This window comes from Quercus robur, chromosome 9 (genome assembly GCF_932294415.1).
Source record: "Quercus robur chromosome 9, dhQueRobu3.1, whole genome shotgun sequence".
Lineage (NCBI taxonomy): Eukaryota > Viridiplantae > Streptophyta > Magnoliopsida > Fagales > Fagaceae > Quercus > Quercus robur.
The window spans coordinates 40,767,102-41,055,459 of NC_065542.1; the positions used below are offsets into that span (position 1 = coordinate 40,767,102).

At 36.0% G+C, this 288,358-nt stretch overlaps 17 protein-coding genes, 2 long non-coding RNA genes, 2 other non-coding genes and 5 pseudogenes across 22 annotated transcripts; 19 read left to right on the forward strand and 7 right to left on the reverse strand.

Moving 5' to 3' along the window:
- Positions 1-1,896: 1,896 nt before the first annotated feature.
- LOC126698365 (transcriptional regulator SUPERMAN-like) lies at positions 1,897-3,182 on the forward strand. The gene has a single exon (XM_050395534.1). The coding sequence runs from the start codon at positions 2,147-2,149 to the stop codon at positions 2,693-2,695; it is 549 nt and encodes a 182-aa protein (XP_050251491.1). The 5' UTR covers positions 1,897-2,146; the 3' UTR covers positions 2,696-3,182.
- An 8,167-nt stretch (positions 3,183-11,349) lies between these two features.
- TRNAG-GCC (transfer RNA glycine (anticodon GCC)) lies at positions 11,350-11,420 on the forward strand. The gene has a single exon. It is a non-coding gene; the product is annotated as a tRNA-Gly (tRNA).
- Positions 11,421-13,371: 1,951 nt separating this feature from the next.
- On the reverse strand, positions 13,372-18,080 carry LOC126698366 (bet1-like SNARE 1-1). The gene is made up of 5 exons (XM_050395535.1): positions 17,859-18,080; positions 14,610-14,760; positions 14,035-14,091; positions 13,879-13,938; positions 13,372-13,716 (listed from the first exon to the last, which is right to left on the reverse strand). Exons 1-5 carry the CDS (start codon positions 17,870-17,872, stop codon positions 13,627-13,629), a joined length of 372 nt encoding a protein of 123 aa, XP_050251492.1. The 5' UTR covers positions 17,873-18,080; the 3' UTR covers positions 13,372-13,626.
- Positions 18,081-22,779: 4,699 nt separating this feature from the next.
- Positions 22,780-26,441, forward strand: LOC126698367 (deoxyhypusine hydroxylase). The gene is made up of 7 exons (XM_050395536.1): positions 22,780-23,096; positions 23,304-23,437; positions 23,592-23,827; positions 23,914-24,052; positions 24,743-24,869; positions 25,888-26,006; positions 26,084-26,441. Exons 1-7 carry the CDS (start codon positions 22,922-22,924, stop codon positions 26,114-26,116), a joined length of 963 nt encoding a protein of 320 aa, XP_050251493.1. The 5' UTR covers positions 22,780-22,921; the 3' UTR covers positions 26,117-26,441.
- Positions 26,442-29,083: 2,642 nt separating this feature from the next.
- On the forward strand, positions 29,084-31,910 carry LOC126698368 (uncharacterized). The gene is made up of 5 exons (XM_050395537.1): positions 29,084-29,253; positions 29,362-29,460; positions 30,804-30,874; positions 31,035-31,097; positions 31,177-31,910. Exons 1-5 carry the CDS (start codon positions 29,178-29,180, stop codon positions 31,438-31,440), a joined length of 573 nt encoding a protein of 190 aa, XP_050251494.1. The 5' UTR covers positions 29,084-29,177; the 3' UTR covers positions 31,441-31,910.
- Positions 31,911-33,594: 1,684 nt separating this feature from the next.
- On the forward strand, positions 33,595-37,579 carry LOC126698369 (uncharacterized). The gene is made up of 3 exons (XM_050395538.1): positions 33,595-33,995; positions 36,926-37,065; positions 37,165-37,579. Exons 1-3 carry the CDS (start codon positions 33,608-33,610, stop codon positions 37,510-37,512), a joined length of 876 nt encoding a protein of 291 aa, XP_050251495.1. The 5' UTR covers positions 33,595-33,607; the 3' UTR covers positions 37,513-37,579.
- A 10,274-nt stretch (positions 37,580-47,853) lies between these two features.
- LOC126698370 (poly [ADP-ribose] polymerase 1) lies at positions 47,854-61,663 on the forward strand. Its single transcript, XM_050395539.1, has 20 exons — positions 47,854-48,053; positions 49,127-49,176; positions 49,271-49,460; positions 50,483-50,669; positions 50,783-51,128; positions 51,550-51,745; positions 51,817-51,981; positions 52,454-52,514; positions 52,655-52,718; positions 52,802-53,053; positions 54,032-54,269; positions 54,417-54,529; positions 55,040-55,116; positions 55,259-55,419; positions 56,602-56,793; positions 56,906-57,014; positions 57,185-57,267; positions 57,388-57,525; positions 57,802-57,984; positions 61,396-61,663. Exons 1-20 carry the CDS (start codon positions 47,904-47,906, stop codon positions 61,441-61,443), a joined length of 3,003 nt encoding a protein of 1,000 aa, XP_050251496.1. The 5' UTR covers positions 47,854-47,903; the 3' UTR covers positions 61,444-61,663.
- Positions 61,664-65,612: 3,949 nt separating this feature from the next.
- LOC126698371 (LOB domain-containing protein 16) lies at positions 65,613-67,198 on the forward strand. The gene is made up of 2 exons (XM_050395540.1): positions 65,613-66,112; positions 66,707-67,198. Exons 1-2 carry the CDS (start codon positions 65,801-65,803, stop codon positions 67,025-67,027), a joined length of 633 nt encoding a protein of 210 aa, XP_050251497.1. The 5' UTR covers positions 65,613-65,800; the 3' UTR covers positions 67,028-67,198.
- A 12,403-nt stretch (positions 67,199-79,601) lies between these two features.
- Positions 79,602-80,709, reverse strand: LOC126698372 (LOB domain-containing protein 29-like). The gene is made up of 2 exons (XM_050395541.1): positions 80,369-80,709; positions 79,602-80,255 (listed from the first exon to the last, which is right to left on the reverse strand). Exons 1-2 carry the CDS (start codon positions 80,645-80,647, stop codon positions 79,836-79,838), a joined length of 699 nt encoding a protein of 232 aa, XP_050251498.1. The 5' UTR covers positions 80,648-80,709; the 3' UTR covers positions 79,602-79,835.
- Positions 80,710-109,059: 28,350 nt separating this feature from the next.
- Positions 109,060-121,371, reverse strand: LOC126698373 (uncharacterized). Its single transcript, XM_050395542.1, has 8 exons — positions 121,057-121,371; positions 119,565-119,870; positions 119,059-119,258; positions 118,575-118,925; positions 118,221-118,421; positions 118,043-118,113; positions 110,626-110,765; positions 109,060-109,690 (listed from the first exon to the last, which is right to left on the reverse strand). The coding sequence occupies exons 1-8, from the start codon at positions 121,094-121,096 to the stop codon at positions 109,344-109,346; spliced, it is 1,656 nt and encodes a 551-aa protein (XP_050251499.1). The 5' UTR covers positions 121,097-121,371; the 3' UTR covers positions 109,060-109,343.
- Positions 113,469-118,036, reverse strand: LOC126698375 (uncharacterized). The gene is made up of 2 exons (XR_007646439.1): positions 114,104-118,036; positions 113,469-114,010 (listed from the first exon to the last, which is right to left on the reverse strand). It is a non-coding gene; the product is annotated as an uncharacterized LOC126698375 (long non-coding RNA).
- Positions 121,372-138,645: 17,274 nt separating the features above from the next.
- LOC126701321 (small nucleolar RNA Z102/R77) lies at positions 138,646-138,732 on the forward strand (annotated as a pseudogene).
- A 113-nt stretch (positions 138,733-138,845) lies between these two features.
- LOC126701320 (small nucleolar RNA Z102/R77) lies at positions 138,846-138,937 on the forward strand. The gene has a single exon (XR_007647300.1). It is a non-coding gene; the product is annotated as a small nucleolar RNA Z102/R77 (small nucleolar RNA).
- Positions 138,938-139,399: 462 nt separating this feature from the next.
- LOC126701322 (small nucleolar RNA Z102/R77) lies at positions 139,400-139,479 on the forward strand (annotated as a pseudogene).
- A 2,394-nt stretch (positions 139,480-141,873) lies between these two features.
- On the reverse strand, positions 141,874-144,300 carry LOC126698376 (pentatricopeptide repeat-containing protein At1g06143-like). Its single transcript, XM_050395543.1, has one exon. It carries the CDS (start codon positions 143,789-143,791, stop codon positions 142,061-142,063), a length of 1,731 nt encoding a protein of 576 aa, XP_050251500.1. The 5' UTR covers positions 143,792-144,300; the 3' UTR covers positions 141,874-142,060.
- A 3,063-nt stretch (positions 144,301-147,363) lies between these two features.
- Positions 147,364-156,826, reverse strand: LOC126698377 (uncharacterized). The gene is made up of 6 exons (XM_050395544.1): positions 152,088-156,826; positions 149,296-150,989; positions 148,227-149,171; positions 147,993-148,139; positions 147,812-147,892; positions 147,364-147,729 (listed from the first exon to the last, which is right to left on the reverse strand). Exons 2-4 carry the CDS (start codon positions 149,791-149,793, stop codon positions 148,038-148,040), a joined length of 1,545 nt encoding a protein of 514 aa, XP_050251501.1. The 5' UTR covers positions 149,794-150,989; positions 152,088-156,826; the 3' UTR covers positions 147,364-147,729; positions 147,812-147,892; positions 147,993-148,037.
- Positions 156,827-156,917: 91 nt separating this feature from the next.
- Positions 156,918-161,082, reverse strand: LOC126698378 (1-aminocyclopropane-1-carboxylate oxidase homolog 1-like). Its single transcript, XM_050395546.1, has 3 exons — positions 160,468-161,082; positions 159,748-160,069; positions 156,918-157,380 (listed from the first exon to the last, which is right to left on the reverse strand). Exons 1-3 carry the CDS (start codon positions 160,998-161,000, stop codon positions 157,129-157,131), a joined length of 1,107 nt encoding a protein of 368 aa, XP_050251503.1. The 5' UTR covers positions 161,001-161,082; the 3' UTR covers positions 156,918-157,128.
- Positions 161,083-184,002: 22,920 nt separating this feature from the next.
- Positions 184,003-185,183, forward strand: LOC126700548 (peroxidase 5-like; annotated as a pseudogene).
- A 12,892-nt stretch (positions 185,184-198,075) lies between these two features.
- LOC126698379 (peroxidase 5-like) lies at positions 198,076-199,526 on the forward strand. Its single transcript, XM_050395547.1, has 2 exons — positions 198,076-198,377; positions 198,550-199,526. The coding sequence occupies exons 1-2, from the start codon at positions 198,162-198,164 to the stop codon at positions 199,318-199,320; spliced, it is 987 nt and encodes a 328-aa protein (XP_050251504.1). The 5' UTR covers positions 198,076-198,161; the 3' UTR covers positions 199,321-199,526.
- Positions 199,527-203,010: 3,484 nt separating this feature from the next.
- LOC126701042 (uncharacterized) lies at positions 203,011-207,483 on the forward strand. The gene is made up of 3 exons (XM_050399188.1): positions 203,011-203,681; positions 203,727-206,754; positions 207,019-207,483. Exons 1-3 carry the CDS (start codon positions 203,011-203,013, stop codon positions 207,481-207,483), a joined length of 4,164 nt encoding a protein of 1,387 aa, XP_050255145.1.
- A 12,762-nt stretch (positions 207,484-220,245) lies between these two features.
- On the forward strand, positions 220,246-220,827 carry LOC126701043 (uncharacterized). The gene has a single exon (XM_050399189.1). The coding sequence runs from the start codon at positions 220,246-220,248 to the stop codon at positions 220,825-220,827; it is 582 nt and encodes a 193-aa protein (XP_050255146.1).
- An 11,415-nt stretch (positions 220,828-232,242) lies between these two features.
- LOC126698383 (uncharacterized) lies at positions 232,243-236,795 on the forward strand. Its single transcript, XM_050395558.1, has 5 exons — positions 232,243-232,418; positions 234,532-234,646; positions 235,429-235,518; positions 235,698-235,796; positions 236,402-236,795. Exons 1-5 carry the CDS (start codon positions 232,351-232,353, stop codon positions 236,501-236,503), a joined length of 474 nt encoding a protein of 157 aa, XP_050251515.1. The 5' UTR covers positions 232,243-232,350; the 3' UTR covers positions 236,504-236,795.
- Positions 236,796-238,155: 1,360 nt separating this feature from the next.
- Positions 238,156-240,816, forward strand: LOC126698384 (uncharacterized). 2 transcript variants are annotated; one of them, XR_007646445.1, is made up of 4 exons: positions 238,156-238,711; positions 239,396-239,458; positions 239,545-239,858; positions 240,316-240,816. It is a non-coding gene; the product is annotated as an uncharacterized LOC126698384 (long non-coding RNA). The 2 variants fall into 2 exon arrangements; XR_007646444.1 differs by lacking the exon at positions 238,156-238,711 and having other exon boundaries at positions 239,003-239,458.
- A 7,090-nt stretch (positions 240,817-247,906) lies between these two features.
- Positions 247,907-247,999, forward strand: LOC126701294 (U6 spliceosomal RNA; annotated as a pseudogene).
- Positions 248,000-257,870: 9,871 nt separating this feature from the next.
- LOC126698390 (1-aminocyclopropane-1-carboxylate oxidase homolog 1-like) lies at positions 257,871-263,073 on the forward strand. Its single transcript, XM_050395572.1, has 3 exons — positions 257,871-258,647; positions 258,755-259,076; positions 262,710-263,073. Exons 1-3 carry the CDS (start codon positions 258,100-258,102, stop codon positions 262,953-262,955), a joined length of 1,116 nt encoding a protein of 371 aa, XP_050251529.1. The 5' UTR covers positions 257,871-258,099; the 3' UTR covers positions 262,956-263,073.
- A 119-nt stretch (positions 263,074-263,192) lies between these two features.
- Positions 263,193-282,522, forward strand: LOC126701044 (1-aminocyclopropane-1-carboxylate oxidase homolog 1-like; annotated as a pseudogene).
- The last annotated feature ends 5,836 nt before the right edge of the window (positions 282,523-288,358 follow it).

The window sequence follows — 288,358 nt, forward strand, 5'->3', positions numbered from 1 at the left end:
TTTATTCATTAAAAAAAACCTATGTCACATTATTGGCTTTTTTTTTTCTTTTTTTTTTTTTTGGTTATAAGCGGAGTTGTTGGATTCCAGATTTTCCAATCTCTTTTCTGTATTTTGACGCTAACAAAACTACAAGCTCCAAGGCAAAATGAATTATCGGCAACACACTCATGATTATGATTTTTGATGTTGACTGTGACAGACATAAAGATGATGTGTTTCCATTAATCATGGTTCAAAAAGCTAAGGACAAGTATAAGCTAACGTACCGGTGTCTTGCTCATAGTAGATCATGTAGGAAGGTTCCTACATCTTTCCTATTTCCTCATAATGCGATAAGCTAAGCTCTAAACTATAACATCATTTGTAGTGATTATCTGCAACTATTTTGTTCCATTGTTGCCTCAACACAAAAACATAGGCTCCCATATGTGTCAACCTCTTTTCATAACAAAGTGGACATCTACGTACGTGGCTTTAATGAAATTTTGACCAAGTTTTGGGTCACCACATATGATGCATATTAAAACTTGGGGATAAAAGAGAGGAACAAAAAAAAAAAAAAAAAAAAAAAAAAAAGGCTAAAAATATTATTAGCATTATCATATACAAGTCAAACTAAGCCAAGTATTATAAGTTTAGAATTACACATTTAAATTTATTTTGACCAAGAGCCAAACTCATGCTTGTCAATAAACTAGATTATATATTCAACCTTAATTTATTTTATTCTTAGACAAACTCAAATTAATTTGTTCACGAGTTATTTGATTAATTTATTCTTTTTCCATATATAATAAACAATATAACTAAATTTTTTTATCCATTAACAAATCTAAACTAATAATTAATAAACCATTTATAGTTGAAATTATATTATTTAAATTAGTCAAAATGATTTTCATTTATAAACCTATAAAATTAGATTTACCAACCTTGTATTTTTTTTTTATATTATACATAATTTTCATTAATAAACTTATAATTTCTATTAATAAATTATAAATTCTAATTTGATATGCTTAGTAACTTATTTACAAATTTACACAATTCGACATCAAGTTTATATAATTATAATTTAATGTTTAAACACACACGCGCGCGTGTATATATATATATATATATATTGAGTCTTATACTCACAAGCTTATTCACTAATACATTATTATGTTTGAACCTAACTCGTTTGCTATATAAACGAACATAAACAAGTTTACTAAAGTCAAGTTCAGGTGGTTCATAAACAACTCAATTTATTTCCATACCTAATTACATACTAGTATTACTATAAAAATATTTACAAAATGATGTGACAATGCAATATGATTAGTGTCAGTCCAACAATATAATAAATAAAAATCTAAAATATTTTTTGTGATTCGTTTTGTGTGGTAAAAATTTGTAAAAGAGACACAAAAGTTTATTTACTATTGCCGAGTCTTGTAGCTCACTTGAATCTTGATCAAATGTAATTATGTATGATGCTAGTTATGGGAGTTCTTTATTCGTATTCAAAATTTTACTTTGACCACTTTGTAATTAATGAACACCACTTGTCTAGAATCAATTATTTGGAAGGAGGTGAAAGCTGTAAAAAAATGCTAGAAGAATGCTTTTAGATTATTTTCATTGCTTCTCATGACAGTTTTTGAAGTACTCCATACGCCAAGGTGACACACACTGTAATTGGTGGTTTTCATAACTATAGAAGTGTTAATCCCCAATGTGAACAGGTATACCTAATGTTAATATTTGTCTTTATTGGGTGGTAAATATATTATAAATAAAAGTAGAAAGAGAGAGAGAGATGCCAATCCTAAAGACCGTGTTAAGAAAACCTAGATGAAAGCTAGAGCTCTAATGAGAGACAAAGCATTGAAAAAAAAATGCATATAATAAAAACTGTCTGCTACAGACGAATCTATAGCCGGCTAACCGAATGGCTCTCTCAGCAAACTTCTAAAGACTTTTCTTCCTCACAACTTCTACACTCTAACACTCATAGGTAATGCCTATGTCGTTTCTTTGTCTCTTCTCTCATACCCTCCTCCCCTCTTCTTCTCTATAAGAACCTCTTGATTTTCTTTCTCATATCCTCCTCAAAAAAAAATTAAACAACTCTTTTGTTTTTTGAAAAATTTTCACCATGGAATACAATTGCCAAGAAGACTCAAAGAGCTCAAGTGAAGAAAGTGATCGATCTGTGCAAAATGATGATATGGGCACTGGCAGATCCTATGAGTGTGTGTATTGCAAGAGAGGGTTCACTACAGCACAAGCCTTGGGTGGTCACATGAATATTCATAGGAAGGATAGAGTCAAAACAAGGCCTAGTTCAGTTCCTTCAGTCTCAAGCAAAGCTGATGAAAACTATGTGAATCTTAGATCATACACATCAATTCAAAGCTATCCACCACATTATAATTCTACAGTTCCTGAGGTACAAGTAAGTTCTCAAGTAACTTTTCCGGTATCTGCATGGCATATGAGACCCCCACATACACAACATACTGATCATGTACAAAATAATCCACTGCATCCAAATCTGTTTGAAGAGGACTGGCGAAGAAGTCTAAGCTTGCAAGTTGGACCAACCCATGTAGTAGTGGAACATGATAGAGAGAAAAGAAGAGAAGATGGCAGTGAAGAAGATGATGAATTGGACTTGGAGCTTCGACTTGGTCATTATCCATAGTATTTTATTGAGATTCGATAAAGAGCTTTTATGGAGTATATTATATCTTGCGTTGTACAGCTCTGGAATATACCTTACATATATTTCAGAATTTTCATTCCTTGGAAAATGGGGGAGAAGTTATTAATCGTATTTCTCCTATGTTACTATGTGATTTGGGGCTTACCATTTTGGCAATTGATTGGAAGGCATGCAAGGAGGTGCAAAAAAATATTCCCACTTGGATTTCAAGCCGAAATTATGCAAGTACTCTTTTTCCTAGCCATAAATATTATATCCAAGGTACTGTTTTTCCTTCATAATGTTAATGCCCTAAATTAATTTAGGGTTCTACATATATAAGATGTTCTTATATATATAAGTCTTCTCTCTACCACCCTTCTTTTTTTCTTTTTTCTTTTCTTGTTGTCTTAATTATTCCTTTTTCCCTAATACATGTTTTTCTTATGTCAAGCTAAATAATACTTGTATACAGTTTCATGCCTAATGGATTGAAATCTTTCATGATCTCGAACGAGTTACACTTACTAGAGTACTATTGTTAGTTTATTACCATTTTTAGCAAGAAATTATTGGGCTTACTTGAATTACTTGTCAGCTATTTTCCCATGTTATATTCAATGATCTTCTAGAAAACTTAGCTTCATATATAGCATAAGAAACGGGGCTAATGCTAACTTGAAGATCAATCCGCCAAGGAAGCCTATATATAATTCTTTGCTCATGTCTAAAAATGTGAACTAAATCGATTCTCTGTGAAAATTCAAACTATTTGTGACAAGCTTCATGAGCATTAACTTAATTAGTCTCGAAAACAATTCCTTTAAATGGATGCATTTATGTTGTCAGTTCTCTAGTACAAACTGTTTGGTGATTCATTATATATGGTCACTTCTCTTTCAAAAGAGGAACCCATTGTATATATGTGTGTGTGTGTGTGAGTGTGTGACTGCATGCTTATGGACATTAATTCCTGGGTTTGAAACTAAAATATTTATAGGGATAATTTTAGATCTAACTCTACTTACAAATTAAATTTAATAATAGGATTACCACTAAAAGAGCTTCTTCTTTTTAACAGTCTTGAAAACCCTTTAATGGTATCCAGACTCCAGAGCCTAAGATCAATTAATACGGCATGCATTTGTATTGCTCTCTACTGGGATTTCATTGTCATTGTCTTGTGTTCCCTTATTAAAAGTATTATTCATCTTTCAAAAGCCTATGAATTCATGGAAATTAAAGTCTTCACAGAAGCTAACTCCCTTTGATTTTTTTAAACCTAAATGTAATTCAGAGCTTTAGTACCACTAGGTAATACATGTGCATCTTTCGGCATTTTTCTTTTTCAGGGCTTCTATGAGTGTGGAAAGATAACTAGCTGTAATTTGTAAACCCACACAGTCAATGGAAATGAATGTTGTGAAAACCAGGGTAAAAAGACACTCTCACGGTGTCAAAAGGCATGCCTCATGGCTCATGGGATAAACCAGTGGACATGCATGCACCTTGAATTCTTGTGTCTTGAAAGCATGCCAATTGAAAGGTATGATTTCATGGAAGTCGTAGTTAGTTCTCTTCAACCAATGGACAAGACTCTTAAATTAAGGGATCGAAAGGGTGCAAACAAAGATATCTAGGGATCATTCCATGACTATTTTGCACTAAATTGAGTGTGTTTGGGAGTTTAAAAATGAGTGCTTCCAAATTAATGCATGAATTAAGAGAGAATGAAATCAAATAGAGGGTTATTTTAATTTTCATTGCTTGGATGTTTAAGCCAAATAAATGAATGAAAGAAAGAAAGAAACGCGTGACTTGACTATCATATATGATCATACTTTTTTTTTTTTTTGTATCTTTTATAAGTTGAAAGATAAAAATAGACATTTTACTCATTTAATAAGGGGAATCTTTGAATTCTACACAATTTAGACTCAGGCATGCATATAAAACAATTGCATTTTATCATTTCCTTTCTTTTATATAATCTTTGGAAGGGTGAAAATTGGGAGAATGGAATGAAAGAAAATGGTGGAAATTCATCATTCCCCAATTTGGAAGCCTTTTAAAGTCAAATGGGTGAATGGTGTCCAGCTTCATTACCCTATCAACATTCTGTTCAGTGGGTAAAATACTGGGTTCTATTCATTAATTGAAATCACATATCTTTTTTTGTTTGGTGAGGGGAGGGGGGGTGGGTTTGAAGAGGTAAATTTTGGTAAAAGATATTGTTCAATTTGAATATTCAAGTGTGAGTAGTATGATTTTTTTAAAAAAAATTTAAATTCAATAATTATAACATAGGGGGGAAATTTGAACCCTGAATTTCATGAACACATAGGGAGGTGTCAATCAATTGAGTTACAAAACTCTTAGCACATGTAAGTAGTGTAATTAGTTGAGTAGTGAAGTCCCATATTGGATGGTAATGATAAGAATAAGTGACTAATATAAGGCATAAACTAATTGGCTTAAGCTTTTGGATAAAGGGGTGTTCCTATAAATTATATTATTATCAACACATGAATTAGAATCTCTCCAATGTGTGTTACCTTCCCAACAAGGCGTGAGTAACTCCCAAAGTTGTGTGGAAAAACTCTCATGTTCACATTACTCATAGTTGAGTAAATGGCACTTTATTGGTAATGGCAATGTATAACACTTGGATTTGGATCCTTAACAAAAAGCCTTTTGTTCAAGGTGATTAACCAAAGTGCTATAATTAACTTAGTAAAAGACTCACACATAAAGAAAGAGATTTGTTTGAATGTTTATGTGTGACTAGTGTGGTTAGTTGAGTAATGAAATCCTGTCAATGTGTTATCTCCCCAACTGAAACAAATAAAAGAGAAGTACAAAATGGTCAATTTTTTTCTATTCCTCTCTTTATCTAAAACATTCAAACAAAAGAAGGAGCATATGATTTTATTCTTTCCTTTTCATTTCATTCCCATTTAGTTTGTTCTTCCTCTATTTTTTTCTTCTTTTTTAGGGTAAAGTGCATTTTCGTAATTTCATCTCTTAAATATGAAGCATGTGCAATTTTGGTTCTTCAATTTTCAAGTGTTCTATTTTAGCCTTTCAAATTTTAGAAGTGCATCAATTTATTTCTGCTGTCAACTTCCTTTCCAAATTTTGCAATGCGGCTAACAGTTAGCTAATGTAGATGCCCCTTAGGATGGAAAGCTGATCGCATAACTAAATTGTTACACTTGCAAAACTAAAAGAACTTAACACTAAAAAATATTGAGTAACTAAAATCGTGTATGCCCCCAAAATTGAGGAAAGAAAAATGCAATTTACTGTTTAAAAAAATAAATAAATGACCCAACACTCTTTTGAACAAAACTCATAAACATGGGAATTATGGAAATTCATCATTCCTTTTCATTATATTCCTCTAAAAATCCTCAAACACACACAAAAGAGGTTAGAAAATTTAGGACTTCTTATTCAAAATTGTTTTTAGATTCATGAGTATATATATTCTTGTGTCGAATAGATATCACAATTGATAGACAAATTAATGAAGGATTTTTTTTTTATCTATCCACATCATTTACGTATGAAATATGAAATATTGGTACTCAAGTAGATTAGGCGATGCTAAAACTGGCAGTTATATATAATTCTAAAGAAAAGTGTCGTTATAATTATTTTGTAAGTGTTGAGTCCTATATAAAGTATGGAGAAAGATATTGACATACATGGTTTGCTTAATATCTTTTTTTAAGAATTCTTTGCTCAATACCTAATGGCGTAGAACTTCTCAATTATATTGGCATCAAGACCTTACAACATGTACAGGATTTCTCTTACTGATCACAAGTGATATCAGATGGTTGCACAAATTTCTGTGTCCAACAAGTGCATAAGATGTATTGTCCATAGTATAGCATTTGCAATCAAGCATAAAAATGCCCCATTGAGAAATATGTAAAATTTTTAATGATAGTTATTTTATTTAACCTATGTTTACACCAGCTTTACTAATTTCTTATTTATTCAAATTTGTTTTTCCCTTTTGGACAAGGTAAGGACCAAAAAAAAAAAAGATCAAATGTCTAATTAAATGAAATAGAACATTGAAAAGCCTGTAAAATCAAGGATGACAAATCTTACAGTGGAGTCCAGCAAGTTGCAGTTGAAGCTCACGTTCAATATATCTTGAATTTGTCTAACTATATATAATTAATGGAGGAAGTTCGGCAAAGATTAATTTTCGTTTGCAGTTAATTTTTTGTAAAATCAAGGCTTCTCTGCTTGATGTTTTTACAACGCTCAGCTGTTTTTATAGCCTCACCATTTTCAAACATGACAAGGAAAACAGTCCAATTCCATCAAGCTCATGAAATTAATACAGATTATAAATTGATCGGCTTCCCAACTACCTAGCACACACTACTAAAATGGCTAGCATCCTTATCTACTTTGTTAAGGGGGTGAGGCTTAGGTCCGGTGCAACTGGGCACGGGACCCAAACCTCACCCTTGTTAAGGTGGCATGGTATGGTCTTGTTTATCTACTCTATAGACAAGATTAGAAAATTAATTTAATTGTATCAAATTGGTATTATATTCTTCTCAAAAAAATAAATTAGTATTGTGTATACAAGGCACCCTTTTCTTTCTTTATTATAAACTACTAGTTGCTAACCCATGTTATGCACGAGAACCTACCTATTTGTAAGGTAGATTAAAATAATTTTATAAAAAATTTAAGAAACTACACTATTGTATGATCTACTCTTGTATGACTTCAACTTGTGTTACAATTTGATGAAAAAGTCATTGTTTGAACGTGTAATGACTTACAAAAAATTTGTCAAACAATTTCAGATACTGCAAAAAAAAAACTCAAAAATTTAGATATTAAAACTTCTAAAAGACCAAAAAATATTAAAGAATCAGATGATTCAATGTTTAGAAATTATTGAAACAAAACAAAATATATATAACTAAACAATAGAGAAATATAAGAGAAAGATGGTTACATTCGAAAGAATAATTTCAATTATTGCAAGCTTTTTTATCTTGTAAAAAACGGTTAAAGAGAGTTTGGTGGTTTGATCATGTACGAAAATTACTTTTTAAAAAATACATGAAAAACCATAAAATATATATATATATATATATATATTTATATATTTTTTTTAACAAATTAAAGAATAAGAAAATAACATAAGAAAAGCCCATACCTCTACTCGATTTAATATATATATATATATATATATTGGAGTTTGCTTTGCTTTTATAGTGTTCATGATTAATTTCGCAAATTTGGAGATAAATTATCAATGTTTGAGTTTGAGTTTAAATTAGACTTGTTAGAGAGATAGAGTTTCACTCCTTATTAAGTTTGGATTAAACAAAAATAATTTTGTTTTAAAAAAAATGGTAATGATAAGTTTGAGTTTAAATTAGACTTGTTAAAAAGATATATTTTCACTATTCGTTAAGTTTGGACTAAACAAAAATATTTTTTTTTAAATAAACTGATAATTTTATTTAAATATTGTGCTGGCATGGAAAATTGTGAGAATTTCAAAGACTTCGGTAATTATAATGATGAGTTTGAGTTTAAGTTGAACTTGTTAAAGAGATAGAGTTTCACTCTTTGTTAAGTTTGAACTAAACAAAAATAATTTTATTTAAATATTGTGCTAATGTGAAAAATTTGAGAGTTTCAAAGGTTTCGGTTATATATATATATATAGATGAATATGAAATTATTATTAATTGAAGAATGTATAAAGTAAGGGAAATGCTAACAAATGTCCTTAGGGTAATCTTTTTTTTTTTTTTTGAAAAAAGAAAATAAAAGCAATTCATATTTTTACAGATTTTTCAATTTCCCATAAAAGTGGTATCAAAACTTTCCTAAAATAGATTGTTAACAATTACTCTAAGGGCACCTGTTAGCATAACTCATAAAGTAATATACATTATCTATGACTTTAACAATACGTTATATTTCAATCAAGGCCATTTAAATTGGACATAACTTGTGTCCAGTGCATTAATATATTGGACACATTAAAATACGGACACGTGTCCATGAGCTTTACTTATTGAGAAAGTACGTATATCATATTTCGGTAATACCAACTTAGCATCTATTTTGGTATTTTTTACCCAATAAATGAGTGACACTTATTTCAAAAAACCATATCAGACTACTCCAATAAATTAATCACAATTTTCTATACTATCGGGAAGATAAACTAATCATTTATTGGAGTGATCTGATGTGATTTTTTGAAACATGTGTCACTCATTTATTGAGTAAGAAATACCAAAACAAATGCTGAATTAATATTACCGAAACATGGTATATTACTATAGATTCTCCTGCCCATCTAAATTATTTCAAGCTCTGTGCGCATAACTGAACAGTTGCATGTAGAGCCTAGCATAATTTTGTGAGCGTATCTCAATCGGAAGTGAGAGTTGAAGCAAATAAATATGTTTGTTCTACTTTTTACGAAACTCTCAACTCAAGGATCGAGGACGTATAAAATGACATGCATGAGAGCTATAATTTAAATCATTTGCAAGCTGCGTGCAAATGAGTGAAAGGTGGCCGTGGCCAAAACCTAGAGCAAAGTTCAAGCCTATATATGGTATGTCTCCATCAAAAGAAAAAGTTAATTAAACCAGCTAATTATATATGTGTTCTTCTAAGTTTCAAGCTAACTATTACATATTAGACTCTTATAATAAATGAACCAATTTTATAAACAATTTGAACTTGGATTGTTTTGGAAAAAACAAATCCAACCTAGATTTAGGGGAAAAAAAAAAAACTTTTTTATATTCATTTCACTAGCAAACAAGTCAAAATTAAGCACAAGTTTAGACTTTAACATTAGACATGTCAAGCTTACATATAATAATGTGTTTATGAAGTGGATTCCAATTAGTTCTAACTAGTAAAATCTCTGATAGTTGTATAAAAGATCTGAAGTTCAATCCTTGTCTGAACCAAAAACTAATTAGTGTCTTGGTCTGATGATAGAGAGCTATCATCAAGAACGGACATCATAAGTTGAAACTCTCTAAAAATATATATATAATGTGTTTATGAACAAGTTTAATATGAATATATATATGTGTACAATTTTTAATGATAATTATACTTGGCCCCTTAAAAAATTTATAAAAAAAAACCCCAACAATAGAGAGTAGGCATTCCATTTCTGTCATGCATGCACCATGAGATCGAGTGTGTCTGGGTATGTATTGTTTTTGACTTTTTGTAAACTTCAAAATATATTTGTTAATTATTTGGTTTTAATCAAACAACTTGTGTTGTTAATTAAGTTGTTTGACTTTGTTTGTTCATTATTTGAGACTTCAAGGTTAAAAGTTTGGATCTTTTTCTTCCTTATTGGCAATGCTAAATAGCATAATTAGTTGCTGCTTTAGAATTTTCCTAGTTGATACTATATTAATACTAAATAAATACATTATGCCACATCACGATTAGTTTATTGTCTCATTAATTTGCAAACTTTAAATATAATTGGTTACAACTTTAGCATTTTCTATTTAATATTTTGTTAATACGAACTAAATACTAGCTTACATTTAAAAAATTTCATATATAATTTGGTTCATAAAGTCTTGGCTCCATCCCTGAAGCTATGCTTTTAGCCGAGGCTAAACCTAAGCTTTCTTTTTCTTTTTCTTTTTTATTGTTCTTCTTTAAATATTCGAACCTAAGCTAATTAACGAAAGGGAGAGAACACTGTCCAGGATATAAGAGCAGGTAAGATAGATTACAGCAAAAAGCCTTGACCTTGTCTTGGAATAACGGTTATACAGCATTTGTCATGCCATGCATGCATGCTTGCACATCATATATAACTGTGGACTTTTTTTTTTTTTTTTGGGTGCGTGTGTGTGGTAAATGCACATTAATACTAAAAGTACACAAAATAATTGTGGACTTAGTCCTTAAACGATTGAAAAACTCATTTTATGGAGCGGTTGCATGGATTTTTATCATGAGCCTTTGACTATGTTTTTCTCATTTGTCTTCATTAGTCCTCAAGCGCCGGGCTGAGTACGGATCAAAAACCAGGCTTGGACCCATTATGATCAAAATAAATGTTTTAATACAAATAATTTTCTTTCCCTTATAAAATGGGGTCATGGCTCATGTTAACGGATATTTTAGGAGTTTTTTTAGGACAATTGTTTTTTTTTTTTCAATTTTTTATGGAACTTAGGACATTTTTTTTTTTTTTCAATTTTTGATGGACCTTAGGACAATTTTTTTTTTTTTTTTCAATTTTTGATGGACTCTAAGACAACCGTTAATAAAACATTTTAGAAAAATGTTAACACACTTTTATGAAAAATATAAAAAAATGCATAAATTTATTTATTTTTTCATAAAAATTTTCAAAAATTATTTCATAAACCAACACTTTTAAAATATCGGTTAACTTTTACCTATAAAATATTGAAAAAAAAAATTGTGACTATTACGTTTTGTGAATATTAATGATACGTTGAGAGATGTCAATGTCCATATGCTTTCGGAGGAGAATTTTATAATCACGTGATTTATGCGTCATTGGAACATATTTTTGTCAATAACGTTAATCTCTATAAGTATTTTAAAATCCAAAACCATATCAACAAGCACCAGTGGTCTAGTGGTAGAATAGTACCCTGCCACGGTACAGACCCGGGTTCGATTCCCGGCTGGTGCATTGCAATTTTTTGAAACTTAGGGGTATTTGGTATATGTGTTTTGTTATTTAAAAATATGTGTGAAAATACGTGATGGTGAAAAAGTACATAGAAATGCGTGTAATGTACCCGGGTTTGATTCCCCGGTGAATTTATTTATCATATTGCAATTTTTTGAAACTTAGGAAGTGTTTGGTATATGTGTTTTATTATTTGAAAATATGTGTGAAAATACATGTGGATGAAAAAGTATATAGAAATGCATGTAATATTGTTTAAAAACTGAAAATGTGTGTTAAACACCCCTTTAATGTTTAAGAATTAGTTTCAAAAAAAAAAAAAAATGTTTAAGAATTATTTTTGTTCTTGGTTATAAACTTAGATTTCTCCACCAATGAATAAATTATACTAAGAGCTATTTTAGAACCCAAGCCACCCAAAAGCCACTCTATCCGGGTTTGTAAGCCTAAAAAAAATTGCAACCTATGAATGGTAAAGTTGTAAAAAAAAATTAGTTTAATGTTGTAATTGTGTGTAAAGAGAAAAAGTGAGTAAGAGGAAAAAGAGAGAGTAGTACTTTATATTATTTTATTATGTAGTTTATATTATTTTATTGAGTTGTATGTAAAAATAAAAACTATGATGTAAAGTGAGTTGTAAAATGAATTGGTAAAATAGATAAAATGTATTTGAGGATGCAAAATAAGTTTTTTTTTTGGCATACCCAAATGCTAATGCTCTAAGTAATTGGTTGTAGGGTATAACTTAGATTTCTCCGCCAATAGATAAATTATTTATAGTAGGCTTGTTAGTTTTTTTGGTTTTCTCTTTTAATTTGAAAAATATATATAATAGTAAGTAATTAGTCGTAGCCAACTCATTTTTTTTAAATTACTACTCTATTATGCGAAGCAATAATCAATGCAGTTTGTTGGGTCTCAGAGAAATTCTGCCACATGAAGTGGACCCATGTCAAGAAGGAAACTCTCAGACGCATTAGGAGTAAGGACTTTATTGAGCAATGAGAATGACTGATCAAGATTTTCCCAGATGTCTACGATTAAGATGTAATTGCTAAGTAGACTTGGGACATTTGTCACGCAGAGCCAGTAAATAACAAAGCACAGCAGCTGGTCTGTTCTCCATGTATTATTTTCTATCTTCTTGGACTTGGACCCTTTCCAAGTGTCAGGGAGATATCAACTATTACATTTCGATACAAATATCGAACAGGGATGAACTGATGGATCCAGATTCCATTCCAATTTGTCCTACTTCCTGACTTTGGTCTTAAGGAAGGTTTTGCCAAGAATTCCACCAGGTTGCAATATCTATATTGCAACTTTCAATTGCTCCAATCAATAAACCCAAAAATACCTCCGAGTTCTGGCAAGTCAAATATAATGTTAACCTTTTCACTTATTTGCTTATGTGTAGCAGGTTTTCGAAGTCTTTTTTAACCAAAAGCAAATCCAAAATCCAATAACACATGCTAGTCAAAAACTCAAATTTTTGACTTAGGGACTTATGCATCATGTTCATCACTTAAGGCAAGAGGAGAAACACAGTTTTTCCTCTCATTTCTAGTTTTTTTTAAAAGGCAAAGTCTTTGATATTTGATTTCTCCACAAAGTCATATAGCAGTAGGTTTTGGAGCTCTTTTGCTCAAATCAAGGATTTCAAACAAAGGAGCAGCCACATCATAACTGTGAATGTACTGGTAAAAAAAAAAACAGGTTCTAGAGAGGCAGAACAAACGAATTCCACCCTCCAGAATCACTATAATACCAAGGACAATTCTACCAAGCCAAAGCTTGAAGAGCCTACTAATTTTGTCAGCTACTCATTTCACAATAATCAGAAAGGTTCACTCAACTTTGTAGATGAGCATGTTATGGTAATTGGTAACAGTAAAAGATTAAAACCATTGTCAATTCCGATCAAAACATGCAAGAGAAGAAACAAAGAAGATGTAGAAAGATTATGATGCAAACACATATTAACTGCTAACCATCCCATTGGTTCAAGACACATTTGATACATGAAAATATCTTTACATGGACATGCCAGAATATCTTACAGGCAGGAAGTAACATTGATCACAGCAATAAAGTGAAAATGAGTCTTCCCAGTTCTAACATAAAGCTAGAAGCTTGTATCAAATCCATCACAGATCAATTACCTAGTGAGATAGTATATGACAAGGAAAATGCCATCACAGATCGATTACCTAGTGAGATAGTATATGACAAGGAAAATGACAACAAATGATGCCACAAGTGTAAACATTCTCCGGCTTGACTTGGTCTCAAATACCTAAAATGTAAAATAAGCTCATCAGAACAGCCATGAAGCAACAGGTGTTTATCCTAACATAAATTGACCATATTGAAAAGACCACAAAGGAGAAGAAAAAATGATAAACTGTAGAGAGATTGGTATTTATTGGAATAGGAAGATGTTATTTATTTTAATTACCGTCTTGAAACGATCCATGGTTCCAGACAAGACTCCCCTTGATGAATCCATATCGTTGCCCTGAAGGAAAGAATGTCAAATCATACACAGAGAAAGAGCGAGACTAGAAATAGAAAAATCAAAGTGAAGATGGACCTACAAATGCCACACACATACCATTCTGTCCAGCATTCGATTATGACTTTCCACCTCTTCATTTATATCACCTGACAACTGAAAGTAACACGCATTAAAATCGAATGTCTGTTTCTCAAAACATGCATTAAAACTTGCTTGGCTGATATTCAAGCTTACAAAGCAAGAAATCTATAGGACCCAAGAATGTATAGAGTTAAACATTGTTCTGTTAATTCTCACTTAAGCTTCAATTCTAAATAGTTGCTGGAGATTTAAAAATTACAGACGTTCAGTAAGATATTGAAGTCAACGAATGGAGAAGGCATCCTCCAATAATAGTTTAAGAGCATCCTGAGACTATCTAGAAGAGTAATTTTTTTTGGAAGATGCTCCATTTGGTTTAATGCAAAGATTGAGGACCACCACCAAATATTTTTGGAGTTACAAGAACAATTCCATTTTAGCCCCCGTTCCATCTCCTCATAAACAGACTGAAAGAAACAACAAAAAGCTCTAGTCCATTCTTTGACCATATAACAAAGCACATGCAGGCCAGTCAGGAACTCCCACAACTACACTCAGATAATTCAGCTTAAGGGCCAATAAAAACTTACTCTCTTCAGCAAAATGACTCTATCTTGCAATCCATCTACTGCTCTTTCATTATCATGCTCATCAATTTCATGGGAGGAGTAAGATGACGAGGCCCTGATGCCACCCTCCTCAATTCCATCAAAAAGAGCGGCTTTATTGTTTCGGTAGTCTCTGCACACAAATGGATCTTATCATCAGGGCCAAAATGAACAGATGATATACTTCAACTATATAAGTTTCCTTATATGGAAAAAATCAATAGAGATCAGAAATTCGCTAGGAGGAAAATATATAAAAAGTACCCATTTACTCAGCACTTTGAGATACTACAAAATTGTATTGAGATCCATGTAGCACGAATTCATCTATCAGAGAGCCATAACTATTTCGTATTCACCAAGCACCAATACTTCTCATTGAATATGTTATTAAATATTATTAAAAGTCCTAAGAAGTTTTAAGGAAACATGTCCTCTAGAAAACCGACGCTCTTGGAGATGTATCAAACAAACCTTGAACACCCTGATACACGCTGTTTTTTCACATACGAGAATATAAACAACCAAAGTAAAAGCAAAATAGGGTTTACGCTTACAATATACATTTGACCCTTTTGGTGCCAGTAATGCCTTATATCTTGACATATACCAAATTTTGAGAGAGACAGAGACAGAGACAGCATAGTTTGGAGTATGAACCATATATTTGTGATCGTATAATGATAGTCCAGATTTATATTATGAATTCAACGTTAAAAGGCATTATCCAATACAATTCATGTAGCACAGCATTTAAAGTAACCTTCGAGTTAAATTTGAGAATATATTGTGATACAAATTGATTAAAAAAAATCAATTTCTAGGATTTCTTTCGCTTTTTTTTTTTTTTGGTTAAGTTGCACAAAAATGGATCCTGAACCTAAGACCTCATCCCCACTCATATTTCTAGAACTAAATGCCCTGAGCATTATATAATTGAAGTATTAATCGAATAATAATATACAGCTGGCCCAGTATTAGAGAGAAAAAAATGAATGATATAGTTGATGGATCATCAACATGAGTTTGATCATACAATATATTTGTGTATAAGCCAACAATGTATGCTACCTTTAAAATTAACAGTTGATTTTTTTGCAAAACTTATAAGCATTGTTTAAAATTTCAAATAGAATCATTCTTGTGACTTTCTGTTCACTGTTCTATTTTTTTATATTTCATCAGGGACTTCATGTCTATTATAAGACTAAGTCTTGAAAAATCCTGAGAAAGGCATCTGCAACTTGACCAACCTCAGTGGGCTAAGGAGAAATTGGATTCATTTTTGCTAGGTAATTTTAAGGAATCAGTATCCCAACATAAAACTAAAATATTGAGCTCTTGCCCATTTCCTCAATGTCAAGGACCTTGATGTTCAGGTCCCATGCTTCTAACATGTTTAGAACACAGTTCATTTGACTACCATTAGTGCTAAAATATTTTCTACGAAAAAGTCACTCATCCATCAACAAGTGACCGTCTAGTTGGAAAATTTTGCTTGTGAATGGCCAACAGAACTTAATTCATATCACTAAAGCCACTATACCTTTAAGAAGCAGCCTATCATCCCCAGAGAATATTCTTCTCCATACACTCAAGATATATTTTGATGGTGATGACTGCAGCCTTTAGCATGCTCTATGGAATTTCGAAAAACATATAAATGGAAAACATAGGAAAAGTTTAGACATCTGCCTACCTATGTTTTCGGTGGACTTTAGGATAGGAAAAGTTATGACCTTGGGGTTAGTCATGGTGAGGACGGCTTTAGGTTTTGTATATTGAGTTATTTGAGTGTACTGACTGATGACTCTTTCTTGTACAAGTAGCATTATAACTCATAAACTAAAGTAGTGAACCAAAGACCTAATAAAACCCAAATAAAGACTAACTTGACTCAAATAAATAAAGACATGAAAATTAGAATCTCTTAGAAAATTTTAGACTTTACTCAACTACCAATACACCCTTACTGGCAGTAGTTGTAGAAAATTAGAAACCTGTAAAATTAAAAACAACTTAAAAACTAGAAACCAATATCAAGGCCTTTTTGACAATATCAATGCCACCGAATCAGTTGAGCTGTCAAACCCCAATAAAAAAACACGACAATGCCACCTGCACCATTTCGCTTGCATCCCTAGGTCCACCACGGAAGACGATATAGAGAGAGAGAGAGAGAGAGAGCGAGAGAGGTGTGGTTTTGTTACTTTTGTAGTTACCATGCATTGAAGAGAGAGAGGCAGGGTTCATAGTGGCCAAGTGGAGCTCAGAAGGCTGGCAGATGGGTATGGAGATTTAATGATTTGGGTTGTTTGGCTACAAGGAAAAGTTAGATCTGTTTAAGTGAGACATGTTTGTGCTGCGGTTTGATAGCTCAGCTTATGAGTTGCCATCAATTTTTATTTTATTCTTTTTTCAATTATTAGAGGGATTGCATAATCACCCATTGCAGTCAATATGCTCCCATAAACAAGCTGAGAAAGTACCCACCTAGATCATAATGACACCATGTCGGTAAACATGTGATTTAACAAGCCTACCCAACACCAACAACATCTGGATGGAATTACCTAAACTATTTAACATCGCGGTCTATACTCTAAACTAAACACCAATCAAGCAACTGAAATTTCATCGAACTCTATCAATAAGCTCTTTTTAAGTGGGTATCTAGAGATCTTAAGAGTACCTAACTAATCCCCCGATTGTGCAGCCCCCATTCCCACACACCGGGTAATTACCAAGCAGAAACCTCATGGATCACACGAGGCCTAAGAATCACCACACCAATCCCTTCGGGTTTATTGTTAATAGTAATACTATTCGGAAACAAACAAGTGAACAACTAACAGAATTTCACCAAAATAATCCTACAATCAGCATAAAAAAGTAATCCAATCGCTGAATTAGTTTTCTAAGTCATAATAATGCTCTGAAGATAATAACTCCAAAACCCTAAGAGCTAAGATTGATAATAGTAAAAGACAAGACAACCAAGAAAAGCAAAATACACAAACCAGAAAACCATAGAAAGCCAATCCAATTGAAAAACCACACTGATCGCTGTTTGCGTTTCAAGGACTAAACAAAGATAACATTTCCACGTGATCACACACACAAATACTTTGTACAGACATGAAAAATCTAAGCAGATGATCAGATCTATTATGCATAAACCTTACTTAATCAGATTAATAATAAAGAGTTAGAAATAGAAATAGAGCTAACCTTCTGGCATTCATGGTTGAGACTTTACAGTTAGAGAGAGAGAAAAAAAAAAGGGATCACAGTTTCTATGGCCGACTCTTTCTGTTTCTTTGAATACTCGTAACGGAGTTATTCGATCTCGTAATTTCTGTTATAGAGAGAGAGAGAGAGAGAGAGAGAGAGGGAGAGAGAAATTCAGATCTGAATTTTTTTGAAGAGTTTTGGGAGGGTAGATTCATATAAGTATAACTAGAGTCTAGAGATATACATCATTACGTTTCAATTGGACTGACACGTCACGGGGTAAATATGTATGTATTGCGTTTGCGGCTATAGGGTAGATTCGGGAAATGGAATTTTTGATAGGTGGGTCCCACAGGAAGAGTAAAGCTGTTGCTGGTTTTTCGCTTGAGGTCCTAATCCCTGTTTGTTTATATTAGCACACAGTAATTTAAATTTAAATAAAATAAAAATGGAAAGAATTTAACGAATGCAAAGAAAAATAAATAAAAACTGATGATGTTACAAAAAATGCCAAATCCTAAGTTCGTCTATATGGCTTGTCCCAAGGACATGATGATGACATATGGCTTGTCCCAAGGTAAGGATAATGACATATGGCTTGTTTGTCCAAGGTAAGCTTGACCGTCCACAACATCAGTTGGACGAGCTTCACTCGTCCTGAACATGTTGCGGCTGTTCCTGTTTTCCTGTCAAGCCACAAACCACCCCCCCAATCAACAGTTATAAAAGTCAGACCCTGAAAACGTAACTGCCTTGGTGGTTAAGGAAGTTAACTCCGAATCTTCTGAACTCTACAACGGTAGGAGAAGGTAACTGCCTCTGGCAAGCAGTATATAAGTGTTCTTCTACGAGAAGGTAATTCATTGAGACATTATTTTTTCCATACAACTTGGAATTCTAAGAATACTGACTTTACCATTGGAGGATTCTTGGCCGGTCTCCTCTGACATTATGTTCATCTTTTCAAGATATTCCAAAGCAACATAGATCAACGCTCGAAACATTCAGCCTTACTAATTTCCTTGTGTTCATCAAAAACAATTAATTGTTTTTCATAGTTGCACCGCACACCACCTCAGAATCACCTTCAAATTCAAAAGAAGATATACCCAACTCAATAGTAAATTTTGCAACTCTTCTTGCAGCTAATGCCTCCAGCAGTTCCACTAAGCCCGAGTAGGTGATTTTTTCGGATAATGCAGCAATCACCTCTCCCCTAGCATCTCGAACTTCAACCCTGATACCTGTCTCCCCCGATTCAGTGAACATTGCACCATCATAATTTGTTTTATACATTGCACTCGCAGGGGGTCTCCATTTTATATTTCCCATGGATGGCTTTGTTGTGGTCTTCAAAATCTTTAACTGAAAATCTGAGAGGTATGTTCTTGTCGCTTCAAAAAAAATTTCCGTGGCCAACCCCTTCTCTTTCAACCTTAAATGGTTCCTATGGTTTCAAATAAACCAAGCCACCACCGCAAACAACTCTAAATTGTGAATTCACTGCCCAACCAAGTGAATTAGCTCTTGTACATCTCGAACACAAGGATGTTCAATTCAAATCCAGCTGAAACAGGGGGTCCAAATGTAATGAAGCATCTCGCAACCCCAAATAGCATGGAATGTATTCTCCTGAACCGTGAGACATGCACTGCATTTTGCATCATCTAGGATCTTTCTCTTCTTCAAATTTTCCTTTGTAGGTAATGTGTTTGAACAGACTCGCCATAGGGAAATTTTTATTTTATTCGGAATGCAGAGCTTCCAAATACGTTTCCAGAACTGTTCCTGTGTCTGAGCTTGATGCAGCACTAATGTTTTCAACCTAACAAAGAAGCTGATAACCTGTTTTAACCGAGTACTCACCATTTTTGCAGGCCGGCCACATTAGACAATTGTTCTAATTAGTCCAACACAGTGGGATGGCTTTGATACGGTTTGCCTCAAAACTCAAGAAGTTTTGATGCAGCAAGTTCTGGTCCCAAGTCCTTGTGTCTGAATTGATAAGGGCAGCTACGAGGGCTCCTTGTAGAGTAGGCACATGTGGAGAAACAATTTTAGCAGACCCTTTCCTTGGCAGCCAGTTATCATTGTAAATATCTATACTTTTTTCGTCCCCTAGTCTCCACTGCATACCCATCAAAATCATCTTTCGGGCTTTAAGGATGCTTTGCCAAGTGTAGGAACCCTTGGCTGCTGAAGCTTCAAAAATCGACCCTGTAGGAAAATATTTTTGCTTTGAAAACCCGAAAAAACAAGGAGTTTTGGTCCTTCAGTAATCTCCAAACCTGTTTCGCCAACATTGCATCATTAAATTTCCCCAAATATTTGAAACCCAACCCACCTTCAAATTTTCCTTTGTTCACCCTTTTGCCCCTAAAATAATTTTTGGATTAACGCTTCTATCTCATCACAAAGGTCCATAGGTAATTTGAAACAGCTTATGGCAAATGTGGGAATCGCTTGCATCACCGCTTTGAGCAAAATCTCTCTACCCACTTGGGACAAAAGCTTCTCTTTCTAATCATGGAGTTTACACCACACTCTTTCTTTTATATGGTTAAGGCTTTTTTTTCCTCCCCACCACAACTAGTAAGCCAAGGTATTTTTTGTATTCTTTCACCTCAAGTACTTCTAAATAATTGGAGATTAAGGCGTTTGTTTCTTTATTCACTGCCTTGCTGAAAAAGATGGTTGTCTTCTCACGGTTAAGCTATTGGCCTAAGGCTTTTTTATACAAAAATAGAATATTTTGAACTACTTGTAAATCTGACAAAGAAGCTCTGCAAAATAACAGGCTATCATTTGCAAAAAATAAATGTGAGATTTTTGGACCCCTTTTGCATAAAGAGAAGCCCCTTCCTATTCAACCCTTCCAAGCATAACAAGAAAATATAAGGAGACAAAGGGTCCATTTGCCTTAGTCCTCTTGATGGCCTGATATCTCCCATAAGCTCTCCATTCACCAAAATTGAGTATGACATTGTGCTAATTGACAGTTTTTTATATTTTTCATAAAAGTTGTATCAATTTTTTTTATAAAATAGTTTACTAACAATTGACTTGTGGTTAATGTAGGTGCTCAAGAATTTTTGCCTTTGGCTTTGGCTTTGGCTTGATTGCCTTGCCTTGCCTTGGCATGAATTCTTGAGCACCTACAATAAAAGGATCTTTGTAGCTCAAGAATTTTTGCCTTTAGCTTTGGCTTTGGCTTTGGCTTGATTGCCTTGCCTTGCCTTGGCATGAATTCTTGTTGTCCCACATTGGAAAGATCTCTTTCCTCTTCATGCCTATGGCTTTGGCTTGATTGCCTTACCTTGCCTTGGCATGAATTCTTGTTGTCCCACATTGGAAAGATCTCTTTCCTCTTCATGCCTATGCCTTATAAGGCATGAAGAGGAAAGAGATCTTTCCAATGTGGGACAACAAGAATTCATGCCAAGGCAAGGCAAGGCAATCAAGCCAAAGCCAAAGCCAAAGGCAAAAATTCTTGAGCACCTACAATAAAAGGATCAATATTACTCAATTAAAATAAATGAGTAATGTTACAACCAAAAACTATTTTACAACATTTTTACAAAATGTTGATATGACCAACTTTTTATTGGTTTTCATTTATGTATACCATTAATGTTACTTTTTCATTTATCAATAATCACTCACCACAACAATTTGTAAAAAAAATTGCAAAAAGTTTGTATCTTTAGCATTACTCAAAATAAATAGGATAAATTATCAAGTTTGTCCTTATCTTTTAAGTGTGTAATGTCAATTTGGTCTTTAACATTTTTGGTGTTAGTATTAATTTATGCTATGTTTGGAAGTTTAGAGGGAGATGAGAGTAGATGAGAGGAGAGTAGTGGAGAGGAGAGTAGAGGGGAATAGTTATCCTCCACCTTGTTTAGATGTTTTTAAAATAAAGTAAGGGGGAGGGGAATAATTAGGGTATATTTGGTAATTGTTTTTTCTCTTTATTTTCTGTTTTCAAAAACAATTTTTTATTTTTGAGACTAAAAAACTTGTTTGGCAACTAAAAATAGACAGAAAATAAAAATTGTTCTTAAAACTCAATTTGTGAAGGAAACTGAAGCAAAAGACTGTTTTCAGTTTCTAATTTTTAAAAATCAATGAAAACATGCATTTAATTTAATGAATTTGTCTTATTTAATGAGTTAGCATTAGAGTTCAAATCTTAGTAACAACATATTTTAGTATTTTTTTTTCAAAAAACTATCTTTTTAATTTCAACTAACCAAACATATTTTTTATTTCAAAATACAAGAAAATTGTTTTTTTTTTATATTCTAAAAAACAAAATTTTGAAAATAGAAAACAAAAATTGTTACAAAATATAACCTTAACATTTTCATAGTTTGTAATTTTGTTAATATGGTAAGGATAAATTTGGTAACTCATTTGGTCAAATATTTCTATGCTCTACTGACTCTCTCTTTTGAAGGAATTAAAAATGAGAGATTAGAAATTTAGAAGTAGTTAGAACCCTTTCAAATCTCTCCCTTAAAAAAATCCAAATAAGGTAATTTAACTTACTCTTTCTAGGGACTTAAAAAAGAATAAAAAAATTACTCTCTCTCCCTCTACTCTATTCTTTCTTTACACCTCATCCATCCAAACAAGCTATTATTATTATTATTATTTATTTATTTATTTTTTTTTATGGGAAACAAGCTATTAGTTTATGTTGTTACTCCTTTGATGAAAAAAAATGTGATGTATCAACCAGAATAATAAAAGCTGATTTCGTGTGAAAATTTTAATTTGGGTTTGTTTTTTAAATCTGACACAGTGTTGTAATTAGCTGTTGATGTTACATGGAAAAAAAAAATATAAAAATATATATATTATACTATTTGACTATGTCAAAAAAGTTAGGGAGTAAATTGATAAAATTGAAAGCGTAAGGTCAAAATTTTGTAATTTTCCCAAATATACACATAGATTGGGGGGTTTTGCTTTTGGAGGGTTTTAATTTGTTTCCAGAGCATCCAATTCCAGAAACTGCGTGCGAGTCGGGACGAGAGAGTCTGCGAAGCGAATTCATGGGTTCTGTAGACGAAGTTAGCAACAACAACGGATTCGGATGCTCACCCGAAATGGAGAAATTCCTCTGTGAACGGTTGGGCGACCCGACCCAGCCGATTTCGGAGCGGTTCAGAGTCCTCTTCTCTCTCCGTAACCTTAAAGGCCCCTCCCCTCGCAACGCCCTTATCCGAGGTTAGTGTCTCAAATGCTAAAATTTGTGTTCTTTTGGGATTTTTGGTACATGGGTTTGCTTCAATTTCTTTATTTACTTAGTATATGATATGATATGATAATGAACTTAGAGTTATTTGTTTATTTATTTTTATGCTAATGTATGGAATTGTATTGGTTTCACACAATAGCTATGTATGTGTGTTTGAACTTTAACCCGTTTTACAGCTACAAGAGATTCATCAAATTTGCTAGCACATGAGGCTGCATTTGCATTGGGTCAAATGCAAGATGCCGAAGCTATCCCGGCTTTGATAGCACTACTCAATGATCTCTCTTTGCATCCCATTGTTCGCCACGAAGTAAATTCCAATTCTTTCCTTTTAGAATTTTGAGTCCCCAATTAAATTCAAACACATGGCTACGTCAAATTTTAACCGGGGAATTAATGTGCAGTACCTTAAGAACTGTACTTAAGTTACTTCCAAAGTGTGTAATCTTATTATAATTGTGTAGGCGGCGGAAGCATTGGGTGCAATTGGGTTGGAGAGTAATGTTCTTGTTTTGAAGAATAGTTTGGTCTCAGACCCGGCTCAGGAGGTGCGGGAAACATGTGAATTGGCTCTCAACCGAATTGAGCAATTAAAGGATGATGGCGGAAATGGTGAATCTTCCACGGAAGGAAGATCACCTTTTATGTCAGTTGATCCTGCTGCACCAGCTTCTTCTTGTTCTTCCGTAGATCAACTAAGGTTTATTTCGTTGTTGGCTATGGCTAGAAGTATTTTTACTTGTGCCTATTGTGCTAGGTTTATGAATTGGCTCTAATTAACTTCAGGGAAGTACTTCTGGATGAAGAAAAAGGCATGTATGAGAGGTATGCAGCTCTCTTTGCACTTCGAAATCATGGTGGAGATGATGCTGTTTCTGCAATAATCGATTCTTTGCATTCAAAAAGTGCTCTACTGAAACATGAGGTTTGTTTAGTATCCTCTTATCTTTTTAGTATTTTTATTGATTTGATTTGTGTAATGAAAATGTTAATAGTTACATTTGGTTTCTGATAATGTTAGTGTTTCTTACATCTATATGGTTAATTTTCATATGGTTTTCTTTTACAGTATGGCTTTAAGAAATGTGTTAATCTTAGCTAGTTAAAATGGCTATGAGAAGCTTCTTATTGAAGATGATGTGAAAATTGTAATTAACAGTTTAGGTCTATGCTCCTTTGAAAATTTAAGCATTGCTGAGGATTGCAAACTAGTCATTTATGATAATAACTTGGAGGTCAATATTTTCACATATCGATGGGGGAGGTAATACTGTAATAGAGTTGCTGGGTTTACTTTTTTAAATCTAAAATAGGACATCCTATTAAGGAAAAAAAAAGTTTGGTTAGATTATTTTTCCAGGAGAATTGATGAAGATTATTTATGAGGATTTACTGATTTTGTGACAAGTGCTGTACCCAAAGTCATTTGTCTCAACTTTTCCTCTTTCTAAATAGAGGAAAGAGAAAAGAGGGGGTTGGGAGGGGGGGGGGGGGGATTTATGCCTAGTCTGGCACAGAGTTGTTTACAGCTTGTCTGACATGAATCTGCTCCCACTTCTGGGTGTTTCTTCATTTTTCAAAAGTTGGTAATGTTGCTATTTACTGTAATTTTCAGGTGGCCTATGTATTGGGCCAACTGCAAAACAAAGCTGCTTCAGCTGCACTTTCCAATATACTCAGGGATTTGAATGAGCACGCCATGGTTAGACATGAAGCTGCTGAAGCTCTTGGTTCCATTGCAGGTATGACCACTTGATATTAATCCGTGAGTGTGCCATGTGACTTCTATTATCACAATGCTTTAAGAACTGGACATTTTTCAGAAACTAAGTAGGGCTTGTTTTTGGTTGAGCATTGTATTGAATACACCTGCATGTGTTTCCCATGAAAAAGTTTCCCTGATTTCAATCTAGTTGATTAGTTGTTATATATATATATATATATATATATATCAAGAAACAAGGTATGTCTGCTCTCAGGAAAATAAAAAAAGATAAAAAGAGGTGTGTCAGTGTTGTAGAAGAGATGTTTTCTGGGTTGTTAACATGAAATGCTTGTACTGTTAGAGTAATGTGTAGTAATGGGGACTCACATCTAGTGACTCTCTTCCTCTATTCCTTAGTTCTCTTTCTTTGTAATTAACGTATTTTTATGTTTTTGCTTTTCCATCTTTTTTGTACTTTTGATATGCTGGTGCTAATTTGCATCTAGCAGTTTTTTTTTAATATATTTTTTCTTACCTATCCAAAAAAAAAAATGTACAAAATTGATTAAGGTTGGATGAGATTCGGGAAAGATGTGGAAATTGTTGACCTTTATTTAAGATTTAGAATTTGTTTCATAAAATATATTTTTCTTATTTGAATTTAGAGTTCTTTTCTTGAAACACCAGGATTCACTATTCTTCTTGTGTTTGGAAACTCATGGCATATTTTAGCACCCTTCCTCATTTGTTCTCACTATTGTGCTAACCAGTTTAACAAGTGTTCCTATCATCAATCCTTTTCTGTTGGTGTCTACTCCTGCACCTTGCCAATATGCTAAGCCCCCCACCTCATCCATTTTACACAGTTCCTGGTGGGACTCTAGAGGCAATCTATAGATTGTTATTGCTGAGGCAGCAGGTATAGCTGGGCCAGAAAACGTTTTGTGGCCCACTATTGGACCAGTTATTTTGATAATATACTTTGTGAGTGTGATATAGTATTAGTGTCACTTTTGGGTCATTTAATTAAGTTATTGTGTTTTGCACATTCGTAGATGACCAAAGTATAGCACTTCTTGAGGAATTTGCAAAGGACCCTGAGCCTATTGTCTCACAAAGTTGTGAAGTTGCTCTAAGCATGCTTGAGTTTGAAAGATTAGGAAAATCATTTGAGGTATACTCTCTAGATTTGAAATATATTTAAAACATTGGTCTGTTTTCAAAAGTGACTGACAACTATTATCTGTGCAGTACCTTTTCATGCAAGCTCCCCTTGTGCATTAAATTATTACAATTTTTGACAAAGTAGTCATTGCATCTATGCACATATTTGAAGAATGAGCTGCGATATGAAAAAGTATGAGCTAATGATGAGCAAGCATGAAGTTTTGGGAAGGAAATAAGTGAGGAAAGAAGTAGGAATGTCAGAGAATTACACAATCTTGACCTTTGTTGCGTTGTTCTGCTAATTTATGACCATACTCAGTGAACTGATCTGAGTTCGTAAGTGTATCACTACTCTACCTGGGACTCTATGCAAGAACATGCTTGTGAACCTTCAATTGGTTTGTTGACAGTACTTTATAGCTTAATAGCGTTTTTGATTGTTTCTTGGGAGTTAAAGACACCATTTGTTGGCACTGTTGTTTCATCTCTTGTAGACAGCCGATTGTAACCTTCTTAAGGTCAAAAGTTTTTTTTTTTTTTTTTTTTTTTTTTTTTTTTTTTTTTTGAAATGGAAACGGTAAACAGATGCCCTAGAGGCATTGATTTACAAAATAGTTTTAAAAACTTTTTATGAGAAAAGATTAAAAGTAACTACTTGTTTGACAGGTTTTTTTATTCCTCATAAAAATTGCATCAAAAGTTTGTCTATTAACAAATACTCTAAAGGCACCCAATGCCCATTAATTAGAGCCTATTATTATTAGTAATGTAAATATTTGCAAAAGAGCTACCTCATGTGAATAAGCACATAAGTAGTTGAAGAAAAAGGTCTAAAGAATTTAAAAGAGTATTGCACTGCAATTTTGCAATTATCATGAAATAGATGCTGTAGCAACCTATTTTTACTATGGTTTCTCATAATAAATAAGGGCACCTATTGATGAATAAAACTATATATTTACTGGATTTTTCCAGAATCTCTTATGCATAAAACTGAAAAAAAAAAAACTAGCTAATGAGTTTAGCTAAACCAGCATCTCTGTCCGTGTATGTTAACAAATAGGCCTGTTAGGTAGAGTAGCTAAAAAACACATTTTCAGTTTTTAAACAACATTACACACATTTTTACATACTTTTTTATCCACACGTATTTCAAAAAACTATAAACAACATTACTCAAACTCTTCTACCAAACGGAATTTTCCAAACTCTCTACTTTTACTTTTTCTGTCATGGTGGTTTAGATGAGTGCTGCTGGATGTATTATTTTTTGGTAAATTTATTTTGTTCTTGTGAGTGATAATCTTGGTTAAGTTTTGTCCTTTTGTTACCTAAGGCCATGGAGAGATGTTTGATTTTTGTATGCCCTTATATAAAATCCTTTTATTCATGTGTATTTGGTATAGCAAATGAAAAAGTAGAAAGATAAAAAGTAAATTGTCATTATGCTCTTATATAAACAATTATATAAATAAGTCTATATTCAACCTACACAATTTTATTTTATTTTTTAAATTTTTTTTTTATATATGATCATTTTTTTTCTTTACAAATTACTAAGACTATAAAATTGTACATTCAATATCCAAACTTTCAAAAAATGTACATAATTTTTTAATTTTTTTTTTTTAATTTTAAGCAATTATATACCTTCAATGTACATAATTTTTTTAAAGAATGTAAAATTTTGTACATTAAAAGTACATAATTTTTCAAAGAAACAGAATGTTATATAACCAATATACACAATTAAAATATATATATATATATATATACACACACACAATTTATGTGTGAATTTTTTTTTCACAAATGATTGAGAATGTAAAAGCCTATTTTTTGAAATTTTGTATACATTGTTATACAAAATTGTTTACATTCTTTGAAATTTGGTATACATTGAATGTACATAATTATGTACATTGTATGAAAAATTTTAAATATGGAATATAAAGAATAGTATAGATTCTTTGAAAAATTATGTTAGTTGAATATACAAAATTGTGTGCATTCTATGAAAAAGAGTATACATTGTTTGAACAAAAGTGTAAACTAAATGAACATAATTGTGTACATTATTAGAAAATTTTATTTAAATATAAAATAGAAATTAAAATCAATTAAAATAATATAAATTATTATAATGATATGTAATTTGTAAAAGTGTGAGGTTTGAAAAGCTAACATGACACAATATGGTGATGTCAGTTCAAAAGTCACACTTGATTTTAAATCAGTAACTCGTGCAATCGACAGTAAAATTTAACAAATTATGATTTTTCCTCTCTTTTATTATTTATATAAAAATGAAATACGATAATTATGTTAGCTATTAATAGTTTTTATTTTTTAAAGGACAAAGTTTTACAAAATTGGCTACAACCTTACTTAATAAAATAAATATTATTACATATTTTGAAAATCTAACCGATGAATTGTATATTCTTTACGTTTTTAATACACATGTCAAATTTTATATCAATCGGATATAATTTATTATATGATATATAAGATTATGCATAATTTTAAACTACAAAAACTTATACTTTAAACAATTTATTAATGACATAACTATTGATCTTTAATTTTTTTTATATAAATTTTACAAGTACGGAGACTATAAGAAGAAAATGTAATCCAATGGCAGATTTGTCAAATAAAAATATATATTTTCACCTCCAATAAAAAGATTTAGTTAGATTGTAGCTTAAGCCTACAACCAATTTTGTAGAAAATTTGTCATTTTTTAAAATATGAAAATTTAATAATTATGATATTATTAGAAAATTTTATTTTAATTATTACACAAATTTAATGGAAAGTTTAAATATAGAGTATAATTTAAATTTAATTTAAGAATATGTATTAAATAATAGCAAAAACTGAGAAGTCAAACAAAAGTAAAACGGTCCCCAAAAAAAAAAAAAAAAACTGTTTTTTTATTTTTATATATAGCCCATTCGGCCATAGAATCGATTATTATATCAAACGGGTCGGGGTTGGGTTGATGGGTTTGGGCACTGTTGTTGTGACCCTTATTTTATTTTTATTTTTTATTTTTTTAGAAGAACCCTTATTTTAAAATAGATAAAAGAAATCTTCCTAGGATTCAGCAAAAAAAAAGAAATGTTCTTAGGAAAACCCTATTCTTTGAAACTTCACCGTTAGAGGGAGAGATATGGGGAATACAAGCAAAGACCTTCTTCACTTGGAGCACAAGCACAACAATCCTTCTACCTCACCCTTAGCCTTAGGTTTCTCTCTTTCTCTTTGGTGCCTTTTTTTATATGTATATATATATATATGTTGGACTGTTTTTATTTTATTTTTATAGTATATATGATGTATAATATTTTGTGTAGAGTCTACACTTCTCGTTTGTAAAAAAGACTCATTTCCTCAACCCCAGATACCCATTCCTGATGCAAAGCCCGTTACTGCCCCTGTACCCAAAAGCCAAGGTACCCACTACCCATCTTTCTCTTCTGAATTTATTATTAGAATGCATTATGAAACTGAATTACAAGCAAAATGGTTTAGACTTTATTTATCTGCTTTTGCAAAGTCAGCACTATTTCCCCAAAATGGTTTTCTAGGCCATTGGTTTTTGTTAAAAAAATGAAAATAAGTATTGGGTAATTATTTATTTACTTGATACTCTACTCAAATCCTCCTTGTAAATCACTTGTCTTGTTTGAATGTGGAACCGTTATTCCTTGCTCAGTTTACTGTTATGTAAACAAATTCTGGCTTAGTGAAGTTGGAATGAGCTTGTTTTGACAGATAGACATAATTTGAGTTATTTGCTTTGGCTTGTCACTGGTGGCGCCGTTAATAAGCAAAACATGTAAGAGATTTGGCATGTCACTGGTAATTTTTTTTTTTTTTTTTACACACACATGTTTGTAATGGCTTAGCGTTAACCAAAAGCTATGATTACATTGAAGACAAATATTCTTATTAGTTTTTCCATAATGTATGACGTTTGTTTGAACTTGTTTAATATCTGCAAGATGATTTGTTGGTCACAAGTTTTTGCGTTTTGAATATTTAGAACTTTGTTTACTACTGTTAAGATGATTCTAGAGGATAACATGGGGTCTCTCTTGTTACAAGCAAAACATAATTGTTAAGTTCTTTAAATTGGTGAATTGATGAACAAAGAAGATATTCCTTGCAAATTCCAAATTGGTCCTAATAGAGTTATCATCACTAGATCTCTTTCTAGTTTTGATGGAGCATTATGCATAAATTTTACTGTCATATGCATGTGTTGATTTTTTGTGATTGTTATTTTGGGTTGTTCATAGTAAAAAAGGACTTGTTAATAAAGAAGGTGTAGAGAGTATTATTTTAGATAGATAGAATGATGGAGAAGAATATGTTTGGCCAAACTTGATTCGTCTGTTGTGATTCATAGCTGACCCCAAAATTTTGGGACTAAGTTTTGTTATTGTTGTTGTTTTGGGTGGTTAGTGCTGTCAGACAAATGGGTGAGCTAGCAACCTGCTCCCTTTTGGGCTTTTAAGCTTTACCTCCCCATTCCTTTAAAAATGTTAACCATTGTTATACAGTTTGAAGGATAAGTTAAAACATTACAGGCATTATTCAAATAATTGTAGGAATGGTGAGCTGCTCAGCACCAAACTTTCACTTTCTACATTGTACTTGATATTTCATGAAAAATATGAATTTTGCAACAACATGCAATAGGGGTTTTTATTTTTTGAAAAAGAAACTGAAGGGAATGAGACAGTGATGCTTCTTTAATAATTTGTGCTTAATTTGTTTGCCTTTGCTGCAGTTTTGGGAAAAGTTAAAGACTTCTTAGGAGTGATATCAGAGGCTAATGAAAGGCTTCAAGATGGTGGAAAGGTTGTGTTTTGATATTTTATGTTTAATTGAATTACATAGAGTCTCCTTTAATCTCTAATTCATGCTTCCTCTTCCCTTTCTTTCTTTTTATTTTTTTTATTTTTAAATTTTAAATTTTCTATTTACTTCTAACCTGTTTATATCTATAACCAAAATGCAGGACAATTCTGAGAACTATGATATCGAAGTGCTCACTGGAAATGAATCTGAAATCATTGAATTGGTAAGCGTTCTCTTTCTGCCTACTTAACTTTGCAATCAACGATATCATAACTGATCTTTTCAGTGCTTCTTAATATAAGGATTTGATGCTTGGTATTGCTGATCTTCATACCCCTGAGGCTGTTGCTGCTGCTGAATCTGCAATTGCTGGCTGTCACCCTGTGATTCCATTGGCTGCTAGCAATAGCGGGACAGATTCAGAAGATAGCAGTGATAATGATGATGATGATGGTGAAGCATGCCTTCCTGTGAATCTTAAAAGATCAAAGTCTAGCCAAGACCATTCTTTGAGTGTAGATGTCAATCAATCAGAAAAGCGACAGAAGATTGTTGAGCTATCATGAAAACTTTGTCCAGTAAATGGAGTTGGAATCCGGAATGAATGTTATGAGATGTAGTTGAAGGAAACAAGTATTTAGGTATGTGTCAAATTATCGTAATGGTTGCATCAGGAGTCGAAGACTTGACTAGGAAGGGAGCTTAGTGAATGATTTTGGGAATGTTTTAGAATTTTATTACTGCAGTGTTGAGCGAAACAATGGTAAAGAAAACTGATGTGGAGAGTTTTTTTCTTATGTAGAGTTTTAGACAAGGCATCTAGTGAAAAAGGGGCACTATGGGTTGTCACTTGTCTGTGTATTGTATAAGTTGTCTTTGATAATGTTCTTAATTTGATCGAGTATGTAGTTATGTTTTCAGGTAGTATCTAATGCTGTTACTTCCCCACTGTCCATGTACTCGTGTATATGTGTGATATATATAAAACATAACATAACATAACATTGCAGCTCCTTTTAAGGACCAATTCTTGAAATTCAGTTTCTCCTTTTTTTTTTTTAAAGATGCCCTGTACCATTTCAGTTTTTCCCCTGGGTGCAGTTGTCAACATGAATTCAAATCCTCAAGTAGGCAATGAAGAGATGGCAAGTGCGTTTCCAACAACTTTTATTTTTTTTTAAATTAAATCTATTTACTTGTGTAGCGTTTTTAAAAACTTACTTTTTATGAACACAATTATACTTAAATTTGTTTTAACAAATAAGTTATGGGCTATTTAGATTTGCTGTTTTCATAACTCATAATTCTGTTCCTATAACTCATAACTCAAAAATGGTGGGGTCCATGGTTGAGAAGTCCGTTTGGATTTTGTTTCCAGTTTTTGTTTCCATCATTCAATTTTATGATTTTTGAGTGATGAATTATGGAAACTAAAAACATATTTTAAGAGCCTGTTTGGCCAACAAAATTTGATCACTCAATTTCCGTCACTCAATTTCCATCACTCATCACTCATGACTCATCACTCATCACTCAATTTTTCACATCCGTTTGCCTTCATCACCCAATTTCTATCGCTCAATATTTTTCACACTATTCATGGACCCCACACCTGTTACTGTGTCAGAGCACTTCTGTTTTGTTACCTGCAGAACATTTTCATCCCCATCAAAATTTCTCTTTTCTCATTTCCCCTTCCCCTTCAGCCCTGTCAGAGCATCAGCAGTGGGACTTGCAAATGTCATATGTCACTAGTATTTAGCATCTAAGCCTTAAAAACCCCAACAGCTGGACTTGTAAAACCATCCCATTGCAAAAAAAATTACAATTTTGCTACAGTACCATCTTATATGTAAGATGGTACTGTAGCAGTATTGTATAATAAAAATTAATTTTTTATTTGTCTGATGCTTCTTCTCTCTCCTCTCTCTCTCTCTCATTTCATTTCACTTTCTCTCTCCAATTTCCCTCTACTTCGTTCTACTCTCCCCTCTGCAAACCCGAAACCCATACAATCTCAGGACTTCAGAACCAAATTTGAGGCTTATATCAAATTAAGACTAAAATTTACACAGAGAAAACGAAAAATCAAAGAGATACGAACCTGATCTTTGTGATCCTCGGAAGAAGATAAGGAAATGGAAGCAGCGACCAAAGCTCCGGCGGAGCGAACCTGGAGGCGACGGTGCTGGTGTTGGTGGAAACTGTTTTGAGGCACGACGATATGATTCAGAGTGAGTTCGGTAAGAAACCGTTGTTCTTTGCCTTCACTTTCTTCATCTTCACCACAACCATACAGTAACGGTTACAGTTACAATAGCAACAACGCTGCTATCAACAACTACCACCGACTTGGTGGAGCTACTCGGTCCTCCACCTCCACCACCGCCACCGACGGTAAAACTAATTCCACTTCTGCCTCTGCCAACGATGAACATCTCCTCCGATTGCCGCTGACGATAGGATATCTCATCCAATTACTTCAGCGCGACAGAAAAAAATATTGCGCTGAAGTAAAAAAATAAGTAATTAACGGTTTTTTTTTTCCTATCTGTTCTTGTGCCAGAGGTTGAGAGAGAGAGAGAGAGAAATATTTGAAAAATAATATTTAAATAAACTGGTAAAAAAAATAGAGTTTTGGGATGTTGGGTGTATTGAAAAATGGTATGTTATAATGGATAAAGTAACTTTTTGGGATGGTAAAATAGGATGTGATGAGATTTCCGGTTGTGGATGCTCTCACTCTCCCAAAGCAGAAACCCAAACCCAGAAAAATGTCTCAACCTCCCTCGCCTCGTCAGGACCATCATCACCAGTGAACAACACCCAAGTCTCCGATGTGTACAGCGGCGCGATCTCCTCCGTCATGACCCATTTCCCAGCAACGCCAACGAGGAAACCCAAACCCATAAAAATTTCTCAAGCTTTCTCGCCTCATCAGGACCATCACCGATGAACCCAACTCTCCAACGTGTACAGCGGCGCGATCTCCTCCGTCGTGACCCATTTCCCAGCGGTGCCGACGAGCAACAACAACAATGTCACCCATTTCCCCATTTTGTCACGGACGATCTCCTCCGACCCAAGACGGTGCTTCCCTCCCTCACTCAGCTCAGCTCAAGTATTCCTTTTTCATTTTCTTTTCTTTTCAATACTTCCTTTATTAAACTTTGTTTATGAAGTTCGTTTTTATTTCCTTAACTGTTGTGTCTTAAATATCTTTGTTGCTGAAAGGGTTTTTTTTCCTATTTAATTTGTAGATCTGCTAGTTGTTCTATACTTTTAATAATAATATTGTTTGTGTTTGTGGGAAAAAGCCCTCTGATCTTTGTTTGGTACCTGGGAAAACATAGGAAAGTGCTATTTTTATGTTTTAGACAATAACTGAATTATTGTAGACTAAAGTCAGAAGCTTTTTGATGTAGGAGCTATGGACTGACTTGTTGAATTTATTGTAAATATTGGTTTGCATACTCTATATGCTTGTAGCTCTCCAAGTTTACTCTTTATGGTTTTGAATAGAAATACCCACTTTAATTTTTAAATTCTTTGTTGATATTGCGAGCTATAAATGTATTTTCTAGAACTGTTAATGGTGTTTGGATCCTGTTTTAATGAGTGAATAAAATCATTATTACAGGACACCTACATAATTTACTTTATTTGGTTACGTTGTTTGCTATATACAAAAGCAAGTTTGTAATGCTAGTGATTAGTTGGTATTGTTCATATTGTATTTGATTGGAAGCTGGCAATGGGTATGGGTTTATGTTTTCGCAGGAGATTGAATCCCCAGATCCTTGAACAATTTTTTTTGTTAATAATTTGCATAGATGTTCATATATTTTCATGTTTGCTTTTGTGTGAAAATTATGTTTTAGTGATATTATTTGTTACTCTAAATAACCCATTTTCCCACTGTTTGAAGTATGCCGGTTTGCTTCAATGGTTTGATCTACTGAACTCCCGTGGTTATGGGTTTATTTTATTTATTTTTTAAATAATTTATGGAACTAATTTATGGTGCTTCTCTGTTTGATTTATTTTTTTTCAATTAAGCTGGTTGTTCTTGTTACCAACCAATTGCTCTGTAGATATTGGTGGTGCTACTTTGTTTGATTTTGTTTGTTATGAATTATGAATTATGATTTTGTTTGCTCTGTTGATTTTGTTTGCTATGAATTATGAATCTTAAAGGTCCATTGGGATTGAAGTATTGGAAATGGTAAAAACTTGTTGAGGTAAAGGCTCAAAAACAAAGATATAAGAAAGGATAAGTTAGGATTGATGGAAAAATGGTTTGGAAATTATGTTCTCAACCATTAGAAACAAAGAAAAATGGGAATCATATGAGGTTCGAAGAAAGTCTACAACCATACTAATTGGAACTTAAGTTAGTTGGATTTGAAGAAAGTCTACAACCATACTAATTGGAACTTTCACATTTACATGCTGAAACAGTGCGGCTTTGGAGAGAAATGGACGAATTGGATTATTTGTTGCATTTCTACAATTAGGTTTTTGATTCAAGCTAATGGCAGCTTGAATGGAAATGTGGGTTTTTTTTTTTGTTTTTTTTTTTTTAGTTCTAAAGGTTTATGTCAAGGTGATCCATTGTCACAATTGTTATTGATGATAGTGATGGAGGCACTGAGTAAGTAATTCGTAAGAGCAGTGGCAGGGCAGTATCTTGTGAAGTGCAGGACAGCATCTTGCTGGTTTCATAGTGGGAAGTAGAACATGTGATCTGTTGATGGTTTCTCACCTCTTATTTTTATATGATACTTGATTTTTTTTTTTTTTTTGTGGGAATGCCTGGAACAACTTAGTTAAAGAACCTTTGAGCTTTATAGGCAGGGACGGAGCTAGAGCCAAAGGTTTGGGGGGGCAAAGTTTGGACTTTAAAAAAAAAAAAAAAAAAATTGCAACTTCAAGAATAAAAATTTTTCTGGTCAATTTAATATTTTATCATCTATTTGGGTCAACAATTCAAATTGTATTGTTGAGATTGGGTATGTTTTTAAGACCACATTATCTAGCCTCATGTTCTATCATGGTCTCTTCTCTTGTGGGTCCATTAGACTAATTGTAGGAGCGCATAGCATGTTGGTTTCTATGAAGAGGTCATGTATGTGTGTAGTTGGTGTCCATACAGGTAGCACTAGAAGATCGAAGTGCGATGATGAGAAATAATAGGAGCCAACAACTAAGTTGTGTGTGAAATAATAGGTGCCATTAGTATTTGAGTTTATCTACTAATATACTATTGTTATATTAAAGTTAGAATTTGGTATTGTCATTGACTTATTGTTATCTTTTACTTATTGCAACGTTAGAGTTTATTTTCAGTCGTCAGGAGCCCTAATAGGTTGGGTAGTTGAGTCATTGTAGCTTATAGCACAGTTCCATGTATAAAGCAGCTTTTCCCATGCGTGATCTCATGCGTGTTTTTTTTTTTTTTTTTTTTTTTTGAGAAACACTCATTCATTATATTTCTATAAATAAAAAGATTAATCCTCTATTTGTCTTCTTGTTAACTCTACAAATCTGAGAAATTTTTTCACAACAAGCCCTTCATATTTTGAAAATCAGAGAACTTTCAAAAAATGAGGAATTTAGGATATACATTCTGCATCCTACTTACACTTATTGAGGCATACCATTTTTTAATTCCATTTTATTCAATTCTTTTGTGATTTATTCAATTCTTTGGTCATTAAGAAATAGAATTTAGGCTAATTTTGATATTGAGAATCCAAAAAAATGTAGTACAAGAAATTGATTTGGGTTAAAATTAAAAAGCTTGTTTTTAATTCCTTTTGTTTTGTTTCATTCCATTGCTCTGTTCCTTGTATATATAAGTAGAGCTGTACTTTTTCTATTCATTCGATGAGAAATTTCTCTCTCATCTTCATCTCCGAGTAAGAAGAGACTAATAATGACCAAGTTTAATTTTTTTTTTGGAGGCTAATTGAACATTAAATATACCTATAATATGTCTTCTGCTAGTGTGTTATTATTGGACTTATTGCATAAGTTTCATTTTCTCAGCCTATAATATGTCTTCTGCCACTACTTATGAGTCCACTTCTAGTGGCCATATGTGCGATATGGATCGGTGTGTGGGAAGGACCTCCCTATCTACCCGTAATTTTGGTAGGAGGTTCTATGGATGTCAGCAGTGGTCGCCGGTTAGTATTACATGATTCTATTGTCATTACATATTTGACTTGTCATATTCTTACTATCTTTGCTAACCGTATTTTATATGCCTTCAATGTTGTATGCAGGACTCCGATCAGGCATGTAAGTTCTTCAAATGGTTGGACAAGAACACATGCCCACGTGGCCGTGCAACAGCACCACTTGTCCATGAAAGGTTTACCCGATATAAGGCCAAGGCCGTAGCTGCAAGAAATGAAAGGGATGAGGCTCATGCAAGGGAAGCAGAAGCACGGGAGCTCCTAAGGATAGCAAAGCGCAAGGCTGAAAAAACTAAGCTCGCACTCCGAATTGTTGAAGACAAGGTCTACAAGTATAGGCTAGCTTTATTTTTCTCTTGGACTATGCTTGGTATTTATTTTGTATTCTCTACTGCTTTTAGGGGCTATGACCATACACAACTGTGTCTGCCATGACCCATTGACGATCACATGTGTAATGTAAATATCTTTCATATTTAAGCTTCCTTTTTTGGTTGGATCATCTTTTTCTTTTCTTTTTTCAGAGAAGAGTTTGATCAGCTATCTAGTTGTTATGATCCAAAATTTTGCAATAGTGTATCCTGCTATATTTCTAGATTACTATATACTTGTTAAATGATGTGGGGAATGATGAGGTGATCTTGGGGAAAGTTGGATGAAACAAATGTGAAGCAGCGTGCTTTGTGCAGATGTGTTCAGTTTTGTGGGGCAAATTTATGACTGATGCGTATATTTGTGGGGCAAATTTAGCACTTCCCCCTCTACATATCCTAATTCCTAAATCGAATGTTATTCTTATTTTTTTCTAATAAGTCAATGTTATCCTTTATGATCTAAGTGATGAAGTAAAGATATTCTTTCTTATTTACTGGTTTTGGTTTGAATATGAAAGTATTTTGTACAACAAAACCAAAAGTAATCCCGATTAGTAACTTCTTATTCAAATGGATTCTATTCCATTTTTTTAAAAATAAATCTACAAACCTTGTATAAGTGAGGCATTAAACTATATTAAGATTATCAACAAGTACACTTATGTTTCTCAAAAAAAAAAAAAAAAAAACAAGTACACTTATTTTCCTAAAAAAAAAAAAATTCCCTCTTTAAGTTAATAGCAAAAACTTTATTTGATGTAGATATAATATTTAAGTGTATCATGGCTGCTTGGATGGATGGTTTTCACAGCTTTAGTGGGCGGGTCTGTTGCAATATATTGGTTGCTAAAGAGTGCAAATCAACAAATAATACAAATACAAATCCAAATCACAAAAAATGCATTATAAAAAAAAAATCCCTGCAACCTACATGCCTTTTGACGAGGGTCCAACTCAATTGCCTTATTGAATTTCGCTACCGAACCAAAAACATCACCCTTAACAATAACAAAGCATTCCAAATTATACAGACCCAAAATACTTATAAACCAAAAGTACATAATATTCCAAATTACACAGACCTAAAATAGTACAGTAAAATTACAAGTTAGGCTGAAAACCCAAAATACTTATAATCATCTCACATTGCCACGAGCAACATAATCATTCCACATTGTGTCAGTGATATTGTCCCTAACTTGGCCCATCGCTCACTTTGATGCACTTGACATTTCTAGTACATGTCTTTGGGTCGCTGAGCTTGTTGATGCTCCAACATCTCCACTGCCTTCGCCATTAGTCGCACTACCTTCGCCATCACTCTCTCCTATTGTTTTGAACAATTCATCACTCCGATTGTTCATGCGTATGAAATTGTGTAGAGCACAACACACAATAACCACGTACCGCTGCCTAATTGGCTTGAAGTTTGGCATTAAATTCAGAATGGGGAAACGGGCTTTCAGCACTCCAAAGGACCGCTCAATAACCATCCGTAAGGACGAATGCCTGTAGTTGTACAACTCTTTCTTTGATGTTATCTGTCTACCGCTTGAGTTGAATTCCTGCACATGGTACCTAGTTGACTTGTGAGGGGGGGAGAAAACTAGTGCCAATTGGTAGACCCGAATCCACCAAGTAGTACGACCTTACACACACACACACACACACACAACCAGTAAGCACGTAATTAAGTTGTTCATAAACATACTACTTAGACGTGGAGGATAAAATAATTTTAGTTAAAGTCATAGTAATTTTAGTTAAAGTCACAGTATAGTACCTGTTGGTGGCTATGGGAATCCATGCTTCCGGTCACTGATTGCTTCCTCGAAAACTCTTGAGTCATTCGCACTGCCCTCCCACCCACCATGGACAAATGTGAACTGCATGTCCATGTTACACACACACAGCACATTAGTTGTTATAAGGCTCTTGCGATCCCTCTATGCCTGAGTATCATTTGCAGGAGGTCGGGCACTCACGTGCGTTCCATCAATTGCTTCTATACATCTCTACACATGAAAGTTTTCATTAATCTTAGCAAGCATATATCAAATATCATATTATTTTGCTGTTATGTCCAGTTAGTTAAGTAAGAGAATGTTTTGTACCTCAAACCATGGCCAATACTTGTTTACTTGAAGATGTTCGGGGAGGCCTGTGACATTCTGATCAGGTTTAATTAAATGTTTCGCGTAGTGGTGAACAGCTTGCAACGCCTTACGAAAATGCCGGCACACGGTTTTTGTTGAGTGCTGAACCCTGTCGGCAACACATCTAAAGCGGGTGTTGTGTCTAAGTATGTACAATAACATGGCCACGGCCTGAGTGGCATTCACCTCACCACGTCCGTCCCTCAAGTAACCATGTTGAGCCAACTCATCCACTAAATGTAACAGTAATTCAGGTGTCATGCGGAACATCTCATAATAGTTCATAGCGTTACCTTCAGTGACCTCGTCCATATACGCCTTACCGGTCAACGCATTAGCACGCATTGGTTGTTTATTATAATGCCGCTACATATACGCATACATCTCCCTAACTATAGGATTCACTAAATTAAACTCTGTCTCTTCTTCACGTTCGGAATCCGAATCGGTCCAATCACCATCATCAAGTTCACAGTCATTGCTGGAACCAACGTTGTTGAAGTATGCATCATCAAAGTCATACTCTTGGATCGCCCGCCACCAGTCATTTTCGGACGCCATAAGTCACCTATACATTAGCACAAACACACTATTCAAGTAGGTTATGTAAAGAGAGATATAAAAGTAAATATGTAAATCTTAACAATTTACACATCAGCATTTAATTCAACAAAGTTATGAGAGACCACTTACATAGGAAATAGAAACCTATCAAACCAAACATCCCAAGTTCATAAATAACATAAACCTTCATATTATCCATACGAAACATAATATAAATGTAAATAGAACAACCCGAATCCATAGTACATAAAAACCAAATAGCTTAGACATAGGTGATACAATGCATCATCAATCTTCCTCCGGGTTTAGAATGTCCTCAATCCAAGATTTCCTCCTATGCTCCGGCATACACATAAACACTACCCTATTATCCTTTTGCTGCAAAACCTTTGACATCTTGATGTAGGCCTTATTACTCAGATCCGGATACGTGTTCAGCACGTCCATTGCCTTGGTGAGTGAACAAGGATCACCCCCTACAAAGGATTGAGCGAATTGGTCGGATGAACCGGTAGTCCTGTCGAGTTTACCACTATACCTACGTTCAGACATTGCGTTGTACTCTTTTAGGGCCGCAGTCATTTCACTTGCCCTATCCGACTTCTTCGAGGCCTTCTTACCTTTGCCACTTGCATCTTGCACATGACGTTTTTCTGCCCTCCGAGTTACCTCCTCAACCTCAGCATCCTCCACAGTTTGTGGGAAACTATCAAAGTTAGGGGTGTAACAGTCATCGTCTAGATGAGTGGGTGCACTTGCATCGGCATTGGCATTGGCATTGGCAAGCTCTTCTTCTAGGGCACACTCCTCATCACTATTCAGGGGAGGAGTGTTTGAGGAGATCTGGAGGTTCCCAGTCACAGTACTAGTGGCGAACAACTGCTGCAGTGATGGGTAGTTTGGGCATCCCTGTTTCCTTAAGTTAGCTGCACCACGATTGGCCTGCAATATCCTTGGAAACATTAGCACACTGAACATAGCAGTTCATATATTATCAACTTTGAGGCAAATTGCATAAATAAATAATTGCAATAGGTTTATAATTAATAAACAACAGTAAACATACCGCAATCACATTCTGCCACACCTCATCAGAACAAGTCACTGTTTGGGTCTGCTCGTCCCACCCCAACCCCGTGTGTCTTAGCAATTGGCTTCACTTGCGTTGTTTGAGTCGGAGCCTATTGTGCTTCTGTTGAACTTGCTTAAAGACAAAGTCTTTCTCGGTCCTTCGGTTAAGTTCAGCTGTAATTGATGCCCATGTAGGACCCTTGAACACACCGCTTGGCATGTTACCCCTAAGTTGTTCCTCCAACATGATCTCAATAAAAATATGTTCTACATGTGGAGGCCACTTTTTCTCATCTGTCTCTTGTGATTCATGTGCCATCTATTTGAAATATCTCACGTGGTAAGCTCATGATAGATAATAATTTTAACAATTGATTAATAGGACTATAGGATTCATGTACCATGTAGAATTAAAGAGTCCAAAAAATAAAAAATATTCCACAGTTAAATCAACATAGATAAGAAAAAAGCATGCACGAAATGTAAGAAATAGTGGCAATATATAAGAAATAGTGGTAATATATAAATACTTCATCGAGGTTTACCACATATATTGTGTGACCAGATATACAAAAGATGGAAGATCGAAACAATAAGTTAGTAAACAGTTATAAGTGGCCACAAATACAACTAGGTTAGTGCATGGCTAAGTACATGGTAACCCATAACAAAGTACGCTACTGAACATAATGGGAACAAAATATGTCAGCAGTATATCAAAAAAGACATGCACTACATTAGTTCGACTACGCATCCACCTCTTACTGAGGCGGGTCATCGGGTTAGTGCATGGCTAAGTACATGGTAACCCATAACAAAGTACGCTACTGAACATAATGGGAACAAAATATGTCAGCAGTATATCAAAAAAGACATGCACTACATCAGTTCGACTACGCATCCACCTCTTACTGAGGCGGGTCAGCAGTATGAGGAGAGGACACGGGGGAAACATTAGGCCCAAGAGCTCTGGTACGGACCCCCATTGATCTTTGATAATTCCGTCGAGTATGCTTCCACCTCCTCATTACCCGCCTCACAGTAAAGGCCTTCCCCAAGCGGGCATTAATAAAGTTTGTGATCTCCTCCCACACGTGCGCATTGGCATGATAAGGACGCAAATTTCCACAAACAAAGTGTCCAAGTATGGAGTCACACAACAGATCCTCACAATTGGCATCCCATGTTCTCAACTCCGCAACCATCTTAAAGAACAACATACACATCTCATACACAATCATATCACAAGTACAATAAAGATATCCCAGTATTTTTAGAGGAACAAATATTGAGCATAGGATCCATATTAATATGTATATATGACTGCAATGACATGTACTGACTTATGTTTTTTGAAATCCATAAACAGTATTAAAGATATAAGACAAAAAAGAAGGCACAAATCATCGTATCAGTTGTTAATAAATTCAAACCAAATAGTGTGCAGTGTTGGAACTAAATTAATGTGATTTACAAAGGCCACCATAACTAAAAAACAAAAGCCACCATAACTAAAAAACAAGACTTTCCCCTTTGTCTAAGCAAGACTTTTTTTGTTTTTGTTTTTGTTTTTTTGCTATGTACTTTGTAGGAATTTCCTAGTACACAAAATTAATGTGATTTACAAAGGCCACCATAACTAAAAGATAAATATCAGAGACCAAACATTGTGTATTAAGTAGCATAAAAAAGGCAAGCACCAAAGTTTCCAACCTAGACCACAAGGTGCAGATGGCTTAAGAAAAAAAAATTCAATATTTTCTATAGTGTTTTTCAATTATAATTGTTTGTTATGTCAAGAAATGCCAAAGTGCCAAATGTTACATCAGAGACCCCAACACACATGCGCACCCGGGAAAAAAAAATCCTTAATTCAGAAAAGGAAAGAAAGGCAAGAAGCTGTTGAATAAAGCAAAAATAGATAATCAGATAAAAACTAGCAGATTTCAGAAATTCATTATTATTAAATAAATAAAAACTTTGTTAGTATTTTTTTTAATATCATACACAAGATAGCATATAATGGCCTTTGCTAAAAAAGTATCATCTGTTCATAATATGGCAAGCTGGGTTTGAAGCCCTACAATCTCAAATAGAACAATGGGCTAGTGCAGAAATTTAAAACTTAAAATTTACAGAACAAAACTTAAATTTTACAGAACAATGGGCTAGTATGGACTAAGTATTTTACAGAACAATCAACTTGTCAAATTAAGGTTGTCTTCAAACTTAAATTTAAAACTAGTGCAGAAATCAAACATACAAGACCAATCAATTTCAGGTCACTAAGACAAGCCGAAGCCCAGCCAAAGCATGGTCTAACAAGCCTTTCAATCTTAATTAAAGAAAAAACTGCAAACCCATAACTATTGAAGCAAACCCATAACCACGGTTTCAATAAATCAACTAAAATACTTACCCAAACATCAAACAAAGAAAAAGAAAAAGAAAAAACTGCAAACCCATAACCATTGAAGCAAACCCATAACCACGGTTTCAATAAATCAACTAAAATGCTTACCCAAACATCAAACAAAGAAAAAAAAAAAGAAAAAATTGCAAACCCATAACCATTGAAGCAAACCCATAGCCACGGTTTCAATAAATCAACTAAAATGCTTACCCAAACATCAAACAAAGAAAAAAAAAAAAAAACTGCAAACCCATAACCATTGAAGCAAACCCATAACCACGATTTCAATAAATCAACTAAAATGCTTATCCAAACATCAAACAAAGAAAAAAAAAAGAAAAAACTGCAAACCCATAACCATTGAAGCAAACCCATAACCACGGTTTCAATAAATCAACTAAAATGCTTACCCAAACATCAAACAAAGAAAAAAAAAAGAAAAAACTGCAAACCCATAACCATTGAAGCAAACCCATAACCACAGTTTCAATAAATCAAATAAAATGCTTACCCAAACATCAAACAACGAAAAAAAAAGGAAAAAAAAAAAAAAAAAAAAACAGAGAAGCACTGCGTTACCGTGACACGGCGGCGTGGTTGGCTGAGCTCGGAGCGGTGAAATAGTGCGTGAGGAGGTGAGGGCAGTGAGAGCTTCTTCTAGGAGTAATGGAATGAAGATGAAGCTCTGCTTTACTGAAGTGAAGAGAGAAGTCTGAGATGACTGAAGAGCCGTTGAAGAGAGTATGAAAAGGAGCGCACCACGTGAATTTGTTCTGACTGTGGGACTGGGTAAGTAGTTTTATTTACAAAAATACCATTGAGTTATAAGTTATGGAAACCGAAAACAGCCAAAATGTGTTTTCAGTTTCCATAACTCATAACTCAAAAATCAGAGAATTGAGTGATGGAAACAGAGTTATCGTTTGGCCAAACAACATTTTTGCTATGGGTCCCACCATTTTTGAGTTATGAGTTATGAAAACTGAGAATTGAGTTACGGAAACAGCTAAACCAAACAGGCTCTTAAGTGTTTTCAGTTTCTATAACTCTGTTTTTAATGGTATTTCCGTAATTAAACATACACCAAGGGACCCACCAGCCGCAACTTTTGACTCACTTTCCTTTCTTTTCTTTTCTTTTTTTCCTTCTCCACTTTTCTTTCTTCTTTCTCTGTTCTTCCGTTCAGTCTTTCTTTCTTTTTCTTCTTCCTTTTTCGTCTTTCTCACCTCAGTTATTTCTTTCTCTTTTTTTTTCCCTTCCTTTTCACCTTTCTCATCTCAGTTTGTTCACTTTTTTTTTCCCCCTCTTCCTTTTCGCCTTTCTCATCTCGGACCCATAAAAAAAAAAAAAAAATCAAGAAACATGGCTGAAGGGGTGGGTTGCTTGAATCGGTCTGAGTTTGGTGTTGAAGGACGATTTGAATTTCGGTCTTAAATCGGTGGGTTGCTTGCCGGTTTGGGTGTGGGTTTTTTCTGGGTTTGGTAAGTGGTGGTGGTGAGCGGTGGAGGGCTTTTTTCTGGGATTTGTTGTTTGTAGTGGATGGTGATGGTGGTGAAGGGTCTAACCCATTTACAGGTATGGGGCCCACAAACAGTTGAAAAATATTGAGTGATGACAAGTTGAGTGATGGTGCCAAACAGACTTCATGTAAAGTGATAGGATATTTTAAGTGATGAGTGATGAAAAAAAAATCCAAACAGGACCTAGGGAAGGAGGTGACATGGCAACAACTCAACAAGTAGCCCCTCAAATCCCAAATGAAACTTTGGAATACAAAAGTTGGACACTGATTATAAATTAAATTATAAACTAGCGCAATGTCCCATTGTATCCTTGTAGTTGTAGACCAAAAACGAGTGTTGATATTTTGGCCCAGTAATCAATAACAAGAGCATACAAAATAAGAACTAAGAAGAGAGATGTCGTGCTAAGAGTTCTGTAACTCATCACCGCACATCCTTGGTGCAATGGTCACTTCACAAGTGTAAGTGCTTATGGGGTGTGAGGGGTAAGGGCCATGGTTCAAGTCTCCAAGAAGGAGCTTACACATATACACTTAGATTATGTTAGAGTAGAATTTATATTATGTATAAAAAAAAAGGGGTTTTGTCACTCGACTGGTTGGCACTTCTTTATGTTTCCAACAAGACATTTGTGGTTCCAATCTCTCATCCTAATTGTATCTATCAAATTATCCTAGAAAAAAGAAAGAAAGAAAAAGGAAGAGAGATGGGGTTTAGTGGTTACTAAAATTAGAACAATAGTGTAATCCACTTCCAGTCATACGAAGCCAAAGTTAGTCCATATTAAACTACCCAAAAATTGCCCAAGTGCTACAAATCCAAAATTGAGAGAAAATCCTCTCATCCAAAATCCCTAGTAATTTATAATCCAATTTCCTTGGTAATTCTTGAGTATCACTCCTAAGACCTATAGGTTTTAAAAATCCAATTATATTGTTATCCTTGTTAAGCTTGATAAATGGTGGTTTAGGTGGCAATGATTTGATCTAGATAAAACAAGTAGGTGGTGGTATTATTTATTTATTTTTTTTTTGAGCCCTAGTTGGTGGTATGTTGGTAGAAAGACAAACTAGAAAGAAAATTTCGTTAACAATATTGGTTATTTGGAAAATAGTTTAGTGTATTGTTTGGTCTTTATGTGAGAAAATGAGTACCTTTCTTGCAAGTTACAATGTCCCAAGGAATATATGCCTGAAGCTAAGGGAAAGGGTAAGTGCCATTAGGCTAAAAGCTTAAACCAACCTAAATCCCTAACTTGGACCCCTAGTAACCAAGGTACTTTCTTTGTCAAATCGGCATACCATTTTTGCCCAATCAGATAGATTCCAACAACCATCCCCCCCTCCCTCCTCAAGAGTGGAAGCATCTTTGGAAGTTAAAGATCCATGAGAGACTTCAACTCCTTTTTAAGGAAAATTGTATGGGATGCTTTACCCACAAAAGAGGCTTTGAATAGGAGAGCCACAGAATGATATCAATTGAGTTCTTTGTAATTACCCAACAAAATCCCTAGATCACCTACTCATTCATTGCCCTAGAACCATCACCACTTTCTTATTATGTACTTGAACTCTAAATCTTTCTAATTCCCTAAATATTACTTTATTGTTATTATTCTTATTGATAATATTTGGAGAACTCAAAACAATTTTAAGTTTTTTGCAGGCCAATCCTCAAATCCAAGAGTTGCAGCTGGAATAATCTAGAGAGCTAACAAAGAGCATCTTGAAGCATGGACCTCCACCAAATAGTTGCCCCTTCTATAGGTTGGGTAAAGATCAACTTTGACATAGCCACAAGACCTGGATTCTCTATTGTTGGTGTTTGCAAAAATGATTTCAAAAAGGTTAATTTTGCCAACTCCTCTATGGTTGCCTCCACAAGACCCTCTCATTGGTGAAGTTCATGATGCCCTCTTAAGTCTTAACCCTTAAATTGGCCATCCAAACATTGCATCTCTTTTGTTGTATTTGAAGGGGACTCCCTCAATATCATTGAGGCTCTCCATCACTCTTTATTTAAGGCGCTAGATTTTATTACCCTTTTTTGCCATATTTATTTGCTTCTCTTAATCCCTCTTCTTGTCAGGATTTTTGTTTTGTAAACAAAAATATTAATTGTTTGGCCCACAATATTTTTTGGTCAGTTTATTGTAAGTGAGATGAGCCTATAAATATCTGTTATGTTCCTGATTGAATCTCTTCATCGAGATAGTTTAAGGCCCTTTTTTGCATGATTGATATTATTTTTACTTATTTAAAAAAACTCGACGAAGTAGTACTATGCTAATATTATAATATAATACATGGATTAAAAGAAATATAATAAATAAAATTGAAAATTACAATAAATAATAAAAAAATAAATGAGCAAAAATGACTGAAGTTGCATCATGAAAACATATTGTGTAAAAATAAATGATTAAATTTACTTTTAATCTGTTTTTTTTTTTTTTGGAAACTTTGGCTTAAGATTCTCAAAAAAGTTTTTAATAAAGGCGTGTGATACTGCTTTGAAAGCTGGCAACCCATTTAGAAGCCATGGAACAGCAAACGACAGGGGAAAAAAGCGTTACTCACACGTGTGTGAAGCTCCCGAATGGTTTTTGTTTTTGAAAGTAATAATAATAATAATAATGTGGGCCCCACTACCTAGAATTGAAGAGTATAGAATAGAGTAGAACATTTGTGAAGTGAGGTAGACAGAGTGAGAAGTGAGAGTGTGAATGGCGAGCCTAGTAGTTCAGAAGCCATGGAAAGCGGAATACGCGAAGTCTTCACGATCGTCGTGCAAGACGTGCAAGACTCCCATCGACAAAGAGGTCCTCCGCCTCGGCAAAATGGTCCAAGCCACCCAATTCGACGGCTTCATGCCCGTAAATTATCTTTTTTCATCTTCTCAAACCCTTTCCCATTTTCTTTCTCTCTTTTGCTTCCTTATCTAATATTTAGGGTTTTCGCTTTTAAGATTATGCTATTTCGTTTCTGATCATCGACTTTTTGTTATTTTTAGTAATTCTCATTCTCATTTTTTCAACCACATTCTCATTTCTTTCGTATTTCTACTTTCTATTGCTGTTGACTGTTGTGTTGTTTTCCATCTTTTACAATTTTGGTTTTTGGTTCTTCTATATTTTATATTATGTTTTTCATTTTTTGCATTTGGGTTTCTTTTTATTTTTTATGTGAACTGGTCTTCATTTTTGTATTATTTTTATCTTGATGATCAGTGACACTGGCTATGTGTTAAGCAATTTCGATTAATTATTGATTCATGACACTTAGAGAGGGTATCTTTATTTTTTGGGTACCAAACCAAGCCAATGCCATTATATGGGAAAATTTATAAGTTGGACTCTAGGAAGCACAGACATAGATAGGCACGGCCACAACACAGCGACACAAGCAATTTCTGAAAAATTATAACATGAAACGGCTTGTATAACACTGGGTATGACTCCCTAAATGAAGTGTCTTTGCTTCCTAGGTTGGACTTCAAAGTGAGCCCCATTTTCATTTTCAAAGTCGTTTTGGTTTGGCTAAAGAAAATAGTATCTATAATGTTCCGTTGTTTAGAGGTGTACGATCAAAAAAATAAAGCTGATCATGGGTACACATCCCTCGACTTTTTAACAACCTGCTACAACTTTTCATGATGTGGTAGGATTAGCTTTTCTCAATTACTTTGAAGTTCTATAACAAGATCAGTTCAGGGCTTCTATGATGATTGATATTTGTATGTTTTCAGATTTTTTTTTGATAATTCAATAGTTACAACAATGGGATGGGGGATTTGAACCCTAGTTCTCCTAATAAAGGAGATCATACCATGCCACTAAGCTACAAGCCTCATGACTTTAAATTGGAATTTTTTACTTTCCATATCAACCTCGCATATTTATGGATGTATACAATACAACTTTGATATGTTTTTTGTTTTCTGAATCAGATGTGGAATCATGCTAGTTGCATACTGAAGAAAGCAAAGCAGATAAAATCGTATGTATGCTTGTATTATTTATCACCATTTCCATCAAGTAAATCAGATAGATGCAGTAATTAACTTAACTGCTATGCGTTATTTGGATTTTAGTATTGATGATGTTGAAGGCATTGAGTTGCTTCGTTGGGAAGATCAGCAGAAGATCAGAAAGTATGTTGAGGGTGGTGGACCCTCGACCCCGGATACAAGTGCTGTCCCTACTGCACAATATGGTATTGAAGTTTCACAAACTTCTCGTGCTACCTGCAAGCACTGCAGCCAGAAGATTATGAAAGGAGAGGTTGTTTATTAATTTTCTCTGTATGTTTCTATTTTCAGAAGATATTTTTAAGCATGAAATTTGAATTTACTGGATATCAAGGGATTTTCTGGGGGAAACAAGATCTGGAAATTATAATGGCTTCTTCTAGAAATTGAAACATAAGATAAGACTTAGAGAGGAAGATTTGTTAGAAAATTTATTAATGAAATTATTGTCCTTTTTATCAATCTGCTCTGTATTCCAAAATGAGTCAGAGATTGAATTGGTCAGCATTGTTACCAAAGCACAAGGAATCTGCAGATGTTTGATAGGTGAGACGGACAAGGGCTTGAGCAAAGTGTCCTATGTTACCTTACTTACCATAATAGGTGTCTATTACACAGTGATCAGCATATGTTTGCTACTTTTCTTCTATTAGTTCTTACCAATAGCATTTCATTGTCATGACATTATTGTAATGTTATTAATGGCTTAGCACCTTTTTTCTTTCAAGTGTCTAGTGCTCAAAAGTCCTTAAATAATGTGTCTAAGTTGCTCCACCATGCTACCAATCCAAAAACTATTGCAAGTGGTCACTTCTCATGACCTTTTTATAAAGTATGCGGTATGCTATATGGGTTTTATAATTGAAGGAGTTGACTGCAAAAAAAATGACAATGAAGCAGGTTTTATTTTTGGGTCTAATTGTAGTTAATGTCCAAAAAGAAGAGCCTGATTTAAGGAGCTTTTTAAGATTTTATAGAAGTCCTTGAAGAAGTTTTTAAATTTATATTAGTGATGTTAGAGTTGAATTCATGAAGTTAGATCGGCATCTGAATTCTGAAGATAAGATTATATATGCCAAAGTAACTAGTAATGCATAAATGCTACTTGAAGATAAAATAGCTATGCCAAAGGTGGTGACAATGATTATTTGTCACGAAGATGGTTATGTACTGAATGTTTTCACCTTTTTTTTTGATGGTTGAATTATTGCGAATAGTAATGCATAACGCTTTCAATATTCTTTTAAGTCAATAATTTTATTATTTTACCCCTAGGTTCGTATATCCACCAAGCCTGATGGCCAAGGAGCTAGGGGCTTGACGTGGAACCATGCCAACTGTTTCTTGGAACAGTCTCCATCTACTCAAGTGGAGAAGTTGTCTGGATGGGAGAGCCTCTCAGCTTCTGACCAGGCAGTCATCTGTGCCCTTACTAAGAAGGTTCCATCTACTGCAAAGAGTGGTATGAAGTTCACTTTGATTTTATAGGAGATTGTTTTCTAATGCTGTAGCAACCACAGAACTCTTTTTTTTTTTTTCCTTCACTTTTCTCTTTCACTGTACTTGTCCTTTCAGGCACTAAAGTTGAGATACAAGAGAATAAAGAACTCTTGCAACAATCAACTTCCAAAGCTGGCGTAAAACGTAAAAAAGAAGTTAGTGGTGATCAGAAGCCAAAGGCTGCTAAGGCTAAAGGAGAAATGTCAGCAAGTACGGCTGCATGTATGGAGAATGTTGCGGACTCCAGGAATGAACATTCAAAAGCTTCTGATTTGGAGAGTAAACTAGAGACCCAAACTAAAGAACTGTGGGCTCTGAAAGATGATCTTAAAAAATATGTGTCAACAGCAGAGTTGCGTGAAATGCTTGAAGCCAATGGGCAAGAGTTGACAGGATCAGAACTTGATTTGCGTGAGCGCTGGTAATATATTTTTTTTGTGCTATCTTTGAGCGTCTTATATATATATATATATATATCAAATTGTCTACAAATTTTGTCATGAATTTGTGTATCTGTTCCTGATGAAATGTCATCACTAAATTCTCCAAAGGAGATATTTTTTTATTTTTATTTTTTGTCTTGACACTAACCTCTTGTATGCCAAGTGTATCATTATTGTTCTCTAGATCACTATTACCCTGATAAATAAGTTTCGACATAAATGAGTGAAACTGTTGCTTTGTTTGTCATACTTTGCAATTATTAAACCCTTTTTTATATTTGAAAATAGTTCAAATGGATACGTAAGTTGTTAATAAGGTGATAATTACCACTATTTTGTATTACTCTCATCCCTTATACTAACGTGGACACAATATTGATTGTTGTAATTCTTATTTAGTGCTGATGGAATGATGTTTGGAGCACTTGCTACCTGCCCACTTTGTTCTGGTTCTCTTTGTTATTCTGGAGGCATGTATCGGTGCCGTGGGTTCTTATCAGCATGGAGCAAGTGTTCTTACTCTACTCGTGAACCTGAACGTCTGAAAGGGAAGTGGAAAGTCCCGGAAGAAACCAATAATCAATATCTCAGCAAGGTATTCAACTTGTATTCTTGTCATGTTTTAAAGTACCCAAATTGTGACATAAGTTACTCAATTGTGTGCAGTGGTTTAGATCACAAAAGGGTACCAAACCTGTTCGGATATTGCCTACATCATCATCCAACAATCCTTCTGGAAGTCAAGCTACTAACAGCCCATCCCAATCAACAAAGAGTGAAAGTTTGGGAGACTTAAGGGTTGCTGTATCTGGGATACCTAAGGAATCCATGGTATGATTTTTTCCTTCCATTTTTTTTGATAATTAGTATAGGTTTTATTGATGACGAAAAATACTGTGTTCACGATGCTGAACTAAAATAAAAAATTACAAGAAGATTAAAGAAAAGATTTAAAAGAGCATGGGAGCTTAAAAATGGATATACAATGTGTGATTCCCCATGCTCAAGACCAATCAAACAGAGTACGAATCAACAAGGATTTTAATTGATCAAGGGTTCTCTCAAGGTCCTCAAACGTAAGACTATTTTGTTCCATCCATGCTATCCATGTCAAGCATGCTGGCACCAGATTCCATAAATCCAAAGAATGTTTCCCAAACCAATCAACAAGGATTTCATTCCACTTTTTTTTTTTTTTTTTGTTGATGTTATACACTTTTACTGAAATCATGTCCAAGGTGGTTTCAAAATCTGTGGTAAATAATTTAGTAGTGAGCTAATCTCATGATGGAGAATTTTGCAGGAGGAATTTAAGAGAAAAATTGAGGGGGCAGGTGGATCTGTTCATACCAAGATCAAGAAAGGTATATAATCCATGAACTGAATCTTAGTCTTAATAATATTGTGTCTCAACTGAACCTTAAGTTTAAAGTCTTGTGTCTTCAAAGTTATGGATGTAATGATGCATTGTTTTAGTTGTTTTGCTTAACAATTTAAATTGCAGATACTAACTGCTTAGTTGTGAGTGGAGTGCTGGATGATCAAAATGCTGAGACGAGGAAGGCAAGGTGAAGCTGACTCAAATTGTGGGTCTTTAGTATTTGTCTTCTTTGATTCATTTTCATTTGACTTGGAATGGTATCATTAACAGGAGGATGAAGTTACCAATTGTTCGGGAGGATTATCTGACTGATTGCATCAAAAGACAAAAGAAGCTTCCATTTGATTTGTACAAAGTTGAAGCCATTGGTGAGGCCTCTAGCATGGTCACTGTCAAAGTAAAAGGGCGAAGTGCTGTGCATGAATCTTCTGGCCTGCAAGACACAGGTCACATACTTGAGGATGGGAAAAGCATCTATAATACGACATTGAGTATGTCTGACTTATCAACTGGTGTTAACAGGTAATATTATTTTAGGCCAGACTACACTTTTGGTCCTCCAACAATTAGGGTTAGTTTCAATTTCGTCCCTCAACTATTAAGCGTGTCCCTTACTTTCAAAATTAAGTGACTTGATTTTGAACTTTTAAGGGATGAAATTGTCACAACTAATAGTTGAGAGACCTTGATTTTGAAGTTGAAGGAAGAAATTGACACAATTAAGTGTAGCAGGATGAAATTGAAACTGTGACAAATGTAGAGGGACCAAAATTGTAATTTGACATTTGTTTTATACCATCTTTCTTTTGAAGCTCTTTAATGATTTTATTTATCTCTTTTTCAAATAATAGCTATGATTTATCCTGGCTTAAAATCAAATGTATGCAAAGTTGGGCAGAAATATACTGCATCATTTTTATTGGGATATTTTGTGTGAATGCAGCAATATTTCATAGTACTACAGCTCCATGTAGTTAGGATCATAGTTTAGTTAGGGGATGACCCAGAAATTTTCTATTGGTAATTTGGGTTTGCTATCTGAATATATAGTGTACGTTTATTTCTAAGACTTTGGAGAATGAGCATTTCCATAACCCAACAAGAATTAAAAGATAAGTTGGAAGTGAAATTGTTATATGCTTGGGGGGATTGTATAGAAACTATAAATTGTGTTGGTGACCAAAACTATAATTTTTCAAGTAAACATATAATCTCTCAAAGAAAAGTCACTGAGTGATTATAAAACATTGGAACTAGAGAAGAGAAGGGGGGCGGGTGTTGAACTTTGAGACAATTTCAAATAGCGTGGTTCACATTGAGCTAATTTTTACCTCAACCTCTTATCCTACTGTAGTTTGACATATACACTGTTAAATTGGACTCTCAAATTTCTGCGTTATCTTTCCAAGTTTCTGCATTGGCCATTTTCTCTTCTTTTAAATCTTTTATATTAACTTTTAACTTCTGCATGTTGTTCCTCTATATGTTGCCCAAGTACAGTTATTACATCCTCCAAATAATCCAAGATGATAAAGGTTCAGATTGCTATGTGTTCCGTAAATGGGGTCGAGTGGGAAATGAAAAAATTGGAGGAAGCAAATTGGAAGAAATGTCAAAATCAGATGCAATTCGCGAATTCAAACGTTTGTTTCTTGAGAAGACTGGGAACCCATGGGAGGCATGGGAAAAAAAGCAAAATTTTCAGAAACAACCTGGAAGATTTTTCCCATTGGATATTGTAAAAATTTTTATTTATTTATTTATTTTATGTTTTTCCAGTATTTGCTTTGGTAGTAGTCATATCTCATAGTTATTAATTTATTTTTTAGTACTTGCTTGGGTAGTAGTCATTTCTCATAGTTATTAATTTATTTGGAATTTGTAGGACTATGGAGTTAACAAACAGGTGTCTAAGAAAAGACAGAACGATGCAGAGAGCAAACTTGCTCCTGCTGTAGTTGAATTGATGAAGATGCTTTTTAATGTGGAAACATACAGGTTATAAGCAGATCATTATTTTATTATTTATTCATTGGAGATTTAGGGTATGTTTGGTAACTGTTTTTTCCTTTTATTTTCTGTTTTCAAAAACAATTTTCTATTTTTGAGACTAAAAAACTTGTTTGGCAATTCAAAATAGACAGAAAACAAAAACTGTTTTCAAAACTCAATTTGTAAAGGAAACTGAAAACATGCAAAAGACTGTTTTCAATTTCTAATTTTCAAAAGTCAATGAAAACATGCATTTAATTTAATGAATCAGTCTAATTTAATGAGTTTGCATTAAAGTTTAAATCCTAGTAACAACATATTTTAATATTTTCTATTTTTTTTCTTCAAAAAACTATCTTTTTAATTTCAACTAACCAAACATGTTTTTTATTTCAAAAATACAAGAAAATTGTTTTTTCTTTATATTCCCAAAAACAAGTTTTTGAAAATAGAAAACAAAAACTGTTATCAAACATAACCTTATATGCCTGGAAAGCTAAATCTCAATCCTTACAGAGCTGCCATGCTGGAATTTGAGATTAATATGTCAGAAATGCCATTGGGAAAACTGAGCAAAAGCAATATCCAAAAGGGTACATACCGTCAAAAGTCTTGTCTTGCACTTAAGATATGTAGCTATTTTGTTCTTAAACTAACTTGTGCAGAAGGATGCACAAAAAGAAAAAGAGGATATGTTAACATTTTGCTAACTTTATAATTTTCCTTTTCCCCCAGGGTTTGAGGCATTAACTGAAATACAGAATCTACTAAATAGTAATGCTCATAATCCTTCTGTCAAGGAAAGCTTGATCGTTGATGCCAGCAATCGTTTTTTCACTGTGATCCCTTCCATTCATCCACATATTATTAGAGATGAGGATGATTTTAAGTCAAAGGTACAAGATCCAGCATGGAGCATCTATCATGCTTTTGGCTTTTTGCATATTCTCAATCTTCTTGTCTCTTTAATTAGAGATGATATTAACTCACATAAATGATGGATTATTATTATTATTATTTTGCTAACCCTGTTGTATTTATATCTAAAAATTTACTATTTTTAGGTGGCATGTTATCTGATGTAATAAACTCTTACCCTTTTCTTGTTAAAGCTAACAGCATTATTCTGAAGAATCTCTGTTAATCTTATATATTCAAATATTTTCAGTTGATTTTGATAGTATGAGCAATTAGTAAATAATAGAGGAAGACATTCCCTTTACCTATTTACATGTTTTCTTCATTTATCATGTCAATTGTATTAGATAAGAATATTGTAAGAATATTTCATGGCTTGGAAGACCTCTGAAACCTAGTATACAAAAACTAAGTTGTACCCTGAAATTAAAAGATGGATGTTGTTTTATTTGAAACACACAATGAAGAGTGGAAATGGAAATCAAGGAAGGTCTAGGAATGGAAGTGTGTATTGATAAAAACCAATAAATGCCAAATTATTACTTGGTTTGAAGTGGTTATGAATTCTTGGTTCAGCATCACTTTTGGTCGTGGTTTGAACTTTGAAGCAGAGTGAAGAAAATGGAGTGGAAAATTTATGCTGAAAATTTCAAATTGGTTGGACTTGAGATGGTCTGAAATAGGACAGATTCCAAAATCATTTTAAAATTCAGTTCAGATTCATAGTCATTCTGTCTAGAGTTGACCTTAATGACAAAAGTTTGAGTTGGGAAGTTGGGGGTAAGGCTGCCTACCAATCACCTCTCCTAGACCCACCTGATTTGGCATTTGCTGTTAACTCTGTTTGTCAACACATACAATCTCCTACAAATGACCACTTTACTGCATGCAAAAGTGGGGGGCATTGTGCACAGGGTATCACCTTTTTTTTTTTGTTGAGCTGGGAAGCTCTGTAGGAAAGAGTATTTTCTTTTGCACCATCTCCAAAATGGTTGAAAAAACAATGAGATGGAATTTCATTATTGTTCATGCATTGTATGGAACACAGGAATTTTTATTTTTGATGCCTGAGTAATGTGATGCACATGCAAGTCACTCGTTCATTTTCCACATACAGTACAAGGACTTATGCTTGGCACGCTGTTTTTGTTCCATGGTAGGTTAAAATGTTAGAAGCTCTCCAGGATATTGAAATAGCTTCCAGATTAGTAGGTTTTGATGCTGATAGTGATGACTCCCTAGATGAAAAGTATATGAAGCTCCATTGTGATGTTGCTCCACTTCCTCATGATAGTGAAGATTATCAGCTGATTGAGAAGTATCTCCTTACCACTCATGCCCCTACACATACGGTGGGTTTACTTTGGGCACTGACGCTCACTAGGCTGGTGATGACTTCTTGTTTATTTCTTGGATTCTTTTTCATTTTGACAAATTAATTCTGGAAACTGGTAATATCATCAGGAATGGTCACTTGAACTGGAAGAAGTTTTCTCACTTGAGAGAGAAGGGGAATTTGATAAGTTTGCTCCATACCGAGAGAAGCTTAAAAACAGAATGCTCCTATGGCATGGTAAGTTACAGTGCTGATTAATAGTAGTTCTTTGCTCTGACTTGTGAGTGACAGTATTTTCTTGAAAGTTTGTTCTAGATTGAGGTTTGTGGGATTCTATTGGAGTGTCGGGAAAGTCAAATTAGAGGTAGAAGTAAATTTAAAGATTCAAAACATTTTGTTTTTGGCAGGTTCTCGGTTGACAAATTTTGTGGGAATAATTAGCCAAGGACTGAGAATAGCCCCTCCTGAAGCCCCAGCTACTGGCTATATGGTTATCTCTCTCTCTCTCTCTCTCTCTGTCTCTGTGCATATGTGTATTTATATTTACATGCACATGTGATATATTGACCTACTTTTCTGCCAGCCTTACTTTCTTCATTTTGCTTTGCAGTTTGGCAAAGGGGTTTACTTTGCTGACCTTGTCAGTAAGAGTGCTCAGTATTGCTTTACTGATAAGAAAAATCCTGTTGGCCTAATGCTTCTTAGTGAAGTTGCTCTGGGGGAGATCTATGAGCTCAAAAAGGCCAAAGTGAGTCCAAAATACATGATTTTAAGTTTGAATATTTTAGAGTGTTTTACGTAGTGAAGTGATAATTTGATGTGCACGAACTCACTCAAATGTGCATGTGCAATATCATAACCTAGCATACATAGCTGCAGTATACTTTTGGACACACTTTCATTCTCCCATAACTTTTCCAATATGGTTTGTTGGGGAAAAAAAATCAGCCCACACAGATGTATTAAACTTGTTATTTCTCTAGCGACTTTCACCCTTCTCACAATCTTTCCTATTTTCATTCAGTATATGGATAAACCTCCTGAAGGAAAGCACTCTACAAAAGGACTTGGCAAGAATATACCTCTGGAGTCAGAATATGTGAAGTGGAAAGATGACATTGTTGTCCCTTGTGGCAAACCTGTGCCATCAAAGGTCAAGGCATCTGAGCTGATGTACAATGAGTACATTGTTTACAATACAGCTCAGGTAAGTTATCTGCTTTTATTTTTCTCAATTCCCCATCACTGGTTTGACAAACTGGCAATTCGTTTTTATTTACACTTATCCATGGTGGCGAATTGCTAATGTAAATTACTCCCTTTTAGTTTGTGGTAGTTTTGATTTTGGTCCATAATTTAAATTATTTTTTATTTTAATCCTTCAACTCAGTTTTACACTGTTTTTAATGGCATCCTGCTGTCCATCCCGTTAATAATGTTACAGTAAAATTCCATTTAAGCCTGTAATATGTGCTGACAGGGCCAATTAAAATATGTCATGTCATTTAAAATGTCAGATCAATTTTTTTTTTTTTTTTAGAAAGTTCCAGCATCTAAAGGACCATCAAAGTTCCAGCATCAACATACTCAAACCCCATCTTATCTCTTTTCTATCGGCTGCCACACACCTTGCAACCACACCAAGCTCAACCCACCACCCACAACCACAGGCACATACCACCAAATAAACCGACCAATCTCCATAACCACCAAAGCAACCTGATGCGGGCAGTGGGTCAATCTCAGTTTTATTTATTTTAAAGTGTCACGAAATTTTGTAATTTCCTAAATTCTGGACATGGGCTGTACTAATGGTCCATTAGGTCTTATTTTGGGTTTTATTTAAGTTTAGTTATTTAGTTGGGTTTAGTAATAAAAGGCCAAGGAGTCCAACTCTTATTCGGGTTTTAAGAAGTTCAAGTTCTACTAGGAATAGGTGTTAGTCTTCTATTAAAAACATGTATTGCTTTTTATAGAAAATAAATAAGGTTTTATATTTTAAGAGGAGCTATGAAGCTTGTTAGAGGTTTGTGTGATGCAACCTTCTCTGAGGTGTGATGCCAAGGAAACCCTAGATGTGATGCAAATTTGACACCCATTAAACCACAAAAATCCAAAGCTTTAAAACCTATTAAGCCACTCATCTATCAAATAGCTCTAAAATAACCCTTAAACAGTGCCATCACTGTTCATGGGTTACTGTGCACAGTCTGAGAGCAGCAACCCATATCTTGGTTTTTCCCCTTTGTTTCATCCACAAAGCCCACTATTCTTTTTACTGGTGTTAGAAACCCTAGTAATCCTTGTTATTTCCAGCCTTTCCATAATTGAAGCCTGACCCTAATCCTCAAAATCTCAGCGCAGCCCAGATCTGACCCAGTAGTTTTAAAACTGATTTTGCTTGTTCCCTCTTGTCCTACATCACTACCAAAATTCACCACAGCTGCATTCAACTGGCCACCAAATAGACTGTCAAAGCTCCAGCACCAACAGATTCAGACCCCATTTTATCTCTTTGCTATTGGCTACACACACCATGCAACAACGCCAATATCAACCCACCATCAACCACAACAACCACTGGTCCCCACACAACAACAATCAAAATAAGCCAGAGAAATTTATACTTAGTAATAGAAATTTAAGAAACATTCTAATCTACGACATATCTGTTACATTTTCAACGCACTGTTGCATTTTCAGTGCACTAACAGAAAGTGTGGTTCCCAATTTGCTAACCTCTCATCGCTGATTCAATTCTCAACCCCTTCTTTCTTTGCTAACCTCTTCTTATGAATGCCTTCCATTTCTCCTTTCTTTCTTTCCCTCCTGCCTGATCTCTTCATCTAACGCACCCGTGTCCAACTCTCGTGCGGGGTGCGACGCGGCTGCACGTGCGTTCACACGAATTTTTTTTTAAAGGGCAACAAACTAAATGACCTGCATATTCACTTTCAAGAAATGAGTTGTGCTATCAAGTGTGGACAAAGAAGGTTCTTCAAAGCTTGCATCTTGGAGAGTTTTCAAGCTATGGTGGACGAAGAAGCTCTCAAAGCTTAAAGATTGCATCTGGAGAGTTTTCAAAATGGGTAAAGTGAGATGAGTCAGATGACCATTAGTGGGGTAGGTGGTGGGACATTGGAATGTGCATTGTGCCATCACGTGGGGTAGGGGTAGGTGGTGCCGTGGTGGAACGTATAAATATCCCATTATATTTGTTTATTTACAATAATACCCGAATTTGAATTTTATTTTTCTCAATTACCAATTTAATTACTTTTATGATTTTCTTAATCTCACTTTATTTAAGATTTAAAAAAAAAAAATTCATTATTTTATATAATATTAATAATATATGTGTGTGTATATATATATTTCATTATCAAGTTTATATTACTGTTTTAATTTGTGCCTTTTTTATTCAATTTTATATTCTAATTTCTAAACATCATTTAATAGTTATATATTCACTTTATTATCCATTGTTCTTCTTAAATTGATATGTATTTAACAATTATATGAAAAAAAGGCCTAACAATATATAGAAAATATAAATAAAAATATATTTAATAATTAATTAATAAACGTGTTCCGCCGCACCTGTGTCCTACTTTTTCAGAAATTGCCATGTTGCCGCTCTGCACCTGAATCCGCACTCATGTTTCCTAGCTCTTCATCTTCACTGTTTTCTCTCAAATCACCTGATTCTCTCTCTCTCTCTCTCAATTCTGATCTCTTGATTCTGATCTCTTTGTCTAATTTTTATCATTGTGGGATGGTGGAGAGTGTCTCTTAGATGGCAGCGACATGGGGTCAAGTTGTTTGTGGTGTGGGTTGAGGATTGGGTCTTGGTTCAGAAAGGCAATGGCAATTTTGGGCCTTTGAGTGGGTCAATCAGGGTTCTTTGGTGACATGTTTGGGTATATGGGTGTAATTTGCATTTTAGTCTTAAATTTAAGTCAAAGACTTGATAGATGTTTATGTACTACAGATATGAAAATAGATTTGAAGTTCCAGGGTCTTCTGGAATGTTGATGAATTAATGTTACCATAAAAAACCTGCTGTGAGCAGGCACTTCAATTATTTGAATGTCATCAGATTCAGTATTGTGAGTTAACTGAGTTATAATATTCATTGTTAAAATTATCTGATACTTAGACATCCTTGGTTCGATCCCCACTAGGTGTTCTCTTGGATTCTTTGATACACGGTTTTGGTGGGTGGGATCATGTATCCATGGTTTAATCCTCAAGGATGGGTCCAAAGGGCCCTGCTTTGGTGAGGTTCCACGTCATTAGAAAAAAAAAAATTTTATTGTTAAAATTAATTTGAGGAAGAGGATTGTATCTGTTTGAAATATATATATATATATATATATATTTTGAATTAGTGGGTGGTTTTAGTACTGTGGACTCAGCACCAATTTATTTGACCTGAGGGCGGGTTTACTGACACAGCCTACTTAAAAGTTAATAATGCTTGGGAGTTGGGCAGACTATATACTAAATAATTTTTCCTTAAACAATATTGCTCTGCTTTTTATATAATTGTGCTCTTTTAGAGCATGTCCATGTGGCAAGTTAGTGTGACTGAACTGGCGGTTCTTATCTTGGACAGGTTAAGATGCAGTTCTTGTTGAAGGTGAGGTTTCATCACAAGAGGTGAGGAGAGGTAAGTGGATTTATATAGCATCCTGTTCAGTTCAGCATTTCACACAATGTTCTCTCTGTTTTGGGATCCTTTAACCTATTAGTCTTGATAAGATCTCGTTTTGGGGTTTGCTGGAGATCTTTCAATGTGTAAATGTTGGTTGTAAGTAGTAGAAGCAAGTTCAGTATCTTCGGAAAATTCATAGTTTTTGGTATGAAGCATTTCATGCAAATTAGACCCTTTTGTTTTGTATGCTTCAATGATTGCCTTTTTTCATTGATGGGCCCTCCCCTTCCATACTGTGAAGTGTTATATATTTTCAACTGTCACACCACAAGCTACCGCACATGTGGGTTTTTTGTCATGCAAACTTTTGGATTCAAATGCACAAGTTTTTCTCCACTGTTCTGCCCTTTTTGACTTTTCTAAGTGTAGCGAAATGCATTTGCACTTGGACTTAAAAGTAGTAAATGGAGTTCTTGTCCTTTTTTTGGTTGGGATGAGTGCTTGTCTTCAACATGTACCAAGTGCAGAGTACCCGCCGGCCAAAAAAAAAAAAAAAAATGTAGGGTGAAGGAGTGAGCTGGGGGAGAGTAAAAGAGGGTGGTGTTATTATAATTACCCAGATTGCACCATCCAGAATGTTATATTGGTTGTTGACTACCAAATGCCAACCTTAGTTGGATTGCAAATGTTATGTTGGTACTTGAAGTAATTAAAAAAAAAAAAAAAAAATTTAGTGGTTCCTGCCTTAATTCTCAAATAAGTTCATTGGCCTTCTGAGACAATATAATTCAACTAAAATCAGTTTCTTTGCCATATTGGTGCCAAATACAGCTTTGAGGACGTGTTTGGGTCCATGTAGATTTAACAAAATGAAACGATTACACTGGCAAAGATTCCTAAGATTTTGCTCGTTACACCCTTTGATTTTCTGGCATGTTCGTTCTTTTAGCATGTCTTGGGGATTCCTGTTCTGATAGTGCAGCCATGTTTCAATTGTACTCCGTTTCCTGCTATTTGTTCTTTACGAATTTCGTATTCACTAAAAAAAGTTCAAATCTTTTGAGTGTTTCTAAAAGTTGTGTTCGCATACAATGGTGTGTTGTCTGAAAACGACGCTGCCCTCTGCTTCTATTGCTCGTGAAAAAGGAAATCCCATCCCATGGAAAAAGGCATTTTTTATGGTGTAATATGGCATTTAATATGGGCACAAATTGAAGTTGATAAGAAGGTATAAGTTTCAATTTCGTTCAAAAACAAATGCTTAGCCAAGAGCCTTGTAGATTAACTAGTACGTTAATTCAATAGGAGATGTTCAAAGTTCAGATCGCTCTTTACCCCCATCAAAAAAGGAAAAAGAAAAAGAAAAAAAAAAGAAGGTGTTTAAACAATGAAAGCATGAGAATGTTCTTGTTAACCAAGCTAGCCTTTGGTCCTGCCTCAGATGGAACAGTGTTGGTTGGGTAGATGTTTTTAAGTTAGGACATCTTTTAGTCAGCCTGCATGTGTGCCATGTGCATGGATGATGTTATAGATTGACTCAAAAATTAATGATGCTTGTGTCACTGTTTGGTAGACCAGAAAATTTTGCATGTGAGCAATTCTTATGGATCCCTGAAAGGCTGTGTGTTGTGGTTGTTAATGTTTTCCAAGCAAAGATAATGAAGCGGCATAGCTGAGGTAAGGAGGATGACATGGAATGTACTTTCTATGCAAAGAGCCATTTTCCTTAGTTAAGAGTGACGAACCCATTCATGCTTGTTTTTGTTTTCTTTTCTTTTCATCTTCAAATGATGTATGCTCTACCTTTTTAATATTTGGTACAAGGAACGTGGCTCTTCTTGCACCATTCTCAAACCCAACTTCTCTACAGCTGGTTTTGACTGTTGTGAGATTGGAGTTGAAAATTCTAAGTTTAGACCAAATTGCTTTCTTCTCCCATGCTGATGATTCAAAAGATGGTGTATCCTCTCCAGAAACTTGTAGCTTAGGCTACAGCCTAACGTGCAACCCGCATGGGTAGGAAAATGAGTGAGATATAAAATACACAACATATTAAATGCAGGAAATTGTAGTAGAGAAAAGTAATAAGTATGTCACTAAGAGAGAGAGAGAGAGAGAGGGAGAGAGAGAGAGAGAGAGAGAGGGAGAGAGAGGAGGCCGACAACCATGTAGGTGGATATGGCGATAGGTAAGATAATATGGTTGATAAATGAGCAAGGCAAGACTATAATAAGTAAATATATAAGAGACTTGTAACTCAATGACATTATTTAATTTTTGGTCCTCTCCTCTTTATAGTATGAAAAAAGGAGGTTAGTAATTGGGTATTTTTTTAGGTAATTGGTTTTGAATGTAGGGAAAATTAACAGATGCCTTATGGGGCCTTTAGTTTATGAATTATTTTTAAAAATATTTTATGGAAAAATGATAAAACAATTAAATTTTTTAACGGTTTTTTATATTTTTTATAAAAATTATGTTAAAACTTTTCTAAGATGGTTTATTAACAATTTGTTCTAAGGACATTTATTAACATGACCCCTGAATATATAGCAACAATGAATTATTACCGGAAAAGCCATGCAACCATATTGAAAAAAAAATGAATTATTACTGGAAAAGCCATGCAACCATATTGAAAAAAAAAAAAAAAAAAAGACAAATATAATTGCTAGAATTTTTGGATGAATAACCCCTGCGAATCCAATTGAAGACGCTAGTGATAAAAAAATTACAAAATTATGAGTGTTCGAACTTTTTGTATCATACCTTTCCGTGGATGCTATAGAAATGACCATCCTTCAATGTATTTAATTTTTGTTATAATAATGGCTATGAAAAAAATTGTTATAATAAATAATTAATGCTTTTCCTCTGGTTAAAAAAAAGTAGAAAAAAGGGATGCGATATACTAGTGATTAGTGAGAGGTCATTTGCTTTGTGGAAATGATGGCCTATGTGCAAAGCAGCTTAGTTTGTTGCCACTTTAAGCTACTATTTTTGTCTCATGTAATAAATTGAGCTTATTGCACGAGGGTCACACAGCTTCTATACCTAGACTTTCTTAGGATTGAAGACTTTGAGAAAGAAAAGCACTAGTTTCATGACTATTTGGTGTCCCTATTTCAATCTTTCACACTCCGGGATTTAAAATAAAAATAAAAAATCGCCAATGCTACTGTAAAAGAGTGGAACAACTTGTCTAACTTTTCTTTTTTTTTTTTTTTTGGTTACCATTGAGAAAAAGTAAAATCTAAATAAATTAAATAAAAAACTAACATGAAACTCGCAAATAATAAGGAAAAAAAAAAGTAATAAAGTTGACTTATAAATAAGATCCAAATGCACAAAAAGCCTACATTGGAGAAGGTGTCTTAGAATTTTTTTTTTTAAGTATCGTTCAAAAAAAAAAAAAAAAACCTTTTTCCTCTTAAGCTCATCTTTTAAAACAACTCATTTCTAGCAAATGTTATTAAGTTAAAGAGCGCGTATGACTTTTACTTATTTTATTTGTCTGTCTCAGTTATTTTGGTAAATACTCAAATTTTTAAAATTTTTTAAAAATAAGTTAATTTTTAACTTTTAATATAAAAAAACCCAAAATTTAAATTTTTAATAAATACTATACAAATAAGCTACTAAAAATAAGTTACGGCCAAACATACACCATTTTCCTAGTGCAATGACTTCTCCAAATATATATATACAGACACCAATAATACATTTATTTTTAGGAACTCCACCTCATTTGAAAGAGAGGGGGAACAAATATTTAGAACACACGTTTATAAATTTGAAGATTACAACGTTTAGTTTACCACAAAAAACAAAGTCGTTCCTAAAAGCATGAGTGTGGTATGAGTGTTGTTGTCGGTAGAAGTAAACCGGCAGGTGGCAGTATCCACAAAGCGACAAACAGCAGCAGTTCCCAGGTGCGGCGTTCGGCGGAAAATTAAATCCCCAAAATCAAACTTACCCAAATATTATATTACAAAGTTACTTATTAAACCATACTCTTAAAAAAAGTCTATAAGTTGGTCCAAGTTTTAACCCATATATTAAAAAAAAACAAAAACAAAAAAAAACTAGCAAACCCATTAAAAAATGTTCCCTTAGAACCCTGCACATAGGCCCTCTATGTCTCCCATTCACACTCCTTATAAACTTCCCCTTCTCTATGTGTATCTTTAACTTCATTGCCCCACTTTCCTAGCCAACCCATACCCCAGACCATAGCACACATAAGTCTTTCCTAATTTTTTTTGTGCACCATTTCCTAGTGTGCTCGTGTGCCTAAAAATTGTTTTTGATTATTCTGTCTGTTATTCCTTTTTTCTTGTTTCACTGTATCTTTCTAGTTGCTACTATGGCATCTGCGGCTGGGAATAATGGAACTACTGCCACTGGTACTGGCTCTCCTTGTGGGGCATGCAAGTTTCTCAGAAGAAAGTGTGCCACAGATTGTATCTTTGCTCCTTATTTTTGCTCTGAACAAGGTCCTGCTAGATTTGCAGCCATTCACAAGGTGTTTGGTGCTAGTAATGTGTCCAAACTTTTGTTGCATGTCCCAGTTCATGATCGCTGTGAGGCTGTTGTCACTATTGCCTATGAAGCTCAAGCAAGGATTAGAGACCCCGTTTATGGCTGTGTGGCTCACATTTTTGCCTTGCAACAACAGGTTATTTTCAATATTTCTTCTTCTTCTTCTTTTTTTTTTTTTAATTTAGTTTTCCCTGCCTGGCATTACATGCATATCTACAAATTTTTTTTTTCTTCTTTCTGGGCTAAAAGCTATTTCTTACTTGGGTTGCGAGCTAGGTGTACGATTTTACAAAGCCTTCTGATGAGATTTTGAGTTAAGTTGTTTTTCCTTCTATTTTTTGGTTCCTTCCATAAGTCATTTTATGTTGCATAAATTATGTTCAAGATAAAATTCATGGAGATGTGTTTTTCTTTGGTTTGTTCTTTCCATTTAAAAAAAAAAAAAAAATTAAATACGGCTCTTCCTTTTTCATCATTAAAAAAAGGAAGAGTTGAATCAATTAGATGACTAAAATTGCAACTTCTCGTTAATGGGTACCAATCATATCCATTAAAAACATCACTCATCACATCAATCAATTTAAAATTTTTGCACCAAAGCAAATTTCTTCTAATTTTCTTGATAAATTAAGCGTCTAAGGAGACTTTAGCAAGTCCTCAAGAGCCAAGTCTATGGTTGGTTACATAAAATAGCAATGTACAAACAAAATCTAATTATATTTTTTTATAGGTGGCATGCTTGCAAGCACAATTGCTTCAAGTGAAGGCTCAAATGGCTCAAAGCCTAATTGATTCGAGGAACATAGAGAATCAGTGGCCGGGGAATAACGTTGCTGGGGTGCCAATGGTTCCAACTTATCCAACTTACATGAATCCCATTTCCCCTCAGAGCTCACTTGAGTCAATTGACCATAGCAATGATGGAATGTACATGCAAGAAATACAAAGCTGTAGAGAGGATTGCTCAGTCCAACCTTGTTCTAAGAAAAGACCTTATGGCAATGACTTGGGTGAGCTTCAAGCACTAGCCCTTAGAATGATGAGGAACTAATTCATCATGTCTCTTTGTAGAATATGATGTTGATGTTGATGTTAATGATGATGAGGATGAGGATGAGGGTGAGGATGATCTATGCTCAAATGTTGTATATAATGAGAATTTCTAAGTTTTTGGGTATGACTGATAAGCCTAAAATAGGCATGTCCCTGAATTTTTTTTTTTAATCTTTTGTCCCAATCACTAATTTTCCTCTTTGTCAGAACAAACAAAATTAGTTTCAAGAACTCGGAAATGAGCCCCTCTCTCTCTTATTACTATGAAGACTTAAAGTTCACTTTCTTCATGAAGATAATGTAGTTTTTACTGAACAACAATAATGGAGTGACTCCACGTTAAGTCTTGGAATTTGGGTCAGCTTGAATTGTTTTACATTCTTCACCTATCAAGTTCAATAATGATACATGTATCACTCTCAATTGTCCTTCCCATCCCACATGCGGTTTATATTGTTTTAATTAAAGAGCCAAACATGGTTCAAGATGTTCTAGATAACACATACTTAATTACAATATCAATGGGAATCCCAAAGATTTATGTTTATATTTTCTTATTCTTCCTTAGCCATTAGCCAAGATGATTGGTCACCTCTGTCCTATCTTCACTAGATTAAAAAATCATATTCATGCTTCTAATATAATGCTAGTAGTAAAACTAACGTAACATATATAGAAAATTTAACTAGTCATTAGCTCTCTAGCTAGCTCTAGAGTCAACAATGAGTGTTGACTTTAAGGAACTCTTGGGGGCCAAAATATATAGAAAATGTAGATCTTTCTTTTGTCCCCCGGCTCAAAAAATTAAAAAAAGAAGAAGAAGAAGAAGAAGAAGAAAGAATTCGTCCCCTTGGGATGAATTGAAGAGCTAGCTTGCTTTGAAATTTTTTGATTTGGCTGTATAGGGATTAGTGAAGAGGTGAACGATATCATTCTTGTTGAAGCTAAGCACTCCCTTGATGTGAGTACTTAATGGACCCACTTGCATAGGGTTTATGTGCTAATAAGTAGGTTCACCTAACATTAGTAGTTTAGTACTCTTAATGTAATTTTAATAATGACAACCTTATGATTTTGTATTCATATGTATAGACAAAATGTCCCCTTGATTGAATGCACAGGGATACATCATGATTGAGTATTTTGGAAACTATTAACATCAAATAGTTTGGTTCTCCTAATCCTGTAGCAAAGCAAATTAGGAAACGGTCTTATTTTGAAGTTAGTCTCGGTTTATTTGTTACCTTACAAGCACCACTCAAAGAAAAATATAGTTCTCTTACAGGTATATTAGGTGAATCAAACTGTTCATAAATAACTTATTTTAACTTTAAAAACTAGTTTATTAGCTTACAATAAATTGGAGGAAGGGACTAAACTAATGTATATCAGTGTTGGTTTAAGATTGGTTCATCTATGCTAAGGGTTAAGGCATATAATATCTAAGATTTATATTTTAACATATTTCCCTAGCCTACTTTTCAGGTTAATTTTTCTATATATAAAAATATGCATGTATATACATGTTTTAATCTTTATTTTATACTATAGGTTCATAAATGTTAAAGTAAGGGACATCAATATATAATATATTGTTGAATGAAATAAGTACTGTATAAATAGGGTCTATATATAGAGGTCAATTAACCTAGTGGTACATTCTTAAAAAAAAAAAAAAAACCTAGTGGTACAAAATAAGTACAAGATTGTAATGCATGTAAACTATAATAGTACAAAGTGGTACAGAAATAGTACAATGAGCCTTATAGGGGAATTGAGTCTAATCCTTTAACAGCCCCTTAAACTCAAGGTGGAGTGCAATAGCCTAATTTTAATTTGAATACAAGATCACGAAAATGCCATGAGAATCTGATTTTGGGATGTCTTCACACGGATCATGAGATGAAATAGAATGGAGTTGTAAGGAGCCCTAAAGAAGATTATGACAAACAAAATAACAATGATCTCAATATAAATATGTTTGGTTTGTTTGTGGAAGAAATTTTTATAAATAATCTAAATGGCACTTTTGTTGTCACAATATATAGGAGTAGTAAAAGGTAGCAGGACACTTGTATATTCCTCTAAGGTAGTGTCAATAATCTCAGTGGTAAAGTAAGTAATTAATAACAATTTGTTTCTTACTTCACCATGATATAAGAGAAAAGTAAATAAAGTTGTACTCAATAGCGAATGACAATTAGTAAGGTCTTTTGATTAATCAACATTAGGTTAGGCTCGAAGTATAAGAGGTTTATTGTGAAGAGAAGTGTAGGTCATGAAAAACGGTCTCCTTAACATAGCAGATGATACAAAAGCATAATAGACCCTCATTGTGACTAAAAGTAGTAAACGATGTTAATTGTTTTTCAAGTTAACAAAAAATGTAATTAAAAGTACCAGTAGACATTGATCACAAATCATAAGTGGAAGTGCATAGCCAAGTCGAGAAGTCCAAAGTGCAATTGAGGGTAGCTAGGGGTGACAATATAGCTACTAAAAATCCATAGGTAGAAATCGAAATGTGTAAGATGGAGAGCTTGAACAAGAACCCAAGTATATGACCTGTGCCAATTGCCTGTCCCGTCAAAGGATCTTGCACAACACAATTGGAGGAAAGTATGGGGACATGAAAACCTCAAGTGCATAAAATATATGTTAGAAGAAGAGACAATGTCTGTTGTTTGAACAGACATAATGGAGCTATTGTTTTGTGAATTTCAAGTGGATGATGTGCAGGTGTAGTAGTAAATAATGAGGGGTATAGTGTTGTTTGATTGCAATAGGCTTAATCCAAAAGACGAGGGATATGACTCAGACAGATGTTCCTTTTAAGTGGGCATTCTTGAGTTCCTCTGTGACATAGAGCCAAAATTTGCAACCCTAGAAAAAGTTGTGCATGGATTGGGACCAAAGAATGTAATTTATGTCATACAGAGTTATGCAAATAAGGCGAGAAATATCTTTCTAGGCCATCTTGACACTTCACATGAACAACATACCGAAAATATGAAATCAACATAAAATACTTAGTGAGAAACACATGTCAAAGTTAGTGAATATTTAACATTGATGTGGCTACTGACATAGTAGATAGGGTTGATTTGGTGCTCATGTGGCACTGATGACATGATCACTTTCGCTGATGTGGCACTAATTACATGGCAACATTTGTTGACGTGGTAGCTAGGATGCATTAATGTGACATTGATTTTGGCCTACGATGATGTGGAGATAGGCCTGACTTGTCAAAATAGGATGGCGACACGTGGTAGAAGTCATGTTTTGACACATGAAAGAGCATGTGACGTGTGGTAGCATGTGTGGCACTATTGAGAAAAACGCCGGAAAAAGGAAAGGAAAGATGGTGGTAGAGTTTCATAACATTGGATATGATACCATGTTTAGATGGATTTTTTTTCACAATAACATCATTTTCTAACAATTTCACTAGTTAGCATTGTTTGGAAACTATTTAGGGAACTAACATCTCGAGTTTGTGAGAGTCGAATTCATTGTAGCAAATTGAGTGGAATAGTCTAGAGTTCGATGGAACTCGAGTTTTAGAAACTTGAGTTCCTTGCTCTTTTTCATTTTCCTTCGTTCTTCATTCTCCAGATGCTAGATCGTTTCTCTAGACCAAATCAAGAACAAACCCACAAAGACCAAATCAAGAACAACCTCAAGAACCTAGAAACAAACCCACAAACACCCACCCACGGCAAAAACCACACCCACTTCAGGAACAAACCCACAAATCACAAAAATAGTTTTGGTTTGGGTTGAGAGAGATGAGCTGGAGATCAGACCATTGCCGATGGTTGCGATGATGGTCGGAGGAAGAGCCAAGGAGCTCAGCCACAGAAGTTCAGAGAGCAAAGGAGTGGGTTCGTTGTTTTTGATTGATTTGGGTTTGTTGTTCTCTTCTTCTTTGTTGGTTTGCCTTCTTCTTTGTGATCTCTGCCTCTTTCTTCTTAGTGAATTTGTGGAACTCGAGTCTTAGAGACTTGATTTTTACATTGATTTCAATAGAAATCGAGTCTTTGATACTCGAGTTGCTACAGTGAAATCGAGTTTAAGACACTTGAGATGTTAGTTTCCTAAATAGTTTGGAAACTATGCTAACTAACGAAATTGTTTGAAAATTGGTGTTATTTTGAAAAAAAAAATCCATGTTTAGATCAAGACTATAGTTGAATATATTAATAAATGAATAAGTAATGAGTACTGTATAAGGTCAATATATAAAGGCCGATTAATCTAGTAGTACAATAAAACTACATAACTATAGTAAATGCGTAGTGTGATTTTATAAGGTGGTTCAAGAATAATACAAAGACAATAAATAGGCCTAAGAGTGGGCTTGGTCATGATACTCTAACAAAATATAAATCTCAATTTAAAAAAAAAAATGTTATGTATTAGTTTATATATAATATTTTAACGAGGGAAATGAGAGGCAAAATAGAACCAACAACAAGAGAAAGGGAGAGGAGGTAGGATACTATTGGACTGTAAGCCCATTGACAAATTTGTATGTTTTCTTAGCTTGCTAATATTTGATGAAGACGGCAAATGAGGAACAAATTTGGGTAAAGATTTGATGTTATTTATGACATTTGATCATACACTTGGAGACAAAAAAAGGAAAAAAAGAAAAAAAGAGAGGTTAATTTAACAAGCTCATTAATAAACTAAATCAAACTTGTCTGTAAAGGTCTATGAGCTTTGTTTGAATTTGATGGGATAAGAATCCTTCGACTGAATCCACCGATTCGTTCCAATTTTTATTTAGAAGTAAGACATGTAGAATCAATAGCCCATGACTAATAATAATGAAGGGTTCACTCAACTGCAGAGTAAGAAAACTTCAAAGCAAAAGAGCCACATCCATTTCCGGTAAAGTTAAAGGTTGAAGGCTCAAGCTGATAAAGAATCAAGCATATTGAATGAAACAAAGGACTTGGACAAGTTGAGCAATGTGTTAGTGATTTCGTGCACACAACTTCATATATACTTGGAGAATTTTACTCGTATTATTAGTCTTCCGCCCCACCAAATCAGGCATTAGACAAGTTGATATACAAAAATCCACCTTAAATTAGATCATCATCGCTAAATAAGTCTTTACAAATGTTGTAGGGGCAAGGGGGTGTTATTATTGTTGTGCAATAATGGCCATTGAAGCTAGCCTTTGGTGCTCTTCTGGTCATGGACCACCTTAAAACGTAAGACAAAGAGAGGAAAAATACATGCAAATTTATTTAAAGTGAACATATTGTCTTAGTCAAGCCACATTGTTATTGTTATTAATCAAATGTCATGTTCTTCGAGCCCATGACCATGGAATAAAATGTATATTATAACTCATCTAGTCAAGGGACATGTAATCACTACCATACTTTGTAGTCAGCATTAAACAATAGCAAGAAAAAGAGAGAAAAAGAAATTGAAAAACTTTAGCTCTAGAATCCCATTTTGTTCATCCCCCCGCCCCCCCAATAGACTTTCATTAGTTGCACTTGGAAAGTAATTATTCCAAAGACACATAATTTAATTGGTAATGAGTGATCATTAGTTGAATGTGAGTTTGAGGGCAAAAGCTGTCACCAAAAAGTAGAATAAGGACCAAAAAAAAGAAGACAATAAAGAATTGAACTTTTCAATATAAAAATAGATATGTAACTCAGAGTTCAAAAGAGAAAAAAAGTGTGGTCTCTTCCTTGATAGTCTTCTTCCATTAGGAGAGGGACGCATGTTATATGTGTTTGAATCATGACAAACACTTCCCCATCTTCCCTCTTAATTTCTATCTATATGTTGTGGAATAAGTTGGAATTAATTTATTTTTCTAAAAAGAAAATGAAATTATATATATATATATATATATAGCTGCACTAAGGGAAATAATATACTCTTAGTACTGATCAATACAAATTCATGTTGCCACCAGTATAAATTTTTAATTTTTTGGAACTTCATAAGTGCCTCATCAAATTAATTTTGTATAGATTCCTTGTTCACAACCGGAATATAATATAGATTTGTAGTACCAAGTGATTGTTTGTAAAGCAGTTGTTTTATTCACATGACAGCAGTGTTGATTATGTATCAATCTAATTAGTTAATTAATAAACAGAAACAGCTATTTAAAAAAAAAAGGAAAATAGATAATATAAAACAGAAAGATTGGACCAAGCATATAAAAAACACCAAGAGTCATAGTTTCTTTTTGGCTTTAAAAAAACAAAAATTTGACCATTGAATACGAGCACACGTGCGACCTTAGCCGTCCGATATAGGGGCCAACTGACCTATCAAACAAGAGACTTTGTCTTTACAAGTAACTAACATTGTTTTTAAAACACTTATATGTAGTAATATTATATGAGAAAGAGAAATCAGAAGTTTGGCAATTGCAACTTTACATAAAGAGTAGTGTAAAAAAATGAGTTTAGCTCATTGAGCTGTGTGCAGTGTCTTGTGTGAAAATGACCAAATGTCGCTGATGATAAAGCAAAATACTCTCCTGGTGGGCTAAATTATAGAGTTTTGTACAAGCTACTAGACTTTGGATGTTGCATGTGAATCTCAAGAAAAAGATGTGAACCCATCGACTTATTAACATACAATAGCTGATTCTTTTTTAGGATTTTTCACATAATCGTGAATCGTGATTATACATTGGTTGAAACTAAAAATTTGGGTCTGCAAACCCAACATACGGGTGTCTTAAAATTGGACTTGGCTTTTGTTTAGTGTCCAATTGTACTGAACCCATCAAAATGATGACACATGTTCATTTCTGGACATGTGTCATTATCTTAACAGATTCGGTGCAATTGGATACTAAACTTAAACTTTACCCCTTCAAAATTTAGTTATTGTGAAAATCAATAAGATCTTATACATGGTTCATTTGGTAATACGGTAGTACCTACCAAGTCGAAGCAGCTTTGTGGCAATATAACCTCTCTTTCATTGAGTCAAACCCATCCATGGCCAATTAGGCTAGGCTTTACCTCAAATCATTATTCATTGCTCATGCCACCACCATCACCAACAATGGCTCTCCTTTCTCCTATCTCTACTTGATTTGACCAAGTCTCAAACCTCTCTCTCTAGTTCAAACCTCGAAGGCCAAGAGACATCAAGCACCACCTCACACTAGTCAACGTTGGTTTGTGGTGACGTAAGGGGTGGCACAGTGGCATTATGTTCGACATGGGCTTTAGATTGTGATGCGATCCAATGGGTTTGTGTGTGGACACAGTCTGATTTGCATCAAATCGTTTGCTTTTGTGGGTGGATACAGGGCGGGCTCTAGTATGAAAGCAAGTGAGGCTGTTGCCTAAAGCCCCAAGTAGAAAAAAGCCCCCAAATTTTAGTCAATAAAGTAATTTTTTTATTATTATAAACTTATTCATTAAGCCCAAAAATATTAGCTAATGAATAAAATGACATTTTTTATCAAATAAAAAACAAGAAAAAAGAGAGAAAAATGTTACGTTTACAACATTTTTCACAACAAATTCTAAGTGGTAGGTTGTTATTGGCTGTTATTGGTAGGAAAAAAAGTAATTTCAGTGGTGAGTTTAAATTAGAACCAGTAACAACTTAATATTTAGGATTTATTATGAAAATATTGTGAAGATAACACTTTTTAAAAAAGAAAAAAAAGAAAAAAGAAAAAGAGCAATACACAAAGAATTTCACAACAGTTGAGTTGGCAATTACAAGTTTTCATTTAGATCTATCACTAACATCATATTTTTACTTATTATTACCAATCTGCCACATCAACAACTATGAAAAGTTTTGTCAATTTTTTTTGTATTTATAGATTTTCTGAAGAAAAAAAGATTCTACATGGTTAATATTAGTAATTTTTCCATCTAAAACAAGATAATAGAATTTAATTAATATGAATTTTTTTAATAAAAAAATTCATATTTAAATATATGAAAAGTCTCAAGTCAAGTTTTACCTAAGGTCCCTAAATCTATCAAGCCGCCCTTGGGTGGATATGGTCTAAAATGTGCTAATAATGGTGTTTTGTGGATGGATTCAGTTGGGTTAGCACTGATTTGGTAGATTGTGTGTGGTGGTGTGTGAGATTGGAAAATGTTTTCATTTCATGCTGCACCAAACAATTGAAAATATTTTTCAAAGCATTTTCAGTAATGCAAACAAACATCAAAAAAACAAATATTTTCTCTAAAAACATTATACATTGAAAAATATTTTATAGTAAATAAACAAAACATCAGGTTATGAAATCGTATTTCTAAAATATGATTAAAAAAGATTAGATCCCAAATAACTTCAAAACAATGTCGATTTAAATATTAATACTAAAATAATTAATTTTCAAATTTCACCTTTTTTAACCCCTCAACCTATTATATTACGGGTCCATTTGGGGACGATTAATTTAGTTGAAAATGAAAACTTTTTGTTGAAAATATAAAAAAAAAGTTAAAATCTAGTTGAATAATATAATGAAATCTATAAATAATACAAAAAAGTACGATGGGGCTCATGAATAGTACCAAAAAAAAAGTTTTTTTTTTTTCTTTTTTTATATATGATAGAATTTCTACTTTAGCTTAATCTAAGTGTATACGTGTGTGAAACTCCCTCTTGGAGACTTGAATTCCAGCCTTTACCCCCCACATCCTACAAGTACTTATACTTGTGGAGTGACCATCGCACCAAGAGTATGCGGTGGTAATACAAAAAAAGAAGTTAAAAACTCAAATAAGTTAAACTTTTCACCACATCATAAACAAACTATATATATATATATTTAGTGTATTTGTATAAACGGTTGAAAAATTGTGTTTTGAATTTAAAATAAACGTTTGTAAAAAAATTTATAATGAGTTGTAAAACAGAGTTTTGAATTTTATAATCGCTATTTAAAAATCCTAAAATGTCTAAAACCAGACTTTTATTTATTTTCTTTTTTTATCTATTTATTTACTATGCCCATGTGCGGTGACGATGCTAATCTCAAAATTCCATGTAACTTTTGCTATTTCACCGAGGAAAGTACAAAGTTGGTGACGTGGGTTTTGAATAAAGTCAGTCCAATTAAATTGGGTCTTGCGCTCTTGCTTGCTCGTGCGGAAGGCCTTTTCTTTATTCTTTTTAATATACATATATTTGTTTTCCTTAAAAAAAATAAAAAAAAATTGTGTTTTCCTTCTATCTTGCATGCCATATAGCGCGATTTCAATGAACTTGTTTATAATAATAATAATAAATAGGTTCAAATAAATAATGTATGGGAAGTGATCGACCAAAAATTTTCATAAGAAATCATAAATAACAGCAGTTATTAGTTTTAATTTGAATCAACAATTTAAATTACTTTTTTGTTCAACTATAACATCTGATAAAAACCTACCATTTTAGAATTGTTATGAAAATATTATAGATATAAGCATTTCTCTTATTTAAGTAATGGGATGCTTGTGTCCAGTGCACTGAACACGTTAAGATGCAGACACATATCCAATTTAAACCTTAGTAATGACATATTTTATAATGTCCAATATTTATGGTACTAACACCACCTCTCCCTCCACTATTTACCCATCTCACAACCAAAAATAAACTGTGTTCCATAGAATGATAGGTCATTAGAAGATAGTAAATGGATTTGAATTACAATCTAATAATTTAGTAAATGAAGGATTATTACTTGTTGTTTTGAAGTGGTATTTACTATAACTCCGTACAAGCCCAACTAAATTTAGGAGGGTTTTTTTTAATATATTTTTTTTATGAGAGGAGGGTTTTATTTTTATTTTTTATTTTTTATTTTTTATTGTTGGGTGGAGGCTACAATCTAATGCTTACTGAGTCAGACTTTGTAAAACAGAAGTTGGGTCTAATATGTTTGTTCTTGGTCCAAAGAAAAAGGATAGTGGCCAGGGCCTCATATATTATTAGCATTTGGATTGGGCCAACTAGATTTTTCTCATTGAAAGCAGTTGTAGTTGTAAGTTGTAACCTGGTCTTCTCATCTAAAAGTTGCTGGAAAGGCTATTGCATCAATGCTGTAAATGGATTGCACAAGACAAGGATGGGTGTCTAGCTTTATATCATATTACTTCTATTTTCCCCCTCAACTTTTGGCACACAGCTAAATCTGAAAGTTAAAATAAGCATTATTTTTTAGTAGCATTCCAGAAGAGCTTTTCTTGCTTCTCAAAGTATATTGCAAAAGAGAATAAAAGACATGACAACCTAAGAGCACCTTTATGTTCTTCTGATTGGTGTCATAAGATCAATCAAGACAATTATTTTACAAATTTGTTAGTATTCTGGGAAACAGAACATGGATTCACTTTGACTGTAATGGTGGTCCAAACACCCCACTTCGTACAATAATGGTACAAGAACATTGTTATTAAGTATTGGGACATAAACTTTCATTAAAAAGCACAAAGGCATGGCTTTTGTAAGAATTGAATACCAAAGTTGTACTAGTACTGCAGAACTTGCATGTGGATATTTAGTATATATGGGGCTATAGTTAGCGATAATATATGATCAAAGCCAAGCCATTTTCATTAATGCGTGGTAAGCCAGTAACAATTTTTAATGCAAGGGCTAAACATGTTGCACCCAAGCACATTTTAGTAAATGAGAACGACCAATTTTTTTCTTAGAACTTAATTCTAATGAAACAAAGCTATAAATCATTGAATATCAGTGAGATGCATGAACAAGAATGAGAATTTTTGTCACCCACAAAATGCTCTAGGTGTAATGCAGACAGATATAAGAAATTGCCTTTTACCTACATGATAATCTAGCTGGAACATCCACATATTGTATTATATAAACACGTAAACTAACACTTACTAAGGCTGAAGAAAATATATACTGAAGCTTTAGAACTTATATCAATCAGTAGATTAGATTGGGTGGTTTTCTGATTATGTTTCCCCGAATGCTTCAGAATATACACTCTACAGTTGATTCTCATAAGGTTTTCAAACTGTTTTGACAAAAATGGAAATTGCATGCATTATATTTTCCTCTTTTTGCTCATCTAGGAAAAGCATAAGAACAATGAGAAAACCAAACCAAGTCCAATACTTCTTACATGCTTGAAAGCAGGTTAAAGTTGAACTTAAGAGGAATTCCCAATACGCTAAGGGCTGACTCACTAAGAAAAAACAATCAAAAGTTTTCTAGAGCTTTTCAGGATTCTGAAGCCTACATGCCACATATAATCAAGTACAACAAGTTTCATTTATGTGGATCAGCAAAGAAGAATCCTTGAAAGGCTACAAGGAGAGACTATAAATGAAGTACCTTAATTCAATTACTCAAACTCAGCATAAAATCTTTTGCACTGTGGAACATTATTCTTTAGGTTGCAAGTTCTTACAGAATAATAAAAATGCTTAAAGAATGGTACTATACAATGTAAGGTTCCTAGGGAGGATAACATGTGGTACACTTTTAACAGAGGTGTGTTATCATTTTGAGAAACCTGTCTAGCAAATGAGGGAAGAGATGTTGTTGATAATAAAAGAATTGAGAAAACTACTTCATTTTAGGAAATGTGAGGTTAGATGTATTTCTCAAGCATTCGAAACATTGGGAATAGGGATAAACTAAATAAATAAAGAAACAAGAAAAGGTTGATGAAGACCAAATTTAGGTTTAATCCCGAGTAAACTAACAGTTAGAGGAATCTTTTCTAGGGATTGCATAAATTAGTGAAAACGAGGTACTGCTTAATTTTCATGCACAAACTGAGACACAAATGCAAATGCTTATTCAAAAAATTATTGTCATTAACTTGTTCTGATAATCCATATGTTTTTCTATTACAACACAAAAGAAAAAAGAATGACTAATAAAGCAATGATCGCAGAGACACTAAGCAAAGATGCACTACTGAAGTTCATTCAATGTAAGGCTTAGGTAGAGAAACAAGTATGCTTTGGTAATTTCTTCAACTACATAAATATTAATATCTATATTTTACATCTGTGTGTCATATGCAGAGGAATTTTTTTACAAACAAAATGAGTTTCAGACATCCATATGCTTATAAATCATCTAGAAAGGGAAAATAGAAGACAATTAGTATGGCCATGACCCATGATCAACAGCAACCAAAGCTACAGAGCTACAGAGACTGGATATTAAGTTACTCTCCAAAAGTTCACTCAATGTGGGAATTAGTATGAAGCTATAGTTGCTCAAGTGATTTGTTAACTACATGAATAACAACACCAGTTTCTTGGTATATAAGCAACTTTCTTTAAAATAAAAAAGTGAGTCCTTAGGTTCCTCAGCACTGATCATGAAAGTATATAGCATATAGGGTTTATAAATTAGTAGATTTTTAACTTAAAAGTATTACCCACTTCCCTTATACCAAACAAGAAGGTCTGCAAAAGCAACTTCTTAGGTTTATGAAGGGAAAGTATCAAACTAGCAAACTAGGTAACTGTATTTATTAAGTCTAAATTTTAGGGTCTTTACTAGCTAGGTCCATAAACAAAGCAAATTTGCTCAAACATAAGGCAGATCTTCAGTTTTGTCAAAGAAGTACACTATTATTCTACTCATATATTCCAAGATTACACTAGATTAAACAAAACAATCATAGGCTGGATTTTAGGGTTTCCAATTGTATGAACATTTCTAGGGTTTCTAGCTTATTTATGGCAACAAAAGTGCATGTTTCAAAGTATGGTGCAGCAATTCAAAACTGACAAAGGTCGTCTTCACCGATTACACATCTGTCACGCCAAGTCCCATATCTTCGATCATGAATGCTGAATATAGCCGAAGGCCGCTGACTGAAGGTCATCAGTTTCTTGGAGAGACCATTGCCTGTCGTATATATTCATGTCTAGAGAAGACATGGAATGAGAAGCCTCTTCATAGCTGCAGCCATATGAAGCATTGATTTCTTCAGGGATGTTTGAATTTCCATAGTTCCCCATAGAGTTTGACATGGACATGTTCTCTTGGTATGGCATTGTTGAGGCATTATTGTTGATGTTTGGATTGAATTGTTGTATCATGTTTGAAATTTCTGACTGAAACCAACTTTGAACATCTTGTGGATGAGAAGGTTTTCCATAGTACTTTTCATTAGGGTTTGCACTAGCAGAGCCATTGAGAAAGCTTTGAGCTGCTTGTAATTCTTTAAGAGATGCTAGTTGAGCTTGTAGATTGACAACCTGCAGAGAACAAAGCAAAATACCAGGATTGAGTCAGGACCAAGAAAAAAACAAATTAATTAGGGTTTGAATCATCAAATGAAAGAGAAAGGAAAAAAGGGTACTAAATAAACCTGCTGTTGGAGAGCAAAAATATGAGAAACACAGCCATAAATAGGATCTTGAAGCCTAGCTTGAGCTTCATATGAGATTGTGACCGCGGCTTCACTACGATCATTCACTGGGAGGTGAGCAAGAAGCTTTGATACATTGCTTGCACCAAAAACTTTGTGAATGGCAGCAAAATGGGTGGCTCCCTGTTCATGACAGAAATAAGGAGCAAAAACACAACCCCTTACACATTTCCTTCTCAAGAACTTGCAAGCTCCACAAGGAGAACCAGAACCTGTCATCTTAATTATCTTTTGTGGTTTTTGGGGTTTTGATATTGCTTGTTGGGTTTCTTAGCTTTGTTCCAGGCATTATCACCATGTTTATAAACACCAGAGGAAGAGGGGGGTGGATTATATTATATTGAATAATTAATTACATTAGGTTCCCTTAATGGCCTACAGTTTTCACTATTGTTTAATATAAAACTGGATGTCACCCCCTCCATACCAAATTTTTATCCTTTTATTTAAGATTCCATTCATCATCCTTATAGGACAAAAGAGCTAGCATAAACCAAACCCATTTATTTTCTAGTTTTCTTGATGATTGGATATATTATAGCTCATTTTCTGAATGTATTGGTCCCATATGCGATAACTACAACTACGTTTACAGATTGAATATTATTAGAATCTGAGAGAATGAGGATTAAACAAGGAATTTAGGTTAAAAAGATGTTTGTTACATTTACATATTGTTACAAAATTAAAACAATCACCACCATAAATTGAACTGTGTGTAAAATTCTTCATTAGTTTCTGTGTTGAAGATTAATACCCACTATTTGATGCATCACCCGGAAGCAATCTCTCCAGTGGAAAAAGATTATTCATATTACTTCTTTGAACTTGTGTTGTATGCTTAGTCTACAAATTTGAGACATACACCAAGCTTTTTGGCTTGAAAGTCATACATCATGTTAGATGGAAATGGGTAGGACTCATAAATTGAGAACTGATATAACCAAATTATTTGCCATGGGACGTCTTAAGTCCAACCTATATTACCTGACTCCATTTACTCATCTAAAACACTTCACATGTTCACATGAATCACATTACAATTCAATTTATGTACCTTTAATTGTAATATCATTTGGGTTTTTGATTGTCATACTTGTTATAGTTTGAGACTTTTATTTTGGATGGAATATTTTTTTAAAAAATTTTTTTTTTCTTGGTTGCGATACGCTATTTATGAAAACCTTGGGAGATTTTCCAACTCCTTAGTGAACAATGGTGTAAAAACTTGGATTTTTTTTCCCCAATAGGAGGTAAAAACTTGGCATTGAACCTTAATTATGTGCTTAAATCTACTAAATTGGTAATAACAAATGGCAGGCTCTTATGGAGGATGGGTGTTTAATTAGAATATATTCCAGGATGATCAAAGATGAGAATTATCTTGGGAAGGATATTAGATTTTATTTGTACTTATGATGATATGGAATATCCAAATTTAGATATTGTTAGTCTTCCATCACATTTGTCAAAACCAGTAACTTCTCAGGGCAATTGAAAATCTTATGGTTAAAATATTAGCTTAAAAAAAACATTTTTTTAATATGGTAAAAATAATAATTTCTTTAAAAAATTGAAAGAATAGTGTCAGATATCAGAAAATCTAAATATATTAACTTTATAAGAACCTATTGCTGAACTACTCTACAGTTGGAATCAGGTCAGAGATCCCTATAACATGTGTTTCATACATTAATTTAGTGTACCAATCAAGGGCAGTTTTAAGGAGATTTAGTTTTAGCCAAAAAAAAAAAAAGGAGATTTAGTTATGCTAACTTTGTTGTGGGATCTGAAAGCTAATAAGTAATAGTCAGATTGGTTTAAGAGTCAATACTGTGGATCGACCCAAAAACAAATGGAAAAGATCCAAACATTATGGTATATTTTGATACCGCTTAATTGTTGAAAACTAAAAATACTGTAACAAAATAATTTTTAAATGTGTGAATAGTGTCGTGGGACTCAATTTTAAAGAAAATTTTTGTTGAAATCCGTATTTACGAGTCCCATAAACAATGTACGAAACCCACATAAAAAAATGCAAACAGACACATATGTTGTTTTCAGTGCAATCTAAACATACTAAAACTTATGCATCATGTTATCTAGAATAATACATTTTCTATAAGGACCCTACCCTAAAGTCTAGCTGCGCGCTATGGTCCTCCTAGAAGTAGACTTTATTCTTCTGCAATCTCTAGGTCTAGGGCACCCAAATCCAATAGTGGATTTCATTAGAGATGCGAAATTTATTATAAGCCTGATCTATCTTCCCTACTGGTACAGTACTACTGTGGGCCAAAGTTGAAATTGGGTTTTAGCCAATATGTGAAAAGTTTAAAGTATTTAATAGGCAAATCCGAACCCAATGAAGCTCATGGCCCAGGCAACTTTATTTATTGAGATGTATTTAATGCTCTATTATATAATATTTTTATATATTTTTCAAAGAATGAGTTTAAATATGTATAAATATCAAGAAATTAAATTACTCTCAATTACAAGTAATTTGTGCGTACAGACCAATAAATTATTAGCAAATGTATTTTTTTTCCTTTTGTTTGATAAAGATTTATTTTGCAAAGAATGACAATTTTGTACAACTATGAATTTAGGAAAATGCTAATGAGTGCCCTTAGGGTACTGGTTAAGAATCCAGTTAAAGAAAGTTTTTATGGGAAAAGAAAAAATAATAATTAATGTTTTGACAGCCTTTTTCATTTCCCATAAAAGTAATGTTAAAACTTTCCTAAAATGGATTGTTAACGAGTGCCCAAAGCATGACGCATGAATTTAAGGGTTAGAGTTTTTTTTAATGAGTAAAAAAAGGGTAGAAGAGAGCAATTAAAAGTGGTTTCCCTACTTAGGGGGTGACCACTGACCATAATAACATTTTATTCGCAAGGTTTAGTGAGCTATAACTATTCTAGTGAGTATCAATAAATATTAAACCAATATTTCACCAATAATCTATAGGCGCTCCCTTAATTTGCAGAAGTCAGACTCAGGAGGACATAATGTCCTCTAACCATTTGGGAGTAAGGCTACTGACCATTAAACCACCACCCTTGGGTCAGGAGTGCATGGGAGAATTGCCCTTCAGGTTTGGTGGGAGGTGGGTAAAATTTGTATTAATATTATTGATATTCCCTTCGTGGATCAAGCTAGGAATTTTCCAAAATATATAATTCACGTTTATTGACGGAAAATTTCATTTTGTTTATATTTTTACTTTTCATTGTTAATTACTGTTTGTTTTAGTGTGCATATTACTATATATATTATTACTAAATCTAGATAATAACACAGTTTTGTGCTCGTTAACATGTTAATCACTAACTGGTGGGATGTCATTATTGGATTAATGATACTGATTAAGAAGAACAGATAATCAAAATGTAAAGGAGCAAAAGAGACAAAGAAGGAAAAAGGAAAAAAGCATATTCCAAAATTGAATAGAACAAAAGATAGTGACACTGGGATAGAACACTTGACCAAAGGGAAGCACAAATAGGAGATCTAGATGGAGAGAAGGGGAAAGGACTTGTCTTTGATTTATTTAAGCCCTCAAGGTACAGCTTGTCGAGCAATACTGTATTATTATCATTAATTAATCACTATGTATAATCATTAATCACTTTCTTGTGTCACATATATGCACCAACATGTAGACCCTCTCCCAAATGTGCACTGGGACCCTTCACCCTAATTCTAATAATGACACCCCACCTCCCTCTCTCTCTCTCTCTCTCTCTCTCTCTCTCTCCTCCATTCCCTCCCAAAAACAAAAACAAAAAAAAAATGCCCTTGAAAATTCTTTTAATAGATAGACTTTTACAGTTCTATTTGTTGCGTGCAAAATAAGATTTTGACTGAAAATTAGTTTCAATAAGAAGAATATTTTCAAAAATATGTTTTTTATTCTATAATTTTTTTCCCCAAGCAGTCTTCTATAATTTTCTAGTGTTAGCACAAAAAAAACTTCCTTGTATTTTCTAATTCCTAAAAAAAAAAAAAAAAAATGATACCCACCCTTTTATAAAGTTGAACCAATAACATTATCCTCCACTCTCTACTTATAAGAGGAGTTTTTAATTTTTTCTAATTAGAGGAGAAGTAATTTAGTTCGAATTCATTGGCTATTATTTCTTATGAAATAAGGTAGTAATTTTTTGATAATAGGGTTTGTTAGGCCAAATAGGTTCAAGCACATTATAGCTAGGTTTATTGTACGAATATAACTGTAGTATATTGTATTATTGTACCTTTTGTGTTGTACAATGGTACTTTTATACTATTACCCTAGGTCACTAGACTTATATAACGAATAGCTTTTTTCATCATTCAATACACAATTTTACCGTTCAATTGTCACTTTCATATACATAGAGTGTTTGAAGTGTTTAGGGGAAAATAGTTCAAACTAAGTGTTTAACAACATATTTTAATTATCTTTGAATAAATACACAATTTTCTACAATTCTTACATGGTATTACCGTCTTAGAGCTGGGGTTCTAAGAATCTTTCTTCTTCTTTTTTGGTGCCTTCTATTCATCATTCTAGCACTATTCTCTCATAAATTGTTTTGGGCAATCAACTACAACCCGAGAAAGATGAACTATAATGCTCCATTTGTTTCACTATAAAATACTTTACAAAAAAACATTTCATTATTTTATTGTGTTTATTTCATTGTAAAATTTGGTCAAACTTGAAAACGTTCTTATTATTTTATTTGTGCTTATTTCAGTGATGAGGAAAATTTGAATGTTAATATTCTTTATGAAGGAGACTAAGTAATATCCCTGAACTTCATTTGTACTCAAATCTTGTTTGTTTGGTTTAATATTCTATTCATTCATGGTTTTTATTTTTTTATTTTTTTTTAATAAGTTGAGAATTGGAAGGTAGGGCTGTGCAAAAAAACCACGCCAACCTGCCTAACCCACACTAACTCGACCCAACTTATGCGGGACACACACACACACACACATTGTCATCTTGCAAACTTTATGTCCAAAGTTGTTTTATTGTAGTCTTTGGTTAATTTTAATCATCAACTTAACAACATATAGATCAGAAGCAGGGGGAAACCTTCTAATCCTCTGATAAAGATGAAATTCAAATTGTGATATGAGATGTGTAGTTTAACCAAGTGTGGGGCGTTAAATAAAAGTGAGTATATGGGATACTACATTGAAGATAACTTTGTTGCTAATATAAGAAAATTTAACCTAAATAAAGGTATCTGCTAGAAGTTTAGCCTCATCATCTACAAGATAACCATATGAAACTAAAGAAATCTCCTCGCTTAACAGCGATTTGATGACTATTTTAGAATCACCCTCAAGTATGATAGAAGAGAGGCTGAGTTCCTCAGAAAAGAGTAAAGCTCTCAATGCCACCATAGCTTTAACTTCATCTACTGTTTGAGGAAGAGCAACCCTATCAGATATGGATGCTATGTGACCATACCCCATTAGAATCGTACTTGTAACACATGTTCTAACTTATTAAAGCACAATTACCATATGATATATGAGTTAATTAGAAGTTAGCACATGCCCAATTAGTAGTAGTTAGTTATAGTTAGGCATTACCATTTAACACGTGAAATTCAATCAACACGTGTAACAAGTTAACCTCTGAGAAATAAGTTTGTAAATATATAAATACCCTTGTAAAATGTTGGAACTTATCATGGAATAGATTGAAGAAATAAGAAGCAACTTCTCAATTTCCTTGTTCAAGATTTTCTTTCTTCATTTCCCTTTCTTATCCTTCTTCATTTTTGGAAGGTGACAACTTCAAATTTTGTTAATTCTCATTCTCCGTAAAAACCAACAAATTCTTTAGTCAATTCCATTCAATTTTTTTTATAGAACCAATGAGTTTCTTACAAAATTCTTAGGTAAATTACTGATAAAGGTCATCAAAAATCAAAGGAGGACTAGCAAGGAGCACAAATGACACAAATTAAATTGGAAAATGTAGTGGGGTCACCTTGGAAAGATAATGGCAAGAACGATGGTGAGTGATTGGAGTGAGGCAGCGCAAGGTTGAGTTGGTTTCAAGACAACTTCTTGTGTTTGAGAAGAGGAAATTGTTTTCCTCCTCTCTAGTAAAAGGTCATTGTTTTTCATTAGGAAAAATATTTTTGGAACAAATTTTCCATGTTTTTCACTAGCCTTACATTACCAAATTAAGGGGCCATGAGTCAACTCAAAGGTGGGCTCTAATAAATAAAAACAAAAGTATAATGAATCTGCTCCCAAATCAGTCACGATACACATGTCGTGACTGATTAGCCGAAGGGATGATGACAAGGCTAACCTACTGACGCACAATTGGACAACACAGTTGGACATATCAACAGGAGTTTGCGGCATCTCAACCTCATTGGCAGCCATTATCGTTTACAATGGAGAATTGCCTTTGAGTCATGTGTACTTGTTGGCCACTTGAGCATGAAATGAGAGAATGATCTTGGAGACAAGAAAGCATGTCAATAAATGGGGCTTATTATTATTATATATAATAGTATTCACTTTAGACAATAATGTAGGAGGGGTTCAACTAATCTTTAAAGGAGCACACCATAACACTCCTCTGTCGTCTCAACTTTATTCTAGCTTATATATATATATATATAACACTCGTGAAAGGCCTTTTTGAAATCCAAAGGTACCTTTTTGTGTATTTCTTTTCTGGAAAAGAATTCTCCAACAAAAACCATACTATAAAACTCAAAACTTTGTAGTTTGGCCACGACTACATGTAGTTCCTTAAGTACTGACCGTTTTAATTAGTTTCTATAATAAAACATGATGACTACGTATAACGTATTAGACTACTTTTGTTTATGTGGCATATATTCCTTCCATTTTCGAATAACTTTACAAAACACTATTTCAAACTTTGAATCTTTAGAAAGAACATTTTTGCTGGTAATATTTGTGGGATGGTTTGATGTCCTCCTATTTGAAGACACACGAATTCAAATAATATTTGAGCAACATATTTTTATGTGACTTTTCTCATTTTTAAACTTATTTCTCCTTTTCCTTTTAAGCGTGAATTCACATGATCTGAGGTGGTTCACCATGGCGTGGATCAAATCATTAACAATTACGTACCTTAAGAGACCATCACAAATGAATAACTTGACATTCAATACCTAACATGCATGTATTAGGAAGTTTGTCTTACACCCAATTAGTAGTTGGTAATTCAAATGTTTTAAAAACTTTTTATGTCTTAATCATGATCGAAAAATGAAATTCTGACTTACCCATATGGTTTAAGATGCTGGCAACATCCTTGATATATGATTACTCACATCAAGCATTTAGTATATATTCTTGCTCTAACCAATATACATTACGAACAATTAATCATTACATTGAACAAGAAATATAGGTCATTTTCATGCATCTTTTGTGCAATTTTTTTTGATAATAATCATGCTAATTAATTCCAATATGCAGCTTCGTGGACATAATAAAAAAACAGTAGAACTTTTTAATAATATTTGAGTGATCAGAGGGTATACAAGCTAGATGCTTGAAAAGTAAGAGAGAATGAGCAAAAGGGTCTTCCATATATGGCTAAACAGACACAGAAAAAAAAAGAAGATAATTTCACATTGACAAGTTTACAAACTACAGATTGAACTACCATTCACCATTTTTTTTTTAAGATCTCATTCCTCCAAATCCAATCCTAGATTAATTAGAAGTAAAATCCGTGTAAAAGTAATGGCATTGGGGACTTTTGATGCAACATAAACCCTATTAATTATAGTATATCTCGAGCCAATAAACAGTGCCAAAACCCAATTGAACCACCCGATCGAGCTGTGTCCACTAAAACCTCTTTACCAAGTGGTTTAAGAAAAATTAGTCCAAATTGTAATTACATAAACTAAGCATGCAGGTGCAGCATGTCTATTGCCCCACCCTCCATTTGGTCTCCACGAAAATACTTCTTGTCCAATCAAAATGCGTGGTACAGATATATAAATGGTCCACCAACTTTATATATTAACATATATGAGATCGACGAAGAGAGCATCTTGTTCAAAATTTATAGGGACTTGCAGATATTATTATATATAACTTCCTCAAGAAATCAAGCAATTCCCAACTCTATTTAGCATTATATGTGATGTATGAAATACTCAGTCTAGCTCCCTCAATTGGTGGTTCGCACCTTTTGTTGATGTCATCACGGTTCAAATCCCGTCTCTTTTATTATAATTATCGATTTTCTTTTTTATAATTTTTTTTTTTTGACTAATACCTTAAGACATTTTAAGGATTTTTCTAGACTATACACATAAAAAAGGTTAGTTAGTTACTTGAAAACTTCTCCACACCCATATCAACAAAAAAAGGAAAAAAAAAAAAAAAATCTAAGTGTACCTTGCAAAAAGAAAAAGAAATCATATAGGAAATTTCTAACTGTCTTCCCTCTTATGTGAATTTTTTTTTCTTCAATATCCTTAATAAGAAGGACTTCAAAATACAAACTCTTTTTTATTTTTAAGTTTTTCGTAGTTTGTGTGTTTGGATGCATCCTGGTCTTCGTTTTCTCGAGATGAGCATGAATAATTTGGTTTTTCTTAAAAATTATGCACCCTCTTGACCCTCTTGATTAAAAACATCTTTTTTTTTTTTTATTAAAAAAAAATCATTTTTCCCTTTCTGTTTGCAATATTATATAAGCCATTTAAATCATTGTCAAAAAACGACAAAGCACTTAATGGGCAATGGATGAATGGACACGCATTTAGAAAAGAAACTCCTAATCTACCCTAAATCTGGATAAGCTGGTTCTTAAATCATTGGCAAAGTTGAGTCCTACATGGATACACTTTCAAGTTTCAACAGTTAATCATCCAATTTTGAATCATAGCTTTTCACCCTCCAAGAAGTTCCTTTATATATATATATAAAAGATAGAAATTTTATAATTTAATTTAAGTGTATATGTAGGTAAAGCTCATTCTTGGAGACTTGAATTCTGGCTCATACATCGGAGCTAGGGTTTTAGGTTGGGGGCAAGATCAAAGAACAAGATTGAGTGTCAAATTAATCTAAAAGCATATTAATCAATATTAATAACAAAATAAATAAACAACCATATGCGAATGTAATTGTCATTTGCAATCTAGCATAAAAATATAAACTAATTTTTTTTCTCTTCATATTTGGCTTAATTTACTCAATTGCCTTTGACTTTTTCCATATTTTGAAATTGTTGAATGATTTCTTCATTCCTAGTAGTCTTGAACATATCTTTATTGGTGTATGTGACTAAACAATCAGTCATCCATTGATCTCCTATTCAATTGGATAATCAATTTTTAACTATGTTCATTGATGAAAAAACTCTTTTGATACGATTTCATTTATAATTCAATCTAAACTCTTTATTAGGATAAGGTTTCTTCATAATCTCAATTAACTACAAATATATATTTCTTTATCATTAAAATAAAGAAAATAATTATCAATTCATAGTTAATAACAGACAAACCAAGAGATAAATCTAAAATACACACAGTTTAATTATGTAATTTGATTTTTTAAAATAAATTAATGTAAAAATATTAAGAATATAGCAATATATACCTGTACGTGAAGTTGTATAGGTATCTCAATCATTGAATGCTTTTAAAAAATTATGTAGAATTCGGCCTTTTTATCTTCATCTTTTAAGTAGTTAAAATCTGTTTTATAGCAAAAGTTCAGGGTTTGAGAGTTATAGGAGACAGAGGCACTAAAGTGAGTGAAAGTAGGGTTTTTTCGTAGTTCTATTCGCAAAATAGTGGGGGGAGAAGTAGGCTATTTAGTATAAGTGGTTTATTTTATTATAATAATATTATAAGGTAGGACCCATTATATTTTATTAAGAGTGTTGTAGCGGAATGTAGGAATGTGAAATTGTTTTCCTGTGATAAACTAATACACAGTACAATATGTATGTAAAAAAAGTTGATTGTCCTTCTTGTTAAGGAGTTAAATAAGTCCTTGTACTGTGTAACTAAGAATAAAGATTGAGATTCGGTGTAATACTTAGGATATTGTACCTGATGTAATTGTAATGAAGGGTTGAGATTAAAGTAACTTTTAATCTCAACTGTTAAATTAAAAAAAATATTAAAAGGATGTAAAAAATTAAAATTAAAAGTGTAAAAATTTTTGTGAAGGAATGAGGTTAATTGCATGGTGCAATTACACCTGATCTCAATCCTTATGAATAGTAATATTACCTGACAATTTTTGGGGAGGTCAGGGGGCAATTCTCCTGCCCCTTTCCCTCCGCTCCTGTTTGCCCTCCACACCTCACAAACACTTATACTTGTAAAATGACTATCACGCCAAGGGTGCGCAATGGTCTAGGAAGTTACTTGAGTACAAAGTTAATTGCTAACTGAGAATTGAATTCATTGTGCAAAAATAATAGAAGAGGGCCAAGAGGCTACTTTATTTATTTATTTATTTATTTTTTTGGTTCGATTAACAGGTGTGCTTAGAGCATTTATTAATAGACTAGTTTAAAAAAAATTTAATTTTTTTTTTCTTTTTCCTAAAAAAGTTTTTATAAATATTTCCTAAATCAATGCGTTTAGAGTATCTGTTAACTTTTCATTTTTTTTTTTTTTTACAATAAATTAGCCTATCTATTTTTCAGTAAGGCATAAGCACGGTATATGTCACATTTTAAACTAAATTTTCTTATTATGGTATTTTCAACAAAGATATTTAGGGTGGAAATCCCATCTCCTCTATTATAATAACTAGTGTATAATTCCGTGCATAGGGACAGAGTTAGGACTTCGAGTTGGGGGGGCGGTTTTATTGTTAGCGATATGCCGTGGTTTCGGCTTTCGGCTCTATTGCTAAGACGGCAAAAGTTTTCTTTTATTATTATTATTTTTTTATTGTGTGTGTAGAGCGTGTCTTTTGTCGGTAAGGACAAAATTATTTTGTTTAAAGTTTTTTAAATGGCTAAGTTATTTGTTTTTGGTAAAATTGGTTGATTAGTCTTAATTTATTTTATTTTATTTTTTTATCTTTGCTATTGCCTATTGGTAATTTTTGTTGTTGGGCTAACATTTTGGGCTTGTATATTTTAAAAAAAAAAATTTTTGATCTATAAATTTTTTAATGGACTTTAAAAGGAGAAAAATACTAAATCTACAATTTTTTTTTTACAAATTTTTGTTGTGATTAGTGGTTATTAGTAAGTAAAAAAGTGATGTAAGTGGTGGATCCAGATGCAAATCAGTAAGAATTTGCTACCTCAATAGTCTATAAAAACGTGGTAAAAAAGTTTGTAATTGTAGCAATTCTCTTATAATGATCAATAAGGGAAACAAAATGTAATTTTATTGAACGAAGTTGCTAAAATTAGAACCTAAATATATAGTTATATAATTATATTATTTTTAAAAAAAATTAGGGAGTCCATGAATGGCTTCGTCCATGTCCGTGCATATGTACGGGTACATTTAAAAAAAAAATCACAATTATACAGTTTAAATTATACATGGTATTAATTGACATATTTTTTAAATCACACATTTCTAAAATATGTAATGATTTCTCATTTTAAATAAATAAATATATACATATATATATATATATGTTTTAGAATTTAATAGGATTTAGACTCTTCGATTTTTGTACCTAATAATTCACTTGGCACAAAAATTAAAAATTTTAAAAGGAAAAGTGCCAGATAATTGAACTTCAATTGAAATTTAATTTAAAATCTAATTGAATTTGGACTCTTCGACTTTTAAACTCAATAATTCACACAAAAATTAAAAATTCAATAGAACACATAGCGCAAAATTGAGAATCAATTTGAAATCTAATTAGATTTTCTTTCCGCTTTGGCTTTTAATATATATATATATATATATAGACTGTCAAATTAATTATTAATTATAAATTAAAAAAGTTTCTTAGTATGGGATTTTGAAATATTTGTTTGACTGTAATTAAAAATTAAGTAGTCAAAAATCATGATTTATAATTCTTAATTAGATCATTTTGCTTCAACCAATCCTACAAATAGCTATGGCTTTAATGGAATCCCTAATATGCATGCTAGTCAGCAGTCAGCAGTCAGCAGTCAGCACAAAAATGAATAGCATGGCATGCATAACATGTAGTAGTAGATCAAACTCAACAAAAAAAACAAAAAATGTAATTAATATTGCCAATTAAACAGTAGAAATTAGGTTGGTAAAGGGTTTCTTTCAAGTTTCTTCATTAATCAATTTATTCGAATCCAAACTCAAATCTGAAACTCATTTTCCCAATGATGATAAACTTAATTAGGTTACTAAATTTAATCTAATTGAAAAATCAACTCAAACTATCGTATACATATGCTAGTATATATGATTCTTTGACCATTACTTGCATCAACAAAACACCAAAAAATTAAATCAACAGGTAGAGCTAAAGCAATTATAATAATAATAAGACACAGTCGTTTTATTCCTTGGGATCTAGGCACACGTGCGGAATAGGAATATACCTAATCTTAGCCAAAGACCCTTGTGTCTTTTCGATTTTGACGATGACTCACCACTCGTGTGGCACTATTTTTTTATTTTATTTTTTGCATTTGTGGGTCCCAAAGAGGCTGCGTGGCCCACGTCAACGTCCCCACCAGCTCGAAATTCGGATGTGTTGGCAAAACGATAAAATAAGAGTCATACTCTATTACTCTTATTCCAAGTTTGTGTTTATATGATTTTATAAAATAAAATAAAATAAAAATGTTCATATAATTTTATAGACCAACAGACAAAGCCGAAAATGTCAGTAAGAACTGAGAAGTGAACTAAAGATTAAAGAATCCTACAATACAAAGACTTCGGTCAATAATCGTGTGCATATTATTATTATTATTATTTTAAAAAAATAATAATTAATCTTGTAAATAAATAATTACATGCCAACATTTTGATATTTGAATATAATTAAGTTCGTAGGACTGGAAAAACAAAAACAGCATTTTTAAACTTTAAAATAATGGATCTTGTGCTTTACACCATCGTTGTATTATTTAAATGATTAGATGGTGTCTATATATGTATGACAGGTGTTGTAACTTGTAAATTGTAGTATCTAATATTCTCTCAATAAATAAACACTATACAATCAGATAGTTTTACCATTTTGAACTAAATAAACTTTATAATTGGAAAAGAAAAATGAGTTAAAATCCTATAAATAAATAATTTTGAATGATACGCTCTTATCAGTTTGGCATTGGAATATTGTGGATAAACTCATAAACTAATGGTCATGAAATCCAAACCAATACAGATATAAAAAAAATTAAAATGAAAGAATCTAGAATTAGAAATGAAGCATGATTTGTTTTTTTGATAAGATGAAGCATGCTTTGTTAAAAATAAAAAAAGAAGGACAAGTTTGGTTGTATGGACAAAGATGGTGCTGGAAAATGATGGTGACAAATGTTCCACTAAGACCAGTCAAGCCGACACCATGGTTGCAGATGGGGCCATTGCACGTGTATGGATGATTGCCAGATATCTGGGGTTTTCTTTTCTTTTCTTCTCTTTTCTTTTTTTGCTTCTTCAATAATCTAGAGGAAATCTAAAACCTCCATTGTTTACTCCCAGACTTCCTGGTAATATTCAAACAACTTATAAGATAACACTCATGTAACTTTGAATACTACAATTTTCCTGCTAACATTCAAAGAAGATAACACATGTTAGAATATATTGGGAATATATTATGATATTATAAACAGTGACAAAAAGCATATATATATATATTTTGGGAGGGGATAAGGTATGAATAAAAAAATCACTGTTTAAAAATGAAAGATTTGATACTAAATTAATAATTGAAAAAATAGAAGTAACATTTATCATATATATCTTAAATTAATCGTATATTAAGATGTAAATTGAAATCCTTTTAAATCTTGAAAATCATTTATAATTATTTTTATATTAAATTTTTAACGAGCTCCCTCGATTTTAGAGCCAAAAAATATCCTAAATTCTTAGAAGCAAAATTATGTTTTCATATCCTAACCACCATGCCTAATTTCAAACCCAATAATAATAATAATAATAATGATGATGATGATGAGTTGATGATTATGATGGCGAGAGAAATATATAACTTAAAAAAAAAAAATGTAAAATCAAATAATTTGACACAAAAATAGCACTTTTAATTTATTATGAAAAAGTAAAATATATATCTTCCAATCTAAAAGTTTAAACTTTTTTTACTCAATAAAATATAATCATTAATAATATTGATCCAAAATTTTCTTTTTTTCAAAAATAATTCTCGAGGGAGTGGAGAAACATGAGTGAGAACTCTTACTCTAATTGGCATTGTGGGCAGTATTGGGGATCTCGAGGTAGTGATTGTTTACAGATAAGATGGAAACACTTTTTATGGTGATTGACGCCTTCAGTTATAGCATCACTTAAATTTATATATTTATTAACTAAAAAGTAATTTTTTTTATTATATATATTTATTAACTAAAAAGTATTTTTTTCCCCTTCTTTGGGAGTGACTAAGGAGATTGTAGGTGTGGATCAGTTCGACATTTTCATTTTTTGGGATCTCTTTGAATCATCTTAATTCTTGGGAGGGAGTTAAATGTAACTTTTGTAATTTTAAATATGTACTATTACAAAGAAAAATCAAAGGTTAGGGGATCATGCCCTCTCATTCTCAACATAGTTTTGTTGCTTACCATAAATATATCATTGTTTTGACTTAAAACAATGATCTACATATTGTTGTTCACGGTTGATCCCAAATTTGGGAAAAGGAAAAAGGATTGTGGTAAGTTAATGGCTAGCATAAAATTTAATCACTCTATTATAAATGAATCTAATACAAATGCTAGTTGGGTGTCCCTAGAATATGTGGCAAACCCTAATTAATCTTGTTGAAGATTTATAACTGACCTCAAAAAATTTGGAATTAAGACTTTGTTATTGTTGTATTATTTTGATTTAAACCTTTAGACCGAGCCACATTGTTTCTATTACTTCTATTTATTCTTTCCAACTAACTTTGTGTTGATTCTTTCTATAAACTGGAATAATACAACAACAAAATTAAAACACAAGTTAACAATTCTCAGAATTTGAACCATACTTCGAGGTCTTTATGAAAGCTACATTGATAATATTGTATACTATCCTGGTGCAACTAATACAATCTATTCTAGACGTTCAACCACCGATTTTGATCCCAACAAGAAATACCTTAAAATAATTTTCACAAGTATAAATAAATGTTTCACATATTTAGTTTAGTGGAAATAAATTCATTAAACTTATATATTAAAATTTCGTGTAGTTTGAATGGGGTGCACTCGTTCAAAGTCTAAACCATAATATAGGGACTGAGAAAATCTTTTAGTAAGAACAATAAGGACAATGGGGGTTGTCAAATCAAGAGCTGTAATAGAAGATTTGTGAGAGGGATGGGTTTGTTTTTGTTTGTGATGGTGAAGGGGGTTCTTCATGACTTAGGAACTGGGTTTGAACTTTGAACTTTATGCCTAAGAAAATATAATTCACAGGTCCAGACAACCTTGGGAAAAAAATGCACAATTTAACCTCATCATGTGATAGAATTATTGACCAATGGATTAACTTGTAGTAATGATGTGGAAATATGGTCAAGGAGTCTAGAAATAAAAACCAATTAAACATTATTTAATTTCAATTCAGAGAGAAGTTTCCTTTCAGAATTAGTTTAGGGAGTCCAATTACCTTGTCTCAACGTGTGCATATGAGTCTAAAACTAAACCAAGACATTTGTTTAGCTTGAAATTCAAACGGGGTTACTTCATATTCCAGTTGGTCTTAATTCTCTTGAACATGTTAGCCCCACCAAAACCCCATTTCTCTCTCTCTCACACACATTTTATGAATTTTCTATCATTTCTTAGCAACTTCACTTCTGATCTGAAGTACAATGGTCTTTGCTAACCAAAAGAAAAATAAAGTACATTACTTTCTTATCACGAAAAAAATATACATTTCTTTCTCAGTTCAATTATGAGCTGGTGTCCCATAAAAAAAAAAAAAATTATGAGCTGGTGGCCAATGCGTTAGGATCAATCACAAACTGGTTTGTGTTGCGTACAAAATATTATCTTTATCTTCAATTTAAAATGTCATATAAAAAGCCAGTACCATTTTGGTTTCATCATGCATGCATGTTCCCAGTTATAAATTTTCCAATTATGTTTACAATATAATTTTTGTAACAATCACCGCCATTATAAGTCAAATATTGCCACGAAAGTACTGTAGACATGATATATTCATGTTACTATATTAGGATAGTAATTTGTAAGTCTGGTCAAGTTCTTTTTTATTTTTAATAATAATATTTCACTAAAATAATAATAACCACCGTCAAGTTACTTGTACATTCCAAACACACCCACCTTTTTTTTTTTCCCCATGATAATAAGAAATAAGGGGGAAAAGCTTGAGTAGATGAACAGCAACAAGGCCGAGCTGCCATTCATGCTTCTACCATTCTTCTTTTGTTTGGGCTAAGCCACCGTTTCTAATAACAATATTTGGATGAACCCTGCTTGGGCCTGTATAGATGCTTTCTTTCCCTAAGATCATGGCCAGCCCAACAAGGCTATATGTCTTCAAAAAAAAAAAAAAAAAAAAAAACCTATGTTTACCCTGCAGCTGCATGCAACAACTATTTATTTCAGACTGTCGGTCACTTTACTCAAATAAGTTTTCTCTACAACTAAGTACTAGAAAAACTAGGGGGTGTTTGGTAACGTTGTTCTAGTAACGTTATTTATATTTTTTGGAAATAAATATGGGTGAAAAAGTGTGTGGAAATACATGTAATGTTGTTTAAACACTGAAAACTATTGTTCTAATTACACTACCAAACAGCCTATGCAGCAACTAATTTTTTGGCTAGAAGTGAGATAAAAAATAAAATAAAATAAAATAAAAAAGTAGTACATTGTGCATAAAGCTCTCACTTTTACGGAGTTAGAGAGAGGTCTTAGTCTTGAAATATGTCATTGTAAACCTATTTAACTCATGCCACAACTTGTGATTACTTGTTGCAAATAAGTTCTAAATCAATTCATGACATGGGAGAGATTAGAAAGACGAAGGGTTATCCTCATTGTACAATCTATTCTTTATCCTTGTCTAAACTATCATAGAAATTGGCCTTTCATTCTTTTCAATTTATGGTCTATTAAAGCTACGACTGCTATTTAAACAAAAGGTCGCATCCCTAATACCCTATTCCACAACTAGGAATAAAAAAAGGGTCCCAGGTGTTGATTGCTCCCATTTCTACTTTACCTTGGATGCTATAGAACCCTAGGACTGGACAGCCCTAGTTGTAGCAAACAATAGAGCCAATCCATGACTAAACATGCTTTTTTAAGGTAGGTAATGGTGGGAAAGATCCATTATTAACTTGTACCAACAAAAAAATTTTCTTTCACTATATATTTTTCATAATATAACTTGAGAAATTGTCATTTAAAGTTATTTTAGAGAACGTTATTCACGTCATCCACTCAACTACGAGTATGCTGATCAAGAACAATGAGTGACATGGACACTTTCATGGAGTTTGGGCTCCATACTAGGGAAATATAAATTAACAATAGCAGTGAAATAGTGATGAATTAAGTGTAGGAGTGACTACACATTAGATAAGTTTTAGTACAAAGAACACTAAGAATTAACTGAGTGCCATGCATCAAATGGTCAAGGCATTCAGTTTTCTGTTGGTCAAAGTAAATACCACTAGCAATAACCCTTGCTAACACAATATGTGAAGATGATAAAATATAGAGCCTGATGGGCCTACCTTAATGGGCCTGACAGATCGGAACTGCTAGGCCTGTGTAAAGATGACCCCATGCACTTTCAAGGCCCATCGCTGACAGACATAGTAAGGGCCCATGATCCGAAGTCCCTATCGTCTAGAAAAGCCCTAAGATCCAAAAATGGAAATCCTTGCTCACCACGCTCAGAAGAATTTGTATTAGAGTCCCACATGGAAAAGATTTGGAAACCAAGAAGAAAAGCCAACTCTCTACCACTATAAAAGACCTAACACCCTCGCAAATCGAGGTACGTTTTAATTGACCCTCTCTAACGCTTTAAAGTGGGGAGAAGAATTCTAACTTGACCTTCGGAGAGTGTTTGGCCGGCACCACACCGGTGCTCTCTAAAGGTTTTCTTTCGATTGCTTCTGTTGTGCAGGTTCGCTTCGAGTCGCGAGTACGGTGTGACCTATTGGTGATAATTTTCGTCGTCATCAGTTGGCGCCGTCTGTGGGAAACGTAGCACACTATCGCTTCCTAGACAAAAGAGTTACATGGTACTCACACGCTCAATGGCAACCACTAACGACGTTCAAGAAGAGGAAGTCCCTACGACTGCCCTTGAGAGATAGGTCAGGACGCTCGCCGCAGCCGTGGAGCGCCTCACCAAACAAAACCACGACCTAGAAGAGCAGCTGAACCAAAAGAGTGCGGCGGTCAATAACCAAGGAGCGGATCAAGAAGGGACCAGCGCTGAAAGGAGAAATCATGACGGACCACAGGAGAGTAACGCCCCGAGCAGACCAGTGCGACGGGACACTAGCGTCCCTTCAGTGATGGATACGGCTCCACAACCCATCATCGCGGAGATGCAGGCGATGAAGGAACAGATGGAAGTACTGATGAATGCTCTCAAGGGGCGAGTGTCCAGTGATCTTGACGACCTTGTCAACCGGACTGACTCGCCATTTACGACAACCGTCAATTCCTTCCCCCTGCCGAGTAAGTTCCGCATGCCAAGTATGGATAGTTATGACGGAATCAAGGACCCTCTAGATCACCTAGAGACCTTCAAGACCCTGATGCACCTTCAGGGAGTGGCAGACGCGATTATGTGCAGGGCATTTCCTACGACCCTAAAGGGCGCAGCAAGGATTTGGTTCAGCCGGCTAGCACCAAACTCCATCAGCACCTTCAAGGAGCTAAGCGCTCAATTTACTACGCACTTCATCGGAGGACATCGGTATAAGAAATCCACGGCTTGTTTAATGAATATCAAGCAGCGAGAGGAGGAGACGTTACGGGCCTACATATCACGCTTCAATAAAGAAGCGCTCTCGATCGACAAAGCCGACGACAAGATATTGGTGGCAGCGTTCACGAACGGGCTGAAGGGGGGTAAGTTTTTGTTCTCCCTATACAAAAACGACCCAAAGACCATGTCGGAGGTGCTTTACAGGGCCACCAAGTATATGAACGCTGAAGACGCACTATTAGCCCGAGAAGATAGACCCAAGAAAAGAGACAGACAAGAGGATCCCCGACAGGACCAGGGGCGGAAGAAAGGAAGGATGGGAGACCGGAGGGAGGAGAGACGTCCAAAACCCATGGGCGGAAGGTTCACAAGTTTCACCCCGTTGACCGCACCGATAGACCAAGTCCTAATGCAGATTAAGGACGAAGGATCCCTAACGTTTCCGGGAAAGCTGAAGAGTGATCCCAACAAAAGGTCCAGAGACAAATATTGCCGCTTCCACCGTGACCATGGTCACGACACGGCCGATTGCTACGACTTGAAGCAACAAATCGAAGCCCTTATCCGACAAGGGAAGCTGAAGAAGTTCGTCAGTAAGGAGAGAATGGATCAACCCCCACAAGAACAACACCCCCGTAGAGAAAACGAGCGACCAAGGCCCCCATTAGGGGACATAAGGATGATAATCGGAGGAACAGCTGCGGCCGGATCGTCAAAAAAGGCTCGCAAAACATACCTTCGGATGGTACAGAATGTCCAGTTGGCGGGTACAGTGCCAAAGATGGCAAGAAGGGAAAGCCCCATTATCGGGTTCTCGGAAGAGGATGCACGGCGCCTACACCATCCACACGACGATGCCCTCGTCGTCAACATGCGGGCAGGCGACTACAATATGCACCGAGTGTTGGTCGACAACGGCAGCTCGGCCGATATCTTGTACTATCCGGTATTCCAGCAAATGAGGATTGACAGGGAGCAGCTAATACTGACAAACGCCCCGCTCGTTGGTTTCGGAGGGAGTAGGGTATTCCCTTTGGGCGCGGTCACGTTATCGGTGACGGTAGGAGATTACCCCCAACAAATCACCAAGGACGTAACATTCTTGGTGGTCGATTGCTCGTCCGCCTACAATGCTATTATTGGACGACCCACGCTCAACTCGTGGAAGGCGGCAACATCAACTTACCACCTAATGATCAAGTTCCCAACGGAGTATGGCGTAGGAGAGCTACGCGAAAGTCAAGTTGCCGCACGAGAATGCTATGTAGCTATGATGGAGATGGAAGACCAAATCCAGGCCTTGAATATAGAAGAGCACCGAACGACGGCAGAACCCACAGAGAAGCTAGAGGAGATAACTCTCGACAGTTCCAACCTGGACAGAACAACCAAGATCGGAACGCTTGCCAAACCCGCAATCCGTCAAGAGCTCGTAGCTTTCTTGAGGAGCAATAAGGATGTGTTCGCCTGGAGTCATGACGATATGCCAGGAATCGATCCCTCGGTCATGGTACATAAATTGAATGTATTGCCTTCATTTCCACCCGTCCGACAAAAGAAGAGAGCGTTCGCGCTGGAACGAGACCAGGCGATAGCGGAAGAGGTCCGCAAATTCCAAGAGGCAAGCTTTATCAGGGAAGTCTACTATCCCGATTGGCTGGCGAATGTGGTAATGGTGAAAAAGACGAGCGGTAAGTGGCGGATGTGCGTGGATTTCAACGATCTTAACAAAGCATGCCCCAAAGATAGCTATCCCCTTCCAAGGGTCGACGTCCTGGTAGACTCGATGGCTCAACACCAATTACTAAGCTTCATGGACGCTTTCTCGGGTTACAACCAGATCCGCATGCACGAGGCCGATCAGGAAAAGACTTCGTTCGTAACCAGTCAAGGACTCTTCTGTTACAAAGTAATGCCATTCGGCCTGAAGAATGCGGGAGCAACATACCAAAGGCTAATGAATAAGATGTTCGCACAACAAATCGGGAGGAATGTACAAGTCTATGTCGATGACATGTTGGTGAAAAGTCGGAAGGAGGAAGACCACCTGGAAGATCTTAAGGAAACATTCGGTACGCTTCGATCCTACAACATGAAGCTCAATCCGGGAAAGTGCGCATTCGGCGTAACGGCAGGCAAATTCCTAGGATTCATGGTATCCCAGAGGGGGATTGAGGCTAACCCGGACAAAATCCAAGCCATAGTAGAGATGGCCCCACCGCGAAATGTGAAGGAGATACAAAGCCTTAACGGCAAGATAGCGGCATTAAACAGATTCGTGTCGAGAGCCACGGACAAATGTTTGCCCTTCTTTCGCACGTTAAAGAAGTCTTTCGAGTGGACGGACGAGTGTCAGCGAGCATTCGAGGAATTAAAAGCATACCTGTCCTTACCGCCCCTATTGAGTCCCTCGCAACCTGGTGAAGAACTTTTCCTCTACTTGGCTGTCTCCTCTGTGGCAGTAAGCGCGGCCTTAATTAGAGAAGAGGATAATGCACAGAAGCCTGTGTACTACGCCAGCCGGGCGTTCCGCGGTGCCGAGGAAAGATACCAGCCTATGGAGAAACTCGCTTTTGCATTGGTCACGGCGGCTCGCAAGCTCAAGCCCTACTTTCAAGCCCATACCGTGAACGTAATGACCGACAAGCCCTTGCGAAGGGCACTGAGTAACCCTGAAGCCGCGGGTCGACTAACGCAGTGGGCAATAGAATTGAGTGAGTTTGATATCAAGTACCGTCCACGTGTGGCCATCAAAGGACAAGCTGTAGCCGACTTCATAGCGGAGTTTACGCGTGACGAGGATAAGGGGGTAGAAGAATTCCCCCAGTGGAGCATATATACCGACGGATCGTCCAATCGGCGAGCCGGAGGGGCCGGCATAGTATTGCTGTCACCTGAAGGAGACAAGATTGAATGTATGGTCCGTCTCGACTTCCCCACCACCAACAATGAAGCGGAATACGAAGCCGTGGCGGCAGGACTCGACTTAGCCAAAGCCGCCGGAGCTGAAAATGTGGTCGTTTACTGCGACTCTCAAGTCGTGACCAACCAAGTAAACGGAGATTATGAATGCAAGGGGGAAAGGTTGAAGAGATATCTTGATCAAGTAAGGGCGAGAGTCGACGGACTAAAAACAATGGTCGTCCAAATCCCCAGGGGAGAAAATGAGCTCGCCGATCGGCTATCCAAAGTCGCTTCAGCAGAACATATGGTGACACCGGGTAATGTACTTTCTTTTGTTCAACTTTTTCCACTAATAAACCCAGACAACATGCAGGAGATACGCTCCGAAAGAAACTGGACTACAAAGATAACTTCATACTTAAAGGACGGGTTACTGCCAGAAGAAAAGGAGGCATCAAGAAAGCTAAAGTTCTTGGTAGTGGGTATTGACTACTTCACAAAATGGGTAGAAGCGGAAGCCTTGGCCACCATTACAGAAAAGAACATTAGAAGTTTTGTCTGGCGGTGCATCGTATGCAGGTTTGGTATTCCTAGAGTTCTTGTCTCAGATAACGGGAGGCAGTTTGACAACGGCCACTTTCGGGATTTTTGCACACAGCTAGGAATAAAAAACCACTACTCATCACCCGCCCATTCTCAGGCTAATGGCCAGGTCGAAGTCACGAACCGATCCCTGTTAAAGATTATCAAGACTCGGCTCGAGGGGGCAAAGGGCATATGGCCCGAAGAATTGCCGAGCATACTGTGGGCATACAGGACAACGGCGAGGACTCCGACAGGAGAGACGCCATTTCGACTGACATATGGGAGCGAGGCGGTCATCCCAGCAGAAGTTGGGCTCACAAGTTACAGGGTTCACAACCATGACGAATGCAGGAATGACGAATCCATGAGGCTACAGCTGGACCTGATAGATGAGGTTAGGTCGGCGGCGGAGCAAAGGATCGCTAGATACCAGGATCGCATGACCAGACATTACAACTCCTGGGTCCGACACAGAAACTTCCAAGTAGGAGACCTCGTACTCAGGAGGGTCATGGGTGCAACTAGAGACCCTACACAGGGAAAACTCGGCCCCAACTGGGAAGGACTTTATAGAGTTACGTCATGGAAAAGGAAAGGAACATACCACCTGGAGACAACAGATGGAGAGAAGCTACCGCATCCATGGAATGCCGAGCATTTGAGGAAATACTACCAGTAATAGTGACACGGCGAACGGCAACCAGTTTTTTTTTTAAGCTTTTTATAAGTTTTTCTTTTAACTGTCTTTTTGGCTACAATCTTGTCGTGCCTTTTTTAAGCCCAAAGGGGGCAGGCACTTTTTCCTTTACGCATTTCTATAATCAGATACGATTTTGATCTTATACTTGGATGTCATTACAATTGTCTACAAAATTAACGGAGACTAAATAAAGTCCACCAGATGGACGGATCCTCCTACAGGGATGATAACTTAAAAAGTCCACAAGATGGACGGATCATCCTACAAGGACGATCACTGTCAGTCCACAAAATGGACGGACACAAAATGCAGTCCACAAGATGGACGGATCATCCTACAGGGATGATAACATCCTACAGGGATGATAACTTAAAAGTCCACAAGATGGACGGACACAAAATGCAGTCCACAAGATGGACGGATCACCCTACAAGGACGATCATTGTAAGTCCATAAAATGGACGGACACAAAGTAAAGTCCACAAGGTGGACGGATCATCTTACAGGGATGTTAACAACCTACAGGGATGATAACTTAAGTCCACAAGATGGACGGATACAAATGAAGTCCACAGTGGACGGATCACCAAAAGGGTGAACGGAATTACAAGTCCACGTTGTGGACGGATCACTTGGTTAATAAAAACGTCCCCCAAAATCGACGGATCCCTAAGTTGATGGAAAATCTGTCCCAAAAATGGACGAATCACCAAAAACGGCAAACAAAATTACAAGTCCAAGAATGGACAGATAACGGCATGCTGAAAAGTTGGCGGACCGTCTACAAGGCCGGACAACGGATCGTCCAAATGGACGGATCAATCAACACAAAATAATAAGTCTGCAATGTGGACGGAGTATAACGGATAAACAAATATTCTCTTGAAGATCCTTCCTCAAGGAGGAGGACGGACTTTTAAACAAGTTCCAAACAATAATAGAAAGCATATAAACATTAATAAGCCAAAAGCCCAGAAGGCAAGTGTTTAATACAATTAAAGAGGACAGATTGTTCTGAAAAGTAAACTAATAAACCAAAAAAAAAAAAAAAAAAAAAAAAAAAGGACGGATTGTTCTCAAAATGAATTACATAGAGATTAATCCACTTTCTTTGGCTCAGCAACTTTAACATCCTTCGACGGGACGGATTCTCCGTCGCCCTGAACAGCGTCTTCCCCAAAAAGGTCCTCCGTGTTTTCGGAGGCGACGGGGAGGGCAGAAGTCTGGCCTTGGTTGTCAAGTTTGACCATTGACAAATCCAGCTCGGGGTAGGCCTTCTTGACCTGACGGAGAGAGTCGTCGAAGCCTTGAAGGAAAGAGTCCGCCAGCTCGCTCAACAAGGACTCTGAGTCGCGGTACTCCTTGACGGCTACCTCTTTCACATGACGGATCTCTTCCTTCAGTTCTGTAATCTCTACCTCCTTCTTCTCTATGACCGTCAACGCCTCGACCGTCTTCTCCTCCAGCTCTTTCCTTACCTTCTCAGAAAGCTCCAGCTTCTTCTCCATATTGGACCTCCATCTATGGAGTTGACCAAGCTCTTCCTCCGTCTGCTCCGCTTTTGCACGCACCCGGTCCAAAGTACTCTCACGATTGAGACACCGGTCCAGTAATCCCTTCATCATGACCAAGGACTGCAAACAAGAAAAGAGCCCGTCACATAATGTACTAAACAACAAAAAAGAGAAATAAACATATTTGACGGACATAACCCACCTGAGCAACGGCAAAGAGACCCGTCTCCCCCATGGCCTCCGTCGAGTGGTTTCCAAGATCCTCATAGTCTTCCGCCGTGATAATAGACGACAGCTTCTCCAACGCATACTTGGAGTCGTCACGGAGGAGGGAAGGAGGTCTCTCTTGCTTAGAGTTTGGGGCCGTCATGAATCCTTTTCCCGTCCTATGCTTAGCTGGGGTGACGGTCTTGGTACCCTCAGCCATCAAACCAACCACAGGTTCAAGAGAGACCTTTGGTTGCTTAAACGGACGGTCAGATTTTGATGTCGGTTTCCTCTTCGGGGCTGAAGCCGACACCCTAGGTACCACCTCGCCGGATTCCTTCTTCTTGACGGCTTGAGACTTAATTAAAGCTCTCCTTTTTGCGTCTTCCATCTCTGCAAATAATGACGGATGAAATTAAAACTAAGTAAAGTCAATTAAATGGCAAAGTAAAGTCGACGGGCTTACGTCTATGAACTCGCTCGTCGTATCTAATAGCCTCTTGGGTGGGCTTAGGACCGTTGCAGTACCAATGTATGGTCTTCGGGTTCACCAACTTAGCCCAAGTCCTTTCCTCCGGCTTAGTTTTTCTGCAAATCTTTTCAAGGAAACTAAATTCCTCAAGGCTAACTTGCGGGCGCCGTCTACCTGCAGAGAAAGGCGATCAAGATATACACATAAAAATGGACGGATATGAAAAGCATTACAAAATTAAGACGGGTGCATACACGATTGATTTATCACTGCCCAGGTTGTGTCGACGGGCATGTACTCCGTCTCCCCTGGACGGCTCATCCATCTGTCACCCTCCAAGAAGAAGTAGCGACTCTTCCAGTCTCTATTTGAGTCTGGGGTCTCAAAGATCACCTTCAACAAGGGGCTCCAACTAGCAAAACTATACATCCCCTTTGATCCAGAAATCTCGTCTGGACGGTAACAGTGAAGAAATTCACGGACCGTCAGTCTCCTTTCTCCATTCGACATTGCACCATAAAGAATCTCCATGACTATGAAGACCCTCCAGGCGTTAGGAGATATCTGGGTGACGGACAACCCCAGATAGTGCAAAAGTTCACTATGAAGTGTAGAGAGCGGGAATCGAAGTCCAGCCTTCAACGCCTGCTCGTATACTCCGACACCGTCTACCCCTTCATAGTAACACTTCTCTGACACATATGGTAGACGGATGGAAACGTAGTCCGGGATTTGGAAGTTGGTTCTAAAAGTGCTGAAATGTTTCTCCCTGATGACGGATGTGAACCTATGCACTGTCCACTCTAGCAACATGATGAACTGCCTTAGTCCATCAGCACCTACAACGGACTCCAGTGCTTGATTCCCGTCGTCATCAGAACCCTCTATTTCAACTATCTCCATATCCTCATTTGTTGAGGATGAAGAGGAGGCAGACGGACTCCTATCTTCGCTGGGGCTCTCTTGGTTTTTATGACCGGACGGGTATACATCCTCGTATTCCGTCCCGACACGAACCACCGACTGGTTACTTGACGCACTAGACATTTCCTACAATTGACGATGAAACCTAAGACTGACGGGTTTGAAAGTATTGACGGGTATAGTAAGCCTAACAATAATGCAAGGACGAAAATATAACTTGATTATGGTATTAAAGTAAGTACTTACCACACTTAGCAGAGGATGGGTGACGGTTGGTGTAATCGGTAGATACTCGTCCTCGACGGATTGCTCTGACAAGGTTGACGGCTTCGCTCTGACAAACGATTTCTGATTGAAAATTGTAAAAATGAGAGAGTGAGGCGCCTTATATATATAGGAGATGCACGGAAGACGAAGCGACGCTTCGATCCTATACAACGGCCATTCAGAGATTGACACGTGGCATGCTCAATAAATGTTGACAACCTGTCAGTACGCATTAACAGATTTGTACCCATCGTGTAACCGTCAACTTTATGAATCTTCCTCTGACGGGTTGATCCATCTGGAACCGTCATCCTATCTTGCATAAATCCGTCAACCAGTTCTGACTATAAACTTAAAACCTTCTTTTTGTCTCACGGATCACATTCCGTCATAAAATACCCGTCATACCCATACGTTAGGATCGTCACCCCATTGATCCTTTGACCTAAAAGCTGACGGACCATTGGGGTGAAGGGGGCAACTGAAGATGATAAAATATAGAGCCTGATGGGCCTACCTTAATGGGCCTGACGGATCGGAACTACTGGGCCTGTGTAAAGATGACCCCATGCGCTTTCAAGGCCCATCGCTGACAGACATAGTAAGGGCCCATGATCCGAAGTCCCTATCGTCTAGAAAAGCCCTAAGATCCAAAAATGGAAATCCTTGCTCACCACGCTCAGAAGAATTTGTATTAGAGTCCCACATGGAAAAGATTTGGAAACCAAGAAGAAAAGCCAACTCTCTACCACTATAAAAGACCTAACACCCTCGCAAATCGAGGTACGTTTTAATTGACCCTCTCTAACGCTTTAAAGTGGGGAGAAGAATTCTAACTTGACCTTCGGAGAGTGTTTGGCCGGCACCACACTGGTGCTCTCTAAAGGTTTTCTTTCGATTGCTTCTGTTGTGCAGGTTCGTTTCGAGTCGCGAGTACGGTGTGACCTATTGGTGATAATTTTCGTCGTCATCAATATGAATAGCCCTCAAAAGCCCATGCAAATTTGCACCAGATTCTCTACCTATATATGTGTGTGTGTGTGTGTTAAAGCTTGTTTTTGTTATTTTGATTCCTATTATTCCTTACAAGAATTGATCCTCACTACTCCTGATAAATGACATGTTGAAGCTGGTTTTTACTGCTTTAATTCTTGCTACTCTCCACGAGGGATGATTCACACTGCTAACGGTACAAACCAACAAATTTGTTGACATCATTGCTTAAGTCAATCTATTGAAAATTTGCTGTGAACAGTAAAAAAAGACAATTTTATTGTTCACTATTCACTATTTAAATATTGCTTTCTTTTGCTTATATAAGGGTTGTCCCTTCAAGTTGTAAGCATAACTTAATTTTTACTAGCTTTAAATTTCCCCTTAGTTTCTAGGCTACCTCTTTAAAGGTCCTAAGCTTGTAACATTTTCCCAATTCCTGCTCAAGAAAACTTTGTATTTACTATTACTTCCTGTAAGTGTTTATTTTAAGCCTATTTACTTTAAGCTTATTCACTTCCGCACCTATATATCCAAACTTTCATTAAACTAATTTAGAAATAGTCTTTCCTCTCCAAACACCCCAAACAGAATCCCAGAGGAAAGAGTTATTACAACCGACATAACTATCAACAAAATTAATTGACTTGGCTAAAGCATGAGCTATACTCCATTTGCCTCAATTTTAACCCAATCTACTAGATTCTCTACCAAGATGTATAGGCACTCGTGGGTAGGGTTCGAATAATTTAGACATAGTACTTGAAGAAATTTGTATATGTGCCATTGCAAATTTTATTCAACAATACTAGCTAAGGTCTCCATCCAGAATGATTTGAAATTATTGACTACTCTGAAGTTGCCATTCTGAGAAAAACTACGACTAAAAAACAAAACTGCATATTAATAAGGGAGATTCTGATACCAAAAGATAAACAAATGATGAAGCTTAATCACTAAAGATTGACATTATTTCCCCCTAAAAATCTGTCAAATTACAGAAAACCATAATAACATTTATTAATACATTACAGAAGACTACCGGAGTAAAAAATAAAAAATAACACAACAAACAAGCTCTTTGGACAAAATTTTCATACAAACATAGAGGCAAAGATTTCACGAGACTGCATCTTGGATCCAACCCCGTGTATTTGGAGAACGTAGTATGATATGTTTGTATAACACTACTCATCATAAAACATTAAGCTTTCATTCATCTGAAAATGGCTTCGTCCTTGGGTCCTGGGAAGCCTTTGAGTACATCTCTTAAAGCATATAAATGGCTATCACACTTGTGGTTTGAAATTAAGTTGTTTGAGAGCACTATCCTCTGGAAATGTTCCCCTGGATGCCTTTTCAAAAGTGTGAAATACTCCCCGCCTCTGCCAGCCTCAGTGTCCGGATTCCTCTTTAGATAGAAAAGAGTTCCTGGTACAAATAACTCCTGAGGCACTGCAGAGACAGCTCCTTCCTTTTCAATGACAACAGCATTCTCTTTTGCTGTGTTGGAGGTAATAGGTAATACAGTGGCAGTAGTTGACTCCTTTGTAAATGAACTTTCTGTTCAAATACCAAAACAACACTTTGGTGAATGGGAGATTGCAAATGTGGCAAATTAATAAGTATGGCATGATAAGCTTAACTATATAGATTAATGTTAATCCAAGGATTGCTACAACTAAAGTAAACACTACATTTTTGTTATCATGAGAAGCAGATAGCTTCTTTGAAAAGAGAATTCCATAACTTTACTTCTACAATCAAATGGCAGTCCAAACAACAGTTCACTTCATTCTCTTACCCGGCTTCTGTAACAACCTTCCTATGGAAAGAGAACTGTTCACTACATTTTTGTTATCATGAGAAGCATATAGCTTCTTTGAAAAGAGAATTCCATAACTTTACTTCTACAATCAAAATGCACTCCAAACAACAGTTCACTTCATTCTCTTACCTGGCTTCTGTAACAACCTTCGTATGAACAACCCTCAGGCAGTTAGAAAGAATCAAAAAAGGGGGAGGGGGTGGGGTAGATATGTTTGGCAGACAGACGTACACACAATGAAAGGAAAATGAGAGATAAGAGAAGTTTTGGGGGTAGGTTGGGGAGGAACCAGCACCAATTCTAAAAGTTCCCAGAAAAGGATGATAAAATCCAACATCGGATTAAATGGACTTACTGATTCAGGATCCATCTTAACATTTAAGGCACAGGTAACTGATGAAAGAACCATAAAGATAAAACACCTGTGAATTATGAATAATCACTACGTCATCATATGGAAACCCCAAGGGGTAGTACAATCAGCTGGGGACCATGCTTCATAAAGGTCACAAGTTTAAATCTTCCCTTTCCCTTCCCCTTCCCCTTCCCCTTCCCCTTGGGGCCAAAACTAATTAAAAAAAATTCAGATGGCAAAATCCAAAGCTATAGTTGTCAGAGGTTTAACACAATAACATCTGCAAACATTCAGGGCAGTGCGGGTAGATCTTACCAGAGGAAGTGTCATTGTTCCTGAATTTTGTATAATCAGCAAGCTTTCGAGCTACATCTTGCACTGAAGACACAACTTGCTTTGCATTTGTAACCAGACCTATTACATTTTTCCAGTCTTCCTTCTCAATCACACTCATCCTGACAAAAATGCAAGAATTAAGTTCCATAAGTTTTTTAATAAGAGAGAAGAAAAATAGTCCATTACCAAAAAAAACTTCCATGTGCATGGAAAAGTGATGTCTGAAACAAGAGAAGCTACCTTCAATATACAGAAGAAACCAGCTTCTATATGCTACAAAATATAACTAGCCCTTCACATGTTTGGTGATCTATATTTGAAGGGAGGAAAAAGATCCTTGATGTAAATAACTGTTTACAGTGTTTACCAACCACTGCCCCAGAATAATATTAGATACCTTAAAAATGAAATTGACAGACTCATAAACTGTAATGACACTTTCTCTATAATGCATATAAAATGAAAGCCTTATACTTTTTATTGACTCATTCTTTTTGTGCCATATCAGCTTTTGAAAACTCACAATTTTCCACGTCAGCATTTTTTTCTTCTTCTATAATGATAATTTAATAGTTAAAATGGGGGAAGGGGAATTTGAACCTTGGACATCTCCATTGTAAACACTAGGAGGTGCTAGTTTAGCTACAAGGCTCTTGGTAGTTTTCCAAGACAACATCATAATATTAATTTTCTTAATTTTGATTTTATTGTGCTAAATTGTTATATGTAAGTTGAAACCAAATATAACTTGTCTCTATTGAACTAAACTAAAGAAACCCGAGACTAAACAAATTATGATTTAATTTGGTTTGATCTTCTTTTAACAGATTTATTATTGGGAAGCCATTGAGTTTGTTAGGGAATTGGTTCATGGGAGTCAGTTCCTCTCTTCAGTCGCCATTATCTTCTCCTATGCCTCTTCCAAATTATCAATTCAAGACCAAGCATTGATGTTGAGGTGAAGCTTTTATGGTTTGCTGCCACGATTAAATATATCTTCAAGGGGAAGACCAAGCCAGCTTATTAAGACCATCACAGAGCATGAAGATTTGCTGCTGAATATCCTTCACAAGAACGCATTCCTATCATCAAACAAATTTCTCTATTCATTTAATACTTTAATATCAAGGTATAATACAGATTTTTCTAGAGCAATTTTCATCTCAAAATATGATATATGTATATCATATATTTTGATATATATACTCAAATGGATTTGCCTATTAAGTGCTAAGATTTTTCTTTTGTTTCAACTATTAAGTTATATTAACGTCATAATTTCTTTCTATTAATTTTAATTTGGTCAAAATGCAAAAACACCTCCTGGGGTTTGGATCAATTGCAAAATGACCCCTGGGGTTTCAATTCTTCCTTATAACTTCTTGAGGTTTTAATATCTTAGAAATTGATCCCTATGTATTATATAATATATATATATATATATATCATTTTTAAATAAAATTGAATGAAATTAATATAAAATTTTACTAAAATTATTATAAAAAATAATTAATATATATAAGTAATGTAAAAATTTTTATTAAGAAAAAAGAAAAGCCAACCAAGTACACTAGTAGTGTACTATAGCGGCACAAATCAAGATCCCAAATTAAAACGATCAAAAAGATCGAGGAGAGATAAACAAGAACAAGATGGCACAACTAAACTCCAATGAAGGAGAGTAAGGAAAAAGAAAGACTTAGGCTGTGTTTGTTTTGGCTTCAAACTGATTCCGGAAATGATTTTCCGGAAAAGTGGGTGTTTGGTTGTTACTTCAAATTGGGTCAAACTGAAAAGCATTTCTGGGTTGACCGTAAAATATAGCCAAAACGGTGGAAAATGATTTCCGTTTTCATTTTCACTTCAAATGATTTATGGCCTTGGAAAATAGAAGAGAGAGAGAGAGAAAGAGCAAGAAGATCGCCTTGTCGGAGCAAGAATACAACCAGATCGCATCGGAGCAAGACGATCGCACCGCTCCGATCGTTCAAACCCACCCTCGTCGAACCCAGTCACCGATCATCGAGATCGTCTCGCCATTTCCGGACTCAGATTCGCAAAGAGAGAGAGAGAGAGAGAGAGAAAGAAGAGAAATTGCGAACCCAGAAACCGACTTCGACGAACCCAGAAAATCCAAGACCGAGCTCGTTCGTCGAGCAATGCCCAAACCCATTCGTCAAACCTAGAAAACCCATTCGATCGCACCATCTCAGACCCTTATCGCGCCGATTGCACCACCGGCGAGATCGTCGCACCCCAGCACCGATCCACCCAAAACCAATCGTTCTCGTCGCACCCCAAAACCAATCGTTCTCATGCTATTTTTGTTGGGTATTGAGAATTTGGGTTTTGTCCTCGACCTAGCTTCGACGTCCTCGACCCAGATTCGTCATCCCCATTCATCAAACCCAGTCGCCTCTCTCTCTCTCTCTCTCTCTCTCTCTCTCTTTCTCTCTCAATTTGACCGGATTTGATGAATTTTTTTTGTTGGGATTTGTTTCTTTTGTGTTTATTTACTGAGAAATGATATTAATATTTGTTTGGAAGCTAAGAAAATGTGAGAAACATGATAAAAATGGGTTTTCTAAAGCATTTTCAAGAATACAACCAAACACCAGAAAATATTTTCCAAAATATTTTTTGGAATGCAACCAAACACTTGAAAATATTTTCCTTTCCCGAAAATAACATTTCCGAAAAATATTTATTTTTCGGAAAATATTTTACGGGAACCAAACACAGCCTTAATGTCAAGAGTAAACCTTTCATAATCCTCAAAGCATTTAGCATTTCGCTCTCACAATAAACACCAGAACAAACAATGCGACACAAACCTCCATAAATCAATATTTCGATGTCTACCGAACTTGCTTTGCCAAGAAGCTAACAGCTCACTAACTTTATACAGCATAGCCCAATGGATACCAAACAAACAAAAAACCATAGACCACAACTCATATGCTATAGAACAATGAAAATAATTAATAAAAACAAAGACAAAAACTCTCTTTTTCTCTTTGTCTCCCTCTCTTACACTTTCTCTCTTTGCCACAACTCGGACCTCCATGGCCTAGTTCCAGGCTTCGTCTTCTCCGTCAATTGCCACTGCTTACCACCATCTCCGTTGATTTTATTTTCCTCAATTTTCCCAACAGCCAAATAGAGTCTAACAATTTCCCCTGGCATAATCAGCAAAAGCTACAATTCACTAACAGATACAATCCATTCCCTCAGTTTCAACTTGCGCAAGCCCTAAAATTCCACAAAAAATGACTTCAAATCCAAAACTCCGACGGGTTTTGGGTCTTCAGTTCCAAAGCTTAGAAAGCTCAGCAGAGCTTATACTGCTCTTTAGCATGGTAATCTGCAATCACAGATGACCCATCGAAGATTTTAAAAAACGTGTGTTCTTACAAAGGAGTCTTTTGTTCGGATTCGCAAGAGATGGTTGCATCACCTGTTACAGTGGTTGCAGGGAAAGACGTCAATCATGCAAATCTTCGTTCAAGGCACTCTTGTCAAGGAACTATCTTTACTCACTGATATGTCACTACTCCATCTCAACAGCAACAGGTTTTCAGGCACAGTTCTTGACACTTTCAAAGATCTCTCATCACCCAATTGACGGAGATGGTGGTGAGCAGCGGCAATCAAACAATTGATGAGCATGAGACTCAGCCAGGAAGGTCCAAGTTGTAAGGGAGAGAGAGAGAGAGAGAGAGAGAGAGAGAAAGATTTCATATCTGTTTTTATTAATTTTTATTTTTAAAATTATTTAATTGTTTTTAAAAATAGTTTAATTGGATTTTATATTATTTTCATTAAATTTTAGTTAAAATGATTTTTTTGGTAATACATAGGGATCACTTTCACAGATTTATAATCCTCAGAGAGTTATAAGGAGGAATTGAAACCCTAGGGGTCAGTTGACCCAAATCCCAAGAGGTGTTTTTGCATTTTGGCCTTTTATTGTCAATATACCCATTACTATTGATTGGATAGTGAAATTGTTTCCTGTTTCATTATTAGTTATTATTTACACAATATGAAGAATAGATAACCTTAGAATTGTAGCTGATCAATTTGATTGTTTATGTCAATTTACCACATGCTGCCAATATATAAATGTTATAAGCAAGAATAATTGAAAACAACGAAGATATGTTTAGAAAATATGGATTTTCAAAGGATTTGAATTATTTCTCCAAAATCTAGGTGATGAATTGAATTATAGAATCCTAATAACTTACCAAAATGCTCAACTACTATTAAAGGCTGTTAAAGACACAAATGGGAAGGCTGGGAGTATAAAAAATAAAAACATTATGCAAATAGTATGGATGGTTCTCAGATTGCATAGGGTTCTGCAAGTATTGTTGTAAGATTAGATTGCATAGGGTTTTGCAAGTATTGTTGCAAGCAAGAATCTTAAAAGTCTAGGGAACTATTTGCTTCTACTATTATTTAACTATATAGCGATGGCTAATGTTGCCCAATTGACCAATCAATATATGTGTTGACACCAATAGGATTCATATTAGAGAAAAGAAATCCATTGAACTTTGTTATTAAGGCTGTGTTTGGTTCGATTTAAATTGAATTCCGATTGTAAAATGAATGCAAGAGAAAATGAATTCCCGTAAGGAAATTAAAATCCGGGCGTTTGGGCGTGCAATGGAAAATGTTTTGGAAAACGATTTCCAATGTTTGGTAACATTTTGAAAATGCTATTTTCCTACAAATTTTTCACATTTTCTCAGCTTCCAAACAAATTTTATATTAGAAAATCCACCACCACCCACAAAAAATCCACCACTATCCACACAAAACCCATCACCACACAACACAAAAACCACCAAAACACCACCACCCACACCACCACAACAACCAAAAAAAAAAAAATCAGAGATCAAAGAAAGAAAGATTGAGAGGTTGAGGGAAAGAGAGATAGATCGGGAAAGAGAGATCGGTCTTCAGTGGTGGCGACGATCTTTAGTGGTGGCGATGAGATCAGTCTTGGGTGGTGACGACGGTGCATGGCCTACGGTCGGTTGTCAAGATCAGAGCTCAACCTATCTCGTCAGTGCATGGCTGGCGATTGGAGAGGTGGGTCTTGGGTGTTTGTGGATCGATGATAGCTGGCGATCGGTGATGAGGGAGAGGCACGGCCCAGACGGCGGTGCCGTCGATCTCAAGTTCAGGAGACCGGCCTCTCTCTCTTTGACGGTGGGCAGCTTTGTCTCACTCTCTCTCTCTGTGTGACAGTGACCGGCCTCTCTCTCTCTCTCTCTCTCTCTTGGTTTGATGCTTTTTTTGTTTTCCTGGAAATGGTTTGACGGTAAAATAGATCTATAATCTATTTTACACTTCAGCCAGCCACATTTTACCGTCAACGGAAATGATTTTCCGTTTGACCAAATTTTTCATGTGCAACCAAACACACGGCAGGGTGTAAAATGATTTCTTGAAATGCTTTTCAGGCGAAACAAACGCACTCTAAGCATTTAAAAAAATAAAATTTAATACACACACATACATGTGTGTGTATATATATATATAAGTTTATTTACAATAAATGTTTATTGGTATATACATTTTTTACTTTTGTTTTGAGTTAAATAAATTTTCAGGATTTTTGGAGAGATCTAAAAAATATAATGCCACTACAGATTCATCGAAAAGTGCAACAATAACATAAATTGGTGATGACGGTAGAAAATGAGTGATCTTTCAAACTGTTAGGAAAACAATTAGGGTTAGTGTTCCTTGAAGATTCAAGTGAGTTCTTGGTCTAGAAATGTTTGGATTTAGGGTTTTGGGAACCAAAGGGGTTTGAATATCACCTAAGAATGGGTTTGTTTTGGGAGTTCGATGTAAATTCTAGATGGTTTTGAAGCTTAGAGGTTTGATGTTGAAGACATTCAGGTTTCAGGTACGGCCCTTGGTTAAGGTGATTTCAATGATTGATGAGAGTTCTTGAAGTGAAATGAGATAGGGCTTAAGGGAAATGAGACTAGGGTTCAAATTGTGACTAGGGATTTGGTTGGTGATGGATCCAATTGATGGGTTGCATACAAATGGAGATTAATTGAATGACTTGTGACTACTTCAAAAGAAACACCACCTAAAAATGATGAGACTTCTTCAAGGGAGTCTCTACCTCCAAAAAAAGATTAGAGAGAAACAAAACTTATAAAACAAAATGGTTATTCTTAAAAAAAAAATGGTTATTCTTTATTGATTTCCCAATTGATGGTTTCATGAATCTATTTACATCTCATGCCCTATTCTAATTTCTAATTGGCCACACATGGTTCACTTCTACTGGCTCCTAGTTAAGCATGTGCTCCAAAAAATTTACAAGTGATTAATGTGTTACATGTGCATGAGCCCTGTTTGACCCTATCTACTTGTAACTAACTAACCCTACAAGTGCCAAGGTTGTAATCTGCTCCAACCAAGCTCAAGACTGACCAACCAAGGTTGTTCCATGCGCATGACAATGAGGAGGAGCTGCCACAGAAGTTTAGAAGCCATTGGACCAAGGAGGACCGATTGGCACTCTAATGTGGGATGGGACTGCTGATTGGACCATTTTGAGTGTCGGCAATCCCCTAAAACTAGGGTTTTTGTTTTTTTTTTCAGCTTCTAATGTGTTCCTAATAAAAACTAGTGATACAACATCAACAACTGCTACATACAATTCAAAATTGAATTATGATCAGTTGATGTTTATGCAATTTGATTATTCAACAAACTTCAAATATATGATCAAACTTGAAGTTACGGAACATTAATGCAAAATGCATGATCCTCAGATCATTACAAGAGTCAATTCAATTTGATGAAAGTCGATAAGGCAATAGACAAGGGACAACTCATTCAAGAATAAATTTTTTTTTAAAAAAATGACCTGAAAATCTAGGGTTTGTCAAAGGGTAAACTATGAAATAAAGTTTTAGGCCAATTTAAGCCCCTTTAAGAAAAAATTGATAAAGTTGCCTTCATGGTAACAGATGACACAGAAACTGCAAGATAGGCATGGCCAAAATGGGTTTCATTCCATTTAAAAGAAAGAAGTTCTATTATGTGATAATTTTGTTCCAGATTTCCAACAAGCATCAATCTGAAAATGCAAGTTCAAAAACCTGAATAATTGATATTGTGAAAGTTTGTAATTCCTTAAGGCTTGAGAGAAAAATACTTGTGCATTGAATGAACTAGCAAGCATGAAATAATTCCTTGATATCAATGGCTGAATTTGATTTATAATTCCTTTTGGCATCTAGAATGCCCTTATCCTTAAAAACACTTCCTTAACTCATGTGTGTATTTGAACTTAGCATACCATAAAAGAACAGTAGTATTAGCTTTGAATAGGTTAGGTTTTGATTACCAATCAGTTTGAAGGATTTCGTTCCTCAGCCTTGTTAGAGAAGCTGCACTTAACCTAGGTACAATATCATCCTGAATAGAAGGAAAAATGAGAAGCAATAAGAGGACATAAGCATGATCATTTAAACGATGGAAACAACAAACACATAACTGAGAGACCATCAATTACATCCACCTACCTGCATGACAACAGTTGTAACAAAATCAGAACAGTTTTCTGCAAGTTCTCTGGAAACACAAGGTGGAGTTGCATATCCAACAGCAGAAACAATATCAGGGCTAAATCCGAGTTCCATGTATGACTTTCTGCGAAGCATTATTGCTAATAAAGAAGCTGTGGCACCTCCGAGAGAATGACCCACAAGCCTTAACCTATATCCCTGTTAATGAGTTAGGCTCACTACGATGGTACCCAAAAAAATAAGAAGGAAAGAGGGTTTGGGGGGGGGGGGGGGGGGGGTGTGGGTGGGGAATGTGGGGAGGATTGAAAGAAAACAACATCTGTAAACAGATCAAAGTTAAATTTTCAACACCTCATATTTCTCCAAGCAGTTCCTAATGGTTCCCATCTCATGAAAGAGAAACCAACGAGCAGCTTCAGCAGTGCCAAAGTGAGTGGAATAACCTTCAAATGTCATTTCTCCATCACTTGAAGAAACAATATCAGTGATAAGGTCATAGACAGTCTGAGTTCCACGAATTCCAAGAATCACTAGTTTCCTACGATTATCAATCCCAATATAATATCCAGGCCTCATCACACTGGAACTTTTTACAAACTTCAAAACATTGCTTTCTCGAAGCATGCTGTTCCTTGCAAGCATAGCAGGACTATCCTTATAAGAACCTTTCGCTAACTCTAGGTGGTAGATGAGATCATGCACCTAAATTATGAAATCACTACCTAATAAGAACTTTGGATTACTGAAACAAAATACATAAACAGAAGGTAAGAAAAATAATATTTGTTGAGTGTGCATATCATATATTTCATCAATAACAAGGACATTGAATTACTATTGAATCTGATGATATCTGAACACCCTTAACATCTTCAAATGGTTTTGTAGCTACTTGACGGAGATAAATAAGATACAAGCCAATGGTAAGGTCACTCAAGCTCCAATCCTCAATCCCAATCTTACTCCGTTGAATGCTTGCAATGATTTCTGAAACAGATCGACTACTGGGTAAGGATTTGTTTCCGATTCCATCTCCTGCAAATTTTGAATTTTATATCAGCCAACATGATGACATGGATATTGAAAGGTTACCACTCAACCTCTGTTTCTTTGGAAGACCAAAAACAAAAATTAAAGATAATGTGGTTCAGTTTTAAGAATGTTTTAAGTCAATTGAGTCATCTGTTCTTAGATGCTTGTTCCAAAGTTCCAATGTCAGACAAATTGACACAAACAAAAAGACTCTATCATAGTGCCATGATTGATTCATACAGTAAGCCAAGTGTAGCACCTTCCCTACAAGTTATCCCATTAGATGACCATGAACTAGAATAAACAGACCTGTTGGCAGAGCCCACCTACACAATTGCAGGGCTGGTTCAAGGGCTTTTGTGAGCCAAGCAAGTTCTAACTTCCACTTTCCATCAGTGAAATCTTCCTCATCAGAACTGTATTTGCTGAGCCTAGAATCATCTTCCATCTTCTCAACTTTAGACCTCAAAGAAACTTGAGATGCATCCGTAGCTTCTTTTAGTAAATCTGCTTCTGCTTTATCTGCTTTTGACCGTTGCCACTGAAACCGATTAAGAATACCATACACATAACTCTGACAAGTTCCCTGTCCCTTCAGCAATTTTTTGGTATAATCTGTCAAAAGAACCAACCACGCAATATTGATAAACAAAAATTTCTCATTCAGACAAACAAGAAAAAATCTAAAATTCAAGAAAATGTTTTCCCAATTTAGAATTACACCTTAAAACATGACTATTGAGTAGAAAACAAAATGACTTTGCATTTCGGGTAACATTTTATGTTTTCCCAAATTTACAGTTCCACTTTAAAACATGACTAATGAGCGGGGAATAAAATTACTTTGCGTTTCTGTTAGCATTATCACCCCGTATTGTTTTCCAATACCTCACTTGTTACAAAGTAGCCTTGGTTGCCTACAACTAACATTCTAATAGGAAGCACAGACACTTTATTTGGAGTGTCATACCGGTGTCATATTCATGTTGCAACGGTATCCTATCTGCCGTGTCATGTTATGAATTTTCAAAAATTTTTCATGTCACAATATCGCACCCATACCCGTGCATTCTAAATTCTATCTGATAGGAAAAAGCATCTCCAAGTGCACCCTTTACATTGTAAGAGTGTTCTAGAGTGAGTAACAGAGCTATTAGTTAAGCCTTCAACCTTCTTAAATCCTCGACTCTCCCTCGGCTCAAAAAGTTATCCCATTGACTATTATATCTTCTTCTTTTTTTTTTTTTTTTTTCTCATTATCTAAACACATTTCCAAGGATCCTCCAGAGATCAAACTGGACCCAATTCGCACAAAAAAATCATGTACTCCTTATTTTCTTAACAATCAATGGTAAAAAAAAAAAAAAAGTTAACCAGTTCATAACATATACAGCATAGCTAGCACCGACTATACCATGAACCATTGTTTATATACTACTAGTTCTCAATCACCACATTGAACATGATTAATTATACATACAACAAAAAAAATATATATATATCGAACCAGTCCAGTAAAAATTATTAATAACCTATGACTGAATTCAGCTATAGTATAGTTTTTTTTGTGAGATAAAATTATTCTTAATTAGCTGCTATTACGTTGACAATGATGCAGAACAAAAAATAAAATCAAAATCAAAAGCAGAACAAACAACCACAACGAGAAATCATGAAACATCATATAGAAACTTGGAAATTTAGTTATCACAAATAAATATATAGTTAATTGAAAGTTGAAACACAAAGAAATTGAAGAGTGGGATTTTGAATTTATAAACTATAGGATATTAGGACTTACGATTGTTATGGAAGATACGCTTCAGGTATTGGTTTGCCATTTTTAGAGAGAGAGAGAGAGTGTGTGTGTGTGGGGTTATGTGTATAGAATGGGGCTGGGATATATGGCAGTGGTTGTTGTTAATGTTGTGAGAGAGAGAATCGATGACGTGGAGTGAAGGGTGGCACGTGGTGTTTGGCGAGTCATCCGTACAGAGTAGAGGACCGCAGACCGCCTTCGCTTGGCGGCTGAATGAAGAAAGGTGTCGTAGTCGTAGAGTCTACACTAGAGAAGAGAGTGACACCACAAACAATTGGGAATTCGTTGATAGATTGATTGGATTCAACTTTCTTTTTTATGAGGGTTATTCATGTCATTTTACATAGAGGGTCTTTATTTTTTTTTTTCTTTGGGAGAAGAAGCCATAGAAAGTGGGAGATTCTGGCATTTTACCCTTAATTATAAAAAAAATTTGGCAATATGCTCTTGTTTGCAAACTATATAGGAGCGTGCCCCTGTTTCGATACTCGATTATCCTAAAATCGAGTTCAATTAAATACTCGATTTGTAGAAAATCGAGTTATACCCTATGAAACTTAAAAAAATATTTAAAAAAAAAAAATTTCCATGGGACTTGAGTTTCAGGAAATCGAGTTCCATGCAAAAAAAAAATTATAAGTGTAATTGCCCCATATTCAAGGAGTTCTATAGTGGCGTTTTTAAGCTCTATAGTGACGTTTTAAAGCCTTATAGCGGCATTTTCTTGCAAATTTTTTTATAAGTGTAATTGCTCATATTCAGGGTGCCCTATAGTGGCGTTTTTAAGCCCTATAGTGGCGTTTTTAAGCCCTATAGTGACGTTTTAAGGCCTTATAGCGGCGTTTTCCTGCAAAAATTTTTATGAGTGTAATCTTCCTATTCTGGGTGCCTATGTGGCATTTTTAGGCCCTATAGTGACGTTTTAGTGCCTTATAGCGGCGTTTTCCTGCAATTTTTTTTTAAAAGTACCCATACCAGGTTCAAGGGGCTCTATAGTGGCGTTTTTAAACCCTATAATGACGTTTTAAAGCACTATAGCGGCGTTTTTGAACTCGACTTCCCTAAAATCGAGTTCCTTGCTTTTTTTTCTTTTTTTTTTTAGTTTTATTTGACATAACTCGATTTTCTACGAATCGAGTATTTCATGAAATTTGATTTTAAGGTAATCGAGTATCGAAACAGGGGCATATCCCTATATAGTTTCGAAATAGGGACATATTGCTAAATTTTTTAAAAATTAAGGGCAAAAGGCTAGAATCTCCCTAGAAAGTGGTAGTATTATTCATTAATCAAACATAAATCATAGTTGTATACATCAAAAATATCCCGAGGAACATCATCTTCCATCTAGACAAGAAAATGGCTACATATAGCCCATCTAACTAACCTTCAAGCTACACAATTCCCTTGTCCTTCTAACATGGTAAAAAGAAACATCTCTGGAAGAACAGCTAAGAAGCTTAGATGGCGTTTGGTACGGGGGAATCAACATTATCCCTAACATCTAGATTATTTGGAATGTGATATCTTGCAATTTGAATGTTTTGGAATATAATTATTTCAATGTTTGGTTTATTCATAGCAATTTTAAAGGAATTATTTATTTTTCTCGTACTATCCTTAGATTTATAAACCTAATATCAATTTTTTTAATCTTCCTCTAAATAAATAATAATAAACAAAATATAAACTATAAATTAGGACAAATTTATTAAAATAATAGTCTAACATTTCAAAATGACATGTATAATACAAAAAATAACTATTTAAATTCTTCTTCTTTATGGAAATCACAACATCATGTTTTGTTAATAAAAATAAATATTTTATTTTATTTTAGCAAATAACCAATCCCAAATAGGAGATATAAATATTTTATTTTATCATTTATATTGTTGTGGTGGGAAGAGATAAAAATAAAGGAATAGATATTGATAATTTGTTTTATGTTTTATTTCCAATTTTTTTTTTTTATATGTATGTTTTATCTCCATCGGTTAAATGATAAGTGAAAAATGGTAAAATTGTCAATTTATAACAAATGTAATTTTTTAAGTTTAGGAATCTAGATACCCACTTGTTTCAAAGGGAATCCACATTTCTAAAAGAAGGGGGTTATGTGGGAATCCAGATACCCCTGACATTTGATTCCCTTGTGTAATTTGCAACCAAACATATGAATCTTTCAATATTCCTAAGAATCTTAAAACATTACTTCGTACCAAATGCCACCTTAATGTCCTGTAGCAAATGAACATAGTCAGACAAGTTCATATTGTCGCCTTTGATAGCATTAATAATGATTTCAGAATCACCTTCCATCACCAAATTCTCAAAGCGCAACTCTTGAGCAAAAAGGAGAGCTCGACATGCCGCTAACACTTCTACTATCTCTATTGAAGCTGGTAATGGAATTTGTTCTGATAAAGCAAGCATAACTATCCTTGATTATTTTGAATTATTATGCCGAGACCAATAATGTTTTCTCTAGAGAAAAAGGCACCATCAAAATTTACCTTGACTAACCTAGGTGGAGGAGGGCACCAATGTACAGACCAAGCTATTCGAGGAATCCTGCTGTGAGTGGGGGTGGAGTTGCTGAAATTCCTGAAGTGAATCATAGGCCATGAAGCTAACTTGAGTCAACGGGTAGGAATCTTCATCAACTCTCATTTTATTCCTTCACAACCATATCATCTAAACTGTCATAGCAAATAAATCAAAACATGATAGATCATGTTGGGCACAGTGGATAACGTCCAGGAAGGCAGTGCAGCCTGAAGTAGCCTATAAGTTTGCGAAATTAGCTTGCCACGCAACTAATAACTCAAGGTGGGACCATAGGGCATGAAGGCCATCCTCGGGGCTGAGTTTGTAGTGGGGACAGAGAGCATCATCCAGAAGTTTCCTCTTTAACGGATTTGTTTTAGTTGGTAGAGAATCATTCTCTACATGCCAGAGAAGATTTCTAACACGGTTTGGCACCTTAAGCTTCTAAATTCTACTCCAAACACCCTTCATCACTTCTGCAGTAGCCACACCAGCTACGTCTTTGTCGTCCTCCTCCAAAAGAAGTTTGTATCCAGATTTAACTGAATAAATTCCATCCATTGTCTTCGGCCAAAAAATAGAATTTGCATTCACAAAAAAACTCAATGGTATAGCTTTGATGATGGCCGCTTCAAAAGGCAAAAAATTTCTATCAATTTCTTTGGCTCTCTAACCACGCAGGTTGTGGTCAATGAAGGTAGAAACCGTAGCAGAATGAGGAATATCCCCAACAGGGGAGAGTACTCTTCCTGACTAAGATTCTGGTAGCCAGTTGTGCTGGAAAATTCGAACACATGATCCATCCCCAATCCTCTATCTCAAACCTTTCCTAATGATGTCTCTTCCTTTGAGCATATTCTTCCACGCAAAGGACCCTCTATTCTCTTTAGCATCAAAATTTTTCTTTGAAGAATCTATAAAAAAGAGAGTCTTGATTACTCAATAACTGCCAAAATTGTTTCCCCAACATTGCATCATTAAATTTCTGTAAGTCCCTGAAACCCATCCCCCCTTCATTCTTAGGCCAACACAATTTACTCCATTTAATCTAGTGAATTTTCCTCTCACCTCTTTGGCTCTACCAAAATTTACGTATCATAGTCTCTAGTTCATGGCAAAGTGTTTGGGTTAACTTGAAATAGCTCATCGAATAAGTCGGAATAGCTTGCACTGCCGCTTTTAGAAGCACCTCCCTACCTGCTTGAGAAAGAAGCTTCTCTCTCCATCCCCGAAGTTTTGACAAAACTCTTTCCTTTATGTACATAAAGCTAGCCTTTTTCCTGCGACCTACAAAAGAAGGAAGGTCCAAATAATTTTCATATTGTTTGATCTCCGGCACTCCCAATATTTGAATAATATCCTCTTGAACCTCCATCGGAGTAGCTTTGCTGGAAAAAAAATTGTTGTTTTGTCTCTATTTAGTTGTTGCCCCGAAGCTTCCTTATAGGTTTTAAGTAAACCTTGAATAATGTAATGACACTCTTGGACAAATGCTTTGCAAAACAATAGGCTATCATCTACAAAAAAAATAAATGGGTTAGTCTAGGACCACTGTTGCAAATGGAGATGCCTCTAATATGGCCCGAAGTAGAAGCTTGGTTGATCAAATCATGAAGTCCCTCGGTACAAATGAGGAAAAGATAGGGGGAAAGAGGGTCGCCTTGTTTAATACCTCAGCTGGGATGAATAATATCAGAAGGTTCACCATTTATAAGAACAGAGTAAGAGACAGTAGTCATACACTCCATCATCAATGCAAACCATTTGTCATGAAACCCCATTTTTTTCAACAAAATCTCCATAAAAGACCATTTCACTCTATCATATACCTTACTCATATCAAGTTTAAGGGCCATAAAACCTGATTTCCCAAACTGTTGGTGTTTCATATAACGTAGAGTTTTGAAGGCCATCAAAATATTATCTATGATAACCCTCCCTTCTTTTAGATAATTACAACTCAAGAACAAACTTTAATTGAAAAAGGTTTTGAAAAAAATTTGGAGAATAAACTTTCTGCCTTAGAACTAACTAAAGAGAGGTTTTTAATTTGTAAAAAACATGCAAAGGTGTTGTGTCGGTGTTTTAGAAAAGCGAATTAGGGTTTTAGAGAAAATGGAGGCAAAAAAATAACTTTCTCTAGCTAGGGTTTTGATTGGAGATATAAGATGAGTATTTATAAGTTAAAATTAGAGTTTTTAGGGCTTTTTAATGGTCTTTGGACATCCCTAAGGGTCTAGGGGCTGGCCCACATCAAAGAGTGATGTTTTAAGCCCTTAAAAATGAAGTTCAAGAACCTAGAAAATCGACATGTGTACGCAGGTCTTGACCCTGCATACACATGCTCCTAAAAACCCTAATCTGCCAACTCTGATGGCCCAAATTCTAATGACCATAACTCACTCAATATAGATCCAAATTATGCAAAAATGATGTTCAAATTAAAGCCAAAGATGCCTGCTTTCCAATGAAATAAACTTCACTCAAAATTTTTATGGTCAAAATAGTAAGTAAAGGTTATTTTTCAATATCAATTTCAAAGCAATTTAAGTACTTTTGAGTTGTGATTACTTCCAAACTATTGTGAACTCTTTAATTACTCTTGGTTGACACATGTAAAACTCATCATTGGAGCCAAGGACCAAAATTTATTAACGGGTACAAAATGTGGTATCTACATTAATTGACTCCACTTAGACAATTTTTCTCCACATTGCCTAATTTTTTTTTTAGAAACTATAGGCATAGAAATATCCCGCAAAGAACTTCCCCATGCTGCCATTACAGTTTCTCTACGACCTTGGTCTTTCATCCACATTTGTTTGAACTGGAAAGGCTTATTTCTACAAGCTATAATACTTTCGGGCTTAATGATGATTGGATTGTGATTCAAGGAGTTCACGCGAAGGTTCTGCACTTGAGTTGCTAGATTGAGAGAAATCCAAGAATTGGTTGCCAAGGCTCGGTCCAGCCTTTCCAATACCATTCCCCCACCTTGCTTTCCTCTTCAAGTAAATTTATGGTCTGCGTATCCCAAATCGACAAATCCACACTCATCCACAATGTCTTTAAAAGCTTTCATCTCCAGTTCACCCCTAGGCACACCCCCAAGCTTCTCATGGTCCTGTAAGATTTCATTAAAATCCCCAGCACAAACCCACAAGATGTCAAACTTGCCATTTAGTTGCCTTATCAATTCCCATGTCTCATGCTTCCTACTTGCCTCTGAGATACCATAAATACTTGTAAACCACCATGAATCCTCCTTGCCCGTATTTATAATTGCATCAATATAAATTAGGAGAAGAGGAGTCCATATCTATCTCCACATAATTTTTCCAAAGTAGAGCTAAACCCCTTACTCTAGTAATTCTATTAACTGCCCATTTCTCATCAAAATGTAAATCATCACACAATTGCTTTAGCCTAACTTCATCTACCCATGTTTCGACTAAGAACACAACAGAGATATCTTGTGCTCGCACCAACTTTGCATGCTCTTGAACTGTACTTTGGTTCCCAAGCCCACGCACATTCCAAAATAACCAACTCATGATGACACCAACCAACATTGTTGGGTCATAATTCTCAGAGTTAGTCTGAGTCTTTGTATAACATCGTTTAAAAAGAGGAGTCTCATTAATAGGGGGAGAGTTGTTATGTTTACCTAGTGTAGCACCAATTGGGTCTTCGCTCCTAAGGCCAATAGGCGATCTATCCTGAGCCATTTAGCGGGCATCTCCCTTTGTTGGCCCGGCCTTACATTGTAACATCCTGAAGTGGGCCTGTTTTTAAGGGCCTAGGATTGCCAGCAGTTGATTTACTAGGATTTACGTCACCTATAGCAGTAGATGTAGTAGAATCCTAAGTAACGCTGACAGTTTTTGATGATATATCAAACTTCTTGATTTCTTGATCAATCTCATTAATTCTCTCCTCAAAATCCTCTAGATTGATATATATATATATATATATTTTTTTTTTTTTTTACCCCAAGAAATAGTGTCAATATTAGCTGGCAACACAGATTCAGTGGGATTTGGAGATAAATTAGCATTAATTGTTATCGGGATATACTCACCTTCCTTACCTTCAGGAAAACGTCTCGTCGGATGTCGTGCTAGGGTATGGTCCACCATGACCAGCTTAACCACCATTGAGCTAGTCATATCTGTAGCTTTCTTCCTAAAATCTTAGTAGAAACCCGAAACATGGATTGCATTCTTACTAGAGGGATAAACTGCTTGAGCTCGAATACTCGAATCATATTTTTTTCTTCTTTAAATGTAAAGTGCCATCACTATCAATCCAAACCTCATAATCTTTATCATCATGATCCAAGCAACCACACCAATAGCAAAGATTGGGTAGTTGCTTGTATTTAAAAGAAACCCAGGTTTTGGCTCCGCTTTCCAAGGTGACAACTCTAACCCGACAAAGAGGACATGCCACAATTTTTCCGGTCAGCTTTGGCTAACAACATGAGGTCATCGACAAAAAATACGTGCGAGAAAGTTGGACCCCCTTGTGAAGCGTTAATTTGATTCCAAAGATTCTCCCGACATTTACCCTCAATCAAATCCCTGAGGACTTCCATACATAAGATGAATAGGTAAGGCGATAGAGGGTCACCTTGACGTAGCCCTCTTGAAGGTTGAAAAGCATCCAGTGCCCCCCCCCCCCCCAATTAAAAAGAATAGAGATAGAGATGGTGGTGACGTAGCTTGTGATTAGAGAACTCAATTAATCAAGGAAGTTTCAAAGTTTCAAAGTATCTCTAATGAAACTCCACTCAAGGTGATCATAAGCCTTCTCCAATTCGAGTTTTATTGCCATAACACCTATTCTGCCCTTTTTCTTTGACATTGTGTGGATTAGCTCTTGGACTGTAATTGCATTATCCAAGCCCTTCCTTCTTGGGACAAACGCTACTTGGAGCGGAGAAATTAACTCAGACAAAAAGGGGTAGATCCGGTTAACAATAATCTTGGTCACTATCTTGTAGATCGTATTACAGAAGCTAATTGGTCGGTAGTTGGACAAAGACTCAGGGCTTCTGCAATTAGGAATGAGGGTAATGAGGGTTTGGTTCATATAATCTGAAATTATCCTTGAAGAGAAAACCCTTTTAACCTCTTATCTCACAAAGTCGCCAACAATCAGCCAAAATCGCTGGAAAAACCCTGCATGGAGACCATCCGAGCCTGGACCTTTAAATGGTTTTAGCACCCAAAGACCCTCAAAGATCTCCCTATTTGTGATCGGAGCGTTCAAAATGATATTAGCTTCTGTATTAAGGCGAGTATTCCGAATAGGGGGGTCCCATACAGCCCAGAAAAAAGCTGACCTGACCCGAGGTGAAAAGGTCCAACAAAACTTGCTTGATAAAATAATCTCTATTTCCCCATTCAGCCAATTGCCCATTCTATCCTTCATACAGATAATTCTATTCCGCTTTCGGTGCACAAGAGTTGAAGTATGATAGAAAGAAGTATTTCTATCTCCCTCCACCAACCAAAGAATCTGAGCCTTTATAGCCCAAAATTCCTCCTTGATTTTTGCAACCTTAGCATATTCAAATCTCAGCTTCCTTTCCAAATCAACCAGGAAAGCATTGGGTCTTAGAGACATACTTTCTTGAATCCCTTTAAGTCTGGCTAGGATCCTTTTCTTCCTATAAAATAAGTTGCCAAAATGATTTTTGTTCCAGCTTTGTGCATTGGAAGAGAAAATTGACAAAGCCTAATGTAGAGAGGGAGTATTATTCCATGCTTCCCTTACCACCCTCGGAAAACTTGGATCCGAAAGCCACATAGGTTGGAAGCAAAAGGGCTTGGGGAATTGAAGACCCCTATCTTTCTCAAAACATAATTTAGTAGGGTAGTGATCCGAGTGAGTTTTTTCTAGTTAAAGAACGTTTGCTTCAGAAAATAGGGAATTCCATTCAGCGTTCACAAAGACTCTGTCTATTCTCTCTTGAACCAATTGCGAGAGCGAGTGATGGTTGGACCAGGTAAAGCGTGGCCTCGAATAGCCAATGTCGATCATTCTACAATTGTTCAAGCAATTCTGGAAGCAAAGAGCTCTACTTATGTTGATCAAACATCCACCAAACTTATCTTCCCCCATAAGCACTTCATTAAAATCTCCTACTATTACTCAGGGCATGGAATGAAGGTTAGCCATAGACTTAAGATTTTCCCAAAGCAGCTGTCTCTCAGCATACCTCGGGCTAGCATAAATGGCTGAGAGAAGCCAGGGAGGCTTTGTTGTGGATGTGATAATCACATGAACTTCTTGCTCAGTGGAAGCTAGCTCAGCAATTTCAACTTGGTTAGAGTCCCAAAGAACCCTTAATCCTCCAAACAGGCCAATAGAGTTTGTAAAAATTGCCCCATCAAGATTTATTCTATCCGAGATCCTCTTAGCTCTCTCACCACTAACTTTGGTCTCACCAATGACCATAATAGTAGGGGAGTGCATTTGAATCAAATTATTAACAACATCACAAAAAGTGGGGTTTAGGGCCTCTCGGCAATTCCAAATTAGCATATTCATAATTAAAATACAAAGGGAGGAACAATTAGAATAACTAACAAGGGGGTAAAGGGACATCACCTCCTTGGTCGACTTGCATACCTGCCTTCGCTAAATCCACTGCATCATTTAAGCTAGACCCATTACTCTCCATTAATTGTACTTGATCCTCCAGGGAACATTCCTCTCCTTCCTCAATTGGCTTTCCCATATTCTTATCTCGGAGGGAATGATCAATTCTCTTGAGTAACCCTTTGGGAATTTTAAGAGTTTCGATCTCCATACTACAGCTGGAATTGCCTTCATTGGAGGAGTGGCCATTGGAATTTTCTGACAGGGGCCGCTGCAGTTGTGTTTGACGGAATTGGGGTTGCTTCTCATAATTCTTGTCACCGTTCTTGTCCCTGGAGGAAACGCTTCTCATCTCTATCTCTCTCACGGAGTCCCTAACTTCTTGGTCACCATCAATGGGTTGCTAGACTCGTTAGCGAAGGTTTCTTCAAATAAGACCCTCCAGCTTTAAAACCTTTAAAGATCAACTTTGGGTTCGAATCATCCGAAGTTTTCATCGCAAAACTATGGATAGGTTTGACCTTAAACGGCTTAGAATTAGTTAATCTCCACTTAAAGGAAGGGTTTTGGTGTGTAATTATCTGTTCGGACTGACCTTTCTGAGTTGATAAGGTTTTTTGACTCTTTCTTGTGGTTTTACTCTTAGGGGCACAGCCACTTGTTTTGGCCTGATCAGTATTATGGCTTGAGATCTTCTACGAACGCGATACGTCATGCCCTTTGATAGCTATAGAAGATTCGAGATCTTTTACTGAATCTAGGCCTACTGTAGGGAATCCCATTGATGGGCTTAATACGCTGATGGGCCCAGCCGTGCTATGGTCAACATAACCAGATTGGGCTGGAGTTTCAAAGTCTTTTCCCCCCTTTTTCCAAATTTCCTTTTACGTGCAACAATAACCCAAGGTCCAAAAGGAGTTTCGTCAATTCCAACTTTCTCATTTGTCTTTTCCTGTGCCCTTTAATTCTCCGTTTTGGCATCTTTCTCATACTTGTCATCTTTTTGTGTTTGCACTGGTTGTTGTATTTTGTAAGGACAACCTTCAGCTTTATGCCCCACCCTTCCACAGGCAAATCAAAGAGATTGAATGCCTTCGTGTTGAACCATTTGCCTAATCCCACCAACTCTGATAGTCTTTACTATAGTTTCATCAAGATTTACTTGGATATAGAGTCGCGCAAACCGCCCCCTAGCCTCCATCACTGTATGAGTGTCCACTTTAAGGACTGGACCAATGGCTCTACCGATATCCCAGAGGATTGACTCTTCATAATATTCTATGGGTAGTTCCGGTAAGCGAATCCAAACGGCGACTGCGGATAGATTTGCCAACGACGGTATGAAGTTAGGTTCCCATTGTCTGATGGAAAGGTAATGTCCATTCATAAACTATGGGCCATTCTTCAAAACTCTCGAGTGATCCTCCATTTGTGAAAACTTGATGAGGAAAAAGTCATGGCCGAGTCCAACACAGTCCATCTTCCCCATAGGCTTCCAAAGGCTGGTTAGACGTGAGACCAGATAATGATAACCTATAGTTTATTCAAAAACCTTAACAATAAAGGCATTGTTCCAGGCAACTCGGATTCTTGTTTTCCTTGCACTAGATAATCTTACCACCACCTCCCCAGGAGGCAAGTCTTCTTCTTCATGGTCTAATTCCACTTCAAACTCCATGCTATTTTCAAAAGCAAAAGCTAGCTCATATGCACCAGGGATAAGCCCTAGAAGCTTTGTTTTATATGAACCTCCAACCCCCCTAGAGTCTAGAGAGAGTGGTTCAGATGAGCTTTTGTTTCGGATATTCTCCTTAACTTTCTTCGTACTCCTTTGCAATTCCTCGTCTTCTTCCCTAGACCTGACGGCAGACTCGCTTGTTATTCTCTCTTAGCTACACAACTCTCTATGACTGTGTCTATTTTTGTAAGTGGGGCAGGTTGAACACACACATAAATTACTCTACAGATTACATATTTCTAAAGAGTTTAAGCTAATTTAAGCATTGGAGGCTCCTTAGCAGGCCCCTAAACTCGTGTCATTATTTGTTTAGTGCTTACTTCGGTACAGGATCTCCAGGTCATCCATAGTACCGACGAGGAACATACTGTCGAACTCCAGGTCATCCATTATACTGAAGAGGTACATACTAACGAGCTCCAGGTCATCCATTGTACTGACAAGATGAAATTCTGCTTCATCACATACCATTATAGTTATGACAGACCAGCCAATCCGAAAAGCAATGAGCAAACTAGATGCTGCAGGTCGTATGGTCTAGTGGGCAGTTGAACTAAGCCAGTTTGATATTGAGTATAGGCTAAGAACAGCAATCAAAGTGCAAGCTTTAGCAAATTTCATAGCGAAATTCACTCTTCTAGACCCTGATCAAGAAGTAGATAGTTGGACAACTTGCTCAGATGGCTCATCAGTAACTTATAATGAGGTCCCTAGAGAATGACGTCCTTAAATACGGGGTTCAACTCCAATTTCCAGCAATGAACAATGAGGCGGAGTATGAAGCAGTACTTGCTAGCTTAAGGGTTGCCAGAGCCTTCTAAGCTGATTGTTGGGCAAATAACCAATGAAGATGAAGCCAAGGAGGAAAGGATGAAAAAATACCTACAGCTGACAAGCCATCTCATTGACGAGTTTGATAACGTTAAACTCGAGCTAATTCCAAGGGAAGAAAACTTAGTTGTTGACGAGGTAGCTAGACTTGCCTCAATCAAAGATGCTTAAGCAACAGTAGGTTTGTTCATGGAGGTTTAGACGACCCCCAGTATTGACGGACTGCAGATCCTTGCGATTCAGAAACCAAGCAACTGGACGGAACCAATCATATCCTACATCGGAAACAACCAACTCCCATCTGACTCGTCAGAGGAGAAAAAGATCAGAGTCTGAGCAGCAAGGTTCATTGTTTTGAATGGAGAACTCTACAAAAGAGGATTCTCAATGTCGTACCTAAAATGATTGACCCTTGACGAAGCAATGTATGTGCTACGAGAGATACACAAAGGTGTCTGTGGTAACCATTCCGAACCACGATCCCTGGTGGCAAAGATGATTAGGGCAGACTACTTTTGGCCAACTATGTAAAAGGATGCAGCTGAACTTGTGAAGAAGTGTGATAAATGTCAGCAGTTTGGCAATGTGCAGCATATACCTGGGGAGTTATTGACGAGCATCTCTTCACCCTGGCCATTTTCAACGTGGGAATAGACATCGTCGGCCCACTCCCTTTGGGAAAGAGGCAAGTGAAGTTCCTACTCATAGCCATCAACTACTTCACCAAATGGGTTGAAGTAGAACCATTAGCAGTAATCACCGAAGACAAAATACAGACCTTTGTTTGGAAGAACATCGTCTGTAGGTTTGGGATCCTTAGGACGATCATATCTAATAATGGTTGTCAGTTTGATAGTCGAAAATTCAAGGAGTTTTGCATAGAACTAGGGATACAAAATTACTACTCGTCACTTGGGCTTCCACAAGCTAATAGGTAGACATAAGTAACAAATTGTACTTTGCTTAAACTCATCAAAGCATGACTTTAGGGGGCAAAGGGTGCATGGCCTGAAGAGTTACTTGGGGTATTATGGGCTTGCAAAACAACAATGAGAACACCAATAGGAGAAACTCCATTCAAGTTGGCTTTCAGCATTGAAGTAGTTATTCTAGTCGAGATAGGAGTCTCTAGCCTTAGGCAAGCTCATTACGACGAAGGTACAAACAATGAAGAACTGAGACTCAGCTTAGATTGTTTGGCTAAAGTTAGAGATGAGGCAGCCTTAAGAATGGCTGGATACCAACAAAAAATGTAGAAGTACTACAATCAGAGGGTGAAACTCAGAAGGTTCAACCCTGATGACATGGTGCTGTGGAAAGTCTCCCAAGCTACTAGGGATCCAGTGTAAGGGAAGTTAGGGCCTACTTATGAAGGTCCATACAAGGTCGTCCGTTACTCCAGAGGAGGAAGTTATTATTTGAAGGATTTGGAAGGCAATCCAATTCCTCGTCCTTGGAACATGAAACATCTCAAGAAGTACTATCAGTGAAAACTATTGCTTGGCCTAATAAGCTTTGCTTGAGCACCTTGCTTGACTCAGATAAACGACATCTAATTATTTTTTCTTTCAATTTGTTTTGTTAAAGCTATTTTTAGTTTGTTGTTTTCCTTGTAATTCCTTCATATATAAGGAATGCATGAAATAATAAGGCTTGTTTAGCCATCCTTTTTTTTAAAATAAAGTTTGACAAAATGTCAAAACTAAAGTTCAATGGCGAAAGGAAAGTTACTAAAATCTAGCAACAAATCACAAACGAGAATGACAAAAGCTCGAATGATGAGTGAAACTCGTAAAGTGTGGTAAAATCTCGAAGGGGTTAAAATCACAAAATATGGTAAAGGCTCTAATGATGAGTTAAAATCATAAATGTGGTAAAAACTTACAACATTAGTTAAAATCACAAACGTGGTAAAAAACTCACAAGATGAGTTAAAATCACAGCAAATGGTAAAAACTCCAAATGATGAGTTGAAAATCATAGATGTGGTAATGACTCTAACAATGAGCTGAAATCACATGGTAAAATCTCAAATGACGAGTTAAATTATTAAGTGGAGTAATAAAAGAGCAAGCGTGAATCATAAGAACTTCGAAGTTCTAAACAAGATAAATGTATTGTTTCTCAAACAAAAGCCTCAAAACAGGAGGCACCCATTGTTTCCAAATTTCAAACCTCAAAACATGAGGCATCCATTGTCTTTAAAATGAAAAAAAAAAAAAAAAATTTACTTAAATTTTTTATTCAAGGAACATTGACAATCTCCTTAACACGGTCTGCCTCTATCTGAGCCTCGTCATTAGCTCCTCCTATAGCTGCACCCTCTCCTCCAACAACCTTGGTAGCTTCAACAATTGTTTCACCTTCTTTTTCATTGACTTCGTCAGCTAGGATCTTAATGTCAATAGCTTCAAAGTCCAGATTTGCAAAATCAGCTACATGGCTATGGTGCTTCATCATCCAACGATGAAAAAGCTCGAAACCCTTGAATTATTGCTCGAACCACATGTTAGAGAAGTGATTAGACTCCAAGAACTTGGCAATCACCTTCTCATGCTCCTCGTCAGTTCTTAGAAGGGCAGCTTGGACTTCCTCATCTTTCTGAATGACGAGCTTCTTCTCAATCTTCAGTGCTTCCTTCAGTTCTTTCCCCTTCTCCTTGGCCTTGGTCAACTAGTCTATAGCTTCAATCAGACCATGAGCTTTCAGCCTCAACAGAATCAACCTTGGAGTTGGTCACTCCTACCTTCTCCTCGCTGCTCAAGTAGTCCGTCGTTAAGCTAAGGGACTCACCAAGAACCTGAAAAAAATAAAAGGGTTAGTAATTTTTAACAGGTATAACTACTTGACGAATGATGAAGAAACGTTGAACGAAATACCTGAACTAGTTTATGAATATGATAGTTGACCAGTTTGTGAGAAGAGATAGACAAGAGACCTTTAAGCTCGTCGTCAGTAATGACATTATGAGCTCGTCCAAGGGCAGTTATAGGGTCGTCCCAAACACTCTTGCCAACCTTGGCTTTCCCTTTAGAGTGTGTGGTCAAAGGGCTGAAGTTCATCATCTCGAGGGAAGGAGTAGGAGAAGAAGGAGTACAAAAAAGTGATTGGAGGGCAGGAGTTTCATCTTTCCCTTCATCCAGCTTACGTTTCTTTGATCCAGGGGTAATGAGAGATAGGGGTTCATTCTTCAAGTTCTTAAGATGGGCATACCTGTCTTTGTTGTACCTAGTGGCCATTTCTGCAAAGAGAAGGTTAGTAGGGTGAAAATCTATAAGGTAAAGACAAGAAAGAACTAAAAACCTACTCTTCTCTTCCTGGGAAATTTCCTTCAAAACGTACGTAAAAGGCTCGGGTCCAAGACAACACTCGTACAGATGACGAGGGTCAACCAGCTCGTCGAAATTGTCAACTGTGAGGGCAAACTCAAGGGCTGCCTTAATTCGTCCTTGGTAGTGTTCCTTCAACAAAGGATGATCAGCAACTGCAAAAGAGGAGACAAAAAAAAGATTAGAAAAGCAGTAAAACTTAAAACAATTTGTTTAATGAAGAGGAAGAAAGAGACGCACCAAGAGAAGGGATTTCCTATTTCCGTAGCAACCACGGGACCTTACCCCACAGGTCGTCAGACATGGTTTCCCATCCAGATCCATAAATGAAGAAACATCGTGACTTCCAATCACGAAAGGAAGTAGGGAAGCTACTAATGATTCTAGACTCCATATTCCAAGGTAGAAGTTCGAAATACCCATAATGGGTGGAAAGCTTCAAACGATAGGTAAAGAAACTCATTCAGGGTAATTATGTCCCCATCATGGACAGACACCCAGATCGACATGCAACCAATAATTGTTCTCCATGCATTAGAGATGAGCTGACTAGGTGCAGCATTTAAAGCAGAAAGGAGCTGCACAATAAAATGATGAACTAGAAAACGAAGACCACATGAAAAAGCAGCTTTGTAAAAACTCATCTCGCCATGGGCAAAAGTGCATGCTTTCTCATTAGGATGAGGTAATCTTATAGATACTCCCTTAGGGAGTTGAAACCTCTTGCAAATAGATTTCAAATGTCTCATCTCTAAAAGGCAAGACTCAGAGAGAGCATGAAAGGGGATTGAAGACGAAGGAATTTTTGAAGAAAAGGAGGGTTTTGAAGACGATGAAGGTTTTGGCATTACAATTTCAAAATCTTTGTCAAAGGACTCACCACTTGACGACAAACCAGTTTCTAACTCATTGGACCTAATGTCGCTATCCCTGTACTCTATGGTAGTCATCTCTAGATGATGGGCGATTAGAGAACGACGAAGCAAAGGGTAAAGGCCAATCAAAACGGGCCTGAAAGCCCCACAGTTTTGAGGAACAAATAAACCTACTTGGGGATGGCGTCCACCAGAAGACTCAAGAAACACTCCTAACCTAGCAAAGAAGAACGAAATAGAGGGAGCCTCCTTCCTAATAAAATCAAAATCAACCATTAAGAGAGAAACGAGAGTCTTACCGTGTAGAAAGTGCAAGAATTCTCTTTTAGTTTTGAACTCCAAGCTTAGTGTATAATGAAGAAGAAGAAGAGGAATATGAGAAGGCTTTTTTTATAGAAAAAAAAAGGAAATGAATTCAATGCGTAGAAAACTCAAGGAAAACCTACATGTGCGGCCAACTCAAACACGGAACGTGGCGATCAGCTAACTAAAATATCGCCCCACAATAAATATGATGGGACGAGGATCTTGAGGCACGTACAAAGTAATCCGCCCAAAACAGACTTTCCATATTCCTTAGCTCGTCTACATGATAGACGACAAAGGAATAAAGGGGGCAACTGATGAGTAGCATACAAATGATCATCCATCATTCACAAACCGTCACTAACAGTGACGAGTAAGGGTATGGATGAGTGTGCATGCATTAACTCTAGGCAGTAATCAATAAGTGAGCAATGAATAGCACAAAACCTGCAACATAACGGTCTGCTGAGTATTAACTCGACATAAGACTATATAAAGTTGGGAAAAACAGGTAAAAGGACATGAACACACACAACTATAAAAATTATAGTTTTTCCAGAAAGAGAATAAGCTAACTTAAGTATCAAAGGGTCTTTGGTAGGCCCTACACTGGTACCCTTATCCATTGAGGGCTTTATGTGACACAGGTTTTATAGGTCGTCCATCAACTAACGAGGAACATATTGACGAGGCAAATTACTGCTTCATCAGATACTATTTTCTTAACTTTCAAGTGATATTGGTATGGTTAAGGGTTTTGTAATTCAATTGGATCTCATGATATTTTCAATAGAGATGGAGACCAAAGTTCAAATTCCTCATTCTCTATTGTTGTAACTCTTGAATTATCAAATATCAAAATATTAAAAAAAAATGATATTTATGTAATTTATTGAATATCGTATGGCTTTAAAATATTTTAGGTTCAAAATTGGGTTTGTAGGTGTTGCTGGCCCATATATTCGTGAACAAGTGAAGATGGCTTGAATGATGGGCCCTTTCACCATGGCCTCGGCTCAAAGTCTCTCACAAAGGACCAATCAGAGCTGAAGTTAGGGGCGTTTATGATATTTAACCACACTCTTGTACCTATAAATAACTCTCTCTTTAGTTTAGGGTTTCATTCTCACAGTCACAGGCAATCGTTTGCTGCCTATAAAGTACGCCGTCGTTCTGTTACCCAGTTACACACATATCCCCTTTTCTCTTAACACTTGGAATCCCCATTGGGATTTCACTTTGCTTCTTTATGCTTATCAAAATCCATATCTATTTTACGAGCTGGGTTTTTGTTTTTGAATTTTCATGTTAGAAATATGAAGTGGTGAATGGAGAACGAGATGATGAGGAATATGTTTCCCTATTGGTTTGATTGCCGATATGATGGCATCAATCATGTATTAGCTCTAGCTGATTGTTCTCCATCTCCACACAAAATCAAATATATACAATTTAATTTTGTTTTCTTTCTGTATTTTTATTAACAAAATAAAATGTGGGTTTGGTTGGTTTTCATGATTTATGGAGTTGGGAGAATGAAATGATGACTGAGACATATTTGTTTCCCTATTGGTTTGATTGCCGTCATGATGGCATCTTTATGTATTAGCTCTATCTGATCATTCTCTTCCTTTATACACAGTTTTGGATTTTGAAAATGCTCTTTTAAACTCCTATGTGTTGGTTAAATATTTCATGTTAAGAGTGTAATTTGTCATTTTATTTCACGTGTATTACTATTATTACCTTTGGGTATTTTCCGAATCATGAATAAAAATAATGTAGTATTTTTGTGGCAGTTCTAAGAATATGAGTTACAGAAAAGACTCTTTTAGTGTAGTCCTGTTTGACACAGAGGAGCTTAAACTACTGGCAACTGGCAAGACTGTTTCAGCAGTTGACTTAACTAATTTATATTAGTGTAGTCTTATTCTATGAACTACTTGGTTGGCCACAACTGGCTGATTGGTCAACTAGAGCTGTTGGGTTAGGATCCAGTGACTAATAATTTGAATTTTCATCTTAAACTTGATCAGCAAAATTTAATTTGATTTTTCATCTTAAACTTGATTAGCAAAATTTGTGGAGAATTAAATGATGATCGTTATATGTTTCCCTATTGGTTTGATTGCCGTAATGATGGCACAATTTGTATTAGCTATCATTCTCTTCATAGTATAATCTTTGCGTTTTCTTTATCTTCAGAACATTGTCTTATGATATTGATAATTAATAATTCAATGTATCAATTGTTTTCAGAAAAATTAATAACAACCATTATAGCCATAAATTATATATTGGAGAAAACAATCACTGTTCTTTCACAAATGGATTTCAATGCATTACAAAACAAAATGACAATTGATACATTGAATTATTAATTATCAATATCATATGAAAATTCTGCATATGAATATATGGTTGATGAAAGATGCTTTCTTCATTTACCCACCGATAACAGGGGAAGTGACTCTTCTCCTATCGCACACTGCCTAAACAAGGTCTTTGACTCCATGTTTAACTCCACTGAAGCTGGCTCTAGAAAATTTTAGGTAGGGTTGTACCAGTCTACCAGAGAACCAGAATTGGACTGAATGAAGATGGGAACAGCTTGGAGGGTGTGCTCAATGCTAAGATTGTAATTGTAAAATCTTGTATTAATTTTTCATTTGTTGGCAAGTGTCCCAGTTTTTCAGTTGTGGATTGGTGGCTGTTTGGAATAATATACTCTTATGCTCAGTTGTGTATATTTTGATTGAAATATTATCTTGAAAAAAACAACCTTGCTTCGTTTTATTGATTGGAATTGGAATATGTTATTAAAGGGAATTGCCTTATATCTGAATTCAATGAGCACCACTTTTACCCTAGAACCTCCCAAATAATAATTCTTAAATTCATTTGGTGCATCCGTGTGCATGAACTCCCCAATCTATTGCATGAATATGGTTTGTCAACCTCCAGATTTTGCTGTAGGGAGCAACTATTCTTACTAGAGGCGACTAATTGGTAATGACAACAATGTTTGTTCTATTAGGTTCACCAACAGAAACATAAGGATATGTCCTCGGCCTCATCTGAGGAATTTTTTTTAACTGGTACTAAACAACCTAAATTCATATTTATTATGAATGAATTAGGTTCACAGTGAGAAGAGATGACGATATGGATTATTCTGTCTATAAATTAAGACGAGGGGAAATAGCCTTTATGTGATGAGACAATATCGGTAAAGACAGTTTAGCTACAATATCGGTTTTGGTTTAAGACTATAACTTTATTTAATATCTTTTTATTAGAAGTGAATTTTAACAAATTCACCTTTGAATTTTAACAAATTCACCTTTCAATTTTACATCTTCTTCTCATCATTAAATTGTTTAAATTGTAACTCTTTATAGTTTAAAATGATGTAAATAAAATATAAGATCATAGATTATATAGTAAATAATATTCGATTGATACAAAACTTGACATGTTTATTAAGACTTAAAAGCATAAAGAATAATGTTTATTTTATTGAGTAAGGTTGTAGCCTTACGCTACAACTAATTTCGTAGTTTAATTTTATCCTATCGATAATATGTTGTAGACCCACTTCTAGATTTACTGCACAAAAAGATATTGATCCTGATGTGAAGTTCGATTTGAATTAATACACAAAAAGATATTGATCCTGATGTGAAGTTTGATTTGAATTAATAAGTATAGTTTTGAAACCTAGACCGTTTATTGAACCGTAAAAGGGAGAGGTTTAAGATTTTTAAGGTCGAACCAAGATTGAACTAGGGTCGAACCATGATGATGTCATAATTAATTTAATAATTAATTAAAGCCTAAATATAAATATTAAATTTATAAAACTAGCAAAATTGACTAATATATTTATATATGTGAGGAAAATTTAATGATTTTCAAGCATATATTTAATAATTAAATAAGAAAGTTAAAAAAATAAAATAATAACCATAAAAACATTAAAATTTATGATTGATTTTTGAAGTAAAGTTGAATATCTTTGAAGGATTTTAATTATAATTTTTTTATTCATTGTAAGATATGGATAATTTAATTAAGTAGAATTGAATTGTGTTAAGTTGTTTTTATTAAAAAAAAAAATTGAACCGGGATTGGACCGTATGGCATGAACCGTACAGTCCAACCCGGATTTAAGGGATTCACAGAATTAACAATAATTCCAGTTCTCTATGCTTAAAAAACCGGTTTTTATCCTGGTTTCCAGTTTTCTCAGTCGGACCTCCTAGTCCGGTCCGGATTTGAAAACAATGTTAATAACAAGTATATGTTTATCTATAACAAAACAGTGTTGCTTCGTTCAAAACCTGCAAGATCAGTTGTCCCTTTTAAAAGCTCTAGTATGATTTTAGTCTAGAAGAGTCAATATAATTGAGCAAATGATGTAGGTGCCTGGAGTTCAATTGTCTATGGGTGTCCTGCATGTCAAACCCCAAAAACCATACGCTGACTTGATCATATATTCATATCTGTTCATATTAGATTAGCGTTAGATTGTATCAATTGAGAATGTTTTTGGAGATAATTTCCTGGTTGGTAATTTAATCTTTTTCTCTTCGCTTTTATTTATATGTTGGCAAAGAAACCATTCAGCTTCTTTTTATATTTTCCAATGATTATGGTCAATTCTTACCAACAAATTGAGCGGGGATGACCATGTAAAGAACCCCAAAGAATAATATGTTACATATGCCCCAAAAGGTGTAGGCAGCTCACGCTAAATCCCTCCAAATTAGTTCATGTACATGGCCAACTAGCTTCAGTTGCCCACCTAATTCTGCCAGCAATAGGTAAATTTCACTAGAAGCTGGGTGAGATTTATCAGATGCTGCAAACTGATGAATCTTCCTTTCCATTTCAATCCAACTGGATCCAGGACATTTCTTTTCCACTCCTATATTCTTCATGGCTGCCCGGATTTTTCCAACCTCACCCCATCTATTCACTTCAGCATACATGTTAACCAGAAGATTGTAATGGCCACTGTTGTTTGGCTCCAAAGCCATCAGTTCCTTAACAGCAACTTGAGCAATCTCCAAGTTTCTGTGGACCTTGCACCCACCTAACAAGGCCCCCCATATAATGTTGTTTGGTTCAACTTTCATGCTTCTTATCAACTCTAGTGCATCTTTAAACAAGCCTGCTTTGCTCAATAGATCAACCATACATCCATAGTGTCCAACTTCAGGAATGATTGAGTAATCATCTGTCATGCTCAAAAACATCCTTCGGCCTTCTTCAACAAGTCCTGCATGAGTGCAGGCACTTAGAACACTAATAAAAGTAATTCCATTAGGTTTGATCTTCTCCCTCTCCATTCCCCTAAACATCTTTAGTGCTTCATCTGCATACCCATGAACTGCAAGCCCGTCTATAACTGAATTCCAACAAAACAAGTTTTTCTCCCGCAACTTGAAGAACACTGAAAGTGACCTATCTAAGCTCCCACACTTGGCATACATATCAATAAGCGCAGACCCAATATAAACATCAACATCAAATCCATTCTGCAATATATAAAGATGAATTTCCTTTCCTAAATCAAGAGCTCCAAGATGGGCACAAGCTGATATAACAGTTGCCATGGTCACTTCATCAGGATGGATCCCATTCCTCGTCATTTCATTAAATATTGCTAATGCTTCTCTAAATTTCTGGTGCTGAGAATAGCAAGCGATCATGGTTGTCCATGAGATTATATCCCTTACAGACATCTGATTGAACAACAACTCTGCAGAATCGAAATTCCCCATTCTTGCATATCCATCAATCATAGTGTTCCATGTAGCAGTATTCCTCTCAGGCATCTCCTCAAACAATCCCCTTGCAGAACTCAAATCCCCCGTACGGACATAAGCAGAAACCATCGTAGTCCATGCATAAACATCTCTCTTAGGCATTTCATCAAACGCCCTTCTTGATCTACCAATTTTGCCAAAATTCGAATAGAAATCAATCAAAGCAGTCTGAACAAACACATGTGAATTCAACCCATTTCTCCAGATGTGACAATGCACAGCTTCACCAAAACCCAAAGCTGAAAGCGAAGCACAAGACTTAATCAACGATGAAAACGTATAACTTGTTGGCATAACTTCAACTCTCAACATATGTATGTAACATTCCAAAGCTTGAGTTGGGTGAAAACAATGAACAAATCCCCTTATCATTGCATTGTAGACAAAAATATTGGGATTTTCCATGTGGGTAAATGCTAAAATTGCGTAATCTATTCGCAAAAAGTTGGAGCAGGCGCTAATAAATTGGTTCACTAAAAAACAATCTTGGTTTGCGTTGGTTTTGATCATAGAGGCAAACACAGATCCCAGGTTCTTTAGGTTGGAACATGTCTTTAACTGATCAAGTATAGATTGTTTCCGAGTGAGTATGTGTTGGAGTGGTTTTGGAACTGAAAAGTGGTTAAAGTTAGTTATGGATTTCATGTACTTCACAGACACTGCTCTAGTTGATTTTTTTTTTTTTTGGTTGAAAAGTAATACTATTCAGATTCCGCATACATAACCTGATCTTTTTGTTTAAAATAAGATCTCTACAGGAAACTCTAAGGAAGAATGCAGAAAGTCACAACCAAATCAGACCACCAAAATCACAAATTTCAATGGAGCTCCAAAATCTGATCCAATCCAATTCAAACCCAAATTTCAGAATCACAGCCCTAAATTTTAGATCGAATCAATGCCTCTAATCAACTCAATACGCTAACCTCAACGTGCAAAGCTTCATCGATCCACCAAAATTGTTGCCTTCCTTGGCCACACCGCAGCTGTCGAACTCCTCCTCACGCTCAGCCTTCCTCATGAGGCAAGATTATTTCACGAGGCCAGATAGAGAGGTCGGTGAGAGACAGATCAGAAGCCGCAGAGAGAGAGAGAGAGGCCGGTGAAAGAAAGAAGAAAAGAGAAAGAGAGACGGTGAAAGAAAAGAGAGTACGAGAGAGAAATTCTTATTTTAATTGAAGTGGGTAATAATATATAGGCGAAAAGCCACTTTTAGCGACATTTTTCTCATTTTAGTTCTTACATTTTATTTTGACGAAATTACATAATTGGTCTCTGAAGTTTATCCTATGTGCGCAATTAATCCCTCAATTTTAAAGCGAGCACAATTAGTCCCTTAAGTTTTAAATCTGAGTTGTATTGGTCATTTCACTAACTTCTATTAACGGTGTTACTTACGTGGCTAACTTCACAATGACTTGGCATTTTCTTTAATGATGTGGCATATTTTTAATTAAAAAATTACAAACTAATTGAGAAAAAATATTAACCGGTGTTTACCAAAAAAAATTCTATATCTTCTACCTACTGTAAAAACCCACAACGAGAGAGAAAGGGAGAGAGGAAAGAAATCAAACCCCAACCCGCCTGAAATTCCATGCCCTAGCCGCCGTCGGTAATAGTCCAAGCCGTAGCTGCCGCCGGCGACGGCACAACAGCTAGCAGCCGCCGGTGACAGTCACTGACTCGCCTCCCTCATCCTCTCGCACTTATTTTGTTGACCACTAAAGATGAGTTACAAACCTGTAGAACACCATTTCATAATTTTATTGTGCATTATCAATACTCTATATATAAAATAAATAAATAAAGGAGAGTTTGTCACTTTTTCACTATCCCATTGAAGCAGAGAATGAAGCAACTGTGTGAACAGTGCTTTTGTTGACCACTTATTTTGGTGAGTGGTGAGAACCCAAAAGAACTGAAACCTAAAGAGCAAAACAAGAAGACAGAGCAGCGGCAACAACCTTGGTATTGGTTGTGGTTGATAGCTTCAGTGACATTCAGAGTGATCCCCCAAATACTTCCCCAAAAACCTTATCCTTGCTTCTCACGCTGAAATCTCTGCCTTTCTCACCAGAATTCACCTCTGGACTGCCCGCTCTGTTAATTCCATACTAATATCTTTGATTTAATTTAATTCAATTTATTTATTTAATATTTGCTATTTTTTGTTGTGGCTGAGGGATACTGGTTGAAGTATTCATCCATGTCTCCCTATACAGGTTTATTCCTTTTCTTTTACTGGGGTTATTTTGGTTATGTTTTTGTTATATACATATTGGATTTCTGTTTTACTATTTTCATCTATGTAGTATGTACCATGGTTCTCTGTTACTACTATCACTTCTGGGACCACTCACAGAGAAAAGGTACCACATTAGCTTAGACCATAATTTCCAACCTTTAGCATAGCAATTTGAATTTATAATTAATTTATGGCATACATGATTTTGAACTATTTTATTGGATAGTGTAGAACTGAAGGGCAACTTAATCATATTTTTTGCAGGTAACATGTGTCATGTTTTTTGCCTGTTTGCTGTGTGGTTCATTTATTTTTTTTCTGCTGTCTATTTTGTGTTGCTTGTTTTAGATAGTGAAAAACCACTACCCTAGCAGCCACCGGTGACAGCCACTGACTCACCTTCCTCATCCTCTCGCACAACCATGTCAGGAGCATTGTTTTCTTGTCTTTTTTTATCTTTTACTAAACTTACAAGAAAACCTGTTTGAGGCTGTACTTTGAGACCCAGTTGTTTTTATTTTTATTTTTTATTTTTAATGGGTGATATTTCTATTATTATTGTTCTATTGCTGAGCTATGGAGATTTTTGGAACTGGGTAGATTTTGTTTTTAATTTTCTTTTTTGAGTATCTTTTATTTAATTCCTTGATGGGTCAGTAAAGGTAAGAGTAGCTGATTCAGGATTTGGTGTTGTGGAGATGATTATGAAGATCAATTTAGAAAGACCATTTTACTTAAATATGTTTAAGGTAACACATTTTCTTTTAGTGATTCATTGTAGTTGTCTACTTGTCTGTGTATTATTATAATTTTTATGTCATAGATTAAGTAATTTACTTTTTTCTAGAGCTGTGGCTAAAACAGTTCTTAGAGATACTCTAATCATTCATTTATTGGTACTTTTGGATCACATGGAAATCAAATCTTTGCATATCAGCAAAAACTGACTACTGGCTATTAGAACTAACAAAAGAAATAGAATATGAAAGAAAAGATCATATAGTGAACTAAACTAGTAGGGGTATGTACCATTATATTATTTGCAATCCTTAGAAGCAACAAAAATTCGTGTATCCGTTTGAGATGTAATGGTTGATGGATACTATTGCATGACTTATTTATTTATTTTTTACATAGATCCAAATAGTTTCTATTTACAGGTTTTATATAAGTTCATGACAGTGCTTATATTGTCTATGCAGGGATGTATACTGAAGGTATATAGGACTGTACTGTGAGTGGCTTTTTCCTTTTCCCACTTCCCAGAATCAACCTTGGTGCAAGGTGGACCATAACCAAGCCATATTGTCTAGCTTCTTTCCTTGCTGCCAATGAATGTATCAACTTTCAAGACTATCCTATTGTATAAGAATGCGATGGGATTAAATTTTGGGAAGATAAATTCAATTGTGTTTGGTTCCCATGAGATTCTTCAAAAGGGCAGGGCAGATTGTATTAGGTTTTAATTTGCTTTGCATTATCATAATCATGGGGCCTAAAAGGATAAAGGAAGGCTGAAAATTACTTTCCCATTCTACTTTGTATTACTTTTTGTGAATATATATTAAAAAGATTACCCCATAACTGAACGACCTTCTCTTTTGTTTTTATTTATTAATTTGGTGTTTCTTGATTGTGTGTGTGTGCATGAGAGAGAGCCTAACTACTTGTACGTTTGCAAGTCATGCTTTTTATGAAGATTTGAACTCCCAATCTTTGACTTGTATAATGAGTTTTGTCCATGCTTGTTACCATGACAGTCATGCAATTTGCCAATAAAGCAATAAAGCAAATAAGCCAATTCTTTCTAGCATTCTAATATATTTGCTCTACTAGTGCATTCTATTTGGTTTCGTGCAAATAAGCCAAGTCAATAAAGCAAATAAGCCAATTGTTGACTGCTTTCTATTTGGTTTCCTCCAATAAAGCAAATTAAACCATTCCAGGGAATAACAATATATCTAAACAATTGATATAGCCAATTGCATAATCTGACAAGGTTTCCAATAAACATCATATTAATTGCACCGATTAAAATGTTCAAAATAGTAACATCAAATAACCTATTCTTCAAATTGTTCCAAATATTAGTAATCCTCGAACTATTTCAAACAATAACATATAAATATCTAAATGTTCTATCCACTTCAAAATACACATTTATCTTCGCAAGCACCTTCACTTCTGCACATTTAACCACAAGAAATGTCGTTCACTTTTGCCCTTGTGCATTCTTATAAAATTTTGTAATTCTTCTTGATGTCTCACTTGCAGCAGTCATTGTCTCTACTGACACTCCAAAACTATAATTTCTTGTAACTTCGTTGGGTCCAACCTGAACAGGTGCACAAGGATATTAATCTACTAGAAACAACATTGGTAATTTTGTTGAAACATATAAATGTAATAAAAATAACCTGAGATGCTGGTTGACTTCGATGTACTCCTTCACATTGGGGTGTTGGTTGACTTTGTGTTGTGACATTTGTTTTCCTAACCTGAAAATGCATTATAGTTTCATATCAGTACATTAACAATAAATTTGTGATTTTTTCATATGAGACTAAAAAATATAAATATATACTTGCAATCACTCACATGTATTTTTTGACTATACTGACTTGCATATGCTTCCTCGCTTGTTTACGGTGGAGGTGCTGCCCTATTAGTAGGTTCTACATGGCTTGAAGATGTCCCATGTTCTTGGTTTTCCAAACTATGTGTTGTTACATTTGGCTCTCTCACCTATAAATGTTAGGTCACAACTTATTAGCGCATTATCAACAAGGGAAAAATAAAGAAAAATAAAAATCTAACTATTACAAGCCTTACTCGAAGTTGTTTGCTAGCTTGAGTAGCGGGATTGCACCTCCTCTTGTTATGGCCTACTGTCCCACATTGGCTACATTTAACATGACCAATTCTCCTCTTCATCTTATATGGATTGTTTAGCTCACCAAGTTCCTTCTTTCTCTTCTTTTTAGGCCTTCCCCCTTGTCTTATTTTTTTAGGAGGGAGTATGGTTTCTCTGTCACTCCGTGGCCACAACTTAGGACCACTAATAGGGTATATACATGACCCATAAGTCTGGGTTAAGGACTCCATACTATAGCAATGATGCACATAATCTTCAATTGTGTGACCCATATATCCCAATGCAGCTATAGAATGTGCACAAGGAATCCCAGTTAAGTCCCATGATCCACATGAGCATGTACGCTGCTTTATGTCAACTACATACTTATCAGGCAATTTTGATACTTCAAACTTTGATTCATTGCTATCCCCACACCAAACTGGAACCCAATCTGTACTATTAATTTTTTCAGTCTCTAACTTGTTTTGGATTCTAGGACATATAGGGTCATGATACCTTGTAATTTTCTCCTTCTTCTTAATATAATAAGCCATCAGATGCAATCTAATCTCCTCCAACATAGTAATTATTGGTTTATCCCTATACTCCAATATTTGAGAATTAAAATTTTCACATCCATTGTTGGTTAGTGCATCACACTTGGGATACCTTCTAAAAGCTGCTCTTGTCCAAAACCTAGGTTCCTTTCCTACCAACCATTCCCATGCCTTTATGTTTAATTTCTTGATCTTCCCCATTTCAAACTGAAACTCAGACATGTTAGTGGCCCTAGCAGCTGCCCACATGCGATCCTTTAGTAGCTTACCTTTATAATCCTTACTAAAGTTATTATATAGATGTCGAACACAAAATCGATGGTCCACACCTGGCATGAGCTCATCAAACATTTGTGTTAATCCCTACAATGAAGACATAAAATACAAAATTATTGGATGTATTAGAATACAATTAATTTGGTGTGAATTTATAGCAAGGTACATTATCCAAATTTAAAGAATAAAATAAAATGAAAGTTCAATTCACCTTTTGCTGATCAGACATGAAGGTCCACCCTTCATCCCTTAAACTTCCAATATCATCAAGCAACCTTTTCATGAACCATGTCCATGAGTCCTTTGTTTCTTCCTCAACCACGGCAAATGCAATTGGGTAAACACCATTATTGCCATCTTTGCCAACTGCTGTCAAGATCTGTCCTGGATACTCACCCTTCAAATGACATCCATCAACACCAATGAAAGGCCTACAAGCAGCTAAAAAGCCTCTCTTACAAGCATCCAAACATACATATAATCTCTCAAATTTTGGCTGCAAGTGTGGTTGAGGTCTATTGGTAGAGATTAGTATAGTAGACCCAGGGTTGCTTCTCAACAATTCTTCACAGTAATCCCCCAACTGGGCATATTGTTCTGTAAAAGTTCCATGCACTAATTCTTTAGCCCTACCTTTTGCTCTAGATGCTTGATACCTACTAATATGAACCTTAAACTTATTTACAACTCGGTCTTTGATAACGGACATCTTCACATTTGGGTCACTCCTCACATCATCCACCAAATGCTTCCCAAGCCAATTTGAAGATGCAAATCTGTTCTTAAATCACCTCCCACAACTATGTTCAGGATTCAATTTCTTCACTATCCAAGTATCTTCATCTTTCATCTTTCCACAATACAACTCAAAAGGACATCTATCTGTGCATTTTACTCTTACCCTTATTTTGTCATTTTTTTTAAACTTTACTGGAACCCCTTTGAAAATAGAGTAGAGTTTGATAGCATCTATGACGTCCTTTTTGGTGGCAAACTGCATCTCAAGTTCAAAGTGCACCTCAGAGAAAGATTCTGGTGGATGGTATTGAGGATACCTAGGCCTAGTTTCATCATCAGATGAACTAACCAGACTTGTAGATGTCTTTGACTCCCACTTATCTTCATCCCTATCAGCTCCAAATGCAACAAGTGCACTTGCACTAGGATTAACCCCACTTGTATCAACCCATGTAGAATCAACACCTCTTGCATCAATCCCATTAGGACCAACACCACTTGCACCAACCTCACTTTGACCAACACCACTATGATCAACCCCATTGCCACCAACCCTACTAGGACTAACCCCACATGCAATAGCCTTTCCCTTTCTCCCCTCTTTGAGTTTCATCTGCTTATCTTTTCTAAGACACAAGGTCTCATTAGGTAAGCCATTTACTTTGGAGGCTATTTCACCACTGCTAATATACTGTGCAAACATATCATCGTCATCACTTTCACTGCATCCAAAATGAACCTTAGGAGCACTATCATCTTCACTAACAGCTCCATTTACTTTATCTCCCTCATTAAGATTACCCCCCTCATTATCACCATCTTCCCCATCTCCCTCATTACAAATAGCATTCTCATAATCATCTAAAAACATAACGTATACTTCCACTTCATTATAACCTTTAATACACTTCACCATGTTCATTACATCAACATCATTCTCCAAAGGTTTTAAACCACCTGCAAATGGCATAGTAGGCACTCTATACATAAATACATCATTTTCACCATACCCAAAAATTTTGGCCTTATTCCATATCTCAACAAGTGACATTTCATCAGAATTATTATCTTCATATATCTTTATCTCCCCTCCTTCTTATCTGTATGGATTATTCCTAATCTTCCCCCAATAGTAAAGGGTGATTGCGAAGTCAAAGTCATCCATCCCTACAACAAGAGCAAGGAATTTACCATTAAAAATAGACATAGCAAAGGACTGGATTATTTTTAAAAAGTTACTATACAATTTCAATATAAATTAAATAATAAAATAAAGAATCATCATTTGAGCTGTAAATTTATTTTTTATGTATGCAGGCCATTTTGTTGGATACTTTAAGGGATAAAAATTGAACCAAACTAAATTTGCCTCCTAAGTCCTAATATTCACAACTGGTAATACTTAGACAAAACCAAATTAGATTTGTCAAGTTATATAGGTATTACTCAATCAAAACCAACATGTAATATTCTTCTATTAAATTTAACAAATGAAAATTTGCCTCACGTGCACAATACATTTATACTCAAACAAAACCTGTGTTAACATTCACAACCAGTAACATTTGGATAATTATACACAAATAACACATTTACACAATAAAACTGATTCTGTCAAACCATTTCAGCACAATACAGAAAAAACAATAAAGCTGCAAAACCTCACACACTTCCTCAAAGCATTTGATTATCATACCCTATTTAGTAGTATTTAAGAAACCAAAAGCCATGGAATTCTAACTAAAACTATGCATGAATACAACATTTAAACAATAAACAATATGTGGTCCTTCTCCTTGTGTGATATTATTTGACTTATTGACACAAATGGGTCCACCATTATTCAAAAATAAACTTTTCTGACTTATTGACACAACCGGCACTGATATTTATATATTTATTCAAAAATAAACTTTTCTGACCTACACAACACATGTAATCACATAAAATAATCTGACACTTTATAATTACAAAATAAAGAGGAAAAATATAAAATTGTACACTTGGTGATAATTTTGTTTGACCTGAAACAGACGAACACATGAAGTATCATATGGCCTAAATGGGTTGCACAACCACATTTACAAACACAGGAAGTTTTCTAATTTGGTGATAATTATGCATCCTACATCATAACCAAATTTGTTTCTCATACCACATAATTTCGTGTTCTGAATCTAACACATAGATACAAAAACAGGAAAAAAAAAACAATCTTACATGGACCTAAATTGAGGTGAGAAACCATAGGAAAGAGGGTAATACCTGAGATGGGAGGACGAAGTCGAGTCAGTGGTTGTGCGAGAGGATGAGGGAGGCGAGTCAGTGGCTGTCACCGGCGGCTGCTAGGGTAGTGACTGTCGTTGGCGGCTGCTAGCTGTTGTGCCGTTGCCGGCGGCAGCTACGGCTTGGACTATTACCGGCGGCGACTAGGGCATGGAATTTCAGGCGGGCTGGGGTTTGATTTCTTTCCTCTCTCCCTTTCTCTCTCGTTGTGGGTTTTTACAGTAGGTAGAAAATATAGAATTTTTTTTGGTAAACACCGGTTAATATTTTTTCTCAATTAGTTTGTAATTTTTTAATTAAAAATATGCCACATCATTAAAGAAAATGTCAAGTCATTGTGAAGTTAGCCACGTAAGTAACACCGTTAACAGAAGTTAGTGAAAGGACCAATACAACTCAGATTTAAAACTTAAGGGACTAGTTGTGCTCGCTTTAAACTTGAGGGACTAATTGCACACATAGGGTAAACTTTAGGGACCAATTGTGTAGTTTCGCCTTTTATTTTTATCGCTTTTAGTCCCTATTCTAAAAATGTTTCTCGTTTTGGTCCATGCCGTTACATCAGAAACGAAAAAAGCTGATGTGGCAAACGGCAAGAATAAATAATAGTAAATTAATGTCCACGTGGCCTAAATTAATAATAAAAAATGTTTTTTGGCATTAAAAAATGTCACATCAGCATCTAAATTAAAAAAATTAATTTATTAATTTTTACTAAATAAAAAAAATAAAAAACAGTATTAAAAACTAAAAACTACATGAATTGAGATTTAAGTGTGTCTTGAACAAGAACACAAACCTAGATCTAAAAGCACAAACCCAAAAATTAAAATCTTAAAATTAAAAATCTCAAAATCACAATTTTCTCAAACCTAGCAATATCATCAAATCCTAAAGCCTCATAGTATCAAATCAATTCAAAAATACAACACAACCAATCCAAACAAAAAAATCTCAAACTCAGAACAACCCATCAACCACCACGTCTGAAGCAAGCCACGAACCCAGGGACAATCACAGTGACCAAACCCACCAATAAATCACAAATCAAACCACAAATGAAGAACCAAACCACGAAGCAAGCCACGCACCAAACCTAGATCGGAACCACCAACCACCGCCACCCTAACCCGAATTGGAACCACAACTCAACAAAAATTTACCCATGAAACCCACGAATTTAGAACAAACACTGTGGCCCACTCCCAACAAACACAATCAACAAACACCCCCCCCCCCCCAAAAAATCCAAGACTAGCGACAAAAGCCAAATGCGAAAGAGGGAGAGAAAGAGAACTCAACGCCGCCGTGCCGCCACCTCGGACCTGATCTGGTCGGGCTGATGGGTTCACGATGGGCCGATGGTTTTCAGGTGGATGGGCTATGCGATTTTCAGGTGGATGTGCTCTCTCACGTTTGACCGACGAGAGTTGTAGTGGAACAAGCTTTCCATCGGAGAAGAGCTCATCGGCGGGGAGCATGGCCACCGGATCTGGGTTTGCTAGGTTTCTTTTTAAATGAGATGGGTTGTTCTGAGTTTGAGATTTTTTTGTTTGGATTGGTTGTGTTGTATTTTTGGATTGATTTGATACTATAAGGCTTTAGGATTTGATGATATTGCTGGGTTTGAGAAAATGGTGATTTTAAGATTTTTAATTTTTGGATTTTAATTTTTGGGTTTGTGTTTTTAGATCTGGGTTTGTGTTCTTGTTCAAGACATACTTAGATCTCAATTCATGTAGTTTTTAGTTTTTAATTTTTTTTATTTAGTTAAAATTAATAAATTAATTTTTTTAATTTAGATGCTGATGTGGCATTTTTTAATGCCAAAAAACATTTTTTATTATTAATTTAGGCCACGTGGACATTAATTTACTATTATTTATTCTTGCCATTTGCCACGTCAGCTTTCTCCATTTCTGATGTAACGGTAGGGACTAAAACGAGAAGCATTTTTCAGGTTAAGGACTAAAAGCGGTAAAAATAAAATGTAAGGACTAAAATGGGAATCGCCTAAAAATGTAGGGACTAAAAGTGGCTTTTCGCCTAATATATATATATATATATATGATGAATCGTGTGATATCAGTGGACTGAACGTGCCGGGCCTTGATGAATTTGTGACTGTATCCTGAGAAAACAAACAGAAAACTCAGAGGAGACCAGTGGAAGCCGGCCAAGAATCCTCCGATGGTGAAGTTAGCCTTTTGTATGACTTCGTAAATTGAAAGTCTCAGAAAAACCGAATCCCTTACTCTTTCATTGGCGTGTGTTTATATAGTATGTGGGGAGCGGTTACCTGTTTGGTAACCGTTCCTACTGTTGGGGAATCCAAAAGACTCGAAGGTAACTTCCATAACAGACGTAGAAGTTAGATTATTTTAGAAATCTGCACTTCACAACGGTTGAACTTGACTAGCGATGGTACATTCTTTCACTAGGTGGAGACATGGTGTAGTAGCCTCTTTGTCCTTTAAGGACGAAGAGACGGTAGTAAACTCGTCCGTCCTTTACGGATGGACGGACGGTAGAAAGCTCGTCTGTCCTTCAAGGACAGATGGACGATAGTAAGCTTGTCTGTCTTTTAAGGACAGACGGACGAGGAGCTTGGCGAGGATTTCCCTTCTTATCTTTCCTTTGGACAATGCATATGGACAGGAAACGACTTAGGAATTTTCATTGCACATCAATATATATTAAGATTTAAGCTACAGTTTCCTTTTAAAAATTTTTTTTTTTGAGCTACAGTAAAATGTCAAAGATGACATTCTATTGTAGCTAAGATGTTAAAATTTTTAAGTATAGCACCTTTGATGTGTGTGACTTTTTGATAGGATGAGAGGTAAAAATGAGATTTTAGCATTTTCACATCTTTGATGTGAATGCTCTAATTGGATAGCTCTTAATTATAATTGAAAAATATATGTCCATTGTGTTGGATTGTGTGGCCAAATAGCCTACAATATGGATGTTGAAATGTGTGGTTAAATAACCCACAATGTGTATGTGTGTAATTCTCAAAAGAAATTACCTTACACAATATTGTCTATGAGATGATTATTATTAATAAAATTGTTTAAATAATGGAATTGCATGTTTTGGCTATGATTGGTTGTGTGGGGTTCGACATTGTCAAATATGCAGTTGAGATTTCTCAGGAATAATGAGTCGTGAATGGGGGCAGTGAGGTGGATAAGAGATTCAATTTTAACGTTCATGTCCTAATTTGTAAGAACTGAAATGAACGTTGTCAACTTTTGTGGGTCTTTAAATATCCCACTTGAGATCTCTAGATAAGAGAACCACACAAAAATCTTACAGAGTGAAAAAACCCATTGCAACCCAAACACTATTTCACTCTTATCTCTCCATTTAAATACACGTTTTAGATATTTACTTCCTTAGTGTTTTAGTTGAATAAGAGTTCTATTTCAATTTGAGTTCTATTTCAATTTTGCTTCACATTGAGCCTCTTAAGTTGAGTGGTACCTAGCTCTTAGAGAGGATCTATTCTAAAATCTCTAGGATGCATGTCCCTCTACTTGAGGTGGAACATTTAGTTAAATATAAAAGACTCTTGGCCACTCTAGAGTTTACTAGCCCTTTTTCTTCCACTTTTGTTTTGTTAAACTTTAGTTCTTTTGCTTGATCATGGGAACCAATTATCCACAAAGTCCTTTCTACTAAGGTGTGGTGGTTTTGGTTATAGCTGATAAGTGAAATAGTTTTGCTATCCAGATTAATCTGTTCATGGGGTTGAGGAGATTGATGGATGTTTAGATAGTAATGGAATATTTTGCTTCCTATGAATCTATAATGAGCAAAATAAAATTCACTTTTTGTCCTCATAAATAGGAGATGTTTTCTTTTTGGACCTTGATGTTTCTCCTGTTTCATTTAATCCTTGAATTTTTGGTAATAAATTCCAATTTCAACGTTCACGTCATCACTACTGCACACTCTTGGTGCGATGATCACTTCACAAGTATAAGTGCTTGTGGGGTGTGGGAGGCAAGGACTAGGATTCAAGTCTCCAGGAGGAAGTTTCACACATATATACACTTAGATTAGACTAGAGTATAATTTTTATCTTGTATAAAAAAAAAAAAAAAAAAAAGAAATTCACGTCATCTACCTAATAGAAAATGCTAGTATGGCTAAAATATTGCTTGTGATCGTTAATACAATAAAAATTACTAAAGTAGTATTTTTATTCTCCCTTACAACAACTCAACAAGCGAGGGAGGAGTATTTGAAGTTTTGAACCTAGGTGCTCTCCTATATGGGAGAATTGGGCAATGTTACTGAGTTAAAAGATTTTTGGCTACTTTATTAGTATTAGCAGAGTCAAGTTAGTGAGTTATAAGACTTTTGACTACTTAAGTAACAGAGTCAAGTTAGAGGTTAGATGACTGGAAAAGTAATGTTAATAACCACTTGACATTTATCTTTCCCTCTCCTCTCTTTTTAATTTTCTCCTACTCTTCTTCTCTCTCACAAAGCCACTTTTATCTAAATATGCTATTTGTTGGGGAAATAACTCTTTATGAAAATTCCAATTGAGTAACTAATATAATTATATAGGGATACTATGTAATCCAAAAATTTAAGCATATAAGTTTGGGCATAGCTATGATATTTCAATCACTTATTTTTGTCATTATTATCTAATGTAAGACTTCACAATGTAATAGTAACTAATTAGTGATTAGTACCACTGCTCACATTCACATGTTATTATTCCAACACTACTATATATGTTAGAAGCAGATGTCATAGGTGTATATATATATATACCCACACTTTCCATAGAAGGAAGAATCAGAGGTGTTATTATACCCAATGCTTTATACATCAATCATATCATATTAGCACAAAATGAAAACAATGGAACATAATGAGCGAACTATTAGGTTTCATTATTAGTTTTTTACATTCAGTTGCCTCCCAACCCTCACAGGATGAAGCAATTTTGACCCCAAAAAAAAAAAAAAAAAAAAAAAAGAAAGAAAGAAAAAATTCATGGTAGTTTAAAAAGAGAAAGGGTTGTACCATCTAGCCCTGTCGACCTGTCTTGGGCACGATATTCAGTAAGATGGGTTTCCTTGTATATAGGAGGATTATTCTCAGTCAAAAGCTCCTTTATTGGACCATATGCCTTAAGTTTATTAGCTGTGCTTGGCATGAAAAAACATGCTGCTGATACTCGGGCTCCGATCTTTCCAGCCAATACCCTATGTTCCACACTCTTGAATCTGTCATTGGTGATGAGCTACAAAAAAAATGGTATAACAAGTGAATTATATATTTCATATGCTTATTTGGTTTTTATTGTTTGAATTTTTTAGTTAAAATCTTTTGTAATTAGAGATCCTTATTAATTCCGTTATGATCAGGGACGAAGTTATAAAATTTTGTTTGGAGAGATCAAACTGTAATCTTAATTGAAAGTATAGGTATTTAGAGAGAGAGAGAGCAATTTTCCACCGTTAGACTTTAGAGGTGGTCTAAACAAGTGCACTTGAACAAAATATTATTAAAAATAAATTAAAAAAAAAAAAAAAAAAACTTCAGTAGTGTAACAACTAGACCTCTTATGTCCATTCTTTGTCTATTTTAGTTTTTTTTGCAGCAAAAAAAAAAAAAAAAAAAAAAAAATGCACTAGATCTCTTGAACAACATAAAAATTCAACGGGTTTTAAGGCATATAGTAGCAAGACCCTTTCATTTTCATTTTTAACAATTTGGTGCAAAAATAAAAACATTAAAATAGTCAAAGAATGGATAGAAGAGTTTATTTACTAAAGCACCATAATTTATGCACTAAACTTTTCTTTTTTTGGGGGGGGGGGGGGGGTTCTTACTGCAACAATATAAAAATTTAAGGGATTTTAATGCATTTTACCGATTTTTTTTTCTTTTGAAAGAGGGAGCTCATAATTTTTAGGTTGGCCAAAGCTCCAAAATATTCAAAACTTAAAGGGGTTTATTTAAAAAAAAAAAAAAAAAAATTAGGTCAATACATAGCTCTACCCTTGGTTATAATGTTGTCTTGAATTCCATCTATTAGAAAGTCATGATTTCAAAAAAAGACTAATATTATATATATATATATATATATATATATATTCCTCTTTAATTATTTCAAGTGAAATAGTGAAAGTTCATTTTACAATTAAATAGAGTCACAATCTCATTAACGATAAATTGTATTTACAATTACTTAAATTAATTGAACATTTATAAAATTATAACGAAACCAGTTTTTCTAACAATTATCTCAAGTAATAAAGGGGAAACAAATAAAGTGTTTAGTCTTTACATTTTATGGCATGTAATTTAAATAAAGATGCTAAATTATCTTTTGTATTATTGCTTATTTTTTATGTACTTGTTTAGTGCTTAAATATTGATTGTTGATTAAAGATAACTTATAAATATTTAACATTTTTTTCAATATTTACACAATTTATCAAGTTTAATAAATATATTTTTTGTTACTTTTTTTTTAGAAGGATATTTTTTGTTACTTAAGTACATTTTAAATTGGTTTATTGTACCATTTTATACTACTATATATGTAGGAACATTGTATATAAAATATTTCCCATTCATCATATTTTTATTCGGACCCCAAGAACAGCTTCATGGTTTCATCATTAGTTGTAAATTTCTATTTAATTTGTCATATTTAATCTAAGTTATGAAATATATAAAATTTTGTGATTTATGTACATTTTCCTTGATTTATGTTAGGAACCTATAGGTAGGATGAACTCTTGAAAACCAATTTGTAAGGAGAGGGTGCCCAAGAACTTATAAAACATGGTTAAATTTACACTTAATTCATGTGAAATATTAGAATTAGATAGGAACCCCATTGTATGCCATATGCTTTATCTATACTATTATTTAAGGAACTTCCCCTATTTGTATTCCTCATTTTTTTAGTTCAAAAATGCCCCACACCCCTATATTTAAGTAGAAACAAAATTAAAGGATAATTCGGTAAAAATGCAACTCTAACTCCTACTAAAATATTGCCTAAAAAATAGGACCACTCTCTTATTAATTTTCAAATTAATTCATTCACTTATAAATTAGATTTTCAAAATAAAAATTATATATATAAAAATGCAACCCTACACAGTTTTTTTTTTCTACAAAATAAGACCAATTAAAAAAAAAAAAAAAAAAAAGCTTCATCACACACTCGAAGTTGAATTAACTAACCAATTATCTTGAGCCATGTGGGCTAATGAGATTAAAGCTAGTCTTCTATAAATATATAATTATAATTCAACATTAGATATCTTATATTGAAGAATGAAACTGATTGCTTAGTGCATCTCTCTCTATTTCTCTATGGAGGTCTAGGTCCCTTTGAAGTGGCCCACAACAACTACTATTCTCATTCAGCATTCTCAACTACTATTCCCATTCAACATTCTTACTCTTTCACAATTTATATTCATATTCTAGCAAGTTCTTATCAAATTAGGCATATTTCATCAGACTAAAATTTGGAATTAGAATTATTTAATTGTAGCTTTTATATTAATTTCAATAATCTTGGCACCAAACTTATAATGCTAGCTAGATCTTGTAAATTTCAAGTAGTGAATCATCCTAAGCTTACCTGCATAAAATCACCAATATTTGCTATCAGTGCCCCATCCACTGGGGGCACATCAACCCATTGATTTTGGTGAAGAACTTGAAGGCCACCGATATGATCTTGCAAGAGTATGGTTAGTGTAAATGGGTCCGAATGTTTGGGTGCGCCTAAAGTCAATTCGGGCTCAGGGCAAATCGGATAATAATTGCACACCATAGTCTCAGAACTCAAGCAATCTAACCTTGCTAAATAATCACTGCTAAGTCCCAGAGCCTCTGATAATAATTCAGATAGTATATCCTTCAGTTTGACCATGCATTTCATGAACTCAGTAATTGCCTGCCTGTAAAATAAATTCAGAAGAAAGATTAATAAAAGTAATCCACTTCGATAATCCCTTCATTATTTTTTTTTAAAGATTTGATTTGATTTGAAACTTATGATTTCTGATTTATGATAATATTTCTTTAGCCTTTACTGTCAAAATAAGTCATCAATTAAATTTTTTCTCTTAATTAAGTAAGATTTACGTCAAAAACATTTATTTGACTGCGCGTAAGAGACTTTATAAATTGAACCCACTATAGTCATTACTTAATTACTTTATAGTTGCATATATATATATATATAGGTTTACTTTGATATATAAATAAAAAATAAAAAAGAAGAATTTGGCATAAAATGTTAAGAAAGAAAGAACACTTATTGTAAACAGATAAACAAGTGTTTACTATATATAACCTGCAAACTTGAGGCAATTCATCCTTGTCTAGTTGTTCATTTGGGAAAGCACACGCCAAAGTGTCCCTCCAATGTGCAGGTGTGGATGCATGAAAAAGAGATCCATTGCTGACATACCTCACTGGTAGACTTCTATCACGCGAGTACCACTTCATCTTCACCTCCTTGGGTTGCTCATGAAATTGTCTAATACCTTCCAACAACTCAGCCATGGTGGCACTTGGAACCCCATGATTAACCATTTTAAAGGTACCCCATGTTTCTGCTGCGGCACGTATTTCATTGACAATCTCACTACGCTGCTCACTTCCAAAGCCTTTGAGATCAATCACTGGAACAAGTTGGGAAATATGATCACTAGCAATATTATTGGACAATGGACTTGGTAATTTCTCTGGTGGATGGATGAAAAATCTTGGAATTTTGACCACTCCAGAGTCTACTAGCCCTTTCACTCCAGCTTTTGTTTCATCAAACTCCTTCACTTCTTTAGCACGATCATAATCTGAGAACACATTATCCACAATTTCCATTCTATTGTGGTGGTGATAACAGATAAAGAGATTAGTTTGCTCTCTAATTTTAGCAACCACAATGAAATATATATATATATATATATTTTAATGTTGGAATGAGAGAAATATTGGAACAGTTTATATGCCTGGCTAGGCTGGCTTGACTAAAATACAAGTATGCTACGACAAAAAAAGAAACCTTGACTTGTCTTGGAGTTAGCAACTACAGAGGTCATATACTCATATTTTAAAGGAATATTCCCAACCGATGACTCATCGGTGATTTTGTAATTTAATTTAAAGTCATATTACGAATATTATAAGTTTTATTATATAATAACTTTTACAAACCAATATTAGTAATCACCAAAAAATAATTGTGATATTAATTTATTATTTTTAACAAAATTACTTGTATGCATAAAAAACTGCGGGATGGAAATACTTAAAAGATACATATTAAAATGCATAATATAATAATCTTACATATATAATTTAAATATTATTGATAGCCATTCTTACTCTTTAAAAAGCCTTGTAAGAATATTATTAGGTAAACGGAAAATTATTACGTACTCCCGGAGTACTATAAATGTGTACTTTCTTTTCTCACATAAATGGTGGATCTCACTAATTAAATTCATGATGAGACCGACTATTCATGTGAGAGGGGGGAGTATGCATTTATGGTACTCCGGGAGTACCTAATAATTTTCCAACACAAACAAACATAATTACTTGAAAGTGCTATTAACCAATTCGCTGACCCTAATTTAGAATTTGATTTTTTATTCAATAAATTTTAATACATAAAATTCATAGTTGACCATCAACTTATTATTATTATTATTATAACCAGAGATATCTACCTTTTTATTATTATTAATTCTTATAATAATAAATGGTTATTTAGAACCTAAGTTCTCTATATCGAGAGAAGTAGACAATACTATTGAGTTATAAGGCACTTAATAATTGTCCCTCTAAGTGTGCATTTGGTATTAGATTATTTATCTTTTTGCTGATTTTTTTTTTCCAGAAATAGTGCTAAATCATATTTTAATTTGAAAAAAAAATGAAATTTGAGAAATATTTAAATAAAGGCTAAATACTAAAATCTAAACAATTTTTTTTTTTTTTGGTGTGAAATAGTTATAATATGTTGCTAAAATTAAAATGCATGAACACCAGTATTCCTTTGGTTTGGTCATTATGTCTCCTTTCCAAAAAAAGAAAAAAGAAAGAAAGAAATCCTTTATTTGATTATCAAAATGAGAGATCTTAATAACACTACTAATTCATGACATTTATAGCTGCATAGCACATTTCTGAATTGAGCTAATAAATTTGAACATGACGTAGGATTGTGCTATGATCCATTCTATAGCCACTGAAAACCTTAAGTAATTTTCGTACCCCAATCTTATTTCTATGTTCTGGAGGGGCCAAATTAGGTGAGTTGTTATTCATTCTGATGGAGTAATAAGTGAAATTTTATGTAAATTGTTCAGTGTTAATATTTTAAGGTTTATGCTCTACTCTGAATAAAGATAGACTCGACTTTTATTTGCACATATAGGGCAAATGTCCCAATATTACATCTTTTTGCTATGGGTTTTTTTTTTTTTTTTTTTTTTTTGCAATTTACTTTATTTCATGTTTTCCACGAGGTAAAGGTTGATAGAATAGAGGATTTGAGTTGTTATTTATTTTTTAATAAGTAATAGTTTAAAGAAAAGAATAGGAGATCCCCATATCTATTAGATAGAAAGATATTAGAAACATTCTATGTTAAAGGGTAATATTAATATTTAAAATTTAGGAATAACAAATCTCTTCACAAAACTCAATTGAAATAAAATAAAGCAGTTTTTTTGTGAATTAGTTGGCGTACGGTTTTATCTATTAATTAATAGGTTTTCTAACAGAATTGAAACAATTACGAAGGTGCAATAAACACTGAATGGTTGAACTAATTAAGAAACTATTTGTTTTTTTATAGTTAGCCTTTTGTATTAATCCATGAAATTAAAGCTGGGATTTGTAAGCCGAGAAAGGTATTTCATTAGGCTAAGAACGAACTCTTCCCTATGGGTGACACTTAAATGGTCATCTTAAGTGTGCATTTGGCAAAATTTATTTTTGCCAACTTATTTTACTATTCAGTTTATTTTTGCTATTATTCATGGATTCCACTACACTTTTGGTACCATTCATAGGTCTCATTGTACTATTTCAGCTAGTTTTTACCTTTATATATAGTACTTTTAACAAAAAGAATTCAGTTTCAGCAAAATAAGCGGATCTCAAGCAGACCTTAAATGGGTTCCAATTAATTTTGAAATGTAGCTACTTAATTAATGGGATATATTTAGCTGATTTGTCATGGATAATCACCAATGGTGGCTCTAGAATAATTTTTAGGAGTGTTAATAAAAGATGAATTTTGGATAGGAAATGAATCTTGTAGTCTACAAGATCTCCTTACTACAAATTTGACCATAGTACCTGAAAGTTCAAATAGTGTAAAAACACCCTTGAACGTTTAGACCCCCAATTTACAAATTAACTAATTCAAGCTTTATGTCAAATAACTAGTGTGGGGAAAATGAACAAAAGCTATAATATAGAATTGGAAAAACAATCTAAGCCAAATTAAAATCACAACCCACAGCAGATAATAAAAGGCAAAGATAAAAAGGGAAGGAAGATGCAAACACAAAGACAACACGCGATGTGTTATCGAAGAGGAAACCGAAGCCCTCGGCGTAAAACCTCTCCGCCGCCCTCCAAGCGGTAAACAATCCACTAGAAAATGTAGTTGGGATACATGGACAACAATAGACCCTCCAAGCCTAATCTACCCAGTGCACCTAAGCCCTCCAAGCTTCTTGCTCCAACGAGGTTGCGCTGAACCTTTTTCTTTTCTAGCTTTCCAGATTCCGCTACTAGACCATAGCATCAACCAATGTAGATTGGTTCCTTCCTAACTGCTTCCCAGAACACGAAACAGCCCTCTCACAGTAATAAATATGGTGAGAACAATGTTTTGGTAAAATGCCTCTCAAGGGTTTGACAATGAAGAGGAAGAGAGTTGAGGAATTTGAAGAGACTTTAATGTATAGATTGTAGGTGAATCAATCTTGTTTTACTCTAGGGTTTCTCTCTCAAAATTCTCTCTGGAAGCTTTCTTTCTTTGTGGGTATAAGGGGTATATATACTAGGGTGAGAGAAGAATGTGAAACGTCAGGTTTTTCAAAACAGGGTTGGCTTGCGGCTTGGCCTCGCGACTTGACTAAGTCGCGAGATCCAGTCGCGAGATAACCGTATGGCCAGTTGTCTGGTTTTGTCCTATAGTGCTCCAGCTAACATGATTGCTCACCTTTTGGCATGCTTGGCACGTGTGCTGCATCTGGCGGCTTGCAGCCGCGAGTCACCCGCGAGATCTAGCCGCGAGTCATTGTTTTCTTGCACACTCTTGAGCATTCGACACTCTATCTCACTCACTACCCTTACAACAAAACCCACCTAAATACAAGGTTACTAAATGCTGAAATACAAGCAAATTTGGCACGGAATAAAGCCAATAAGATGGTTGATTAAATTCAATCTTACAATCTCCCCCTTTGGCTATTTCATGACAAAACCCTAAAACAGACTCTAGACTTAACATGTGAGTTGGGAACAGTTGAACAAAACTCACTCACACCTAACTCTAGAAGCTGTGAAGCACTTGAATTATAAGAACATGAAACTCCTGAAACACAACAATACACCATGATCATTGTATGCAGAAAAGTATGAAATGTATATGAAACAGGCTTAAGGTGATCAAGCAAAGATAAAGTGAAGTATCAAATCATGGCTTGATCAACCAAGTAATCACCACAAGGTAGTGATCACAGTGCTTCTTTACACTTGGAATGAACACTTGAACATACAAGTTAACAAGAATAAAGCAAGTTACTTGTATGCCTAACACTCAACCAATGCATAATACACTAAATATATGCATCTAGGAACAATCCTACAAGGGCACAAGAGTGACAGTACTTAAAAGAAAATGCAAGACATTTAGATAGAAGTACTGATTTAAACAAAGTATAAAAGGCTGCATAAAGCATGGTACAAATCATAAAGCCTACAAAAATGTATAAAAACATAACCCTAAAAGCTTACATAAGCAACATGGGTACAGAGCACAATATATATTGAATAACATCAACAATATATATAAAAAGAGTAAACCAAGTTTATAAGTTATGAGTTAGAAACACCAAAACCATAGTGTATCAAACCCATAGTAACACTTAATATCCAAAAACATAAACCCATAAGTTTAAAGGATAAGACTTAAAACAAAAGTATGTGTGTACTCCCTCTATTACTATGCACACTTCCCTTTGAGCTTTCTCCCCCTTATTGAATGGTCTCCCCCTTTTTGGCACGAATAGCTAAAGGCTGTCGTCCAACTTCTGTTGAATAGCTTCTAACTGATTCTCCATGGTCTTGAGTCGCATTTGAACATGGTTGTTGGTGGAGTAGAGAAGTGTCACCATCTCATCAATGCGTTTCTGAATATTTGCAAGCAAACTACCCACTCTATCAATTTGAGGATCAGTTTGTGCTTGCGGAATGCTAGCTTGTGGAACTTCAGGGATGACACGCGAAGTAGGTGTGGTATGTACAGGTGTCTCTGACTCAGGAGCAGATGGAGTAACCGGAGAGATGTGTGCACTATTTGGTGTTTTAGAGGAGTGACTTCTGCTAGCTTGAAGAGTGTACATGGAAATTGGACGCTGACGGGTCAACATTTTTCCATCTGTGGGAGGAACAATGCCTTCATGAAGAATGAACTTCATGATGAGACTGCAAAATGGAATACATCCTCGAGTTGCAGTTCGAACCGCGGTCTTCCTCGTGGTTTGAAAAATGTGAGCATAGATGTCAATGGGGGCTCCTGTAATAAGATCACAAAGGAATTGAGCTCTCCCAAGATTTATGAAGGTAGTGTTAGACAGTGGGTAGAGATTAGAGAACATAATCAACTTCAGTGTGGTCAGCTCTGGTGCAAACTTTGCGGTGCTGATGGATGTGCCTGTATTGGATACTTCATGATCAGAGCCTAGAACTTGTAGAATGTCTTGAATCTCTGGAGTTCGATCATCGTACGGAGTTAGATCCACATTTTGAGGTCTAGTGATGCAGAGAATATCAGCGATGGAGTTCGGGGAAATGCCAAATTCCTTTCCTCTGACCCAGAAAATGAGTTCAACTCCAAGATCACTTGCATTTGAGAAGCATTCCTTAACCGGTTCATTCATTGGATCGACAAAATTCCCAAACAAGTTTGCCCAATCTCGTGGCTTAAAGATTCGAGGGATAAAAGCGGTCCCTAAGGTGTCAAACTCCACCACCCGTTCCACTATAGGAGTTGACTTGTCAAAGATGTTTGAGTAGATGTGTGAGGTAAGCAGGGTTCTGAACCTCTCCAAATTGGAGTCTTGAGATGACTGAGATGAGAGTCGAGTCCTTAGCAACTAGGGTTGTTGGATCGTCAGCAACAATGTCTTTGCCCTTAAAGGATCGACAAGACAACTGCAAGAGAATAGGCACGCAACAAAGAACCAAAAATAGCACCACACAAGATAAATACCAACATGATTAGATGCAAATAAGAGTGTAAACCAGAGATTTTATACACAAATACAAACTTAAGATAGGTCAGACCCAAACAGAACCACAATCAATACTAAAGTGCACAATGAGACAGGTGCAACAAAATGGTGAAAGTGCAATAGAGCATAGAGTAACACAAATTCAGAAATAACTGTCAATGAGACAGTCTACCATGACCATGATATGCACAGATTAACAACATTCGAACATTAAGAACGGATAGCATAAATAAGACCACATAAGATAGGAATAGGCATAAAATATCAAAATGAAAGATCAGAACACCCAAAATAGAGCACATGGCAGTGAGACATAACATTCAGAAAATGAAGTGTTTTAAAGAGAAACTTTCAAGATGCAATCACACACATTTTATGTCATCATAAAAACACAGTGATATGAGATAAGTAATCCAATGCCGCAAGCATACTTCAACACACACACACAAATGAATGGAGCAAGTCACAAAAAGTACCAAACCCATTTATCAAAAAAGTTTGAAAATCAACAACAGGCAAATAACAGAACAAAGAAAAAACACAGTGTGACCAACAATATGAAAACGGATGAAAGCAACAACAAACACAACCAGCCATACCCATCAAACAAAGAGAAGAATGTTTCGAAAATAGTATCTACTCAAATGGCAAAAAAAACATTCATTAAACAGAGAATATGAGATGAGGAAAATAAGACCCATACCTTTTCTTGATGATTTTGAGAAGAAATGAAGCAACAATGGAGTTTGAAAATGGGTACACAGAGTGTTTGGGAAGGAGATAGTTGAGAGAGAAGATGAATAGTCACAAAAGTTTGAGGGAAAACTGAAAAAGATTTAAAAACTGCCCATATTTTTGCCAAACATGCGTTTTTCGTGATTTAAGAGAGTCGCCAACAAGTTGCCAGGTCAAGCCGCCAAAACACTCAAAGGTAAAATTTTGAAAAATTTTCTAAGTATTTTTTGCGACTGGAAGGTCTACCCGCGAGAGAGTCGCGAGCTGAGCCGCGAAAATCTCTGAGTAACCCTCGCGACTGGACCTTTCACTCCTGAACAAGTTGCCAAAATTGACCAGCGAACTCGCGACTGAGGCCTGCGACTTGACTAACCCGCGACTGAGTCGCCAAAATAGGGCAAAAATGAATTTTTGAAATTTTCAGATTTTAAGAACAAAATACTTTTCAAAAACACCTAAAACAATCAAAAATCTTTTTGTGTTTGAATGAACAAAGATTGAGCATGTGAAAACATATTTCATCAAGTACAATCACACAAATGAATATGACATTTATTGAACATAAACTTGTGTGTTGTGTGTAGATATCAACAGTGAGATAGTCCTTAGTCTAATGTGAAATTTCAATAATCAATTCAACCAAGGCATACACAATTAGCACTAGATTATGTGACCCATCTCAATTATAGAAATATGCATATATGACCTCCCACAAAACTTGATAACATAACTTGGAGCTTTACATTTGACTCCACTTTCAATCATAGCATTTGATCCTTTCGAGATAATCACCTCTTATTGTGAGAGTGATATTTGATATTTCACCTTGATGAGATAGCCTTTGGCTTTTTGAATAAACTTTCACTTTAATTTTTGGTCGCTTTCCCTTTTTCCTAGTCGAATACTAGTATGTGCGACAGGTTTTTGTAGTTCAATAGCTCTTTACATTTGGAGATTTACATTTGGTGAGCTCTTTTTAGCAAAGACAAAAATAAAAAGTGGGAAAATATATAGACACAAGTCTATGCATGTCTTAAGATCAACAAAATCATTCACTAATCATTTATGACAAGTTTGAAGATCTATTTACAACAATCACATAGATTTCAAGATTTCTCCCACAGTGATAAGAGTGCAAAGAAACAATCTATGCTCGAAAATGCATAAAGTCATTAGCACAAAGGTACAAGGCAAAACAAGTTTAGAGACAAAACTTAACTATGTCAATCAAACTTTTTGATTTTCTAATTTTTATGTGATTTTTGGATTTTTGACACAAGAAGAAAAAGATTGATAAAAAAAAAACAAAAAACAAAAAGAAAACCAAAAGTATGCACAAAAAGACAAACAAACAACCATCAACATAAACAACAAGTAAACAATCAAACACTGTCACAAATCATAGGAAGTATTAATGCATGGACATGTTGTAATGCTTATGCATGAGTACCCTTTTTCACCCACACATCACTTGCGTTTGGGGTGATTTCCTTATAGGATTGGGTACGGGTGTTAGGGCTTTCAAACCTTCGTGTGAAGCTTTCCAAGCAGTTGGTGAATGCCCCAATCATCTTCATCACGTTCATCATTCCGGGATCACCGTTTTGATCTCTTGATGGTTCCCTAGCCCAATTTCTTCTATCATTTCTAGGTCCTCGTGACCTTTGAGGAGTTGCACTATTCTTTACTCTCAGCTTCTGATAATTTGGTCGAGTATGCCCTTGAAGTCTGCAATGATGACACACATAATTTGATCTAGGACCTTTTTGTTGTCGTGGACAAGACTTGGCTCGGGATTCAGACCTACCCACAGATTGATTACGTGAATTCAACAACCGTTCGTTCCCCACATTTCTCTTCTCCTCTATCTTAGGCTTCTCAGCAATAGGACCAACATCAGCTGATTCTTTGGCCTTTATAAACTTCACTTCTTTAGTGACATTTCTAGATGAGCTACTTCCTCCGGTATATCCCAATTCGGATTTGTCTGAAAAGCTCTTTTGAGATGAAATAACATCATCTAGCTTCTTGGTGGTGACCCTCTCTATTTTATCATTCGCTTGCACAACCTCTTGCTCAAGAAATCTCACTTTTGTGTAAACTTCTGACAGCTCACCATTCAGTGTTTCTATCTCACATTTGGCCTCCCTATATCGGATTAGGAGACTTTTATAGTCCCCCTCTGCCTTCTTCATTTTTCTCACAGCTGCCTTGGCCACCCTTGTGTACTTACCCGACTTCTCCAGGAGTGAGTTATAATTCTCTTGAAGATTGGCTGTGCTTTCATCTTCTTCAGCATCTGATTCTTCAACAACTCCCAGTGATTCTTCATCACTATGTTCTCCAAGGTCTCGTACAAGCAGATTCAACTTGTCTGAAGACTCAACATGGGCAATAGTCATAAAAGCTGAATAGTTCCCCTCTCCATCACAGCTTTCTTCAGAATCTGAGTCACTCAATGTCGTGGCATACAAACCTTTCGATTTCAAATAATTCAGACATTCTTTCTTAAAGTGTCCATGCTCGTTACATTCGAAACAAGTGACACTTTGTGTAGATTGGAATTCTTTTCCATCTTTCTTTTTGAATTCCCTTTTCTCCCTTCCGAAACTTTGGAATTTTCCTTTATCACCAAATTTGCCATTATTTTTTAATTTCAAGAATTTTCGAAAAATTTTTACAAGGTATGCAACATCTTTGTCAACCACATCTTCTCCCGATGAGTCATGGTCTTCCACCTTCTCATTAATGGTTTTAAAGTAAGAGATTTACTCTTCCGTTGATTGGGTAGTGACATCTTATAAGTCTGAAGAGAACCAACCAGCTCCTGGACTTTGATGTCATTAAGGTCCTTACTCTCTTCAATCGCTGTCACTTTAGTATGAAAACATTCCAGCAATGATCGAAAGATCTTCCTTACAATTTTAGAATCCTCCGTTTTCTCTCCCAAATTGAACTTGCTTACAATCACCTCATTCAGCTTACTATAGAAAAAGTCAAAGGACTCATCCCCACTCATTTTTAATTCCTCAAACCGAGTGGTTAGCATCTGCAGCTTGGTGTCTTTTACTTTCTTCGTGCCTTCGTAAGTGGTCTCCAATATCTTCCATGCTTCTTTAGCAACGGTAATGTGAGAGATCCTGTGAAATTCATCTGGAGACACACCATAGAAAATAGTATTGAGTGCTTTACTGTTAGCATTAGATGCAGCGAGTGCTGCCTTATCCCATGAGGATTTGGCTTCCTTAGGCTTGGTCCAACCTATCTCAACAGCATCCCAAACAGATTCATCAATGGAACACAGAAAAGCTCTCATGCGAACCTTCCAAAAAGCATAATTACTACCATCAAAATATGGAAGTGCATTTAGGGATTGAGACCGATCCATCTCAATAGGGAGTCAAGGATCACACAATGGTAATGAAACCACTAGAAGTGTACCCGCTCTGATACCAATTGAAAGTTCAAATAGTGTAAAAACATCCTTGAATGTTTAGACTTCCAATTTACAAATTAACCAATTCAAGCTTTATGTCAAACAACTAGTGTGCGGAAAATAAACAAAAGCTATAATATAGAATTGGAAAAACAATTTAAGCCAAATTAAAATCACAACCCACAGCAGATAATAAAAGGCAAAGATAAAAAGGGAAGGAAAATGCAAACACAAAGACAACACTCGATGTGTTATCGAAGAGGAAACCAAAGCCCTCGGTGTAAAATCTCTTCGCCGCCCTCCAAGCGGTAAACAATCCACTAGAAAATGTAGTTGGGATATATGGACAGCAATAAACCCTCCAAGCCTAATCTACCCAGTGCACCTAAGCCCTCCAAGCTTCTTGCTCCAACGAGGTTGCGCTGAACCTTTTTCTTTTCTAGCTTCTCAAATTCCGCTACTAGACCATAGCAGGAACTAATGTAGATTGGTTCCTTCCTAACTGCTTCCCAGAACACCAAACAGCCCTCTCACAGTAATGAATATGGTGAGAACAAGGTTTTGGTAAAATGCCTCTCAAGAGTTTGACAATGGAGAGGAAGAGAGTTGAGAAATTTGAAGAGACTCTAATGTATAGATTGTAGGTGAATCAATCTTGTTTTACTCTAGGGTTTTTCTCTCAAAATTCTCTCTAAAAGCTCTCTTTCTTTTGTGGGTATAGGGGGTATATATACTAGGGTGAGAGAGGAATGTGAAACGTCAGGTTTTTCAAAACAGGGCTGGCTCGCAGCTTGGCCTCGCGACTTGACTGAGTCACGAGATCCAGTCGCGAGATAACCATATGGCCAGTTGTCCTGTTTTGTCCTGTAGTGCTCTAGCTAGCATGGCTGTTCACCTTCTGGCATGTTTGGCACGTGTGCTGCATCTGGCGGCTTGCAGCCGCGAGTCACTCGCTAGATCTAGCCGCGAGTCTCTGTTTTCTTGCACACTCTTGAGCATTCGACACTCTATCTCACTCACTACCCTTACAACAAAACCCACCTAAATACAGGGTTACTAAATGCTGAAATACAAGCAAATTTGGCACGGAATAAAGCCAATAAGATAGTTGATTAAATTCAACCTTACAGTACCAACATACAAGAGAATAAAAGATAAACTCTTACTTCATTTGACATATTGGTTCATAATACAATGAACATACTAATTATTGTTGTTAAGATGAAATCTGAAAAATCATCTATTGTTTATAAATACAATAGACGTATTAATTATTATTGTTAAGTGAATTGTAATTACTATTGCTCAAAATTCTTTTATCTATTAGTTTGTCTTTACTCTTTACGATTCTTTTATTTAACAATTCAACTCAACTTTTACAACTATTGCACTTTGTAATTTTATTAAGTGTGTGTTTGAGTTTTGATTATAAAGCGAGCTTATTGCTCTCTTTTTTGTCCCACTATATGTAGGTTCCATGTGAGTCCCTACTTGTTTTATTTAGCCTTTACCTTTTATTTATGCTGCTTTCAGCAAAAGTAAGATAAGTTGTTCCCAAGTGGACTAAGAAAATTTTTGTTCTGTTAACATTTGTTTTTGTCTTCACCCAATCACCCTCAACCTATCCCACGCCCGTAGTCCCTACTCAACAAATAACAAATTAAAAACACATTTATGTTTAGCAACTTTTTTTTTCAAGGTTTTAGATCAAATTGGTTTGTTGTTGGGCTTTTTTTCTTTGTTTAAAAATGCTAAGATATTGGTAAGAAGATCATATTCAATTTTATTTCAGCTGTACTTTGAAAAAAAATAAGGTCAGAGTGTTGAAAATTTTATTTAGGGGTCAAAATAAAATAAAAATAAAAATATTATATATAATATATATATTTTTTTGCAAGTCAGCTAGCGCCACCCCTGTTAATCACGGAAAATTACTAGATACTCTTAGAGTAGAGAAACATAGTACTCCTTTATCTTATATGAATGGTGAATATTATCATATAAATCTAATTAACGTGAGAGAGGAACTATCACGTTGTAAAACTTTGAGAATATTGAATAACTACTTGTTTAGTAACCTATTTTCCCAATTGCAATTGATAGGCCAAAAATGAATTGACCTATTGTGATAAATTAACCAATTAATTTAGCCAAATGAATTAATTAAGTTAATTAACATGCAAACGCATGGTAGCACAAACAAATCACCAATAAATTAAGTATGTAGCGAAAAATAAATTTGATACGGAGATTTGTTTACAAATGGGGAAAACCAATACAACAAAAACCTCCTCCAGGTGATTTTAAAGTCACCACTCTCGAAATTCTACTATTATCACAACAAGCGGTTATAAGTAAAAGCATCCTTATACCTTATACCAACCTACAGTTGAACCCTTACCCTAATACCCAATTAGACTTTTTCTGTAGTAACAATTTCTCCTTTTGACACACGGTTCCCAGTATGTGACTAACCAACGATGAAGATCAAGAAGATGTTTGGTCACAAAACCTTATGGTGCACAAACACAGCAACTTCTTCACAAGAATGATGAACTAGGGCAAATTCTGTCTCCGGTCACAATTTTCTTAAACAAACTTTGCTCAACACTTGTGCAACTTGTGAACACTTTGACGGCCATTAAAATAATCCATTTATATGTCTAGGGTTGTGAGAAAAGAAAGCCCAAACACATAAACATGGATTGGAGTTAAAATAGAACTGAAATTCTATTTTTCATAAACCTCGACAGATACCCTATCTGTCGAGCTACTGTCGAGCCACGAGTTTCAACAACTCTACAGGTCTCGATAGATAGATAGCTGTCAAGCTAGCTGTTGAGCTTTAATGAACAACACTTTTTCAGCTTGTTTCTTAGACAAACTTGCATGGTTTTAATACTTGATCTTGAAACACAGTTTCTTGAAGTATTAAACACATCCTAGATCTACCCAGTTACAAGTAAAGTGTATTTTGTCAAAGAATTAGCCAATTACATAAAATAGTGACATATGTTTCTAACAAGTGAATCACATATGTCCTAACAATTTCCCCCTTTGGCAATCTATGACAAAACCATAACAAACAAATGAGATATAAGAGAAGTTATAAATCACTTAACTTATATTCACTTGTTGAATACAATAAAATCTATCCTAACACAAACTTTTGAAAAATTTTGTAAGAAGAGAGTTTATAGCAAGTAGACTTTGACAACCTGTATTTCTGAAACACTTTAAACAAAACTCATCAAGACATCTTTGTATGAAACAGAAATAATATATTGCATATAAGTAATAAAAGCCATGTGTATAAAGAAAGAAAAGAAACAACACATGCAAGGGTAGGTGAAAGAAACATACATCAACATATATAAGGAATAAGTACAGTGTATGTCAATAATGGTCACAAGACCCATGTACAAGAATAAATGTATCTAAAATAGAGAAAAGAAAAAGATACATGTAATCCTCATAGCATCCCTCAATAATATCAACACTCCCCCTAACAAAGATGTCCTATACTAACTCTCCCCATAAGAAAGACTACTCTCGTATCCAAAACTACTCTCCCTTTTTGTCACGAGTGACAAAGGGTAAGAGTGTCAAGTAGACATCTCATTGGTAGAGCTAGTATCTCTATCATCATCATCATCAGAAGCATCCTCGTCTTCACCATCATCACCATCCTCATCCTCAAAATCAGAAACCACTGGAGAAGGTGGAGGAGAAGCCTTAGGAACAAAGTCACCCATGAACACCTGCCGTCGTGCAATATGACCGACACGAATGTTCACCTGATACAACTCTGTAAAGAGTGTATCAAGGCAAGCATCCATGCGTTGCAGCTACGCCATGATGTCTCCAAGTGACACATCGCTTGTAGAAGAGGAGGGAGTGAATGTGGATGAAGCAGAACGAGATGGAGCTGAACGGGAGGAAGGAGCTACTAAATCCGACTGCTGTGATGATGACTTGCATAATGTAGCATAATTTATCACTTCTCAACTTTAAACTTTAGTCTAATTTTATTTATTTTTGTTGATTTTAGATTTCATTATTGTTATTTAAATTTTATTCCAAATTTGAAGAAAATGAAGACCCAAATGTTAGAAGCATAAAACGGGGAGAGAGAGTTGGGCTTTTGAAGGAAACACGTTTTGGGTTGAAAATAGAAGGGCAACATGTTTAAGAAAGAAAAGGGAGCACTGAACTAAAAAAAAAGGAAAGGGTGCTAAACTGAAAAACAGAGGACGACGTTGAACTGTGAAGACGAAGCAGCAGAGACGAAAACGAGAGATTATTTCAAGCATCCATTTGTCCTTACAATCTTCTCAGATACATTATGGTGAATTCATTTCTATTGAGTTTAATTTTTAGTATGAACTAAATCTTCTTTATTCTAGGAAAACGATGTAATCTAATTCCGAATTTTGATTGCTTTTCTATGGTAATTTGAATTAATTCTCTTCATTTTTGTCTAATTTATTCTGAGCTTATTGCTTCTAATTAACTGACCATTAATTAGATGATTTTGATCTTGTGATTTGCTGTCAAAAGAGGGAATTATAGGATAGATCTTGAATATTTCGGCATAGGTAAATATAGAGATCGAAAGACTTGTATGAACTTTTTTAGTATTAACATTGTTGATCTTAATGCTTTCTTGCTTTATTAAGTTGCATACTCTTGTATAAAATAATGAACAAGAATGTTTCCAATTGATTGTCGAAAGAGGCTTTTGGATGAGTTTGGAGATTGCTAACAAACAGAGAGAATTAAATTCAATTAGCTAGATGAGTATAGTATAGTGAGGGATTAGATGAAATTGATTTCCTAGAAGTTTTCTCTCCATTAATTTGATTCTCGAGCAACATCTTGTTTTTCCTCTGTGTATTTTCTTGAGCTTGATTTTATTTTAAATTCCAATTACAAAAATCTTAGTGATTTCTCTAGATAAAATTGAGATTAGCAAAATTTTGGTATTTGTCAAAAGTAAGTTACCAATCCCTGAGGACGATATTCTTCTCATCACTTTACTATAAAACTACGATACTGTGCACTTACAGTTTTGCATCGACCACGTGACCGAAACTGCGCCTCGCTACGTTTAACAGTTGCGACGTCTATGGCACACATGACAGAGAAAAGGTCAGAAGAGGGAAAAGGAACAGAAAAATGGCATAAAATCCGCATGGTAGCCGAAGGGAAAATGAGCTTATAACAGGTAGCCATATCCCTATACACATCTATAAGAGAGAAAATAAAATGTGAAGGAAAATCAATAGTGAGATGCTCAAGAAGAGACAACAAAAATCGAGCACGAGGCTCTGTGATAGAGTTGTAATGAGAGAGTGGGTGCAAAAAAAAAGTCATCACCATGTTTATGAATCTAGGACCTTTAGCAAAGGCCTTACATGGTATAAACTAACTGTTACCCCAATCAGAAGGGCACTCGTAGAAAGCAGAGATCATCTCGTCTTTGGATACAGTCCTCAAACACTCATATCCAAGGTAGTCAAGATGCTTTACCCTCAAGACATGAAGCACATTCGCAACAAGTTACGGTGTGACAACAATGCGTGTACCTTAAATGCGAGTAGATTAGAGAGGTATTAAAGAATCGAATCTATGCATGTTGGAGTAAAACTCCTAAATCAGCACGGAGGGACATGTGACCGAGACGTCACACAATAACTCCCAAACTCAACTGTGAATGACATCAGGTAGGTCAGTGTCAGCAAAGTTTGCCAAAATGACTCGACGTTTCAAATGAACACCTCATCGAGAAAAGTTCTCAGAGAAGTACTTTCGGACATCCTCATCGTGGAACCGAATATGAGAAGGAGTAGGATCAGAAGACTAAGATGATGCCCTAGAACGCAAAGGGTTCTGGGATGGAGCTGACTTACGCTTAGGTGCCATAGACACGACTAACGTAAACAGAAAAGAGAGGGAGAGAAATAAACAATCAAAAAAGTCCCAACAAATTTCAAATATAGCAAGTATATTGAAAAAGGAGTACGTATGCATGGGGAATGCATGAACATGTGACATGCAAAGGAAATTGCATCATGGGCTCAGCCCAATCCAATCATACTAGCACACAATCAGTTTAACATATATATCACACATCTAAATGCATGAGAATATAGTTATAATGCATGTGTGATGCAATGCATGAGATTTTAAACTCATTTAATCAAAAATCCATCCCAAAATTTCAACAATAACTCATTAATTTTGAAAAACCCCAAAATTTTTTAAAAACCCCAAAACCTAGGTTTCAAAACATGAAATGCATGTAAAAGAGAGATAAGAAACATACCAAGTGAAGAAAAAAACTTGAGAAAGCTTGAAGAACACTTGGAATTGAGGTTTAGAGTGAGAAAAAGTGTTTAGGGAGGAGAGAACACAAAGGTATCGAGAGAGAGATTGAGAGAAATGAAGGTCGGATCACACAGAACCTATATATAGAGGTTCAGTAAAGTTCGACAAATAGAGGTGTCGAAAGGTGTCGAGCCATCGGTTGAGGAAGGTGTCGAGAAAAACAACGTCGACAGATGTAACTATCGAGAAGGTGTCAAGGTACAAGGCAAAGACACAAGAAAAGAAGTTCCATCGAGCCACCAGCTGTCATGAAGCTATCGAGGATCCAGGAACTTTCTTGATCGATCCACCTAGCTGTCGAGGATCTGTCGAGATTGCGATAACAAACAGCTTAAGAGCTCGATAGATAGCCAGGTGTCGAGGAGGTGTCAAGATTGCTTAAAATTAGTTTTTCAAGAAGAAAAAAAAAAAAAAAAAAAAAAAAAAAAAAAAAAAAAAAAAAAAACCAGATATGAATGTAATCAAGCATGCAACTCAACCAAATATCCAATTAACATTTTAAGTTCTCAAAATCATCTTTCAACAACAATTTTTAAGCACATAGATCCCAAAAACACACACACACATACTGAACAAATCTAACCAATTTTATATTTCAAAAAACAAGTTAAAACAGTTTAGTGAGCATACATTAACGCATATAAACCTTGTGATGGCCAAATCACATTGTACCTGCACATGTATCAAGAGTAGCAAAGAATATTGCGTCTTGTGTGTGAAAAACATTGCAAGATTGCATAAGTGTATACATATTATGACGATTTGAGATATGAGAAAATCACTTTAACTCACACACAATCATAACTATTTGATGGGGACTATCACCTTCGAGGTATATCCTATAACTCCTACATCTCCGATAATACACGCTTGTAATTATATTTAAAGTATTTTGATCTTTTTGCTTTTTATTTTTCTTTGCATATATTTTTTTTAAAGCAAATCATGCATGAGCATATAAGAGATAGAAAAAAAAATACCCAATTATGTTAAGCTTTTGACATTCCAATTTTACTATGTCAAAGCACACAAATGTCATTTCATGATTGGCGGGCAACAGTGGTGAGATGGTTATTTATACTTTTCTCTTAGGATTTTCTAATCCTTCCCATCAAAAAGAGTGATACGAGTGTTAAGTACCAGATATTACTTAATCTTACTCATCACAAACATGAGCCACAAAACTCACTTGCTTAGTTGTACATAGAGATGCTCATCTAAGCTACAAAAGATACAAAATTTAGAAAACTTTGTTTCAATGGTCATCCAAAGTACACAAGTACCAATGTACACAAAACACACATTGTTTTTGTATTTTTTTTTTTTTCAATTATTATTATTATTTTTATATCAAAAACAAAATAAATAAAACTGAAAGCAAACAAAAACATGTTAAATAAAGTAAAGTATAAAACTAGACTGACTCAAAACTTGAAAGCAAATACATAAGTAATGCACACACAAAAACAAGAAGAGAGAAAGAGAAAAGTGATAGAATCACTTGAAGCCATTTTCTTTCCACACCCTAGAAGAATCTTTCCTTTGATTAAACCCTTGAATTGGCAGTGAGAGGGAAGAATTGAAACCGTTTAAGTTCGAAAGGAACACGAGGGTTTTAAGAAGATCTCTAAGGGGAGCAAGAGAGGATTGAGACTGATTCTGGCTTCCAAATGCTACCATGTCGTTGCTCTGTTGAGTAGCTAACCACTTATAGCAATTTGGTCTAGTATGACCGGCAACTCCACAATGATGACAAAGATGCTACTTCTTCTGTTTAGGCTTTTGAGAGTTAGCCTTTTTAGCCCTAAGGTTTTTAGCTTCCTTTTTATTTTGCTTAGGGAGTGCTCCTAAGATAGATTTACCTTTGTCTATGTTCTTACTAGCTAAATCAGTTTTAACATCATTGTTCTTAATTTCAACATTATTAGCAATAGGAACAAAAACAGTAGAACTAGTAGAAGCAATATTAGAAGAAGAGAGACCATACCCTAAACCTGTTTGATCATAAGCAGATTTTTGAAGACTGAGCATCTCATTATGCTTTGCACTTGAAGTCCTTTCCAATTGAGCTCTGACTTGAAATAGCTCCCCTTCAAACTTCTTAGTCTTCTCAGCCAAGAAATTGTTCTTGAACCTCAGTGCTCCAATAGTCTGATTGGCCCCATCAAACTTTATGGAAAGCTTTTCACGATCAAGTTCCACATCACTGAGCTTCTTGGTGGTCAGCCTATAAAGTTTTTCATGTTTCTCAGAAAGCTTGTATAATTTCTCATACGCTGTATGGATATCATCTTGATCATCCATCTTCTCAAACTTAGACTCCACCAATTCCTCTTCTTCATCCACATCTTCAACAATCCCATCAATAGGATTGACAGTGATAGTGAAGGCATTCAGGATTCCGTCATCCTCATTGTCGGAATCATCCTTAGGCTCGATGTCACTCAAAGTAACAGCAAGTGCCTTACTCTTCCAAATGCTCTTGAAATATGTAAGACAAAATGTTGTTTTTGGGTCAAACACATTTTGGAAAATTATATATGGATATAAGTTTTCTTAAAAGTGTTGTGTTGTGACCCTATTATACATTATTATATATAAAAATGCATCATATTTGGTATTGCATTTAGGGAAATGCATGGATTGTTTACATGGAAAATATGAGCATCTTTGACTTAATCCTATGATAAGGAATTCATGGACTTTATGGTATATTGGAAACTTAAAGATGCTTATTTATCTTGTCTTGTATTATTTGGGAAATACTGGTGTTAAACATTTTTGACAAGAAATACTTTTGAGAATATTGTGGATATTTGGTTGTTGTAATATCTTATGAAACTACTTAGAAGTAAACTATGTATTTTGAATACATTGAACTTGTGAGATTTTGATGTGGCTTTGCCCTTGTGCTATGATGTTGGTGATTACCCCATTTTGGTGATAACAAGCCAAGTTAGAGACTCACACTTTTCATGACACAGGTAAATCCTTGAGTGTGTGAGTGAGGCCACTGCCTATAGGGCCAAAAGACCACCTGCAAAAAGGGATACTGTGTGACACGTCATTTCCTGCTGCCCATGGGGGGAAGAGGTAAATCCTTAAGTGTGTGGGTGAGGCTAGGCAGGGCCAAGATACCACATGACGTGTTATCCCCTACTGTTCATGGAGGAAATAGGTAAATCCTTGAGGGTGTGGGTGAGGCTTGGTAGGGCCAATAGACCACATGCCAAAAGAGGTGCGTATCATGCTAGTGTGTTCGGGCTCTAACTTGTTTGTGGCGGTATGATGTCTGGGTGATATCTCCGTCCTTGTTGGTCCTTGTTGCATCTTGGGTGAGGTTTTCTAGTTTTGAAATGGTATTGGATATTTTAATGGCTCATAGTGAATGAAATGTAGTTTCATAGTTATTTTTGGAAGCTTGGTACTAAACTATTCCTATCATTCTTGTTATGTAGTTAATGAAATTGTTTTGCATAAATTAAATGGAAATTCCCAAATTATAGCATGTTTTGTAAAACGCTACTTATTATGAAACTTGAATTTCCCCTACCCCCATTAATTATGCTACTTATTGGGTTTTGTCTCATTCCATTATTTTACAAACTTTTTTAGAGTAGACAACTATCGTTTTGAAACAGCTTTTTGGTGGCTAGCAATAGTTAGACTAACTGCTAATGGAGGTTGACTTTTGTGATGGAGAGAATTGATGATGCATAACTTAGAGTAAGCTTAACCCGATTCTTTTGTATCTAATAGTGGTTATGCCTTTTTTTCCACTAATGGGACAAGTTGATAATATGTAATTATTTATTCAGACCTCCATTCTTTTGTGACCAATGGTCATTATATTTATTGCATAGAGTTCTGATTTACTTTGGGAGTATATTTAATGGAATTATTATGATAATTCTTAATGCTGGTACTTGATATGATTTTATTTGGATTGAATTGTCAAAAGGAACAAAATCTACAGGGACCTTTGAGATGTCTTTTTCATGCTTTGGACCCTTTCAGGTTTGTGGCGTGACATAGGTTGTGATTGAGATATAAGTTTAAATACTTAGGAAGAGTTTGTCAGTAATATGTTTTGGTCTTTTATCTAGGTGACGAGAATGAGAACATGGACGCTTGAGCTCCTCTTGTACAAATCTCTCGCGTCTTCTGTTTTCAGGTAAGAGATTTGTGACATGTGCTTTTGATAAGTATAAAGATTGTTTAGAAAAGTATTATGCATTAAAGTTTTTAATTAGAGATATTACATATAAGCATGATTTAAGTAAAATATATGTTCATGAGTTGTTCAATCTTATATATATATATGATAATTTCAGCATATTGATGCTAGTACTTATATTACGAACATAATATTTAAGAATGAAGTGGATATGCTACTATTATGAAATGTTTTCGGGTTTATGTCCTCTGGTGATCTGAACTCGGCCAGTAGGGGTTAATTACTGGCTTTCCATGGAAAATGTCATCTGTTTGGCTATTTAAAGTGGAGGAAATAGGGCTACCCATAACTCTAATCTGAATAAGACCTTCTTCCCAATCTGTACGGACGGTGAAGAGGAACAAAACCTTGAGGGGATGTGCCATCAGGCCTCCCAGAGAGGACAATATCATACATATGAAGGCACCCTAATGTGATGAGGCCTTCTCTGTCGTGCACATGCACCAAGTACAGACTTATTAGCTATGGACTAACCAATATGTTATGAACAACTATATTATGTTAATTCATCATGAGAGAATTATTTTGTTTAAATGCATTATGAAAGGTTAAAAAGCTCTCACGAAAAGAAGTTTATGATGAAGCATTTTATAGTTTTTTTAAAAAAAAGATAAGGTTATTGAATTATGTTTATGTTCCTTATTATGTCATTTTATGATTATATGAAAGGAAAATGAAGTACTTTCATCTAAGAGCTTATAAGTTAGTTCAAGAGCAATATGAATAGTATGAAGGCTATTTTATCAAAGCTAGCATACCCATAAAGTATTTGATTTACATGCATTCTTATTAAAGGCCCATGGAGCTTAAAACTTACTAGGCTTCGTAGCTCACTCTATTATATTTCAGTGCACAGGTTTTTCTTAGAAGTAACGAGAGTATTAGAGGTGGCAAGAATTTTGTGATTCTCGTTTGTTAGAATGTATAGTTTTTGTGTTGTAAAGTAGTTTAACTCTTTTGTTATATAGGAGGAATCAAGATGTACTTGATCTTTGAGCACAGATGTAATTCGGTTCCTTAGTTTGTTTTGAACTCCAGTTGTATGTCTTTGTGTTTAAGTTTGTAATAAGAGTTTTGCTGAACGTTTAGCTATGTAATATTACACGAATACTTGATGTTTCAACCAAGTGATGATCTTGCAAAGTTCAAATGAAATGAAGTTTCAAGGTTTTCATCATTTTTGTAGATTGTGGCTTTTATGCAAGAATATAAGCAGGAATATAAGAAACAATTCTTGATAAGTACCTTTAGTTTAGGTTGGTTCATGTTGGTATTGAGGTAAACTTGATATTAAGATGCCAGTCATGCTTTAAATTTTGAAGTACTAGTTTGGGTTGTGACAGGACTTTTCTTTAGGATGACATATAAATGATCATCTTAAATGAGTTCCAATTGATAATGAAATGCTAGCTACTTGGTCAATGCGAGACCTAACTAGTTGTCATGCTTAATCATGGAAATTATTTAGTACTCTCTCTTGCAATATGTGAATGGTAGATTAAACTATTAATTTAATAACTTCACTGCTATTAAGTGAGAGAAGAGAGCATGTTACTATATTTTGAGAATACTGAATAGTTAATTGATTGATTACTTGTTTTCTCAATTGTAATACTACACACACACACACACACACACACATATATATAATGAATGCATGAAATAAGATAAATAGATTTTTATGAAAATATAATTGAATAGAAAAAGATAGAATAATGTATATATTTTTAATTCTAGTTTCCTAGTCTATTTGAAATTTATAAAATAAAATGAAAAGAAAAAAAAAATTAGTTTTACTATTAAATCTCTTTATATTTTATTTCTTTCCTTTTAAATTGGGATGGCACCTACTATTGAACAAAAAAATTTTGGAACAAAAAAAAAATCTCTTTAATTATTGAGGAAAATGATAATTTTCCCTAACTTTTACCTTTCTCTCTCTCTCTCTCTCTTGAAATTTGAAAAACTCTCAAATCGTAGAATAACGGTGGGATCCACTACCCCTTTCCCTTCTACCCATTTCCTTGTCCTAATCAAGATGTTAAAATGTCATGAAAAGTATAACCTGTAAACAAAGATACTGAAAATTAAGCTAACTGACCTAGTCTGCATAAGATGCATGTACATGGGTTATATATATATATATATACGTATGTTAATTTACCTTCTTACCCTCCCCATTGCCAAGTTGACATCCCTGAAAGTCAAAAAACATAAATACATCATTACCCACTCAAAACCTAAGAGGCTATAATAGGATGGAAAGATCTTTGAGTAAGCCAAAGAGGACTGCTTCCTCTTTGTTACCGTGGAAACCCTCAAACATAGATAGCTTCAAGCCTTTCTTCTATGCAGCAATACATGTTTTGGTTTTCAAAGAAAATCTGCCAGTCCCATCTTCACTAAGGTCATTCCTGTAAATACTTGGCTAACAACAACCTTTATCTTCATCTCCTTCTTGCTTATAATATTCTTCTTTATCTGTTCTTTCTTTGTTCTTTACTCTTGAGTCTTATTCATTCACTTGTTACAGTATTGGGGTATTTGGGTTGGAGAGTAACTATGGCAACCATAAGATTTTGCTTGGTTATCTTTGTTACTATGTCTATGATGGTGACAATGTCACTACTGATGCCATCACTCCAAGTGGGTTACTATCAATCAACTTGTCCTTCGGCGGAGAACATTGTAAGAAACACTATGAACAAAGCTGTATCAAGCAACCCTGGCCTAGCTGCTGGCCTAATCAGAATGCATTTTCATGACAATTTTGTCAGAGTATGTTAGCACTTTGCAGTCCACTTAATTTGTAATATGTTTACTAGAACTTGTACCTAAATTCGCAGACCCTTCTCCTTTTCTTTTCCTTTTTTCCCCGCTAAAACAATATACGTTATAAGCTGCTTAATTACTAAGTTGTTACTTAAATCATATTTCTATGTTATCTATGCCACGGTTGTGATGCCTCTGTCTTACTTGATTCAACCCTTGGAAATCCGAAGGAGAGAGATAGTCCAGTCAACAATCCAAGCTTAAGAGGCTTTGAAGTGATATTTGAGGCGAAGGCTGCACTTGAAGCTCAATGCCCACAAATAGTCTATTGTGCAGACATTATTGCATTTGCGGCTTGTGACAATGCTTACAAAGTTGGAGGCATAAGTTATAAAGTTCCATTAGGACGTCGTGATGGTAGGGTGTCACGTGAAAATGAGCTTATTCAAAACCTTCCACTAGCTACCTTCAATACTCAGTAACTCGAAGAAAAATTTGCACAGAAAGGACTTAATCTTGATGAAATGGTGACAATTTCTGGGGCACATTCCATTGGCAGGTCACATTGTTCTTCTTTCTCAAAACGATTATACAATTTCAGTGAAACAAATCCATAAGACCCTTCAATGAATCCCATATTTGCTAGAGACTTAAAGACCAAGTGTCCACAAAATGTTAGAAATGGCAACGGTCCAACAGTACCACTTGATGTAGTTACACCATAATGGCCTGATAATCAGTACTACAAAAATTTGAAGAACCACTATGGCTTGTTAAACTCTAATCAATCTCTTTTAAGTAGCCCTTCAACGGTTGGAATTGTTAAAAATAATGCAAGGCAAGGTGAAACATGGGCTTATAAGTTTGGGGCAGCTATGATGAAAATGGGTTACATTGAGGTGCTTACAGGAAGCTAGGGTGAGATCAGAAAAAATTGTAGGTTTGTGAACTAGATATTCACTATAAAAAATTGGATCTATAGTTGCGTTCGAAGAGTTCTATAGTGGCGTTTTAAAAAAATGTTCTATAGCAACGTTTTTAAGGGCCTATAGTGGCGTTTGTCAAATGCCATTATAGGTCCTGGTCTTATAAGGGTCTATAGTGGCGTTTGACAAACGCCACTATAGGCCACTGTAAGACCAGGACTTATAGTGGCGTTTGACAAATGCTACTATATGCACTTTTTCTTTTAATATTTTTTTTTCCAATTGGGTGAGTTGGAGGAAAAGAAGACCTGTAGTGGCGTTTGACAAATGCCACTATAGGCCCTTGCCCTATAGTGGCGTTCATCAAACGCCACTACGGCACTTTTTATTTTAGTGTTTATTTATTTATTTAATCTTTTTTTCTTTTTAGGTTGGTTTTTTTAATAAGAGTTAGAGGAGAAAAAAGATCTATAGTGACGTTTGCGAAACACCGTTGTAGCCCTACACCCAAAAAAAAAAAACCAAATGGGTTCAAGCCTACGGCATATTCTAGGAATATGCCATAGAATATTCTATGGCATATTCCTACAATATTCCTAAAAAAAAAAACAAAAAACAAAAAACAAAAAACAAAAAACGTTGAATTTGTTTCAGCGTTAACATGTTAACGATGAAACAAATTCAAGTTTTTTATTTTTATTTATTAGGAATATATATATATTATATTATATATTATATATGAGAGATGTTATATTTATAATATTTTCACAACAAATCATAGGTGATTAGTTGTTATTGGTTCAAATTTGAACCTAACACTAAGATTATTTTTTTGCCTTATCAATAACAACCAGTTACCACCTGCTACTTAAAATTTGTTGTAAAAATGTTGAAAAAATGTTGTTGACATATCATTTATCTTTATATATATATATATATTTTTTTTTTAATGTATGAGAGATGCTACGTTCACAACATTTTCACAATATTTTCACAACAAATCATTGGTGGTTAATTGTTATTGATTCAAATTTGAACCTAATACTAAGATTATTTTTTTTGCCCTAACAATAATAACCAGTAACAACCTACCACTTAAAATTTGTTGTAAAAATATTATGAAAATGTGTTGATGGGACTGACGAACTCACCTTTCTTGGACGACCTCATCGAGACCGACGAGGCTGTCCTCTGGGACAAACTAACCACGTCCATATCACTGACGAAGGTAACAAAACCATTCAATACAGCCAATAATGTCCCGAGCGGTTACAAGACCAGCTGTACAGACCGTTGGATGCCTCATTAAGGCACACATTACTAAGCATGAGACGTTACCAAAAGAGACATTAAAGCCACATTAACAACCACAACGGCTAGAGGCTGTGGGAGCATATATAAAGCCCTCACAACACCAACACAAGGTACACAGACACACCTCAAAGCATTTCTAGTTATTCTGATACTCTGTTATTTCCTCAAAGTTCTCTTATACTGACTTTGGCATCGGAGATGTTGTGGCAGGCACCACACCGGTGTCCACCTTAAGGGAGCTACCTTACCAGTTTCACAGTGACACCGACGAAAATACGGCTCCATCTGGACGAACCTACAAGACTAACGATTTGCACTTCATCATGTGTAAATATATCATTTATATTTATATATATACACACATACATACTTATCATTTCTCTTTATATATATATATATATATATAATTAAAAAAACATTAAAACCCCCACCTACTCCTACTCTCTTATATCTCTCCCTTATCTACACGCCAAGCCTCAGGCTTCCTTTCTCTTTTGTTTTTTTCCTTTCTTTCTTTTTCTCCCTTATCTCTCCATTTCATCTTAGACTTTTTTTTTTTAATTTTTATTTTTTTTCACTCCTCCATCTTTCTTCTTTTCTTTTTCTTTCACTCTTCTTTCACTTCACATTTGAATTGATTATTTTCTCTTCCTCTCAATTTTGATTTTATTATTATTATTATTTTTATTTGTGGTGTTGTTAATGTTTGTGGGTTTTAGATTTGCAAATGGTGTTGCAGCTTATTGATTTAGTTCAAATTTGTAGATGGTGTTTGAAGCCATCGGCTGTATAGTTGCAGGTAAGCATTTTAAAAAAAAAAAAAATTATGATTGTTTTGGTCTATTTATTTTTTGATAATAGTTTTGGTCTATTTCTTGTTTACTGTCAACTTTGCTTCGTGGGTCTCTGAGATTTTTTATTAATTTTTGTTAATTCTTTGGCTTTTTTATTATTGATAGGTCTGTCTCAAGTGTGATAATATCTTTGTTAATAGAAACAAGAAAGTAGTGAAAAATTCAAAATCAATTTGATGATTTCTTTTTGCAGGTTGGTCTGTGGCGGCTGAATGTGTTAGGGTAGAGTTGCTTTTTTTTTTTTTTTTTTTTTTTTTTTTAATTTTTTTGAATGTGAGCATGTTGTGTTTGATTTTGAATTTTTTTAGGTGGGTTTGTGTTTCATTTTGAATTTGTTGGGATAGCTGTAGTGTTTGTATTTGGAGTTGCTATATATATATATATATATTTTTTTTTTGGATGTGAGCATGTTGTGTTTGATTTTGAACTTTTTTAGGTGGGTTTGTGTTTCATTTTGAATTTGCTGGGATAGCTATAGTGTTTGTATTTTGTAATTTTTTTTTGTTTTTTTTTTATCTTTTAATTTAATTAAAAAACCTTTTTCACGTCAAAAAAAAAATTCTTTTGATTACCAAAAATTAATTTTTGGTAATCAAATATTTTTTTCGTAGTTTTTTTTGCTAGTGGAGTTTGTAGAGTCTATAGTGGCGTTTCACAAACGCCACTATTATACTGTCACTATAGACCAATTTTTTTTTTTTTTTTCGATAAATGCTATAGTGGCGTTTGTCTTTTTCAAAAATAATAAAAACGTATAGGTCTATAGTTGCGGTACAATAGTGGTGTTTGTAAACGCCATTATAGCAAATGCTGCTATAGCCAAAATGGGCCTATAGTGGTGTTTTTAGTACCTATAATGGCATTTGTGAAACGCCACTATAGGTCCAATTTTTTGTAGTGATTATAGGTTTTTTGATGTGTCTATTGAAAATATTTTGTATTATTTTCTTACAATGTTTCATTCTTCAACATGATTCAAGTGTAAATTCATTCTTTTGTAAGTTTTTGAATAAAATTTGCTAAGAAATTAATGGGATAAACTTGTATTTGTTGGATGTTACAAAATATGCGTACCATTTATGCGTGGAACTTAAAAGTTAAGTTCATTACTTTATTTACAACCTTTTTTTTTTTTTGGTTGAAAAAATCATACAAAAATGTTTGCAGTAGTGAATATAACGAAAAAAAAAAAAAAAAAAAAAAAAACAAAACAAAATCAAAAAAATATTTGGGAGAGCTATTGTCCAATTAGCTTACCCGTACTTAGATATTGATTATTCTTTTAACCAAATTGAATAATACTCCTCATATAAGAGTAAATAATCTCATGAGTTAGTAACACATGTTGTGCCGGATTACATGTTGATTCCTAAAATAAGTTTCTTGGACTCATTATATGAATTAGGTTTCAAGCACTTAAAGCGAACAACGTTATTAATTAATTATAAATTGATAGAATTTCTCTTTTTATCAATGTAAGAATTAGGTTGACCTCATTAACCTTTTGTGGGCGTCTTTATTTATTTATGTGCTTTGGTCTCAGATCTTGGCCTTTGACTTGTGCTGAAAGAATTTATAATTAAGTTGCCTAGAAATTTATTACTTGAGGTGGTTCTAGTGCATTTCTAGAAGATTTGATCTATGGTGCTCAAGTTGCTTCTTTCAAAAGTAGTAGAATGGACCATGTTGGAGGCTTTCTGCTTGAATGGCTGGATTCGGGAGTAATTTGCAAATTTGTTGGATTGTTAGAGCCTGATGTCATGTGGTAGAAACCTTGGATTTTGTTGGGCTCTGAGGCCCAATACCGTGCCGTCTTGTTTATTATTTCCATTGAGCTTGCACTAGGCGATTTTGGCCCATTAGCATTGATTTTTAAAATATTTAGGCTTGAAACACTGTTTGGGAAATATATAGCAATATACCACTTTTTTAGGTACTCGAGCTTGGCAAGCTCGAGTACCATGTTTTTTTAATCCACTATCGCCCCATATTCAAGGAGCCCTATAGTGGCGTTTTTAAGCCCTATAGTGACGTTTTCGGGCCCTATAGCGCGTTTTCCTGCAAAATTTTTTTTATAAGTCCCCATAACAGGTTCAAGGGGCCCTATAGTGGCGTTTTTAAGCCCTATAGTGACGTTTTTGGTCCCTATAGCGGCGTTTTCCTGCAAAATTTTTTTTATAAGTCCCCATAACAGGTTCAAGGGGCCCTATAGTGACGTTTTTGGTCCCTATAGCGGCGTTTTCCTGCAAAATTTTTTTATAAGTCCCCATAACAGGTTCAAGGGGCCCTATAGTGGCGTTTTTTGGCCCGAAAACGTCACTATAGGGCTTAAAAACGCCACTATAGGGTTCCTTGAATATGGGGCAATAGTGGATTAAAAAAACATGGTACTCGAGCTTGCCAAGCTCGAGTACCTAAAAAAGTGGTATATTGCTATATATTTCCCAAACAGTGTTTCGGGCCTAAATATTTTAAAAATAAATGCTAATGGGCCAAAATCGCCCTTGCACTACCTAGTTATCTTTTTTTTTTTTTTGGAGAATCAACCACCTAGTTATCTAATTATTAATAAAAAAAAGTATTACCCTTTTCAACAGTCCATTAATTCAGTTATCTAACAAGAGACGGAGTAAAAAAATTTGAACATCGGTTTTCCTTTGGTTTAGTCATTACCCCCTTCTCCCACCAAAAAAAAAAATAAAATGAATTAATGAAAAAAATCCTTAATTTCATACGCAAAATTAGAGCTCTTCTTAAATAACACAACAAATTCAAGACATTTACAACCACAAGATATGCATTGTGGTGCATTTCCCCACCTAATAATTCTGAACATGATGTGAACAAATAGCCCACGGATTTTCTTATGATCCATTATACAGTTGTCAAATGGAAAAAAATACTACAATAAATCTTTAATTACTTACCAAAAAATTTCACAAAAAATTTCATACCCACTCTCTCATCCATGTGTTTTAGTGGCCCCATATCAAGTGAATGGTTATTCAATGTGACAGAGTGTGTGAATTTTTTATCTAGCCGAATTAAAAAAGTTATGAAGAAAGGTGTGAGAAACAGTGAGTGGTTGAACTAAACTACCAGTTATCTTTTCACAGCTAATCATTTTGTTTTAGTCAACGAAATAAAAGTTGGGATTACGAAGCTGAGAAATTCATTTCATAGGATAGAGAATAGACTATTTCCTTAGAATGACGTATAAATGATCATCTTAAATGAGTTTCAATTGATGATGAAATGCTAGCTACTTGGTCGATTGGAGACCTAGCTAATTATCATGCTTAATCATGGAAATTTTTAGGTAGTCCCTCCTCTAATATGTGAATGGCAAATTTAACTACAAATTTAATTAGTGTTAAATTAACGATTGTCCCAAAAATATCAAATTATTAGAATATATATGGTAAATTTAATTATTTAACCACACAATTCTAACACTCTCTCATGTGTGGGTCAAAATTACCTTTTAATAGGTGAAACCCAACACGTGGAATTTTAAATGGGAGGTAGAGTAGAGGAGATAAGGATCGAATTCAGGATTTTATACTCTGATACCATGTTAAATTAAGAGCTTTCTAAATAAAATGTGAACTTTATTGATGAATCAGGAAAGAATAGAAAGCGTAATTAAGTTACACTAATGCTTTGATATATATACAGTATTAAGTTACTCCACAAGTATTAAGTGCTTGTGGGGGGCAAGGGTCATGATTCAAGTCTCTAGAAGGGAGCTTCACACACTACCTAAATTAAGTTAGTATAGAATTTCTATGTTGTATATATAAAAAAAGAATATCATTGTATTTAAGAATATTGAATAATTACTTGGTTGGTCACTTGTTTTCTCAATATATTTTTCTATTGCATGCAAGAAGTGAGACAAATAAATTTTAATAAAAATAGAATGGAATAGAAATAGATAGATTAAAAAAAAAATCTAGTTTCCTAGTCTATTTGAAATCTATTAAATAAAATGAAAAATAAAATAATTTTACTATTAATTCCCTACATTTTATTTATTTCCTTTTTAAATAGGGATGGCATCTATGGACCTCTGATCAATCTCTTTTGAGCAGCCCTTCAACGGTTGGAATTGTCAGGAATAATGCAAGGCAAGGTGAAACATGGACTTATAAGTTTGCTGCAGCTATGGTGAAAATGGGTTACGATGATGTGCACACAGGAAGTCAGGATGAGATCAGGAAAAATTGTAGGTTTGTGAACTAGATATTATAAGTTTATTGCTATGAGTCATGTGACAATTGAAATTATTTTTTATTATTTGCTATTGATTCAAGTGTAAATTAAATTCTTTTGTAAGTGTTTTGAACAAATGTTGTTTAGAAATTTATGGGATAAACTCATATTTGTTGGATATTACAAAATCCACATAGCATTCGTTCGTGGAACGTATAAATTATTTTCATTGCTTTATTTATAACTTTGTTTTATAATTTTATTATTATCTTTTGAAAAAAATCATAAAAAAAATGTTTGCAGTAGTGATTGTAACGAAAAAATAAATAAATAAATTGAAGGAGCTATTGTCTAATTAGCTTACCTGCACTTACAGATTTTGATTTTTCATTCAACCAAATTCAATGTATAACTCTCTAACTTTTTATATAATAATTGAGGGAATCAAACTTATGTTCTCCCTTTTGGGAGAATCAAACAATACTATTTAGTTATAAGGCTCTTGATAGTTGTCCCTTTAACTTTGGCACTTACATGAAGAGTGCTATTTCGACCAAAAGTGGCAAAATTAATTGTTCAAACTTTTCATTATATTAATTCCACCAACTATTGAGCAATAAATTATGTGAAACATTGAATTTATGTTAAACTAATCCATTTTTTAGAGTTTAATTTACTTTCAAATGATGTAAATCTCATGTTACTATATAATGGTTTAATATGTAATATGGTTTTCAATCAAGTTGTTTGGGTAAAATAATTAATTGCCATGAAGACTAGATAAGTGGCACCATGAGTTAGAAGAAATTTTTTACTCTTACAGGGGGAGTCCTACCTCCTCTCACAAAGGTGTGGGTCGTACATAGGAGAAATTCTTGGGACCTCCCGGAGGACCACTGACGTGGTCCTCCTGGGTCCTGCCATCCAATAGGGAAGTGCCACCTAGCCATTTTATAAAACTCAGCTCCACATCATCTTACCCATGAACTAAACTATAGTTAGCAAAACCAAACCAAGGTTAAAACAAAAACAAAACTCAGCAACCCAAACGTGTTATGCTCTTAACCCAAAATCATTTGTAACCTTCTGAGTTCTAACCCAAGTTCTAACTCAGTAACCCAAACCTTTTCTCTCCCTCTACCCACAACCGGCAACCCAAAATCAAAGCCAAAATCAACGGCAACGGCAACGGCGACAATAATGATACTCTGAGCTCATTCAAGCGTGTGAGAGCATGGGCGTCGCTAGATTGAACGAAGAGGCCGCCGCTTTCGCTCAGGTTCTCAACGAAGCCGGCGTCATTCTTCTCTTTCGCGACAAGGTCGACCTTCATCCCGATAAGGTCGAAATCTCTCTCAAGCAGCATCTTTGCCGAGAACCAAAGCTAGGACCCAAAGCCCACAATCTCCGATCGGTTTTGGTGGTCATGGGAATTTTGGGTTTTGGTTTTAAGACTCATGCCCATTCGATCTTAACAAGGATGTGGTTTATGAGATGAAGGGCATATAGATTTTTTTTTTTTTTTTTAATTTTTTTTATGGGAATTTGAATGTTGTTGTTGATGCTGCGAAATTGATGTCCCAAAGTTTTGAAGAAAGATTGTATCAGTGGTATTTGGTTGTGGGCAAGATTGTATTAGTGGTATTTGGTTGTAGTCTTGCTGCTGACTTGTAGGAAATGTGTTCTGATGTGAATTGTTTATGTGGTTTTGGTATAGTTGTTTTGGTATAGTTATTGTATTTGCAAATAAATTTTGTGTTTATAGATGACTTTCATCTTTTTGTTTTGGTGTTTGGATATCATTGTAAATTTTGTTCATTTTGACAATAAAATTTCTCATTTGTTACACTATTAGTGATGGTTTTTGAGAGAAATGTCAGAAATTTTATTGATGTAAAGCTACTGTATTGCATAACTATGTAGTCCAAATGAAAACTATGTAGTCCAAAACAGTTAGCAGATGCATTATGCAATCATCATACAATTTTCCTTCACTTGCAAATCCGGTGTCTATTATAGTCCTAAGTCCTGACATTTTGTAACACAGTGAAAGAACAAATTTATACAAGGCAAACTACATTTTCTTTCCAGTTTGCTCCAAAGCACCAGCATTTTGGTCTTGCCATGATGCTTTCCACTGCTTGTCATAGAAGGTAGCCTCATCAGCTAGCTTCTTCAGGTTCTCAAAATCTTCAATTCATCTTAAAAGTATCACACTGATGACCGTCACAAAGAGTCCTACCTTGCATATGAAATTTCCAGTTTGAACAAATAAAATTACTGAGGTCATTGCCACTTGCACAAACACAGCTACAACCTTAGAGGGCTGAATACCTTCTATGACAAGCAGTGGCAAGCATCATGGCAAGACCAAAATGCTGGTGCTTTGGAGCAAACTGGAAAGAAAATGTAGTTTGTCTTGTATAAATTTGTTCTTTCACTGTGTTACAAAATGTCAGGACTTAGGACTATAATAGGCACCGGATTTGCAAGTGAAGGAAAATTGTATGATGATTGCATAATGCATCTGCTAACTGTTTTGGACTACATAGTTTTCATTTGGACTACATAGTTATGCAATACAGTAGCTTTACATCAATAAAATTTCTAACATTTCTCTCAAAAACCATCACTAATAGTGTAACAAATGAGAAATTTTATTGTCAAAATGAACAAAATTTACAATGATATCCAAACACCAAAACAAAAAGATGAAAGTCATCTATAAACACAAAATTTATTTGCAAATACAATAACTATACCAAAACAACTATACCAAAACCACATAAACAATTCACATCAGAATACATTTCCTACAAGTCAGCAGCAAGACTATAACCAAATACCATTAATACAATCTTGCCCACAACCAAATACCACTGATACAATCTTTCTTCAAAACTTTGGGACATCAATTTCGCAGCATCAACAACAACATTCAAATTCCCATAAAAAAAAATAAAAAAAATATGTATGCCCTTCATCTCATAAACCACATCCTTGTTAAGATCGAATGGGCATGAGTCTTAAAACCAAAACCCAAAATTCCCATGACCACCAAAACCGATCGGAGATTGTGGGCTTTGGGTCCTAGCTTTGCTTCTCGGCAAAGATGCTGCTTGAGAGAGATTTCGACCTTATCGGGATGAAGGTCGACCTTGTCGTGAAAGAGAAGAATGACGTTGGCTTCGTCGAGAACTTGAGCGAAAGCGGCGGCCTCTTCATTCAATCTAGCGACGCCCATGCTCTCGCACGCTTGAATGAGCTTAGAGTATCATTATTGTCGCCGTTGCCGTTGCCATTGCCGTTGCCGTTGATTTTGGCTTTGATTTTGGGTTGCCGGCTGTGGGTAGAGGGAGAGAAAAGGTTTGGGTTGCTGAGTTAGAACTTGGGTTAGAACTCAGAAGGTTACAAATGATTTTGGGTTAAGAGCATAACACATTTGGGTTGCTGAGTTTTGTTTTTGTTTTAACCTTGGTTTGGTTTTGCTAACTATAGTTTAGTTCATGGGTAAGATGATGTGGAGCTGAGTTTTATAAAATGGCTAGGTGGCACTTCCCTATTGGATGGCAGGACCCAGGAGGACCACGTCAGTGGTCCTCCGGGAGGTCCCAAGAATTTCTCCGTACATAGGTCACACATTGGGACCCATACCTCCTGTTTGAGAAGTGAAGACTCTATAAGAAATTATTCACTCCTACAAAAAGATTGTGGGAGTGAATAATTTCTCATGATTTAGTGAAAACTAAAACATGTTGGTTCCTGAAAAAGAAAAAGGAGATAGCAATAGTATATCAAAATCGGTGGTACTTGGGAATTGTGATAGCCTGATAGGAATTAGGTTCTAACACTTAACTGAACAACATTTTATCTATACTATTAATAACATAATTCTCTATTCGGGTTTCAATTTTTAGTGTACCAAAATACCTTCACACAAATTCTTAAAAACACTCTAAAATGCCCTTATTTTTTAGTTAAATAATTTCAAATTAATAAACACAAATTGGTTAAAAGAGTAATTTATTGTTCCTAAATTTTAAGCTTTTTCCTTTATCTTCTTCATTCTACCTAAAACTTAGGACACTATCTTTATCTCATTTTTAAACAGTATTCCACATTACCTTACCTCTTTCTTAAAAAAAAAAAAAAAAAACACACACACACACACACACACAGAGTTATTTACATATCACTTTAAACATTATAACACTAAACTAAAAAAACAAATAAATAAAAAAGAAATTATTGCACGCATAAAGCGCTTATGATGAGTCTAATTAATTATAACTCAGTAGACTTTCTCTATTTATCAATGTTGGAATTAGGTATCTAACACTTAACCTTTTGAGAGTTTTATTTATTTATTTTGGGTGGGGCTTGGGTCTTAGATTTAAGTCTTTGGCTTGTGCTGAAAGAATTTCGAATGAAGTTGCCTAGGAATTTTAGGCTTGAGGAGGCTCTAATGCATTGCTAGAAGATTTAAGCTGTGGCTCAAGTTGCTTCTTTCAAAAGTAGAAACCTGGAAGCCATTTGATTAATTTAGGACTATGTTACAGGCTCTCTGCTTGAAAGGTTGGATTTGGGAGTTATTTGTTAATTTGTTGGGTTGGTTGAAACCTTGGATCTCGTTGGGCTTTGAGGCCCAATACTGTGCATTTTTTTTTTTCATTGAGGTTGCCTTAGCTAAATAAAACCAGAACAAAAAGGGTCATAAACCCCCTTGAAACTACTATATTTTTCTAATTTAACTAACTAGATTATTATCCTGATAAATATTCCATTAATTCAGTTTTTTTTTTTTTTTTAATTGATAGTAGATGATAGATGGGGATAGGAGATTTGAACCATAATTCTTTAAAAAAAAAAAATGGGAGTAGGGTATGTTAACATTATTTTTTCAGAAAGAAGAAGAAGAAGAAAAGAATGATGGAAAGAATAAATAAATAAATCCTTTATTTCATTAACACAATCAGAGCTCCTCTTAAATAACAAAACAAATTTAGGACATTTACGACCACATGATGCATATAGTGCATTTTTCCAACTAATAATTATGAACATGATGTAGGATGTGAACAACTTGCCCATTGATTTTTCTGTTGTGCATTATTTGTACAATTTCCAAATGGGAAAAATATTACTATAAGTTTGTGCTCATAGAAATTTTCACACCCTCTGTAAACCAGGTGTTTTGGTGGTCTCATATCGAGGAAATGGTTATTCAATGTGAGGGAGTATGTGACATTTTATATGCAATTTTTATCTAACTGAACTAAAATAATTGTGAAGAAAAGTATGAGAAATGTTGAGGGGTTGAACTAAGCTAAAAGTTGTCTTTTCATAACTATTCATTTTGTCTTAGTCCACCAAATAAAAGTTTGGATTTGTAAGTTGAGAATGGCATTTCACCAATCAAAGAGGACCTTTTCCTTAAGATGATTAATAAATGATCATCTAAAATGAGTTCCAACTGATAATGAAATGCTGGCTACTTGGTCAATTAATGGGAATCTAGGTAGTTTGTCATGCTTAATAATGGAAATTATTAGGTACTCTCTCCTTTAATATGTGAATGGTAGATTAAGTTATAAATTTAATAAGTATGCCCTATTACTACCATGTGAGAGGAGAGAGCACGTTATTATATTTTGAAAATACAGAATAATTACTCGGTTGATCACTTGTTTTCTCAATTATAATACTATACATGAAATGAGATAAATATATTTTTATAAAAAATATAATGGAATAGAAAAGGATATATATATATATATATATTTAATTCTAGTTTCCTAGTGTATTTGAAAATCTATAAAATAAAATGAAAAAATATATATTTTTAACTATTGAATCTCTTATATTTTATTTCTTCCCTTTTTAAATAGGGATGACACCTACAATCGAATAAAAAAAATTAGGAACAAATTTTTTTTTTTTTTTTCTCTTAATTATTGAGGACAATGATCATTTCCCTAATTTCTTACCTTTCACGTGCTTGAAAAACTATCAAACAGTAGAATAAATGAATCATGGTGGGATCCACCATCCCTTTCAGTACTTCACTCCCATCCATTTCCTTTGTCCTAATCAAGATCTTAAAATATAATGAAAAACTATACAAAGATACAGAAAATTGAGCTCATTGACCTAGTCTGCAGTAGATGCATGTCTGTGGGGGTATATACATACATACATTATTGTACCTTCTTACCCTCCCCACTGCCAAGTTGACATCCCTAACAGTCAAAGAACATAAATGCTTCACTACCTACTCAATTTCTAATGGGCTAATAGGATGGAAGATCTTGTAAAATAAGCTACTGTATGTTGGAGTGAGCCAAAGAGGACTGTTTCCTCTTTGTTACCATGGAAACCCTCAAACTTAGACAGCTTCAAGTCTTTCTTCTATGCAGCAATACACGTTTTGGTTTACAGAGTAAAACTGCCAGTCCCATCTTCACTAACTTCATTCCTATAAATACTTGGCTAACAACAACCTTTATCTTCATCTCCGTCTTGCTTATAATATTCTTCTTTAACTGTTCTTTCTCTGCTCTTTACTCTTAGTCTTATTCATTCCCTCATTAGAGTATTGCAGTATTTGGGTTGTAGAGTAACTATGGCAACAATCAAATTTTGCTTGGTTTTCTTTGTTACTATGTCTATGATGGGGTCAATGTCACTGGCGATGCCATCACTCAAAGTGGGTTTCTATCAATCAACTTGTCCTTCTGCAGAGACCATTGTGAGAAACACTGTGAACAAAGCTGTGTCAAGTAACCCTGGCCTAGCTGCTGGCCTCATCAGAATGCATTTTCATGACTGTTTTGTCAGGGTATGTTAATTAGCTCTTTGCAACACCCATTAACTTGTAATATGTTTAACAGAAACTGTACCTAAATTTGTAGTCCCTTTTGCTTTTTTTTTTTTTTTTCTCCGAATATACCTTATAAGCAACTTAATTACTAAGATGTGGAGTTAAATATTGTACATGTTATCTATGCCAGGGTTGTGATGCTTCTGTCCTACTTGATTCAACCCCTGGAAATCAAGCTGAGAAGGACAATCCAGCCAACAATCCAAGCTTAAGAGGCTTTGAAGTGATATTTGAAGCAAAGGTTGAACTTGAAGCTCAATGCCCACAAACAGTCTCATGCGCAGACATTGTTGCATTTGCTGCTCGTGACAGTGCTTACAAAGTTGGAGGCATAAGTTACATGGTGCCATCAGGACGCCGTGATGGCAGGGTATCACGTAAAGATGAGCCCGATCAAAATCTTCCACGACCAACATTCAATGCTCAGCAACTCAAAGAGAGATTCGCACAAAAAGGACTTAGTCTTGATGAAATGGTGACACTTTCTGGGGCACATTCCATTGGAAGGTCAAATTGTTCTTCTTTCTCAAAGCGATTATACGATTTCAGTGAAACAAATCTACAAGACCCTTCAATGGATCCCATATTTGCTAGAGACTTAAAGACCAAGTGTCCAAAAAATGCTAATAATGGCAATGGTCCAACAGTACCTCTTGATGTACTTACACCATATAGGCTTGATAATAAGTACTATAAAAATTTGAAGAACCACCATGGCTTATTGACCTCTGATCAATCTCTTTTGAGCAGCACTTCAACAGTTGAAATGGTTAGAAATAATGCAAGGCACGGTCAAGCATGGGCTTTTAAGTTTGGGGCAGCTATGGTAAAAATGGGTTACACTGATGTGCTTACAGGAAGTCAGGGTGAGATAAGGAAAAATTGTAAGTTTGTGAACTAAATATATATTATAGGTTTATTAGTGTGACTGTTAAAACTTTTTTGTATGATTTGCTTATGTATTTGTTTCATTTTTCTATGTTGATTCAAGTGTAAATTCGTTCTTTTCAAAGTTTGTGAGTGAATTTTGTTGAGACATTAAGGGGATAAATTGGTATTTGTTGGATGTTACAAAATGTGCAAAGCATTCGTTTGTGGATCTTGAGGTTTATGTTCATTGCTTTATTTACGACCTTTTTTTTTTTAATGATACCGAAATATGTGAAGTGATTGTAAGTAGAAAATGTAAATTTTCCATTTTTAAAATATTTTTATATTAATTAATTCTAGACTTTTTGATTTTTATACACAATGGCTGGGTTTGGATAGCCCGTCTGCGTTTTCTTATGCATTTCCTTCTTTTTTTTTCTCCCCAGCTGCAACTTTTGACCCGGTCAGTTATGAACAGTGCACTTGTGCACTGTTCACGGGTCCCACAAACTCCACTTTTTATCAACTTTTTCATTAAAAATGGGTCCCACAGCACTATTCACACATTTAAAAATTATTTTGCTACAGTGTTTTCAGTTTCAGCAAAAATAAGCTCAATCCAAACGGACCCAATAGCTCACTTGAATGGATATTTATGATATGAACCCACATTTGATTACAAAATTAAGAAATAAAATTCTTTCTAAAAATAAATAATTTAGGACATATGATGCAAGATTGGACTTCAATTGTAGAATCTAATTGAATTTTTTCTAAACTTTACCTATTAATATAAATAAATAAATAAATAAATATATATATATATATATATATAATTTTTGTGCCAAATGAATTGTTTTTAGTTATAAAAAAATGGCTCATAAATATAAAATCATTCAAACTCTCTCTTCCTCTAATTTCATATATAGTGTTAGACATATGATTATATATATATATATATATATATATATATTATAGTTTATTTATATTGGACTCCTTGTTTTTTACTCTAAATTAACTCATTTGGCATAAAAATTAAAAAAATTTCGATTAGATGGAACATGTGCCATAAAATTAAACTCTAATTGAAATCCAATTTTTACACTGAACTAACTAACTTGGTTAAAAAATTTAAAAATACTTCGATTAAATGGAATATGTGCCGTAAAATTAAATTCTAATTGAAATTCAAATTTTACATTGAACTAACCAACTTGGTTCAAAATTTTAAAATTTTTGATTGGATGAGACACGTGGTGTAAAATTAGACTCTAATTGAATTCCAATTTAAAATCTAATTGAATTTTTTCTCAGCTTTACTTATTAATATATATATATATATATATAACTTATAAACTTGAATTGTTTATAGTTCTACAAAAAAAAGGCTCATAAATATAAAATCATTCAAAAATTATGTGTTTAATTTTTTTATTTTTTATTTTTTATGGTTTACTTATATTAGACTCTTGATTTTTTACACTAAATTAACTCATTTAGTATAAAAATTAAAAAACTTAGATTAGATAGGACACATATTGCAAAATTAAACTTTAATTGAAATCTAATTTTGACATTGAATTAACTCACTTAACACAAAAATTTAAAAATTTAGATTAAATAAGACATGTGGCGCAAAATTAGAACTCTAATTTGGAATTCTAATTTAAGTTTCTTTCAGATTTATCTATTATTATATATATAGATATGTAAAAGATTATATGATTGAATATTCATAAAAACCAAAAAAAAAAAAAAAAAAAACTGTATAGGTGGGGTCTATATTAAAGGCAAGTTAATCTAGCATATTGCAATAGTACAATGTACACACGAATGAGTTTGTCTCATATTCTAAATTTCTAATAGCCCCCTCAAACACAGAAAAATTTAGAGAGATCAACTTGAGTTTGAGTACAAGATGTCAAGATCTCGAAAATACCTTAGGGAATGTGACTTTAAGAAAATGTGTGCGAGATGAGATTGTTGATACTGTATTTTCTCCACCCTTGCTTTACATGCAAAAATCTTAGTTTAATTTCAAAAATTCCATAAATCACATTCTCAACAGTAGAATTATGGGAATGCCATAAATAATTTAATTTGGCTCACTCGAATGTTGAAATAATTAATTTTGTGAACCAAAAGTTGAAATGACCAAAATGCCCTTTGTTTTCCAAACTTTAATTGAGTTGACCAATGTTCAAATGAATTCAAGATTTCACTTGACCACCAAATTCTATCATTTTACACCAAAGTCCATATTTTCAAACATTTTTTTTAAGTTTGACCACAGTTAGGTCAACCCATATTTGACCATAATTTGACCAAAATTCTAACCATTTGATTGGAAATTTGGAATGAATTCATGCTAATATTTAAAGAAATTAAATTTCTTTTAAAATATTGACTTCTCACGGATCCAGATCATAGCTAAAACGAGTAAGATACCATGAAAGTATCAAAATGTTACCCAACACTTAGAAATTTTTACCAAGTATTAATCATTGATGATGCGCCCGACCAAAATGGTAATCGTCCATACAAGGCAAGATAGGGATGATCTTGATAAAATCGTCCAGAGAGAGAAGGTCGTCGCTCAAACATCCGAACACTCGTTCCCACTCTTCGCGGAACGGTTACAAGACATTAATCAACCTTCAGACTGTTGGGAATGGCAGCTCATCATTAACACCCAGCAAAGACGTTACTAGGCTAGATTAAAGCCTCCATCAAGACTCCACCAACGGCTAGAAGAAAGGACCTGCAAGCACACATATAAAAAAGCTAAACCCCGAAAGGGGCAGGGTAAGAAAACACTCTAGCAAATTACTCCCATTGTTCTCCTTTGTCAATCTTTCTAACTTTGGCATCGGAGACCCTTTTGCAGGCACAACGCCGGCGAACTACTTCCTTTCGTTCGTCCACGGGTTGCAGAAGATTGATCTGGCGAGGAACAGCTTCATCTGGACGATCATAATCAACTGACGATCAAATCATCATCAGTTTGGCGCCGTCTGTGGGAAACGACGATTCAAAACGTAATCTGTCCCCAGTCCAAATGGAATCCAGTACAAACCCAGATCCTGCTGCGCTGGCCTTACAAATCCAGTCGCTGTCAGCAACCGTGGAAGAACTCACAAGACAGAACCAAGAAATGAAACAACGACTACTACAGGAAAGCAATCGTGCAGATAGGGGAGACGATGAAGACAGCAACAGAAGGTGGACAAGTACTCCGGAGGAAGCAAGTTCGGACCTATTGAGAGAAATGAGGAAAGAGATGGACGAACTAAGAAACGCCATAAAAGGAAAGACGGACCAAAGTTTGGAGAGAATCGTCCGGAAGACGGATTCGCCCTTTACCATAGCTGTCCAGGAGTGCCCTGTACCCTCCAAATTCCGTCTACCACAGCTAGAACCTTTCGACGGGCTGAAAGACCCCTTGGATCACCTGAATACCTTCAGGACGACCTTAGGCCTCCAACAGCCGCCTGACGAGATCTTCTGTCGCTCATTCCCTACGATCCTCAAAGGAGCAGCCAGGGAATGGTTCAACAAGTTGCCAACATCGTCCATCGACAATTTCGAATAGTTGAGCAACTCCTTTGTCCGTCACTTCGTGGGGGGGCAGCGACCAAAGAGAACTGCCGACCACTTACTTACCATCAAACAAGGAGAGAAGGAACCACTGAGGTCCTACGTGACACGCTTCACCCGAGGAATGTTGGAAATAGATGAGACAGATGACAAGGTACATCTCACAACCTTCAAGGCAGGATTGAAGTCCAGGGATTTTGTAGCATTCTTGGCAAAGAACCCCCCTAAGACGATGGCCGAGGCACTGTTAAAGGGTCAGAAGTACATGACCGCGGAGGAAGCTCTGGCAGCTATTGATGGAGCAAATAAGAGTAGGGAAAAGAAGAAGGAAAAGGAGGACGATCGAAGAGGGCTAAAACGAGAACGGACTGACAGGAGGAATGACGATGGGAATCGAAGGAGAGATGATAAAAACCCTCGTCCATCAAAGTTCACCCCGCTGGTGATGCCCGTAGATCAAATTCTAACAGAAATAAGGGACGAACCATCCCTAAAGTGGCCAAAACCACTCCATTCAGCACCTGGATTACGTGATAAGAGGAAATACTGCCGTTTCCATAAAGATCATGGGCACCACACGGAAGACTGCAGGGACCTAAAAGAGCAGATTGAAGAGCTCATCCGTAATGGGAAGCTACAACAGTATGTAAAAAGGGGGGATTTCGGCAGGTACGGACAGAAAAGCCAGCCAGTGAATGCACGAAGAGATGAAGATCGCCCCCAACCTCGTCCACAGAATGCGCTAGGGGAAATAAAAACCATCGCCGGGGGACCAACCGTCAGAGGATCATTCAGGTCTCTCAGGAAGTCATACTAAAGACAGGTAAACAGCGTCCACAGTGTACCACCGTCAAAGCAAAGACGCACCAGTGAAGACTTGCATTTCTCTGAGGAGGATGCCAGAAGTGTGAAGCAGCCCCATGATGATCCGCTCGTCATTATGATCATGATCGAGGGGTTCAACACGCGAAGAGTCCTGGTCGACAGCGGAAGTTCAGCAGATATAATCTATCTTCCTGCTTTCCAACAACTAAAGCTGGACCCAAAAAGACTTCGTCCTTTTGAGTCTCCCCTAGTCAGCTTCAGCGGAGACAAAGTGTACCCCAGAGGAATCACGACGTTAACAGTAACAGCCGGGTCATACCCCCTTCAGGTAACCAACCAGCACAATTTTCTAATAGTAGACTCACCCTCGTCCTACAATGTGATCATTGGCAGACCAATGCTTAATCGTTGGAAGGCTGCTATCTCCATCTACTGCTTAAAGGTGAAGTTCCCAACAGAACATGGAATCGGGGAGATTAAGGGTGATCAGGTGCTGGCCAGGGAATGCTACCATGCCGTCCTGGCCTCAAAGGAAAACCATACGTGGACAATTGAGGAGAAGACACCAGAGATTATGGAGAAACTTGAAACGGTAGATCTGGCTGAAGGGAACCCTCCAAGGACGACCCAAATAGGGACGAGCATGAGCCAAAAGACGAAAGACGAAATCGTCAGCTTTCTGAAGAGCAACCTCGACATTTTCGCCTGGAGCCACAAGGATATGCCAGGAATCCCAGCAAGCCTCATCCAGCATCATCTGAATGTTGATCCCGAAAAGAAACCTGTCCAGCAGAAAAGGAGAGTCTTTGCTCCCGAGCGAAATAAGGCAGTGATGGACGAGGTAAATAAGTTGCTTGCAGCAAGATTTATCCGAGAAGTTCACTATCCAGAATGGTTGGCCAACGTAGTCATGGTAAAAAAGTCAAATGGGAAGTGGAGGATGTGTGTCAACTTCACAGACCTGAACCAAGCATGCCCAAAAGATAGCTTCCCGCTGCCCAGAATCGACCAGCTAGTAGACTCCACAGCAGGACACAAACTTCTCACATTTATGGACGCGTTTTCAGGATATAACCAGTTACAAATGGCCGAAGAAGACCAAGAAAAGACCGCCTTTATCACCAGCCAGAGACTTTACTGCTATCGAGTCATGCCTTTTGGGCTCAAAAATGCAGGGGCCACCTATCAAAGATTGGTAAACCAGATGTTCGAGAAGCAAATCGGGAGAAATGTGGAGGTTTACGTTGACGATATGCTCGTCAAGAGCAAGGAAGAAGAAAACCATCTGGACGACCTCAGAGAGATGTTCAATACTCTCAAACGGTATAGCATGAAACTAAACCCGTCCAAATGTGTCTTTGGGGTTTCCTCGGGAAAGTTTCTCGGGTTTGTAGTGTCGCAGAGAGGGATTGAAGCAAATCCCGAAAAGGTCAGGGCCATCCTGGAAATGTCTTCACCCAGGACGGTCAAAGAAGTGCAGTCCCTAACAGGGAGAATTGCGGCCCTCAACCGGTTCGTCTCGAAGGCAACGAACAAATGCCTTCCATTCTTCAAGACTTTGAAGAAAGCGTTTTCATGGACAGAGGAATGCGAAGCGGCCTTCCAAGAGCTAAAAAGTTATCTTAGCAACCCGCCCCTCCTGAGCCCATCCAAAGAAGGTGAAGAGCTATTCCTGTACTTAGCCATCTCAATCACGGCTGTCAGCGCGGCATTGATTAGAGAAGATGGTGGTTTACAACTTCCTGTGTATTACGTTAGCCAGGCCTTCCAGGGCGCCGAGGCAAGGTACCCACGTATGGAGAAGATCACCTTCGCCCTGATTATGGCCTCAAGGAAACTCCGTCCATATTTTCAAGCCAATCCCATCGTCGTGATGATGGATCAGCCCATTAAAAAGGCAATGAACAAACCCGAAGCAGCAGGAAAAATGGTGCAGTGGGCAGTCGAGCTCAGCCAGTTCGACATAAAATATCGTCCAAGGGTGGCGATAAAAGCGCAAGCACTGGCAGATTTTATAGCAGAGTTCACCGTCCCTGAAAACGTAGAGAACATCTGGACGGTTAATACTGACGGATCGTCCACTCAACACGGAGGCGGAGCTGGCATCGTCCTCACTTCTCCCGAAAAGAATGTCATCAAGTATGGAGTCCAACTTAAGTTCCCGGTGACCAACAATGAAGCAGAATATGAGGCACTACTGGCAGGATTAAGAGTAGCTCGAGCACTAGGAGCTGAGAATGTTGTGCTCAGGAGCGATTCCCAACTCGTCATTGGACAAGTAAGGGGGGAGTACGAGGCAAAGGAGGCAAGGATGCAGAAATACCTCAAGCTGACAAACCAGTTGATCAGTTCCTTCAATTACGCAGAGTTCGTCCAGATCCCCAGAGATCAGAACACAGAAGCTAATGAGGTGGCCCGAAGTGCCTCAACGGACAGCGGAGGTAAGAGGTCCGATTGGAAGATGGAAGAACAGAACCATCCCAGCATACTGGAACTTCAGATTTCCTCCGTCCACACAGACCATGGATGGACGAGCCCGATAGTCACATTCCTTCAAGAAGGACGACTACCGGACGATCCAGAGGAAGCTAAAAAGGTCAGGAGACGAGCAGCCAGATTTACGATACTTAATGATGAACTCTACAAAAGAGGCTACTCCCAACCGTATTTGAGATGTGTTGAAAAGGAGGAAGCCAGGTACATCCTTGAAGAAGTGCATGGTGGGATCTGCGGAGATCACACGGGGGCAAAATCCCTCGCCAGAAATATCCTGAGAGCTGGCTACTTTTGGCCAACAATGCAACAAGACGCAGCTGACTTTGTGAGGACGTGTGACAGCTGCCAAAGATATGGGAATGTTCAAAGAATCCCCGGGGAGAAGATGACCACAATATCATCTCCCTGGCCATTCGCACAATGGGGGATCGACATCATGGGTCCCTTACCTCAGGGAAAGAGACAGGTGAAGTTTCTGCTCGTCGCCATCGACTACTTCACAAAATGGGTGGAGGCAGAAGCTCTGGCAACAATCACCGAAGCAAAGGTACAAAATTTTGTTTGGAAAAATATTGTTTGCAGGTTTGGTATACCAAGGACGATCATATCAGACAACGGTCGTCAATTTGACAGCCAAAGCTTCAGGTCATTTTGCTCGAGCTTAGGCATCAAAAATAAGTATTCATCACCAGGGCATCCCCAGGCCAATGGACAGACGGAAGTAACCAACCGGACCCTGCTGAAGATCATCAAGTCCCGGTTGGTGGGGGCAAAAGGAATGTGGCTTGAAGAACTGCCAAGCGCCCTATAGGCATACAGGACGACAGCGTGGACACCAACTGGAGAAACACCGTTCAGTCTGACATATGGCACAGAAGCAGTCATACCAGTCGAAGTTGGTCTCACAAGCTTGAGGAGGGAATTTTTTGACGAACAAACTAATGAGAACCAATTGAAGGAAAACTTAGACAGCCTGGACGAGATCAGAGATCAGGCAGCTGAGAAAATGGCAAAGTACCAGCAAAAGATAGCAGAATACTATAATCAAAGAGTGAAGCTAAGAAGATTCAACATTGGTGGCCTCATCCTTAGAAAAGTCACCCCTACCACAAAGGACCCAGCACATGGTAAGTTGGGACCGTCCTGGGAAGGACCCTACAGAGTCGTCCATTATTCGCGTCAGGGCAGCTACCACCTGGAGGATTCAGAAGGGAAAAGACTACCTCGTCCATGGAACGTTGAGCATCTAAAGAGGTATTACGAAAAGGAACCATAAACTTCATTGTAAAACCAATTTGATACTTCTATCTTATGTAAGCAATTGTTCGAGTTATAAGTATTATCCAGCATCCCTTGAATGTTATTGAGCAAATCATTCACCACTGTTTCCAAAGATAAGCACAGGCGATCGTCCCCTAAAAGGCTTAATGACGATAAAATTCCTTAAATGGATGTACATCGTCCCTAAAAAGCTTAATGACGATAAAATTCCTTAAATGGATGTACATCGTCCCTAAAAAGCTTAATGACGATAAAATTCCTTAACTGGATGTACATCGTCCCTAAAAAGCTTAATGACGATAAAATTCCTTAAAGGGATGTACATCGTCCCTAAAAAGCTTAATGACAATAAAATTCCTTAAATGGATGTACATCGTCCCTAAAAAGCTTAATGACGATAAAATTCCTTAACTGGATGTACATCATCCCTAAAAAGCTTAATGACGATAAAATTCCTTAAAGGGATGTACATCGTCCCTAAAAAGCTTAATGACGATAAAATTCCTTAAATGGAGGTGCATCGTCCCTAAAAAGCTTAGTGACGATAAAATCCCTTAGTGGATGTACATCGTCCCTAAAAAAGCTTAATGGCGATAAAAATCATAAACTCCCATTACGTCGTCTCTGAAAAAGATTAATGACGGCAAAATTCTTTGAACGAATTACATCGAAACATCACGACGACAAAAGTTCCTTAAGAAATGCACGTCGCCTCTAAAGCTAAATTTCCTTGATGTCCATGCGCATCACACAACATGATATCGTCTGTACAGAAGGGCAAAAACCCTTCAAGTTGATCAACATAATCTCGTCCATACAAGACGACCAAAAAGTCAGGTTATAGGAAACACTTCCAAAATCAAAAGAGCAAACCCAAACACAGACATTTATAAAATCAAACATAAAGTTAAATTTGTTCTAGAAACAAAAATAGGGGGCCCCAAAAACAGGAGGGGCATCCAAACAATAGTTGTTCTGGACTTGGTGCATAAAAATAAAAAAAAATAAAAAAAGAAGAAGAGAAATTTTCTTAAAAGCAAATTAAGCTGGAGGGGCAGTATCATCGTCCTGGTTGGCCTGAGGTGGTTCAACACCAGTAAACGCTCCTGCTTGAGCCGCCTCGTCCTCCTCAATCTCCTTATCAATGGCTTCAAAGTCTAGATCATCAAGGCTTACGGCAGGACCATGCTTGACCAAATACCTTCACAGCAGCTCGAACCCTTTAAAGTACCACTGGAAGAGAATGGTGTTGTATTCTTCAGTGGATTGGAAAGCAGTGACGGCCTTGGCCACTGCAACTTTCATCTTCTGAGCAGCTGCCGCTAGCAGTTCGTCCTTCTGCTTCACGGATTGTCTCTCAACGTCCAGCTGCTCCGTCAGCACACGGACTTGCTCCTTGGAAACGTTAAGAGAGTCCATAGTCGTGATCAAATCCTTCCGCAAACCAGAAGTCTCGGCCTCCAAAGCTTCTACCTTCGAGTTGGCCACGACGGCCTTCTCCTCATTCGCGAGATATTGAGTGGTGATGTGCATGGTCTCCCCCAACACCTATGGACGAATACAGAGTTAATAAAAATTAGCTCAATGAAAAACAACAAAAATGGTCAGGCAGGTAAAAACGAGGAAAAGGACAGGGTATATGATGATTCACCTGCACAAGTTTATGAACGTGGCGGCTCACCATCTCGTGTGAAGGAATGCTCGTGACTTCCCTCATCTCACCAGGGGTAAAAAGCTCGGTGGCACGGTCCATGGCCGTCCTTGCGTCTGACCAAACGCTGGCATCGACCTTCCCTTTCCCCTTGTTAGCAGCCTTCTGCTTCTTCGAAGGACGAGTGACCTCCTCAATTGAAATACCAGGAGAGGCAGCTAGACCCTCCTCCAGATCAAGGGTAGGTGTGGACGACCCTCTCTCCACTACCTCTTTCTCCTTCTCCCTATCTGTGATCCTCAGCCTCTTCTGGCCTATGCTGGAAAGGGGCTCATTCTTTTTGCCCTTGATTTTATCATACATCTCCTTGTTGAATTTCGACGTCATTTCTACCCAAATGATATCAAGGATGAATAAAAGAGGTGTAAGGACGAATAAAAAAGACGTAAGGACGAATAAAAAGAATGCAGATAAACACGAAGAAAAAGCGTGAAGTGCAACTTACGTTTTCTCTCTTCACGGTCAAGGGTACTGAGAACGTAAAGTGAAGGTTCTGGTCCAAGGCAGTGACGAGCCAAGGTTTGCAGATCAATCAGCTCACCAAAATCTTCTATCGTCCTTGCGTATTCGAGAGCAGCCTGCACTCGCTTTGCAAACTTGGCCTCTAGCTCCGGACGGTCTTTCACTGCAAAGGATGACGTCAAGACACAGAAGCTAAAAATAAAAAAAAAATAAAAAAAAAAGGGCCAACAACATTGGGGAACACGCACCAATCAACGGGGTCTCCTATCGTCGTAGCAACCTAGGTACATTCCCCCACAGATCGTCAGGCAACGTTTCCCAACCGTCCCCAGATACAAAGAAGTATCTTGATTTCCAGTAGCGAAAGGACGACGGAAGGTCAGCTACCAGACGGGCCTTCCTAGTCCAAGGGACGAACTCGTAGTACCTAAATTCTCTGGACTCTTTCAGACGATATAAGTAGGCAAACTCATTAACTGAGATCATATCCCCGTCAGCAATGGTCGTCCAGATCACCATGCAACTAATCACTATTCTCCAGGAGTTAGGCATAAGTTGCCCCGGTGCAAGGTTAAAATGGTAAAGAAGCTCCATTATGAATGGATGGACGGGGAATCGGAGGCCACACGAAAAAGCAGCCTCATAAAAGCAAACTTCTCCTTGGGCAAAGGCACAAGCCTTTTCGCCCTTCCTGGGTAGACGAGCCTTAGTTCCCTCTGGAAATTGGAATCTGTCCTTAAATTTACTAAAAACCTCAACTTTTAAGGAGCAATTTTCCTTCAGGGCATGAAATCGACGGGCCGTCGCCGGAACAGGGGAATGGGAGGACGAAGGAGCACGGGAAGGAGTGGTGGTTATAGCAACGATCCCGGCCTCTTCCTCGACCACATTTGAGGACGAACCCCTTTCTAAATCACCTAACCCTTCTTCTAAACCCATATTTTCCTCTCTTAGTTGCCCTCTAATAGACCGGAACCAAGCTTGAGACTCCAACAGAAAGGGGTATAAAACACCCAACGCCGAACCTAGCCCAGATTCCCTATTAACAAATTCCTCCACTACTGGGTACGAACCGGCGAGGGAAGGCGCACCCAATAGGTCACCAGAAAACTCTACCAAGGAACCTAGGCGGGCAAGGAGAAAGGCTACGGAAGGGAAGCTACGCCTAACTTCGAAAGTGTCCACCATTAAAGAAAAAAAAAAAGAAAAAAAAAAACTAACTCCACCACTCAGTGAGAAGAGAAACCAGTATAGAAAGGGAAAAGAATTTAAGTGACACAAATGCAAGGAAAAACTGAAAAGGAAAGAAAAGCGTAAATGGGGTGGGCGTACCTGGAAGTTAGGAAGAAAACTGAGGAGTTGAGGAGCAAAATACGCGTAGGAAAGATCAACTGCACAGACAATGGAGGAATGGAAAAAGGAAAAGCCAAAAGAGATCAAAGGTTTCTGCCTTGGAAAGTGCGGGAAAACTGAAAAGACACTCACCGGAAACGAGGCACTCCTACCAGTAGAAATCAAACACGTGGCGCTAAGAGGAATCACAGCCGCCACTACGCAATCAATGCGGAGCAGAACTCCAAGCGCCATTACTGAAAAATAAATAAATCAAAAATAATGGTCATAACAATCTCTTCGTATTCCTATAATCGTCCAAATGATGGACGACCATGGAATAGGGGGGCAGCTGATGCGCCCAACCAAAATGGTAATCGTCCATACAAGGCAAGATAGGGACGATCTTGATAAAATCGTCCAGAGAGAGAAGGTCGTCGCTCAAACATCCGAACACTCGTTCCCACTCTTCGCGGAACGGTTACAAGACATTAATCAACCTTCAGACTGTTGGGAATGGCAGCTCATCATTAACACCCAGCAAAGACGTTACTAGGCTAGATTAAAGCCTCCATCAAGACTCCACCAACGGCTAGAAGAAAGGACCTGCAAGCACACATATAAAAAAGCTAAACCCCGAAAGGGGCAGGGTAAGAAAACACTCTAGCAAATTACTCCCATTGTTCTCCTTTGTCAATCTTTCTAACTTTGGCATCGGAGACCCTTTTGCAGGCACAACGCCGGCGAACTACTTCCTTTCGTTCGTCCACGGGTTGCAGAAGATTGATCTGGCGAGGAACAGCTTCATCTGGACGATCATAATCAACTGACGATCAAATCATCATCAATTGATGTTGTCATGATCAAATCTTGATCAAACGAAGTTCGATTGGAACAAGTAAGATGTCATCGAAAAGTATAGTAGAAACCTACATCTTGGTAGTTTCTATTCGAATCACAAATATTCCAAGTCAAGAGAATTCCTCAAATATGAAGAATGAGATTTTTGGAAAAAATGCAATCAAGTGGCTAATACCTTTTACAAGTAGGCCAACCAAATGTTATGTGGGCCAATCCGAGGTTGGGAGGCCGAGAACTAAGTCCGGGAAAGTTGATGGAAAGCTTGGGAAAATCCCACTCTATGCACAAAATTAGCCCGAGGTGCCTACTTTGAGCGCAAATTTGACACATGCCATGAAAATTAGACCATGATATCTTGTACTTTGGAGGAATTTTTCTCTAATGGCCTGCTTGGAAGTTTAAAGAGGGAGGAGAGTAGAGGGGAATGATTCCCCTCCACCTTGTTTGGATGTTTTTAAAATTAGTAAGGGGGGAAGGGAGTAATTAGCCCTTCCCCTTGTTTGGATGTTTTAAAATTAGGATGGAGAGGAGAAGAAATTATTAAAATAGACAAATTTACCCCTATTTGAAAATGGACTTGTAACATTGGTCTATGATTAATTTGTTAGAATATTTTTTTTTGATAATTTTTTTTATGTGACTTAAATAATCAACATTAGTCTATGATTAAATATTTTTTCTACTTTTTTATTATACTAAAAAAAAACCATCCTTAATTGATAATAATTAAAATAAGAAAAAAAATGTTTGGTTTGTTTGTTTATTGAAAAAATCAACAAAATATTGAATTTTGACTATTTCAATAATCACAGCCATCCCACCAGGTTGAATACTATGGCAAGGGCTCACAATGACATTGAAGCATAAGAGTTTTGGTTAATAAAAAAAATCTATTCTTTATTTTTAGAATCAATTGAATGATATCTCAAATAAGAAAAATCTGAAATAATAAGCTTTGAAATAACTTTTGACTGTACTATTTGGTCGGACCACACAACCAAGAATAAAATGCAATCATATCTTATATTCTTATGGAATAAATAAATTGTTATCCATTTATTCCAGTGTGTTTTCATAGTGTCTCAAACCATCACTCTTCCTTTTAGTATATACACAATACACAACATAAATAACTGAAAATCCGATAGTGCTAATGCTAATATAACTGCTATTAACGTAAGAAAAAGAGCACATTGGTGGGCTCTTAAAGCCTCACTGTAGAAGCCTAGAGGGCAAGAGCTTGCTGTGATGTGATCCTCCTCCTTCTTAGGCGCTCAGCAATAATGAAGGCAAGCTCAAGAGATTGTGAGCATTGGTAGTACATGTCTCCTTTTATTCTCTTGTCTATCCATCTAATAAAATTAGAGTTAGAGAGTCTAACAATGATAAGGGTTTGAATTTTCTAAGCAAGCATGGAATAATAGTTGCACTGAAAAATCAAGTTGAAACAACCCTACAAATGTTCCAAAGTTTAATGGGTCCCTAAACCACTTATTAATATGTAAATACGACACTAATTAAACTTTAACTATTTGCAATATCACCACATTATTTGATCTTTCAAGAAAAGATAAAAAGTTATCAAAACACTATCTATCAATAAGCACTACTCTTTTGGTCTCCTCCTCATCCAGAAGAAAAAAAAAAATTCAAACTCTTTTGAAAGCTAATCTATGGCATTTAGGTTAGGAGGGAGACAAGAAATGACACATTTGTAACTCTAGATAGCCACTCTTCCACCTTAAAAATTGACAAAAGTTAACAAACATATTAGGGATTCTTTAGTCATTTTACAAGAAGGGACTTCTATGTGAAATGAACACAACCAAAATTGGGAGTTGGGACCATAGTGCACCAGAACCTGGTGATAGAGATGGGACAAAAGTTCTAGATAGAGATAAACGGTTATCATAATTCTTGACCCATGCTGAGTGAGATCAAGACCACAACATCCATGGAGTAATATAAGAGATTAAAAATAATTATCACTCTAGGGTGTATTGTGCTACTGATTTTATAAGTGTTGCCCTCCCTGCCCAAGGGAGATTTTTGCTCTTCCAACCAGAAAGTCTATTTCCATCCTCTTATATATATATATATATATATATATATAACATTCACTCATGACTACATGGCAACAGCCCACAGGAAATCAACTACGCAGTAATATATTATAAATTCTAAACACAAAATGTTAAGAAATTGACAACCACAAGTTATTTACTATTTTTTTTTTTAATGACATAGGCAGACAACCACAAATTAAAGTCAGCAAGATATATTTCTAAAGTTCAACAATAGTACAATACAGCTGTATAACACAACACATAGTAAACAAAAGCTGTGAACTAAAAAGTCTAGCTTTAGTCTTTGCTCTTAACTCTTCACTCTTCAGCAGTAGCAGTACACTGCCGATCACAAATTAAACACACATAGTGAGAGAGATATACCAGTGATACAGTTAAGTATAGAAGCATGGAGTCGACTGACAACCATGGACTCTAGATGAGGCGACTGGCGGCGTGTTGAAGTGGGTGCACAGCACACACAGTAACTTAGATTTTCTCAGATTCAAGCTAAACCAGCATAAGGGTAAGCATAATAACATCATATAAACAACAAACAAACAAACAAAAATTCTCCTTTACTATTTTCTCAGCAACCAAACAACAGGGAAAAATGAAAGCAAACACGATTTCAAGCTAAAAGCTAATAGTTTTCTCAAAACCCAAATGCCAAAAACATAAATTAGATCCATTTTCCAGTTCAAACTTGAACATCAAAAGGCTGAGAGAGTACCATTTTGGTTGGGGCTTAGGAGGAGCCAAAACAGAAACCCATTCACAAAAAAAAAAAAAAAAAAAAAGAAGAAGAAATTACCCAAATTAGAAACCCATTCACAAAAAACAAGAAATTACCCAATAAAAATAAACAAGAAACACAGATTCATAGCCAAAATATACAAATTTATGCAAGTTCACAATCTAGACTCACTCAAGCACTTTATCAAATATGTTATGAACAATACTTTGAAACTTTAAAATTTAAGAAAAAAAGCCTTCAGATCAGAAACCCACCCACAAATAACATGTTATTACCCCAAAAAATCACAATTAATAAGAAATTACCCAATAAAATCACAATTTTAAGAACATACTTATTTGATTCAACTTAAGAAACCCATGAAACAGAAATTAAAACAGAGTTTTGCTAGGCGTGTGGGAGAAGAGTGAAAGATAGTCCAAGAGTGAAGAAGTTGTGAGAGAGAGAGAGAGCCAGCGTAAGCTGAGAGAGCTTGAGAGAAAATCGTGGGTTACAAAGCTGAGAGAGCTTGAGAGAAATTTTTGGCTGAGAGAGATTGTGGTTACAGTGTTTTTTTTTTTTTTTTTTTTTTTTTTTTTTTTTACGTTAAAATACCTTGTAATTTTTTTAATATAATAAGGGTAAATTAGGTAATTTACATATTTAATAATTTATGTTCTCTACTCCCCCTCCAAATCTCTCCAATTTGGGGGAATTAAAAATGAGGGGTTGGAGGTAGTTGAAACCCCTCCCCCTCCTCCCTTAAAAAACTTCCCAAGCAAGGTAATTGAACTACTCTCCTTTCCTCTATTCTACTCCCCCTCTTTTTTTAACATCCAAATAGGTCATAAATTCTAGTTCAAATGACATCACCAAAGCATCTCCAAATTGTCAGGATTCAATCCAACAAAATCAGAAGAAGTCACTTCTGCAAGCAGAAGGTTTTGAGCAATCAAATTCCAATGCGAACAACATTTTGATTCTTACACCAAGCTTTTGAAAGTAGGATGTGAAATCTTTCCAAGGACACCAAAATTTGTCAATTTGGAGGTCTAGAAGTCCTCCAAGCAAGTGTTCAAAGATGACACCTTGAAAATGGCAAAACAGTGAATTAAAATGGGTATGGGAACTAGGCACAGCCCTGGTATGCGGTGCAGCCATAATACTTGTCTGGTCCACAAGAAGGTTTTTTTTTTTTTTTGCACCTATAAATTGCAGCCCCCTCCATTCAGCGTAAGGATCCCGATTTCTGGCTCACTTAACCATTTTCCTCTCTCCCAAAGACCCAAAAACACCTCCTAAGTCCAAACTCTTTCAAGAAAATTGACTACAAAATAAAAAGGAAAAAAAAAAAAAAATTTTCTTTCAAGAAACAACAATCAAATCCCATATCCCTTTAAGCCTCTCTCACATGTTGGTATGCTCCTTTATATTCAAGTGAAATTGGCTTTTTTCTTGTGCTAAATTCTTTTTAATTCTTGTGTTTAATTGCTTGTTTCTTGTTTCCATATGTTATATCTTGCTTGTTTGGCTATGTTGCTTATTTATCATTACTTGGCTGTGGCCTGTGGGTAGGTTCTTCATGTTGGTTTCATAAAAATCTGTTTGGATTTTTTTTTTTTTTTTGGTCTCACACACACAGACATTTTTCTTTTTCTCGATTCAGAACATAAATTCAAACTCCATAAACTCTTATTGATTTAGGCGCTCTACAAAAACTTTTGTAGAGAAAACCCAAATCTTTTTGTCTCTCTCCTTAAACTTCCTTCTAAGCAAAAATTCCTCTTTTTTCTCTCTGGTTTCTCGCCCAATTTATGATTTGTTCCTTCTCCCCATAAGTATGGCCCTTGAGCTAAAACCTTCAAATTCTTTGTAACATTATCTATTTATAAGACTTCAATTCTTATTTTTTGTTGGATAAAAAATATATTACTTATTTGGCAATGAATAAACTTTCATTTCAGTCTAAAAAATACATTTTTTTCAGCACAAAAGCCCAAAATATAACCAAATATAATTTTTTAGTCTTCAACAAGAAAACCCAATTAGATTTCCAAGTCACAAAAGGAATATGTGGCAATTTTCCAACAAAGGTAACAAGCTCCTTTCCTTGAGATATTTGTGGTCTTCTCATTACTTTTCTAAACTAGAGAAGCTCCCTTCATTAGTTGACTTCACAGCTAGCTACTTCTAACTTTAGATGAATATAGATGCTAGATTGCCATAATGCAGTCAACCAGCCTATTTAGGCTGTTGAGTTCTATCCCGATCTTTCCATGCTGAAAAGGGAGTAAACTGGAGATGACGGATCAGATTAGATGGATGGACTGCTAGACAAATAGGCTAGTAGTGGACGGATCCTATGTGAACGGACGAAAGGGTGGACGGAAATAAAGGCCACGTGGCACTCAATTGATCATTATGTGGTCTCCAAAAAATTCTAAAGGGAAATGGCTTGCGCCTCACAATTAACCCTAGTCTATAGAGTCCTAATATGAGTGGAATTCTAACATAAGAAGGATTCTGGAATATACGCTCATTAATGGAGATCTTCCCTATAAGGAAAAGACTTGTGACGCAAGTCAAGGGAATTCGGTTCTACGCCACTATAAAAACCCAAAGACCCTTAGAAAACAAGTACGCATAATTTACCCTAACTCTGGAACTCTAGAGTTGTGAAAAGTTCTAACTTGACATTCGGAGGGTATTTGGCCGACACCACACCAGTGTTCTCTGTTAGGTCTTTTCTTTTTATTGTGCAGATATTGTTTTGAGCATGCAAGGACTGTGTGGCTCACTGGTGATTTTTTGGCATCATCACATGCTAACATATTTATTATTGCATTCCATGCCCTTCCACCAAAATTTGCACGTACAACATTAAACTTGACACAATTGTTTTAGTAACATAAAAATTATGAGTTCAAATTTGGTAAGTATGAGATTACACCTAATGATATCTCAATTAGTGGTGGCTTTACATGCAAATTAGGGCAGTTAGAAGACCACCCTAACTTGAAAAAAAAAAGTATATATATACACTTGCCAAAAAAAATTATATGCTAAACTAACCTATTGTGACCACCCTAATAAAAATTTTAAACACCTTGACTTACGAATTACAAAAATTTGGGTTCAACAAAAATAAGAGTAGTGCTGCTACATTCACAACATTTTCAAAATAATTTTATAACAAATCTAATGTAGTAAGCTGTTACTGATTCTAATTTTGGCCAAATACTAATATTATTTTTTTACCCACCAATAACAGTTTTTTGCATAAAATTTATTGTAAAAATATTGTGGACGTAGCATTACTTTAAAATTAATTCTGCTTCCAAACATAATTCTTAATCCCTTTTTTTTAGCTTAAATAATTGTGGTGGGTAAAGTCTGTCAGTTGATGTTGGGCCATAACTCATGTACCGAGCCCAGCCGCGATAAAGAAGAAAAGGCGTGGGCGTAGGATACCCCGTCCCAATAGTGATGGGCCGGGCCTACTAAGGGGGGTCCGAGGAGGAACACCTCCTCGGACTCACCAAGTAAGCATCCAATTTGCACCCCATACTTAGCGAAAGGTCGCCCAGTACACGGAAACAATGCGTAACACTCAGGAAGGAGGAAGGGACAATCACAACTGCCGCATTAAATGCCAGGGAACTACTTTTCCAGCCGCATTAATGTGGAAGGGACAGGAACGCAGAGTGACCTTGGCCACTGCAACTCACAGAAAGGAGGGAGAATGACTTATGGAACAGGCACTCGAGTGGAGGATCGGATGACTGACAAGTGTAGGGACATGATCTCAGGAAGGGAGCTATATAAGGAAAGGAGATCCCCATGGAAGGGGGATCGCATGGCGGAGAGAAGAAAGGATAAAGAAGGAGAAAAGAGAGAGAAGCAGCAAGAACAGCCTCAGGGACCTTTACTCCAAAAACTCTAAGGAATATCCCTACGTCCAACTAGGTTGCATGGCTTGGTCGTAACTTCATTTTCTCCTGTCAAAGACCTAGTTCTATAACCCGCTCTCTACAAATTCATTGTTGAGGGACTTTTGGGCCAGGATCTCCCACCTGTTGGGCCTGAGCCCCAAATTCGTCACCCTACAATTGGCGCCGTCTGTGGGAAGAACTTGTGTCTCAACAAGTGAAACAGCAAGGGATGGAAGGATCAGGTCCGCGCCAAACCGGACGTACTGAATCTCAACGACAGGACAACTTTGTAAACCTTGAACGAGCAAAAGACCAAAATGATTAACGAGAGGGCAGTGTGAACACCGCTCACACGAGTAAAAGTCGCTCGAAAGGGAAAGACCATGCATCCCGCCAGCACAACGAGCAGAAGGCTCTGCAGCAAGAGATTGAGGATTTGAAGAAAAGGCTGCGGCGAGCCCAACAAAAACGTCCTTTGCCCATTTCGGATACTAGCAGTGGTGAGGATGATGAATACAGACGAAGGAGGAGGACCCCCCCGAGCGAGACGTTCTCCTATGAGGAAGAGAGGCCTCACAAACGCGGCCGCAAAAGCCCACCTTACCAAGGCTTAGTCAATGACGCCATGAGCAAGGCCCTGGATCGAATCTCCCAGTCGCCATTTACCCGTAGGATAGAGCGGGCGGTGCTCCCTCGGCAATTTAATCAGCCAACGTTTAGCCTGTACAATGGTCGAACTGACCCAGTGGAGCACGTGAGCCAGTTCAACCAGAGGATGGCCGTTCATTCCAGGGACGAGGCGTTAATGTGTAAAGTGTTCCCCTCCAGCCTGGGGCCCCTGGCCATGAGATGGTTTGATGCCCTCCCACCAAACTCTATAGACTCCTTCAAACAATTGACGCAGGCCTTTGGCTCCCGCTTCATCACCAGCACTAGAGTCCCTCGGCCCCTCGATTCCCTTTTATCTCTGTCCATGCGAGAAGGAGAGACGTTAAAGGCCTACTCGGACAGATACTGGGAGGTGCACAACGAGGTAGAGGGGAGTCACGATGACGTCGCCATCAGTGCCTTTAAAAGGGGCTTGCCAACAGAGCATGGCTTGAGAAAGTCTCTCACAGGGAAGCCAGCAACCAGCGTGCGGCAACTTATGGACAGGATAGATAAGTATAAGAGGGTCGAGGAGGACCAGCAAACCGGGAAGGGAAAGGCGAAGTTTGTCCCCCAGGAGAGAAGGGACTTCAGGTCGGACCGCTTCAGTAACAGTAATAAGCCGAGAAGAGATTATGCAGAACAGTCGGGATCTACAGGGGCTCAGGTAGTCCACGCTGTGTTCCGAGAGCCATTACACGTGATCATGGAAAAAATAAAGCACGAACCCTATTTTCAATGGCCAAATAGGATGGCAGGTGACCCCTCAAAACGCAATCAGAACCTATATTGTGCGTATCACCAAGAGCCCGGCCATGTCACAGACGAATGTAGGAATCTGAAGAACTATGTGGATCGACTCGTCCGAGAAGGAAAGTTAGGGCATCTGTTGCAACGTCCTGAGCAGTCAAATGTCGATACCAGGCAAAGTACCTTGAGGCCACCCATCGGCACGATAAATGTCATTCTTGCCGCACCTGGGAGAACCGGTTCCGGCCCATTCAGAGTAATGTCAGTAGGTAGGTTCCCGACAGAGTCAGGCGAAAAGGAATCCAAGAGGGCTAGAGGGAGAGTGCCATTAATTGGATTCACGGAAGAGGACAAAGAGGGAACTATTCAGCCCCATGACGACGCCCTAGTCGTGACACTCAGAATAGGAGGTTATGACGTGAGGAGGGTGTTAGTTGATCAGGGCAGCGCCGTGGAAGTGATGTACCCGGACCTATATAAAGGGCTGAATTTAAAGCAGGAGGACCTGTCGCCATATAACACTCCTCTGCTTAGCTTTGAGGGAAAAATCATCATCCCTAAGGGCATGATCAGATTGCCTGTGCAAACAGACATAGAAATAGTGGAAGTGGATTTCATTGTGGTGGACGCATACTCACCCTACACGGCTATCGTGGCACGGCCATGGCTTCATACGCTAGGGGCTGTGTCATCTACCCTGCACCAGAAGGTGAAGTATCCCTTAGAGGGCCGAATCAAAGAGATAGTGGGGGATCAAGGAATGGCCAGGCATTGCATGGTATCGGCCATTGCTCGACAATTAAGCGACGCGCCTTCCACTTCAACCGGGAATACCTTATAGCAATCAAAAGCCCCGGTCCGAGTTGCAGGTAATGAAGGACCGGACCTGGAGGTGAGTTGTGAAGAGCTAGAGAAAGTGCTCGTCGGATCAGACCCCGAAAGGTTTTTCCAGATTGGCTCAGAGCTACCAGCACAGGAGAAGTCGGCGCTAATTGATTTTCTGCGTCGAAATGAGGATGTATTCGCTTGGGATCCTTATGAAGCCCCTGGGGTTGACTCAGACCTAATACGCCATCACCTTAACGTTAACCCAGCTATTACCCCAAAGAAGCAGCCCCCTCGGCGCCCGTCAAGGGAGCATGCAGACGCTGTGAGGGAAGAGGTGGCGAAATTGAAAAGAGCTGGGGCTATCAAGGAAGTCTTCTACCCCGAATGGCTGGCGAACACAGTCGTGGTGAAGAAGAAGAGCGGGAAATGGCGAGTCTGTGTGGACTTCACGGACTTAAATAAGGCTTGCCCGAAGGATCCTTTCCCAATGCCGCGAATAGACCGACTGGTCGACGCAACCGTCGGGCATCCCCGAGTGAGTTTTTTGGACGCTTTCCAGGGCTACCATCAGATATCCTTGGCCACGGAAGACCAGGAAAAAACTGCCTTTGTCACCCCAATTGGCAATTATCATTACAAGGTGATGCCTTTTGGCCTGAAGAATGCCGGTTCGACCTATCAAAGGATGATGACTAGGATGTTTGAACGACAGATGGGAAAAACTGTCGAGGTGTATATAGATGATATGGTTGTAAAGAGCAAATCGGAGACCGACCACATCAGGGACCTTGACGAGGTGTTTCACATCCTGAGAAGGTACAGGCTGCGACTGAACGCATCCAAGTGTTCATTTGGAGTGGGGTCGGGAAAATTCCTTGGCTACATGGTAACCCACCGGGGGATCGAAGTTAACCCTGACCAAATAAGGGCCATTCATAGTATGAAACCGCCTCAGAATCCCAAAGAAGTCCAGAAGCTTACCGGCATGATAGCAGCTTTGAACCGTTTCATCTCCCGCTCGGCGGATCGATGCCGACCTTTTTTCCTCTTATTGCACAAGTGGAAGGGTTTCGAGTGGACTGAGGAGTGTGACATGGCTTTCCAACAGCTCAAGGAATACCTCGCCCGACCTCCGATCATGTCCAGCCCCGAGACCGATGAGGTACTCTATGCGTACATCGCAGTCGCCGATCATGCAGTCAGCCTAGTACTGATCCGAGAGGACAACGGCACGCAACGGCCCGTGTACTACGTAAGCAAGTCGCTACAGGAGGCTGAGACCCGGTATCTCCCCCTCGAAAAGGCAATGTTGGCTGTCGTGCAAGCTACAAAGAAGCTTCCCCACTATTTTCAAGCACATACAGTTGTTGTGCTAACCCAACTTCCATTGAAATCAGTCCTCCGCAGCGCCGACTACACTGGGAGAATCGCTAAGTGGGGCACCATCTTAAGCGCCTTTGACATCAGATATATGCCGCGCACCGCCATAAAGGGTCAAGTCCTCGCTGATCTGGTAGCTGAATTCGCGGAACCAACCGTGGAAGGAATGGACGTGTCAGGGTCACCGAATAATGATAGGAGACTGGTCAGCGCGATTTCTGTGCAAGAGCACGATGAGTGGATAGCATACATTGATGGTGCAGCGAACCAAAAGGGATCTGGAGTGGGGCTCGTTCTAATCTCTCCCGAAGGTATAACCCTGGAGAAGTCGTTGAGACTGGGATTCCCGGCAACGAATAACGAAGCTGAGTATGAAGCACTGCTGGAAGGGATGTCGATGATCCGGAAGCTGGGTGGGAAATGCGCGAGCATATTCTCGGATTCAAGACTCGTAGTGGGGCAAGTAAGCGGGGAATTGGAGGCGAAAGATGAAAGAATGCAACGGTATCTTGCCCAAGCTAAACGCTTACGCACCCACTTCGATGACTTTCGTTTGATGCATATACCCAGAAGCGGGAATACTCACGCCGATTCTTTGGCAACACTGGCCACATCCTCGGCCCAGCCCCGTCCGCGGGTTATCTTGGTCGAGGACCTCTGCCGCCCCACGGAAGAGGAGGCTAAAGGTGTTCGGATACACAATGTCGGCGAGGGACCAAGCTGGATGGACCCTCTTGTACAGTTCTTGAAGAATGATTCCTTACCCAACGACAAAGTCGAGGCCGACAAAATCCGGAGGAGAGCTTCTCGATTCTGGTTGTCCGAGGACTCCAAGCTCTACAGACGTTCATTCTCGGGGCCATACTTGGTGTGTGTACACCCAGGCGCAACTGAACTCATTCTGGAGGAGTTGCACGAGGGGATTTGCGGGAGCCACACGGGGGGCCGGTCCCTCTCCCACAGGGCTATAACGCTGGGTTACTGGTGGCCAAGCATGCATAAGGAAGCTCTGGAATATGTGAAGAAGTGTGACCAATGCCAACGGTTCGCTCCGAATATACATCAGCCCCGTGGGGTGCTTAACCCATTGTCCAGCCCTTGGCCATTTGCACAATGGGGCCTAGACATACTAGGTCCGTTCCCCAAAGCTGCGGGGAACAAGAAGTTTCTTCTCGTCGGCACCGATTACTTTACGAAATGGGTTGAGGCTGAGGCACTGGCAAACATTAGGGATGTTGATGTCAAGAAGTTTATCTGGAAAAACATTGTCACCCGATTCGGCACCCCACACACCCTAATCTCGGACAATGGACTACAATTTGATAGCAAGGCCTTCAGAGAATATTGCAGTGAATTGGGGATTGTCAACAGGTACTCTACACCAGCCTACCCGCAGGGTAACGGACAAGCCGAGGCAGTTAACAAAACCATAGTGAATGGGCTGAAGAAGAGGTTAGACGACGCGAAAGGGAGGTGGGTTGAAGAGCTCGCCCATGTTTTGTGGACGTATCGCACCACGCCCCGCCGATCCACGGGAGAAACCCCCTTTTCATTAACCTACGGGGCTGAGGCCGTCATCCCATTAGAGATAAACTTTCCCTCCCAGAGGACTGCTACATTCGACCCTATCGTTAACAACGGGCTTCTAGAGAAAAGCCTGGACCTCCTTGAAGAGAGAAGGGACTGCGCGATGGTGCATCTAGCTCAGTACCAGCAAAAGCTCAAGCGGGGCTATGACGCCAAGGTGAAGTCAAGGCCGTTGACGCCTGGGGACCTAGTGCTAAGGAAAGTCCTCGGCAATGCGAGGAACCCTGCCTGGGGAAAACTCGGGCCGAATTGGGAAGGTCCATACCGTATCACCTCTGTGGCTGGCATTGGAGCGTACTATTTGGAAGACTTGGATGAACGTGTAGTGTCACGTCCGTGGAATGTAAATAACCTGAAAAGGTACTTTTATTAATGAAGAATATTTTGCTTGATGTCGCTCTATTGTGCAATCTTCAATAAGCGTTAAACAGAACCCAAGTCCTGCATGGCTCCTCGGACCACAGACTTGGGGGAAATTAACCACGCAACGATTTTCAGTAAGCGTTAAACAGAACCCAAGTCCTGCATGGCTCCTCGGACCACAGACTTGGGGGAAATTAACCGCGCAACGATTCTCAATAAGTGTTAAACAGAACCCAAGTCCTGCATGGCTCCTCGGACCACAGACTTGGGGGAAATTAACCACGCAACGATTCTCAGTAAGCGTTAAACAGAACCCAAGTCCTGCATGGCTCCTCGGACCACAGACTTGGGGGAAATTAACCGCGCAACAATCTCAGTAAGCGTTAAACAGAACCCAAGTCCTGCATGGCTCCTCGGACCACAGACTTGGGGGAAATTAACCGCGCAACGATTCTCAATAAGCGTTAAACAGAACCCAAGTCCTGCATGGCTCCTCGGACCACAGACTTGGGGGAAATTAACCGCGCAACGATTCTCAATAAGCGTTAAACAGAACCCAAGTCCTGCATGGCTCCTCGGACCACAGACTTGGGGGAAATTAACCGCGCAACGATTCTCAATAAGTGTTAAACAGAACCCAAGTCCTGCATGGCTCCTCGGACCACAGACTTGGGGGAAATTAACCGCGCAACAATCTCAGTAAGCGTTAAACAGAACCCAAGTCCTGCATGGCTCCTCGGACCACAGACTTGGGGGAAATTAACCGCGCAACGATTCTCAATAAGTGTTAAACAGAACCCAAGTCCTGCATGGCTCCTCGGACCACAGACTTGGGGGAAATTAACCACACAACGATTCTCAGTAAGCGTTAAACAGAACCCAAGTCCTGCATGGCTCCTCGGACCACAGACTTGGGGGAAATTAACCACACAACGATTCTCAATAAGTGTTAAACAGAACCCAAGTCTTGCATGGCTCCTCGGACCACAGACTTGGGGGAAATTAACCGCGCAGCAATTTTCAATAAGCGTTAACCATGCAACAATCTCAGTAAGCGTTAAACAGAACCCAAGTCCTGCATGGCTCCTCGGACCACAGACTTGGGGGAAATTAACCGCGCAACGATTCTCAATAGGCGTTAAACAGAACCCAAGTCCTGCATGGCTCCTCGGACCACAGACTTGGGGGAAATTAACCGCGCAACGATTCTCAATAGGCGTTAAACAGAACCCAAGTCCTGCATGGCTCCTCGGACCACAGACTTGGGGGAAATCAACCGCGCAGCAACTTTCAATAAGCGTTAACCATGCAACAATCTCAGTAAGCGTTAAACAGAACCCCGCGTCCTGCATGGCTCCTCGGACCACAGACTTGGGGGAAATTAACCACACAATTCTTACATCAAGGGTTAATCGTTCCTGATTCACGAAGAGCGTTGAAGGGAGCCCAAGTCCTGCGCGGATTTCTCAATCATGGACTGGGGAAAAATCAGCATTGAAAACGGTGTTGCTCAGCTACAAAGTATCGCAATTCTAACGTCTTCATTTATTATTGTTCGATTTTAAAGCAGTAAAAGGGTAAGACCAATATTCATCCATGATAAAAACAAAATAAAGTAAGGCAGCGATATACGTAATCAAATAACTTTTGTCATATAAAGTAAGGATCAAACAAAACAAAGTACAAAAGCGGGACAGACGAATTCCTAGTCTACGTCCCTAAGGGCCCTGAGTTGGGGCAGGCTGATCATCCACTGCTGGGTTCTCCGGGGCGATCCCCTGGGCCTGGGCGAGGATCTCGCTGATACGAAGACTATCCTCGGGTGACTGTCCCTGCGTAGCTTGTTCCATGCTGCCAGTCTCGGGAATGGGGGGATCTGCTGGAAGAGGCTCAGTGGAAGCGACCTCCCCAGGTGTCTCACGTATCTCGGCAGGATAAAAGATGTTCTCAGCTTTCCTGAGATCAGAATCTGCGGGAACGGCTGCCCTATCCATGGCCAATCCCCAGGTCGAGGTGACATAATCCCTGCAGACAGTGGCGATTTCCTCGGTCAATCTTTCCTCGGTATCGTGAACTCCACGTTCATACGAAGCCGCCACAGCCTTCTCGGCAACCTCCCTGGACAAAAGGGCTTCCTCCTTCGCCCTTGCGAGCTCGGCCCTAAGCTCCGAGACCGCTTGTTGCTCCGCTGACAGTTTTTCCTCAGAGTGTCGGAGCTGCTTGCGCAGCTCTTCGGTTTGCTTTTCAGCAGTCTTCAGGCCAGCCTTTGCACTCGCCGTGGCCTTCTTTGTTTCTTTCAGCTCATGATCCTTACGATCAAGATCTCGTTTGAGATCGCTCGCGGCCCTCTCAGCTGTGGCACGGGACTGAGCCTCCTTATGCGCATCCTCCCGAGCTTGCTTGGCCCACTCCTCAGCAACATAAATTTGTTGGGTGACCTGCACTCAGACGGAAATGAAGACGATACCAAGATAAGACGATAAGAAGGTTCTCAACACAAAGATAAGATAGAAGATTCCACTTACCACAGCCATGTCCCTCTTCAGTGACATGAAAAGCTCCGGTTGACGAATCTTCCTGAGGCCTTCCATATCACGAGGCAAGAGAAGAGGTTCCTGCAACGCTTCAGCCAAGAACGAAGCTGGCTCACGCTGGGACTCCCATAGCGTCGCATCCCAGAGGATTGGAGCGCCATCTAGCTCGATCCGAGGAGACCATGTCCGAGGTCCCCTCTGAGTGACCGCCTCATCTCGGCTCTCAGTGGACCTTGTTCTTTTTTCCCGGGTCTCTTTTGTTTCCTTGCCCTTCTTTTTAGGCCCGGCCTTCTCACGGGCGACCTCCCCCTCCTCTGCCTCTTCTACAGGCCTTTTTCGCTTTAGATTAGGCATAGGCTTCAGCGCCGCACCCGACGAGGGAGGGGGAGGAAGAGCGGGGGCTTTGGAAACGACCTGTTCTCTCGAGGCCTCCTTAGAGGTCTGCCCTTTGGATCTGTTGGATAAAAGGCCCCTGAGACCAGTCCTCGGCTGGAGGTCCATTCCTTCTTCTTCCTCTGTGTCCTCGCTAAGATCAGGCTGTGCGACGACCAAACCAGTACCAGGAGCCGCTGAGGCACGGTCCAAATCAGCGTCAGAGTCGGAGATCTCTACTACTCTGACTGAGGCCTCCCCTTCCTCAGTAAATTGGAACCGGTCTATCTGATCCTCTAAGGATGAATGCGAAGAGCCGGACTCCACCTCTGGGATAACTACTGGGGGAAAAACGTGTTGGGGGGGTAATTGAATTGGAGGCAAGTCTGTATCAGCGAGGAACCCCGGTATGGACACGTCAATCCGTGCTAATCTCGGACTACCGGCCCTTATAGCTTGCCCGGCTTCTACCTGGGCTCGTGTGAGTGGAGTATAATCCAAAATTAAAGGAGCCGACCGTAGTTGTCCGTCCCTGCTAACAAAAATTTCGGACCTCAGGAGGTAATTTAGAGCTGGGACATTGACTAGGCTCAGCCGAGGAGTGGTTAGCTTCTTGTCTGCAAAGGCCGTCAAACGATTTATGTTAGTCCGAGGAAACATGCAATCAAACCAACAAATCTAAAGCAAGTAAAAGAAAAAGGGGTGGAGGAGCTTGAAACCAAAATCCTCCCCACGGCATCTAATTCTACGACACCCCACCTGGTTTTCCCTCCCTAGTCGGACAGTGAGGGCCGTCAGACCATGGCCCGGAGACGATCAAATGGTCGTCCTTCAAGCCTTTGCTAGACTTCGAAAGGCAAGATATCAACCTCACTGCGTCAACCCTAGACTTTAGATAGTATGTGTCGCCGAGTTTATGGCATTCGTAAAGATGAACCACGTCGTGCCATGAGAGGCCGAGGTTCATCTGATCGTTCAGGGCTTCGACACACCCCAGGATCCGGAATACATTAGCGGTGCATTGATGGGGGGCCAACCTATGACCACGCAGATAGTCCCTAGTTATTTTCCCCATCGGAATAGTCATTCCTCCTTCCATGAAGGCTATCATTGGAATTGCGACTTCTTCTGTTCTCCGTTTCATCAAAATGTCCTCCAGATGACAGTACTCTAACCCTACCTCCGGTGGGATACGATACTTCGCCCTGAAGCCCGCCATACCGGCCGGAGAATCTACCAGTTTCTCAAGCCTACCCATCCCCTCTAATCCTAAAAACAACTTGAAGGCAGTATGATTAATGAAGAATAATGGAGAAGAAGCGCGAACTTACGGGTAAGAGGTTCGAAGAAGTCTTCAAGAGAATGGCAGCGGAAGCAAGAACAGACTGGAGGAATAGGCTCTGAGAAGTTCTAAATATTGGGAAGCTCGTCAAAAATAAGAGACGAACGCCCTCAAGACCTATTATACTTGGTAGAAGTCGAACAGACGCGCTCGCGTCTAAGGCATGCGAGACGCTGTCCACCGTAGATCCTGCCTCTAACCGTTGGATTGAGCGAGTGTAAAACCTCAAAAGCTGCGGTTACTTCCCCCTGAGCCACCAACTGCCCTCAGCATTAATGAAGCCCGTAAAGGCGTGCACTCCCCCTTCCACGTGTGAAGCAGTGGTTAGCCACGAGCCGTCTAGTGGGTATCAAAATCCCGCCTTTTCTCCTCGGACTCAAAAAAGGCCGACATTTTGAGGGGCTATTGTGGTGGGTAAAGTCTGTCAGTTGATGTTGGGCCATAACTCATGTACCGAGCCCAGCCGCGATAAAGAAGAAAAGGCGTGGGCGTAGGATACCCCGTCCCAATAGTGATGGGCCGGGCCTACTAAGGGGGGTCCGAGGAGGAACACCTCCTCGGACTCACCAAGTAAGCATCCAATTTGCACCCCATACTTAGCGAAAGGTCGCCCAGTACACGGAAACAATGCGTGACACTCAGGAAGGAGGAAGGGACAATCACAACTGCCGCATTAAATGCCAGGGAACTACTTTTCCAGCCGCATTAATGTGGAAGGGACAGGAACGCAGAGTGACCTTGGCCACTGCAACTCACAGAAAGGAGGGAGAATGACCTATGGAACAGGCACTCGAGTGGAGGATCGGATGACTGACAAGTGTAGGGACATGATCTCAGGAAGGGAGCTATATAAGGAAAGGAGATCCCCATGGAAGGGGGATCGCATGGCGGAGAGAAGAAAGGATAAAGAAGGAGAAAAGAGAGAGAAGCAGCAAGAACAGCCTCAGGGACCTTTACTCCAAAAACTCTAAGGAATATCCCTACGTCCAACTAGGTTGCATGGCTTGGTCGTAACTTCATTTTCTCCTGTCAAAGACCTAGTTCTATAACCCGCTCTCTACAAATTCATTGTTGAGGGACTTTTGGGTCAGGATCTCCCACCTGTTGGGCCTGAGCCCCAAATTCGTCACCCTACAATAATAATAATAAATATTAGCTCAAATAACAACAAACAAAAACCAAACAAAAACAAGATAAGACCAAACAACAACAAATGAAAAAATTATTCAACAAAAAAGCCTATTATAAAACAAAAAGATAAAATTTGTAATTTAAATAATATTGTGGTAATTTAAATTTCTTAGTTATCACCCTAAAAAAAATTCCTAGAGCCGCCACTAATCTCAATAAACTCTCAGTTGGGTTGGATTTTTAGATGAGTATTAGAATTGATTGAGTATGGTTGTGCCTAATTTTTAATATGCGATATAATTATGTGACGTGTTAGGATTGGAGGGTGTACAACTTAGGTTTTACACCACATCCTTATAGAATTTAATCTCAAAATTAATTAGTGTAATATAAGTGGGAATGGCTTGTATAACAAATCAGTGTACTCTTGCCCTATGGGGATATTTATTCCCCCAGCTACAAAGTTTTAACTCCACCTTCTTATTAATGAATTTGAATTCAGAATTCATGCCTTCTTTTTCTTGAAAGAAACATTGTGAACTTGGTTTTGTCAAATCTCCTCTACCAATCTATGGTGTGACAATATTGACGCCACTTATCTCACTGCAAATCCTTTTTTAATTCTTGTTGCTTTCAAATCCCTCTCATTCTGCTTCCTTTCGTTCAAAGAATAACTTGCAGACACTCCTCATAGATAATCTCAATGTTTGAGACCTCCCCTTGCAATTGCAGGGGCATATTGAGACAAAATTATCTATAGCTTAAATCAAAGCATTGGATGATCGTCAATTATGGCCATTGGAACCTTCAAAGCAATCTGATAAATATTTAGGAGTTCTCATATAATTCAAATAAACAATCTGATAGTATTTAGGAGTTCTCATAGGATTCAAATACAATAGCATAGTTACTAGTTATTTTGTGAACAAACCTTTATTTGGATATCTAATATAAATATACAAGTAGTAGCTCTTGAAATTTTTTCAAGGAAGCAAAAACAAAACACAATCTCTTATTAGTTTCTTTATGGCTAACATAAATTTTTTTTTTTTTTTTGGGAGTAAATACTAGGTGGAAATACTATTTTCATCCTTACATTTTGACCATAATTCCGTTTTGGTTCCTACTTTTTATTTTACTCCTTTTAGTTCCTAAATGAAAAAAGTGTTTTATTTTGGTCCCTACCGTTACTCACTTAACAGAAATATCTTACGTGGTAAATAGTCCAACAATAAATGCTAATGTGTTTATTTTAATGGACACGTCAGCATTTACTATTGGATCGTTTGCCACGTAGGATATTTCGTTAAGTGAGAAATGGTAGAGACTAAAATGGAATGCTTTGGACTAAAATGGAACATTTTTTTCATTTAAGAACTAAAATCAGTAAAATAAAAAAGAAGGGACCAAAACGGGAATATGGTCAAAATGTAAAGACGAAAATAGTATTTCGCCTAAATACTAACATACTGTTATTATTTTTTTTTTTGTTAAGAAAACTAACATACTGTTTTTGGTTAATCAAGATAGATAGTAAAATTAATATGTATAAAATAATATGTTTGGTGCATTCCTAATGTCAAATAATGTACCCACGACTAGCGGTTAAGATGCACCTATCAGGCTATCACCTAGCTGTTTAAAAATAGTGCAAAATTTCTCTATATTAATGACTAAAGATTAGTTTATTATTAATTCCTCAAAAAAGAAGAAGAAGATTAGTTTATTTACCTCATTTTTTGTTGGTTTTTTCTTTAATTAGAGGGGAGTGCTCATTATCTTGTTAATTTCGTGTGCGTTTAGATTCCATTTATTTTACTGAAAACTGAAAATAATAAAAAAATAATAAAAATTACTGTTCATGCTTGAAAGTACCGTTCATATGCCTTATTGTACTATTCATGATGAACAGTACAATAGGTGCTAGTTAAAATTACAAAAAAAAAAAAAAATGAAAATGCAAATGATCCAGACGTGGACGGGCAAACCAAACCAACCCTTCATCTCCTTTGTTTCTCATATAAGCTTTTACAAATGGGCCTTAAATTACTAATCCTCAATAATCAAAATTCAAAAGAGAGTGGTCTTTTTCAATGCTAAGTGAGAAGAGAGCATCAAGAACTTTTTTAGTTGCATGGTTCAAGCAACAGGCTACCTTGAAATTTGAAATGTTGTAGGATATTTCAAATTTTAATCCTTGCTAAAACTATATGCACCCAAATTTGAAATTATGGCTCCATCTATTGCTAAAATTAGCATTCAATTATACATCAAAACATAAATGCAATATCAGGCTAGATTCAGTGTTTTTATGCATTGGATTGGTACCTATGTCTTATTCAACTATAAAATTTTTTACCAATGAGCTAATATTGGACTAGGTTTGGTGTTCTAATTTGTTCCAACTTTTTTGTTTTTCGTTTTATTTTTATTTTTTAAATTAACCTAATTAAGATCCCAAAACAATTTATGAACTTCCCTTCATACCCCTCACCCACTCCTGAAACAGAAGCGCCTCTCCTGTAAATTACACAAAATAAAAGGGCATTTCCGAACACGAAATTAAAAAACTTTTGGTCCCCTACGGTACCTTCCCTCTTTCAAAAAAAAGGCAGCTGACACTGACAACAGCTCTGTCACTGTGCTGTGACGTAAACACTTTTACATTTGGACAATAATACCCCTGACTGACTCCCTATATTTCTTTCAAATCCCTCTTCCTTTCTTTTCCGCCGTGTACTAAGAAACCAAAGAGACAGACAGAGAGAGTTGAGGGCTTCAGCTAGATTTCCTCACTCTTTCTCTTCAACTGAAACTATAAGGGCCAATGGCTTTCGCTTCATTTCTTGGCAGAGTTCTCTTCGCCTCTGTTTTCATTCTCTCTGCTTACCAAGAGTTAGTATTTCATATGCCATCACTTACATTTTTTTTTTCTCCCAAATATACTTTGTTGTGATTTTTATGAGTTCTTAGGCTTGTAATGTGTTCTTTTAGACAAATATAATTCTGGGTTTTGAGTTTTTTTAGTTTTCGATTTGGCAATTGTTGTTGGATCTGTTAGAAATATAAGGTTGCAACTCTTGGTTTGACTTTTTTAATAATGGAACAGGGTATAGATCTGCATTTTGTTGTCAAATATTATAATTTTAAAGGAAAGTAGATGATGGGTTTGAGTAATTGAAAGTTATAATTCAGCCATGTTTAATTAACTTCAACAATTTGGCTCATTAGGGCTACTAGTTAATAATGAGACATAATGGCTTTGATCTTCAAAGTTTGGCTATATTTGAATGTATAAGTTATAACAAACAATTGGGGGTCATTCAGCTCTTATTCAAATCTCTTTTGGCTTTAGGTGAAGCTGAATTAATGGTTGACCTTTACCTTTGGGGTACAAGAGACCAAATTAGATGGGCCCCTTTTCTTTTTAACCTGGGTATATTCAAATGAATCAATGGATGAATGAAATCTTTGATTTTTCTTCTTGTATAATCCGTAATTTGATAACACATTGGTTCATTTATGCCATAACTCATTAATACAGGGAAGCATCTGTTGTTCTCTGGAGTGATGGAGTCTTATACAATTTCAAGTTTGAGTTATGAACAATTGTTTATATGCAGCTTATATACTTTTGTAGCGTGGTCTTTATTTATTCTATTAAGTAGTAGTGAATGGGGATTTTTGTTTGGACGTTTTCCTTTTGTGGGCAGCTGAAGAGCTTGCCCAATATTGGGTGATACCAGCTGAAATTTTAATGTAGTAGAACATCCATTAAATTTAGGAGAAAGTATGTGGTGAATGTGTAAGTCGACAATTGAATTGTTTCTTTGATTCAGAATTTTATGGCTTGCTAGAATTCTATTCTGTTTTTACTACCATTACTTCTTGGAGTGGGTGTAAAGTGGGTGAATCTGGGGATAAATACGATACTTGTCCAAGTATTAGGTTTGTCACATTAACTTGCAAAAAGTCCACTAAATTGGTAAGTTGGATTATTGAAGACATTTATGCGTATCAATATATTTTCAGATATTTATGCTTGCACATGATTAGATCTTTGCTAGGTCTCCTGGTATTGCCATTTTCATTTATGAGTAGGCTGCAAGAAAATTTTATGGTCTGTGTTGTGAAATTTGGTAATTTTTTGGGCACAAAATTTGGAGGGATGCATATGTATAATTTTGACTTCTCTTTCCTCTTCCTCTGTTTTGTTTGTGCTCTTTTATGAGGGAGGTTTTTTTCTTTTACTGTTTACATTGATCCAAAATGTACTGTTTAGTTTGATGAGATACGATTAAAAAAAAACAAAATATCACGTCCCAGGTCCATCACTCACTGTATGTTGAGGATGACTTTGTCCCATCTGTGCATGTGGATTGATTGAATTCTGCCTTCTCGAGCATGAATTAATTCATTTTATTTACATCTCATGTGAGCCTTAAAGATGGACTCATATTTTATATTAAAAGAGGGAAGTATAAAAAAAATGGGAATTAGGACTCCTAGTGATGAAAGGTTGGTTCTTCACTAGATAGGTTAGTATTTGATACTTTTATTTGTTGGAATGGAGCAAGAGAACTTTTCTCCACTAAACCATGTGCTCAAGCCATTTAGAGATCTTCAAAGATGCCTTATTAGTTGTATCTTAACAAGACGTTCATATTATTTGGTAGTAAGTGGCTGATCAAATGTTTTTATTTTATTGTGATGGGTGGGTTTGGGAAAGTTTATCTAATTTGGTTTCTTCTATTTCTTTTAGATCAAGCAGGTAATTCATTATGTGACATTATATAATTGCTTTCTTTAGAAAACTATAATAGGGTACTTGCTTTTGTTGAAGCTCTCCTCAAGCTGGCAATTCATTATGTGACATTATGAAATTCCTTTCTTTGGAAAACGATCATAGAGGACTTGCTTTTGTTGAGTCTATTATTTGTTTCTAATCGCTGATAAGTTTTCTTAGAATTTCTTGATTATAAGATATGGAATGATCTCCTTTTTATAGGTTCAGTGATTTTGGTTTGGATGGGGGACCGGCAGCAAAGGCTATTGGACCAAAGTTTGATGTATTTACAAAACATGTGCATTCACATGTTGCCGTGCAAGTGCAAGATATTGAGGTGAGAATCTGTGTGTTTGTGTGTGTGTGTGATTATTAATATTTCCAATAAACTTTATTTGTGTTTTAAAAGAAATATTAAACAAGTTACATAGAAAAGAAAGAAAAAAAGAAGAAGGAAGAAACTAAAAACAACATGGAAGACTGAGGTATTTCATAATTGTAAAAGTGTTTTCAAAACCAATTTTTCTTTCTTTTTTTTTCTTTGCTTCTCTATATAATTTGACTGGGGAATCTTGCGTCTGCTGTTTAAACTTTAAAGATGAAAATGCTTTGGTAAGCTAAGCTGCACTAAATGCTGTGCTCTGTTTTTGTCATCCTACTGAGTGTGAGAGTATATCACTAGGAATTGAATATGTCGATAGTATGATTTACATAGTGAAAGGATTAATAAAAGGCAAGGCTTTAGGAAGCCAATAAAAATAATTAAACCAATTGTTGTAATGGGATGTGAGTTTTCCTCTTTGATATGGTTTGTTGCTATTCATGGGACTAAGCTTGTGAGAGAGAATGATTCAGCAAAGATTAAGTTTTGAATTGGGATGTGGAAATGCTGTTTTCTACGTCTTTCTTACATTATCTTAAAGAATATCCATCCAGCACATCCTTATGACAGACATAATATAAGTAAAAAGTGGTTGAGGTTTGTGTTGTACATAAAAAAAATTGAATAACTTCAAATATTCCTCACTTTGTGCGCTCATCCTATCTACAACATGTTTTATGTTTTTAATTTTTTTTTAATTTTTATTGTTATTTAATTTTATTGATGTTTTGCCACAGGTGAAACGTTTAGCTGCAGCTGCTATTGCACTAAAGGGCATTGGAGGAATCTTCTTTATATTTGGAAGCAATTTGGGAGCCTTTCTTCTGGTTGGAATCTGAACCATACTATATGGTTTACTTTTGATCTTTTATGAGTAAAATATTAATATGAATTTCACACAGCTCTGGGCACTTGACTTTAGTCAGCTGTGAGTGCCCAGGCTGCTTATTGACCCTATCTTGTTGGGCTAATTATTCATTTACAACTGTTGGTTTCCTTTGTGCAGATTTTGCATCAACTGATTGCTACTCCTATTTTGTACGATTTCTACAACTATGAAAGCTGGAGTACAGAATTTACTCGACTTTTCATCGAATTTACACAGGTTTTTATACTGCCACTTCCTTATTTCTATTGCATGTACTGAAATATAGCCATGATTTTAATATGTTTTATATGGTCTTACAAGTCTTAAGTGTAATATGACATGAGCTCTAGTTCAAATGGCATTTCCTTTTTAATAAAGGAATGGAGGATAAAGTTTTGGGGTTAAAAGGTTGAGAGGATAGAAAACTGGGAGGATAGAAAATGTGTGTTTTTCATTATGTGTGTTTGGTAGAGAGGATGGAAAATGGAAGGATAAAAGAGTAAATTATTATTACATTCTTATTATTAAATGTAGAAGAATGAAAAAGTGGAGGCAGATCTGTATTTTTCTTCTCAATACCATTTTCTCTCATTTTTTCTCCCCAAATTGAAGAAAAAAAACGGTGGGCCTGGGTGGAAAATTCTATCAACCCTATTTTCTTTCCTCTCCCTTTTGACTCCTACCAAACTATGAAAAATCACATTTTTATCCCCCTTTTCCATCTCCCATTTTCCATCCTTTCACTTTTCACTCCAACCAAACATACTGTAAGAGCCATTGGATGCATGTGTAACTTACCAATTAAAAAAAGAAAAGTAATATGTATACCTTCTCTGTTGCAGAATGTGGCTCTTCTAGGGGCATTGCTGTTCTTTGTAGGGATGAAGAACTCCATTCCTAGGAGACAATCCAAGAAGAAGGCGCCTAAAACAAAAACAGTCTAGAAAGAAAGTGTAGGTGGAAGAAACATTTGTAATCAGTAAAGAGCCTGGTTTGGTTCATTTCGTGGATACTTTTTTTTTTTTTTTTTTTTTTTTTTTTTTTAATTTTTGAAACTTGTTACCTTAATTTTGACCAGGATACCACTTCAGCGTGTATGGTTTAGGTTTAGTGCAACTTTCCCCTTTTATTTCATGGGGTATATTGCTTCTTATGGATTTATGGATTTTTCTACTTTAAATTGAGCTTGGAATCTACTAATTGATAACCTTAATAAGACCATGCTGTGTTTGCATATAGGTTTGTGCAGACGGGGTGTCAATGTTCGACCCAACCTGTGAACATGACACGAACCCGACACGGGTTTTTTCGGGTTAGGGTTGGGCCTTAATGGGTTTGGATCATAAATGAGTCGACTCGAAAGCAACACAATAAGAAACGGGTTATAAACAGGTCAACCCGAGTAACCCGCAATGGATAAGTTTGACACGCCAATTTATTTGTGTCAACCCGATATGACCCACTTAACACAATCCGTTTAACTTAAATAACAAATAAATATTTATTTTATTTTAAATTTGTCAAATGCCTTTTATATCCAACATATATTTTAAATTTAAAAAGAAAAATGAGTAATTACAAAAATTTACAAGGGATATAATTGGAAATTGAAATTTTATAGACCTTAGAACTACTAATACTTTTTTTTTTGGCATAGAACTTACACAAATAAAATTGGATGAGCTTGTGGAAGATGTTATGAATTTGGACATCAACAAAGAATCTATGGATGATAATTGTGGTCATAGTCAGGATTAATCTACTGTTTGTTCAAATTCTTTCAATATTGATACTTAGCATTTGATGAGTTTCAAGAATATTATATTTTTGTTGAACTATATTATTTTGTCTTTGTGAAACTTTGTTATTTTGAATTTAAGTTGAAGTGTATGCACTTCTTTTGGAGTGTAAAGAACTTATTTCTAGATGAATGTTATATTTTTATTGAACTATATTATTTTGAATGTGGGTTGAAGACTTGAAGTGTATGCACTGCTTTTTGGAATGTAAAAAAAATTATTTCTGGATGAATGTTATATTTAATATTATGCAGGTTGAAATGGGTTGTGTTACATTCATGTCAACCAAACACGATTCGTTTATTAAGCGTGTCAAATGGGTTGGGTCAAGTTAACTCACCTTATTAACAGGTCGGGTTAGGGTTGAAGGATCATGACACGATTATTAAATAGGTCGGATTAGGGTTGAGCCATTTAGTAGAATACCCCTACCTTGACACGACACGAACCCGACACGCTAACCCGAATTGACACCTCTCTCTCTCTCTCTCTCATGAGGTGAAATGAGACATTGGGTCCGATTCAATTGTTAAGACTTTTATGCACAAACAAATAGATTTCTCGTAGCCGACTAGGAAAAACTGAACCTGTTGCCATCCTTATGTTGGGTTTTTGCAATTAGGAAACGTACTCCCACCCGCAGTTCCCACAACTCATTTGAAAAAGGCAAGTTACTGTCCTACTAAGGACAATGTTATCTTCCAAACTAATTTGGAGAAACATTTTTCATCTCAATACGTGATTCATATAAGTATAATGTGGAAGAGTCTTAATTTTTTTATATGGAAAAAGTAAAAAGTAATTGATTTTTTTGAAAACTTTTTATATATATTTTTTTATGAAAGTTCTATCAAAACTTTTTAAAATGATCAATTAACAAGTGTCATCCATCAACATGACTAAGTATAAAACAATCTCTTTAGTAAATCACATCACTCATTAAATTATTCAAACAACTTAGTTTGTTTGTTGAGAGAGAGTCAAATTGCCAAAACCGCTACAGGTAAGCATTTATTATTAGGGTCATTCTACTGTATCCACCTATTTTTTTAGAGGGTATGGTACCCACCCAAATCTTAGCTGCATATTTTTATTGATTCAATCCAGACAATTTATTTAGGTTTAATAGTAAACCTGATACCGGTAGAATAGGTAGTGTATAAAATCAAAACAAAAAACCAAAGGAAAAGAGAGAAACGAGAGAACGAAAGTCGGTTAAAAGAAGAAAAAAAACGGAGAATGAAAGACAGAGGGACGAGGAAGCAGATCGTCCATCGCAAGCAATGTGCCACCGCCATCACCAGCACTCACCATCCACCTCCTTTATATTGTCCGCCACTGCCACTGCCACTGGTGAGAATTTTTTTTTTTTAGTATTTGAGAATCTATTTTTCTTTCTTTATTTATTTGATTTGGGTATTTTCTTAGGTTAGCTTTGATCTAGGTATTTTAGTATTGAGAAGCTAGGTCTTCTGTAAGAATTGGGTTTTTTTTTTTTTTTTTTTTTTTTTTTTTTTCTTTTCCTGTTTTTGGGTTAATTTGTTTGGGTATTTTAGCTTGATTTAGTTTTGGTATTTTTTGGGTTATATGTTTGCTAGTTACCTGTGATGATTTGGGGTCATTGAAGAATTATAAAGTGAGATAATTTATGTGTCATTTCCTTTTCTTAATTGAATATGATGCTCACCATTTCTATGCGTGCATCTTTCCATGAATCAAATGGTTTAACTTAGTTATCTAGTCCAACACTGAAGTGTATTTTTATAATTCAAATTGTGCATTGAAAATGGCTTCCCCAAATCACTGTATATAATACTAGCTAAAGAGACATTGAAAATTTAAACCAGATTGAATGTACTATCTAAAAGGGCTAGGGGCAATCATAGAAAAATGCTTGCCATCTGAAAGCACAATGCTCTCTTTATCATCTTAGTTGTGAAGGATACCATTAAGAGTTTAAAAGGTTCATTAAACTAATATAATTATAAAGTATTTTGTGTTGCGTGATATATTTTAAATTTCCATCCTTTACTACAGAAATGTTGAAAACAACAAATTTACTGGATGGAGTCCGGACCAATTGAAAGAAATAAACTTAGAGTGAGTGTTCTGTTCAAATTAATCTTATTTATGGATGCAATTTTTAAGAAGTTGTTTCTTTGACTTTATGATTATCTTTAATGAAGATCTGGAGGTAATTCCTGGTCATCTAGAGGAGCTCATCCTCCTCCTCCTGGTACACCACATGTTCTTGATCAACATACTACTTAAAAACATTCTGGAGGTAAGTCTGTCATGAGTGGAGCAGCAATAGTTGGAATAGCTTTGGGTGTACTGGCAGCAACTGGGGCTCTAATTGCACTATTTTCATGAAGAAAGTCATCTCCTTCCTCACATTTCCTTGATGAAGAGAGATCTAGCCAAAGTAGATCATTTAGTCCTCTTGCATCTCAGGAATTATCCAAAGACTTGCCTACCGACATAAGCAACGACTTCAAAGGTAAATTTTCTTTATTCTGCATTCTTTTGTAGGGAGCTTACTGTAATTGTCTTAATAATGTTGCAAACATAAATTTCTTATTAGGCCTTAAATTTTTCTCTTTGCTTATTCAGATTTGTCCCCAAAAAAATTCTAGAACATCTGTAGCATGATATTGCACCTTCATCAGTAAAAAGGCTCTGGAATAGAAAGTGTATGCCATGCCTATCCATGTAAGGTCTATGATATTCAGTGTAGATAGACTTAGCTGGCATATCTCCTTTGTCTATGCATTCTTTAGGTTGTCTTTCGATTACTTGATCAAAAGTAGTGCATTGCTGGCCATTCGATGTCTAGTTCATCATTCTGTAATGTTTGATTGATATTTCTTAAGATGGTTATTTTATTTTTGTTGTATGCCTGGTAAATGTGGACTTCGCCTTGTAATCTAACTAACTAGATATTATACTGGTGACAGGGCATAGGTCAGTGGATTCATTTGCTTCAATTGATATAAAGACCTTACAAAAGTCTCCCTCAGTTGGTTTTAAGCTTCCACCTCCTGAGTTTAAGCAAACTTATAATGACAATGAGTTCGCTAACCTTCTGAATGCTAGAAAAAGCACCTCCATTCGTGCTACATCCTACTCTTTGGCAGATTTACAACTTGCTACTGCTAATTTCGCGTCAGGCCACCTTCTAGAAAAAGCATCTCATTTTATAATTGAAGAATTACCTATTATTGGGATACGAAGGAGCAATACATGAAGCCATTAGAGATTAACTATGTTTCAAATTATGGTATGTGAAAATGTGGAAAATATAAGCTTCCTAATTGAATTGAATGATGGAATTCTTCAGAGGCAGTGGCAAAGAAAGTGGACTTGGATTTTTGTTTGATGTTCCTATTGTAGGGTACTTTGTAATTTTTTTTTCTCAAAAAAATAAAATAAAATAAAAAGAATTGAAATTTGTGTCACATAAGAGCTATAAATTTTGTTTGACGTTTTGAATCTCAAAACAGGACAGAAGTAACTTGATGATAACACATATTTTGATTTGCTAGTTTGTTCCTTTAAATTTTTGTGTAAAAGACATATGTGGGGCCCGGCCCAAAAATAATGGACTATTCGAAATTCAGGCCCGTCCGAGGAGCGTCCTGTCCGAAGAAAAACCACATATGAAGCATTACTCGATCCCAATAACGCCAAGGAAACCTGTCCGACGAGTAACTCCTCCTCGGACATCACGAAGCCCAGACGAGGAACTCTCCCCAGCCATTTCAGTTCATCCTCCCAACATATAAAATGAATAAAATCCAAAATATCTCATGGAAAGCTACCACCACATTAATTGCGCCCCAACCACCCTCTTGGCCGCATTAATGAGGAAAAGACCCCTGAACAGTACTACCTTGGCCTCTGCAACTCACAAAGGGAGTGATGAGGGCGGCTGATGTGACAGGTGCTCAAGTAGATGTTTAGATGATCAACAGGTGTAAGGTTGAGATGAGAGGAGGAGAACTATATAATGTAGTGGAGTCCCTCAAAGAAGGGGACGGAAAAACTGTTTTAAGAACTGAAGAAATAGAATCATACGGGAGAGATCCATTCTTGTGTCTTTATTTTCTTGTCAACAATACTGTCCATGTATCAGACCGAATAGGTTCACTGAGGCTAAGTTCTTTGACCCATCCTCTACAAATATTTATTGTGGGTTGCGCTTTGGGCCAAGGCCTGATCAATAGAAGTTGGGCCAGGAAAATCGTGCAACCACAACATATATTTTGGATACTTTATCGTCTCTCTTAATATATAACTTTTTAGTTGTTAAGAACTTCGAAACAATTTTTTAGTTTGAGATTTTAAATGTTGTGAAAAAAGTTATGCATTAGGGTTCTCTCTTTCTATTGATATAGAACATTTTAGTTGTCAATAGTTGGCAAGACATTTTTTTAGTTGGTTATGATGACAAATTTTTAATCATCATCTTGTCAATTGGATTATCAATGGCTTTTTCATTACCTTATGTATTTTAGGGGCATTTCAATAATATTTTAGGTTTTGGGGGCATTATGGTCATTTTATAGGTTTTAAGTGTATTTCAGTCTTTATTTTAGGTTTCAGGGTCATTCCAAAGTGGAGAGATATAAAGATTAAAGCAATTAAAAGAAGACAATGCCATAAATTATATGGCTTAGTCTCAAATCCTAGAAAATAGGTCTTACTTACACTGAGGAGTTAGTGAGGGCTACTATCCACCACCCATATGAATGAACAAAGCATAGAGATGAAAATAGACCTTTTAACAGACAATTATGTTCAAATTACACGTTCCAATATTTTATAGGAACAAATACCAAACGGCTTTAGAATGAAGAGTTTGTATAAATTTTGCGAAACTCTAAGAGAGAGAGAGAGAGATAAGTGCTTTGTGGCACTGATAAGTCTTCAACAACAAAAACATTTCATTGCTATTAGAGCTCTCTTAGACTTTAGCTAGTGGAGGCTTTGCTGACTCAAATGAGGCTCACACTTATCATTATAGTCGAAATGCTAAACTCTTAAGGGCAAAATTATTTTGATAATTTTTTTAAAAGGATTGGGTTGTTTGTTTTTGATAAAATTGATCAATTGTGGTTAATTTTTTTTAGCTTTTCTATTGGTAAATTTTGTTATTGTGGAAATTTTTTGGGATGTTTATTTTGTTTTAGATGGGTCTATATGTAATAATAATTTTATGAAACAAAATTGCATAGACACTTTAGTTGGGGTGATTATACCCGTGTTGGACACAGTCATTTGGGACACTTCCGCACACGTGGATCTAATGAAAATGCCTAAAAAATATAAAACCTGGTGTAGCAGCCTTGATTGATGACTATTTCATACTGGATCTGTAGTTTCAATTCAAGTGTTTACTGAAAATTATAAAATTGTCAACAATCTTTGGATTGGATTTTTGCATAACTTGTTAATTGTATAGTCACCCTATTTCCAACCTTAGACACCACAATAAACACACGACTGTGATTAAGTTGCAGATGTTGCATAAGAACAATTAGAGAGCACATAAGATTATACATCTTTAGTTTTATAGTATATATAAATAATAAAAATATAAACATCAAGAAAGTGACCTCAGCTATGTTATTTTATAGGGAGGTATGCTCCTGAATGTGATGGAACCTACCAAGGGAGATACGTAGGAAGTTAATTGGTATATTCAAATATTTGTGGAAGAAACCAAGATAATATGAGAATGATACCATCAAATGTGAGGAAAAAAAAAAAAAGAACTACCGAATGTGACAAAAGTACAGTCACACGTGATGTTAGTACTGCGCTTTGTGAGACTGGTACCATAAAATGTGAGAACAAAAATAAGGGAACCACCAAATGTGACAAAAGTATAGTCACATGTGATGTTGGTATTGCGCAATATGAGGATAGTACCATAAAATGTGAAAAAAAAAGGAACTACCAAATGTGACAAAAGTACAATCACATGTGGTGTTAGTATTGCGCAATGTGTGGATGATACCATCAAATATGAGAAAAAAATAAGGGAACCACAGAATGTGACAAAAGTATAGTCACATGTGATGTTAGTACTGTGCAATGTGAAGATTGTACCATCAAATATGAGAAAAAAATAAGGGAACCACCGAATGTGACAAAAGTACAGTCACATATGATTTTAGTATTACATAATGTGAGGTTGGTACCATAAAATGTGAGGAAAAATAAGGAAACCACAAAATGTGACAAAAGTACAGTCACATGTGTGATGTTGGTATTGCGCAATGTGAGGCTGGTACCATAAAATGTGAGAAAAAAAAATAAGGGAACCACCAAATGTGACAAAAGTACAGTCACATGTGATATTAATACTACGCTTTGAGATTGGTACCATAAAATGTGAGGAAAAAAAATAAGGGAACTATCGAATATGACAAAAGTACAGCCACATGTGATGTTGGTACTGCGCAATGTGAGGATAGTACCATAAAATGTGAAAAAAGAGAACTACCGAATGTGATAAAAGTACAGTCACATGTAATGTTGGTACTGCGCAATGTGAGGATGGTACCATCAAATGTGAGAAAAAATAAGGGAACTACCGAATGTGACAAAAGTACAATCACATGTGATGTTAGTACTGCACAATGTGAAGATAGTACCATCAAATGTGAGAAAAAAAAAAAAATAAAGGAACCACCGTGTGACAAAAGTACAGTCACATGTGATGTTAGTACTACACAATGTGAGAATGGTACCATTAAATGTGAGAAAAAAAATAAGGGAATCATCGAATGTAACAAAAATACAATCACATGTGATGTTAGTACTATACAATGTGAGAATAGTACCATTAAATATGAGAAAAAAAATAAAGGAACCATCGAATGTGACAAAAGTACAGTCACATATGATGTTGGTACTGCATAATGTGAGGATGATACTATCAAATGTGAGAAAAAATAAGGGAATCATCGAATGTGACAAAAGTATAATCACATGTGATGTTAGTACTGCACAATGTGAGAATGATACCATTAAATGAGAGAAAAAAATAAAGGAACTACCGAATGTAACAAAAGTACAGTCACATGTGATGTTGGTACTGTATAATATGAGGATGGTATCATCAAATGTGAGAAAAAAATAAGGAAATCATTGAATGTGACAAAAGTACAATCACATGTGATGTTAGTACTACACAATGTGAGGATGGTACCATCAAATGTGATGTTTTGGTAATCTGATATAATAGGTTGCCTACTAGTGGGTACCGTATCCCCCAAAAAAAAGAGGGGGTACTGTAGAATTACCCTTATTATTAAACTTTGGTGTTAAATAGGAATCTTGTTATCAAAACCAAAGTGGTGTTAAATAGGATTCAAATTTGGTTATTTTGGTTTGAAGTTAGTTAAGGAAATAGAAAGGTACACAATATTTTAATAACACATTCATAATAAATCTTAAGTGTTAAGTAGTTACTAGTGGCTAGAAAAGTAATTATAGTAGTGAGTTCAAATTAGAACTAATTTTAACTTACCTCAATCACATAGGATTTGTTGTGAAAATGTTATAAAATTTTTGTAGATGTGGCACTTCTCTGCAGTAACTGGTGGGACTTCTCTTAGACTTGTTTTTGGGTTTGGCTTCACAGATTCGTTGCTACTTGTTATGAGCCTTCTATGGCTCTATATCTCTCTCAGGCCTAGAGAGTAGAGAGGATAACAAGAGCTTTATTAAGAATTGTGAAAGGCTATGACCTTCAATGGCTCAAACAGAAAATAGTCACAAAGATAATAAAAAAAAGGACGAACTTATCAAAATACTTCACGCAAATTTCACTTGGAAAATATTGCTTCTACTAAATCCACTGTGTCACGACCCAAATCCATAGACTATGAATTTAGATGCATGACTAACCTGCTAATCATACATAACTCAATAAACATAATTAATTTTGAAAATAATTCAAAACTCCAAATAAACAATGTTCTTGATAAATCTCTTACAATAACTAAAATCCACAATTTAGAAATAATCTCCTAATACTATAAAATCTAAAGCAGAATAAAAATAACTTATAATCTTTTAAGGCTTTAAGTATTATTGACGTCGTTTAAAAACTCCCACGCTCTACCTTACACCTTATGAAGTAATCTAAAGACTCTGTTTCCCAACTAAACTTTAATCTAAAAATTGTAATTGATGGGGTGAGCCACACATCTAGTAAGCAATTATACACCATATACAACTAAATATCAAGCAAAGCACAAGTATTTTGATTTTTCACAAACTCATTCAATGACGTTGCCTAAAAACTCCCATGCTCTACCTTGCACCTTACGAAGTAATCCAAAGGCTCTGTTTTCCAACAAAATTTTAATTTGAAAATTGTGATTGATGTGGTGAGCCACACATTTAGTAAGCAATTATACACAATATACAACTAAACAGAGTCAAGTAAAGCTCACGTATTTTGATTTTTCACAAACTCATTCAATGATATCAAATATAATTATTCCAAAATATATAATGAACCACTTAATACATATGTAATCAAATCATAAAATCATTCAAAAACACATACAGATAATTGATTAAAGTACATTGTCATATATACACATATCACATATTCTCACATACAATCTTGTGAGTGGATACCAACATCTAACCCCTGCTGGTAAGGGATTAATACTTATTCTCACATACAACCCTGTGAGCGGGCTTACACATATACCTAATCAATTCTAAAAAAACTTATTTTGAGTTGCATATCACAAAAGCAAAGTTTATACAAAATAGAATAATTTGCTTAATATTAACAATTATTTCAAATATAAAAGCATATCAAATATCACAATATCGAATTGAAACATAAATCAAAGGATTCTTGACTCTCTTAGGGAATGAGTAGGAACTGAGGAGTTTATACAAGTATTTTACAATTCTTGAGTAGATCTGGAAATTCAATTTGCTAAAAGAAACATTTTAAATACCATTTAGAGAATAGAATATGACTTTGAAACCACTTGCTTTTATACAAATTTAAAGAACAAGAACCTTTTTAGAAAACCTACATTGAAACTCAATTCTTTTCGGAAAATAGTTTAGTTTAGAAATCATCTTTGAAATGAGATTCGGACATTCAAAACGTTATTTAAAATTCAAAGTTTCTCTTTAAAACATTATTTAAAAGTCAAAGTTTCTCTTTCAATGATGTAAAAATGCTTTCGATAAACTTTAGAAAACCATAAGCTTAAAAACATAACTTTTGAAAACCTTTAATTTCTAAGAACCTAAATAACAAAACTTGTGCATATTATGCATAATTATTTACAGCACTTGAATCACTCTAAAAGTCCAACTGAAACACCTCCAAAAAGTCTCAAAAAACTCTTAAATAAGACCTATAATTAGCCATGGAAATTACTTAATATTCTCCACAAAATATAAATCTTATCGAATTATACAAACTGACTTACTAGGAAAATACTTTGCTGAACTAAATGATAACACTAATGCAAAGCATCTCTACCCAAAAATATGTTTCCTTGAATTTATCAAAACTCAAAGGCAGCAGTCAATACTTTAGGATTTAAGTTAATATACACAACCCAAAAAAAAAAAAAAAAAATGTTAAAGCCACCTAATCTCTATATATTAAGAGGATTCAAAAAGTTAGTTATGATTTCAGAAAATGTCAAAAATACCATAATTAGATAATCTTTATTCTTAAAAAATAAAAAAAAGTGGGGTTAAAATTGTAATTCAACAAAATTCAAAATTCAAAAAAAAAAGAAAAAGAAACTACCAGAAATTTTTTTCCCTAAAAATTCGCATACTCTCTATTTAAATATATCTCACGTGAAGTTAAGAAATTAGTTCTCGGTTGGTTCCAATTGGTTATTCCAACTCTTCTCTAATTGTAGTATAGGTTTCCTTTCTTTCCTGAGAAAGACGAGTGGTTCCTTTGTTGGTATTTCGTTTCGTCTGTTCATGTGTGTTGGTAGTTTTGTTTGTTCATGCGTGTGGTAGTTTTGGCTTATCATGAATGATATTACTAATCGTTGGACTAAATTTTCTCTCTCTAATAAGGAAGGCAAGAAAGTTATTCTGTCTAGGGGGAAGCAAATTCAAGAATTTGTTTTGGTTGCTAAGTTCTTACTAAGAGAACAGTGAACATTGACGCAGTGGCCAAAACTTTTAGGCCATTATGGTGAGCAAGGCAGGGTTTTCATATTAGGGATGTTGGTAATAACCATTAAATCTTTGCATTTGAACTTGAGGCTGCTGTGAAGAAGGTATTAATGGGTGATAAAGTAAAATAAATAAAGTAGTTTTTGGTAGAGCCAAATAGCTAAAATTATGGTTCCACCAATGTGGATAAGCATTAGCATTGATGATGCTAAAAGTCAAATTACTATTTTTTGCACCACAAACAACAAAATACATGCTACACCATAGTTAAAAATTTTAACAAGCTTGCTAAAGTAAAGTGCCATTGGCAATCTATTGTAGTGACAAATGCAACAAAAAAATAAAAATAAAGTCCCTTTGAGGACATTTGAAAAAATTGGAACGATATAGAGAAAATTAGCATGCCCCGCACAAGATTTGATCCATGACTTGTTCATGGATATACACGGTGGCCAATTCTAGAATTTAGTGTGTATATATATATATATGTATATATATATATAAACCAATGAAAACGTAAAGCTATATAAATGAATTGAGTTTCGTAATCCATGGTTTTGTTCTAAAATACTCCCATTGGCGACCTATGATTTAATATACATATAACCAAAAGGAGATGTAAAGCCATATACATAACTTTTTCAATTCACGGCTTGTACTAGAATGCACACACTGGGCAACTTGGGGTTTAATACATACTAACCCTAATGAAAACGTAAAAGTCCTATAGATATATAAAGATTGTAATCCATGGCATTGTTCTAGAATGTAATCCGTAGGAAACTAACGTGAAGTGTAAACCATATTCTAGGAAAAATATCTCTTTGAAACAAATCTACATTTCACTAATGTTTCCAAGATAAAACTCTAACCCTTTAATTCTTTGTTTCTGACAAATGAAAAATTATACCTAGAACAGTCGGTTGCCTCTTCAATTGTATTTGTTCTAAACTCTAAAGAAAAAACACAGTTCCTAGCCTCCTTAGTGATGAAACCTTGATTTATCTTTTCCTCTACCCTGTAGTTAACGCATGGGGTAGTGGGCCTCAGTTACTAACAAAAGTACTTATTCCAATCAACTATATATAAAAGAAAAGTAATGCCCTCAAATAAAAAAAAAAAAAAAAAAAATATATATATATATATATATATATATGGGGGGCGTTACACATTGAGTGTGGTAGCTGAATCTTCTTGCAAAGTGTTGTGATGACACTCGCAACACATTGGTCCTGTTCAGTCCATTCTGCCCATTTTGGTCCTATTCGATCCATTCTATCCACTCTAGTCTTATTTGATCCATTCTATCCACTTTCGTGCTATTTCGTATACTTTGGTTCTATTCAGTCTATTTTGGTTCCATTCAGTCCACATTGGTTTTATTCGGTCCATTTTGTCCACTTTAGTCCTATTCAGTTCACAATGGTCCACTTCGTTCTAATTTGGTCCTGTTCGGTCTATTTTGTCTACTTTGCTCCTAATTTGTCCATTCTTATTCGGTCCTATTTAGTCTACTTCAGTCCTATTTGGTCCACCTTGCTCTTATTCAGTCATATTCTGTCCATTCAGTCCACTTTGTTCCACTTGGTCCAATTTGGTCAACTTCAATCTATTTTTATGCAGTTACATAATGGGAAAGGACATGTTTGGGTTGAAAGTACTTATTCTAAATCCAAATTTATTAAAAAGTGTATAAATATCAAACTTGTAATATCTAAAATCTTAAGCACAGTACTTGTTATTGCTACGGTTTTGTTAAACTACATTAACGTCGCAGTTTAGTCTACTACGGTACAGATAAATTTAAGTGAAAATCTTTCTAAACATAAATGCTATTTTTAGGGTTATATTTTTTGTAATTGGCTAATCCTTTGACAAAATGCACTTTACTTGTAATTTGGTAGATCTAAGATGGGTTTACTACTTCAAGAAACATGTTGTTCAAGTCAAGTATTAAAGACATGAAGATTGGTCCAAAAAACAAGTGAAGAAAAGCTGTTTATTAAGTCTCGACAGATAGCTCAACAGATGCCTGTTATCGAGACTTAATGTGAAGCTCAATAGATAGCTTGACAGCAGCTCGATCTATCGAGAATTACGATTTCAGAATTTCCAAATCTGAAATTCGGTCTAGTCTTGTGTATTTATTTGGGGTTTATTTTCTCACAACCCTAGACATATATAAAGCTAACTTTAAAGGCCATCACACATAGATTCAAAGACAAAAAAGAGACATATATTCTCTATGTGAAGCTATTGCTTTTGTACGCCATAGAGTTTTGTAATCGAGTACTTCTAGATCTTTATTATTGGGGATAATTACACGTAACCCACCTGTGGTTTGGGCGAAAATCACTTTGCCTACCCGTGGTTTGAAAAGTGTCACTTAACCCACCTGAGGTATGTTCCGTTTGTTTTCCGTAACCCACCTCTGTTAAAATCAGGGGTAAATAGATATTTTTTCCCAAAGTTTATGTCTCTCTCCTCCCAAAACAAAAAAAAAGACACTGAAACAAGAAAAAATAAGATCAAAAGGGAGGGTTTTGTGAAAATTTATCTCACTCTTTCTTTCCTCTTCTCAATCAAACTCCCTCTCAATTCTCAGAACTCTTCACCAGAGTGGGTCTACCGATGTGGGACGTGGGTGTTTGGCAAATCGTGGTGTTGAGATCAGCGTGCATGGGGTGGTGGAGATGTGGCAGATCAGTGTCTCGTGGTGGCATTGGTTGCTGGGTTTGGTACAGTGGTGGGTTGTGGTTTGGGTATGTGATCTGTGTCGTGGTGGTGGGTCTACCGGCGTGGGACGTGGGCATTTGGAAGATCGTGGTGTTGAGCGTGCGTTGGATGGTGGAGATGTGGCAGATCGGTGTCTCGTGGTGGTGTTGGTTGCTGGGTTTGGTACAGTGGTGGGTTGTGGTTTGGGTATGCGATTTGTGTCGTGGTGGTGGGTCTACCAGCGTGGGACGTGGGCATTTGGCAGATCGTGGTGTTGAGCGTGCGTGGGGTGGTGGAGATGTGGCAGATCGGTGTCTTGTGGTGGCGTTGGTTACTGGGTTTGGTATAGTGGTGGGTTGTGGTTTGGAGCGTGCATGGGGTGGTGGAGATGTGGCAAATCGGTGTCTCGTGGTGGCATTGGTTGCTGGGTTTGGTACAGTGGTGGGTTGTGGTTTGGGTATGCGATCTGTGTCATGGTGGTTGCTAGGCTTGGTTCATGTGTTTGCTTTAAGTTTCAATGATTGTTGAGATTTTTTTTCCGGAATTTTGTTCGAGTTTTGGTTGCTGGGATTGTTCTTGCTGGAGAAAGAATTTGAATAAAAATAAAAATAATTCTGCATAAGATCTAACCCATCTGTAGTAAAGTTGAAAAGAAAATGAAAAGCTAAAAGAAAGAAATGGAAGTGAAAAAGAAGAAGAAAACATAACTCAAAACCCAAATGCAACCCAACATCATGCTCCTTCTCAAAACCCAGACCCAATCCAACACCGTGCTCCTCCTCAAAACCCATACCTAACCAACACAACCAACTCGTGCTCCTCCACAGTCATCACCCAAGCCACCACGACCCAAAGCTGTCGACGATCTGAACTGGAGTGTGAGAGATGAGAGAGACATGGACAGAACAGAGAGAGAGCGGGGCAGAAAGAGCATGAGGAGCACGAGTGTGTTACAAAAATATAGTTTGTGATTTATTGGAGTTCTTGAGACAAGTTTCTAAATTCTTACGAATAGCATCTTTTGATCTTATTTTTTCTTGTTTCAGTGTTTTTTTTTTTTTTTTTTTTTTTTTTGTTTTAGGAGAAGAGAGACATAAACTTTGGGCAAAAATATCTATTTACCCCTGATTTTAACAGAGGTGGGTTACGGAAAACAAACGGAACATACCTCAGGTAGGTTAAGTGACACTTTTCAAACCACGAGTAGGCAAAGTGATTTTTGCCCAAACCACAGGTGGGTTATGTGTAATTATCCCTTATTATTGATGAAGTGAAGAATTTTGCAGCCAACAACATTTGTTCAAGTTGCTGGAGTTAGTCACGTACTTGGGATTCATGCAAAGGGTTAGTCACAAATTGGAGGTTTGTGTATTAAGGGAAAGAAGGCAACTACAAGATCAAGTCCAATTGGGTATTGGAGCAAAGGTTCTACTGTAGGTTTGTATTTCACGATAGGCCAAGGGTAGTTGGTAAGATTCCTTATACTTGTAATCATTTGATTATTGATTAGTGGATTCTTAGGAGTGGTGACTTTAAAATCACTCGGTGGGGTTTTTGCCTTGCGAAGTTTTCCCCATTTGTCAACAAATCACTGTGTCAAATTTATTTTCCATTGCACTTAGTTTTTTGGTGATTGTTGATACCTAGCCTCGAAAACGGTAGAGGAAAAACCGCCGTCGTCGTCGGGCCTTCGTTCAACCACTCGCCTTGTCGACGCTCTAGTGTGTGCAGGGGGCTCGTTGGAGGCCCCCTCTCAATTGGTGATTGGGTGTATGCATGTGTAATAGTGTGTGGTGTGGTTCGTGCAGGGCTTTAGGTGCTCTCTCTCTCTGTGTGGAGACAGGTAGGTCTATCTTTGGCATTGTGGCAGGATTCTGAGCCAAATTTAAGGGATTACCAAAGGTAAGTGGAGTCACCACCAATCATTGGGTTTTTCTAAGGTGTGATTGGTCACCTGTTTCTAGTTGATTTTATTACCAATCTTAGGCTAAGAAAAATGACATTTTTCCTAATCTAATGTGGATGGCAAAAAATCTTGATTCTTGAGTCCGAAAGTTTGGTTACGTGTGGGGAAAGTGTTAGGCACCCCATAACGCCTGTCCAAAGACAGTCCTTTGTTTTGATAAAACCTTAATTTTCAGAGATTGGCAGTAAAAACATGATTTTGGCATTGGCTTTCGGGGCTTAGCATGCATGAGGGCTTTGAGGTTTGGCTTTTGAATGGGTGTGGTCCTAATCTATGCTTTCCTAAGGCATTCAGGCAAAGTACCAAATTTTCACAGCAAAAATCCTACAACATGTCACCCTACTTTCGCAGTGGAAATTAGGCATTGCTTCGCCTCAAGTGACAGGGGCTATGACAATCATACCGAAAGGGGCGAGCAGGTATATATATACATACATCATGCACAATGCAAGCACATAAAGTAGGAAAATAAATGCTTACATCCCTAGAGCATGGCCCAAAATATAGGTGCAGGAAAGTAAATAGAGATCGCCATACTCTAAAGATGAGGACGAATGGTACATGGCATGATATACCTAATACAACTCATCTAAGAGAGAAAGTGAAGAAAGAGGAAGGGGTTTTAAAAGAGTACATGACCAAAAGGGAGAGGCTTGATCCCTAAACCTAACTGAATGTAGCCACTTGGCTTTTATCTACAAGCTTGCATTTGTGCCCTTTTTGCTTGCACCTGGGAAACCGTGCCCTAGCTCCATGCGTCCTCGCTCCATGTGTGTAAATGCAAAGGTAAAGACAAGAAACCAGCAAACAAGCAATGGAAGGAAAAGATGCAAAGTGCATACAAAGGAGGTATAAAGCAGATAAGCACGATAGACATGGAAAGCAAAGCACAAGAAAGCAAGCAAACAAGCGAGAAGACAAATAAGCAAGAAGACAAACAAAAGGTGGTGTCCATGAGGGACAAATGTAGGTTTGGATCGAATGTCCATAACTTCATTGTGTTGAAACATGGATGACACACTAACAAGCAAGACTCATGCATGGACATGTAAGCAAGTGTGTAAAGATGCATAGAAAGCTAACGGGTGGCATAAACAAGCATGGTAAGCATATTATCACACAAAACGGAAGAGGGGAAAGGTATGCATGAAGCAATCGGCATCATGGTGATGCATCCCAAATGGTTACATCCAAACAAGGCCTCATGGGCATTGGATGTAACCACACAACCACAAACCCGCTAAAGGCGTTAAGCGTGGCAAAGCCTAGAGGCTAACACAAGCATAAAGCATAGAAGCAAGCAAGCATAGACATACAAATAGGATGATCAAAACCCTTTGATGTGGGCCTTGGTGTATGGACGATGACAAAGACCATGGGGTCTAGATCGAGTCCTAACCATTAGGCCAAAACACAAGAAAATGTGATAAAAAGGAACAAAAGGGCTACAATAGCACAAGACATGACAAACAAGGTCTAGGCCTAAACACATAAACAAGGCGTGAAGCACGCAAGCACATGGAAGATAGCATAAAGCATGTAGAGAACATAGATCCAATCACATAGGCATGTGAAAACATAGCTCTAGACATATAGGCATAGAAACGTGCACGTAAACATGTAGAAACTTAGCACGTAAACATGGAAGAACATGAATCCAAGCATATAATCATGTGAAGACAAGGATCTAACCATATAGCATGGATATAAACACATAAAACACATAGATCTAAGCAAGGCATAGCCAACAACATCATAAAAGCATGTGAGCATGTAACCCTAACATCAACATAGAGCAAAAATAGGAAAAAAGCATAGGAAAACATGGCATATAACATAAGGCATTTGGATCTAAACATATAAGCATGTAAGGATGTAGATCTAAGCATGAAACATGGCATAAGGCAGAAAAAGAGAGGAGATTAAGGCTAGAAGCACAAATAAAGTAATCAACATGCGAAAGAAAGCAATGAATCATGTTATTAAAGTATAAAGGCAAAATAAATACTAGAAAAAAGATTTAGAAGGTTAGGGGTGTGGAAAGTAATTAGAAAGCTACGTCCACACCCCTAAACCCCAAATCCAAGATGTAGCAAGGAGAAGAAGATTGGGTATAAGAACAATACCTTGTGTTTTTGGTGAAGAGAGAAGAATCAAGAAACTTTGATGTGTTTTTTGTGTTTGGAAGAGAGGAAAAACATGTAGAAGACGTTCAGGCAGAGAGCAGAACCAAGGGAGACCTCTTCTTTTTTTTTTTGAAGGGTGCCTGGGGCCTTTTATAGCCCCAACACGCCTTTCGAGGCGGCGGCCCTTGGCCGCCACCTCTAAACACCCATGGATTGGGTTGATCTTGACACCCCTAGAAATATTTTGACTTCCTGTTTCTGATAAGGTATGAATCTTGAAAATTCAACGGTCGGATCGGAAGTTATGGCTCTTGGAAGTTAGTGGTGCATCGATCGATGCGTTATCCCGGTATTTGTGATATCTCAGCCGTTCTAACTCCGATTTCGACCCATGAATAGTCGTTGGAAAGAGAATTTGATAATCTTCCCAATGAGTTTGGTTCCAACCCGTTTTGAAGGCCGGATCAAAATTAGGGTTTTTTGGCCCACCTTGGATCAACTTCGGGTCAAACTTAGTCAAACTTGGTCAAAGTAGCCAAAAATCTCTAAGAAGCTCGGGTTTGATTAAAAAAAAAACCTTGAAAAGTGTTATTTTATGAGGATTTTGACTTTGTTTGACCTTCGGTCAACCTGTTGACCAAGGGCATTTTGGTCATTTTAGTTGAAAAATGCACTTTGGGTGCTTCGATATCCAAATGGGTTGCGCTACGTCATTCTAGATATTCTCGCGGCCCCATGGAGACAAAATAATATTTTTGGATTTTTTGGGGTTTAGCATGCAAACCGAGGGCAGACAAAATACGGTATCAACAGTGATTTGTTGGTTCCTTCACATTTTGCATACAAATGAATTTAATTAATCAACTTGGGAAATTGAATAATTAACCGGAGTCAAGCTATCTTAACCCAATAGCTATGAATATACAAAAGTAATCTTTAGGGTAGTTATTCATTTGTTTTAACGTCATTACTTTTAAATGAATTGCATGTGGTTGATTATATCTTCAAGCAAAATAAATATATGTATGTATGTATAATTTTTATTTAAATAAATTATTCATTCTCTTAAAAGAGATTACCATGATAATCAAAACTCATATCAAATTTATATTGAATATTTATAATTTATTCTCTAAATTTTATTAGAGTGAGAGAGGGAGAGAGAGAGAGAGTACTTGTGATGAGGAACTAAAAAATACAATACCAAAATGTATGAACCAAAATAGAGTTATAAAAATCACAACAATTCATCAATATAAAGTAGAGTTGCAAGAAAGAATAAAAAATCAAGAGAAAGAAAATAACCATTTTTCAAGAGAGAATGTGAGAGAGAATAATAAGAAATTTATAGAAATTAATATGAGAAGAAAACAAAGTAAAAAAAAAAAATAGTAATAACATCAAATTATTCAAATTATGTTATGTAATAAAATAACAGTATATTTTTATATACTAAATTTTTTTAAAGGAAAATTATTATATTTTATCTTTATAATGCAATATGATAACATCTATGAAATCAAAGATAATAAAAAAGATAACAACTTAAAGACACAAAATTTATTCACATCAACCCAAAGTAGAATTCCAAATAATACAAAATTCATCAAACTAAAGTAGAGATGCAAGAAAAAAAATCCACCAAAAATGAAAAAAAAAAATGTGAGTGAGAGAGAGAGAGAAATAACATTTTGTACGTGGGAAAACTATGTATAGAATGGAAAAAAGAGATTTGTAAATTTATAGTAGAAGGAGGGGAATAAGAAAAACAAAAAATAAAGGAAGATAAAAGGATAGAGAAAAAGTGATATTATGATAGATAATAGTGGGAAGATGAAAAAGGAAGGAAAAAGTTAGATAAAGTATAACAATTGGGAAATTAATAAGAAAAATGACAGTTTAAAATAAAAAGAGAGAATAATGAAAATGAGTGGATAATGTGGCCGTTGATGTGACTCAACAGGAATGTAGTACAAATAAATACTACACTTCAATTTATATATATATATATATATATATATATATGTGTGTGTGTGTGTGTGTGTGTGTGTGTGTGTGTGTGTGTGTGTGTGTGTAGCTCTTTCCAAAAAAAAAAAAAAAAAGTGTATACACATATGTGTAATAAGTTTTAACCTAACAAAAATAACACTTTGTGTATGTAAACCCTTCAATTTGAGAACTTTCACTGTCTTGCAGTTAATGCCCAACAAACTAAGTCAATTCCATCCATTTACCAGGTTGAAAATAGCAATGATATAACCATATCAACTTATTAAATTTGACTTGAAGATATATATAGCTTATTATAAAAAAGGGCCCCCTCTTTTTCTTCCAACCTCAAAAGTGTCAAATGAAGATCAACAAATAGATTTTGGACAATAATGAAAATCCACAACAACATAAACAGATCAAAGAAAAAAATTGAAGCAAATTTTAATTTAGCTTTAGAATCTTGTCAAACACTTTGAGGGTGATGAGGCTGGATTCATTTCATATATATGCGATGCCCTAAAAGTCTTTAACTTTTGTAGTAAGATAAGGTGAGTAATGAGTACGCCCAATAATGCTTAACAAGGAGGTTTTTACCAAACTCATTATCAGTCCTGATCGATCGATGGTATCTCCCTATATATGCACTAAAGTGCATGGGGCCTGGGGGGGTATGTTGGAACTCGGTTCCAGCCCAAGAAGGGAGGTTGAGGTGAGATATATTTAGTAATTATATATTTCTCAACAAGTTATAAATAAAAAATGAGAGGAGGCTTTAGATAAAAATACTATTTTTGCGTAGATTATTTGGATCAGCTTGACAAGTGAAATGTCCCTTGCATCTTACCTAACGTCACTATCATAATTTACGGCAGGTAATGCATATATGCACTGTGCAATAGGAAGCCTTTGACATCATTAAACATGTCATTTTATTCAACAATAAGTAAAATATATCCCTCGCAATTCGCAAATAAACGTGCCTAAATTGTGTCCAAATATGTAGTTGTGGATTTGTATAGATGAGATCATATTTTTTTTTTTTGTCTTACTTTGAATATCTATTTTTGTACGTATTCAGGATAATGTTTTGAAACCAGACTATCAACCAGAACACTTCACCATTCTGCTCATTCATTGGACATTTCCGTGATGAAAAAGTCAAGTTAGAAAAAACAATTTACAAAGAGGGATTGTTTAGAAAGCAACTAGGAAGAAAATATTAAAAAGCTAGACTGATCCAGGTTTTAGGCAATGAACCTACACTAGTTGCACAACCGTTTCATCATTAACAATGACATTTATTGGTGATCTTTGGAATGAAATTTTCTGTTCAACATATATTATTATTATTATTATTTTTTGGTAAAATATATTATTATTATTATTATTATTGTTGTTGTTGTAAATGTCTAGGCCAAGTATAAGGAGGTGGTATACCATACATCAAATGCATGTTTCCTCCCTTTCACATAGATATGTGGAGTCCATCTCTATGTGAGAGGAAAGAAATATGCATGCGATGCATGGTGTATTTTCTCAAGTCTAAGAGTGAATATTTCTATAGGCCTTTTTATAAGTTATCTTTTACATGCATTTTTATAATCATAGATATCGAATCTACCAGTTCAGTCAACAAAGGCGTCGATCTATCTTGTACCATTCTTTTGCTTATATATATGATCACTTCCAACCCCTCAATTTGGAAGTAATTCCATTTTGACAATCCAAATTCCACCACCTTTAGGATGGATCTCACTTCTAGTGTAGGAAATAAACTTGTTCCAGGAGATGAATTGGGCTATGACAGAGCCAAGGAAGTGAAGGAGTTTGATGAAACAAAAGCTGGAGTTAAAGGAATAGTGGACTCTGGAGTGACCAAGGTCCCAAGGTTCCTCATCCATCCACCAGAGAGCCTTCCAAATCCAATGCTATCTCCAGCCACTACCCACTTCCAAGTTCCAGTGATAGATCTCCAAGGCTTTGAACAAAGTTGCCAGAGGATGGAGATCGTTGATCAAATACGTAAAGCATCAGAAACATGGGGCTTCTTTCAAATGATTAATCATGGAGTTCCAGTTAGTGCTATGGACAAAATGTTTGAAGCAGTTCAACAATTCCATGAGCAACCAAAGGAAGAGAAGATGAAGTGGTACTCACGTGATCTCAAGCAACCAGTTAAGTACTACAGCAATATGGATCTCCTAGTCTCCAAAGCAGCAAGTTGGAGGGATTCAATTTCATTTGATTTCAAATATGGTCCCCTAAACCTTGAAGCACTTCCCCTAGCATGCAGGTACTAATAATACTTCTAGCTAGTGAAAATGAATGTAAAAAGACATGTAATATATTTATACTGTCTATGTTATATGATTTATATCTTATATGTGTCTTAATTTTCAGGGAGTCTGTAAGCGAATATTGGAAACACATGATTGAACTAACCAAGGCACTAAAAGAATTACTATCAGAAGCTTTGGGGCTTAGCACTGACTACCTAGCAAGCATAGAATGCATGAAATCTGAATTGTTTGTGTGCCACTATTACCCGGCTTGTCCTGAACCAGACTTGACCCTTGGCACAAAAAAGCATTCAGATCCATCCTCTCTAACTATACTCTTGCAAGACAATATTGGTGGCCTGCAGGTTCTCCATCAAGATCATTGGGTTGACGTTCCTCCAGTGCACGGAGCATTAGTAGTCAACATTGGTGACCTTCTGCAGGTAGAAACTATAGTTCTGTTCGCATATTTCTTTTTCCGTCTTTATTCAGTCGTGTGCCATGCAAACGGGATGTGTAAGAAAAATGAGAAGTGCTAAGCCTAAATGAAGGAAAATATATCATTCCAAAAAATCACAGGTTGAACTCTCTGAGATTTCACCAAATCACACCGATCTCCTTGTCTTGAATTAGAAATCTATTTAAAAAAAATAAATATTTCAATAGTTACAATAATAGAAAATATGGAATTTAAACTCTAGTTCTCCTCATAAAAGAATGGGAAAAAAAATCACTGATCTACAAGGCTTTAGGCATTATATATCAACTTTTATCAACTTGAAATTTGCCATTCCTAGCTCAACCTCGAAACACTTATGTCCATCAAATAAACTAATGAATTCTTTACTATATTCCTTCCTTTTCTTCAATTGGATATCAACTTTTATAAAATAAAAAAAAAAAAATTCTATAATTACAACGATAGAAGAGAGGAGATTTGAATTTTGCTTTTCTCGTAAAAGGAGTAGATAATATCACCAAGTTACTAGACTTTTGACATTAGATACAAACTTCTATCAAATTAAAAAATATCATTCCTTGGTCAATCTCAAAACACTTCTGTCCACCAAAAAACCTGAAGATTAATTCTTTTGCTAAAAAAGAAATAAATTAAAAAAATGGTTAACATGTGTAAGATACTATTTCTACCTTTAACTTCTATCAAATTAAAAAATATTATTCCTTGGTCAATCTCACAACACTTATGTCCACCAAAAAATCTAAAGATTTATTCTTTTGTTGACATAAAGAAATAAATTAAAAAAATGGTTAACATGTGTTGGATACTATTTCTACCTTTATAAAGTACAATATATTTAGTAACAATAAGGGAAATAACACTTTGGAAGACTCCAATTTAGTAGTTGAAATAACATATAGGAATACCACTAAACTCAAAATGCTTTAGCTCATGAGTTTAGAGCTAATTATGTTATATTAATCACTCAAATTATATATATATATATATATATATAAAAGTTAAAATGTAGCATTTATTATTGCTATACTTTTGACTTCTATTGAGCCACATCATTCACCTATTTCCAATACTTCCCTCTCATTTTAAACTATTTTTCTCCTTATTAATTTCTCACTTTACAATTATATTTCCTCCAACATTTCCCTCCTTACTTTTACCTTTTTATTTCCCCACTACTTTATACCTTAATGTTACAATTCTACCATCCCTTCATTTTTCTTTCATTTTGACTCTTCTTCTCCCCATTTTATTTATCATAAAAATTTGTTATTTTCTCTTCTATTCAATCTATATTTTTCCTACACAAAAAAAGATGAATACTTTCTCCATCTTTCTCTCCCTTTTTTTTTCTTTCATTTTGTGGATTTTTAATCCTTTATTGCATCTCTACTTTAGGTTGATGAATTTTTTGTGTTGAACTCTATTTTGGGATGATGTGATTTGGCTGTGTTTCAATTTGTTATTTTTTTCTTTTATTTTCCTTGATTTTTAGATATTATCGTATGAAAGTATATATATAATGATATGATGTTATTGTATTTCGTAAAATGGCTTGGATAACTTAGTGTTTACAACTATACATTTTCTTTTTAGTATTCTTCTACTCATCTTCTTCTATATAAATCTATCTCTCCCTCTCTCTCTCTGAATTATTTATTCTTTTATGCAACTCTACTTTGAATTGATGATTTTTTGTATCTTTACTTTTGGTTGATAAATTTTGGTGGTGTGTATTTTGATAAGTTCCCCATCTTAGATATTTTTGGAAGTGAGAGTTTGAGTTTATATCAAAATAAAATCTACATGGCTATATATTTGAATATGTCTATTGATTATTTGAGTAATATCAATTGTAAATTTGTTATGAAGTTTGATTATCATGATAATTTACTTAAGAAAGTGAGAAATTTTAATAATTAATTTGAAAAAAAAAATAGTTGTACCAAAAAGAAAAAAGGAAAATATAACACACAATAACAAAATTTTGAAAAATATAGATCGCTTCAAAAAAAAAAAAAAAAATATATCAGTCAAACACACTCAAGTTCTAAAAAAAAAAACTCAACATAATAGAATGATATATTTGTAGAGATAGAGAGATGTAAAATACTTTTTTTCAATTTTTTAATGAGAACAAACTATCTTCAATAAAATTTAGAAAATAAATTATATATTATACCACATTACAAAATAATTATATATTCTTACGCATTGTGTGAATTTGCAACTAATTATTATTTAATGTGAGACTTTATTCGTATGTATATTCCCAACATTAATAATTACATCAACGTACTGCTAGAGTTCAAATACATAAGAAAACTTGATCCACACTAGTTTGACTATTCTCATTTATTTCTTCACAAATCCGTTGCCCCTTACTTAATTTTAAATTTTAGTTCCTTTCGTATGTTGTTAAAATTAAAAATCTCACCAAAGGTTGAAGTAAGTTTTTTGAAAAAACATATGCAAAAGGGAAGCTAAAAACTTGGAGAATGGCTATTGAACCCCTAATTCCTACCTAGTGCTGGCTAAATGCTAGATGCAGTTGATGCGGTCGTCTAAGGCCCCAAGTAAAAAAAAGGCCCCCAAATTTTAACTAATATGATTATTTATAACCAATAAATAAAATAATATTTTTTTCATCAAATGAAAACAAACAAAAAGGAGAGAGAAATGTTACATCCACAACATTTTTTACAATACTTTTACAACAAATTCTAATTAAGTAGCAGATTGTTATAACTTATTATTGATGACAAAAAATAATTATAGTGGTGGGTTCAAATAGAAAACAAGAAGCAATTTAACACCTAGTATTTGTTGTGAAAAATATTGTGAATGTTTCACTTCTCACAAAAAAAAAAAGAAACAAACAAACAAAGAGCAATACACAAAAGAATTCATAACATTTTTTACAATAATTAAGTTAACAAACTTTTACTAGTTCTCATCTAGGTCTGTTATTAACGTTATTCGTTTATTTACTACTATCAACCTGTCACATCAACAAGTACGAAAAGTTTTGCTAAATTTTTTGTGTCTATAAAATTTCTAAAATAAGAAAAAATTCTACGTGATTCATGTTAATTATTAGTAATTTTGCATTTAAAATAAGAAAATTTGTTTTCACCTTAGCCTCTCAAATGCATCAAACTGCCCCTATCTCTATCCTAAGAAGATATCTCAGGCAATAAGATATATGCATAATTTTTTTGTCAACGTGTGGATCATTTGGTCAATATATATATGCATCATTCTCCTCATATTACTTGAATTCTACATTATTAATTGGAATTCACTTACATACTTTAAAAGAGACGGTGCATACATCCAATAGTATAATAGATTGAGGCAAATGCTCTGCTTCAATACTTCTGCTATTTTTTTTTTGGTAAATTAAGATCATAACATAAAACTAAGCAGGAACAAGTCTATTACAAAAAGAAGCCTCCTTATCAGCAAGAAGGAGGTCAGCCACCACAGGCGGTGGGCATAAAAAGACAACAAAATTAGAAATGGAGCTTCCCCCAAATTGTAGCTAATCCATTTTGCGTCATAATCTTCTTTCTTTTTTTTTTTCTTTAAATTGTAGCTAATCACAAACGACAAGTTGAAAAGTGTGGAGCATAGGGTACTGGCTGGACGTATTGGGCCCAGAATTTCAGCTGCATGCTTTCTCCATCCAAGTTCTGAAAGAAAACTTGGGCCAATAAAGGAGATTCTATCTGACAGCAACCCACCCATATACAGGGAAACTCATATTAGTGAATACGTTGCTCACTATACATCAAAGGGACTGGATGGAAACTCAGCCCTTACTCATTTTAAGCTTTTATAAACTATGCTAGCAATTAATAGAATTGAAGTTTAAGGCATTGCAAGTTTTAATTCCTAAGTTGTTGAATTCTCTATGGCAATTTGTATTGACGTTAATAAACTTTTGCCATTACTTTTAATTTATATCTTTACTTTTTATTATTTTATAGACCGTTGTTCTTAAGTCATTTGACTTAAGTAGACAATTTTAAGAAATTTTTTATAAACTTTTATGGAAATTATAAAAAGTTATAAAAACAAAATCAATTACTTTATTCTTTTTGCATAAAAAAATTTTAAAATTATTTCCTAAATCAATGATTATAGAAAATTTGTTAACTTTTATTTTAAAAATTTACATCTATTTTCTTGAACAAGAAGAAAAGAGAGTAGTAATACATTATTAAGTCATCAAACACTCAAGTTCTTTCCGATTTTTGCCAATAGATGGTCAAAAATCTAAGTTGGATAATTTCAATTTGAAGTCTGGCAGTTAGGAGATGTATACAACAGTGATTATTTAAGCAACAATTGATTATAATTCCACAACCGTTCCCTCATTTTGTTTGGCTAGTAGTGACTAAATGTAGACGAAACTTACCACTACGACATTCTATTTTTGGTTATGGTGATATGTGAAGGGCCAACGATCAAAGGAAAAGACATACTATTAATTATATTGTAAGGTCCAAAGATTTTGAAGGGCCAACAATCGTAGGCATCTGATCTACCAGTTTATTCAACATAGGCATCTTTTACCCTTCTTTAGTTTGCTTATATGGGCACTTCCAACCCCTCAAATTGGGTATTTCCATTTTGACAATCCAAATTCCACCACCTCTAGGATGGAACTCACTTCTAGTGTAGGTAATAAACTTGTTCCAGGAGATGAATTGGGCTACGCAAGAGCCAAGGAAGTGAAGGAGTTTGATGAAACAAAAACTGGAGTTAAAGGACTAGTGGACTCTGGAGTGACCAAGGTCCCAAGGTTCCTCATCCATCCACCAGAGAGCCTTCCAATGCTATCTCCAGCCACTACCCACTTCCACATTCCAGTGATAGATGTCCAAGGCTTTGAACAAAGTTGCCGAAGGTTGGAGATCGTTGATCAAGTTCGTAAAGCGTCAGAAACATGGGGCTTCTTCCAGATGATTAATCATGGAGTGTTATAGACATGTTAGAAGCTGTGCGACAATTCCATGAGCAACCAAAGGAAGAGAAGATGGAGTGGTACTCGCGTGATCAGAAGCAACGAGTTAAGTATTACTGCAATGGTGCTCTCTTAGTGTCCAAAGCAGCAGATTGGAGGGATTCAATTTTATTTGAATTCCAAGATGGTCCTCTAAACCCTGATGAACTTCCCCTAGTATGCAGGTACTAATAATTGTTGGAAAATAATCAAAATATGACTAAATAAACAAGTTTTGATTCAACAATACAAACCCTAAAAAATTAGCAATGACAAAATTAAATATATAGAGTTAGAAAGATCTCACAAACTATAGAATCACGCAAAATGCGTTGTCTTTAAAGGTTGATTCTTGCCACCCAGAGTAGAACTCGGTGTGAATGGCTCTCTTGGCCGAACAACCCCCCAAGATTAGATTATAGTAATTTCTTCAAGTTGATCACACACTCAAGTAAGAAAAACTAGGAACAACCTTAATTTGCCTTTCCTTAAAACTAAAAATTGATGCTGAAATTTTTAGTGGAAATGAGCAAAAAAAAAAAAAAAAAAACAGAGCAAAAATAGAGGGAAGAGGCGGCTGTTATAGCTGAAAAAAACTGAAAAGCTAAAGAGGGGAATATAGGGTTTAATATACTAACTAATGTGAGGGCTGAAGGGCTGCATGTAATGGTCACTGTGGAAGCCAATGGGCTGCACATTAAATGCCCCAACGGGTTGCTTATTTAAAGCCCAACGGGCATAACCAAAATGGGCTAGAGGAAAAGAAATAGAAAAAGAATGAGGAACAAGAGAGATAGAGACAAGCCTAAACCCAACCCAAGCCCAACTCCAACCCTTAGCCCATTATCTTTCAAGCTAACACTTAAGTGGTGTTATGGTTTATAAACATATGTGTAAACTTATCTCTAACTAATGTGGGACACAAACATACTTTAAGTGTTTGAAACACACATACTCCAACAATAATACTACTACATGCAATATATATATACACACACTGTGTCTATGCAAAATTAGCTAACACTTTATGTGTCTTATTTTTTAGGGAGGTTGTAAGTGAATATGTGAAACAGATGATTGAACTAAGCAAGGCACTATCAAAATTACTCTTAGAGGCTTTGGGGATGAGCAGTGAGTACCTAAAAAACATAGAATGCATGAAAGCGGAAACATTGGTGTGCCACTATTACCCGGCTTGTCCTGAACCCAACTTAACCCTTGGCGCAACAAAGCATTCAGACCCATCCTCTCTAACCATACTCTTGCAAGACAATATTGGTGGCCTGCAAGTCCTCCATCAAGATCATTGGGTTGACGTTCCTCCAGTGCACGAAACATTAGTAGTCAACATTGGTGACTATATGCAGGTGGAGACTAGTTCTGTTCACATGATTCTTTTTCCTTCTTTATTTAGTCACGAGTCAAGCAAATTGGATGTGTATGAAAACTGAAAAGTGCTAAGCCTAAATATCATACCAAAAATATCATGGATTGAACATTTTGAGATTTCACCAAATCACACCGTTTTCCTTCCTTCTCTTGAATTAGATATCCAACTTTAAAAAAAAAAAAAAAAAATCATTAGTTATAACAATATGAGAGAGGGAATTTGAACTCTAGTTCTCCTCATAAAAGAGGGCGAAAAATAAAAATCATCGAGCTACTAGACTTCAGGAATTAGATATCAATTTCTATTGAACTAAAAATTGCCATTCCTTGGTCGACCTCAAAACACTTATGTCCACCAAATAAACTATTGAATTCTTCACTATTTTCCTTCCTTACTTGAATTAGATATCAATTAAAAAAAAAAACACGATAGTTACAACAATAGGAGAGTGGGGATTTAAATTTTGGTTTTCCTCATAAAAAGAGTAGATAATATCACCAAGGTTAAAGACTTTTGGCATTAGATACAAACTTCTATCAAATTGAAAATTGTCATTCTTCAATCAACCTCAAAACACTTATTTCCACTAAAAAACCCTAAGAATTCTTTTGCTGGTGTTGGGTTAAAGTAAATTGGCCCCGGTTAATTAATTTAACTACCCAAGTTGATTCATTAGATCAAATTATATGCAAATCATGAAGGCACCAACAAATTACTAAATAAACTAAGTGCAATGGAAATTAAATTGACACGGTGATTTGTTGATGAATGGAGGAAATCTCTCGCAAGGTAAAAACCCTACCGGATGAATTCCAGGTTATCATTCCCAAGAATCTACTAATTAAGAACAAATGGTTACAAGTATAAGGAATTTTTCCATTACCTTGGCCTATTCCAAAATACCAATCTACAGTTGAACTTTCACTCTAATTGATCGTGTAGTAGACTTCTTCGCTTTGCACAAATCGCTAATCTGTGATTAACTCCTTTGCACGGATCCTAGTACGTGACTAACTCCAGCAACCTGATTGATTGTTATTGGATGTAAAGTTCTTTACTTCATAAACGATGAAGATTAGGAAGAACTTGGTTACAAAACCCTAAGATATACAAACACAATAGCTTCACACAGAGTATATGAGTTCTAGGTCTTTGTTTTTGTACTTGATGACTTTTAAAATAAGCCTTATATATATAATTAGGATTGTAGAGAGAGAAACCCTAATCATTCAAGTCATCATGGGCCAAATTTCAGATTTGAGAATTCTAAAATCGTAATTTTCGATAGATTGAGCTTGTGTCCAGCTTCTTCATTAATCCTCGATAGCAGTAAGTGTTGAGCTTGTGTCAAGCTTTAATGAAATAACTTTTCTTCATTTGTTTCTTGGATCAAACTTCATGTCTTTAATGATACCATTTGTTATGTTTAAACAACATACTTCTTGATATATTAAACCCAACTTAGATTTACTTAATTACAAGTAAAGTGCATTTTGTCAAAAGATTAGCTAATTACATAGAAAATATGACCCTAACAACTGATATAAAAAATAAATTAAAAAATATTTAATATGTGTAAGAAACTATTTTTACCTTTATAAGTACAATAAATTTATGTTTAGTAATTGTTGATATAACATATAAGGACACTATTTACCGCAAAAGGTCTAAGCCCATGAGTTGAAGGCCAATTATATTATATTAATAATTTACATTTTTCATTATTATGTAATATGAGACTTCATTCACATATGTATTTCCAATATTAATAATTGTATTAACTATTAGGGTTTAAAGTATTTAAGAAAACTTCATCCACACCAATTCGACTATTCTCTTTTATTTCTTCATAAATCCGTTACTCCTCACTTAATTTTAAATTTAGTTTCTATGTTGTTAAAATTAAAAATCACTTAATTTTAAATTTAGTTTCTATGTTGTTAAAATTAAAAATCTCACCAAAGGGTGATGTAAGTTTTTTTTTTTTATTCGTATATAAGATAAAGAATCTAGAAACCCAAAAAATGAGGAAAAAAAATTGCAAAAGTGAAGCTTAAAACTTAGAGAATGGCCGTTAAACCCCTACTCCCCTACTCTAAGAAGGTATTTCATTCTTAAGCAATAAGATATATGCTAATATGCACCATTCCTTTCGTAACGTGGACTCCTTCTTTTCATGGCACATGAATTCCATGTTACTGGAATTCACCTACATTAGGTAATATAATAGAGGCAAATACTCTTCTTGAATACTTCTACTATTTTTATAATATAATCCATTTTGCGTCACAGTCATGTTCTGTTTTTTTTTTTTTTTTTAAATATTGTAGCTAATCACAAACGACAAGTTCAGAAGTGTGGAGCATAGGGTACTGGCTGGACGTATTGGGCCCAGAGTTTCAGTTGTATGCTTTTTCCATCCAATTCCTGCACGAAAAAAAATGGGCCGATAAAGGAGTTTCTATCTGACAGCAACCCGGCCATATACAGGGAAACTCATATTAGTGAATACGTTGCTCACTATACATCAAAGGGATTGGATGGCAACTCTTTTTTTTTTTTGAACAAAAAGGGGGGGCGGGGGCGACCATATGCGACTTACCCCCTAGGGCATGACCTAATAGGGGCACCCCCGCTAGGAAATGTTGAATTGAGCCATAACTACTGTGACCGGGACGCCACAGACCTCACCCTAGCACCCCAAGAGAGCCAGAGTGTGGGGCGCATTGCATGCCATAAATCCCCCCCCCCCCCCCACATGGTACCCGCCACGACTCGAACATGGGACCATGAGCATGCACGCGGGATCCCACACCGTTGGGCCACCCCTCCTGGGGCGATTGGATGGCAACTCAACCCTTAACTCATTTTAAACTTTTATAACCTATGCTAGCAATGGAAAGGAATAAGTTTAAGGTATTGCAAATTTTAATTCTTAAGTTGATAGATTCTCTTAAGCAATCCGTATCGAAGTACGTTGATAAACTTTTGGTATTACAATACATCTATTTCTATCTTTACTTTATTTTATATTATTATTATTTTACATCTTGATTCTCGAAGAAGAAAAAAAGAAAGTAATATATTTAAGTCATCAAAACATACAAGCTCTTTCTGATATGCAGTAGATGGTCAAAAATCCAAGTTGGATAATATATATATATATATATATATATATTGTTAAATAAGAACAGGGGTCTCCACTCTATAGCGTGGATTCATCAACTTCACAACATGTAACAGTAATTGGTAATACTATGGGTCTATTTAAGATCCATTTATTTTACTGAAACTGAAAATTTTTTGTTGAAAATACTGTAGATAAAGGTAAAAATTAGCTGAAATAGTATAATGAGACCCATGAATAGTATCAAAAAGTGAAATGGGACCCATGAATTATAGCAAAAATAAGATGAATAGTAAAATAAGTTGGTAAAAATATTTTTTGCCAAACACACACTACACATGAGTTGGATAGTGGTGAGTGGTGAGTTTCCAGCGTTTGCGTTTTTGGCTAGGTCCCACAGCACTATTCATAACCCAGCCAAAAACACAAAAACGTGCATACCAATGCATTTTTGGGTCCCACGACACTATTCACACATTTAAAAATTATTTTACTATAGTATTTTTAACAATAAGTTTTCAGTGTTTTGCAAATAAGCGATGTCCAAATACACCCTATGTGTGCATTTAGCTCCAGCTTAAAAAACCAACTTATTTTACTATTCAGCTTATTTTTGCTACTATTCATGACCCCATTTCACTTTTTGATACTATTCATGGGTTCCACTGTACTATTTCAACTAACTTTTACATTTATCTACAATACTTTCAGCAAAAAATTTTCAATTTCTGCAAAATAAACGAATATCAAATAGACCCTACGTGTGCCACAAGAACTTTGATGAGACTATCATTGTGGGTACAACACATTTGTTGAAACTCTACTATTCAATCTGCTTAACTTTTTATCAAGTATGACCACTCCTGTAAAGCGATATGAGTACTCGTACCACTAAGCCACACCTTACCATGCTAGTTGGATAAAATCAATTTTACGTCTAGCAATTAGGAAGGGAAACGTATATGTAATGCTCAATTTCTCCATGTACAACAGTGATTATTTTCCCAGATCATTATAATTTCACAAAGAGTCAAGTAATTATCTATAACCACTGCCTCAAATAATTAAAAATTCAATTTCATCACCATTGACCACCACATTATTGGTTGATCACCCTTTCCCCAGTTTCTGCTTCTTCCATGTCTTCATGCATGTTGCCTCTCTGGCCATGTTTGTCTTCTTCCTCTTCTTTAGTTTGCTATCTTTCTTTTTGGAATTTCCTTCTTGAAAGTTCAATTAGTGTGTAAAACACTAATGAATGTTTAGACTCCCAATTTTAAATATAACCAACACAAACTTATACTCAAACAATAAATATGCGGAATAATAAATACAAGCAAAAACCCAAATAAATAAACAACTCTGCACCATAAATAATCACAACGCAATAGTAATTAAAAAGCAAGAGTAAGGGTTAGAGAGATGCAAATACAAAAATAACACCAGAACGTGTTATCGAAGAGGAAACCGAAGAACTCGGCGAAAAATCTCTTCGCCGCCCTCCAAGTAGTAAAATGATCCACTAAAGAATATATTTGGGATACACAAATAACAATAGACCCTCCAAGCTTAATCTACCCAATGAACCTAAGCCCTCCAAGTTTCTTACTCTAATAAGGTTAAGTCTAACCGTCTCTTTTTCAGCTTTCCGAATCTCGCAATAAACCCATTGCATCAACCAAGTGAATTAGTCATCTCCGAATTACTTCCCAAGCACCAAAATACATCCTCACTAATTTGGGTATAGTGAGATAAGGATTTGGCTAATGAACCTCTCAAGGGTATGTTAATAGAGAGGGTGAGAGTAGAGGAAGTCGGAGAATCAAAAGTCTAAGATTGTGGATGAGTTAATCTTGGTTTTCTTTAGGGTTTCTCTTTCAAAATTCTCTCTAGAAGCTCTTTACATTTTGTGGGTATAAGGGTATTTATAGTAGGGTATGTGAGAAATGTGAAATGTCACTTTTCTGCAAATCAGGGCATTCTGGTGACTCAGTCTTGCGAGTAGGATGAATCGCGAGTTTGAGTCGTGTGATAACTGCTAGGCCAGACTGTACTTTTTTGTCCTATAGTGCTCCAACTGTCATAACCCTTCAGCTTCCTGAATTTTGTCGAGTTGCCAATCGCGAGTCACTTACGAGATCCAGTCACTAGAAACCTCTTGAATGCTCACACACACATAACTATTACATTATTCCCACCTAAATACAGGATATCTAATTGCTGAATTACAAGCAAATTTAACACGAAACACATGATTGAATAAATTCAACCTTATACTTGTTTTGTCCCCCATGTGAATTCCTAGTTAATGAAGACACGTTGACAATAGGGGGGACCATGGCCCCTAGACATGGCAAAACGGGTCAGAATTTTCTGACCCGACCCGACCCGACCCGAAAAATACCCGACCCGAACCCGATTTTTTGACCCGAAGCAAAAACGGGTTGACCCGTGACCCGACCCGTGTTTTGTGCGGGTCAACCCGACCCGACCCGCGACCCGACCCGAACCCGAACCATTTTTTTAAAACTTTTTTTTTTTGGTAAAAAAAATAGTGAAATTAAGACAATATTGGTTTAATTGTTTATTGTGAGCTTTAAGGAAACAATTGATACATTTACATAACTGCATGCAAATTAATTGAAAAATAAATGGTTAAGCATTCTGTAATGAGTAAAGATTTTTAGATATGAAATAGCAAAGTACATGCCAAGATAATCTGGTTACAATAAAGTTAAAAACAGATTTAAAATTGTAGATATGTGTGAGACACATTCACGAGTGTGAAAATAGTAAAGCCAAAGTATCAAATTAGTATAAATTATGAATGCTTAGATCTATTTTTTAACAATTTATGTTCAAAATAAACGGCTTTTCAAAATAAATTATGATATTTCCTAGAGTGTGTGCTGCTTAACAATGATATGATCTTCATAAAAGAGATTAGGTATAAATAAGTAAGCAATCAAACTTTAATGTATATCTCAAATTGAAATAGAGTGTCAACCACAATTGATAATAGATTATAAAATTAATTTTTAAAATTGTAACTTTCTTATATGTTTTTATTCTTTATCAAATGAGTTATCCAATAAGTCATTTGTAATTTTTTTTTTTTTGGAATGTTGATATTGTGTAAAAATAAAACTTGTATATTTGTTTTACTTATCTTTGTGTTGTTTTGTTTTAGATAGCAATGTTAGGATTTGTATAATTTTAAAATTATTGAATAAATATTAATAAGTTTAACTGAGTTTATTCTTGATATAAGTAGTGAATGCAAAATAATGCATTTTACATTAAGTAATATGTTGCATAACTATCCAAATGGCAAATACATATTGTTTTCTTTATAAAAAAAATAAAAAATAAAAAATAAAAAATTTCATGTGAAAAATACGGGTCAACCCGACCCAACCCGACCCGACCCGCAACCCGATTGACCCGAACCGAACCCGACCCGACCCGACCCGACCCGCCCGTTTTGCCATGTCTAATGGCCCCCCAAAAATGTGTAAAAAGTTATCTATAATAGGTAAAATAGCAACGTTAAGACTCCAATGCATTTTTGGAAGGAGTAGGCCCCCTCCCTTACCTTTCCTACCTGTCTATTTTCTTTCCAATTTGCTTAATTACTTGCATCTTTTTTAGTCTTTCTGGATCTACTCCCCCTAAATGTTAGCCACAAGCGAGCCTACGATTTTTATTAAATTTATTGCTAGCTTCCTTCAAAAAGTTATTTATTTATTTATTATATTTAATGAACTGAAAATTTTATTCATAAACAAATGCCAAACTTTTATTGATAACCTTTTACTGTTTGCTTCCTTTTACTGTTTCAATTTACATTTTCCATATTCTACTTACTGGCCATCCAATATACTCAACGTCTAATAAGGTGCTCTCATGTTCTCACAATAAATTCTATTTAATCTTTCTACTCTCCCATCCTATGCTTTGAGTCTCTGACGACATACTACATTCTCATTCATCTCCTCTTTCTTTATCTTTTTATTTTTTTTATTTATTATTATTATTATTTATTAATAGAAAGCTTTTTTATTTGAAACTAAGGAAAAATGGTTTTAAAATATTGGGACATACAAAATTCTTCTTATCCTTCTGCAATTCTATTTTACTTCAATTTTTATTTATTTATCTTATGATTTTTGATTTTTTTTCCTTTAATTCATTAAACCAACGGATAGACTTTATTCATTATTTTTATCTAAAATTTCATATTAACTTCTAGTCAAAGAAGCAAACTACAAGCTGGATTGGGTATGATAAATGCAACTAGTACAAGATTACAACGTAAAAATTCATAGTCCAATTTATGGTACCGCAAATCTTATTTGAAAAATCTCATACACATGCCAAAACTAATAAATTTGTTTTTTGTTTTTGACATTTGGAAACACAGTCTTGAAATTGATGTTTGAAATTCATTAGTGTAGTGATGAGTGAATGAGACATACATACATAGATATTGTGAATCAATATGATCATTTAGTTTTGACACCCCCCCCCCCCCCCCCCTCCTTCTCCAAACAACAATTTTTGGTTCCACCCTTGCTGGTGAATAAGGTTTTGTTTGGTTGGGAGATAGAAAACGGGGAGGGGAAGAAAAAGTGGGTGAGATAGAAGAGATTTTAGTTCTCTCCTATTGTATTTGGTTTGGGGTAGAAAAGTGAAGGGATGAAAAACTTTTTTATTTGGTTGCGAAGAAAAATGAGATGATAGAAATTATAGTTTGTATAAATTTACTTACATGCCCCTTTTTTAGATTAAAAAAAATTGAACATTATATTTTTATAAATAAATTGTATACAAATGGGCACTTCACAGAGAGAGAGAGAGAGAGAGAGAGAGAGAGAGAGAGAGAGAGAGAGAGAGAGAGAGAGAGAGAGAGAGAGAGAGAGAGAGAGAGAGAGAGAGAGAGAGAGAGAGAGATGAACGCAAAAACCCATAACGCATAGATGAGGAAAACAAAGATGGACAAAAAAATAAAAAATAAAAAAGATAAAAAAGACGAAAACCAAAAGAGGAAAATAACAAAAACCAAAAGAAAAAGAACCGTTGTAGGAGGATATTTTCGTCCAAAATACCTATTAATTTTTGGTCCCATTTTCTCTCTTATTTTCTCCTCAATATAGGGAGATGATATCTTGACGAGTTGGGGAGAAAACTCTTAGGTCCCAACATAATCCCTCCTACTTTCCTCCCTCGACCAGACACCCTCCCTCTTATACCTTTTTCTCTTCCACTTTTCATTTTCCCCCCTTTTCCATCCCCAATTTTCACCCCAGACTAAACATACTCTAAGGTGGCATGTGATATGGGAAAATCGACATTATCCCTAGCATCTAAATTCTTGGAAAATTTAATGCTTGGCAATCTGGATGTCTGAGAATGTAACTATTTCTATGTTTGGTTCGATTTGAAATCTAATAAAATTTGTGAGAATATGAGAGATGCTTCTATTTGGTTTATTTCTAAAAATCTTATAATTTTTTTTTTCCAAAATACCATTTGCTTCATAAATACAACATCAAATCTCTCCTTTTTTTTTAAAAAAATAAAATTTTCCTCCAAATAAATTACAAGAAATAAAATATAAACTATAAATCATGAAAAATTTGATAAAAAAAAAAAATAAAGTATAACATTTTTTAAATGAAATGCATAATAAAAAAATTATTTAAATTGTTAATTTATAATAATAATTTTATTTGATTCTTATCGGTAAAAGAGTAGGGAGAATAAATAAAATTGTCAATTTATACAATATATAACTTCATCTTGGCATAAAAATGTGAGTATTTACCTTTTTTTAATGGAATCTATATTCCCAAAAAAGGGGTATTGCCATATTGAGAGGAAATATAGAGACTCTAAGGATTTATTTGATAAGAGTATTTAAATATAATTTTTATTTTGCAATCCATAAAATGGTGGGTCCCACACTTGAATTTATTTTTTGGCTAATATTTTCTAAATATAGTTTTCAAAAAGAGAAATGCTATGTTCACAATATTTTCACAACAAATCCTATGTGGCAAGTTTTTATGAGTTGTTATTAGTGGGGTAGAAAAGTAATTTCAGTGATAGGTTCAAATTAGAACCAATAACAACTAACCACCTATGATTTGTTATAAAAATGTTGTGGATGTAGTAGTACCTCTCTTTCAAAAAACTATATCCTATTTTCCTAGTTTAGAATAAGATTTTGAAAATAGTTAAAGGGGTGTTTTCAGAATACATAAAATGTTTTTAATGACATAGTTGTAAATAAATTGAAAATAGTGGACCCTACATATTTGTCCAAACTCTTTTATCTCTTAAATTAATGAGCTTATCTTTATGATTAAAAGAATTTTTACACTTTAAATTTGAAACTTATTATTAAAAAAAAAAAATACATGATGAGCCATTATCATTATCCACAAAAAAGAAGAAGGTAATCTACAGATTCTACACATTACTTTTTGTAATATTTTTTTAAAAAAATCTCAAAATTAGAAATGGTCTTCCAAACAATTACAATTATTTTTTGTTTTTAGTATTTTGAAAATTGTTCTTAAAAGTGAAAGCCAAACATGTATAATATAAAAATTATCTGAAAAATAGTTTCAAGTTCGATTGTTTGGAAATTGTTTTTATACTGTTTTGAAAACAAAAACAAAAATCCTCCTACTAATTAGGTCCTTAGCATATGATTTTTTATTGTAATTTGCAACCAAATGTGAAACTTTTTCAACACTTCTAACTCCTAAGAATCTTAAAATATTACCACTTGCCAGATGGTATATAAATGATAGAAACGTTTTTTCTATAATCCCACTTCCCACCTACGTGAAAAACTGTGGTGAATAAATTAGAGAAACTAAAAACTTCTCAAAATTTAGTGAGTTTATCTCCACTTAAATATCAGGCCACGTGGTCTTCTTGCACGTGATCTTCTTGCATCTTGAGTTGTTATTATTATTATTATTATTAGTTGAATCTTTTTATTTTTATTTTTTTATATATATTATAAAAATGATATTAGTTGCTCTGTCTGAGCACATAGTTGTTTTTAAAGATAGCTAGTTTGGGATTATAAAATGCAGTGGTTAAGGTCAATTTTAGAATTCATTTATAACATTTAAAAGTGCTTAAAAAAAGAGAATAATTTTGGGAAAATCCTGTCTTTTTCTTTTTTTATGTTTTTATTATACAAGATAGAAATTCTACTCTAATTTAATTTAAGTGTATATGTATATGAAGCTCTTCCTGAATATTTGAATCTCAGCTTTTCCCCCCATACCCACAAGCACTTATACTTGTTAGAATGGTTTCTCACACAATGTAATAATTCTTTCAACTTTCCTAGCACAGAAACAACACAATATAATCTGAATGAGGGCATGGCCCATATATTAGATATACAATCAGGACGGTGTATAACCCTTTTTTCTTTTTTCTTTTTTTCTTTTCCTATTCATATTATTTGCACAAGACAGATAAGAAAAACTCTAATTAAAATTCTAAGATTATAAAATATTCCACCTAAAAAACTGTGTAGCCAAGAACAATTGTGTACAAGGAGAAAGTCGGCTGCCTACCAACAAAAACAAACCAAGGGAGGAGAATTACTCATAAGAACTGGTCACTTGGCCAGTTGGCCTTTAAGCCATTTTTCGATTATAGAAAGCTTTCTTTTGGGGTCACTAAACCTACCTTAAAACCAATACATAATAAAAATTGAGATTAGAAATTGGGATTCCTTAATAAAGAAAATGACATAACAACAGGACAATCATGTAAAGCATTACAAAAGTTTATAATTTAGTTTACCCAGATGATAAAATGTAATTTTAATTCCAGTGGTACCAATAAAGAGCAAGGAAAAACATTAATTTTTTTTAGTTATCAAGAAATTACCTATAGAAACAATGTCATGCATGATAAAAATTATTAATTTTTCGTTACCTGTCAATCCTAAGCATTTGGCAGGAGTGATATAATTCATCACGCACAAACAACAGGATATATACGCAATAAGGAGGCTTTTACTAGATTCATTAGTCCATATGGTGCCTCCCTATTTGTGTGTAGATCATTTGATATTTCCCTTACATCTTACCAAACGAGACTAACATAAATTTCGGCAGGCATGCAGTGCGCAATAAGACGACTTTGGCATCATTTGAATATTAATTTATTCAACAAAGTAAAATTTATTCCTTACTTATCAAAAAAAAAAAAAAAAAAGAGTAAATTTATTCCAAATACACAAGCCCAAATTGTGTCCACATTATATTGTTGTGGATGTTCATGGCTGGAGTTTGTTTGTCTTTTGAGTATCTGTTTTTGTATTTGGCCTAATTTTTTGAAAACCAAACTATCAACTAGAAAGTTTCACCATTCATAATGGCATAGCTAGGATTTTAGTTTAGGGAGGGTAAGATTAAAAGAAAATATTTTTTAAAAATAACCTAAACAATAGTAATCGATATTAATGATAAAATAAATAAAATAATTGTAATTATCACACATAATCTAATATAAAAGCAAACTATAATTTATTTATTTTTTGTAACTAGATTGATTTACTGAGCAGCACTCGACAATTTTTATATTTTGAAATCTTTACATGATTTCTTCATTCCCATTAATTACTCTTGATTTACACTCAGGATTCTCCTTAATCTTAATTTAATCATAGTTACTAACAATCACAGTATGAAATTAATCTAAATATATAAAGTTTAGACATTTAATTTGATTCCATAAAATAAAATTGAAAAACAATTCAATCTAAAAGTGTTAAGAGAACAATAATATACTTGTAAAGTTATATAGTGTCAATGCCTTGATTGCTTTCAATAAATATGTAGTAGTAATTCTAGGACTACACCCTTTCTCAAACCCTTTATTACAACTATCTTATGTGGTTTATTATGAGTAATGATGAAAAGGAAATGTTAACAAATGCCCTAAAGACATTGGTTTTGGAACTATTTTTAAAAATATTTTATGGGAAAATGATAAAGAAATTAAATTTGTTGACATTTTTTTATATTTCCAATGAAAGTGGTGTTAAAAAACTTTCCTAATATAACTTATTAACAATTGCCCTAAGAGCATTCCTTAACTTGACCAAAGAAGAAAAAAAGTGGTAGATCTATGCAATCTCTAGAATTGATACAAGGAAAAAAGTTGCATGCTTGGCCCATGCGAATTTGGAAAGGAATTAATTAGGATGAGGGGAGAAAAAAGAGTAATGCTCGAGACACATAAAATTACATAACTTGTGCCACAGTTCGCCCATGTGACAAGTTGTGAGTGGCAGTTTGGTAGAGGTGTGATGGTGGGTCCATGTGGGGACACTCCTCTACCACTCACAACTCACCATATTGGCAAATTGTGGTACAAGTTGTGTCATTTTATGTATCCCTAGTATTACTCAAGAAAAAAAAAAGTGGCATGTACAGGCTAGTGGTGTGGTAAAAACGTGTGACAACAACTAAAGTGAGTTATTTATTTATTTATTTATAATGTTTTTAAGAATGTTGCAAAAGTGAGTTTATTTATTTATTTTTTAGGAACGTAGCGCCTAATTTTTAGGTGTTAGATAGGTTGTAGGTTTTGTTTTTATGTTTTTCTTCTTTCCAAGGTCATGAGTGGATTGTTTAGTTACAATGGGAATGGTTATTTGTTTTTCTTGTATCAAAAGGGACAAGACTTTAAGGTTCTATTTGGTTGGGAATAGAAAAGTATCAGAATAGAAAATGAAGGGGATGGAAAAATAGGAAGATAGAAAAAAATTTAGTTTTCCCTCATGTTGTTTGGCTAGAATGGTGGAAAAGTAGAGTGATGAAAACTTTTTTGTTTGGTTGAAAAGAAAAATGAGAGAATAGAAAACATAGGTTGTATAATAGATACTTTTATATATATATATATATATATATATATAATATCTTATTAGGAAAAAATATAAAACGAAAGTTGAGGTAAAAATAATAAAGCCAAAAGACTAACTTAAAATGGAAAAAAAAGGGGAAAAAAATCAACCTCAAATGCTATGTGAGGGAGGATTGGGGGTAAATGGGTGATTCCATCAACCCATCTCCCCGCCTCCCCTCTAATTTTCCCTCCATTTTGGAAAGGATTGAATTTTGGTGGGTTTGGAAAGAAAACTACCGGGCTCAACCTTTTTCTCTTCTCCCAACTAAACACACCCATTACCCATATTCTCTCTCCCACAATAACCAAATTTGAGGGGCTATTGTGGGAGCAGGTGATCCGAGCACGTTTTTGGGCTACTGGCCCTGTCTGAGGATGATTAAAGATCCATGTGCATATAGATAGGAAAACTGAGGAGAAAAGGGGAACCAACACGGGAACTGAGGTTCTCGAGGAGCAAAGGCATCTCAAGAATGCTTCAGGTAGTCAACCATACTGGAAAGAGGAGCTCCAAGGAAGGTAACAGAGCCGTGTATGATATGGAAAGAAGAAATATTTGGGAAGGTGACTACCACCTCCACATTTGATGCATTGCACCAACTGAATTGGCCGCATTTATGAAGAAATGACACTTGAACAGTGTCTTCACAGCTCACAGCCCCTCTCACTACCTCCAGAAAGGTCTTGATGGGACAAGCATCCAAAGGGTTACCTAGAAATTGAACAAGTGGAAGGCTAGGATGTATTGGAGCAAACTATTTAAGGAAGTGACTTCCAAAAAAATGGGCATGCAATGCTAGAAAAGGAGAGAAAAAAAAAAAAAAAAAAAAAAAAAAAGGTGAACAATAACAAGAACTCATTGTAAAAATATTATACTTGACCAATATATGAACAATTTGTCCTCGGACTTGCCCGAGGAGGGATTTTATGTTGAATTTATGTTTCTTACCCTTTTAGCTTGAGCCCAATCATTCTTGAGTCTGAACTTACGTGACTTTGTAGTTTGCTTATAAAATCCACTCTCTTACAAATCTATTGTTTTTGGCTTATTGGGCTGGCTCACACTATTCTTGGTGGGCTTAAGCCATAATTCAAGTCCCTACACATGCAAAATATGATCACATTGCTATGAAGAGTTTTCATATGTACAGAGTATTAGTATTTTAAATATAAAATAAAATTTCCGAAAAACTTGTAAGTTGAATGGTATCTTTTTTTTTTTTTTTTTTTTTTTTTTTTTTTTTTTTTTGAATATCTCAATTCAGTTTAAAGCAGATTCATTTCCAATCCTACTCAAATTTGTGTTCCGCAAAAATAGGCCCAATCTAGGATTGCCTTAACACATTTTTGAGCATAATCTTAAATATTAATTTAATAATATATATTTTAATGTTATTTCATTTAAAAAACTATTTTTCTTGCCTTTTGAGATATAATATTATTACTAATTATGATTTTGTGTTTAAGTTTCACTAAAATTTTCTTTTCAATTGCTAATGTCGCTAATCCACTTAATCTTTCTTATGACATAGTCAATCTTAAATATGATTTTATCAATTTTAATTTTGAATAGATTCTTTATGTAGACGCAAATGTAAAATGTATCGTTAGTTAATATTTTATAAGCAATACATGCATTAAAAAAGAATCTAGCATTTTTATAAAATTTAATAAGTTAATTGTAATATTTTCATCTATTTGTAAAAAAAAATATTTTGAAAATTTTAATTCTAAATGCAAATCTAAACAATCAATATCAAAATAAATATCATGGGCTTCAGGTTGAACAATGGATTTTGTAGGGACTAGAGCCCAAAATAACGAATTGGGAATTGGGCCTTGGGCCTTGGGCCTTGTCCGAGGACACTAACAAGTCCGAGGAGGAGCAAATAACTATTAAATGATTCCCAGTAAAAGTCTCATCAGCGGGAGATGAAGGGAAGGAGATTCGAGGAGGAATTCCTCCTCGGACACGATGAATGTAGTCCAAGTATGTACTCTAGCAATTGAAATGTGTCCCATGAACATGTGAAAGGGAAGGAAACTCAAAACATCTAAGGAAAATCTGCTACCACCGCATTAAATGCACTGCGGCTACTTTTCTGGCCGCATTAATATGGAGAGGACTTCTGAACAGTGCTGCCTTGGCTACCACAACTCACAAAAGGCTGGAAGGGGTGTCTGATGGGATGGGCACTCAAGTAGGGATTTAGATGATCAACAAGTGTAGGGTCTAGATGATCAAAAATGAGCTATATAATGTGGAAGAACCCCCATGAGAAGGGGATCGTAAAAAGAAAGAGAAAATACTGTAGCAATCCAAGTTTTTTAGTATCTAGCTGTAATCAATATACAATAATTATGGCCTCCTCGGACTTAAAGTCCACTGACATCAATATCTCTTATTTGCGCTTGATTGTCTTTGAACCCAATACTAGTCGTTGTCCAATTCATTAGGACCTAGTTCTTTAACCCATTCTCTATAAATTCATTGTATTGGGCTCATTGGACCAAGACTCCATACATTTTGGGCTTGGCCCCAAACTATTTCCCTGCAATTGGCGCCGTATGTGGGAAGAACTTGTGTGTTAGTGAGTGCAACAGTTAGACATGGAAGGATTAGGTATACACCAGGAAAACCCACGCCAAGCAGGTCCCTAACAGATAGAACCCATAGGGTCCCAATGATAGGGTACCTAGCCCTAAACTTGAACAAAATCAAGAGAATGAAAGGAATCTAGAGGGGAGTGTGCATGCCACCTAGACGAGCAAAAACCCCTCCCAAGTGGGCAGTCGCGTATCCCAGAGACAAAACAACAACCAAGCCATGCAACAGGAGATAGAAAACTTGAAAAAGAAATTGCGCCATGCACAGTGGAGGCGGTCTCCTTCCAGCTCCGGCATATCCTTTAATGATGAAGAGGACGACAATTACAGGCGAAGATCAAGAACTCCTCCAAGCGAGACCTTCTCTTATGTAGACGAGCACCATTATAGACGAAAACACAAGGGCCCATCTAGTAAAGGCCTGGGTAATGATGCCATGAATAAGGCTCTAGAATCTAGATGGGAGTGTGCATGCCACCTAGATGAGCAAAAGCCCCTCCCAAGTGGGCAGGCGCGTATCCCAAAGACAAAACAACAACCAAGCCTTGCAGTAGGAGATAGAAAACTTGAAAAAGAAACTGCGCCATGCACAGCGGAGGTGGTCTCCTTCCAGCTTCGGCATATCCTCTAATGATGAAGAGGATGACAATTGCAGGCAAAGATCAAGAACTCCTCCAAGCGAGACCTTCTCTTATGAAGATGAGGACCATTATAGACGAAAACACAAGGGCCCATCTAGTAAGGGCCTGGGTAATGATGCCATGAATAAGGCTCTGGATCAGATCTTTAAGTTACCCTTTACGCGCAAGATAAAAGTGGCTAGGCTACCTCGGCGGTTCTATTAGCCTACGTTCACCATTTATAATGGTTGATCGAACCCCGTAGAGCATGTGAGCTAGTTTAATCAAAGAATGGCCATCCACTCCTAGAACGAAACTTTGATGTGCAAGGTTTTCCTGTCCAGCCTAGGACCTGTAGCAATGAGGTGGTTCAACGGCTTGAAGACGAACTCCATAGATTCCAATAAGCAGCTCACCCAAGCCTTTGGCTCTCGCTTCATTTCAAACAGCAGGGTTCCTCGGCCTCTGAGTTCGTTGTTGTCATTATTCATGTGTGAGGGAGAAACTCTAAAAGCATACTCGGATAGATATTGGGAAATGTACAACAAGATAGATGACAACTTTGATGACGTCACCATCAGCACTTTTAAAAGCGGTCTCCCAACTGAGCACGGCTTGAGGAAATCCTTGATTGGCAAGCTTGTCACCAGCGTTCGTCAACTTATGGACTGGATTGAAAAATACAAAAGAGTGGAAGAGGACTAACTGTAAGGGAAAGGAAAGGAGAAGATTATCCCTCAAAAGAGGAATGATTTCAGGTCGGACCGATACAATAATAACCATCCAAGGAGAGATTTCGCAGGGCAATCAGGATCAACCAACACGTAGACGGTTAACATCGTATTCAGAGAACCGATACATCAAGTTTTAGAGAAAGTCAAGAATGAGTCATTCTTCAAGTGGCCGAATAAGATGGCTAGAGACTCCATGAAGTGCAATCAGAGTCTGTATTGTCAGTACCACCAGGACCACGGACATACTACAGAAGATTGTAGGAACCACCTGGATCAGTTAGTCCGAGAAGGGAAACTGAGGCACCTTTTGCATCCTTCTAGTGGTCATCAAGGCCAGACAAACCAAGAACCCTGGAGAGACACATACTTAAGACCTCTCATGGGCATGATAAATGTCATCCTTGCTGCTCCAAGAAGGACCGGCTCTTATCCTTCCAGAGTAATATCTGTGGCTCGGCTCTCCACCGAGGACAAGGATCGGGAGTCCAAAAAGGCCAAGAAAGGAGCCTCGTCTGTGCTGGGATTCTCAGATGAAGATAAGATTGGAACCATCTAACCCCACGACAATGCTTTGGTAGTTACACTCAGGATTGAGGGATTGATGTGAAGAGAGTATTGGTAGATTAGGGCAGTGTTGTGGAAGTAATGTACCCCGACTTGTACAGGGGGTTGAATTTAAAACCCAAAGACCTAATGGCGTACGATTCCCTTTTGGTAAGTTTCGAGGGGAAGACCGTTACTCCAAGGGGCCAGATAAGACTGCCCATATAGACCGGTTCGAATGTGGTGGAGGTAGATTTCATTGTAGTCAACGCTTATTCACCCTACACAACTATTGTGGCTAGACCTTGGCTTCATGCCCTAGAGGCTGTCTCTTCTACACTTCACCAGGAATGTGAAATACCCGTCGGAGGGCGGGGTCAAAGAGATTGTGGAGAATCAGACCATGGCCAGACAGTGCATGGTGGCTACCATCTCATGCCAACCCAGTGCTGAGCCCTCGGCCTCTATTGGAAAGGGCTTATAGCAATCAGCCACCCCGGCATTGCCCAGTAATGAGTCAGCCGAGGAGGTAAAATGCGAAAATCTAGGAAAGGTAACTATTAGCGTTGATCCAGAAAAGTTCTTTCAAGTCGGCTTAGAATTACCTCCCTAAGAGAAAGAAGAACTGATTGGATTTCTTAGAGAAAATGTGGACGTGTTTACGTGGGATGCCTACGAGGCCCCAGGGGTTGATCTGAGCTTCATCTGCCACCACCTAAACATTAACCCATCCGTCACTCCTAAGAAGAAACCACCTTGGTGCCCGTCAAAAGAGCATGCCAACGCTGTTAAGGATGAAGTGATGAAGCTCAAAAAAGTAGGGGCTATCAAGGAGGTTTTCTACCTCGAGTGGTTGGCTAATACTGTAGTGGTAAAGAAGAAGAGTGGGAAGTGGCGAGTTTATGTGGACTTCACAGACTTGAACAAGGCGTGTTCAAAAGACCCATTCCTAATGTCTCGGATAGACCAGTTAGTGGATGCAACTGTAGGCTATCCTTGGATAAGCTTCTTGGATGCCTTTCAGGGCTATCATCAAATACCACTAGCCCTGGGTGATCAAGAAAAAACAGCATTCATGACTTCTATTGGAAATTACCACTACAAAGTGATGCCCTTTGGTTTGAAGAATGCGGGGTCTACCTACCAAAGGATGATGACTAGAATGTTTGAGCCACAGTTGGGCAAGAGTATTGAAGTCTACATAGACAACATGGTGGTAAAGAGTAAGGTGGTATCCGAGCATGTGAGAGACCTCAGAGTCATTTTTGACATCTTAAGGAAACACAAACTGCGTCTCAATGCCTCTAAGTGTTCATTTGGTGTCGTGTTTGGCAAATTTTTGGGCTATATGGTAACTTATAGGGGAATTAAGGTGAGCCCAGATCAGATTAAAGCAATTCACAATCTGCAACCTCCTCAGAACCTCAAAGAAGTCCAGAAACTCACTGGAATGATCGCAGCCTTGAATCGGTTTATTTCCAGATTTGCGGATAGGTGCTGACCGTTTTACCTCTTGATGAACAAATGAAAAGGATTTGAGTGGTTCGAGGACTGCGCTTTGGCCTTCTAGCAACTTAAGGAATACCTATCGCGGCCACCCATCATGTCCAGCTCTGAGGCCGACGAGGTTTTGTTCGCCTACATTGCGGTGGCCCCTCATGTTGTAAGCTTGGTGTTGATACAGATTGATGGTGGCATACAACGACCAGTTTATTATAGTAAATCATTGCATGAGGCTGAGGTGCATTATTTACCATTGGAGAAGGCAATTTTGGCAGTAGTGCATGCCACGCGAAAACTCCCTCATTACTTCTAAGCGCACATAGTCGTTGTTCTAACTCAACTTCCACTTAAGTCTGTACTCCGAAGTGCTGATTAAACAGAATCTAAGTCCTGCATGGCTCCTCGGACCACAGGCTCAGAGGAAATTAATAACTTATGACATCTATTCAAATATTAAACAGGACCTAAGTCCTGCATGGCTCCTCGGACCATAGGCTTAGAGGAAATTAATAACTTATGGCATCTATTCAAGTATTAAACAGAACCTAAGTCCTGCATGGCTCCTCGGACCATAGGCTTAGAGGAAATTAACCACTTCTATTGATTTCTCAAATAACAAACGAATCTTAAAATGGGTCAAGTCTTTCGAACCACATATGGGGATGAAACTATGCATTCTGTGATCTTAAAATGCATATATGTAGATGTTTAAACAGGACTTGAAGCCAAAACAGACCCAAGGCATGTCAGTCCATGCATATATGTAGATGTTCTTTTTCGCATGATATAAGTCTATACATGTTAGTCTTCATTACCTAAGATTCAATTCATAACTTTACTCTTGACACTTAATCATATTGGCAAACAAAATATTATTGTAAGCTCTAATTGAAGGCACAGTTACATCAACTCAGAGCTATGCAATAAAATTCAAATCACATCAAGCAAAAGAACAAAAGATGAAAGGAAGAGCACTCTCATTAAGTAATAAAGATAGTACATTACGCTCGGACATGATGTCTTTAAAACAAAAACAAAAAATACACTTCTACTACAAATGGTATTACAAGAGAAACCCTAGGGGCTAAGCTTCAACAGGAGGGTCTTCATTTTGGCCTGGCTGAAAATGAGGAACATCCTTGGCCTAGGGGTCAGCTCCATGATTCTCGGCCTCTGCAACCTTCTCCTTGGTGGCATCCTTTGACTTGGCAGAGAGTTTCTTCCCTTTGCCCTTCTCCCCCTCGGCTCCCTGGCCTTGGTCGCTAGCCGTAGGTTGCTCAGAAGATTCTGGGGCATTAGCAGGGACTTCCCGAGTCTCTAGGGGATAGAAGACGCTTTTAGGAAACCTCCAAATAGAGTCTGTAGGTACACCTACAAAGCTGCGGGCCTTGTCCCATGTCACGTTGTAGTAGTCCCTACATACCTCTGATAGCTCCTTGGTAAGCCTTACTTGCGTTTCCTCCACGCCAAGTTGGTATGCAGCTCTCTTCTCGACCTTGGCTGCTTCCTTGGCCAGCTAGGTCTCCTCCTTAGCCTTCTGCAACGTGGCTTTGAGATCTAAGACTGTTTGTTTCTCAGTGGCTAGATAGATCTCAGTCACGTGCAGCTTTTGGCGCTGATCCTCAACTTGCTTCTCCGCGTTTTTCAAGCCGGCCTCGATGCTCAAACAAGCTGATTGTGCCTCTTTCAGCTTCTCAGTTAGCTCATATTGCTCCTGCTTGATAGCCCCTAATGTTTTCTCAATCTCGACATAAGAGAGGGCTTCAGCATCGGCTCGCTTGCGAGCGTCACGATACCACTCCTCGACCACAAAAATTTGCTGAGTAATCTGCCCAAAAGTCACAAAAGAGCATGAGTTAGAAGAAAATATGATTCGTCATTTATGTTTGTAAAGGGAAAAGCTACCTTACCATCGCAAGGTCCCTTTTCAGGGATAGGAAGAGGTCATTTTGCGAGAAACACCTGTAAGCATCCATGTCCTAGGAAGGAGTATGGGCTGCTCCAGGGCTTCAGCTATGTATCCTACTCGGCCCCTCTGATACTCACGGACAGAGGCGTTCTAAGGAATTGGTGCCCCATCCACCTTGAGCCGAGGGCTCCAAGTACGCTATGCCATGCATACTTCAGCTCTGTCCTGCTCCTCGCGGCTGTCCATTGACTGGGCCCTCTTATCCCAAGGCTCTTGGACCACTTTTAATGCTTTGTCCCCTGCCGAGGACCCACCTCGCCTTCCTTGAGTGACTCGGCTGGCCTCTTCTTCTTCAAGTCGGGGTTAGGCTTTAGGCCGAGGTCGGTGGGGACTTGTGGAGGGGGAGGAGGAAGATTAAAGGGAGCTTGGGACTTAGAGGGTGCCTTCGAGGTTGACCCCTTGCCCCTGGTAGCTATGACCTCCCTTAGGCTCTTATTACCTTTGTTTAAGGCCATGTCGTCTTCCTCTTCGTCGGAGGAGTTATTCGGGTAGGCGATCACAAGAATAGGGGTGCGAATGCCAGAATTCCTGTCCAACTCACCCTCGGCGTCTGAGAGGTTAATTAAAGGAGCCTTTGGATTGTTTTCTTCAAAACAGAATTCGTCTATCTCCTCCTCTAACGAAAGGCAAGATGAGGCAATCTCCTCCTTAGGAAATGCTGTTGCTTCGAGAAGGTTTTGTGGAGGTGGTTGTGTAGCTGGTGGAAGGTTTTATGGAATTGGCAAGGCAGCCGGGGGAAGATCCCTTTGAGCCAAAAATCCTGGCTTAGAGACGTCTATCCAAGCTAACCTTGAACTCCTGGCTTTTATCGCTTGGCCTATGTCTTGGAAGGTGCGGGATAGAGGCTCGTTATCCAAGATCAAGTGAGCGGCTTGCAGCTATCCGTCCTTGCTCACAAAAATCTCTGACTCAGAAGGTAGTTAAAAGCCTAGATGTTGGTATGGCTGAGCCGTGGAGCAACGTGAGCTTTATCTGCAAAACAACTGAGAAGGAAATCATGGTCAGATCGCCAAAAGAATATTTTCTACCATAAGAAGATGAAGTCTCAAGTAAAAATAATAAAGCTAAAAGGCTAAGTCCCCTTCCAAAGGGACAGATCCTAAAGGTACCACACTTGGATCTCCTGCCCGAGTTGGACAATGAAGACCGTCGCTCCATTCCCTTGAAGCAATCAGGTAGTCATCCTTCATACCCTTATTGGATTTGGGGAGACAGGATATTAGCCTGACGTCCTCGGACTAGGATTTGAGGTAGTAACTCACACTGGTAAGCTTGTGGTACTCATACATGTGAACCACATCGTGCCACGTGAGCCCTAAGCCCATCTGCTCGTTCAGGGCATCTATGCAGCCCAAGACCCTAAATAGGTTGGGGGCGCACTGGTAGGGGGTCAATCTATGGTTAATCAAGTAATCTCTGGTTATCCTACCCATGGGAAGCGTCATTCCTCCCTCTATGAAAGCAATCATGAGAATGACGACTTGACTCACGTCTCTATCAGTCAGTACCCGGTCCCGGGGGGGGGGGGGGGAGGGAGGGGGCAATATTCTAAAACCACCCCCTGTGGAATACGGTACCTAGCTTTAAAGCCCTCCATACTAGCCGGTGTGTCTACTAAGTGCTTAAATCTACCCATCTAGATAAATTGAGAGGCCGAGGAGAAAGGCGGAGAGGAAAAAGGGTGATATAAAGAAATGAAAACTTACAGGTACTTGTATGATAATCTCTGAAGCTTTCAGAGATTTTTTCAAAAGAAAACTTCTTACAGGAAATGACTACGAAAACTCAAGAG

What these genes read in the sequence shown, in the direction of transcription:
- LOC126698365 (XM_050395534.1), top strand. Translation starts at nt 2,147, where the DNA reads ATGGAATACAATTGCCAAGAAGACTCAAAGAGCTCAAGTGAAGAAAGT.
- LOC126698366 (XM_050395535.1), bottom strand. An exon ending in GAGTCATTTTGCTGAAGAGA is followed by an intron (nt 14,092 to 14,609) that starts GTAAGTTTTTAT and finishes TGTTACTTTCAG; the next exon opens with TTGTCAGGTGATATAAATGA. An exon ending in CCATGGATCGTTTCAAGACG is followed by an intron (nt 13,717 to 13,878) that starts GTAATTAAAATA and finishes TTTACATTTTAG; the next exon opens with GTATTTGAGACCAAGTCAAG.
- LOC126698367 (XM_050395536.1), top strand. Translation starts at nt 22,922, where the DNA reads ATGGGTTCTGTAGACGAAGTTAGCAACAACAACGGATTCGGATGCTCA. An exon ending in ATCCCATTGTTCGCCACGAA is followed by an intron (nt 23,438 to 23,591) that starts GTAAATTCCAAT and finishes ATAATTGTGTAG; the next exon opens with GCGGCGGAAGCATTGGGTGC. An exon ending in TCTTCCGTAGATCAACTAAG is followed by an intron (nt 23,828 to 23,913) that starts GTTTATTTCGTT and finishes AATTAACTTCAG; the next exon opens with GGAAGTACTTCTGGATGAAG.
- LOC126698368 (XM_050395537.1), top strand. Translation starts at nt 29,178, where the DNA reads ATGGGGAATACAAGCAAAGACCTTCTTCACTTGGAGCACAAGCACAAC. An exon ending in TACCTCACCCTTAGCCTTAG is followed by an intron (nt 29,254 to 29,361) that starts GTTTCTCTCTTT and finishes TATTTTGTGTAG; the next exon opens with AGTCTACACTTCTCGTTTGT. An exon ending in AATCTGAAATCATTGAATTG is followed by an intron (nt 31,098 to 31,176) that starts GTAAGCGTTCTC and finishes TCTTAATATAAG; the next exon opens with GATTTGATGCTTGGTATTGC.
- LOC126698369 (XM_050395538.1), top strand. Translation starts at nt 33,608, where the DNA reads ATGCTCTCACTCTCCCAAAGCAGAAACCCAAACCCAGAAAAATGTCTC. An exon ending in CCTCACTCAGCTCAGCTCAA is followed by an intron (nt 33,996 to 36,925) that starts GTATTCCTTTTT and finishes TCATTTTCTCAG; the next exon opens with CCTATAATATGTCTTCTGCC. An exon ending in GATGTCAGCAGTGGTCGCCG is followed by an intron (nt 37,066 to 37,164) that starts GTTAGTATTACA and finishes TGTTGTATGCAG; the next exon opens with GACTCCGATCAGGCATGTAA.
- LOC126698370 (XM_050395539.1), top strand. Translation starts at nt 47,904, where the DNA reads ATGGCGAGCCTAGTAGTTCAGAAGCCATGGAAAGCGGAATACGCGAAG. An exon ending in GGATACCTAAGGAATCCATG is followed by an intron (nt 51,982 to 52,453) that starts GTATGATTTTTT and finishes AGAATTTTGCAG; the next exon opens with GAGGAATTTAAGAGAAAAAT. An exon ending in TTATCAACTGGTGTTAACAG is followed by an intron (nt 53,054 to 54,031) that starts GTAATATTATTT and finishes GCCCAAGTACAG; the next exon opens with TTATTACATCCTCCAAATAA.
- LOC126698371 (XM_050395540.1), top strand. Translation starts at nt 65,801, where the DNA reads ATGGCATCTGCGGCTGGGAATAATGGAACTACTGCCACTGGTACTGGC. An exon ending in TTTTTGCCTTGCAACAACAG is followed by an intron (nt 66,113 to 66,706) that starts GTTATTTTCAAT and finishes ATTTTTTTATAG; the next exon opens with GTGGCATGCTTGCAAGCACA.
- LOC126698372 (XM_050395541.1), bottom strand. Translation starts at nt 80,647, where the DNA reads ATGACAGGTTCTGGTTCTCCTTGTGGAGCTTGCAAGTTCTTGAGAAGG. An exon ending in TTTTTGCTCTCCAACAGCAG is followed by an intron (nt 80,256 to 80,368) that starts GTTTATTTAGTA and finishes TGTTCTCTGCAG; the next exon opens with GTTGTCAATCTACAAGCTCA.
- LOC126698373 (XM_050395542.1), bottom strand. Translation starts at nt 121,096, where the DNA reads ATGGCAAACCAATACCTGAAGCGTATCTTCCATAACAATC. An exon ending in ACTGCTTGGAGAAATATGAG is followed by an intron (nt 118,422 to 118,574) that starts GTGTTGAAAATT and finishes ACTCATTAACAG; the next exon opens with GGATATAGGTTAAGGCTTGT. An exon ending in TTACAACTGTTGTCATGCAG is followed by an intron (nt 118,114 to 118,220) that starts GTAGGTGGATGT and finishes CCTTCTATTCAG; the next exon opens with GATGATATTGTACCTAGGTT.
- LOC126698376 (XM_050395543.1), bottom strand. Translation starts at nt 143,791, where the DNA reads ATGAAATCCATAACTAACTTTAACCACTTTTCAGTTCCAAAACCACTC.
- LOC126698377 (XM_050395544.1), bottom strand. Translation starts at nt 149,793, where the DNA reads ATGTCCGTTATCAAAGACCGAGTTGTAAATAAGTTTAAGGTTCATATT. An exon ending in TCATGTCTGATCAGCAAAAG is followed by an intron (nt 149,172 to 149,295) that starts GTGAATTGAACT and finishes TCTTCATTGTAG; the next exon opens with GGATTAACACAAATGTTTGA. An exon ending in AAGCTAGCAAACAACTTCGA is followed by an intron (nt 148,140 to 148,226) that starts GTAAGGCTTGTA and finishes TAACATTTATAG; the next exon opens with GTGAGAGAGCCAAATGTAAC.
- LOC126698378 (XM_050395546.1), bottom strand. Translation starts at nt 161,000, where the DNA reads ATGGAAATTGTGGATAATGTGTTCTCAGATTATGATCGTGCTAAAGAA. An exon ending in GAATTGCCTCAAGTTTGCAG is followed by an intron (nt 160,070 to 160,467) that starts GTTATATATAGT and finishes TTTATTTTACAG; the next exon opens with GCAGGCAATTACTGAGTTCA. An exon ending in ATATTGGTGATTTTATGCAG is followed by an intron (nt 157,381 to 159,747) that starts GTAAGCTTAGGA and finishes TTTTTTTTGTAG; the next exon opens with CTCATCACCAATGACAGATT.
- LOC126698379 (XM_050395547.1), top strand. Translation starts at nt 198,162, where the DNA reads ATGGCAACAATCAAATTTTGCTTGGTTTTCTTTGTTACTATGTCTATG. An exon ending in TTCATGACTGTTTTGTCAGG is followed by an intron (nt 198,378 to 198,549) that starts GTATGTTAATTA and finishes TATCTATGCCAG; the next exon opens with GGTTGTGATGCTTCTGTCCT.
- LOC126701042 (XM_050399188.1), top strand. Translation starts at nt 203,011, where the DNA reads ATGTTGGAAATAGATGAGACAGATGACAAGGTACATCTCACAACCTTC. An exon ending in ACCGTCAGAGGATCATTCAG is followed by an intron (nt 203,682 to 203,726) that starts GTCTCTCAGGAA and finishes CAGCGTCCACAG; the next exon opens with TGTACCACCGTCAAAGCAAA. An exon ending in CAACAATCACCGAAGCAAAG is followed by an intron (nt 206,755 to 207,018) that starts GTACAAAATTTT and finishes AGCGCCCTATAG; the next exon opens with GCATACAGGACGACAGCGTG.
- LOC126701043 (XM_050399189.1), top strand. Translation starts at nt 220,246, where the DNA reads ATGTCAGTAGGTAGGTTCCCGACAGAGTCAGGCGAAAAGGAATCCAAG.
- LOC126698383 (XM_050395558.1), top strand. Translation starts at nt 232,351, where the DNA reads ATGGCTTTCGCTTCATTTCTTGGCAGAGTTCTCTTCGCCTCTGTTTTC. An exon ending in ATTCTCTCTGCTTACCAAGA is followed by an intron (nt 232,419 to 234,531) that starts GTTAGTATTTCA and finishes TCCTTTTTATAG; the next exon opens with GTTCAGTGATTTTGGTTTGG. An exon ending in TGCAAGTGCAAGATATTGAG is followed by an intron (nt 234,647 to 235,428) that starts GTGAGAATCTGT and finishes GTTTTGCCACAG; the next exon opens with GTGAAACGTTTAGCTGCAGC.
- LOC126698390 (XM_050395572.1), top strand. Translation starts at nt 258,100, where the DNA reads ATGGATCTCACTTCTAGTGTAGGAAATAAACTTGTTCCAGGAGATGAA. An exon ending in GCACTTCCCCTAGCATGCAG is followed by an intron (nt 258,648 to 258,754) that starts GTACTAATAATA and finishes CTTAATTTTCAG; the next exon opens with GGAGTCTGTAAGCGAATATT. An exon ending in ACATTGGTGACCTTCTGCAG is followed by an intron (nt 259,077 to 262,709) that starts GTAGAAACTATA and finishes TTTAAATTGTAG; the next exon opens with CTAATCACAAACGACAAGTT.